At 55.2% G+C, this 263,860-nt stretch overlaps 11 protein-coding genes across 29 annotated transcripts; 10 read left to right on the forward strand and 1 right to left on the reverse strand.

The window, feature by feature from the left end:
• Positions 1 to 12,433: 12,433 nt before the first annotated feature.
• Positions 12,434 to 18,160, forward strand: Pglyrp2 (peptidoglycan recognition protein 2). The gene is made up of 5 exons (XM_090330597.1): positions 12,434 to 12,567; positions 13,796 to 14,905; positions 16,204 to 16,414; positions 17,487 to 17,787; positions 17,961 to 18,160. The coding sequence occupies exons 1-5, from the start codon at positions 12,507 to 12,509 to the stop codon at positions 17,970 to 17,972; spliced, it is 1,695 nt and encodes a 564-aa protein (XP_090186723.1). The 5' UTR covers positions 12,434 to 12,506; the 3' UTR covers positions 17,973 to 18,160.
• A 1,323-nt stretch (positions 18,161 to 19,483) lies between these two features.
• On the forward strand, positions 19,484 to 26,292 carry LOC150067863 (RAS protein activator like-3-like). Its single transcript, XM_090335523.1, has 10 exons — positions 19,484 to 19,832; positions 21,529 to 21,665; positions 21,965 to 22,049; positions 22,167 to 22,228; positions 23,068 to 23,138; positions 23,600 to 23,726; positions 23,818 to 23,916; positions 24,795 to 25,337; positions 25,785 to 25,929; positions 26,144 to 26,292. Exons 1-10 carry the CDS (start codon positions 19,523 to 19,525, stop codon positions 26,290 to 26,292), a joined length of 1,728 nt encoding a protein of 575 aa, XP_090191649.1. The 5' UTR covers positions 19,484 to 19,522.
• An 11-nt stretch (positions 26,293 to 26,303) lies between these two features.
• On the forward strand, positions 26,304 to 31,076 carry LOC150067864 (RAS protein activator like-3-like). Its single transcript, XM_090335534.1, has 8 exons — positions 26,304 to 26,497; positions 27,530 to 27,766; positions 27,868 to 28,069; positions 28,179 to 28,297; positions 29,503 to 29,893; positions 30,041 to 30,198; positions 30,694 to 30,760; positions 30,844 to 31,076. Exons 1-8 carry the CDS (start codon positions 26,418 to 26,420, stop codon positions 30,985 to 30,987), a joined length of 1,398 nt encoding a protein of 465 aa, XP_090191660.1. The 5' UTR covers positions 26,304 to 26,417; the 3' UTR covers positions 30,988 to 31,076.
• Positions 31,077 to 32,009: 933 nt separating this feature from the next.
• Wiz (WIZ zinc finger) lies at positions 32,010 to 58,740 on the forward strand. Of its 12 annotated transcripts, none has more exons than XM_090335547.1 (13): positions 32,010 to 32,168; positions 33,860 to 34,108; positions 39,834 to 39,906; positions 42,391 to 44,513; positions 45,910 to 46,233; positions 49,748 to 49,918; positions 50,679 to 51,182; positions 52,195 to 52,551; positions 53,117 to 53,662; positions 55,407 to 55,931; positions 56,166 to 56,585; positions 56,713 to 56,908; positions 57,626 to 58,740. In XM_090335547.1, the coding sequence occupies exons 2-13, from the start codon at positions 33,904 to 33,906 to the stop codon at positions 57,783 to 57,785; spliced, it is 5,604 nt and encodes a 1,867-aa protein (XP_090191673.1). In that variant the 5' UTR covers positions 32,010 to 32,168; positions 33,860 to 33,903; the 3' UTR covers positions 57,786 to 58,740. The 12 variants fall into 12 exon arrangements, with proteins under 12 accessions (XP_090191673.1, XP_090191701.1, XP_090191692.1 ...); XM_090335556.1 differs by lacking the exon at positions 32,010 to 32,168 and adding an exon at positions 32,735 to 32,826; XM_090335575.1 differs by lacking the exon at positions 52,195 to 52,551.
• Positions 58,741 to 61,581: 2,841 nt separating this feature from the next.
• On the forward strand, positions 61,582 to 84,328 carry Akap8l (A-kinase anchoring protein 8 like). Of its 3 annotated transcripts, none has more exons than XM_090335674.1 (15): positions 61,582 to 61,710; positions 68,172 to 68,246; positions 71,675 to 71,707; positions 71,924 to 72,164; positions 73,427 to 73,880; positions 73,971 to 74,067; positions 74,143 to 74,210; positions 74,465 to 74,528; positions 75,371 to 75,479; positions 76,905 to 77,046; positions 77,133 to 77,238; positions 77,719 to 77,849; positions 83,660 to 83,755; positions 83,923 to 84,012; positions 84,088 to 84,328. In XM_090335674.1, the coding sequence occupies exons 1-15, from the start codon at positions 61,698 to 61,700 to the stop codon at positions 84,244 to 84,246; spliced, it is 1,878 nt and encodes a 625-aa protein (XP_090191800.1). In that variant the 5' UTR covers positions 61,582 to 61,697; the 3' UTR covers positions 84,247 to 84,328. The 3 variants fall into 3 exon arrangements, with proteins under 3 accessions (XP_090191800.1, XP_090191809.1, XP_090191790.1); XM_090335683.1 differs by having other exon boundaries at positions 71,924 to 71,981; positions 72,084 to 72,164; positions 83,923 to 84,328; XM_090335664.1 differs by having other exon boundaries at positions 83,923 to 84,328.
• Positions 84,329 to 86,550: 2,222 nt separating this feature from the next.
• On the forward strand, positions 86,551 to 99,253 carry Akap8 (A-kinase anchoring protein 8). The gene is made up of 13 exons (XM_090335694.1): positions 86,551 to 86,596; positions 88,598 to 88,630; positions 88,959 to 89,238; positions 89,570 to 90,065; positions 90,519 to 90,648; positions 90,813 to 90,859; positions 92,053 to 92,086; positions 93,710 to 93,797; positions 95,290 to 95,431; positions 95,899 to 95,992; positions 96,780 to 96,910; positions 97,871 to 97,966; positions 98,633 to 99,253. The coding sequence occupies exons 2-13, from the start codon at positions 88,615 to 88,617 to the stop codon at positions 99,071 to 99,073; spliced, it is 1,995 nt and encodes a 664-aa protein (XP_090191820.1). The 5' UTR covers positions 86,551 to 86,596; positions 88,598 to 88,614; the 3' UTR covers positions 99,074 to 99,253.
• A 3,895-nt stretch (positions 99,254 to 103,148) lies between these two features.
• Positions 103,149 to 170,086, forward strand: Brd4 (bromodomain containing 4). 5 transcript variants are annotated; one of them, XM_090335732.1, is made up of 20 exons: positions 103,150 to 103,242; positions 142,519 to 142,837; positions 145,689 to 145,826; positions 146,991 to 147,126; positions 148,070 to 148,359; positions 148,800 to 149,162; positions 149,819 to 149,947; positions 154,612 to 154,821; positions 155,197 to 155,396; positions 155,646 to 155,941; positions 156,968 to 157,078; positions 164,558 to 164,610; positions 164,731 to 165,070; positions 165,694 to 166,284; positions 167,371 to 167,483; positions 167,577 to 167,739; positions 167,822 to 167,952; positions 168,052 to 168,257; positions 168,339 to 168,573; positions 168,695 to 170,086. In XM_090335732.1, exons 2-20 carry the CDS (start codon positions 142,553 to 142,555, stop codon positions 168,761 to 168,763), a joined length of 4,059 nt encoding a protein of 1,352 aa, XP_090191858.1. In that variant the 5' UTR covers positions 103,150 to 103,242; positions 142,519 to 142,552; the 3' UTR covers positions 168,764 to 170,086. The 5 variants fall into 5 exon arrangements, with proteins under 5 accessions (XP_090191831.1, XP_090191858.1, XP_090191848.1 ...); XM_090335705.1 differs by having other exon boundaries at positions 103,149 to 103,242; positions 167,371 to 167,739; XM_090335722.1 differs by lacking the exon at positions 103,150 to 103,242 and adding an exon at positions 103,717 to 103,738 and having other exon boundaries at positions 142,523 to 142,837; positions 167,371 to 167,739.
• A 3,517-nt stretch (positions 170,087 to 173,603) lies between these two features.
• On the forward strand, positions 173,604 to 177,977 carry Ephx3 (epoxide hydrolase 3). Of its 2 annotated transcripts, none has more exons than XM_090327179.1 (7): positions 173,604 to 173,846; positions 175,012 to 175,115; positions 175,359 to 175,516; positions 175,643 to 175,771; positions 176,594 to 176,697; positions 176,788 to 176,924; positions 177,037 to 177,977. In XM_090327179.1, exons 1-7 carry the CDS (start codon positions 173,604 to 173,606, stop codon positions 177,260 to 177,262), a joined length of 1,101 nt encoding a protein of 366 aa, XP_090183305.1. In that variant the 3' UTR covers positions 177,263 to 177,977. The 2 variants fall into 2 exon arrangements, with proteins under 2 accessions (XP_090183305.1, XP_090183647.1); XM_090327521.1 differs by having other exon boundaries at positions 175,030 to 175,115.
• Positions 177,978 to 184,842: 6,865 nt separating this feature from the next.
• On the forward strand, positions 184,843 to 219,156 carry Notch3 (notch receptor 3). Its single transcript, XM_090331534.1, has 34 exons — positions 184,843 to 184,848; positions 187,093 to 187,432; positions 190,328 to 190,406; positions 194,006 to 194,148; positions 194,235 to 194,573; positions 194,670 to 194,792; positions 194,914 to 195,147; positions 196,688 to 196,843; positions 196,929 to 197,114; positions 198,238 to 198,351; positions 198,782 to 198,895; positions 199,379 to 199,612; positions 199,709 to 199,819; positions 200,444 to 200,636; positions 200,718 to 200,869; positions 201,776 to 201,889; positions 202,503 to 202,658; positions 203,631 to 203,856; positions 204,195 to 204,396; positions 204,532 to 204,679; positions 205,085 to 205,269; positions 206,093 to 206,225; positions 206,327 to 206,584; positions 206,683 to 206,801; positions 207,259 to 207,842; positions 208,817 to 209,149; positions 210,651 to 210,805; positions 211,331 to 211,553; positions 212,431 to 212,515; positions 213,058 to 213,220; positions 213,597 to 213,901; positions 214,322 to 214,469; positions 215,941 to 216,038; positions 218,182 to 219,156. The coding sequence occupies exons 1-34, from the start codon at positions 184,843 to 184,845 to the stop codon at positions 219,154 to 219,156; spliced, it is 7,134 nt and encodes a 2,377-aa protein (XP_090187660.1).
• A 14,231-nt stretch (positions 219,157 to 233,387) lies between these two features.
• On the forward strand, positions 233,388 to 244,156 carry Hacl2 (2-hydroxyacyl-CoA lyase 2). The gene is made up of 15 exons (XM_090335767.1): positions 233,388 to 233,564; positions 236,071 to 236,272; positions 236,497 to 236,624; positions 236,696 to 236,834; positions 236,935 to 237,046; positions 239,019 to 239,118; positions 239,389 to 239,486; positions 239,577 to 239,713; positions 241,160 to 241,294; positions 242,638 to 242,752; positions 242,873 to 243,042; positions 243,124 to 243,194; positions 243,274 to 243,345; positions 243,470 to 243,575; positions 243,708 to 244,156. Exons 1-15 carry the CDS (start codon positions 233,430 to 233,432, stop codon positions 243,884 to 243,886), a joined length of 1,899 nt encoding a protein of 632 aa, XP_090191893.1. The 5' UTR covers positions 233,388 to 233,429; the 3' UTR covers positions 243,887 to 244,156.
• Positions 244,157 to 244,992: 836 nt separating this feature from the next.
• On the reverse strand, positions 244,993 to 250,687 carry Syde1 (synapse defective Rho GTPase activating protein 1). Its single transcript, XM_090335755.1, has 8 exons — positions 250,259 to 250,687; positions 248,976 to 249,320; positions 248,282 to 248,902; positions 247,977 to 248,191; positions 247,272 to 247,398; positions 246,983 to 247,143; positions 246,380 to 246,605; positions 244,993 to 246,128 (listed from the first exon to the last, which is right to left on the reverse strand). Exons 1-8 carry the CDS (start codon positions 250,593 to 250,595, stop codon positions 245,716 to 245,718), a joined length of 2,445 nt encoding a protein of 814 aa, XP_090191881.1. The 5' UTR covers positions 250,596 to 250,687; the 3' UTR covers positions 244,993 to 245,715.
• Positions 250,688 to 263,860: the final 13,173 nt, after the last annotated feature.

Below are 263,860 nucleotides of genomic sequence, written 5' to 3' on the forward strand. Positions count from 1 at the left end.
TGGTCCGGGAGGTGAAGAGAGGGAGGGCGCGCCGGGCGGGACACGTCCCCCACTCAGGACCCGCTCCCCCGGCCGCCCCTTCCGTCACCCCATCCGGTCCCCAGGGGTCCCCGCCAGACCTGGCCGACCAGATTTTCAACTTTGCATTCATTCCCGGGTGCGAGGAGGTGCCGGGGCGGATCCCGCGTGCGCGTGCAGTCAGCAGCAGGTGACCCCGGACTGGACTCATTCTGTCCTCCCACTCGCCAGCCACCCGGTCCCCGGGCCACCGGCTCGTCCTTGGCCTGGTCAGCAGCGAGCGAGGGCCGGCCCGGGCCAGCGAGGACAGGCGGACCCCACGGGCGGTCGTCTCAGGGGTCCACGGGAGGCTCCACTTATTTATTCAGTGACTTCATTTCTGTCTTCATGTCAACAACTCTCCCTTTCGAATCATCCGCAGACCGGGAGAAGGGGGTTAAAGGGAACACAGTGTGAAGCCAAAAGAAGTCCTCACATCCCAGGCTGCTCTGTTGGGAGACTGTGGGGGGGAGGCCAGGGGGAAGGGACGGTGGAGGCTGTGACATCTGAGAGGTGGCTGCGGGGAGCTGGTGGTTAGATTTCCACAGGGGAGGAGGGGGTGGTGGGCAGTGAAGCTGGAAGGTGTGGCTTTCCCTGGCCTGGTGTGTGCTGTGTGCGTTTGTGTGCAGGGATGGAGTCTGATGGATAGCTAGGCAGTGGGCATCATGGCTGGAGTGGGAACTGGGGCCCAGCTCCCTGCTGGTTGGTTGGTTTGAACGCACGTTAGAACTTTGCTATGGGATTGGAGTGGAAGCCTGCCTCAGTTGGCAGGTGCCCTCCAATGAGCATAAAGCATCAGGTATAAAGTTTCTGGGGTGGGGGTGAGGGGACGGGGCCAGGAGCATGGTCTAGTGGTAGAGTGCTTGCCTAGCATGCACAAAGCCCTGGGTTCGATTCCTCATTACTGCATGCACAGAAGAAGCCAGAAGTGGTGCTGTGGATCAAGTGGTAAAGTGCTAGCCTTGAGAAAGCCCAAGGACAGTGTTTAGGCCTTTAGGCCCTGAGTTCAAGCCAAGCCCCTGGACTGGAGAGAGAGAGAGAGAGAGAGAGAGAGAGAGAGAGAGAGAGAGAGAGAGAGAGAGAGAGAGTCAAGAAGTGCTTTTAGGGGAACAGGGGGAAACATAGACATTTCCAAGGACAGACAGTTTGAGAAAGAATCTTCCAGGAGCTAAAAGAAGAGGAGAGCCAAGTTTGGGGTACTTGAGGCACAGGGCTTGGGGGGTGGGTGGCAGGAGTAAAGATCAGCCATATCGGTTGCTGCTTCCACGTGGCTTTTGGCGGAACCTCCACTCGATAAAAGATGGAGAGCAGGACAGATGGACAGGTCTGGGGAGGAGGGCGTGCTGGCCACGACCTCCTCCTTGAACGACTTTGGAAAAGCCACGAGATGCCCCTGAATTTCAGTTCTCCTCCAGACCAAATGGGTGTGAGAGGTGGATATTGTGAAACCACGTGTTCTGAAGGGCTGTACCGAGAGCCCTGGAGTTCCGGGGTTGACTGGGGCTAGTCTAGAGGTTTGTAACTACAACAGATTGGGTCCCCATATTGGCATAGGGGTGCTACTCGCATACAATTGGTATCATCGCACTTACGTGTTCAACAACACCCAGGCAGTGGGGAGGGGAGGACACAACAGCAGCAGGTTACAAGTCAGGTTGGGAAACGCTCTGCTGTGTCTGTTACCTTCAGTCTAAAAGGGCCGTGGGATGTTTAGGCAGGAGGGCGGCTGGCCATGGTTGAGTCACCTGCAGGAGGAAGAGGGAGCGAATGCCAGGGAAGTGGGTGAGTGAGGCCACTCAGGGAGGGAAGGGAGAAGAGCAGAGGAACGGGAATGGTTGACCACACAGCACTGAGGAGGAAGCCAGGCAGAGGGACAGATTAAGGGAACGTGGTGAGCTGTCCAGTCTCCTGTGTGAGATGAAGAGCCCTGGGTCTTAGGAAGCAATAGAGATGGGAAATTACTTGGTCAGGAAGACAGCAGCAAGATGAGAGGAAAACAGAGGCTGGTAAGAGGCTGGGCGAGACTGAGGGCACACCTGGAAGCTCTCCAGTTCTTGATGTTCCTCAGAGTTCTCCAGGCAGACAGGAGAATTACCAAAAGAGAGAGGGAGAGCCGAGCGCGGGGACTTATGTCTTCATTCTAGCCACTCACGAGGCTGAGATCTAAGGATCGTGGTTTGAAGCAAACCCAGGCAGAAAAGTCCCCGTGAGACTCTTAACTCCCATAAACTACTCAGAAAAAAAGCTACAAGTGGCATGCACTGTGGCTCAAGAGGTAGCGCACCAGCGTTGAGCACAAAGAGACTCAGGGACAGTGCCCGGGTCCTGAGTTCAAGCCCCAGGACTGGACAAAACAAAACCGGGAAATGGTGCTGTGACTCAAAGCGGTAGGGGGCTAGCCTTGAGCAGACGAGCTCAAAGACAGCGCCTAAGTCCTGAATGTAAGCCTCAGAACTGGCACAGAGGGAGACACACATACAGAGAGACTGGGAGAGAGGGAGAGAGAGAGAGCTGTAGCGGGACTGTAAAATGTGTAAATATACAAACCTGTAAACTCAGTATGGAGGTGATAGGTTCCATCTGTAGGGGCCTGGAAGTGGGAGCCACAGACAGTTCTAGGTAGAAGAGCACGGCCTGGTAGGTTCTTGTTTATTTGCTTAGGGATGGTAATGGGGATTTCATCTCAGGGTCTCAGACTTGTTGGACAGGCAGGAGACCAGAGCCACACTTCCAGGCCTTGACCCCAGTGTTTGGTGTGTGTGTGTGTGTGTGTGTGTGTGTGTGTGTGTGTATGCCAGTCCTGGGTCATGAACTCAGGGCCTGGGTGCTGTCCCTGAGCATTTTCCCCTCAAGGCTGGCCCACTCCCACTTGAGCCACACTTCTACTTCTGGCTTTTGGCTACTCGGTTAAGTAGTGATAGGAGTCTCTTAGACATTCCTGTCAGGGTTGGCTTTGAACCAGCATCTGGTTTTGGCTTAGATTTTACCATGCTCTCTCTGGCTGCAGTACTGAAGCCACGACCATCTCAGTCCCAGAGGGATTGAGAGTTGGGACAGGGGGTAAAATTTGGGAAGAGATGAGGTTTGCTGACACTGGATGCAGAGGTGAGTGAGACTCAAAGGTTTTGGCCTGGCGTTCATTTAGACTGGAGTTTCTTATGGAGGGAGGGAGAGAGGACAGGCAGGAGGAAAGGACAGAGGAAAAGGTGCACAGGAAAGGGGGAGGGGGAGGGCCATTTGAAGAGGTCACTGTGGGTAAAGGACCAAGTGGAAGCCAGCTTTGATGTGGACACCTGTAATCCCGGCACTCAGGAGGCAGAGGCAGGAGGATGGTGAGATCCAGGCCAGCCTGGTTACGCAGGGAGACACTATTTAAATAAATAAGTAAAAAGCTGTTATCTGGGTGCCGGTGGCTCACACCTGGAATCCTAGCTACTCAGGAGGCTGGGATCTGAGGTCGTGGTTCAATGCCAGCATAAGTAAGAAAGTCCAGAAAACTCTTATCTCCAATGAACCACAAGGAAACCAGAAATGGCACTGCATCTCCAAGTGGTAGAGTGCTAGCCTTGAGTGAAAAAGCTCAGGGATGGGCTGGGAGTTTGGCATACTGGTAAAGTATTTGCCTAGCATGTACGAAGACCTGGGTTTGATTCCTCAGTGCCAGCCAGAAGTGGTTCTGTGGCTCAACTGGCAGAGCTCTAGCCTTGAGAAAGCCCAAGGACAGTGCTCAGGCCCTGAGTTCAAGCCCCACCCCAGGACTGGGAAAGGAAGAAAGAAAGAAAGAAAGAAAGAAAGGAAGAAAGAAAGAAAGAAAGAAAGAAAGAAAGAAAGAAAGAGAAAGAAGGAAAGAAGGAAGGAAGGAAGGAAGGAAGGAAGGAAGGAAGGAAGGAAGAGAAGACTGAGCTCAGGGACAGAGCCCAGGCCCTGAGTTCAAGATGCAGGACTGGCAAAAAAAAAGTTTTTTTAATTAGCAGGGGTAGAGAGAAGAGCAGCGTGATGCTTTGGGAGAGGTGGCACGAAGAGAACTCTTTGTCCTCAGAAAACACAGAATCGTGATAGTAGTTCAAAGTTCCTGGGAGGCAGAAATGGAAGACACAGTTCAAAGACAGCCCTGGCTTCAAATAATAATGATATTTGTAAGTTGATGACACCCCATCTCAACCAAGAGCTGAGTGCAGTGGTGCCACCCATGGGCCCTCGACACATGCCGAGGGAGCACCAATATGAGGATCGCAGTAGAGGCCAGCTCTGGCACAAAGCAAGACTCTGTCATGACAGACGGCTCAAGTGGTAGAGCACCTGCCTAACAAGCCCAAGGCTGTAGGTTCAAATCCCAGGACACCTCAAAATAAGTGTTTCTTCCTGTAGAATGGGGGGTTACGGCTGGTCCCTGCCCCCACAGGCATGATGGGGTCATGGAAACCAAACCTTGCTAGCTGAGGCTGAGAACGTGTCCACTCTGGCCTTTGTCTGGGGTGACCTGGCCCCTCCCCTCCTCCACACGCACCCACCTCCATTTCCCCACAGGTAGAGATTAATCTCCACCTCCCTCTTCTAAGAGCAGAGAGACACGGGATTTGAGAAGAAGGCCAAAATCGGGGACACCATCCTCCAGAGTTCCCTCTCGCCCCACTCCACCCTGCTGAGAACGTGCCTGCCCTCCAACCAATCAAATGCTCTCTACTCCTCAGCCAATCACACCTGTCCGCCCTCCAACCAATCAAATGCTCTCCTCAGCCAATCACACCTGTCCGCCCTCCAACCAATCAAATGCTCTCTACCCCTCAGCCAATCACACCTGTCCGCCCTCCAACCAATCAAATGCTTTCTACTCCTCAGCCAATCGCACCTGCCCGCCCTCCAACCAATCAAATGCTCTCTACTCCTCAGCCAATCACACCTGCCCGCCCTCCAACCAATCAAATGCTCTCTACCCCTCAGCCAATCACACCTGCCCGCCCTCCAACCAATCAAATGCTCTCTACTCCTCAGCCAATCACACCTGCCCGCCCTCCAACCAATCAAATGCTCTCTACTCCTCAGCCAATCGCACCTGCCCGCCCTCCAACCAATCAAATGCTCTCTACTCTTCAGCCAATCGCACCTGCCCGCCCTCCAACCAATCAAATGCTCTCTACTCCTCAGCCAATCACACCTGCCCGCCCTCCAACCAATCAAATGCTCTCCTCAGCCAATCACACCTGCCCACCCTCCAATCAAATGCTCTCTACTCTTCAACCAACCAGACTCCAATCTCCTGTTGCTCAGCCAATCAGATTCAGTCCTTTGCCCCTCAGTCTATTAAATTCTGCAGTCCCACCTCTTAGCCAAGCAGACTCTGCCCTCATTTCAGCCAATCTCCCGCTTCTCAGCTGCCCGCTTCTCAGCTCACTAGACTCTTCTCACTTCCCAGCCAATCGGTTTGTCTCCTTGACCACTTAACCATTGGCTTCCACTTTCCCATCTCTCAGCCAATCAAGTTTAGCCCTATTCCCTCCTCAACCTATCAGAAGCAAGTCTCATGTCCCTCAACCAATAAGAATGCTCCTTTGTATTCCTAGGAGAGTACGACCCTGTCTCAAAAAGAAGGAAAGAAGCTGAGCACTGGTGGCTCACTCCTGTAATCCCAGCTACTCAGGAGGCTGATAGCTGAGGATCACAGTTCAAAGCCAGCCCAGGTAAGGAAGTTTATGAGACTTTTTTTTGCCGTTCCTTGGACTTGAACTCAGGACCTGGACACTATCCTTGGACACTTTCTGCTCAAGGCTAGAGCTTTACCACTTGAGCCACAGCATCACTTCTGGCTTTTTCTGAGTATGTGGTGCCTAGGAATTGAACCCTGAGCTTTGTGTATGCTAGGCAAGCACTCTTCCAAACCTCCATGAGACTCTTATCTTGTTCACCAGCAGAAAGCTCAAGCGGTAGAGTGCCAGCCTGGAGTAAAAAAAGCTCAGGGACAGTGCTCTGGCCCTGAGTTCAAGCCCTAGGACTGATGCACACAGAAAGTAGTAACTACAAGGCAGACTAGTTTAGCAACTGTTGATTTCACCCCTCTGGGCCTCCATGAATGACTTAGGACACATCTATAAATCAAGCACACAAATAGGGCTCCATCTCCTGCCTTCCCCGCAATATGGCTGTGATGGACGGATCCGATTCTGCAAGGGACCCAAACTGGGAGTCACACTCAGGTCTGTCGGGGCTCAGGGACCACAGGGCTGCCAGGAAAAGCAGCTCTAGCATCCTCCTGGTAAGTGACTGCTACCCAGTGCCCACTCAGAAGCTGGCAGCAATTCCTCTGGTGGTTAGACCCAGGCTGGCACGGGGCACCTCTCCCAGCCTCGGTGTCCTCATCTGTCAAATGGGGGGAGTGTCCACCTTGCGTCTCCTCCTCATCAGCATTGGGAGGCAGCAGCGGTATGAAGTGTGCCAAAACTAAATGGGCGGGGCAGGCGCTGGTGGCTCACACCCGTCCTGGCAGCTATTCAGGAGGCAGAGGTCTGAGCATCGCAGTTGGAAGCCAGCCTGGGCAGGAAAGTCCATGAAACTCATCTTCAATTAAGCAAAGGAAAGGTCAGACGTGGAATTGTGGCTCACGTGGTAGAGTGTTAGCCTTGAGCAAAAGGAGCTCAGAGACAGTGCTCAGGGCCAGATTTCAACCCCAGGATTGGTGGGCTGGGCGGAGTGGAGGTGGGGAAGCAGGAACTCAGACAAGGACAGACGCCCAAACATTCCTAGCAAACATTCCTAGCAGCACTGTTTACCGTGGCTGCTCACAACCCCAATGGTTATCCAGGATCTGTAGACACACAAAACGCCATCTAGCCACATACAGAATATGACACCGCCACAGAAGAGGAATGGAGCATGGCTACAATGTGGGTAGCCATGTGTGAACCTTGAAAACCTGATGCAGACTGAAGCCAGCCAGGCAAAAGAAGGGTGGTGCCAGGCACGGTGGCTCATGCTTGGCATCCTAGCTACTCAGGCGGCTGAGGACTGAGGTTCAAAGCCAGCCTGGGCACCAAAGTCCATGAGACTTTTATCTCCAATTAACTACTACAAAACTGGAAGTGGTGCTGTGGCTCAAGCAGTACCCCTTGAACTGAAGAGCTCAGGGACAGTGCCCAGGCCCAGAGTTCCAGCCCCATGACCAACCAAAAAAAGGGGGGCTGTGATATGTGATATTTCTATTTACATAGAAATATCCAGAGGAGGAAGATCCATGGAACCCAATCTTGATGGGTTGCTGCCAGGCCCAGTGGGAGGGGAGAGGGGTGTGACTGCTTTATTGGGTACAGGGTTTCCGTTTAGGGTGATGAAAGTGTTTTAGAAACAGGAGGCAGGGATTGCATAATGCTGTAAGTGGCCTGAATGTCACGGAATTGTTTGCTTTCAAATGATTGCTCTCATGTCTTGCGAATATCCCTTAGTAAATAAATCAAGACAGCCAGGCGACGGTGGCTCACACCTGTCATCCCAGCTACTCAGGACGCTGAACTCTGAGAATTGCAAGTCGAAGCCAGCCAGGGCAGGAAAGCCTGGGAGACTAATCTCCAGTGACTCACTCAAACACTGGAAGTGGCGCTGGGGTTCAAAGCGGCAGAATGCTAGCCTTTGAGCAAAACTAAATAAATAAAAAATAAGAGTTCGGGGACAGGGCCAGCGCCCTGAGCCACAACAAGAAATAAATACATAACCAAGTATGTAGGGGCCGGGAGTTTGGCCTAGTGGTTAAAGTGCTTGCCTAGAATGCATGAAGACCCGGGTTCGAATCCTCGGTACCACATATAGAAAAAAAAGCCGGAAGTGGTGCTGAGGCTCAAGTGGTAGAGCTCTAGCCTTGAGAAAGTCCAAGGACAGTGCTCAGGCCCTGAGCTCAAGCCCAGGACTGGCAAAAAAGAAAAAAGAACAAGTGTGTAAACAAATTGGGAAGTGACAGGGGGCAATCTGTTGCATTTGCATGTCACCTGTAACCCCACCTGCTTTAGGCTGCAGGGTCATTGTTCCCATCATGGAGGTGGGAACACGGGAGACCTGGGAATCCCGGGTCTCCTGGCAGACTGTGGTCCTGTGACTGAGTTGCCAGGCAGGTGAGGGACACCCACGTGGGTGGAATCACACCACCGCACGCAGGTGAGTCAGAGGGAGGGCCCAGATAGCAGAGTGACCTGTGACTTTTACTTTCATCCACGATGACCAAACCAGGATGGCCACAGCTAAGGGGCAGGGTCAATCCTGCGACCTCAGCCCTCAGGGACGGCCTTGAGATCAGATTTCTCATAGTTTTATATATATATATATATATATATATATATATATATATATATATATATATATATATATAGTTTATTGTGTGTCCATCCTTGAGCTTGAACTGGAGATAAGAATCTCAGGGGGACTTTTCCTGCCTGGATGTTAGGCGTGAGCCACGGGATGGCCAGAACCAGATTCTACGTGTGGTCAGGTTGTCCACAAACGCTGCTCACTCCTCAGAGTCAGGGCACAGCCACAGCCAAGGAGCCTGGAATGGAGTCGGGAGAGGAAGCCATGGGGAAAAGGAAGACTTCCTGGAAAAGGAGGTTATTACAGGTGGGTTTTGAAGGATGTAGAGGAGGATGCCACACACAATACCCCAATGAGAAAGCTTAGGAGTGCTTTCCAACTAACTTTTATTAGCTGCCATGTAAACTTTAGAAGCCTGGGAGGAAGAGGAGAAGGAGGAGGAGGAGGAGGAGGACAGATAATTATCTAGCAAACTTGAGCACACATTAACTACTCCTGGGAATGGAGTTGCAATGGTTCATTTGCAAAGGTGAGAAAAAATATGTAGGTACACACACACACACACACACACACACACACACACACACATGCACGCAAGGTTCCACAACAACAAAATATCAGAAAGGCACTGCCCAAAAGAAAGCTGGAAGTGGCGCTGTGGCTCAGTGTGGTAGAATGCTAGTCTTGAGCAAAAAAACAATCTCAGGGGGGCTGGAAGCGTAGTCGAGAGGTAAGTGCTTGCCTAGCATGCGCAAAGCCCTGGATTCAGTTCCTCCTTATCACATATACAGAAAAAGCTGGAAGTGGTGCTGTGGCTCAAGTGGCAGGGCACTGGCCTTGAGCAAAATGTGTCCAGGGACAGTGTCCAAGCCCTGAGTTCAAGCCCTGGGACCGGCAAAAAGAATCTCAGGGATAACACCCAGGCCTTGAATTCAAGCCCAACAACCGACAAAAAAAAGTCAGGCTGGAAGCATGGCTCAAGTGGTAGAGCATCTTGTCGAACAAGCCAGAGCAAAAGGAAGGGGGAGGATACATGGCGCTCAGTGTTCCCCAGGTGTGTCTACACCGGATCCCTCGCTCCTTCCCCCTCCCCAACCCCACCCTGGCCAGCGCTGACCTCAGGGGACGTGCGCAATACCCGAGGCACCGATTACCACACACAACTCCTCCCAGAACCCAGAGATTAAATCTCACCTCTGCTCTTCCACAGACACCAGTGCAGGGAGGCCCCGGCAGGGCACGGAGTTCTCGTCACCACTGACTTTTCATTTTTCCTTTTAGCCATTTGGTTTCAAGCAGTTGCTAGAGCAGCCGCCAAGCCTGCCTCCCACGCCATGGCAGCAGGTATGGCTGGATCAAGGCCCAGCCTTGAGGTCTGGCTGGCTGCTGGAGACAGGAGTGGGGCGGGCAGGCTGTGGGGAGGGGGGTCAAGTGGGGGGAAGCAGCAAGTGAAATTCTGGATTTGGAAGGTGCCCTGGATATGGGACCATAAGTGACAAGACACCAGGACTTCTTTCCCCAATACACAGGCACACCTCTAATCCTTGAATGGGTTGCATCTGTGGCCAAGGCCGGTGGGGTAGGTAGGTCACCCCAGGCCCAACTCCCTGCTCAACACGCGAGGCACTTCTGCTACGGGCTGTGTGCAAAACACTTTAGTACTGAGACCCCACGTCAGGTCCCGGACCACGAAGAGAGATCTCCCAGGGAGAGGCAGGGCAGGGCCACGAATTCAGATGGGAGACTTAAGAGGGACTTAAGTCCTTGTTTGTTTGTTTATGTTGGTTCTGGGGCTTGAACTCAGGACCTGAGCACTGTCCTGGGTCATTCTCAAGGCTAGCACTCTACCACTGGAGCCACAATACCACTTCCGGCTTTTTCTATGTATGTGGTACCGAGGAATCGAACCTGGGTCTTCTCTACCACTAGGCCAAACTCCTGGCACTTCCCTAAGCTATTTTGCTCAAGGCTGGAGCTCTACCACTTGAGCCACAGCTCTTTTTCCAGCTTTATTTTTTTTGGGGGGGTGGTGGGGGGCTGGTTAATTGGAGATGAGTCTCATAAACTTTCCTGCCCAGCCTGGTTCTAACCTCCACCCTCAAATCTCAGCCTCCTGAGTAGCTGGGATTATAGGTGTGAGCCACCAGTGCCTGGCTCGCTTTCTTTTCCTTTTCCTTTCTCTTCTTTTCTTTCCTTCCTTTACCTCACTTGACTTTTTCTCTCAAGTCTGGCGCTCTACCACTTGAGCCATCGGACTCTACTTCTGGTTTGGAGATAGAAGTCTCATGGACTCTCCTGCCCAGGCTGGCTTTGAACCATGATCCTCAGATCTCTGCCTCCTAGATGAGTTACAGGGTCCCTAGTGCTCCCTCCCTGCTTGGGGACCTAGCAGGTTCCAGACCCCAGGAAACTGCTTCTCACTCCCCTGGGCCCTGGCCCCCCATGCAGCTGGTCTCTCCACATCTGCTTTCCTCCCTGAGCCCCTCTGTGACCCTGGCTTTGTGGAAGAGGAAGGCTGGGCCCCCAGCAACCAGGCAACAGGTGAGCCCCACAGGTGACAACCGCCTGGGGGAACTCTGGGCCTATGTCTGTCATCTGGGATTTCCCAGGCCTACCTCCTCCTCAGTCCCCAGCCTGACCCCGCTCTGGAAACTCCCCAACAGGGGAGCTACTTACATCCTGCCTGGCTGCCTGGCTGCCTGCCTGCCTGCCTGGCTGCCTGCCTGGCCCGCTGCTGTCAGAGTGAAAGAGATTTGGGCTGAGGTGGGCAGCGCACCTCTGTAATCCCAGCAGCTCAGATGGGGAGGCAGGAGGAGAAAAGTTCCAGGCCAGCCTGGAACATCCTAGCAAGACCCTGTTTCCAGACAGAGACAGAGACAGAGAGAGATAGAAGAGAGACAGAAACAGAGACAACAGACAAGGAAAGAGAGGCAGAGACAGAGACAAGAGACAGGGTGAGAGAGAGAGGGGGGGGGCGGGCTCCCACTTAGTAGGCCTCAGCCACAGCACCCTGGGACAAGGAGCAATCCCACCCAAGAGGATTAACTCACCAAGTACTCAGAGAAAAGTGGGCTCTCACTTGGGGAAACTCAGCTATAAGGACCCAGAAAAGAGTCGGCATTCCACTCAGAAGGACTCAGTCACAACCACCCAGAGAAAGAGGTTGTTCACAACCAACCTAGGAAAGTCCAGATGTTGGCTCCAGGATGCCCCCCCCGAAGGCTGGGGTCCAACCTCTGCTCTCAAGGCCATTCAGGAGCCATGGTGCTACTGGGAAGAAGTAGGGCCTCTCAGAAATGTGGGCAAAGCCGGGCACTGTGGCTCATGCCTACGATCCCAGCGACTCAAGAGGACAAAATCTGAGGATCATGGTTGGAAACCAGCCTAGGCAGAGAAGTCGATGAGGCTTATCTCCATTTAACTACCAAAAAACCAAAGCTGGCAGTGGAGCTGTGGCTCAACTGGTAGAGCACCAGCCTTGATTGAAAAAGCTTAGGGACAGCATCCAGGACCTGAGTTCAAGCCCCAGGACTGGACTGGCACAAAGAATGAAAGGAAGGGAAGGAGAGAGAGAGAGAGAGAGATTGTAAGAGTCTAAATTACCTAGCCTCCAGTCCCCTGCTGGGATTAGGCTTGCTCCTCTTTTGTTTCTGTTTTTGTTTTCCTCTTTCTCCTTACTGTTATTTATTTAGCCATTCCTGGAACTTGGACTCTGAGCTTAGGTGCCACTGTCCCTTTTTTTTTTTTTTTCTCAAGGTTGGAGCTCTACCACTTAAGCCACAACTCCATACTTTTTTTTGGTGGTTAGAGTTAAGAGTCTCCTGGACTTATCTGTCCCGCCAAACTTTGAACCTCATCCTCAGATCTCAGCCTCCTGAGTGAGTAGAAGGGATTACAGGCTTGAGCCACAATGGCCAGCTTGGACTCCTGACTTCCTGGCAGAAGTGGGAAGATGGGGGAGGAGTGTCGGGGAGGCCCCAGATGACCTTTGGCCTAGGCCATGGGGCTCTCATGCACCCTTGCTCCTGCCCACAGCTCTACAAAAGGGGTAATCAGTGCCACTGCATGCTGGACTTTGGCAAGGCAGAAGGCCGGGCAGCGTCCTTAGCGCCTGTCTCTTTCCAGGTGTCCCGCGTGGTCTGTGAGGTCATCTGGAGTCCGCCATGGACCACGGCAGTCTCTGGCTCCTGCTTGCCCTGCTGCTGTGGCTTGGGCCCGAGACAGGTGGGTCGGATGGCAGAGGTGTGGGGTGGGCCTCTGAGTTGGGCAGAAGTGTCCAGGCTCCTTGTGGCAGAGGCAGCAGGAGACCCCACTCCAGCCTGGGGACTCAGCAAGTGACACCCAATAAAAGAAAACCAGGAGGGGGGCCGGGAGTTTGGCCTAGTGGTTAAAGTGCTTGCCTAGCATGCATGAAGACCCGGGTTCGATTCCACGGTACCACATACATAGAAAAAAACCAGAAGTGGTGCTGAGGCTCAAGTGGCAGAGCTCTAGCCTTGAGAAAGTCCAAGGACAGTGCTCAGGCCCTGAGCTCAAGCCCAGGACTCGAAAAGAAAAAAGAAAAAAAAAAAAGGCACTTCTGGCCTTTTTCCCTAGTTAATTGGAAGGAAGGGGCTCATGGACTTTCCTGTCTGAACTGGCTTCGAACCATGATCCTCACACCTCAGCCTTCTGAACAGCTAGGATGATAGGTGGGAGTAGCTTTCTTAGAGTGCTTTAAAGAAAAAAAGAAGAAAGTTAGAAAAACAAAGATGAAATGGACTTTCTGAACAAGAGCCAGGGTCCTACCCAGCAGGCTATGGCTTTCACAACTTCCTGGCTGCATGTGGTGGCTCCCATCTGAAATCCTAGCTGCTCAGGAGGCTGAGATCTGAGGCTGGTGGTTCAACGCCAGCCTGGGTGGGAAAGGCTGTGTGAGACTCTTATCTCCAACGAGCCTCCAGGAAAACTGGAAGTAGAGCTGTGGCTCAAAATGGTAGAGCATTCACCTTGAGCAAAAGAGCTCAAGGGCAGCCCCTAGGCCCCGAGTTCAACTCCACCGCCCATAAAATAAAAACCGAAAACTTCTTGGGAGACCAACGGTGGTGGCTCTGGTGTATCATCCCCGCTCTGCGGAAGCAGAGGCAGGAGGGTGGAGGGTTCAAGGACAGCCTGGGCCACGTAGAAAGCTGGATCCTCAGCCAGGGCTGTGGAAAAAGGCCTCGTCTGGGAAAAGAAAAGGGAAGTGTAGGGGCTGGAATCCTGCCTCTGCCACTCTAAGCTGGTGACTCAGCCTCTGTGAAGGGGGATTCTGAAGACCTGCTGTCCTGAGGGTCCCCATAGATGTTGAATCAACCCCTGGTAGCTGTGGGAGCCCTCACTCCCCCCCAGCCTGGCCCCCGCCAGCCTGGCCCCCGCCAGGCCCCTCTGTGCCTTCTCCAGGCTGCAGGCGCTGTGCTGTCTCTTCCCCTAGATGCTTTGCCTTTCACCATGGACGCCATCATCCGGGCCGTGGCTGAGCTGGAGCGGGAGGCAACCGTCCAGGCCTCGCCCGCCCGCGTCCTCCCCATCCTCCAGGACTGGCTGGGCCCCGGGGGCGCCCGGCCGCGGACCCATCCGCTGAGCCCCGAGCTCCGAGCCCTGCTGGACCGGGTGAGCGTGCACGCCGTGTCGGGGGCCCGCGAACGCGGGGTGGTCCTGGCCCCCGACGGCTCCACCGTGGCCGTGCGGCCGCTGCTGCTGGGACTGATGGCCGGGCTGCAGCTCAGGGCCGCGGGCTCGCGGCTGGACGGCCACGCCGAGCCCGGGGGGGACGGCAGGGGGCTGGGGAACAGCTCGGCCGACGGCCCCCGGGGTGGGGCCGCGCCCCCGGATGGCACCGACGGCCTCCCGGACGCCCCCGACGGCCTCCCGGCCTCCACCGCCCCCGACGGCCTCCCGGACGCCCCCGACGGCCTCACGGCCTCCACCGCCCCCGATGGCCTCCTGGCCTCCGCCGCCCCCTACGGCCTCCCAGACGCCCCAGACGGCCTCCCAGACGCCGTCGCCGCACCCCCCGCTGCCCCCGACGGTCTCTCGGCCTCCGCTGCCCCCGACGGCCTCCTGGACGCCACCCTGGCCGCCCAGCTGGGCCTGGCCTTCCTCCAGCCGCGCCCCGCGCCCAGCCCGCCGGGCCTGGGGACCGAGGGCTGCTGGGACCGGCTGTCCGACCCCCAGGCCTTCACGCTGCTGGACCCCCCGACGTCCCCACTCACCATGGCCTTCCTCAACGGCGCCCTGGACGGCGTCCTCCTGGGCGACCACCTGCGCCGCCGGCCGGGGCCCCGGGCCGCGCTCGGCCGCCTGCTGTGGCAGTACTACGGGGCGGCCGGCGTGGACGGAGACCCCGGGCTCCGCAGCAACTTCCGACGGCAGAGGGGCGCGGCGCTGCTGTCGGCCGCCCGCCTGCAGGCGCGGGTGCTCGGCGCCCTGACGCGGCGGCAGCGCCTGGAGCCCGGACACCCGCAGCTGCGCCTCCGGACCCGGGAGCAGCTGGCCCAGGCGGCCGGCCGCGCAGCCCGCGAGTTCACCGAGGCCTACCTGGGTGAGACGGCGCCCGCCGCCCTCCCCCCGCCCCCCTCCGCCCGCCCTCCCCACCCAGCCTGCGATCCCACCAGCACCCAGCTATTTTTGTTTCTTAAAGAAGGTGACCTTAAGTCAGCTTCCCATGATGGTCACAAAAAACTTGAGACAAAGCAACTTCAAAAAGAAGAAAGGAAGCCAGGCACAGTGGCTCACGCCTGCAATCCTAGCTTCTCAGAGGCTGAGATCTGAGGATCACGGTTCAAAGCCAACCCAGGCACAAAAGACCATGAGACTCTTATCTCCAATTAACCACCAGAAAACTCGAAGTGGAGCTGTGGCTCAGTGTTAGAGAGCTAGCTTTAAGTTGAAGAGTTCAGGGAAAGTGCCCAGGCCCAGAGTTCAAATCCCACGACAAAAAGATAGAAAGAAACAAAGAAAGAAAGGAAGAAAAAAGGAAAGAAGGAAGGAAGGTTGATCTAGGCTTACAGTTTGCAGAATTTCTGCCCCTGTACCATCGGCCCCTTGGTTCTAGGCTTGGGCCAACAACTAGCCAGTACATCGGGGTGGATGGAGGCTGGTGAGAGCTGACAGAGGAGGCCAGTCCCCTGGTAAGGGCCTGCAGAGGGCACCCTCCTCTCCAGGGCCCCCAAGACCTGACTCCCTCCCACTAGGCCCAGCCTCCTACATTTCCCCACCCCCTCCCAGTTACACCACACTGAAGACAGGGCCTCCAACACTCCAGGGCCTCCAGACTCTCATCTGGACTTTTATTTATTATTATTTTTCATCTGGAGTATATTTGTATAGACAAGTATCTCTGAGTCTCCGAGAGCATTCCAGGCAGGGGCTGGGCAAATAAAGGTTCAGCCGAGAGTCCAGCAGCAGCCACACCTGAGCATGCCTCTTGAGGCCCCCATCTGCTTCACCTCTGTGAATCTCCCCATCTTTAGAAAAGCTGCATCAAAGCCATTGTGACTGCTGGGATTTGCTGGACCGTTAAGAAGTTGCACACGACCAGAGAGTTCAATAAGAGAGAACTCCCTTTGGTTGTCAGTGGCCACGTGGCTTGCTTAGGCTGGCTTCGAACTCGCAATCTTCCTGCCTCTGACCCCTGAGCGCCGCGATTGTTTTTGATGTTTTTTGTTTCCTTCCATTGGCATGGCTCAGGGATCAGGGGAGAGATCAGATCTGGCCCTTACGTGTGACAGGATGATCCCTTGCTGGGGGGCCATTAGTGCGGGGTGACTGTGGGAAGGCGGGGTGGGGGGGAGGCCCCCAGCGTTCTCGGGCATGTCAGCCTGGGGTGCCTGTCCGCAGGGTGCCCGGCCATCCACCCCCGCTGCCGCTGGGGCGCCGCGCCGTTCCGTGGCAGCCCTTTGCCGCTGCAGCTGCCGCTCAGGTTCCTCTACGTGCATCACACGTTCGAACCCTCGAAGCCCTGCACCAGCTTCGCGCCCTGCGCCGCCAACATGCGCTCCATGCAGCGCTTCCACCAGGACCAACGCAGCTGGGCCGATCTGGGCTACAGGTGGGCGGGGCTCCGCGGGGGAGGGGCCGAGTGGATGGGCGGGGCCTCCCTGGGAGGGCGGGGCCTACTGGGAAGCATGTGCTGGGCGTGGTTGAGTAGCGTGGGCGGGGCATACCAGAGTGGTGGGAGTGGCTAACTATGGTGGATGGGACCGAGCAGGATAGTGGGCGGAGCCTGGGCAGGTGGGGCTGGCAGCCTATGAGGAGAGAACTATGGGCGGTACTGGGGAGAACGGTGGGCGGGGCTGAGTAGAGTGGGTGGGCGGGCTTAGCAGACAAGTATAAAGTGGGTGGGGCTGGCAGCGACTGGGCGGGTGGGCCAGCAGTCAATGAAGGGGAGAGGGGAGATGAGGAGCGGCTCTGAGTGGAGTGCATTTATGGGTTTGAGCCTGCCTGGTCCTGTCCTGCACCAGGTGGCAGCCGAGAAAGACTGGGTGGCCTAGCTAGCAGACTAGAGCATATGAGGTGGGCGGAGCCTAAAGGGCTGGGCGGGGATGAGTCGAGTGGGCGGGTCTAGACAAGAGCGAGACTGGACGGGTATGGCTGGCGGGCCACAGCTCCCTGGGCTGAATTTAGTGGTAGGAGGAGGTAGAGGGGGAGCTGAGCATGGGCGGGCGGGGTTTATAATGCTTGTGGGCGTGACCAAAGGACACGCGTAGGGCTGGTGGGCGGGGCTGAGTAAGAAACAGGCGTGGTTTGGAGGAGGGGCGTGGCCTCGCCTGGGACCAGAAACAGCTCCCCAATGGGACATTCCCGGGTTAGAGGAGACGACGCAGGACCTGTGGTGGATCTGGGTTGGGGATAGGACAGTGATGGCCTGAAATAGAAAACGGCCGTGCGCTCGGGGACAAGTTCACCTGAGGATGAAGTGGAACTTGAGGACAGGTTCAAGGTGAGGAAGGGGACAAGGTGGAAGGGGGCGTGGAGAGCCCGGAGGGCCTGGCGACACGTGGTGCTGAGAGGAGTGGACAGGGGCAGAGTCTCAGCCCGCGCTGAGCCAGGGTCCGGTGGCCCCAGGTGGAGGGGCAGGGCGGGGGCCTCCCTCACCCCACGTGGTGCCTCTCTTCTTGCAGTTTCGTGGTGGGCTCTGACGGCTACGTGTACGAGGGGCGCGGCTGGCACTGGGTGGGCGCCCACACGTTAGGCCACAACAACCTGGGCTTTGGCGTGGCCTTCATAGGCAACTACACGGCGACTCTGCCCGCCGAGGCCGCGCTGCGCGTCGTGCGGGACGGGCTCCCCAGGTGCGCCGCGCGGGCCGGCCTCCTGCATCCGGATTACAAGCTGCTGGGCCACCGCCAGGTGCGGAGGGGCACCGACTGCCCCGGCGACGCCCTCTTCCGCCTGCTGGGGACCTGGCCGCACTTCCTCCAGGTGAGCACTGTCTGTGGACTTTCTCAAGGCTAGAGCTCTACCACTTGAGCCTCAGCACCACTCTGGCTTTTTTGTATGTATGTGGTACAGAGGGATGGAACCCGGGCCTTTGTGCATGCTAGGCAAGCACTCTACCACTAGGCCAAACTCCCGGCCTGCCTTGTCTCTTCTAGACTGAAGGCTAAGAGCTATCGGAGAGTGGAGAGTCGGTCGGAAGCCCAGGAGGGCGCTGCCCGGATGATCCTACCGGCAGCCACAGACTTGCAATAAAAGCACGGGAGAAACAAAATGTTCTGTCCACACCTCGTCTGTGTTTGCGGGCATTGGCTCCGTTTGCCTTGACCGGAAGGAAACCCTGAGACAAATTCCAGGAGGAGGTTTGGGTGCTGAGGCTCGGTGTCGGGGGGCGTGGCTCGGTGTCGGGGGCGTGGCTGGTCGCTGTTAAGCTCCCTTCAGCGCTAAGGGGCGTGGCTTGGTGCGAGGGGCGTGGCCAGGCTGTGGAGGGCGTGGCTCGGCCCTAGGAGGCGTGCGCAGCTTGCTGGAGGCCCTCTGGGTTTTTTGTTGTTGTTTTGTCGGTCTTGGGGCTTGAACTCTGGGCCCGGGCGCTGTCCTCGAGCTCTTCGGCTCAAGGCTACAGCCCTACCCCTTTAAGCCGCAGCGCCACTTCCGGTTTTCTAGTGGTTAATTGGAGGTTAGAGTCTCAACGTCTTTAGAGCCCGGGCTGGGTTTGAACCGTGATCCTCAGACCTCAGCCTCCTGAGTAGCTAGGATGACAGGCGTGAGCCACCGTGCCCAGCTGGCCCTCAGTGTTATTCCTAGCACCACACACAGAAAGTAAACATTTTTTTCCCCTCGTCCAGCACACAGAGTCTACATATAATCCCAGCTATGTAGGAGGCATAGGACAAAGGATGGAGATCCATCCATCAGCCCAGCAAAAAAATCGTGAAACTAAAGAACACTGGGGGTGAGGCTCACAGGGTGGGGCATCTTCCCAGCAAGTGTGAGGCTTGGATTGAATATCTAGTACCACCAGTTGCCCAGGACTCACACCTGTCATCCCAGCTACTCAGGAAGCTGAGATCTGAGGATCACAGTTTGAAGCCAGACTGGGCAGTTAAGTCCATGAGACTCCAATGAACCAGCAAAAAAAAAAAAGCCAGAAGTGGCATTACGGCTTAAGTGGAGGAGGACCAGCCTGGAGCACAGAAGCCAAGCAAGATTGCCAGACCTGAGTTCAAGCCACAGTACACACACACACACACACACACAGTTTTTCAACACAGGTAAATTTGTCTACACGGTGTGTCCACAGATTGAGAATCCCCTGCTCTACCATGCAAGCATTTCTCAGGGAAAACTATGAGGCTCAGACAGACAGAGACACAGAGAGAAGTAATTGCTGCCTCGGCCCTTGTTACTAGAATCAGGGCACTGCCACCTCCCCTCCACCCCCTGCCCCGCATCCTGTCTCCGGCTGCCAGTGAGACTGACAGACAGGGTCACGTGGAGTTGAGGTTCAGTGGGAGGAAGCAAAAGCAGGGTACAAGGCGGTTGCTGAGTCTGGAGCTGATTTAAGGCACAACAAAAGAGTAAGTAGAGTCCCCCATCCCTTTCCATGTGGGTTTACTGGGAGGCAGAGCTGAGAACCAGCAGGACGGTAAAATGAGGATGGCATGTGAGCAGACACTCAGCAGGACTGTCACCTTCTCAATCCTTCATCAGGACCTCCACCATGGACCCATCACCGCCGAGCCAAGACTCTCCAACTCAGCCAGCGGCCACCTCTCCACTGTCACCCTACCGTTGGCACACAGGAGGTGGCCGGGAGAAGGCATCTGGAGGGTCCCGCTGGGGTCTCCTGGCTGGCTGGGGGAGAACACTGAGCCACCAGGAGCCCCCGGTTAGCAGCCAGCCAACTCGTCGCTCTCTCTTCCGTCGAGTGGTCTCTGCACCTCCCAAGGAGTCTCGAACCAGTCGCCCATGGCTCTCCAGGACCCTGTGGGGGAGACACAAGAACTCATCACTGGAGACAGAGGCTCCAGGTACAGTGCTCCCTTATCTGAGCCTGGACTGGGCTGGGTGGCCGGATGCTCGAGTTTCATCTTTGTCTGTCTAGACACAGGAAGTTGTGGGGACAACACCAGCCCAGCAGGAAGTGGCTGGGGGCCCCCTGTCAGCTCTCTTCCCTCTTGCCACCTAAAGTGGGGTGAAGGGGAGAAACCAGGAGGTCCAGGATGGGATAACAACTCCCATGAGAAACAGCACTATCCAGATGCCAGGTGGCTCTGGGCCCCCACCCTTCCCGCCTATTTTCAGTGGTCCACATTCAGCATGTCTTCTTGCCTGGAGACTATCTCTTCCTTGGTATTATTATCATTATCATCATCATCATTATTATTATTGCCAGTCCTTCCTGGGACTTGAACTCAGGGTCTGAGCATTGTCCCTGAGCTTGTTGTGTTCAGGTTAGTGCCCTACCACTTGAGCCACAACTCTAGTAAGAGCATTTTGCTTGCTAATTGGAGATAAGAGTCTAAGACTTTCCTTTCCAGGCTAGCTTCAAACCTCTACCCTCAGGCCTCAGCTTCTTGAGTAGCTAGGATTACAGGCATGAGCTCAGCCTGTAATTCTGATCAGGCATCTCTCTCTCTCTCTCTCTCTCTCTCTCTCTCTCTCTCTCTCTCTCTCTCTCTCTCGCCAGTCCTGGGCTTGAACTCAGGGCCTGAGCACTGTCCTTGGACTTTCTCAAGGCTAGAGCTCTACCACTTGAGCCACAGCACCACTTCCAACTCTTTCTATGTATGTGGTACCAAAGAATCCAACCCAGGCTTCATGCATGCTAGGCAAGCACTCTACCACCAGCCCATATTCCCAGCCTGATCAGGCAGAGGTTGGGGGGGTGGCAGAGGGATCGAGCTTTCTAATAAGCAGACTTGTTTCTCTTCTGCTTAAACACCTCCTATGGCTCCTTACTTCCTATCCCCAAGGCAAAATTCCTTGGGACTTGAAGTATTCCTCCTGAACTCGGCACTGTTTCTTTTCTTGGGTCTTCCCTTTCAACCCCTCTCTGGTGCCCTTCCAGTACTTTCATTTCCTGAGGCCTTGCTCAGCTCAGAGTTATAGCTGGGACTCTCTCTGGCAAATTCTTGTCCTTCTCTGCTTGGCAGAAGCCAACCAGCTCAAGACTTACTTAATGAAAATTGATGCAAATTAATGTAAATTTGCCCTCTGAGGGGACTTCCCTGGCCCTCTGCCCCTCCCTACCTCTTCCCCGAAGAAGAGATCTCCCCTACCCAGAAACTCTTGTACATGCCACAGCACCACATCCAGCTTTTTCTATGTATGTGGTCCAAGGCATCAAACCCAGGGCTTCCTGCATGCTAGACAAGTCAGCCTCTCCAATTGTTTTTTTTAAAACATTCACTTTCTAGGCCGGAAAACTATAGATGTAATATAACCACTAATATATGCTAATGTCAATACAAATATGAATATATGTTTGTATAAATGGATATGATTAATGCTAGTGATAATTAATGTTAATTAATAAGTAATAAACATAATAGCCTCTTCAATGGTCAGTGGGTCCTGAAGGATTAAGAGAGCCATAGGCAGTGGTAAGGGTTGGACTGTGTAGAAGGTGGTATGGACTCCCAGATGAGACTTGGGGTGAAGGGGATGCCCTAAACAAGAAAAAGGGGGCTCCCAGGCACCCCAACAACTTCCTCCTCTTCCCAGAGCCCAAGATGGAGCCACAGCCAGAACCACCTGTCTCACAGATCCCCGAGGCCCCCAGCCCTGACGTGGCTGTCTGGGACATTGGGGGGTTCGCCCTGCTGGATGGACGACTGACACTGCTCGGGGGCCAGGAGGAGGTAAGATGAGTGTGGGGGAGAAGGGGGAAGGCTGGGGTGGAGGCAGCGATGGGGTGGGAGAGGGGCTGGGAGTGTGGCCTAGTGGTAGAGTGCTTGCCTAGCATGCACCAAGACCTGGGTTCGATTCCTCATACATAGAAAAAGCCAGACATGGGGCCGTGGCTCAAGTAGCAGAGCTCTAGCCTTGAGAAAGGCCAAGAACAGTGCTGAGGCCCTGAGTTTGAGTCCCAGGACTGGCAAAATAAATAAAATAAATAACGATCTCTCTCTCTCTCCCTCCCCTCCAACCTCCCTTGGAGGACCAGTGTCCTCGGAGGCCCCGGGCCGGAAGTGGGAGCTCAGAAGGCAGCACACAAGCTTTCCTGGGGAAACTCAGGGACCCAGGCAAGTTGGGGAGGTTGCGGGTAGCTGGTGTCTGTGGGATCTGCCCAATGTGACGTGGGACAGGACAGGACCCATCACGATTCCAGGTTCTGACCTCCTAATTCTGACCACCCGCAGATCGAACCCTCGGGAAGACCGATCTAGAAGCTTCTGGCTCCAGCCAGGTTCACAATGTGCGGGTGAGACAGGCACCAGGGAAGGATGGGAGGCGGCAGAGGCGACCCGGGATTTCCACACACTCAGAGCCGAAGGGGACTGTTGCTGTGTGATCTGGAATGGGGGCTGAGTCTCTCTGGGCCTCTGTGTCTGCTGTCTGGTCCATGTGGAACTTAGGAGAGAACTTTCCTGTGTGGGGCTTTAACTCAGGGTCTTGCACTCTCATTTGGCTTTTTTTTTTAATTTCTCTCATGGCTAGTGCTCTCCCATATGAAAGAGCACTATTTCCACCTTTTTTGTTGTTTTATTGGAGATGAGAGTCTCACAGACTTTCCTGCTTGGACTATCTTTGAACTATGATCCTCAAATCACAGCCTCCAGAATAGTTAGGATTACAGGCGTGAGCCACCAGCGATGTCCAGATTTTCTTTCTTTCTTTTTCTTCTCTCTCTCTCTTTTTTTTTTTTTTTTTTGCCAGTCCTGGGGCTTGAACTCCGGATCTTGGGTTTTCTTTCTTTCTTTTTGGCGGTCGTGGGGCTTGAACTCTGGGCCCGGGTGCTGTCCCTGAGCTCTTCAGCTCAAGGGTACCTCCCTACCCCTGAGCCACAGCACCACTTCTGGTTTTCTGGTGGTTAATTGGAAATAAGAGTCTCACGACTTTAGTGCCCAGGCTGGCTTTGACTACGATCCTCAGATCTCAGCCTCCTGAGTAGCTGGGATTACAGGCGTGAGCCACCTAGCCTGGCTTTTTTTTTTTTTTTTTTTTTAGTTGCTGTTAGTAGAGTCTGAGTCTGGATTTGGTCCACCAAGCAAATGCAGGCCCAATGTTCTGTCCAGCTGACCTTGACGTCTCCTCTCTTAGGGGTTGCTCAAGAGAATCAAAGAGAAGAGAAAGGCCAAGTCGGAACTGGGAGGCCATGCTCTCCGGGATGGGTAAGGGGCTCCAACATTATCCCCCTCCCCTCCTGCTGTAGTGCTTCTGAGTGTTCTCGGTCCAGGTCAGGAGAAAGGAGGTGCCAGCAAAACCCTAATAAGGAAACCAGCTCTTACCGCAAAGGGGTGGGGAGGGCTCAGGGATGAACCCCACTAAAACACGGGAGCCAAGTCTGCATCCTGGTCTAGCAGTCAGGGAACGGATTCTCCAACTGAGACCCAAAGGAACAGCAAGTTACAAGGAAAGCCAGGCATGGATGGGGTCAAGGGGAGGAAGAATGAGAACCGAGCTGGAACCAACCAGAAGGAAGGAGTTGGGTTTATCCCCGAAGATGAGGCCACACGGGGTGGCTGGAGGCAGACACTGTAGGCTCCAGGCCCTCGTCCTCCTGTCCCCTCAGGCTGGGGGCAGGCGGGCAGGGGGTGAGGGATGGTGGCTGGAACCCCTGTTCTCCCTCCAGACCGCCCAGTGCTCTGGGCTCCAGAGAATCTCTTTCCGTGCTCTCCGAGTTGGACCTGGGAGCCGAGCGGGATGTGCGGGTGCGGCCGCTGCACCCCAGCCTCCTGGGGGAACCCTATTGCTTCCAGGTAAGTCCGCCTGGATCCCCTGGCCCCTCGAGTGGCTCCTCCCGACTCAGCCTTAACCACATACATACCCTTGGATCTTCCACTCCCACAGGTGACATGGGTCGGCGGGAGCCGCTGCTTCTCCTGCCGGTCGGGCGCAGAGAGAGATCGATGGGTAGAGGACCTGCGCCGCCAATTCCAGCCGAGCCAGGTCAGTGCCAGGGAAAAAAAAGCCACGCAGAGGCCCCGCCCACCCAAAGGCCCCGCCCACCACCGGGTCACACGGGTATCGTGTCCCGCCCACCGCCTGGCCCCGCCCACCGCCTGGCCCCACCCCTCCGATCTGCCCCAGCTCCCCTCCCCAGCACCAACACCACTGGCTCCTTTCCATCTGCTACCGCATCAGTCTTGGCGCCTGGACTCAGAGGCTGGGCACTGTCCCTGAATTTTTTTTTTTTTTGCCAGTCCCAGGGTTTGAACTCAGGGCCTGGCCACTGTCCTGGGCTTTCTCAAGGCTAGAGCTCTACCACGTGAGCCACCACCTCCGGATTTCTCTGTGTATGTGGTACCGAGGAATCGAACCCCGGTCTGTGTGCGTGCTAGGCGAGCACTCTACCACTAGGCCAAACTCCAGGGTCCTATCCCTGAATTAAAAAGAAAAAGGGCGGGGGTGCTCCAAGGCTGGCACTTGAGCCCCAGCTCCACTGCTGACGTTTCAGTGGTTCACTGGAGTTCAGAGCCTCAGGGACTTTTCCTGCCTGGGCTTGGTTTCGAACTGCAGTCCTCGGATTGCAGCCTCTCGAGTAGCTGAGATCACAGGCATGAGCCACGGAGCTGTCTGCACCCAATGCTGTGCCTACCAGTCTCCATGACGCCCCCTATTCAGGCTCCACCCCCAAAAAATGTTAGGACCCTGGTCAGCCACCTTTGGACTTCCATGACCCACCCCTGCCTCCACAGTGGGGGCCCCCCCCCGGACCGCCCGGGGCGTGGCGCACAGGGTTAGCACGGGAGGGGGTTCGTGGCCCCAGGGGCTGTCCTGGGGCGCTGACCCCTCCCAACTCCCCAAACCTGCCCGTCCCTCCCCAGGACAGCGCGGAGCGGGAAGAGACGTGGCTGAGCGTGTGGGTGCACGAGGCGAAGGGGCTGGCCCGAGCTGCGGCGGGGGCGCCCGGCGTGCGCGCCGAGCTGTGGCTGGACGGCGCGCTGCTGGCGCGCACGGCGCCCAGGCCCGGGCCCGGCCCGCTCTTCTGGGCCGAGCGCTTCCACTTCGAGGCGCTGCCGCCCGCCCGCCGCCTGTCCCTGCGGCTGCGCGGCGCGGGCCCCGCGGGCGCCGCTCTGGGCCGGGTGTCGCTGGCGCTGGAGGAGTCGAGCCCGCCCCGGGCGCCCGCTGCCGGCCTGGAGCGCTGGTTCCCGCTGCTCGGGGCGCCGTCGGGGGCCGCGCTGCGGGCGCGGGTCCGGGCGCGGCGCCTGCGCGTGCGGCCGTCCGAGCGGTACAAGGAGCTGGCCGAGTTCCTCACCTTCCACTACGCTCGCCTCTGCGGGGCGCTCGAGCCCGTGCTGCCCGCTCAGGCCAAGGAGGAGCTGGCCGCCGCCATGGTGCGCGTGCTGCGGGCCACCGGCCAGGCGCAGGTGAGGCCAGGACCGCGGAGCGGACGCCCCGCCGGGGGCGTGGGGAGGAGGGGTCTGAGCCGCGCCTGCCAGCGGCGGGGCCGGGTGAATGGGATCTGGCAGGGGCGCGGCCTGAGATGGTCCTGGCAGGGGCGTGGCGCTCCCAGGGGGCGGGGCCTTTGAACGTCGGGGGCGGAGCCTGAGTCTCTAGTGAAGGGCGGGGCCTGCGCATCTTCAGGGAAAGGCGGATGGGGGTGGGGGCTGAGCCTCTGCCTGTGTCTGAACTGAACGGCTTGTTTCTGCAAAATGCGAGGTGGAAGAGATTCTCGCCCCACTTAATAATGGGCGCCGGCAGTGTCTTCTGGGCCCGAGTGTGGACCCGTGGCCCAAATGTGAAGGCTGGGTCAAAAAGGCCGCAGTTCCTGCTGGCTCAGTCTACACACCGTGACACCGCCAATGTCCCCTCAGGCATTGGTCACAGACCTGGGCACTGTGGAGCTGGAACGCTGTGGAGGGCGTGAGGCGCTGCTGTTCCGAGAAAACACACTAGCCACCAAGGCCATTGATGAGTACATGAAGCTGGTGGCCCACAATTATCTTCAGCAGACCCTGGGTGAGCTGGGTCTGAGGGCCCCAGAGAAGATCTGGGAAGCTCCTGGTCACTGGGATTGTGGGACTGAGTGGTACTTAAGGGTGTTGGGACCCTGGAGTGGAGGGGGGAAGCTGGAAGCTCACTCACCACTGCTGTTATATATGTCTGGGGAGTGAGCTTGAGATGAGGGGCTTGAGTTCATCGGGGCTCTGGTCTCTCTCTGTGTTGGCTGCAGGACAAGTGGTGCGATGTCTTTGTGCCTCCACTGAGGACTGTGAAGTAGACCCCAGCAAGTGCCCAGCCTCGGAGCTCCCAGAGCACCGGGCCAGACTCCAAAAGAGCTGCGAGGAGGTCTTCGAAATCATCATCCACTCTTACGAGTGAGAATCAGAGCCCCAGCGACCGAGTCTACCTCCATCTCTCAGCCTGGGTGGTAACCTGACCCTCCCTGAATTAGGGTCACCAGAAAGGATGGAGGGCACTCAATTATTTGGTGCAATATTAGGGGCATGTTCGTATTTCATAAAGGATTCATTGTTTTCCATGCACCAGTGGCTTCATCTGGAAAATTAAAGTTCATGGCCACCAGGTATAGTGGCTCTTGCCTGTGATCCTAGCTACTGAGAAGGCTGAGATCTGAGGATCAAGGTTCAAATCCAGCCCAGACTCAGGCACACATCCAGGAAGAAAGCAAGACCCTAGCTCAAAAATAACTAGAATGCTGAGGGCTGATGGCTTATGCTTGTAATCCTAGCTACTCAGGAGGCTGAGATCTGAGGATGGTGGTTCAAAGTCAGCTCAGGTAGGAAAGCCCATCAGACTCTTAGATCTTTCTGATTAACCAGCAAAATGCCAGAATTGGAGGTGTGGCTCCAATTAGAAAGCCAGCCTCAGTGAAAAAAAGCTAACAGTCCTCAGGAAAAAAGCTAAAGGCCTTCAGTTCAGGCCCCTAGATCCTCACACAAATTAAAAAAAAAATAAATAAAAGCTTACTTCCAATGATAATTACATCCTGACCTCTGTCGATGGGCTTGAATCTAAGAGACTCCAGAGGTTACCATTATCACTACAGTGTAACCCTGGCCCCATGGGGAGGTACAGCCCCAAGCATTATTATTCTAGATGCCACCAATCCCAGACCCCTGTTGAATGGGGAAAAAGCCTACACAGTTCATGAGCAGTTGTCTGGCACAAACCATGCTATGCTTCATAGTTTTATGACTCCTGACCTTATGAGCTTTGTCATTCATTATTTGTGTGTGTGTGTTTGTGTGTGTGTATGTGTGTGTGTGTACATATGTGCATGCGAGTGTACCCATATACATGCATGCAATATGTATGTGCCAGTACTGAAGCTTGAACTCAGGGCCTTGAAATCTCACTTTGCCTTTGCACTCACGGCTAACAGGTGTTCTCCCTCTTGAGCCATATTCCACTTCTAGCTTTTTTGATGGAGATGAGTCTTTTGAACTTGTCTACCTAGGCCGACTTCTGTGATTCTCAGATCTCAGCCCCCTAAGTGGCTGGCAGCGTGAACCACTGACACCTGGCTCTATCCTGATCTCATGCCCACAGCCTCCACCTCCTCCTCCTCCTCTAACCACTGCCTTTTCTGCCCCAGGTGGTTCCCAGCAGAACTGAGCGCCGTGTTCTCCTGCTGGCGAGAAGCATGCAGGGCCCGTGGTTCTGACACCCTGGGCCCCAGGTTGGTGTGTGCCTCTCTCTTCCTGCGACTCCTCTGCCCCGCCATCCTGGCTCCCAGCCTCTTTGGCCTCGCCCCAGAACATCCAGCACCTGGCCCAGCCCGCACCCTCACCTTGATCGCCAAAGTCATACAGAACCTGGCCAACTGTGCCCCGTAGGTGCCAGGAAGCTGGAGAGGGGGTAACGCCAGGGAGCGGGGAGGCCCACAGGTAGCAAGTGACTCTCCTGACTCTCCCAGCCTGGCTCCTACCCCAGATTTGGTGAGAAGGAAGCCTACATGGACTTCATGAACAGCTTCCTGGAGGACCATGGACCAGCCATGCAGCACTTCCTGGACCAAGTAGCTGTGGTTGATGTTGATGCCACACCCTGCGGCTACCAGGCCAGTGGAGACCTGGCACTCCAGTTGGCAGTCCTGCATGCCCAGCTCTGTACCATCTTTGCGGAACTTGACCAGGTGCAGTCTGAGTGAGCCTGGAACTCCGGGTGCTGGATAGTGAGGTAACCATGGCTTGGGGGTGCTGAGGCCAGAGAGCTTGCCAAGCAGCTCTGCTTTACCTTCACAGACCACCTGTGACAACCTGGAACCACTGCCTACCATCCTGAGAGCTATTGAGGAGGGCCGGCCCGTGCCCGTGTCTGTGCCGATGCACCTGCCACCACCTCACACCCAGACTCACTTCAGGTAACCTCAAGTGTCTTCCAGGTTCTGGTGGGTGGGGGACAGGGAGAGAGGAGGGAGTGTCATACTCAGATAAGGGTCAGAGGTGAACATGGATGATGGGAGGGGAAGGGACAGGGTATGTTGCGGGTGGTTTCGAAGACTAGGGATGATGTTGTGTAAGGAGACAGGGTGTCTCTAGAACATCCTGAGGCCCAGGCAGTCATGGCAGAATTAAGGCAGGTCGTATCAGGTCAGGAAAACCTGACCTCTGGGGTCAGAGAGACAGAGAGTGGTGGCTGATGGCTTCAGGCATCATGTTGATCTTAGATGTTAGGATGGAGTCAGATGTCATCAAGAGTTGGGGGCCCAAGGTCAGAAGGACTACCTTTTCCAGGACTGGGTTGGGTTCTGCTTCCAACTGCTCACTGATTGGTCGCCGCATCATAACTATGGCTGGCTCTGACCCAACCCGGTTTTAAATACAACTAGGCCCCGCCCACCTAGTTGAACAAGCCCCGCCTCCCCTTTGAATCTCCAGACTGGTAACCAAGCTGGAGCTGGAAGAGATTTTCTGTTTTTTGGGGCCTGCCGTTGTGGGTAGGATCAGGTTAGGGAGCAAATTAGAATCAGGCCAAGGGTTCTCTCTACGCCGGCACCAACCTGTACTGCTAGCTATTCAGGAGGCAGAGATCTGAGAAGAGCTGCTCAAAGCCAGCCTGGACAGGCCAAACTTTTTTTTGGGGGGGGGGGTCATAGGACTTGAACTCTGGGCCTGGGCGCTGTCCTGAGCTCTTCAGCTCAAGGCTACCACCCTACCCTTGAGCCACAGCCCCATTTCCAGTTTTCTCTAGGTTAATTGGAAATAAGAGTCTCAGGTCCTTTTGTACCCGGGCTGGCATTGAACCAGGATCCTCAGATCTCAGCCTCCTGAGTAGCTAGGATGACTGGCGTGAGCCACTGCGCCCGGCCCAACCGGAGAGACTATTATCTCCAGTTAACCGATTAACGCATTAAATGGAACTGTGGCTCAAATAGCTAATGGAGAGTGGGAAGTCTTGAGTTCAACCCCAGTACTGGCACACATAAGGACAGGGTCCCGTCTGGGTCATGGGTAGTAGGGGCACAGATGTCAGAGGTCAAGGGTAGGGTCATTTCCGGCCGGAGGTCGGTAAAGGGTCCATCTCAAGGACTAGTTGAGGGTCTGATCTTCCCGGGGCCACCCCCAGCTTCTCCGCAGGGGAGAAGCCCGGCTTCCTGGCTCCCCGAGACCTCCCCAAGCACACCCCTCTCATCTCCAAGAGCCAGTCACTGCGCAGCTTCCAGGGCGCAGGGAGCTGGGCCCGCCGCCTGCGGGAGGAAGGGCGACCCGCGCCGCGGCCCCGGCCCGTGCAGCGCACGCAGAGCGTCCCGGCCCGCCGCCCCGCCCGCCGCCGCCCGTCCGCGGGGCCCCGGCCGCGACCCCGAGGCTCCGTATACACCGGTCCCGCGGCCCGCGGCCGGCCCTGGACCGGGGCCTCCGCGTCGCTGCCTCGGAAGCCGTCGGTGCCCTGGCAGCGCCAGCTGGACCAGCCGCGCGATCGAGACCAGACGCTGGGCACGCACCGACCGGTGGGCAAGGTGAGCCCCGGCCCAAGTTGTGGAGAGGGCGGGGGTGTGACCCTAGGCCTAGCCTCAGCCTCTCAGAGCCTCAGTTTCTCCCGACTGGGAAGGGCGATGGTACAGGCGGGAGGGATTACGGCTGCTGCCCCCCTCCCATCCACACAGCTGGCTGAACTACAGGGCGAGGTGGCCACGCTGCGCGAGGAACAGAAAGCGCTGTGGCGCCACGTGGAGTCGCTGAGCTCCCAACTCCGGGCCCTGACTCAGCAGCAGGAGCAGCTGGGCCTCCAGCTGCACGACCTGGAGTCCCCGCTACGAGCTGGGTGCGCCCCGCCCTCCCCGCTGGCCCCGCCCTCACAGAGGCCCCGCCCCCAGGCGAGCCCATCCACCAATGAGGTCTATCCAGGTAGTGCCTGAGACGGCCACGCCCCTCCCCCACGACATTGGCCCGGGCACTGGAAGCCCCGCCCCTAGGCAGGTGCCCCCACATGGCCCCGCCCCCAGGCAGGTCCACCCAGGCCCCACCCTTCAATCAGCCCCCTCTAGGTGGGCTAGGCCCGAGGTGTGAGTCCCGCAGTGTCCTCACCTAGTCAGGATCCCACCCCAAACTGGACAAGCTCCGCCTCCAAGTGTTGATTGACGGGTCCCTACACCTCACCAAACCTGGCTCTGATCAACCCCTTCTTCAGACGTGCTGAGCCCCCACTGTCCCGCCCCCCCCCCCGCAAACCCCGCTTCCACTCCACGTCTGGCCTTCGGAATCTAATTCCAGATTGGCAGCCTCTGACCTTACCTCTGAACCCTTGACCTCCAAACAGGACCTCAGAGTTGGATCCGGAGGATGAGGGCCTTGGAAGCGGTGAAGACCACAGACTGAGAAGTCTGGTGAGACTCCTCTGGGAGCCCGGCAAGCCTGCGTGGGTGGGAACCGGGGCTGAGTCTCACCCCATGTCCCCCTGCCTCCGCAGCACCATCGCCTGGCTGAGATGGAGCGCACTCAGCTCCAGCTGAGGGATGTCATCCAGAGCCTGCAGCTGGTGTCGAGGACATCCGGGTCCCGGAGCCAGCCTCTGCCCCTCAAAGCTCCCTTGGTGAACGGAGACACCGCTTGAGCGGTCCAGCACGCCCCACGTGGCCTGGGTGCCAACCACAGATGGGCACCATCTTCGGGGAGGGGATGGTGATAAATAAAGGTCTTGAGCTGCCCAAGTCATGTAAGATGGCCTGAGGTGAAGAAGTAGAGACCCAGACCAGGCAGGTGGCCGGGTACCATCTCCTGGAGAAGGGATACGCAGTAGATTGTCACATCAACTGTGTGGCCCTCGTTTGGTCATCACTCTATCTACATGCACCTATCAAGTTCCCTTCCCGAGGAAAACCCTGGGGCAAAGGTATCCATCAAACCTGCGCTCCACCTGCTCTCACCCCAGCCCCAAACGACGGGACCTTCCCGAGAATCACAAACCCACCACAGGGCTGGGTCCCTTAGGGGGGCGTGGGTGGGTGGGTGAGCGGTTCCGCTCGCGTCCGGGTGGACGGGGAGGCGGGAGGCGGATGGATAGGTGTAGCTGGCTGAGAGGGTATCCTGGCCCGGCCGGCGGGTGGAGGTCGGTGGGAGACCCTCGGGTTGGGCCCGGGCAGCGGTGTGGAACCAGGCAGACAGGATCCGCGTCCTCGAGTGGAGGAGACAGGTACGAAATCCACGCACGGGTGGAAGATGGCTGCGGGGGCGACGGGGACACAGGTGGGTGGGGGCGGGGACGGATGGAGGGGTGGATGGTTGGCGACTGGGCGGTTGAATCCCTGACACCCGAGCAAGGCCAGGGCCGGACAGCCGAGGACCGCGCGCGGGGGTGGGGGGCGAGGCGGGGCGGGGCGGGGGGGGGGGAAGCGGGCGTTGTCATGGTAACGGCGCCCCGCCCCGGCGCCCCGCCCCCCGCGCCCGATCGCCGCGGCGCGCCCGTTCGCCGCGGCCCGGGTAGGCCGACCCCGCTGGCCACTCCCAACATGGCGCCGCGCCCGCCGCGCCCCCCGGGGCGCCGGACCTCCCCATCATGGCGGCGCGGCGGGGCTGTCGCGCTGAGGTCACGGCGGCGCGCCGGGGGGCGGGGCGGGCCGGCGGGGGGAGCGATTTAAAGGGACAATGTCCCCCGAGCGCTGGAGGCGGCGGCGGCGGCTGCGGAGGCCGCGGCACCGGCACCGGGAGCGGCAGCGGCCGTAGCGGCGGGCCGCGGCCGCACCGAGGAGGGGAAGCTCCGCGCCCCGGCGCCCCGCCGGCGGCGCCGCCTCCCCGGTGAGGCCCGGCCGCGGCCCGGGGCGCCCGCGGGCGGGGCGGAGCCGGCGCGGGGCGGGGGGCGGGGGGAGAGGCCTGGGCCGGGCCGGGCCGGGCGGGACCCCCGGGGCGGGGGCGGGGCGGGGGCGGGGCCGCGGGGCGGGGCGCGGCTGGGGGAGGGGCGGGGGTCTCGGGCAGGTGTCCCCCCGCCCCCCCGCGCGTCCTGCGGGGTCTCCCGCCCCGGGGTGCACGGGCGCCGGGCGCATCCCCGGGACCCTGGCCCCTGGAGGGGTGCGCCGGCGCGGTGCGCGGGGAGGGGGCGCCCCGCTCCACGACCCCGGGGCTGGCGGGGGGGCGGAGGGGGGCCGCCGGGGGCGGAAGCCCCCTTCCCCAAGCTGCCAAAGTGCTCCGAAGTTGCGGCGCAGCCTGTGCCCCGCGGGCAGTGCCCACCCCGTGGGGGCCCCGGGCGCTTCCTCCCCGCCTGGGTGGGGGACCTCCCCTCCCCCCACGCCCGACCGCCAGCCCGCGCGCCGGCCCCCCGGGAGCCCCCAGGCCCCCCGAGGGCAGCGCCGGCGAGCAGGCCCGGAGCGCGGCCCCGCCCGGCGGCCTGGGCCGGCCTCCCCGGCTCCCTCGGGAGGGCGCCTCATTCCTGCCCTTCACTCTCCGCGTTACCTTGAAGGTATTTATAGGTGGAGAGCGCGGCCCCCTCCCCTCTCCCGGGGGGGTCCTCGTTTCTGGACCAGGAGCCCCACCGGTCCCTTTTGCCTTGGGACCGAAGCAATCTTGGTGGAGGGTTTGGGGGGTGGGGCGGGGAGGGGGACGGGGGGGGGGAGGTGCGGGAATGGAGGAATCCGAGCTGTGTTGGGGGGGTGCATGGAAGGATGATGTTGGGGAGACGTGGCAAGGGTTAACAGCGGGGTCACCTGAGGCTGTGGGGCCGGGTGTAGGGGTTAATGCTGGGGTGAGGAGCCTCGGGGGGTCGTGGGAAAAGTGAAGAGGTGCAGGTGGGGGCTTTAGGGCAGTGGATGGGATCGGAATGGATGTGGCAGGGATTAGCCGGGAGCGCAGGGCGCAGGCCGCGGGCAGTACAAGTGTAGAATGCCCAGGGAGCCAGGGGGAAGTCGAGGCTGAGTGGAACTGGAAGATGAGATCTGGGAGAAGCTGTGGGATTGATGACAGGAGAGCAAGGGGGTTAGATGAGGGTAAACTGAGGCACGGAGGCTCCGGGTAATGGGTCAGGCGTGCTGTCTGGGGGGGGGGCTGGTTAGGATGGAATGGGGTGTGGATGGGGCCTTTGTTATTATTTGTGCTAGCTCACGTGGACAGGAAGGTAAACTTGGGGTTTACCTGAGCTGCAGGGGTGAGGGCTGGGGTTTGCATTGTGTGTGTGTGCGTGCATGCGTGCATGCAGGGGACCAGGGAATCCGCGTTTGAGATCCCAGCCTGGGTACCATCCCACAGCTTTTTCTCTCAAGGCTGGTGCTCTACCACTTGAGCCACGGCTCCACTTCTGGGCTTTGTTGATGGTTGCCTGGAGATCGGAGTCTCACAGACTTTCCTGCCCAGGCTGGCCTTGAACTAGATCTCAGTCTCCTGCATAGCTGGGATTATAGGCATGAGCCCGGGTGCCCAGCTAGAACTGGTGTTTTGAGACAGGAGAACCTGAGAGTCCCTTTCTCTCCTCCACTAAGCCCTTTCTTCTCTGTCCCTAGACCCACGATGCTCCACTGAGCCAGCCCAGCACTGAGCTGCACCCATGGAGGGCCCCGTTCCTGGCAGCCTGTCTGCCCTAGGTGGTCCTCGAGGCTCAGAGAGACTGCCTGGCCCAGCCCCGAGGGAGGACATCGATGGTGGGGCCGAGGCTGCCGAGGGAGAAGGGGACATCTTCCGGTCGACCCGTTATCTACCCCTCAGCAAGGAAGGTCCCCAGGATGTGCTGGATGGCAGAGGTGGCATCTCTGGTAAGAGTGTGGCCCTGGTGGCTTCAGGCAGGGTTCAGCCTTGTTCCCGAGGAGGCTCCAGGAGCCTGGCGGGGGCAGAGTTGGGGTTCTGGTTTCTGTGTGTGTTGAGAGCCTTCCCTGGGTGCTCTGCTTCATTCCGGTGACCTCACCCAAGGCCCCCAGAGGGGGGCACGGACTCCAACTCAAGGTGCTTCCTCTGAGCTAGCTGCTCACTAGCGGGGTCCAGATGCCCTGTTAGACACCTCCACTCCTCTGTCCTGAGCTCCCCTTTTCCCCAAAAGCACCCCTCTTCCAACAGTCCATCCCTGTGCTCCCAGGGCCTTGTCTAAGTCAGCTTCTGCCCTCTAGTGGCAAGGGGGAGACCGGGCCTGCCTGCTACCCTGTTCTGTCTCAGTTTACCCTGCGCTGCCCACACCTCAAGCGTTGTCATTCAATTCTGAGCACCTACTATGTGCCAGGCTCCATTCTAGATGTTGAGAAAACAGCCCTTAAGTGAGAGATGAAAATGTTTCAGCCCTCCACAGCTGATACCTAAACAAATGCCAGGAAAGTAGGCAGTGACACAGGCTGTGACAGTACCAAAGCAGAGCGCCAGGGGGTCTGGAGCTTCTCCTCCCCGAGAAGCTTGGCATCTGAGTGGTGGGAAGGGCACTGGGAGGAGGGAATGGCGTGTACAAAGATCCTGTGGTAGGTAACCCTGTCCTCCCTCTCCTTGGTCCAAGTGTGACGAGTTTGTAACCCATGGGATAGCCTTTGCTACTAGCACCTTGCGTTAAAGGAGGAAAATGAGTCTGTGTGTGTGTGTGTGTGTGAAATCATCCTAAACCACAGATCAATCAGTAGACAGGGTTGACAGCCATTATTTAGTTACTTACTTTCAGTTATTTTTAATTTTTATTTTTTGTGTCAGTACCGGAGCTTGAATTTAGGGCCTTGAATTCTCCCTTGGCTTTTTCACTCAAGGCTGGTGCTTTACCACTTGAGCCAAAGCACCACTTGTGGCTTTTTGAAGGTTACTTAGAGATAAGAGTCTAAAGGTCTCCTAGATTGTCCTGTCTTGGCCGGCTTTGAACCATGATCCTCAGATTTCAGTGTCTTCATTAGTTCGGATTACAGGTCTGAGTCACTAACGCGTAATCCCTTTTCTGTTTTGAAATTTGATCTGTTACTTATTAGTGTGTGTGTGTGTGTGTGTGTGTGTGTGTGTGTGTGTGTGTGGTGCTGTGTGTGTCTGGGGACTTGAATTCAGAACTTCACACTCCAGTTTTTTCTCTCAACGCTGGTACTCTACCACCTCAGCCACACGTCCATTTCTGCCTTTTTGCTGGTTGATTAGAGATAGGAGTCTCACAGGCTTTTCTGCCCGGGCTGGCTTTGAACTTTGATCCTCGGATCTCAGCCACCTGAGTAGCTAGGATGACAGGCCTAAGTCACTGGTATCAGACTCAAGATTCTTGACTCACTTTATGCCATTTTGCTGGCTGGAAGGCCCCACTGTGTGGGATATGTCCTGGAAGTAGGGTAGGGGTAATAAGCGCTGCTTATGCAAAGGTCCTGTGGTGAGTGCTGGCATTGCAGTAGCAGGCCACAGTGAAAAGGAGCAGTAATGGGACAGCAGTAATGGCAGAGGGCTAACCCAGTGCCCAGGAGAGCAGGTGGGCTATGCAGCTGGCTAGGGAAGGGGGGGCGGGGCTTGGCTCTGGGGAATTGAAAGGATTCCAGGAGCCAGGAGGTAAGGTTCTGCAGGCGTGGGTGCTTCTTCCCCACTAGCTGGACAGCCCAGGTCTGGGGAGAGGAGTGAGGATGGAAAGCCTCTGCTGGGACTCGGCCCTGCACCTGTCTTACAGGCTGGCACAAGGAGGGTCAGCCCAGCTGTTGATGGTTTGCTGAGTGAGTGAGGACTGGGGGTACCGAGGCTGCAGGCCACAAGCAGGCTGGGACCCAGGACACCGTGTCTGTCTGGCCAGGCCTGCTCAGTGAACCCCGCCTTATCCCAGGGTCTCGTGGGCTTTGTGCTGCTGGCCCCCCCCCACAGCCCCAGCTCATAAAGTAGAGTCTTGGGGCTGGGGGGGGACTTTGGCACTATTCCTTGCGGCTTGGTGCACAGTGTCACGCGCGCCTGACCTCACGCGGGGGACAGGGGGAGACAGACATGCTACTTTTTGCTCTCATGAGGCCGGCCCCTGGCTGGAGCTGGAGGCCAGAGAGTGGAGAATGCCAAGCAGAGGCTCGGAGCCTCCACACTGGACACGAAGAAGCAGCTCAGACACCACTCCCGCACCCCCTCTCCTCCCCAGGAAGTCCCACCTCCTTTCCTCCTACCACCATGCTTCAGGCTCCAACATGGCACCCATCACTGCTCCTCATTCCGTCTCCCCATCCATGGAAGGAGAAGCTGGTCACTGCACCAAACCTCGAACTTCCCTCTCTCTGACTCTCAGGCCTTCAGGTCTTTGGTTTGCGGGTTCAAGGCCCCTTGTGGATACAGCTCATCTGCAAGCGGCCTCGGGGAATCCCCGATAGCAGGGGCCAAGGAGCGCCCCTTGGACAGCCTTGTGTGGCACCCCGGGTCTTCTGCCACCCCCATGGTGATGGAGGCCTGGGGGGGGGGGAGCCTCCACCTGCAAAGCCTCCAACATGGGCCCTGTGGCCTCCTTCTGCCAAAGTCACTGTCACTAAAAATAGGAGCCTCGCCAGGAGCTGCGCAGACAAAGAGGCCACTGTGGCTCCAGACTCCCCAACAAGACTGACTGGCCCAGCCCACCGTCATGCATCGGCAAATCTGGGGCGCTTGGAGGCAGGACACCGGGGACCCTCAGACCCACTTCCCTCCCCGGGCCAGGAGCTTCTCCTCTGTCTTCGCCGAGCCTCACCGCTGGGACTCTGTGTCCTGGGAAGACCCGGTTTCAGGGGGCAGCAGGGCGGAGTCATCTTGAGCTAGTCTGGTCTCCCCCTGCCCCCTGCCCTCCCCAGCAGCCCTGTTTCCCTGCCCATCTCCCCCTGCGCCTCCGGTGGGCGACCCTCCACACACTTGGGTCAGGTGAAGGCGGGGGAAGTTGTCGTGGTTATGGGATAGGGAGGCACTGGTGTCTTATGGGCAAAGGTTAGAAACGCTTTAAATGTCTCACTGGGTGATCCTTAGGGAATGAGCCAACCCTCACTGTCAAGGCTGAAAAACAGCAATAACCAAACAAACAAAAGTCTGCTTAGGGCCAGGCTTGATGCCTGCTGCCCATAATCCTCACCGGTTGAGAAGCGCTGATAGGATTAAGGTTAAGAGAGACCCTTAGGTCAAAGAACTAGGCAGGCCTGGTGGCACATGCCTGTAACCTAGGCTGGAGGGTCACAGTTCCCGGCCCGGGCCGGAGCAAAAGTGCAAGTCCAGGATCTATAAAAACAAAAGGGCCACCAGGACTGTGGCTCAAGTGACAGAGCGCCTGTCTAGCAAGCCTGAGACACTGTTCCATCCCGAAGACTACCCGAAAGAAGAAAACAAAATAAAAACAAACAGCTGGGCCGAGCGTGGTGGCTCACACCTGTAATCCTGGCTGAGGAGGCTGAGATCAGAGGATCTTGGTTCAAAGCCAGCCCAGCAGGAAAGTCTGTGAGATTCTTATCTCCAGTTAACCACCAGACAATCACAAGTGGTGCTGTAGGATAGTAACCTTGATCTGAAGAGCTCACGGACAGTGCCCAGGCCTGGAGGTCAAGTCCCACCACTGACAAAACGGAAACAAACAAACAAACAAACAAAACAAATCGTAGTTGCTGTGGGCTCACCCCTGTCATCCTAGCTACAGAGGAAGCTTGAGGCCTGAAGATCAAGGTTCAAAGCCAGCCTGGATAGGAAAGTCCAAGAGACCCTTATCTCCCATGTACCATCTGAAAAAAAAAAAAAAAAAAAAAACAGAAACAGAAAATTGAGCTGTGGTTCAAGTAATAGAACGCTAGCCTTGAGTACAAATTGTCCAAGGACAGTGCCCAGGTCCTGAGTCAAACCCCAGGACTGGCAAAAAAAAAAAAAGGAGGGTGGGAGGGGGGTTAAGTTCAAGTGAAAACTAAAAGAAACACAAAACCAATCCCACAAATAAAAACAAACAACAAAACTTACCTGGGGTTTGCAAATTCCCAGGGTCTCCATTCAGAGCCGTTTTCTCAGGCAGCCACCAGCTGCCCCTTCTTCAGCACCCCTCTCACCCCCTGACTGCCAGGGTTCACATCTCAAATTGGACAGGGTGGAGTGTGTACCAAGAATGAGCCTCAGGCCTCACTCATCCTTTCTGGGCCATCCTCAATTGAGACATGTCCAGCAATTACATCTGTCAGGCCCCTGGCCGGGGCACAAGTTCCCCTTCGCATGTTAACCTTGGCCCAGGCAATTGGCCCACTCCCCGGCTGGCACACTTATCCGTGGCAGGCAAGTGTGGCGGGCAGGGCTGTGTAAGCCAGGACTCCTGTGGTCATTCTAGCCTTGGCTCAGTAGGTGGATAACGGAGAGTTGGCTCTGTCTGTGTTGGGGAGGGGAGGGGGAGTCCATGGGAAGGGATTCTAGTCTAGGATTCAAGCCTAGAGACGGGGCCAGGCTGGACTCATTCCCCCACTGTTCTTCCTCTGGCATTTATCTATGAGACATTTCCATGCCAGGGCACTGGCATTCTGTAAAAACCAACAAAATCCTCACACTCGGTGAGGCTTGGGCATTTGCAGGAGACCCTGGCAAGTAAAGCCATCCAGAAAGACAGCCAGGGAATTTCTAGAAAGAACTGAAACACGTCTGGTGTGGTGGTGGTGGGCTGAGATGAGCGGCCTTGTGAGTTTGAGGTCGGTTAGGAGGCTATGGCAAGACCCTGTCTCAAAAACTGAAAGTGCGTGCGTGGGGGGAGAGGGGGCAAAAGAGTTGCTGAGAGAGAAAAACATGGCTCCCTTGAGTATGTGGTCAGGAACACGAGTTCCAGGCTGGCGGAAGAGGAACTAGAAAGGTCCTGAGGCCAGAAAGAGGTCAGAGTTGTAACCCCAGCTACTCAGGAGGCTGAGATCTGAGGATCTCGCTTCAAACTCAGTCCAGGCAGGAAAGTTTGTGAGACTCCTAGTCTCCAGAGAACCACCAGCACCACCCCCCAAAAAAAAGGGCCAGAAGTGGAGCTGTGGCTCAAAGTAGTAGAGCACTAGCCTTGAGCCGTAAAAACCCAGTGAAAGAAGTCCCGAGTTCAAGCCCCAGTAATGGCGCCGATGCAGAGCAAGAAGAGTTAGGCTTCGAAGGGATACTGAGGCAATGAGGGTGAGGAACAGCAGGAGAGGCTGGAGGAACCATCCACAGACCCCTGGAGGCCAGTTAGCAATCCGGCTTTTATTGTAGGTGAGGTGAAAAGCCAGAAGGGTTTTCATTAGTTAATTAAGTAATTAATTATTACTATTAGTGTTTCTATTACTACCAGGCTATAACTTAAAAAAAAAAAAATCCTGGCCACCAGATAAAAAGAACAGGATTGGAAGGAGCCCCCCCCCAGAGTACCCCAGGAAATCTAAGGGGGTTCCTTCAAAGAACCTCCCCCCATTTTTCAGAACTGAGGAATGCAGAGACCTGTCAGGGAGAGGGGTTGGGAGCCAGCAGGGCCCTTCTGATGTGCCCAGAGGCCCACCCCCCGGAGCTGGGTGTTCAGAGTCCCAGCCACGGGAGCCCAGCCATGGGAGCCCAGCCCCTCAGGGTCTCCCCTCTCTGTTGCAGATGGGCGGCCCCAAGCCCGCCTCCGCGAAGCCCTTCCCCAAGCCGCCTCCGCTACCCGTCGGATCAGCAGTTGGTGAGTGCCACGCTGGCTCTGACCTCAGGGAGGGTAGGGGGACAGCAGGCCCAAGAGATGGCCCCAGGGAGGCAAGACCAGGGCACAGGAGGGAATCAGGAGGCCAGGCAGGCAGAGGAAAGCCCCCGGGTGTGTGCTGGGGTGGGGTGGGATGGAGGTCTGCACATGACACAGTCAACTCTCATTATCAGAGCCAGGAGCCCGGCCCAGGAGCCCCCACCAGCCATGCTCTCTCCCTGAGCCTCAGGTTGCTCCGCTGCAACATGGAAATGACCTGGCCACAGGGCACAAACCATGGGCCTGCCTTGAGGAACCAGGGGGCATGCTAATTTTCATCAAACAGCCTGACGGGTGCTAGCTGGTAGACACCATTTTTTCTTTTTTCAGAGTAGTGACGTTTGAACTCAGGGCTTTGCAGGCCTCTGGAAGCCAGGCCTTCAGCCCTAGTGTGTGCTGGTTACTTTTGAGATAGGGTTCCGGTCCTCTGCTGCACCCCATCTGTCTATTCCAGGCGTCTCGGGCCTTGTCCAGCATTCCCTCCATGGACATAGGGTCTCTTAGACGTCTCTGCCCAGGCTGGCCTCAAATATCGATCCTCCTATCCATGCCAGCCTCCCAAATAGCCAGGATTACCATCAGGCATGAGCCGTAGGCACCCAACCTGTTGTGATCTTCTTTATCAAGGTTAATAAGCTCTCCGAATTAATCTTAACTGCTCTGCTCTGGGCTCTCCGCCAGGGTTTATCCCACTGGGTCTTTGCTACAGCTCTGGGAGGGAGGGAGGATGGTCTCGCTGGAAAGCAAGTGCTCCTTTGTTCTGTGGGTGTCACTGATCACCCATTATGGAACCAAGTTCTTAAAAATGATGGGGTTGTCGTGACCAAGTCAATGAGAAAAAAAACATACCCCTGAATTGGAGATTCGGGGTGTGGGAAGGCACACCTATGATTGAGGAGACGGAGGCAAAAGGATCCACAAGTTCCAGGCCAACCTGAGCTATATGATGAGATCCCATCTCAAAAAAAAACCCTCCAAAAAAACCCCTAAACCAACCAACAACAGAAAAAAAGGGGACCAGACACGTGGCTCATACCTGTAATCCCATCTTTTTCAGTGTCAGCATTTGGGGGAAAACTACAGCCTGAGCAAGAAGTTATCAAGACCCCCACCATCTCAATTAATAAGCCAAATATGGTAGCCAAAATGTGTGAGGTTCAAGGACTGAGGCTAGCCTTGGGCAAAAATGTGAGACTCTGAAAAACTCAAGTTACAAGACTCGAGGACTGCAGGCTTATGCCTGTAATCCTAACTACTCAGGAAGCTGAGATCTGAGGATCTTGGTTCAAAGCCAGCCCAGGCACAAAAGACTGTGAAACTCATCTCCAATTAACCACTAGAAAACAGAAAGTGGCGCTGTGGCTCCAGGGATAGGGTGATACCCTTGAGCTGAAGAGCTCTAGGACAGTGCCCAGGCCCAGAGTTCAAGTCCTATGATTGACAACAAACAAACAAACAAACAGGTTGAGAGTTTGGCCTAGTGGTAGAGTGCTTGCCTAGCATGCAGGAAAACCTGGGTTCGATTCCTCAGTACCACATACATAGAAAAAAGCCAGAAGTGGTGCTGAGGCTCAAGTGGTAGAGCTCTAGCCTTGAGAAAGTCCAAGGACAGTGCTCAGGACCTGAGCTCAAGGTCCAGGACTGGCAAAAACAAACAACCAAAAATCTTTCCTGCCTGAGCTGGATTTAAACCAAGGATTCTCAGATCTCGGCGTCCTGAGCAGCTGGGGTTACAGGTCTGAGCCGCCAGCACCCAGCTGTTGCTGGTGACATGAAACTCCTCAGGTGCTGTCCAGGTTTCTGGTCTTTGGAAATCATCTCCATTTTTACGATTGGAAAACTGAGGCTGGAGACGTTGTTTCGCCTCCGCTGTCCAATCCCACCACGCCACCTCCACGTGGGAAGGTCAGAGTCACCGGGCCCAGGGGCTGAACGGGGACCCCTTAGTCCCCTCCTGACTTTGGCATTCCACAAAGAGGTGTGGGACTCAGGGAGAGAGAGCGCGCCTCTCTTGGACCTTTCCACATTTGGGAGAGAGGTGTCATTGGTGAAGGAGATCTCTCTGGCTTGGGAGGACCAACCGAAATCAGCCTTGATCCAAGCCTTGAGTCCTCCCAGAAGAGAGATGAGAGTTGACTGTGCTCTGGGGCTTGGGCATGCTCCCTTGAGGCAGCCCCAGACCCCCTCCATGGACCCCTCTCCCCCCGCATCCGGCCGTCCCTCCACATTCTCCCATGATGCAGCCGGGCTGGGCACTTGGAACAGGTGCAAGCTGGGAGCTTAGTCTTCTCCACCATCAGCCTCTCTGGTCACCCTGGAGTTGCATCTGTGTGGCCCACCTTGGCCAGCCCCGGAGGGCTCCCTGCCGCCACCCGAGGATGCACAGGCCCCGTGGGCTAACCTGTCCCCATTGGCACTCCCTTACAGCTGCTTGGATGGAGACAGTCTGGACTTCCGGCCGGGCTCCCCACCACCCCACCTCTTCCCTGGGTCAGGACCCTGGGAGCCCTCGTTGGTTCAGGAGGCCAGGGAGGGAGACCTGGCTGAGCAGAGGTTTGAAGACTCGGTCATCGTGAGAACAGTGAACCCCCATGCCCAGCTCCAGGGTTCTAGAAGGTTCTTACATCACCAGGGTGGACTGCAGGTCTGGGAGAAACCCCCTCGGAGTCTCCCCTCATTTGACTGGCTCCAAGATACGGACCCAGGGCCCTGCAGGGACCTGCCACCCCTGGCTTCCTTCCAGAGTGGGATGGTGCCACCGGGAGACCCTCCCAAGGGTGTGGAGGTGGTAGATGCCAGATGCACTCCGGAGGACGTCGAGGGGCCAGCGGGGCCCATGGAGTGGCACCTACCGGCCTCCGCCTCGGAAGCGGCCACCCAGACCTGGACGGTGAACTCTGAGGCATTTGTGGAACGGCTACAGCCTGGGCTGTCCCCTGTGCCCGCAGTGACATATCTGGGCGAGCTGCTGGAGGAGGTGACGGGTGGGGGGGGCAGCCCCGAGGACGAGGAGGAGGAGGAAGAGGAGGAGGAGGAGGAGGAGGAGGAGGAGCCAGCTGTGTTCCCATGCATCGAGTGTAACATCTACTTCAAGCACAAGGATCACCTCTTGGAGCACATGAGCCAGCATCGGCGCGCCCCAGGCCCCGAGCCCCAGGCTGGTGCGGCCCCCCTGGCCTGCGGTGAGTGCGGTTGGCCGTTCACCGACCCCACCGACCTCGAGCTGCACCGCCAGCGGCACCAGGCTTCCAGGGAGAAGATCATCGAGGAGATACAGAAGCTGAAGCGGTGCCCAGCGGACGAGGGACGCCAGGCACGTTGGCAGTGTCCCGCCTGTGTCTTTGGTACCAACTCCTCCAGGGCGTTCATGCAGCACGTCAAGCGGCACGGGCGGCATGGGCGCCAGCCACTGCCTGGCCCACAGCTCGAGGAGGCATCTGGGGGTCAGAGCAGGCCTGGCAGCCCCATCCCCGAGGCCAGCTCCCTCCTGTACCCCCACTATGGCACCCCCTCCGACCTCAGTGCCTGCGTCTCCTGTGGCTTCCTGGCACCCAGCGAGAGCCTGCTCAGGGAGCACATGCGCCTGGCACATGGCTGTCCCCAGTGGGAGGCCTTCCTGGACGACCTGGCCAGCCAGCCAGGCACTAGCCAGGCCGCGTACGCCCGCTCCCCTGACTCAGCCACCGTGGACTATTTTGGCAAAGCTGAGCCACTCTTGGCTCCCATGTGGCAGGAAAACCCTACTGGATATGACCCTGGTCTGGCCTTGGGCACAGACGGCCAGCAGCTGGACATCACGAGGGACTTCCCGTTGTCAAAGCCGGTGCTTCACCACTCCAGCCCGAGGCCTCTTGGAAGGCTGGGCTTTCCCATGCCCATGGCGTCTACCCCTTATTCCATACAGCTCAGTGGAAACAAACGCCCGAGGTACCCTTGGAGCGAGGAGGAGGAGGAGGAGGAGCAAGAAGAGGAGGAAGAAGAGGAGGAAGAAGAGGAAGACGTAGCATTGACTTCTGAAATGGGTTTTGCCCCTGAAAATGGGGTCTTTGCACCCCCAGCCTCTCCCAGCCACATCCCTGAGCCAGCTTTACGTCTGAAGCGAACTTTCCAAGAGGTCCTGAGGACAGCCGAGGCCTCTCAGGCCCAGAGGGAGCAGCTGCGAGGAATGGTGCCGCTGGTCCTGGTGGCTGAGCTCAGGCCTCAGGTCATGGCCGCTGCCGCCAGGGTGGCCTCTGGGCTGCAGCCAGAGGAGCTCGAGCTGGGTTTGGAGCGCAGCCACCCCCTAGATTTCCTGCTTCTGGATACCCCTCTTGGGGGCCCACTGGGGCTGGACAGGCTTCTTGGGGGGGACCCTCTTGGGGGGCTGAAACCGGAAGATCGCAAGTGTCCCTACTGTCCGGATCGCTTCCACAATGGCATCGGGCTGGCTAATCACGTCCGGGGCCACCTGAACCGCGTGGGTGTCAGCTACAACGTGCGCCATTTCATCTCCGCCGAGGAGGTGAAAGCCATCGAGCGGAGGTTTTCCTTCCAGAAGAAGAAGAAAAAAGGTAGGGTGGCTTCACCTCCAACACACACACACACACACACACACACACACACACACACACACACACACACACACTCACATGGCACCTCCCAAACCCACCTCTCTCTGTCGGCCTGGGAGCCACAGGCCCTGCTGCTGAGTTCTAAATCCACCCACCCGTCTCTCATTCCTGCTCAGCATCGTGCTCGGGGAGCCTGGGGTTCCTTCCTCCTGAGGGGCCTGGTACACAGGCAATGGCGGGTGGCGATGGCAGTGGCTGGAGTGGAGAAGGGGGAAACGCGGAGGGAAGCTCTGGGCAGGGCCACCAGCCCAAGGCGGAGAATTCCACGGACTTCCTTTCTGCAAGGAATATTTGTTCAGGGTGGGCAGTGGGGGTGGAAACAGCTCTGGTTGTCCAGGGATTCCAGGCCCCTGCTGGATGGGACAGGATCCTGGGTGGGTTTGAAACCTTGAGGCCACTGTGGCCATACTGCAGATTTCCCAGGAGCAGGTCCCAGGGCTTCTCATGTCAGCAGCCCGCCTGGGGAGGTGTTGACAGGGCAAAAAGGGCAGACTGGCAGGAAACCTGTGACCAGTGTGTGTGTGTGTGTGGGGGGGAGCCCAGAAGTTCCCCAATTCACCCTCAGGGAAGGTTCCCAGAGCTGCGAGCCATAGGCTTCATGCATGTTATTTATTTATTTTGGGTGTGTACTTGGGTTTGAACTTACAGCGTGGAGCTTGCTGTTCCCTGGAAGCCCTCTACCATTTGAGCCATGGCCCTAGAAACCCCTTTAGAGTTTCTTCTTTGTCTTTTTCTTTAGTTGCCTGTGAATTAGGGTCTTCCATCTACTTGGTCCGGCTTGGACCGTGCACCGCCAGGTTAGATTTACGTCCTTGTGGCTGCGATGGCAGGCATATGTCACTATGCCTAGCTTTATTGGTTAAGATGGGGATCTCATGCCATGCTCCACCCAGATTGGCTTTGTAATAATGGGGTCCTGCCATGTCTTACCGCCCAAGTAGCAGGGGTTCTAAGCATGAGATACTGCACCTGGTCTGTTGGTTCATTTCTTAATGCAGCCTCTATTTAACTTACAGTCCTGGGGCAGGCAGTGATGGGCACACCAAAAAAAGAAAAAAAAAGAAAACAGACATGGCAGAAATCTCCCAGCTGGAGCTGGCCTGGGAAGGGGACCTGGGAGGCCTGGATTCTCAGGGTGTGTGGAGAGCAGGGGGCTGTGAGCTCAGAGCCCTGGGTGTGGCATGAGCTGCCCAGAGTAGGGAAACAAGGCAATCTAGTGTGATGGGTGGAAGGTGGAGGCATTGGAGCTGCAAGGAGGCCGCCCAACCTCCTCCCCTCCCCCCCCCCCCGGGTCTGCCCATCCCCCTCAAACTGTTTTCTGTTCCTTTCTCGGCAGTGGCCAACTTTGACCCAGGTACTTTCAGCCTGATGCGCTGTGACTTCTGCGGGGCTGGCTTCGACACGCGGGCAGGTCTCTCCAGCCACGCCCGCGCCCACCTGCGTGACTTCGGCATCACCAACTGGGAGCTCACGGTGTCCCCCATCAACATCCTCCAGGAGTTGCTGGCCACCTCGGCTGCCGAGCTGCCCCCCAGCCCCTTGGGCCGGGAGCACGCAGGGCCACCTGGCGGCTTCTTGACCCCCCGCCGGCCTCGTTTACCTCTCACCTTGCCTTTCCCTCCTATTTGGGCCGATGACCCTGGGCCAGCCTACGGAGATGGTAAGCAGGGGCAAGAGGAGGCAGGCTGGGCGGAGCCTGACCCTCCCTGGGGGGCTGCAGGGGGGGGCAGAGGGCTCTTCCTGCAGTTGAACCCCACAAAGGTGTGTTGAGCACTTGTTGCCACATGCTGTGCTGCATGTTACAGTCACAAACTCATCACGATCCTCATGGTGACTCTAAGAAGGCAGGTGTTGTCACCCCCCCCCCCATGGTTTACAGGTGGGAAAACTGAGGCACGTAGAGCTTAATTAATATGCCCCAGGTTACACAGCCAGCAGGAGGCAGTCGGACTCTTGATTTCCTTCTTCTTCAAGAATCTTCTGCATTGAGTAGAGAGCTGTGGTAGAAAGTGTCTGGGGTGGTGGGAATGCTCTCGGCGCCTGTGTTGGGGGGGGGAGGGGGTCAGGCAGCCCACCGAGCACTTGAAATGTGGCTAATACTGAGCAGTTGGCCAGTTCTACTGCATGGTATGGGTCTAGAATTTCAGCATGAAAAATGCCTCTCCATCCTGTCCACTAGAGCATGGCACAAGGTTTCAACCTGTGTCCTATCAGATGTGCCTAGAAACAATGCCCGTGTGCATGGTTCGGGGTTGAGTTTGGCTTGGTGGTGCTGGGGGCAAAACACAAGGCCTGGTGCGTGTCAGGCAAGCACTCTGTCCCAGCATTGTCACATATCCATTTCAGAGCTAGGGAAGCTGTGGCTTATTCCCCTGCATCCTAGCCACAGAGGCAGGGCTGGACTTCTCAGTGCCTTGTTTGGTGGTATTGCCAGTGGAAGATGGTTCTGGAAATCCAGAGCCAGTATATTTGGTTCAGTATCCAGGTGGGGTACTGTGGAGTCAGTGCAGAAGCCAAACTATCAGTCCTGCAAAGACTGATTTGGGCTGGGCACACTGGCTCACGCCTGTAATCCTAGCTACTGAGGAAGCTGAGATCTGAGGATTGAAATTCAAAGCCCCAGGGCACTAAATTCCCTGAGACTTATCTCCAATTAACAACCAGAAAACCAGAAGTGGCGCTGAGGTGTTAGCCATGAGCTGAAGAGCTCAGGGACAACACCCAGGCCCAGGGGTAGGGTGGTAGCTTCAGGCAGCACCCAGGCCCAGAGTTCAAGCCCCACCATGATCCACAATAATCAAAATGATTTGACAGGAGTTGTTAACAGACAGTGAACTGGCTGGGTCTGGGGTGGCTCACACCTGTAATCCCAGCTACTTGGGAGGCTGAGGTCTGGGATAGCAGTTCCAAAACAGCCCAGGGAAGGAAAATTCAAGGAGACTCATCTCCAATGAATCCCCCAAAAAGTAGAAGTGAGGCTGTGGCTCAAGTGGTAGAGTGCCAGTTTTAAGCAAAAAAAAAAAAAAAAAAAGCTAAGAGACAGTCATCAGGCTTGAGTTCAAGCCTCATGATCAGACACACATGCATGCACACACACACACACACACACACACACACACATTTCCATGGACTGGGAGGAAACAGAGGCACAGGCAGCCTGTCTGTGGTCTGTGGAGGTCACAGGATGAGGCTTGGCTGCTGGGATCCTGCTTGGTGGATCCTGGGTGGAGCTGGCTCTGAAGGACAGTTCCTGGGCTTCAGCTATGCCTGCTTCCTTCAGACACGTCCCTGCCACAAACTGTAGATGCCAGGCTCACATTCTGGCCGCGTGGGCCAGAGGCACTCCAGGATGGGAGCGTGTGCCCAACAGACAGACTGCCATCTGGCCAAACGCGTTCCCTGTGAGAGCTTGATGTGTGGGTCCCTAGTGAATGAATGGGGGTGTGAGGGGTTTGGCTGGGCCTGGCCGCATCCAGAGGGAGAAGGGGTGCCACGGACACCAGCGTGTGTGTGGCGGGGGATCAGGAGTCAGGAAAGCTCCTGGAAACCGTGGGGAGGCCTGGGCAGAGCCCAAGGCAGTTCCTTTGGAAGCGGGCCCCTGGCGGGGGCGGGGCCTGCGCCTGCGCGGACGGGGCGGAGCCCGAGCCGGGAGAGGGCGTGGCGAGTCGGGATGGCCCCGCCCACCTGTCAAGGGCTGGAAGGGGGTGGCACGTGGTGCTCCGAGTGTAGGTGGGCAAAGGAGGGTGGCAGGACTCGAGGGCGATCCCCGTGGCCACGGCCGAGGCGGTTGAAGGTCGGGTGTCTTCCGGGTCGGTGCTGGAAACTGGCGTGAGGATCCCCAAGCTTGGGGCCAGGTGCGTCGAGCGGGAAGGGGCGCGGGGTCAGAGGCGGATGCGTGGCTGGAGGACTCCCGTCCTCGCCGAGGGGGGGGAGTTCGGCCCCAGGCGCTCGGCGCTCGGCCGGCCGCCCTGGGCGCGCCTCGGCGGGGGGGCGGGGCGGAGCGCGCTCGGGGGCCGCGGCGCTCGGCGCTCGGCCGCTCACGCCTGGGGCGGCCGCCCCGCGTGCGCCGGAGCCAAGATGGCCGCCTCCACCGCCCAGTGCCGAGTGACAAAAGCGGAGAGCAAGGCGGCGGCGGCGGGGCCGCGCGCGGGGGGCGTCCGGGAGCGCGCGCCCGCGGGGGCGCCCCCGCCCGGACCCCCGAGTCCGGGCCCCGCGGCCCTCGCCGCGCCGCCGCCGCCACCGCCGCCGCCCCCGCCGCCGCCGCCGCCGCCGCCGCCGCCGCCGCCGCGGGACGGGCCCAAGGCCGAGCCGGGGCCGGGGCCCGGGCCTGCGCCCCCGCCCGGTAAGCGCCGCCGCGGGGAGGGGAGGGCGGGGCGGGGAGGGCGGCCGCGCCCGCCGCCGCAGCCCCCGGGCCTCGGCGTCCCGGCCCCGGGCCTGCGGGCCTGCTCCTCCTCCTCCTCCTCCGCCGCCGCCGCCGCCGCCGCCGCCCCCCCGCCCCCCCGGAGCCCGCGGCCCTGACACACGCCCCGGTCACGGGGGGCAGCCGCCCCCCGCCGCCCCCGTCTGACAGATGCGCCCGCTCCACCTGCAGACTTGGTCGGGGCCCCGGGGTCCGCCGCCCCCCGGCCCCACCCGAGGCCTGGGACCCCGCGCCCTCGGCCTGAGCCCAGCCCCTGGGTGCCTCCCGCCTGCACTCCTGGGCCCCCAGGCGCCGCTCCCCCCGCAGGCTCCCCCCGAGCTTCCCACAGACTCGCGCAGTCCCCTCCTCTCCACGCAGCCCGCTGCGGCCCAGAGTTCCGGCTCCCACCTTACCCCACGTAGGGTCCAGCCGCCCTACCCCACCCCTATTGTCCCCGAAGTGCCAGCTGTCTCGCCCGGTGACAGTCTCTCCCAGTCCATCCTCCAGTCTGTCCTTCTGCCTGGAGCGACCCCTGGAAATGGGAGGGAGCCTCAGCTCACACCTGCTCCGTGTCTGGGTGAGGGCTGGGGCTGCCTCCTGTCCTCAGCCCTTGTCTGGTACTGGTGCTGGGGGATGTGGGGTGCAGCCTTAGCTCCCATGGGCGGCCCACTTGTCAGAGCAGGGGCAGACACAGAAGAGGAGGAAGGAGTGCCATCCTGTCGGTCCCTTTAGGATGACAGCCTGGCCAGGGCTGAGCCTGTCTCCTCCCCCACAGGCCTGGGTCCTGAGGAAAGCACAATGGTGGCTATGGACTCGGGGTCCTCCCCCCTCCCCAAGAAGAGCCTGACTGTCCCTGGGGCCCTGGAGCAGGTGGCCAATCGGCTGGGCAGCAAAGTGGCCGCAGAGGTTCCTCAGGGCAGCAAGCAGGAGCTGTCGGACCTCAAGGGTGAGTGAGTGGCCCAGGTGACAAGGCAAGGGTGCCGGCCAGGCTGGTGGTTCTCACGGGGAGCTCTGAGGCCTGAGAGTTACAAGGGCACCCAGGTTGGCAGCGGCTTCCTCTCTGGCACCCAAAGGCACCAAACAGACACCCAGCTATCTTCGAGCTCCAGCAGCCTGGGCCCTGCAGGCTGCCAAAGGTGCCCTCTCAAGCCGGGGAAGCACATCCATCCACAGCCCACGTCCAGGGCGTCTGCCGGCGCTGGCCTGTCAGCTGCAGGAGCTTCATCTGTTGACGATAGGATTGTGTGGACTAGTGTCAGGAGTTGTGCTAGTTCCAGGGATGGGAGAGGAGCGAGTGGACCTGGCCCTCACCCTCAGGGAACCAGGCTCCTACAGGAGCATGGCTTCCAGGGGGCCTCTTGCCCAGTGTCTTGAGTTGAGCCACCAAGAGTGGCTAGGAGTAAGCTCGGTGTGAAGTTTGTGTCTGGCGAGGCAGCATTGATGTGAGCCTGGAAGGTGTCCCTGCTGGCCCGATTACAGAAAGGCTGTGCCTCCTGCTGTGTGCTTTCGGGTTCAACTCGTGTCCTCTCTGAGCCTCAGTTTCCTTGTTTGCAAACCCTGCCTCCTTTAGAATCATTGTGAGGATCGAGTGGGGTTGACTGCAGCAAAAACACGTACACGGAGCCCAGGTGAGGGGAGGAGACGTGGGCCCGCTGTGCCCTGAGGCCTCACAGCCCGCTCTCCTGGCCTCCCGTCTCACCCTCCAGCCCAGAGCCTGACCACCTGCGAGGTCTGCGGCGCCTGCTTTGAGACCCGCAAGGGTCTGTCCAGCCACGCACGGTCCCACCTGCGGCAGCTGGGGGTGGCGGAGTCCGAGAGCAGTGGCGCCCCCATCGATCTCCTCTATGAGCTGGTGAAGCAGAAGGGCCTGCCGGACGCTGCCCTGGGGCTGCCCCATGGCCTGGCCAAGAAAAACAACTCACCGAAGGATCTGATCTCAGGGGCCTCTCGGTCCGGCCTGCTTGCCTTGGCCAAGCCCCTGGATGCTCCAGCCGTCAACAAAGCCATCAAGTCACCTCCGGGATTCTCAGCCAAGGGCCTAGCCCATCCACCCACTTCTCCGCTTCTCAAGAAGGCACCACTGGCCCTGCCGGGCTCCATTGCCCCCAAGAATCCTGAGGACAGGAGTCCCCAGCTGTCCCTGAGCCCCCAGCCGCTCTCCCCAAAGGCCCAGTGGTCCCAGTCTGAGGACGAGGGGCCCCTGAACCTCAGTGAGTGTGGGTCCTGGGAGCAGGGGGAGGTGCTAGCACTGGGTGGGGGTGTGGGGGACCTGGGTGTCAGGCCTGGGTGGGGACAGTAAACAGCAGCTCTGGTGTCCTACATTGTCCAGGCCAGAGTGTTTGCTCTGGCTTCTGCTGGGCTCCCTGTGTGTGCCTGTCTGTCTCTCACCTTGAGGCTCTTTCCCAGGAAGCTTGGCTTCTGCTCTCAGCCTACCACAGTCCTCCCTGCCGCTTTCAGGCAGCTCCTGTCCTCTTGGCCAAGGGTGGGGTAGCGTGAGTGCCAGGACCCTATGGTCCTGGCTTCCCCAGGGAATTCTGGCATCTTGGCTGTCCAGGTAGACAAGCCAAGCCGTCTTCATGTCTTCCTCGCTGTCCTGTCTAGGGGTCTCTCTCTGTGTGTGCCTAGGGCTGGAGGACCTCGGCCCTGAGCTGCCAGTGGAAGCAATCTTCCACACAGGGAACAGGGTCTGTGAGCGAGTCCCTGAGTGACAAGGCTTTCCCATAAGCCTGCAGGCAGCAGCGTCTGGTGGTGTCTGCAGTCTGGTCCTGGGCCCAGTCAGTGCCTCTTGTTCATTCAGAGCTGCTTTTGCTGAGTACACCGTAGTTTCTGGAGCAGGGACTGCAGCCGCTGTCGCTGAGCTGTACCGCAAGGTGCTCGGCAGCACGGTGGGAGCCCTGCTGTAGACCCACCATCTGCCTCTGGGACCCCCAGAGCAGGGCTCCTATAGCAGGGCCCTGGGAGCACCGGAATCTGCCCTGAGAATTCTGTCATTACCTTTCCACCTTACATCCTTAAGTTGTCAGCGCTCAGCTCAGTGCCAAAGGACCAGTCAGGGAAAACAGGCCGTCTTGCACCCCCAGACCTCTCAGAATCAATCTTCATCGTGACTGCTGGACCCCAAACTACCTGGGCAGCAGAGACTTATGCCAGGCCTCCTGCTTCCATCCCCCAGGGCCAGCCACGGTGGCGGCCGTGAACGCCCCCTGTGTTTTGTCTCCGCAGCTTTAGATAGTGACGGGGGCAGAGAGCTGGACTGCCAGCTGTGCGGTGCCTGGTTTGAGACCCGCAAGGGCCTGTCCAGCCACGCCCGTGCCCACCTGCGCCACCTGGGCGTCAGCGACCCGGATGCCAAGGGATCCCCCATAGACGTGCTGTACGGGCTCATCAGGAGGGACGGCATCCAGATCCGCCTCCCACCCGGGGGCGGAGCCCCGGCCCTCTCCCTGCTCCCCCCCCCACCGCCGGCCAAGAAGGCCAAGCTGAAGGCCGCTGGTATGGCCAGCCCCTGGGGGAAGCAGGACCTCTCAGCCACCGGCATTTTCTGGGCCTCTGATGTGGAGCCATCTCCTCTCAACCTCTGTAGGTCCTCGCTTCAGCTGCCTCCTCCTCCCTGTGGGCCCTGGAGCCCCTCCCGTGGGGGGGGTCCTGGCCCCCTCCCTACTCCCTCCCTCTTGGGGCAGGGAGTAGACAGGGGCCCTTGGCAGTGGGCCAGCTCTGCCCAGATCTTGTTGTCAGTGGGCTGTTCTGCCCTCTCTCTTGGCCTTGATCTTTCTCACCATGACTTCCCCGAGAATAAAGGCCAAGAGGAGGGGCCTGACTTTTGGTGGAGAAGGTGTCACCTCTGCCCACATCTGGAAGGCACCGGGCACCTAGATTGCCGCCTCCTGTCCCGCCCCATCCTTGTCGGGACCTGCGGAGACGTGGAGGCTTGTTTCTGTCCTCTTTACTCTCTGTAGCGTGCCCTGCTCCTTCCTGCCCAGTGCCTGTCCCCCGCCCCACCCCTCTTCCCTCCCCTTTACCTGCCGTCCATCACCACCATAGCCTGTGGGCGCTCTGCGGCCCACACCTAGCTGACCAGAACCTCCTGCAGGTGTCTAGGCTGACACCACCTTTGGTTCTAACTGCCCTTTCTCCTCTGCCGCAGCCTCCGGGCCCGAGCCAGCACGAGACATCCGCTGCGAGTTCTGCGGCGAGTTCTTCGAGAACCGCAAAGGCCTGTCCAGCCACGCGCGCTCCCACCTGCGGCAGATGGGCATCACCGAGTGGTATGTCAACGGCTCGCCCATCGACACGCTGCGGGAGATCCTGAAGAGACGGACCCAGTGCCGGCCGGGCGGGCACCCCCCACCACCAGGGCCCAGCCCCAAAGCCCTGGCCAAGGTAGTAGGCGGCGGAGGTCCTGGAAGCTCGCTGGAAGCTCGCAGCCCCTCCGACCTTCACATCTCACCCCTGGCAAAGAAGCTGCCGCCGCCGGGAAGCCCCCTGGGCCACTCGCCAACTTCTTCTCCTCCCACGGCCCGGAAGATGTTCCCAGGCCTGGCAGCAGCCTCCCTGCACAAAAAGCTGAAGCCGGAACAGATGCGGGTGGAGATCAAGCGGGAGATGATGCCGGGGACCCTTCATGGGGAGCCACACCCATCTGAGGGTCCCTGGGGGGTGCCACGGGAAGACATGACACCCTTGAACCTGTGTAAGTGTGACCTTGTGGCTGGCGGGCAGGGAGAATGGCTCCGTGGGGTTCCTTGTCACCTCAGGGTTGGACAGGAGGGTGCATGGGGACAGAGACACAGGCTAGCTCTGCACCCTGCGCATCCTGCTGCAGACTTCACTGCAGAGCTACCGCCTCTCCTGTTACTCATTCAGATCTGTGCTGTCTTCACGGGTAGTGCAGGCTACCAGCTAGATTCCCGTGGAGAAGGACAGTAATGATCAGTGCTGTGTCTGCTGTGGACAGGAGTGGGGGTGGGCTATGAAAATACTGTGTCTGAAGCCCTCTTTTTATTTGTTTTTTTTTTTGGCCAGGCCTGGTACTTGAACTCAGGGCCTGATCACTGTCTCTGGGCTTTCTCAAGGCTAGAGCTCTATCACTTGAGAGCCACAGTACCACTTCCAGCTTTTTCTATGTATGTGGTACTGAAGAATCGAACCCTGATCTTTGCGCATGCTAGGCAAACACTCTACCACCCAGCCAAACTCCCAGCCTTGAAGCCCTGATTTTTTTTTTTTTTGGTGGGTCATGGGGCTTGCACTCAGCCTGGGCGCTATCCCTTAGCTCAAGGCTACCACCCGACCCTTGAGCCAAGCCCCATTTCCAGTTTTCTAGGGGTGAGCTGGAGATCAGAGTCTCAGGTCCTTTTGTGTCCAAACTGGCTTTGAACTGGATCCTCAGAACTCAGCCTCCTGAGTAGCCAGGAAGGATTACCGGCGTGATTCACCGCCCTGGCTCCTGGTTCTTGTGTTTGGCTTTCAGAGCCCAGGAGTGTGGAAGTGACTGGGCAGGTTCCTCACTGGTCTGGTGGAGGTGAACAGAACCCAGTTGTGGTGGGCGGAGCTCTGCCGATCTGTGGGCGGAGCCCCTGGGCTGTGTTTTCCCAGGATAGCCAGATGAAGCACTTAGTACAGGACTTGGTTACCAAGGTCTCCCCACACAGTGCTTGTCAGCCTGTCACTGTCACTTGCCTTCTCAGTCTCACTGTGGTATTGTCCATTCTGCTGTGGTTGATGAGGGGTCTGCTGCTCTGTGGAGAGGGTGAGGATGACCCAGCTCCATGCCACGTGCCCATGTGCTATGCTGCCTTCCCACCCCCCCCAGTTCTGGGCTTGAACTCAGGGCCTGAGCATTGTCCTTGGGTTTTCTCAAGGCTAGAGCTCTACTGTTGAGCCACAGCACCACTTCTGGCTTTTTTTTTCCTATGTATGTGGTACTGAAGAATCAAACCTGGGTCTTCATACAAGCTTGGCAAGCATTCAACCACTAGGCCAAACTCCAGGCGTGTTCTTAGACTTTTTCAAGGCTAGCGCTCTACCACTTGAGCCACAGCATCACTTTTCCCCCCACCTCCCGCCCCACGTATGTGGTACCAAGGAATTGAACCCTGGTCTTTGAGCATGCTAGGCAAACCCTCTACCACTAGGCCAAACTCCTCGTCCCTACGTGCTTTTTGTTTTATGTTCTCCCAGTGGGGTAGGAGCGTCTTCTTCCCTGTGGTGTGGAGGAAGAGGCTGGGGCTCAGAGACGGGAAGTAGCCTGCCCGGTATCTTAGGGGACAAGCCAGGAGCGCAGTGAGGCTGCTTGTGCCGGGGCCTACAGACCTGCATGAGTCTGTAGGTTGCTGGCCTGCACTTAATCGGGTTGGGTGGGGTGTGTGGACGGGGTCAGGCAGGCCACGGGCACTGGCAGGCTTGAGCTGCAGCTTCGGCATCTCCTCCTGCAGCATCCCGGGCAGAGCCGGTGCGGGACATTCGCTGCGAGTTCTGCGGCGAGTTCTTTGAGAACCGCAAGGGCCTGTCCAGCCACGCACGCTCCCACCTGCGGCAGATGGGCGTCACCGAGTGGTCGGTCAACGGCTCGCCCATCGACACGCTGCGGGAGATCCTGAAGAAGAAATCCAAGCTGTGCCTCATCAAGAAGGAGCCCCCAGCTGGAGACCTGGCTCCTGCCTTGGCTGAGGATGGGCCCCTGTCGGCACCGGGGCCCCTGCATTGCCCACTGCCGCTGTCACCCCTGGCAGGCCGGCCTGGCAAGCCGGGAGCCGGGCCAGCGCAGATTCCAAGGGAGCTCAGCCTGACCCCCATCACTGGGGCCAAGCCCTCAGCCACAGGCTTCCTGGGCACCGTGGCTGCCAAGCGCCCCCTGCAGGAGGATCGCCTCCTCCCAGCCGAGGTCAAGGCCAAGACCTACATCCAGACTGAACTGTCCTTCAAGGCGAAGACCCTCCATGAGAAGGCTTCCCACTCCTGTAAGCAGTGGGCCGTTGGGTCTGGGGGGCAGCGGCGAGACACCTTGAGTGCCCCTACTGACCCCAAGCAGGGCCCTGTGCGGGGGCCCTGGGAAGGGTGTTGGCCCCTGTCCTGCTCAGGCCCCCTGGGGGGGGCTCCCTCCCGTCCTCCCCCTCCCCCCCATCCTGCTCAGGCCCCCTGGGTGTACCTGCTCCCTGGGGGATGTGGCTTAGCAGCACCCCCTCTGCCTGCAGCCACCGAGGCCTGCTGTGAGCTGTGTGGCCTCTACTTTGAAAATCGCAAAGCCCTGGCCAGCCACGCACGGGCACACTTGCGGCAGTTTGGTGTGACAGAGTGGTGTGTCAACGGCTCGCCCATCGAGACGCTGAGCGAGTGGATCAGGCACCGGCCCCAGAAGGCCGGCGCTTACCGCAGCTACATCCAGGGTGGCCGCCCCTTCACCAAGAAGTTCCGCAGCGCCGGCCACGGCCGGGACAGCGAGAAGCGGCCATCCCTGGGGCTGGCCCCAGGGGGCCTGTCCTTCGTGGGCCGCAGTGCTGGTGGAGAGCCGGGCCTTGAAGCTGGCCGCGCAGCCGACAGTGGGGAGCGGCCCCTGGCTGCCAGCCCGCCGGGCACAGTGAAATCGGAGGACCACCAGCGACAGAATATCAACAGTGAGTGGCAGGGGAGGGGAGGGTGGTGGGCAAGTGTTGGGCTGGTGCTTGTCCCCCTATCTGTCTAGGCAAGGTCACCAGCTGCCCAGGCCCTCCTGCTCATCTCCCACCTCTCTCCCTGCGTTAGAATTTGAGCGTCGACAAGCTCGCCCCCCTGATGCCTCTGCAGCCCGAGGGGCTGAGGATGCCAGCGACCTGCGGCAGAAGCTGGAAGAGGCCCGGCAACCCCCACCCCGGGTCCGGCCTGTCCCCTCCCTGGTGCCTCGGCCCCCCCAGACGTCACTGGTCAAGTTTGTGGGCAACATTTACACCCTCAAGTGCAGGTACGCTGCCCCTGGGAGTCCTGGCCACAGGACGGGAGGGGTCCGTCCTCAGGTGGCAGCCAGCCTCCAGTTCAGATTCTAGCTCTGACACTTAGTGTGGGAAGGGCCACCTGTGAAATGCCCTCCAGCAGGAGCCTCACCCCTCAGGTCTCACTCCCCACCCGTAAGACGGCTTCCCTGCCTGCTAGGTTTGAGCGTGCACCGAGTTTTATGAAGCACTGAGAAGCACACGCAGTGCATGTGAGGTCTTGCACTCGTCATTATGAGTGCGTAAAGCACGTCTTAGTTCTCACCAAAGTATGCACGTACACTCAACACCGGAACTTCTCCACATGAGATGACTCAGTCCGGACTCTTGTAGTCGAATCTGAAGTAGGATTCAAACCTGAGAAGCTCTAGGCTTCTGTATGATGAGGCCTTGCTTGGTGCTGCAAGGTGGGACCGGGGCTGAGGTGAGGCGGAGCAGGTCAGTTGGGTGGCTGAATGTCCTAGCCTCTGTTTTAGTAGATGGCTTCTACTCGGCCCCTTTCATCCCTGGGGAGCTGGCCACCACCCTGTGACGGGGAGAGTTGGCTGACCCTGGGGAGACCACTCCTCCCTCAGCTCCTGGGCTTGCTTGGTCTGCACCGCCTGGTAGCACTTGGGCCTAGGAGTGTAGACAAGGCTAGGCTACTGCCTCAGCATGCGGCATTGGCCACTCCTCGTCTCTGCATGCAGGTTCTGCGAGGTGGAGTTCCAGGGCCCCCTCTCCATCCAGGAAGAGTGGGTGCGGCACTTACAGCGGCACATCTTGGAGATGAATTTCTCCAAAGCAGACCCCCTGCCTGAGGAGCCCCCGGCCCCACAGGCACAGACAGCAGCAGCAGAGGCACCCTAACACAAGCATTCCAGATATCCCCTCTGTCTGCTTTTGCCTGTCCTCCTCTGTGTCTCCTTTCCTTTCTTCCCCCTTTCTTTTCCGTTTCCAAAGGAGCAAGCCAAAACCTCAAACCGGTGCCCCTCAGGGGCCGGGCACACTACAGCCGGGGTGCTGGGAGCCAGCGAGCCGCCCTTCCCCACACCCCAGGACTCTGGGCCACAGGGTGTCTTCCTTCAGCCCATGCCTGCCTGGTTGGGCCTGAGAAGGTAGCTAGGTCCCTGGGGGGCAGGGACTCTGCTCCCAGGAACGGCCGGGGCGCCCACGTCTACCAGCCAGGCCGGGCCAGAGCTGCACCCCCGGCCATTCGCAAAGACCCCAAAGACCCCTGTTGTGTTTCCCTCTGGCAATCATGACGACCCTGTGACACGTCCCCCTGCTATCATGTGCACGGGCCCCCTCGGGAGACCCGGGATCTGCCCCAGCCCCCCAGGTCCGAATTGAGCGCCCACCTCCTGCCACGGTGCTTGCTCAGGGGACACACTCCCTCCGCGGGCCCCCACTGAGCCCACGATGCCACGGAAGTCCTTGTGGGCTGCCCCCAAAGGGTCCTTCCTGCTGGGAGGACTCAGAGCTGACAGCTGCCTCCTGCCACGTCAAGGCCCGCTGAGCCTCAGGGGCTCTCTCTCGGGCTGGGAGGGCAGGGTGTGAGGGGTGGGACGGCCCCGCCCCTGCCCCCCGCTCTCCCCTCTTTTCACTGTTGCTTTCTATGTATAGCTCTCTAGACCTCTCACTTTTTTAAAAATGCGTTTTGTGTAGAGAATAAGGAACGTGGATCTTTTTATTTTGCAGTCCTGGGCCAGCTAGATACTGGGAGCTGATTGACCTTTTAACTTTTTCCAGTGGCCACCTTTTGGTTATTGATGTACCTAGAAGTATGTAAATTAGATTAAATTTCTCTTCTGGAAACACCCTGGGGCAGACGGCCAGTGTGTGTTTTTCTGTTAAATGGACAGGCCAGCATTGGCCCGCAGCCGGGGCTGGGATCTGGGCCTCCGCCACCGCCACCGCCTGAGGCTCTGGGCTTCCCTGCTGGCCGCCAAGTCCACCAGCCGCTGCTGGGGGTGAGCCCGTGTTCCCAGCTGTGGGTCCTCCGGGCGGAGGCTGGTGGGGGGCTCTGGCTGAGCCAGGGCTCTGGGCCACTGGTCTGGGAAGTGAGCCAAGCCGGAAACGCAGTTGAGGCTAGGAAGGCTTTGTAACACTAGGGGCTGTCCCTGGAGGGTACTGGGGACTTGAGGAGGAGGGGGACACTGCTCTTGGCAGTGTGGGGGTGGAGGGTGGGTTCAGGGAGCTGCGACTCAATCTGTAACATTACTTCCTTTTTTTTTTTTTTTGGCTGGCACTAGGACTTTAACTCAGGTCTCCAGCCCTGCTTTTTAGAGGTTACAGGCTCATAGACTTTCCTGCCAGAGATGGCTTCCAACCGTGAGCCTAAAACTCAGCCTCCTAAATAGCTAGGATTTCAGGCATGAGCCACCTGTGCCCAGCTCTGTCAGTGTGTGTGTGTGTGTATCCACCTGGGGTCTGTCCTGGAACTCGGAACTTCATTCTCTCACCTGGCTTTTTTGTTCACGCCTAATGCTCTACAGGTTAAGCCACAGCTCCACTTCCGTTCCTTTTGGTGTTAATTGTAGATGAAGCTAGGTACTCATGAGGCTGAGATTTGAAGATTGAAGTTTGAAGTCAAGCCTAGATGCTTAGCTCCAATTAACTACCACCACATGGGAGTAGGGGTGGAGGAGCCAGAAGTGAAGCTGTGACTCAACTGGTAGAGGGTCAGTTGCGCAAAAAAGCTAGGGGCCAGGAGTGTGGCTTAGTGGTACAGTGCTTGCCTAGCAGGCACAAAGACTCTGGTTTGATTCCTCAATACCATATATATAGAAAAGCCCAAAGTGGTGCTGTGGCTCAGTTGTAGAGCTCTATCCTTGAGAAAACCCAAGGGCAGTGCTCAGGCTGCGTTCAAGTCCTCGGACAGGCAAAAGAAAAAAAAATGAAGGGACAGAGCCCAGGTCCTAAGCTCAAACACTAGTACTGGCACACAGAAAAATGGAACACATCTCGGGAGGAGGTTTATTCGGACAAGCCCTAGTCCCCCCCCCCTTTATAGTGCGGGAAGAGGAACACTCACGCATGCTAGGCAAGAGCTCCATCTTGCTGTGCCCCAGCCACTGTGCTGTTAAGGGATCTCCTGTTTTTACTGACCCAAGATGGTTTTAGAAAAAAGTTCCACTTTAAACGTGTCAATGACCTTGAACAAGTCACCAAGAGTTCTTTCTCTTTTGAGCTTTTCCCCCCTTTCTCTCCGTAGCTTCCCACACTCTAGGGTAGGTGTTCACCAATGAGCTAGAAAGCCCAGACCTTTCAAATCTTATTCTGAGACGGGGAGATCTCCACTAAATAAGCTAATGCATGTGCAAGAGGCGCATACCTGTAATCTAGCTATACTGGAGTGACACCTATAAGAGTAAGATTCAAAGCCAGCCTGGAGAGAAAAGCTGTCAACGCTCCCAACTCTCAAGACGCAAAATGTTGGGCTGGATTTGTGACTCAAGTGGTAAAGTACCAGCCATGAGCAAGAAACGCAGGAGAGCACACACCCTGTTCAAGCCCTGAAATCTGTATTTAAAGTTTAAAAAAAAAAAATAGGCCAGGTACTCAAACTAGCCATCCTGACTCAGCCGCTGGAAAGCTGGGATTCAAAGAATGCTATCATGCTCACAGTTTTTTCCATAAAGTTTTTTTTTTTTGTGGGTGCTAGAGAGCAGTTTAGATAATACACAAAACAGATGTATTACACCAATAACAAACACCACATACACATACAAATTATTTGCCAGTCCTGGGGTTTGAACTCAGGGCCTGGCCACTGTTCCTGAGCCTCTTTTGCTCAAGGCTAGCAGCACTCTATCACCTGAGCCACAGCACCACTTCAGGCTTTTCCTGTGTATGTGATACTGAGGAACTGAACCCAACTACCACTAAGCCACCTTCCTGGCCCTACAAATTATTTTTTTGTGTGTGGCAGTTCTGGGGATCTTACCAGAACACTGTGTGACGGGCAAGCACTTTACATCTCCCAACCCTGATACTGATGGATCATTATATAACCTAAGAAAACATGTCAGGTGCCAATGGCTTATGCCTGTAATCCTAGCTACTCAGAGGAGGTTGAGAAGGCAGCTCCGGGTAAGAAAATCCGGGAAAGTCTATTTCTAAAACCAGCAAAAAGATGGCCTTGACGGGTGGCTCAAGTGGCAGAGGGAAGGCCTGAGCCCGCCTGACCGGTTCCATACACGAGTTCGTGGAATGTCTGCCCGAGTCCAGCCTCTCGCAGTCTTGACTTGGTTTACCAGCATTCGCTCGTTTTGGAGCTGGAGGCTAGTGCAGAAACCTGGGCCCGGCTTGCCCAGCCTGTGGGTTTAGCCGAGCGGCCTGTGCCCTCGTCTCGGCTCCCTCTAGCGGGTCCCCAACGCACCATCGCTCCCGCGGCCTCACCGGGTCTGCGGATTGGGGATTGGGCCTCGGGTCTCACCGTAGCGCATAGCCCCACCCCTTGATCGCTCCGCTGGCTTTTCTCGACCAATCAGCGCGGACGTAGCATAACGGAAGGCGGAGGTATAGGGCGGGACCCTCATGAGATTGGCAGCACACGTAGCCACTTGTGTGACGAGACGCCTGGTGGACGGCGACGCAGCCCAATCGTTGTGAAGTCCGTGACCGTCGCGAGCCAATGCGGCCGGGAGGCGGGGCTGGAATGCGTGTAGGGGCGGGGGAGCCCAGGGATTGTTGCGGCTGTCGAGGCGTCAGACGCCGGAGCCTCCGCTGTCGTTCTCGGGCTAGTGTCCCGCCGCCACCGCTGTCGCCGCCGCCGTCATGAGCTACACAGGTGGGCCGGCCCGGGCGGGGGCCTCGCTCTGCTGGGGCTGGCGGGGGGGGGTCGGGCAGGTGCGGGCCTGGGCCCCGCCGGGCTTGTCCACCCATCCCTTGGCGTCCTGGTCACTGCCGGCTGCGGTGACAAAATGGCGCCGCGGGCTGGCGGCCTCGGGGTCGCGCCCGCAGGCCTCGGCGCCTGGGCTGGCGCCTGCTCGTCGGAGGGTCCCAGCCTCCCTCGTCCGCGTGTCCACAGACGGCGGTTGGCCGGTGTCGGCCTTCCCCGCGGGGCCAGGCTGTCGTCGCCATTGCCTGACCTCAAGAGCGGGGAGAGGCTTTGCCCCGTGGGGGGGTCGGGGGGGACGGAACCCGGGGCCTCGTTAAGGACACCCATTCGCTCCACCCCTGTCCGGTGCCCGGTGTCGGGGGCTGGACAGGCCTTGGGAGCCTCGATAGGCGAGACCTTAACAGGCCGGCGAATGAGCACGGGCGGCCTGCGGGGGGCCGGGTTCGGGGCCGGGGTGTGTGTGTGGGGGGGTGTGAAATAATGGAGGCCTCGGGGAAGAGGTGAGCTTTACATCGAGGGATCCAGAGAGAGAGAGAGAGAGTCGAGACAGCCCGCTCTGCAGCAGCTTGTGGAAGAAATCCCAGAGACACGAATTGACTGGCTGGGGAGAGGTGTGGAGAAGAGGGGAGAGTGGGTGCTGAGAGAGAGGAGGGGGAAGGCCGGCTTGTGCGATCGTGAATCATCCCCGGGTGAATTGCCAAGGCCGATTGGATTTGCTCTGGCTGTAACCAATGAAGCTTCTCCAGCGCCTCAGCCCACTGGACCTCCCCCTTGCCTGGAGGTATTCAGGCTTGCGCAGAGGCTGTTGCTGGGGTAACCTGCGTTCTGGCTCAGAATGTTCACGACTGACAATGGAGCCCCGCACTGGAGGCTGAGGCTCGAGGATTGCAGTTTGAAGCAAGCCCCAGCAGGAAAGTCTCTGTGTGACACTTTATTTCCAAAAAAAAAAAAAAAGCTGGAAGTGGAGGTGTGGCTCAAAAGGTAGAGTGCCAGCCTTGAGGAAAAAAAAAAAAAAGAAAATTCAGCCCCGAGTTCAAAGTTCAAGTCCCAGTATTGCCTCCCTCTCCCTCCAAAAAAAGACTGTCAAGAGAGCCTGAGCTGTGGGTTTCTCCATAGGTCACTTCATGTGCCAATCTTTCCTGCTCCAGGCCCCCCCCCCCCCAGTCAGTAGCCAAGCCCTCCAGCTTTTCTAGCACTTTCCCTCATCCTGGTGGCTCTCAATGTGGGATGATTCTATCTGCTTCCCCACTCCCTCCTCAGGATATATCATAGTGGCAGGAGTCACCCATTACTGTCTCTTCTGGGAGTGGGGGTAGGGTCCAGTGGACGCAGGGCAGGACTGTTCTAGACCCACCAGGCCCCACCCGAGGAACTTGGGCCCAGGTGTTAGAGCCCTGCTGTAGATTGCTGGGTTCTAGAGGGAAATTAGTAGGAGCATTGTTGATGTCCTCTGAGATTAAGATAGAATTCCAAGTCTTCATCAGGAACTGAATTATTTGTTTACTTTTTTCCGTACTGGGGCTTGAGGTCTGGGCCTGGGTGCCATCTTTGAGCTTTTTCCCTCAAGGCTAGCTCTTTATCACTTGAGTCACAGCTCCACTTCTGGCTTTTTGGTGGCTATTGTTGGAGTTAAGAATCTCACCATTTTCTGCTCAGGGTGGTTTCTAACTGCCATCCTGAGCTTCCTGAGTGGCTAGGGTGGTATTTAGAGACAGTGCTGCTGAGTGAACCTGAGATGAATGGCTGGATGCTGTGTGCTGTGGGATATCTTCTTTCTTCTCTGTTCTGGGGCTTGAAGCCAGGGCCTGAGCACTGTCCTTGGGCTTTCTCAAGGCTAGCGCTCTGCCATTTGAGCCACAGCATCAATTCTGGCTTTTTCTATGTATGTGTTATCGGGGAATGGAACCTAGGGCTTTTCATGTATGCTAGGCAATCACTGTAACACTGGGCCATGCTCTTGGTCTCCCCCCCCCCCCCCCTCTCTCTCTGTGTTGTGTGTGCTGATCCTGGGGCTTTGATCTAAGGCTGGAGTAGCTAGGATTACAAGTGTGAGCCACTAGTGCCCCACTCTGTGGGTTCTCTTACTAATGGAACATTTATTTTAATAGATGAGGAAACTACATTAGAGAGGTTGCTAATGGCCAAGCTTGTATTTCAGCTCCAGGTCTTGTCTGCCATAATTCTGGATTTGCTGGGCCAAGCTAATGAGGCATAATGATTAGTTTTTCTTGATGCTTATAAACTGAAAACCACAATAGCTTTATAATACCATTTTTTATTCTATCATGAAGGTGGGAATGATGGCAGGTTCCTGTAACGCCAGCACTTAGGAGGCAGAGGCAAGAGTAAATCCCATTTGAGTCCAGCATGGGTTAGATAGCAAGAACCTGTCTTAAAAATCTGAAACAAACAAATGCAGTCATGGTACTCTGTATAGTCAAGATATTGAAAGTGAACTATATAGCCAGGCGTAGTGGCTCAGGCCTGTAATCCTAGGTACTCAAGAGGCTATGCCCTGAGGATCATGGTTCAAAGCCAGCCTGGATCTGAAAGTTCATGAGATTTTTTTTTTTTTTTTTTTTTGGTTGTGGGACTTGAACTCTGGACCTGGGTGCTGTCCCTGAGTCTTCAAGGCTAGTGCTCTACTACTTGAGCCACAGCACCACTTTTGGTTTTCTGGTGGTTAATTGGAGAGGAGTCTCACAGACTTTGGTGCCCAAGCTGATTTTGAACCGTGATCCTCAGATCTCAGCCTCCTGAGTAGCTAGGATGACAGGCGTGAGCTGCTGGCACTGGGCTTGGAGAGACTCTTACCTCCACTTAACCAGTGGAAAACTGGAAGTGGCACTGTGGGTCGGAGTAATAGAGCACTAGCCTTGAGCTGAAGCTATCAGGGACAGCACCCAGGCCTAGAGTTCAAACCCCAGGACGGACAAAAAAAAGAAGAAAGAAAATGAACTATACAACTTGTGGGTGGGGATGAGAGGGAAAAACTGGGAGTGAACGAGGGGTGAGGTGACATTGCCCCAAGAGAAGTGTATTCATTATCTTTATGAAGGGGTAACCCCTATATATCACCTTTATAATAATTTTTTTTTTTTTTGCCAGTCTTGGGCTTGAGCTCAGGGCCTGAGCACTGTCCTTGGACTTTCTCAAGGCTAGAGCTCTACCACTTGAGCCTCAGCACCACTTCCGGCTTTTTTCTATATGTGGTACCCAGGAATCGAACCCGGGTCTTCATGCATGCTAGGCAAGCACTTTAACCACTAGGCCAAACTCCCGGCCCCTTAAAGTCATCTTTCAGATAACTTTAAGGGTAAGTTTTGAGGCATCCATTACTATTCCTTTTACACATGAATGATGATAAAGATAATATATCTCTTTGTTAATTGGTCCAGCTTAAACCAGTTGCATCATTTATACTTGGGAAAAGAGACTATCTCTAAAATCAAAGGGGTAAAAAGAAAACAGATACAATCTAAAATAAGGCCTTCAAACAAAGGTCCTGAAATGTTGCCATGCTTCTTATAGAGGCTGTTTTGATCCGCACAGTGTGGGTCTCTGAATGGGGAATGCACAGGGTGGTAGCTGCATGGGTCTGGCTTGGGTGACATTAAGGGTGCCAGTTGAAAGCTTGCCTGGTGCTGGATGCCCCACCCCACGGTGACTCAAACATCTGTGTCTGGCAGATTCGATGCTGGTCCTGGTTCTTTTCCATGTGAGTATCTCTCTGGGGCAGCTGGAGGGCCTCGCAGCCTGGCTGGTTTCCCTCAGACTGAACGCTGAGAGTCTCAAGTCACATGCCACCTCTCCCCACCTCAGTTGTGACGCTGGTGGCTGCCTGTCCTCCTCAGGAGAGGGTCATCCCAGGCTGACCACCACCTCTGTCCTCGCTCAGATGGTCAAGACAGAGGCCACCTAACCAGTTCCGATTATCTGATCTTCCCTTCACATAAAGAGGAAGGAAAGAAGAAAACTATAGATGGTTTTGCATTTTTGAACAAAAGCAGTGACAGAAGCCTGGTGCTGGTGGCTCACACCTGTCATCCTAACTACTCAGGAGGCTGAGATCTGAGGATCACGGTTCAAAGCCAGCCCGGGCAGGAACGTCCCTGAGACTCTTCTCTCTAGCTAATCACAAAAAGTCAGAAGTAGAACAGCAACCTTGAGAGAAAAGCTAAACAAGTACCTAGATCCAGAGTTCAAGTCCCAGTACTGGCACACACAAAAAAACTAATTGAGGGCTGGGAGTTTGGCCTAGTGGTAGCGTGCTTGCCTGGTATGCATGAAGACCCGGGTTCGATTCCTCAGTACCACATACATAGAAAAAGGCTGGAAGTGGTGCTGTGGCTCAAGTGGTAGAGCTCTAGCCTTGAGAAAAGTGCTAAGGACAGTGCTCAGGCCCCTGAGTTCAAGCCCAGGACTGGCAAAAAAAAAAATTGACAGAGGCTCTTGAATTGAACTCAGGGCATGGGCACTGTCCTTGAGCTTCTTTTCCTCAAGGCTAGCACTATACCACTTGAGCCACAGCACCACTTCTGGCTTTTTCTGTGTATGTGGGACTGAAGAATTGAACCCAGGGCTTCATGCATACTAGGCAAGCACCCTACCACTGAGCCACATTCCAAGCCCCACCCTTAGCTTTAGTTCTTTCTTTCATTTATTTATTTGTTTGTTTGTTTTAGTCAGTAGTGGGACTTGAACTTTGAGCAAGCACTCTACCACTAGGCCAAACTCTCAGCCCCCAAGTTTTTGTTGTTGGTGGTGGTTGTAGGACTTAAGCTCAGACCTTGGGTGCTATCTCTGAGCTCTTTTGCTCAAGGCTTGTGCTTTACCACTTTAGCTGTAGCACCATTTCTAGTTTTTTTTTTTTTTTTGCCAGTCTTGGGCTTTAGCTCCGGGCCTGAGCACTGTCTCAAGGCTAGAGCTCTACCACTTGAGCCTCAGCACCATTTCTGGCTTTTTTCTATGTATATGGTACCAAGGAATTGAACTTGGATCTTTGTCCTAGGCCAAACTCCCAGCCTCATAGGGACTTTTTTTCCCAGGCTGGCTTCGAACCACGATCCTCAGATCTCAGCCTCCTGAGTAGGTAGGATTACAAGTGTGAGCCACTGGTGCCTGGTGAAATCCAAGTATTTTATATATACTTTGCACACATAGCTGGAAGGTATATATTTGTAGTGTACCTGTGTTTGGATTGCACATTGTCACATGAGGCTAAGTGTGGAATTTTCCACTTGTGGCCTCTTATTAGCTCAAAAAGGGTTTAGACTTTGGAACATTGCACTCTGTGGTGTAGGAGAATGCTCAATCAGCCTGTGGTATAATATTTCTTATCTTCATATAAACACTTCTGCCCAAATAATTACATTTAAAAAATAGCTGAATGTAGATCCGTGGTGGCATGCTTGCCTTGCTTGTGCAAGGTCCTGGATTTAATCCTTAGAGCAACCCCCCAAAAAACAAAACCCAGAAAAAGGACATGGGAAACTCTATGATACAGTTTCTGTTTAGGTTGAACAAGGAGATATAGAGTATTATCTTTGTTTATATTGTATCAAAATGCACCTCCATCTTTGTTTCAATTGAAAGTAACCTCTCTTAACTGTGTTTTTCTGTTGTCCCTGCTGTCCGGCCTGGGCTATCCTGGCCTTGAGCTCAAGTCTAGCACTCTGCCACTATGAGTCACAGTTCCACTGCAGGTTTTCTGGTGGTTTATTGGAGATAAAAGTCTCACAGACTTTCCTGCCCTGGCTGGCTTTGAACCACAATCCTCAGATTTCAGCCTTTTGAGTAGTTACTATTAAAGGCATGAACCACCAGCATCTGACTTTACCAGTGATTTTGTAATTGAGTGATAATTTGCGCATTCATTTATCCCTAGTATAACAAGTTAAGTCATAGCCTGCCTTTCCAGTGTAAGTATGTTGTGGAGGTGGAATTAAAGTGGCTTAGCCTCTAACCCCAGGTACTCAGGAGCTACGATCTGAGGGTCACAGTTCAAAGCCAACTCAGGCAGAAAAGTCTATGAATCTTTATCTCCAGCTGGCCAGCATAAAGCTGAAAGAAGAGTTGTGACTCAAGTGGTAGAGTGCCAGCCTTGAGCAGAAAAAGCTCAGAGACAGTGCCCAGGGCCTGATTTCAGACCCTGGGTAATGATCCATAACATGTGTGCGCACACACACACATACACAAATTGAGCCCTTCTGCTGTAACAAGTTAAATGTTGTCTACTCTTCTGTTGGTGGGTATTTGGTGAAAGATCTAATTAAAGGTTTGTTTGATCTAGAAGGCCTGAGTAGTTTGCCAGCTGAGGGAGGGCCTGTCTGCCAGTGACACACAAAATTACCCTTCATCGTTTTCCAGTGGCTTTCTTGGGGAGATTAACCTCTTGTGCCTCTATTTAGGCTTTGTCCAGGGATCAGAAACTACTTTGCAGTCGACTTACTCCGACACCAGCACTCAGCCCACCTGTGATTATGGTAAGTGCAGGGCGGGCGGCAAGATCCGGGGATTCTGCCTTCTGTTGGTTGGCAGGTTGGTCCCTGGCCTTCTGGGTCTCCTGTAGTATTCTTATCATCTTGCTTTGCTTTTATTAACCGTAAATGTTCATAAGATGGTGCGGTGGGTCATTTGAGTAGCTAGGGCTTCCCTTATCAGCTGTGGTGAAGCTTGCTAGCTCCAAAGGATGGGCTCCTTTGGCCTTTTACCCTTTTTTTTTAGTGCCAGTCTTGGGGCTTATTCTCAGGAGCTGGGTGCTATCCCCTTTGTTTTTTCACTCAAGGCTAATTAATGCTTTGCCACTTGAGCCACAACTCCACTTTTGGCTTTTTGGTGGTTATTCGGAGGTAAGAATCTTCAGTTTTCCTATTCAGGCTGGCTTCAAACTGCAATCCTCAGATCTCAGCCTCCTGATTACAGGTGTGAGCCCTTACACCTGTGTGTGTGTGTGTGTGTGTGTGTGTGTGTCAGTGTGTGTCAGGGGGCTTGAACTTGGCCTAGGCACTGTCCCTGAGCTCTTCACCTCAAGGCTACCACCCTACCCCTGAGCCAAGCCCTGCTTCCTGTTTTCTAGAGGTTAATTGGAGATAAAGAGTCTCGAGTCTCAGATCCTTTTGTGCCTGGGCTGGCTTTGAACCCTGCTCCTCAGATCTCAGCCTCCTGAGTAGAAGGTCCCCAGCCGCTGAAGCTGATGCTCAGATAACAGCCAGACAAGCAGCACCCGAAGGGTCTGCCCTCTCCGTTCAGTCCAGTCTTCTTGTGGGTCCCAGGATGCACTTGTGTGCACAAGGCCATGAGGCTGGAGTCTTGATCATGGTTCTTGTGTGGCGGTTCTGCTGGTGTGTGTATGTGTGTGTATAATTGGGACTTGAGCTTTGGCCCTGGGTGCTCTTAGCTTTGTACTCAGGTCTGATGTTCTACCACTTAAACCACAATTCCACTTTTTCAGTGAAGATTAGCACTCTACCACTTGAGCCATAGCTCCATTTGTGCTTTTTTTATGTCAGTCTTGGGCCTGAGCTCAGGGCCCAGGTGCTCTGTGAGGCTGCTTTTGCTCAATGCTAATGCTCCAGAGCTTAGGCCATGCACCACTTCATGTGCTTTTCAACTTTCTGGTAGTTTATTGGAGATAAAGAGTCTCTTGGAATTCCCAGCTTCCAGAGTCACTGGGATTACAGGTGTGTGCCACAGTGCCCATCCGGCACCGCTTATCTTCTGTGATTGTCGTGGACCCGTGCTCCCGTACCCTGGGGTGAGCACATCTCATCTGCAGCGCAGAGGGGATGTGGCACAGGAAGCCGCAGGGGTCTCTCCAGAGACTCTGGGAGAAAGGGGTCCCATGGTCTTCTCTGGGGAGGCCCTGCGTCAGGTCCCGGTGACTCAGGTTCGAGTTGGCTTGGCACCTTGCCTGTTCTCAGTTGCCTTACGCTCCTGAAGCAAGGAACCTTTCCTGTGGGGGGGGGTCAGAGTCGGCATGTGCTTAGTTTCTGCTCTAGACCCTGCGATGACATCATCAGCTTAGCACACCTGGCACTTCAAAGCCTCATTGGCTTTCTCTGTTGAGGCATTCAGTGGTCCTTTTCCTGATTCCCCTAGTTCAGTGTGTGTGTGTGTGTTTACCAATGTTGGGCCTCCAGGGAAGCACTGAAGCACGCCCTATTAACCATTTTCCTCCTCTTCCTGTTATTGTTTGCCAGGGCTGCGGAGCTCATCTTATAATTGAAGCTCTTGAAAGGAGTGGAGGCTCCTTAGATACCAGCTGCTCAGAGCCTGGTACCAGATCAGTGGCCTGGTGTGCATGTGTGGTAACAGTTCCACATGGGATATCTTTTTAAAAATGTAATTAAAAAAATCTTTTTTGCCAGTCCTGGGGCTTGAACTCAGGGCCTGGGCACTGTCCCTGGACACATTTTGCTCAAGACTATTGCTCTGCCACTTGAGCCACAGCAGCATTTCTGGCTTTTTCTGAGTATGTGATGTCGAGGAGTCGAACCCAGGGCATGCTAGGCAAGCACTCTACCACTAGGCCAAACTCCCCGCCCCCAGGGGCATCTTTTTTGTGTGTATATGATAGTCCTGCAGTTTGAGCTCAGACCCTTGTGCTCTGGCTTGGCATTTTCATTGAAGATTACCACTCTACCACTTGAGCCAAAGCTCATTCTGCTGTTTTTTTGTGGGTCATGGGGCTTGAACTCAGCCTGGGCGCTGTCCTGAGCTCTTCAGCTCAAGGACACCCTATCTTGAGCCAAGCCCCACTTCTCATTTTCTAGAGGTTAATTGGAGATAAGAGTATCAGGTCCTTTTGTGCCCAGACTGGCTTTGAACCTTGATCCTCAGATCTCAGCCTCCTGAGTAGCTGGGATTACAGGCGTGAGCCGCCGTGGTGCCCTGCCCGGCTCATTTCTGCTGCTTTTTTTTTTGCCAATCCTGGGCTTGAGCTCAGGGCCTGACCACTGCCCTTGGACTTTCTCAAGGCTAGAGCTCTACCACTTGAGCCTCAGCACCACTTCCGGCTTTTTTTTCCTATGTATGTGGTACCAAGGAATCGAACCTGGGTCTTTGTGCATGCTAGGCAAGCACTTTAACCACTATGCCAAACTCCCGGCCCCATTTCTGCTGTTTTTGATGTCAGTCCTGGGGCTTGAGCTCAGGGCCCAGGTGCTGTCTCTGAAGCTGCTTTTGCTCAAGGCTAATGCTCTAGAGCTTGAGCCATGTGCCACTTCATGTGCTTTCGTGCTGGTGGCTGGCTTGGAACCGTGATCCTAAGATCTCAGCCTCTTGAGCGGCTGGGATTACAGGCGTGAGCCACTTGTTCCAGCTGTGAGTGACATTTAGTTACGGGACAGATGAGTGGCCACCGGCAGTCAGGCACTGAGAGAAAGTGTTTTCACTTGGGAAATAAATGGGCTGAAACTCTTGTGGGACTGGGAGGGAGGAACTGTGGGAAGAGTTGCCTTTTTTTTTTGGTTCGTGAGATTTGAACTCTGGGCTTGAGTGCTGTCCCTGGGCTCTTCAGCTCAAGGCTACCACCCTACCCCGGAGCCACCGTGCCACTTCTGGGTTTCTGGTGATTAACTGGAGATCAGAGTCTCACAGACTTTTTTAGGGTCCAGACTAGCTTTGAACTGTGATTCTCAGACCGTAGTTTCCTGAGTAGCTAGGATGACAGGTGTGAGCCACCGGACCTGGCTTTTTTTGTGCTGGCCCTGGGCGTTGAATTCAGGGCCTGAGCTCTGTCCCTGAGCTTCTCTGCGCTCAAGGCTAGTGCTCTACCACTTGAGCATAGCACCACTTCTTCTGCGTATGTGGTACTGAGGAACCGAACCCAGAGCTTCATGTTTGCTAGGAACGTGCTTTACCACTGAGCCACATTCCCAACTTTTAGTTGTTGCATTTCTACTTTTTGTAGGATATGGAACTTGGAACTCTGGGACAAACAGAGGCAAGTATTACCATGCCTGCTTTCCTCTTGCATGCTCTTGCCCAGCACGGCCAGGGGGACTCTCTGGATGTCCCTCTCAGGAGATGCTTACTGGAGTGGTGCTTACTCATCTTTGCTTGGCTAGAGTCCCCAGTTTCTGTGACAGAAGACGCTGTTTTTTGTATGTTTACCTCTGTGCCTCTCCTCCTCTCGCCCCCTCTGTCTCCCACCATACAGGCTACGAGAACTATGGCTATGGCTATGGCTATGGCCAGGATAACGCCACCAACTATGGGTACGGTATGGCCGCGTCAAACTCCTGGGAAATGCCTAGCTCTGACACAAATGCCAACCCTAGCGCCTCGGGTGGCGCCAGTGCCGATTCCGTTTTATCCAGAGTTAACCAGCGCTTAGACATGGTGCCACACATGGAGGCAGACATGATGCAAGGAAGCATGTACGGCTCAGGTGGAGAAAGGTGAGTAGGGGCCGCCTGGGGCCGCCCTCTCTGCTCTGCCTCCCCATCCGGGTCTCTGGCTCAGCAGGCTCCCACTGCGGGTGACCTGTGTCATCCATTCCCTTTCAGTGGCGCAGGCCTCACAGCTGACCTCTCAGCAAACACAGCATGGCCCCTCAAGAGCAGGGCCCAAAGATTCCCCTCTGCGAACCTTAGTGTCAGGGCAGGGTAGACTGGTTGCCCTGTAGGTGTGGAGCCAACCTTGGCACGCTGGGATGTCCCCACATGAAGGGTGGAACAGATGTGAGCACCTCCTTGTCATGTTCAAGGGCCCTATAAATGTGAGCCTGGCTGGGTGTGGTGGCTCACAGCTGTAATCCCAGTTACTCAGGAGGTTGGGATAAGGAAGATCATGGGGTGTGTGTGTGTGTGTGTGTGTGTGTGTGTGTGTGTGTTGGTACTGGAGCTTAAACTGGGCTCAGGTATTCTTTTGCGTTATCTTATTTTTTTGGTGCCAGTCCTGGGGCTTGAACTTAGTCCTAAACACCGTCTCTGATTTGTTTTGTGCACAGCTCCAAGTCCGGCTTTTTAGTGGTTAAGATAGGAATCTCATGGACTTTTCTCCCTGTGTTGACTTCTAGCCTCAATCCTCAGAGCTCAGACTCCTGAGCAGTGAGGACTATAGATATAAGCCACCGGCTCCTGGTTTCAGTTTTTTGAGACAGGGTCTAGCTTTGTTACTCAGGCAGTCTTCCCACTGAGCCTCCAGCTGAGACCCCCAGTGTGGACCCACACTGCAGCTGTACAGGGGTTACAAGTTTTGTTTTCACAGTGCCTCCTGTGTTGTGGGGGAAGAGAGGCTGTAGGGGGGGTTTGGGGTTCCTGCAGTCAGGAGGGATGAGGTTAGCCTTGTTCTTCCTCTTTTTTTTTTTTTGGTAGGTTGTGGGACTTGAACTGTGGGCCTGGGCACTGTCCCTGAGCTCTTCGGCTCAAAGCTACCGCTCTACCCCTTGAGCCGCAGCGCCACTTCTGGTTTTCTGGTGGTTAATTGTTGATAAGTCTCAGGTACTTTAGTGCCCTGGCTGGCTTTGAACCTCGATCCTCAGATCTCAGCCTCCTGAGTAGCTAGGATGACAGGCGTGAGCCACCGCGCCCTGAGAGGGCCTCCCTGATTCTAGGGTGCTGCAGGTGGAACCTGGGCCTCAGGCCCCGGGTGGGTGCGGACGCAGGTCTGGGGGGAGTGGAGGGGAAGCTGTCGCTGATGGCCCCGCCTCCCCCTGCAGATATGACTCCTATGAGGCCTGTGACTCGAGGGCCGTCCTGGCTGAGCGCGACCTCTACCGGTCGGGCTATGACTATGGCGACCTCGACCCTGAGATGGAAATGGCCTACGAGGGCCAGTATGACGCCTACCGCGACCAATTCCGCATGCGTGGCGGCGACACCTTCGGTCCACGGGCTCAGGGCTGGGCCCGGGATGCCCGGAGCGGCCGGCCCATGGCCTCGGGCTACGGGCGCATGTGGGAAGACCCCATGGGGGCCCGGGGCCAGTGCGTGCCAGGTGCCTCCCGGCTGCCCTCCCTCTTCTCCCAGAACATCATCCCCGAGTACGGCATGTTCCAGGGCATGCGCGGCGGGGGCGCCTTCCCGGGCGGCGCCCGCTTTGGCTTTGGCTTCGGCACGGGCATGAAGCAGATGAGGCGGACCTGGAAGACCTGGACCACGGCTGACTTCCGGGTGAGTGAGGCCGCCCCGACCCGCAGAGGCCCCCTTCCGGGTGGGCGGGGCCGAGGGAGCTTCCTGACCCTCCGTCCTCTTCCTGGCTAGACAAAGAAGAAGAAGAGAAAGCAGGGTGGCAGTCCTGACGAGCCAGACAGCAAAGCCACCAGGACCGACTGCTCCGACAACAGCGACTCGGAGAATGGTGAGTGGAAGGGCCGCCTGCCCGCCCCCGCCCCGCCCGCCCTCCCCTGCTGAGCTTGTCTCCTCTCCCCTGCAGACGAGGGCACCGAGGGGGAGGCTGCCGAGGGCACGGAAGGCACTGAGCCCATGGAGAGAGGCTCTCGAGTAAGTGGCCCCTGGTTCCTGGCGCTTCCTCTCTGCACTGAGGCCTGGGAGGCCCGAGCGCCCCCCTCAGGGCTCCTGGTGACATGGCATGGGTGGCACGTGGGCAGCACCAGGAGGCGAGTCTCTCGCTAACTAGGGCTTGCGTCCCTTGGGGGACCCTGGACCCTGAGCTCCACGAGTGCCGGGTGCTGGAGGACGGAGGCTCTTGGGCCTGGGCACTACTTTTAAAGTTGGACTTTCAAATTGTGCCTTAGGAAGGAGAGGACGAGGAGGGAAAAGAGGACGGGAGAGAAGATGGCAAAGATGATTCCGAGAAGGGTGAGTTTTGCGGGGGGCCTGGGTGCTGAGCCTAAGTGCTCAGTGGGAGGGAGCCAGCCAAGGGCTGGGTTGTAGCTGCCGTGTGGCCTGCTGGGGACATCCCTGTGGGACGGGGTATGTGCTGGCAGGGGCTCTTCCTTCCCTGTCCTTCCCTTCCCACTCTGCTCCCGTCCTCTCAGGCAGAGGGTGTGGATAGCAGTGGCCCTACCTTCAGGTGGGGGCAGCAAGCAAAAATGTGGGGGATCCCAGGCATTCCCCCTGCCCCTTGGTCCTCAGTAACACCCAGTTCCAAGTCCTCAGTGGCTGGTGTCCGAGCTGGGACCCTGGTGCAGTTTTTACGGCTCTGGTTTGCGTGTCCTCTCCCTTAGCGCCTCTCCAGCCCCTGTTGGGAGTCCGTGTCCCCCCACCTGAGTGATGAGCGCCAGCAGGTACCTAACAGTAAATCCAGCCTCAGCCCACTGTTGCCGCGGTGCCCGGTGGGGGGGTGGGCAGGGCCACATGTGCGGCCTCCCTGCATCCCGCCATGCGCCAGCATCCCCAGAGAGGTGGCCTTGTCTTTGCCTTCCAGCCTCCCCTCCCTTAGAGCCCACTCTGCAGAGAGTGAGGGTGTCCTGGAGAGCAGAGGGCTCAAGTGTGTACTCGGTCTCTGGGGGCCTAGGCCAAATCCACTTTCTGCCCAGAGCAGGGCACCCAGCCCTGCTCACGGCTTGTGGCCTTGTGTGGACAGCTGCTCTCAGATGGACCCTTGGAGTGGACGGCGGCGGGTGATTCAGCCAAAGGCCCCAGGGCCTGTCCTGAGCTGGCAGAGCCAAGCTGGTGACTGCGTCCTTCTGTTCCCACAGGGGCCCTGACAAGCCAGGATGAGAGCAGCCAGGCCAAGCGCAAGTTACAGGCCACCAAGAAGAGCCAGGACAAGCAGAAAAAGCGGCAGCGTGACCGCATGGTGGAAAGGTAACCAGCCTCCCTCCATCCCTCTGGCTCTGCCTCGCTCCCGAGGCTGCTGCCAGCCTAGCAGGGCCACAGCTCTGCCATCGCGCCGCCCTCTGGCCTCTCTCGGCCAGCTCTACCTGCTCAGCCGTGCATGGACCCCGCTTCCCACCAGGCCCTGCTCCCAAGGCCTGCCTCGTCCCCTGCCCCTCTGGCCGCCTGGCGACTGCTGGCATCTGTGGCCCGAAACCCGACACTGCTCGGCACCATTGCCCAGAAGCTACGGCACTGGTCACTCACGGGGGGCCTGATGCCCCCGAGGGAGGGGGCCAGCTCGTCAGAGACTCAAGGTCCAAGGCGCCTGTGTCACCCCAGCTTTAGCTGCCAAGAGGCCGCCGCTGTGCCCAGGAGAGACGGCAGCACCTGTGGGCTCTGGCAGCCTTGGGCCTGCCATGTGCCCTGCCAGCTGGGCTGTCTGCGGCTGAGCCCTTCGTGCCCCTTGGTCGGGTCTGTCTGCCCTCAGGGCTCCCGCACTGGCGATTGCCTCCTCCTCTTCCTCTTCCTCCTCCTCCTCCTCCGCCTCAGACTCTTGCTCTTGTTGGACCTTCCTCAGCCTCGCCGGCGCCCGGCCCCTGGGCTCTCCAGACAAAGCTGACCCCGTGGCCCAGATAAGGACGTCCGGCAGAGGTAGGGACCCGTCCCGAGGCCTCGGTGGCGGTGGCAGCTGGCCGCCTCCGCCCCTTGCCATGGCAGCCTGCTCCAGCCCAGGCCCTAGACCCCGGGCTTCTGCTGTGGACACCAGGCCCAGACAAGAGCACCTCGCCCGGTGACTCCAGGCTGCCCTCTGGCAGGCCGGCCCGGCGCCCTCCTGCCAGCTCAGACTGGTCTCTTCTTGGAAGAGGAAGATGAGGCAGCAGGTGCCCAGGCCTGCTCGTCTCCCGTCCCTCCCGACACCACCCCCCAAGCGTTCCGAGCAGAGGATGGGCCGGGCCTTTGAGTCCCCCAGACCCGAGAAAGGAAGATGGCAGCACCTATTCGGGCCCTGCCTCGGGACTGCGTTCTCCACTCTGCACGCCAGGGCATCCTTCCTTCCTTCCTTCCTTCTGGCCCCCAGCTGGGCCAAGTGCACAAGCTCGGCCTCAGTAGAGACCCTCCAGCAACCTTCCAGCGACTCCTTGGCCTGTTGCAGCTGCGGCTGCCTAGGGCCTCGGCTTCCTGCTCGTGGGAAGCAAGAGCTCCTCCCCTGCCCCACATTGCTGTAACCGCAGCCTCTGTCCCTCCCAGCTCCCCCCACAGGCCCCAGCCTGGCTCTCGGCTGGGACTACAGTCACCTCAGAGGCCTGGGAGCCAGGCCTGTTTTTCAGGGCCTGCAGTTGGGTTGGGTGAGGCGACAGCACTGTCCTCCGAGACCCTTTGTCACCTCAGCTTCCTGTCTTCCTCCCGTGGCAGGATCCAGTTTGTGTGCTCCCTGTGCAAATACCGGACCTTCTATGAGGACGAGATGGCGAGCCACTTGGACAGCAAGTTCCACAAGGAACACTTTAAGTATGTGGGCACCAAGCTTCCCAAGCAGACTGCTGACTTCCTGCAGGTGAGCCCACGGCCGCTCTTGGTCTGTCACTCGGGGCCCTGGCTGGGGATCCAGGACAGGGGCATGACCTTCTGTGGCCCCTGCAGGAGTACGTCACCAACAAAACCAAGAAGACAGAGGAGCTCCGAAACACTGTGGAGGATCTTGATGGTCTAATCCAGCAGATCTATCGGGACCAGGACCTGACCCAAGGTGAGGCGGTGCCCAGTCCTCCCTGCTCAGCTGCTCTGTGGAGGCCGAGGCGCCCCTCAGCCGTCCCAGCCGGCTGGTGTCAGCTGAGCTGAGGGACTGGTCGGATGTGTCTGTGCAGATCCTGGGACTTGAACTCAGGAAAGTTCTCCACCACTGGAGCGATAGCTGTTTTGGGGTCTTGTTGGTTCACTGGAGATAAAGAGTCTCACGGACTCTTCTGCCTGGGTTGGCTCTAAACCATGTGTGATCCTCAGGTCTGAGCCATCAGCCCTCAGGCCCTTAGCGTTTTACCCAAGGCTAGTGTTCTGCCACTTGAACCCCAGCTCTGCTTCTGGCTTTTTGGTAGTTCATGGACTTTACCTGCCCGGCTCAGCCTCCTGAGTAGCTCAGATGACAGTCGTGATCTCCTGATACCTGGGTTTGGTCTGAGTTTTTCTGAACTTGGGACGAGTGGTGACGCCCCCCCCCCCTTTTCTCCAGAGATCGCCATGGAGCACTTTGTGAGGAAGGTGGAGGCCGCCCACTGCGCGGCCTGCGATCTTTTCCTCCCCATGCAGTTTGGGATCATCCAGAAGCACCTCAAGACCATGGATCACAACCGAAACCGTAGGGTGAGTGGCTGTAGGGACCCCCTCCCCTCGACTCCCCCCCCCGGGAAGCCACAGGGAGGTTTCTGGGGGTGTCTGGGGCTGTGACTTCTACCCTGTGCAGCCAGTGTAACTTCCAGGGCTCTGCCCGGGAGCTGGGTTTCAAGATCAGTGAGCCGTGTGCTTACAGGCCAGTGTCTCGAGCAGCTCCAGGCAGGGAGGAGGTAGCAGTGCAGTTGCGGCCAGAGGGAAGGTTGGACTGGAGGTCTGTGAGGGCTGCTCCGTGGGCTCCTGGCTGGCTTTGGTAGGCCAGACAGTTTTTTTCAAGTGGGACAGGAATGAGATTAAAGTTGATGTCTCAGTGGGCCTTGGGATATCTGCTGCAGAGGGAGGTGATCTGTTTTTAATTCCTCAAGCATGGGATTGGAGAGGAGGAGAGCTGTTGTGGGAACAGACACCAGAGGGCAGCTGTGGAGGTGGCCTGGGGTCTGGGGTGACTGACACATCCGGCTCTGGTGACTGAGCGGAATTGGTGCCACTAACATTGTAGATGGTACAGCCTTTCCTGGAATCCCAGCACTCGGGAGGCTGAGGCAGGAGGACCTGGAGTTTGAGGCCAAGCCCAGCTACAGAGTGAGGCCCTGTCTCATGCCGGCAAAATGGATCGAGCAAGAGGAACATTTGGATGGGTGGTTGTGGGGCTGGAGGAAGCTGTGAAAGATGGAGTGGGAAGCCGGGTGCAGGGGCTCACGCCTGTATCCCAGCTATTCAGGAGGCTGAGATCTGAGGATCGAGGTTCAAAGCCAGCCCAGGCACTAAAGTCCGTGAGACTCTTTTCTCCAATTAATCACTAAAAACATGGCAAGTGGGGCTTGGCTCAAGGGGAGGGCAGTATCCTTGCTCTGAAGAGCTCAGGGACAACGCCCAGGCCCAGAGTTCAAGACCGATGACCCACAAAAAAAGAAAGATGGAATGGGGTGGAGGGGCTCCATGGGGATGGGTGAGAGGACAGGCGTAGGTCTGGAGTGGAGAGGCCTGGCCATCAGCCCAAGAAACAATCTGACAGAGAAGGAGCAAGGGTGCGGGGAGGGGAGGTTGAACAGTTAGAACTAAGGTGGTGGAAAACACTCAGCAGGCATCTGAAAGCGGTTGGCTTACAAAGATGATTTAAAAAAAAAAATTATTTTGCCAGTCCTGGGGCTTGGACTCAGCCTCTGAGCTGTCCTTGGGCTTTCTCAAGGCTAGCACTCTACCACTTGAGCCACAGCACCACTTCTGGCTTTTTCCATGTATGTGGTACCAAGGACTGGAACCCGACTCTTCCTGCTTGCCTGCGCCACTCTCCCCGCACCTATAGAAATGATTTTAATACAGCTTCTAGTTATTGTATTAATAAGAGCTTTACTGAGATGTAATAACACTGTGTAATTGTCCCATTTCAAGATGGACACTTCACGGTTTTGAGTTTGTACAGGTTCCTCCCGCTCATCGCCTGAGAAAGGACTCCACACACCATGGAGGTAGCTCGCACTCGCCTGCAGCTTTCTCAGTTTCCCAGCCATGCATAGCTATCAATCTGCCATAGATCCCTTCTTTCCTGCCTCCCCTTTCTTGGTTCCTGGGATTGAATTTGGAGCCTTGCTTATGCTACTCGAGCCATGTCCCCCAGTCCTGCTTTTAGTTCCTTTTCCAGATAGAGGGCCTTATACTTTTTCTAAGCTGGTCTCCCACCACAATCCTCCTATACCTCTCGAGTAGCTGATATTGCAGGTATGAAATACTGTACCCACAATTTTTTTCTTTTTTGTCAGTCATTGAACTCTGGGCCAGGTCCCTGTCCCTGAGCTCCTTTTTTTTTTTTTTCTTTTATTGTAATTAATAGAAGGGTTACATTGTATTCACCAGATAGAAGGTGCATTCATTCACATACATTGATACCCTTTCTCATGTCTTGGTCCCCATTTCCCTCCCCCACCCCGCCCCCACTCTGAGCTCCTTTTGCTCAAGGCTAGCACTCTACCACTTGTGCCACAGCACTACTTCTGGCTTTTTCTGTGATTAATTGGAGATGAGTCTCACAGACTTTCCTACCTGGGCTGGCTTTGAACCACTATCCTCCGATTGCAGCCTCCTGAGTAGCTGGCAGACGGGCGTGAGCCACCAGCGCAGGCTCAACCTCTTTGAAGTAGTTAGGATTATGAGCAGGAGCTACCTGTGCCCTGCAACTGGTTTCTTTTCTCTTTCTTTTTTATTTTTTTGCCAGGTGCTTGAACTCAGGTCCTGAGCACTGTCCTTGGACTTTCTCAAGGCTAGAGCTCTACCACCTGAGCCACAGCACCACTTCTGGCTTTTTCCATGTATGTGGTACTGAGTAATCAAACCCAGGGCTTCATGCATGCTAGGCAAGCACTCTACTACTAGGCCACGCTCTGGGCCCCATCCTCCGTTATTTTGATGTGAGGCCCTTGGCCTTACACTGCCCCTTTCTTAGGGGTCAAAGCAGTTCCTTTGGAGTGATTGCTAGCTCACTGTCATAAGGAGGACTGGATCTCTGAGCCTAGGCTCTGGAGATGCTGTTCTCTGAAAAGATAGATACGGGCAGATGTGTGGGCTGTGGATCGCTTCCCTCCATAGCATGGCCTCCTGAGTCCCAGAATGCCATTTGGGGGTGGGGCGATGGTGGCTTGGTGCAAGCAAAAGAAAAGATTGTCGTCTCGTCTCTCAGCTGTACTTTCCCAGAAGTCAGTCTCAGCAGCTGGTAGCTGAGGGAGAAAGGCTATATCCTCTTTCTCCTGGGATGGTGTTACAGCTCCCAGAGTGCTTAGGTTTGGGGTGGGGTGGGGTGTTGGGGAGGGTTGTATTCTTGGGCCTACTCTCCAAGGGGAATTTCATCCCACTGAACTGGAAGGCAGGTTTGTGTTTCAAATACAAACATTACTGTTCTTACTGGGTTTTAGTTCCTTTTTTTTTTCTGTTGGCTATATGTTCTTTGGGGCATTTCTAAAGATTTTAATGTCCATTGTTGCAGTTTTGTTTTGCAGGACTGGGGTTTGAACTTGCTAGGCTAGGTTTGAACTTGCTACCACTTGAGCCATGCTTCCAGCCTGGCTTTTTTTTTTTGTGTGTGTGTGTGTGTGTGTGTGTGTGTGTGTGTGTGTGTGTGTGTGTGTGTGTGTGTGTCATAGGGCTTGTACTTGGCCTGGATGCTGTCCCTGAGCTCTTCAGCTCAAGGCTACCCCCCCTACCCTTGAGCCAAGCCCCATTGCCCTTTTTCTAGAGGTTAATTGGAGATAAGAGTCTCAGGTCCTTTTTTACTCTGGCTGGCTTTTGAACCTTGATCCACAGATCTCAGCCTCCTGAGTAGCTAGGATAACAGGTTAAATGAGAAGCAATTGACACAGCCCAAAGTCATCATGATAACAGCTTACATCCTTGTGTACTCAGTTGTGCAGGTCCAAGGGCACTGACCCCATACTCAGTCCCCAACATCTCTCCCGTCTTTATTTTAAAAGAAGTGAACCCGCTTGTCTTCGGTAGGGTGGATCGTTGACTCTGCCTTAGGAGTCATGGGAAACTATCAAGCTGAAGGCCCTGTCTTAGGTAGGTCAGAACAGCATCCATGGACCAACAAAGGTCATCAGCAAGCTTTTTAAGTTGTTCAAGGAGGGAACATAGTGCTAGAACCACAGCACCACTTCAGGCGTTTTCTGTGTATTTGGTAGTGAGGAATTGAACCTGATCTTCCTGCATGCTAGGCAAGCACTCTACCACTAGGCCAGACTCCTGGCCCCTGCCTGGCTTTATGCTGAGTGGTTAAATCTTACTGGTCTGGCTTTAAATCTTTATCTTCATGGTCTCAGCTTCTGGAGTAGCTAGAACTATAGGCAGGGGCAGCCAGCATAGTTGAAATCCTGTTGGTACTGTGTGTCCCAAGCTGGCCTGGAACTCTTGCTATCTTCCAGTCCTCCTGAGTGCTAGAAAGATCCCTGGCCTTGTTTTTTTTTGGCAGATACTGGGATTTGAACTTAATGCTTGGGCTTGTTATGGAATTACTGTACCAGCCCTGGAAAGGCCATTTCTTCTGTGCAGATAGAGGAAGCATGACTTGCTGAGCTCAGGGCCTGAGCACTGTCCTTGGGCTTTCTCAAGGCTAGAGCTCTACCACTTGAGCCACAGCACCACTTCCAGATTTTTTTTATGTATGCGGTACTGAGGAATTGAACCCAGGACTCCATGCATGCTAAGCAAGCAGTCTACCAAACTCCTGGCCCCTTGAGTTTGTTGGTTTTTGGTTTTTTTGGGGGGGGCAGTCCTGGGGCTTAAACCAGGACCTGGGCACTGTCCTTGAACACATTTTGCTAAGGCTAGTGCTCTGCCCCTGGAGCCACAGTACCACTTCCAGCTTTTTCTGTGGATTTTGTTCATGCTAGGTAAGCAATCTACTACTAGGCTATGCTCCTGGGCCCTGACTTACTTGAGTGTGTGTGTGTGTGTGTGTGTGTGTGTGTGTGTGTGTGTGTGTGTTTAGAGTAACTGGAAAAGTTGATTGGTTAGAATTAGTTACTGCTGGTTGTGGGAAAGTTTGGAAGCAGTTGTCTGGGTCCATCTGGACCCTTAGAAGGAAGGAGGATAAATGGGCCGCACACAAGCTGGACTTGCCAAACATCAGGGTCTCTAGTGTCTTCTGATGCAGTGTGTTCTTGTCAGCAGCTTGTGTGCCATGTATGTTTAGGGTTTACTAGTCCCCTGGGGACTGAATTCAGTACTGGGCACTGTCCCTGAGCTTTTGCTCAAGGCTAGCACTCTACCACTTGAGCCACAGTGCTACTTCAGCTCTTTGTCTATGTAGTACCGAAGAATTAAACCCAGGGTTTCATGCATGCTAGGCAAGCACTCTACCCCTAAGCCACATTCCTAGCCTTGGCTATTATTTTCAGTACTGTGACTTTACTGTGTGAATGTGTGAGTAATAAAGTGTCTGTGTGGAAAGTAGAGACAGCAAGTGACATGGTCTTTTGCAATATGCAAAGCCATTTGCTTGGGGGGGGGGAGTTCCCACATCAATAAAAACAGCTCCATCTTCATCTTCCTTTTCATCAATGGGAGAGGATTCTAATGCTGAAGAAATGCTATGATATGCCAGGGTAAATCTTTACAAACAACTCAGATGAGGTGCTATCTTCTATAATCACAGCACACAGAAGGCTGAGGTGGGAGATCAGAGTTCCAGGCTGGCCTGGACTATATAGTGAGGACCTAATCCTCCACCCCCCAAAACCTCAGCTGTGGAGTCTGTGGAGTGCAGACTCACATCTCCTACCGCATGTGGGCGTGTGTGCGTGTGTGCTGGTCCTGGGGCTTGAACTTGGGGCCTGGGTGCCGTCCCTGAGCTTTTCATTCAAGGCTATCGTTCCCTGCCATTTGAGCCACAGCTCCATTTTTGGCCTTTTTGTTGGTTCATTGGAGCTAAGGGCCTCCTGGACTTTCCTGCCAGGGCTGGTTTGGAACCATGACCCTCAGATGTCAGCCTCCTGGGTAACTAGGATTACAGGAGTGTGCCTGGGTCCCTGTTTTCTGTAAGTAAATCTGCCTTCTGTGATACAGGAGTAAAGACATTGGGGTCTTTAAGCAGTGGCCTTCAGTAAGTATGGTGGGAAGGTGAGTGCGTTTGAGAAAAGCTCATCTCAGTCAGGCGGCCGTGCTTGTAGAGTGCCAGATGAGGTCTGCCAGGTGGGGCTGAGCCCCGGGTGGAGGGCCTGTGGTGGCTCTGCTTGGGGGGACTCGCCAGGCTCCCCATGGCCTCTCCAGCCCCGCTTGCCCTGCCCTGCCCGCAGCTCATGATGGAGCAGTCCAAGAAATCCTCGCTCATGGTGGCTCGAAGTATCCTCAACAACAAGCTCATCAGCAAGAAGCTGGAGCGCTATCTCAAGGTGAGGCCAAGACGGAGGCTGTCCCGGCCCTGGACCCGGGGCCTGGGCCCTGCTGGAGCCGCGGCCCTGTTTTGGCTTTTGGGGGCTAACTGGAGATGAGTATCGCGGACGCTTCCTGGCTCCCGCCCCGGCTGGGGTGGTCCCCTCAGTGCCGCCCCTCCTTGCAGGGTGAGAACCCCTTCACCGACAGCCCGGAGGAGGAGAAGGAGCAGGACGAGGCCGAGGGCGGCGCCCTGGACGAGGGGGCTCCCGGCGAAGCCGCCGCCGCGGCCCCCGCGAGGGCAGAGGGCGTGCCGGCGCCGCCCCCGGTGCCCCCCGAGCCCGCCCCCGGGGCCGCGTCCCCGCCGCCGCCGCCGCCGCCGCCCCCGGAGGAGGAGCAGGAGGAGGAGGGCGCTGTGCCCCTGCTGGGCGGGGCCCTGCAGCGCCAGATCCGCGGCATCCCGGGCCTCGACGTGGACGACGACGAGGAGGGGGGCGGGGGCGCCCCGTAGCCCGGACCTCGGGCCGGCAGGGCCCGCGCGGCCTGCGTGGCCGAGGCTGGAAGCCGAGCCTAATAAAAGTTCTCCCGCCTCAGCTGCGCCTTGTGTGGTCAGTGGGCGGCGCCGCGCGGCGGACGGGGAGGGCGTAGTGCGCCTGCGCACTGGGCGGACCCGCGAGCCCGCTCGACCACAACTCCCGAGATGCCGCGGGCACCCGGCCTACCGACCCGGAGAGCTGGGTGGGGCGGCAGGGGCGGGCCCTACGCAAAGACCAGCCAATGGCAGTGCGCGGAAGGACTGACGGGAACAACCGGTCTTCCAATAGCGGGCGGCGGAAGGTGCGCGGGGCGCATGCGTCCTGAGGAAAGCTAGAAAAAGGGTCTGCTGGCGGGCCGCGCCGAAGACATGGAGCAAGGTTACGGAGGTGAGTGTACTCTCTGGGCCGCAGACGGTGGGGTTTCGCTTGGCCGGCAGCCGCGCCCACCGCTGCGCGGGGGCCCGCGGCTCGGGGCCTACTTGCTGGTTCGCAGTTTCCGCAGCCTGGCTCCACCGAGCGGCGGCAGGGACGCGCGGGCCGCCCATTGGGCCTCGGCGCCGTCGCTCCCGGAGCCCTGCGTGCGGATTGGCCGGTGGCGGCGGGCTGGGCGGGCGAGGCTCGGCGAGCAGACGCTGAGGTGGGCTTCTGGGGGCGCCTGGGGCCGTTTCACTCCGCAAGCCCGCGTGGAACCCGGCGCGCCCCAGCCCTGGCGATCCCAACGTTCCCGGCGTTCGCAGTCCCGCCTAACTCTTCGGAAGACGCCACAAAATGGCGTCGAGGGCGGGGCTTCGCGCGGGGTCCCGGGGCCCCGTTCGGTTCCCGGTTCGGTTCCCGGTGTCGGCCCCGGCCGCGGGACCGGCCTGGGCACCTCGTCTTCGGGCCGCCTCCCTGAGTCCGGGCTCGGGCTCCGGCGGCTGCACGTGGCCCGGAGCGTCGGCTCTCGGGGCCCGGCTGGCTCCGACCTCTGGCCCACCAGCCCGGCGCTTCCAGCGTCCCTCGGCCCATCCTCTCCCGTCTGCTGGGCTGGAACTTTGAGGCACGCACGGGGGCCCTGGGTAGAGCCGAACACTTGCTGTACTCAGACGACAGGCGGGCTTTTCTCCACCGAGTTCCTTATGGTGGCCAGGGGGGATCGGGAAGGTGTCAGAGAGGGAAAAATGGTCCCCCCCCCAGCTGTAGTTTGTGCTGCGGGGCCTGTTTCTCCACCCGCTTCCCCCACACACCCTTTTGTGCCTGTTCTGGTGCTTTAGCCTTAGGTGCTGTCCCTGAACTTTTAACACACAAGGCCGTGCTCTACCCAGTTGAGCCGCACAGCTTCACTTCCGGTGGCTCATTGGCGATGATCAGATTTTCCTGTTTGAGTCGGCTTTGCTCTTCCTGAGTTGCTAGGATTACAGGCTTGAGCCACTGGCGATCTGTTGAGCTGCATGGAAAGAAACATGAAATTTACATCCTCCATGTCGGAGGGCCAAACAGGCTGATGCCAGGTGCCCGGGCTCTGTTCGAACACAGAGGCCCACAGGGTCTAACTTAGATTTAACTCTTTTTTTTTTTTTTTTTTGTTTTTGTTTTGGTTGGTCTTCTGACTTGACCTCTTCAGCTCAAAAGCTAGTGCTCTATCACTTTGAGCCACAGCGCCACTTCCGGTTTCCTGGTAGTTCATTGAAGATAAGAGTCTCACGGACTTTCCCTGCCTGGGCTGGCTTTGAACAGAGATCCTCAGATCTCAGACTCCTCAGTAGCTAGGATTACAGGCATGAGCCCCTGGCTGGAGTTAAACTTTTTTTTTTTTTTGGCCCCCTTCTCTTTCTGGCCCCGCTCGCTCCGGCCCGGCTAGGCTCCCCCTCCAGCTCCGGGCCCCCCCCCCCCCCCCCCCCCCCGCTCGCTCCGGCCCCCCCCCCCCCCCCCCCCCGCTCGCTCCGGCCCCCCCCCCCCTCGCTCCGGCCCGGCTAGGCCCCCCTTTCTAGCTCAGGCCCCGTGGAGTTAAACTTTTAAAGTAACAGTAACTAAAGGGGTACGCTTTCTGTGGCTTGATTTCCAAGCCATTACAAGTTATGGGGTATCTCTAGCAACAATCTGAGCTGGTTTCTCAGACATGCAAGAGCACTGTCCTGTCCAGTGCCATCCATATCCTGTGTTTTTGTTTTTTCACTTTGATCAAGCCTGGTGGAGTATGAGGATGAGGACCCAGTGAACTGGGAGGTAGCATTTTGGTGAGCTTTCTTATAAAGCTGACATGGACTCCTGAGCAGAGACAGAGTGTGATAGAGGGTCTTCTCTTCACAGGCTATGGGGCGTGGAGTGCAACGCCTGCCAACACCCAGGGTAAGTGGATCCCACCTGGGGTGTGAGGCCCCTCCATGGCAGAGCCCATCCCAGTGCTGGCCTGTGCCAAGCAGTCCCTTGTTGTAAAGGGTCAGATAACAGATGCCCCCTGTTTCCAGGCCCTCTAGTCTCCACTGCACAAAACCAGCCATAGATAATATAGAGAAGGAGGCACACCATATCACTACTTCATTATGGACATGGAGTTTGAATACTGTAATTTTCGTGTGTCCTTTAGGACTCTTGGCAGCTGAGGGCATAATTATAGTTTACCTTTTTTGTAATTCTGTGTTCTCTATCACAGCTTTGGCTTTACCGAAGTTAGTGTACAGAATTTCTGGTCATTTCTTCTGTTAGTAAGAGCTGGCAAAGGGCTTGGGCATAGCTGAGTTGTAGAGTACAAGGCTGGAGGTGTGACTCGGGAACCCTGGGCTAACAAGTTCAGTCCCTGGAGTTCAAATTCTAGTACCACAAAATACAGCAGTGCAGAATTTTTTTTTGGGGGGGGGGGTGGTTCATGGTGCTTGATGTTGGCCTGGGTGCTGTCCCTGAGCTCTTCAGCTCAAGGCTACCACCCTACCCTTGAGCCAAGCCCCACTTCCTGTTTTCTAAAGGTTAATTGGAGAGAAGAGTCTCAGGTCCTTTTGTGCCTGGGCTGGCTTTGAACCTTGATCCTCAGATCTCAGCCTCCTGAGTAGCTAGGATTACAGGCATGAGCCACTGTGCCCGGCTTGGACTTTTGCTTAAGGCTGGCACTCTCAGTTGAGCCACAGCTCCATTTCTGGCTTTTTGATAGTTAATTGAAGATAAAGAGTTACACGGAGTTTTTTTTTTTTTTTTTTTTTTTGCCAGTCCTGGGTTTGAGCTTAGGGCCTGAGCACTGTCCTTGGACTTTCTTAAGGCTAGAGCTCTACCACTTGAGCCTCAGCACCACTTCCGGCTTTTTTCTATGTATGTGGTACCAAGGAATTGAACCCGGGTCTTCATGCATGCTAGGCAAGCACTTTAACCACTAGGCCAAACTCCCGGCCCTACACGGAGTTTTTTATCCAGGCTGGTTTCAAACCAAGATCCTTATATCTCAGCCTCCAGAGTAAGATTACAAATGTGAGCTGTGGGCCTAGCTTTTTTGTTTTTGAGACCGTTTCTGGAGGTTTCCTCATTTTCCTCCCTTCACCCCCCCCTCCCTTCTTCCATTTCCCTTTCTCCCTTCTTTTTTTTTTTTCCTCTGGTAGTTTTGGAGGTGGAGTTCTGTGGACTCTGCTGCCCGAGTTGACTTAAAATTTGAATCCTCCAGATCTCATAAGTTGCTAGGAATGCATGCACAAAGATATTAACTAGTTAGTTACATGTGTTGCATTCAAATATCAGTTTAAGTGATAAATACCTTGTCAAATTTGTATTGGGATAGTCTCGGGGTTATTTTTTCTTTGACTATGTAGAAATGTAAAATGCACTTTTAGCCCCAGGGATGTACGAAAAGTAAGCAGTAGATTAGTTGTGGCCCAGGGCCTTTGACTCACCTCTGCTCTCTAGCTGGATCGTGAGTTCTGCTTGTTTAGAGGACCAGGATTTTTTTTCTTTTCTACCAGCCCCTGTGCAAGGGACAAGGGCTTCCTTTGTTTTCAGTCTGAAGCCTGTCCCTAGCACCATAGGGGACAGGGCCACTTGTCTGCCCATCTCCCTGTGTTCCAAGAGGCCTCCAAGGTCACCCACCACACTCAGTGTGCCCCTATGTCCTGCGGAGTTAGAAGACATCCTGTTTCCCGTGTCCTCCTTCTACCTCTTTCTCACACCTCTTGCTGGGCTCTTGTTCCTGGTGAGAACCCAAACCTTTGGAGGACTCTCCTGGGTCCTGAGCCAGTTCCTCCTCCGATGAGTGAGCTTCCTAGGGAAAAGTAGCTTGCCAAGGGGGTGTGGTGTGGACTCGGCCTGCTCTGGTGGAGTGTGGGCGCCATGGTGCTGCCAGTAGACCTCTTACATGCTTCTGTTTTCCCTAAGGTACATATGGAAGTGGCATGGCTGGCTGGCAAGGTGAGCTCTTCTAAGGGTCTGCCCGGGCCCCCAGGCTGGCCGGCCTCAGGGGAGATGGTTGGGGCAGAGCTGTGGGTGTGTCATGAGAGTCCCGGTCATTCTTCCTGTGGCTCCTCAGGACCCTTAACTGTTAAGTCCTAGCGTCTGACCCAGAAACCCTGCCGCTCAGAGCTGGGGCCCAGTCCCCGTAGGCCTTCTGCATGGGCATGCGCTCAGGACAGGATTCTAGCAGTGCCTGCCCAGTAATCCTCCTGGGTGGGCACTGGCTGCTCCGCAGAACCACGTTGTGGCTGCTGAAGTCTCACTTGATTCCTCATTCCTCCCATAGGCTACGACAACTACAACTATTACAGTGCCCAGAATGCCACTGTCCCTGCAGGAGCCACCTATAGCTACAGCCCAGCCTCCTGGGAAGCCACCAAAGCCAACGATGGTGGCCTGGCAGCCGGGGGCCCTGCCATGCCCCTGGCGTCCTATGGCCCAGAGCCATCCACTGACAACTCTGACTCTCTCATTGCCAAGATAAACCAACGGCTGGATATGATGTCCAAGGAAGGAGGAAGGAGCGGGAGCACCGTTGGTGGGGAGGGCATGCAGGACCGGGAGAGGTAAGATTGTGGGCCTTGAGCTCTTCCCAGGGGGTGAGAGGGTGCTCCCTTGTCTTTCACCTCCCTAGTGTGTCAGAGATGAGGGGAGGAGACAGCATTGGGTGTGCCTGTTGGGCGTGGGTAGTGGCTCAACAGAATGACTGCAGGATTCACCCGGGTGGGGGTGTGGGAGGAGGTGGTCAGGGGGCACTAGTAGGTAGCTTTTTACTGAACGTCAGGGTAGGATCCAGGGTGGTTTGATTTGCTGTTCAGAATGTTGGGGGTGGGGGGTAGAAGACAGGTGGACAGCTAGGTGTCTAGCTAACCCCGATTGCTTCTGCTTCCTTTCTAGCTCCTTCCGCTTCCAAGCTTTCGAGTCCTACGACTCCAGGCCCTGCCTGCCGGAGCACAGCCGCTATCGCCCTAACTACAGCTATGATTATGAGCTGGGGACTGACCGCAATGGCAGTTTTGGTGGGCAGTATGGTGACTGTCGGGATGCAGGCCGAGAGCAGGGCTCCCTCGATGGCTTCATGCGGGGTCGGGGCCAGGGCCAGGGCCAGGGCATGGGCCGCTTCCAGGATCGCTTCCAAGACCGCAGCAGCTCCAGCAGTACCTTCCTGCGCAGTGACCCCTTCATGCCACCCTCAGCCTCCTCTGAGCCTCTTCCTCCATCCTGGAATGAACTGAACTACACGGGTGGACGTGGCCTGGGTGGGCCCTCTCCCAGCCGGCCCCCTTCTTCCCTCTTCTCCCAGTCCATGACCCCCAATTACAGCATGGTGGGCGGCTATGACAACACCCTGCCTTATGGATGTGGCCGACCACAGGCTCGCATGCAGGACCGGGTAAGCCCTTACAGACCACTGGGCATTGGCTTTTCTTAACTGTTTTCCAAGGTATAGTTTGTATACTGCAAGATCCACGCGCTATTAAGTGTGCTGTCTCACTTTTAATCCACTGCAGTGAGTTGTCTAGTTTTAGAACATTAGCTTCAACTCAAGCCTCTGGAGTCGGCAGCCGTCGCTGTCCTTCTCCCAGATTATCCTCATAGCTCGCCTGCATCCTCTCTGGACTGGCCTGTGGTGGACATTTACTGTGAACCAGCCACACACTGTGGTTTTTTGTGCTTGACTTCTTTTTCCTTTCTTAGGACATGGTGTTTGTAAGTTTCAGCATGTCCAATCTCTTTCCAAAGACCTTCTCCTGCCTTGGGTTTCTGATCTGTCATCTCGTCTTCATTTTTGTGGGGCATTGGTGGGCACGGGTAAGCTGTACAGTGGATGTGCTTCTATCTCTAGCCCAGGAGGAGAGGGTTTGAGCGCTTTGGACCAGAAAGCATGGGCAGAAAGCGGAAGCCATATTTCATGTACGAGGAGCCAGATGCCAAACTGGCCCGCCCTGACAGCGAAGGAGATTTTTCTGAAAATGGTATGTTGTGCGGGTCAGTGTACAGGGCAGATGTGACAGGAAAATGTTGCCGCTGAGAAGTGGAGGGCTGTTTCCTTTCCCCATGCTTTCTCATCTCCTACTATCGGGGAGAACGGGGGCCACAGCCCAGGGGCTGACATTTCCCCTTTCTTTGTGTGTGGCAGATGATGGAGCTGGTGACTTCCGGTCAGGAGATGAAGACTTCAGGGGTGTAAGTCCATCTTTCTGAGTCAGTCTCACTGTCTCAGTGGGCTGTCTTTCCCATTCTTCCTCACAAAGTAAAGGGGTGTAATCTCTGCTAGAAAACCTCTGGGGTTTTTGTTCTTGATGGTGTGGGGCTTGAACTTGGGCCTGGGTTCTGTTCCTGAATACTTCAGCTTGAGGCTAGCACTTTACCATTTTGAGCCACAGCGCCACACTTTTTTGGGGGTGGGGGTGGGGGGAGGGCTTGTTTGTTTCTGTGCCTATACTGGGGCTTCAACTCAGTCCAGATGAGCTTAGCTCCACTTCTGCTGAGTTTTTGCTCTTTAATTGGAGGTAAGTGTCTCATAGACTTTCCTGCCCATACTGGCTTTGAACAGCCGTGATCCTTACATCCTGGCCTGCTCTTGAACAGTTAGCTAGGATTGAGGCATGGAATAAACTGCCTCCTTCTGAATAGATGTGTGCCCTGAAAGTTTTCTGGCTGTAGCCACACTCCAGTCTCCCCCACCCTGCCCCCAGCCCCTACTCTTGTGCTCTGGTCAGTGCACAGCCTGTGCAGGCCCTTGCTGGCTTGAACTCAGGGCCTGGGCGCTGTCTTTAGGCTTTTCTCAAGGCTAGAGCTCTACCACAGCTTGAGCCACAGCACCACTTCTGGCTTTTTTCTGTGTATGTGGTACTAAGGACTCAAACCCTAGGGCTTGGTGCATGCTAGCTGAGCACTCTACCATTAGGCCACACTCTGGGCCCCAGTCGCCTTAGATTTTGAGACTGGGGATCTGTAGATCTCCACATCGCATGTTTAATCTTAGGTTTACTGTCTAAGGCATAAATTCTATTGAGACATTCAGGGCTCATGCTTATATATACCTGGTGTGTTAAAACATTGAGGAAGAATGAACAAGTGCTTGGAAGTTTGCCAGAGTCCATTTCCCATCCAGAACACTGGACATGGGATTCCTCAGGTGGGCATGCTTGGCATTCCGAGGCAGAGAGTCGGAATTTGCACTGATTTATCAGAGTGGAATCCTCTGGCTTTAGAGGACTCATCCTCAGAGTCTCTGAAGACCACGGAGGGACAGCCAGGCTTGGCTCTGTAGTCCGTCCTGACTCCTAGGCTCACAACCGAGGCCAAGGGAGAGGCCACCAGCCCGAGGCTGTGCTGGGGGCATTGTAGAGCCACCAGTGTCTTTTCTTTTTCAGGAGGACGAGCTTTGTGATGCCGGGAAGCAGAGAGGTAGGTATCACTGTGCAGCTTTCCTGTGCCTATCCCTCCCTCATCCAGCTCCCCGCCAGGCTGGGCTCCTAAGCAAGCTGGAGGCCTGCCTGGAGGGGCTGCAGCTCCCTGGTGGGCCACAGCAAGCATCCCGAGGCTTCTCTGTGGCATTGCGGGCATTGAGGCGCCTTCTCTCACTTGAGCCTGTCTCTGGGTTTGTGAGTCACACCCACGGTAGAGCAGGGAGGCCCTCTGGCCCATCTTGTGCCCCTCCGTAGCCCGTGCAGGTCCCCGAATTCTCACCTGGGCTTCATAATGTCTGGTTCTTCCGCATTTGCCAGCCTTGGTAGGACTTGTGGTCTCCGCTGGGGACATGGAGGGCTGCAGCGTCTGTATGGGGGCAGGAAGCCGATTACCTTGTTCGGGTTGGGAGCCAGGAAGTGAGGGGGTGGCCTGCACCGACGCACCCAGACTCCGATCTGGAGAGTGGTCAGCAGGTCTCAGCTCTCGGGCAGAAATACACAGAGCCCAAAGTAAGTAATGAGAGCAGAAGAAAGGTAATGCCCCTGGGAGGGGCTGGAGAAGCAGCCTGTGCTGGGGAGGGCATTGGGCTCGCCCCAAAGCCACCTGTCTCCTCCCTGATCTATCCAAACTGGTCTACCCCAAGGATCACAGGCTGGCCCTTGGCTGTCAGGCTCTGCTATCCTGCACGGTCCCCACCCCCATAGCGAAGCAGTCAAGTCTCTTCCAAGCACCCAGCAGCTAAAGCAAAGGTGACGTGTTTGTTACGCGCAGGTCCTGCTACCTCCCCGGATGACTTTGCTATTAAACAGCAGTCATAGTTTCAGGCAGTGACCTCTTGCCAAAAGTCCCACACGTCCTTTTGAGAGGCTTCTGAGCAGCGCACGCCGGTCGCCATCTTCGTGGGACAGTCTCGGGACTGGCATCAGGGGTAGGGGTTACAGTTCAGATGCTTATCCGACCTATTTTCAGCATCCAGCCCTGGCCCTGAGCCTGGGGGCCCACCTGGCCTCCTGCCAGGACACTGGGCACACGGCACAGCTTGGGGCTCCTGCCCTTGCCCCGGCCCCAGGAAATGGAAGGGAGGACCAATTGGTCTCTTCTCATCTGTTTCTAGGATCGCTTCCCGCGCAGCTCTGGGGAAGCCTTAGCTAGGTTGGCTGTTTTTGTGAATAGAAGATGAGAAGCCGGGCCAGCATGGACTGAGACCTGCTAAGGCCCTGGTTCAGAGGAGGCTACCCAGACGGTCAGCACGGCCCGCCTAGAAGTGGGACCGAGGGGAGTTGAGCAGCTTATTTTACTTCTGGGGCCTACCAGCTGCTGCCTCTACCTGTTGAGTTTCAGTAGGGCATCGCATTGGACTGGCAGGTTGGCAGGCTGGCATGTGACAGGCAGACCAGTTCTGTCCTAGCCCCCTCTGGCCCCGGGAGGACAGAGGTGGACTCCTCTGGGTCCAGTAGGAGCCTTTGGCTGCCCCTCAGCGTCTCGAGGTGGCCTGGTACTGCCCCCTGTAGAGGCAGAGGCCGGGCACGGGGTGCACTGGCTCAGCCTCAGCCCCCGAGATGGCCTGGAGCTCAGCTCCTGTGCTCCTCAGAGCATCTCCAAGGGACTTCTCTGTTACAGGAGACAAGGATGAGGAAGAGGAAGATGGGAAGAAAAGGCGGGAAAAGCAACGGAGAAGAGACAGGACGCGGGACCGAGCAGTTGACAGGTGAGGAGGCAGCCAGCATGGCAGTGAACCCCACAGAAGGCATGGTGCAGTCCATGCTCTCCTAGCTCGCTTGTCCTTTGTCTGCAAGGCGCAGGAGCCTGTTTTGACTCCTGTGCTGGGACGGGCAGGGAGCGTGAGTATGTATGGGGAAAGCCTCTGTGTTCTCTTAGAGAAATGCACCTCTGCCTCTGTCCTTTCTCCTTGTTTCAGAATTCTAGCCTTGCTGAAGGGTCGCTGTGGCCCTGTGTCCAGCAGGGGGCTCCCTTGCCCCCCACTAGGCTGAAGCGGTGGGGTGGGGTGGCCCAGTGTGGCATTAAGCAATTCAGAGAGTGACCTTGAGCCAGGCAGTGCAGGCAGCAGCATGCCCCAGTGCCATGAGAGTTTAACAGAACATGCGCACATAGTGGTGTGTCTTGGGAATTCTGCAAGTGAGCAGCGATCACAGAGAACTTGGCTGCCCTGGGGAAAGCAGAGACCCAGAGAACCAGCTCCCCGCATGTCTGCAGTAGATTCCTGAGTGTGTCCTGATGTTGATGAGAAGAGCAGAGCTGCGCCTCCAGAGCCGTAGAGCCCCCTTCCACGACCCGCCTCTTCCACACAGTGCCTCCTGGCCCGTGCAAAATAGTGCTGTAGGCTTTTCACTTGGAGTCTGAGGGAGCATTGCGCTTTGAGTGCCAGGGCTTCAGGGATTTGCCCCACATAAGGAAAAGCTGCCAGAAACCATCCTGGTAGCTGCAGAGAGAAAATGTGAGAGAAGGACTTAAACATTTGAGCCTCTGAGCAGTCACCAGGGAGGGTGGGGATGGGGGGCCCCCACGTGGCTGTGTGCTCATTTTCTTGGAGGTTCTGGCAAGGGGCGCGCCCTGTCATTCACATTTAGTCTGCATACCTGCTGCTCTACTTCCTGGGAACCAAAGGGCTTAGCTCGGAAATGGCGATTCCTTTGCCATTTCACATCTGTCCACAGATAATTTTCTTCCCACTCTGTGTGTATATACGTATAGGTGTGTACGTGTACATGTGTACATACATGTGCCAGTCCTGGGGCTTGAACTCAGGGCTTAGATGCTGTCCCTGACCTTTTTTGTTCAAGAATAATGCTCTACCACATGAGTCACAGTCTTATTTCCTGCTTACTGGAGAAAATGAATCTTGCAGACACTTTGCTCTCTGGCATGGCCTTGAACTAGGACCCTCACATCTCAGCTTCCTGCGTGGCTAGGGTGACAGGCGTGGGCTACTTGTCCTCTCGCTTTTTTTTTTTTTTTTTTTGGCCAGTCCTGGACTTGGGTTCAGGGCCTGATCACTGTCCTTGGACTTTCTCAAGGCTAGAGCTCTACCACTTGAGCCTCAGCACCACTTCTGGCTTTTTGCTATGTATGTGGTATGGAGGAATGGAACCCAGGTCTGCGTGCATGCTAGGCAAGCACTCTACAACTAGGCCAAACTCCCAGTCCCTCCTCTCACTTCTTTACTCTTTTTCCTTTCCCAGGATTCAGTTTGCCTGTTCGGTGTGCAAGTTTCGCAGCTTTGAAACCGAGGAGATCCAGAGCCATCTGCAGAGCAAATTTCATAAAGACACGCTGCGGTTTATAAGTACCAAGCTGCCCGACAAGACAGTGGAGTTTCTCCAGGTGAGGTGCTCCCCACAACCCGAGGCCTGCGCCTGCGGGTCCCTAAATGTCTGTGAGCAGGATTTGTTTCCCAGACATAAACAGTTGACTCAGGTCAGAGGAAACCAAGAGCCCTAGCACGCATGGGTACCGCCCACCAGCTGTCCACTCTTGTATCTTCCTGTCATCTATGTGTGTGGCAGGGGAGTGGGGCCTGGAAGCCAGTAGTGTACCACATGGGCTTGGGCTCAGGCTTTTATTGTCCCTGTTCCCTTTAGACAGTTTGTCATATTGTGAGTGGCTTGTTTGAAACTGGCAAGACACTTTCCTGGGTGGCAGCCACAGGGTGGTGGCTTGTGGAGGGCTGGCCTGAGTTTGGGCAGGAGGATGTCTCCCCTTTGGTGGTGGCCTCTGGTTGGGGTCAGGGAGGTGAGCTGGCCTGAACTGGTGGCTGCTATTTTCCTTCAATGCCATCTCCCACCCTCTAGGAATACATCATAAACAGGAACAAGAAGATTGAGAAGCGGCGGCAGGAACTGATAGAGAAGGAAAGCCCCAAGCCCAAACCAGATCCATTCAGAGGTGAGGGGTAATCCTGGGGTTGAGTTATTTGGGATGCTCATGAGACACCAGGAATTGCAAAGGCTGGTGGGCTCAGAGCTGGAGTGCTTGCCTGGCATGCATGAGACCTGGGTTCATTTGCCAACAGTACAGAAGCTGGTACAGAGCTAGTGCAGTATTCACAGAGGCAGAGCTGCCATAGGGCAGCTTATGGAAGTACTGTCTGTCCCCTCAGCATGAAGGGGACAGGGTGGCCAGAGCAGAACACTTAGAAATGGTCCTAACAGGGCCCGGAGCCGAGCCTAAGGGTAGGGTGCTTGTCTAGTATGCACGAAGCCCAGAGTTATGAATCCTTGGTACCACATACGTAGAAATGCTGGAGTGGTACTGTGGCTCAAGTGGTAGAGTGTTAGCCTTGAAAAAGCCCAAGGACAGTGCTCAGGCCCTGAGTTCAAGCCCCAGGACTGGCAAAAACAAAAAGGGTGGGGGGGGGGCGGTGGGGCCTGGAGCATAGCCTAGTGGTGGAGTGGTTGCCTAGCATGCATGAAGCCCTGGATTTGTTTTCTGGGTACCACATACTTAGAAAAGGCCGGGAATGATGCTGTAGCTCAAGTGGCAGAGCGCTAGCCTTGAGCAAAAGCTCAGGGACAGTGCCCAGGCCGTGAGTTCAGACCCCAAGACTGCCCAAAATAAAAAAAAGTGGTCCTCACCCCACAAAACTCCAGGACAGCCCATGCCCACCTCTCAGAGCTAACCAGGGAGAAAGCTCAGGTCTTCCTGAGGCATCACTGGGCTGCTTCTGCCACAGGAATTGGCCAGGAGCACTTCTTCAAGAAGATCGAAGCAGCGCACTGCCTGGCCTGTGACATGCTCATTCCAGCACAGCACCAGCTCCTCCAGCGACACCTGCACTCGGCAGACCACAACCACAACCGCAGGGTGAGCCCTCCATTCTGGGCAGGGGTCGGGACATGCTCACACACACCTGGGACTCCAGAACTCACAGATCATGAGTTCAAGGCAAGCTTGGGAGGCAGAGCAAGACCCACCAAAGGCAGCTGGGAACTGATGGCTCACTCCTGTAATTCTAGCTATACAGGAGCTGAGACCTGAGTATCGGGATGCAAAGCCACCCTTGACTGGAAAGTCTTGAGACTCCTGAAAGTGGCAACGTGGCTCAAAAGTGGTAGAGCACTAGCCTTGAGCTGATGAGCTATATGACAGCACTTGGCCAGAGTTCAAGCTTTATCTCACACACACACACACACACACACACACACACACTCACACTCTACATGACAGCACTCAGCCAGAGTTCAAGCCTTACACCACACACACACACAGAGCAACTAGGTACTTATCCTAGCAGGCCCTGAGGCCTTTGATAGTGTACTGGAGGGTGTGGCCAGGCCTTCTGCTTCAGCACCTCTATCTACTTAACATAGCAGAGGTTGGTTATCTTTAGCTGCCGCCTGCCTCCGCCTCTTTGGCCCAAACTGGCTAAGTGCAGGGCATTGGAACGTGCACACAGGGTCTAGCTGTGTGGCCCAGCCTGCTGTTGATCACTTAGTCCTCAGCTTCCAAATGCTATGATGACGAGAGCGCTATGTCTGCACACCTGTATCCCTAATCCTGCCAGGAAAGCTGAGCAGCCTTGTCTGCTTTCCCTGGGTTTGTACATGGCTGAGTGTAAACATCGCTCGGCATCTGATGCATGGTGTCAGTTGTGTGCCCCTGCTTTTACCTTATGATCGAACTTTTCACTTGGCCTCTGTTAGTTCCAAAGGCTTTCTGGTGCCAGCTTCTCTGATTCGGAGGTTGCTCATGAAGCATGGTGGTAGCCAGGGTTCCTATTGTTCCATTTGGCCTTTTAAAAAACTGACCTAGTTGTCATTGTAGGTGGCTGCTGAGCAGTTCAAGAAAACGAGTCTCCACGTGGCCAAGAGTGTTTTGAACAATAGACATATAGTGAAGATGCTGGAGAAATACCTCAAGGTTTGTGCCTGCGGGTCCAGGGCTGGGAAAACCATGGGAACAAAGGGGCCTTGTGTATGGAGCGTGGTACTTAGTGTGGCCGTGTCTTCAGGGGGAATTTAGGGAGTCAGGAGTTAGAATACATATTCTGACTCCCTAAATGGAGTCCACAGCCTCCCCAGGGCAGTAAGGTCCCACAGACCATGTGTTGACATGCTCAGTGAAACTGTGGTACAATACACTGGTTCTCATCATGAGAAAGAAACCCTGCTTTTCTAACTGTAAAGAACTGAACAAGAGGTGCCTTTAAAAACTCAGCCAGGCAGGCACACAGGCCTAGACTCTGAGCTACTCTGGAGGATGCTGGACTCCGGGAAGTTAGTCTAGCCAGGGCACATGGAGAGACTGTCTCATCGCAAAAATCTAAAGTAGGAGCCAGGGGCTGGAGTCTCACGCTTATCATCCTAACTACTCAGGAGGCTCAGTTCTGAGGATTGTGGTTCAAAGCCAGCCTGGAAGTGGTGTTGTGGCTTAAGGTGGTAGAGTGCTAGCCAGGCCCAAAGTTCAAGTCCCATGACTAGCAATAAAAATCGGTTGCAGAAAGTCCACAGTTGGGGCGGATGCACACATATCTGTGGTTTCCACACGTGCAAGCCCTTTCTGGTGCTGACCTGTGTCTGTGTCCAGGGAGAGGATCCCTTCACCAGTGAAACCACTGATCCCGAGATGGAAGAAGACGGCACAGGAGCGGAGGAGAAGGAAGAGACACCAGAAGGGGTGGCCGCTGCGGTGCTGGCAGAGGTGATCACGGCTGCAGTGAAGGCTGTGGATGGTGAAGAAGGGCCAGCAGGGCTAGGGGGAGAGGCCATAGAAGTTCCAGCCCAAGGGGAAGGCCCCACGGACACAGCCGAGGCCAGCGGTCATCCCGATGCTGAACAGCAACCGGAAGAGGACGCCGCCTGTGAAACAGCCTCTGAGAACACAGGAGACCAGGCTGGAAGTGAGGCAGCCACCCCAGTGGCCGAGACAGAAAGTGACACAACTATCATCGCTCCAGTCCCTGCTGGCACAGAAGCCCAAGAGGGACAAACTGAAGCGGAGTCCAAAGGCACCCTTCCCACCGCATGACCTATGTGTGTGGTGGGGGGCTGGGTGAAGCATTCTCCTTTTTTTGTTCTTATGCAGTGGGGCCTGTGGTTTTGGTGGCGATCCAGCCATTCCTCCACACACACGTAGGGCTGCCTGCCTCTTTGAGTGGACTCCTAACACTGCACTTAGAATAATAAAATTTTGGTAATTAGATCATGATTCTTTGCCTGTTGAATTTGGCCAACCGCTAATTTTGGAGTTTTCCTTGTGAGGTGCAGGGGATTGCACTAGCTGGGCTCATTCTTTACCATCCAACCCTTCTGTGTTAATTTGCTTCTGAAGTAGCGTTTCTTACAACCTCTGGCTTTGGGGGTTCCTCAGCATCTGTGAGGCAACTAGGGGGCAAAAAGGTCATGACTACAGAGCTGCTGAACTGGACACCCACCTGACCGGTGAAGGGTTATTTCCCAACATGACCTCATTTGTGTTCTACCTGCATAGATGGACAAGCAATGTGACAGTAGATAGGAACTTACTAGTTAGTTTGCACCAGCAACAATGTTGCATTCTAGGCAAAAGTTTTCCTTTGGAGGTTCCTGAGGAAGGGAGGTTGGCATGCAGTGCAGGTGCACAGGCTTTGTAATCCCAAAACAATCCCATCCCAGGTACTGGGCCATAACCAAAGTCTGTTGAAGGTAGGAGGTGAACATCAATAAATGCCTCAGTAAAGTGCTGCCTCAAAAACTATTTTTTATGTTTTGAAACTGGGGTACACACCTGAGCACTGTCCCTAAGCTGCTTTTTTTTTTTTGCTCATGGTTGTGCTTTATGCCGCAGCTCCACTTCCAGCAATTTGCGCTTTCTGGCATTGACCTTGGTCCTCAGAACTCCACCTCCTGTGTAGCTCGGGTTACTGGCATTGAGTCACCAGCATTTGGCTCTGCAGTCATTTCTGCTTACGGTGTCTTGGTAGTTTTGTTGTGTTGGCGCTGGAAGCTAGTGCTTTACTTAAGATACTCCCACATCCCAGCCAGGTTTGGCCCTTTGTCAGGGGTCAATGGGAAAATGTTTAGAGTCTCACCTGTAGCTCAGGTTGACTCAGCTAACCCTCATGGCTGGCTTTTTTTTTGCCAGTCCTTAGGCTTTCTCAAGATTTGCACTCTTCCACTTGAGCCACAGTGCCACTTCTGGCTTTGTCTGTTTCTGTGGTACCAAGAAATTAAACCCAGGGATTTGTGTATGCCAGGCAAGCACTCTACCACTAGGCCACACTCCTGGTCCCTTAAGCTTATTTTTTTCTTTTTTTGTCTGCCATGGGGCTTGAACTCTGGACCAGGGCACTATCCCTGAGCTCTTCAGCTCAAGGCTTCCGCTCTACTCCTTGAGCCACAGCCCCACTTCCCATTTTCTAGAGGTTAACTGGAGATAAGTCTTACATTCTTTAGTGCCTGGGCTGGCTTTGAACCATGATCTTCAGATCTCAACCTCCTGAGGATTACAGAATTACAGGTGTAAGCCACTGTGCTAGGCCCTTAAGCTTAGTCTTGATGTAAAAATGGGACTGGGGTCATGGTTCAGTTCACAAAGTGTTTCTAACACCCTCAAAGCACTCAGTAAAATCAGTACTGTACCACCAAGAAAGGGTGGGAGGGGCTTATACCATCCTAGCTCCTCGGATTGAAGTCTGAGGATCCAGGTTTGGAGCCAGTCCCTAGAAGTGGCCTCCTAATGGGTTCCTTACTGAAGTTCGTTGCCAGACACCCTCCAAAATAGGGTTTTAACAATGGTGACAACCTGCCAAGGCAACCAATCTTTCACTGCATAGCAGATGCCACAGAAAAGCTTTGGCAGCCAGACTAGCCTCACATTCTGCCTTGAACTTGTGTTTACTGGGGCTTGAACTCCACCTGGGTGCCGTGCCTTGGCTTTTCATTCAGGGCTGGCACTGGCCGCTTTCCCACAGCCCTACTTCTGGCTTTCTTCAGTGGTTATTTGGAGACAATAGCTTCACAGACTTTTCTGTGCTGGCTGGCTTCAAAATTTGATCCTCAGATCTCAGCCTTTGTGCGGCTGGGGTTTACAGATGTGAGCCACCAGCATCCAGCTTGACACATTTCTCAGAAGCTCAATTTCAGCCATTTACAGCCTTTGATATGACAGAAAAAATATCTGGGGAAAATTACAAACACCTGAAAAGATAGTAATTATTGTTAAAATTTGATAATTATGTCCTACTGTTGTTTCTGAATTAACAAATACAAATTCAATTAGTTTTAAGAATCCACTTTTTTTTTTTTTGCGGGGAGGGAGGTGGTGTTCACAGGGCTTGAACTCAGCCTAGGTGCTGTCCCTGAGCTCTTCAGCTCAAGACTACCACCCTACCCCAGGGCTAGAGCATAGCTCCAGGCTACTGCTCTACCCTTGAACCAAGTCCCACTTCCCGTTTTCTAGAGGTTAAATAGGTAAGAGTCTCAGATGCTATTGTGCCAGGGCTGGCTTTAAACCTTAATCCTCAGATCTCAGCATCCGGAGTAGCTGGATTACAGGCATAAGCCACCGTGCCTGGGGAATGCACTTGATTCTTCTCTCTCTTTTTTTTTTTTTTTTTGCCAGTTCTGGGCTTGAGCTCAGGGCCTGAGCACTGTCCTTGGACTTTCTCAAGGCTAGAGCTCTACCACTTGAGCCTCAGCACCACTTCCGGCTTTTTTCTATGTATGTGGTACCGAGGAATCGAACCCAGGTCTTCGTGCATGCTAGGCAAGCACTTTAACCACTAGGCCAAAATCCCAGCCCCTTCACTTGATTTCTTACAATCATTTATATTGTACTTTGCAGAACATGAAAAATTTAATTTCACCTTGTTTAGGTCTCCTTACTGGTTTATGATTGGTTAATCACAAGCAAAAACCACAAAAGGAAATAAATTCCCTTTCTGGTGTCAAACTGTATCAGTTATTGTCTCAAATATTATTCTGAAAGGAGTCACCCAGGAGGAATGTTTACTGGTCTTGGGGCCTGGACACAGCTCTTTTGCTCAAGGCTAGTTAGTGCTCTACCACTTCATCCAGAGCTCCATTCCAGCCTTTGGGTGGTCAACTGGGCATCAGAACCTTATGAACTTTTCTGCCTCCATTAGCTCGGAGCTGATCCTCCGATCTCAGCTTCCCGATCATCTTGAATCTTAAGGATGAGAAAAGTAGGTTGATCCAGGGAGAGGGTGGGAAGGGACAGAGAGGGAGAAGGGGAGGGAAAGGTAGACGGATTAAGGAGGAGAGGGAGGGGAAAGGGGCAGGGAGAGCAGAGAGCGCCCCCAACGGTTGGAGGCGAGCAGTCCCCAATCTCAGCTGGGAGGGGGGGGGGCGCGGCCAAACCTCAGCGGAGACAGCTTCCCATTTCCCGCCCTTCGGTTCACCTGGGCTCGCGCCCTCCCCACCCGTCTACTGCCTCGAGGTCCCATCACCTGACTGCGGCCCCCGCCTTCCAGCCACTGGGCTCTCCTTCCGGGCGGAGACTCCGCCCGCGCCTGGGGTCTCCTCGCGGCCCCGTCCTCCAGCGCCAGACCTCTGCTCCCGACCCCAGCCTTCGGATCTCTTCTCCCAGGACTGGCCGTCCGTCCGGGGATCTCCCTCGTCCCCCTGCCCGGCTGCACAACCGCCTCCAGGGTCAGTCCGGGTGCGGGGGTCTGTGTGGCGTGCCCCCCCTCGGTTTTCGGGCTCCTCCTTTGGAAATGGGGGTCTCCGCAGCCCCCCTCGTGTTTTTCAGGGCCCGTTCTCCCCCCGCCCCGCCCCTTCCCCCGGGCTGCAGTGGGCTCCGTCACTCACCTGGCTTCCACCCGCAGCCCTCACCGGCGCCGTCTGCAGCCGCGGGCCGGCCTGGAGCGCGCACGCCGGGCGGTGGCGGCGACGCGGGGCCGCGCCCGCTGCGTGCGTGGTGACGTAAGTGCGCTGGCGGCGGCGGCGGCGGCGGCGGCGGCGGCGGCAGGGCTGTTTGTTCTAGCTCTCCCGCAGCCAGGGAGTCGAAGCAGTGGCGGCGGCGGCGGCGGCGGCTGCCGGCGGTGCCCGCGGGCGGGCGGGGCCCGGGAGCGCGGCGGAGCGGCGGGCGCGGCGAGCGGGCGGGCGGGCCCCGGCGCCGCGCGCGGGCAGCCCACAGAGGGGGGCGGCGGCGGCCGCGGGAGGCCGGCGGGGGCGGCGTGCGGCCTAGCACCTCAGGTAAGCGCCGGGTGCCCTTCGGGGCGGCGGGCGACCCGCGGCGGGCGCTCGGGAGCCCCGCGACGCGGCCCGCGTAACCTGCATTGCGTAACGGGGCCGGTGCGCCACCACCTACGCCATCGGCGCGGCGCGGGGGCGGGGAGGCCGGGGCGACGCGGGCTCGGGCCCGAGGGCCGCGCTGCTCGCGCCGGGCCGGGGCCGCGGGCGCGGTTGGCCTCCGGGGGGTGCTCGAGGGGCGCCCCGCCGCGGGCCCCGGCGCCCGGCTCCCCGCCCATCTTCGGGGTCGGGCGGTCGGGCCCGGGTGGGAGTGCGGGGTGGGGGGCGCGGGAGCCGCGGCGGGGCGGGCGGCCGGGGGCGGGCGGGGGGCGGGCCGAGGAGCCCGGCACTTCCTGCCGCCGCCATTTTGTCAAAGGAGGAGGAGGAGGAGGAGGAGAGGGAGAGGGAGAGAGAGAGAGGAGGAAGCGGTCGCCGCGGGTCCCGCGTGCGCCCGGCCCGGGTAAGTCCCGGGCCTGGGTGGCGGCCGCGGACGCCGCCGTCGCCCGCCGCGGGCGGCCGGGCCGCGGTCACGTGGGTCGTGCCCGGCGCGCCGCTCCTTCCGGCACTTGGGTCCTTGTGCGGGGACCGGCGAGGGCAGCGCGCCCGCGGGCCCGGGTCCTGGGCTCCCGGGCCGGCCTCCGAGCTCGCCGTGGGGGAGAGGCAGGGCCCGGTTCAGCCGGGGCGAGGGCTGTCGCGTGCGCCTCCCCGGCGGCGGCGGCGGGAAGACGGGTGACCTCGGCCCACCCGCGCCCGGCCTGGGCCGCCCCTTGCTGGGCGCTTCCTTTCTCTCTGGTCCTCCCACCTCCGTTCGCTGGCATCCTCGACACGGCCTCTGTGTGTGTGTGTGCGCGCGTGTGCATCGCGTTGTGTTCGCAGTGGGAATGTGGTGGAATTGTGATTCAGCGAAATAAAACGAGCCCCCCCACCCCTGCACACACGCGCGCGCGCGGAAAGAGCACCGCTGCCTGGGCGAGGTGCGCGGTGGACGGACGAAGCCCCCTTCGCGGTCGTGGACGCCGTGGGTGAGTCTCGTGCGGGCCGCGGGGCGGCTCGGCCTCCCCGCCACCCGAGACCGCGCGGTTTCTGTCTTTTTTTTTTTTCCTTTTCAAGTGTTACTTTCTCCTGCTTGATCGGCTTGGTGCATTCTGCAGACTGGGTCTTTCCTTCACCCGTGCAGGTGTCGTGCACGGGTCGAGACGTCTCGGCTTGCCTGGGAGAGGGGTCTACCCTTCCTCGGTGGCGCCATGTACCTCGTTAGTCCGCGGTGCTCCAGGCTGTGGGGCTCGTTGGCAGGTTTGGTTGGTTTGGTTTTGTTTATGACGAGTGAAGCTGTCAAGTTTCCTTAATTGTTAGTCCTTGAAATTCTGTAGACTTCGGAAGTTGCAGCAAAGTCGCGCTTTATAAGGACTGACGAATGTGTCTTTGGCTTAAGTCATTTGGAATGGCTCGTGGATGACCTTGCCAATAGTTCAGTAGGTTTTCTTTTGGGGAAATTTAGATAAGAGATCACCTTTCTACCAAGGCATTGTAGGTAACAACTCACTTTCCCTCCAAAACCTTCAGCTAGCTCGAAGAGAAACTTCTGAAATTGTTTCCTGGGTCTCGTCAAAATGTAGGCTCTTCTGCTGTTATTTACTGTAACTCTTTACATAGATAAGGCCTTCTTGGCCTGAGGGCCAGGTTCTCTAACCTTTGAGGTCGGGTGGGTTTGGTTGGTCTTCCCTGGAGGAAGGGGCCCCCAGGTATGGAGGATGCATTCTACATATGCAAATAGATGAAGATAAGGAACGTGCCTACTGGTGAAAGTTAGAATGCAAAATGACTAAAAAGAGTTTGTTCTGTGGTGTTTATGTCTTGCTTCAAGGGCAGCACGGTAAAAAAATAATAAGCTAAAAATTGTCAGGGAATTTTGGGCCGCTTAGTAAAATTTCGACTAATTATTGGATTGTTGAAGGGAATTTAGACTTTGTTTCCAAAAGTTACCGTTTTTGAGCCAGTTTTTGTGATCTTTGTACAAAATTGCACTTTTGCTTTTGAAGGTGGGGAGAAGGTAGTGTTTTTTTTTTCCAGTTACGAAATTCAGGTTTTTAAAGGACTTAAGATGTATGGATTTTGGAGAGTGGAGCGCTTTTTTTGTTTGTTTGTTTTGGGTTTTTTTGTTTGTTTGTTTTTCTGCCTTCACCAGCCACCAGTAATCATCTGCCCAGATGATGTGTTGTAAAATACTTTGAGCTCTGGTTTTGAGCGATTTTGTAAGCTGATCACATTGGTTGCAGATTGTGCCTATAATGGGTTCCAGCATTTAGGAGGTGAAAGCAGGAGTATCCAGAGTGTGAATCCATCTTGAGCTACGTAGTGTGACCCTCCCAACTCAAGAAAGAAAAGCTTGTCATTGGAAATGGCAATTAATATTTCATAATCTTTGAATTTTAGCATTTGGGAACTATACACTTTGAAGGTGAATATTTGGAGAATTACTTGCTATTTAATACAGAAGTCACATTTCTGAAAATATTTCCTTAAGCTACAGGTTTCACAAGGACATGATTTTATTTGGTGTTGGTACCTTTCTTATTCTCTTGCATCCTTGGCATCTTAGGGTCTATGAGTAAAATGAAGAAGTAATTGAACAAGAATTTGGTATGCTCACAATACCAAATGTAAATTATTCATTTAAAAAAGATGTTACTAAAATATTAGCTTCTCAGGCTGAGATCTGAGGATTGAGACTTAGAGCCAACCTGAACAGTCAAATGCTAGAAACTTTTTTGTTGTGGTTGAACTCTGGGGCTGGGCCCTGTCTCTGAGCCCTTCAGCTCAAAGCTAGTACTCTACCACTTAAGCCACAGCGTTACTTCCTTTTCTGGTAGTTCATTGGAGAAGAGTCATAGACTTTCCTGCTCTTGGTGGCTTTGAACCGAGGTCCTCAGGTCTCAGTCTCCTGAGTAGCTGGGATTACTGCGTGTGCCATTGGCTGGCAGCTGGAAACTTATTTCCAATTATTCGGCAAAAAAAACCTGGAACAAGTTCGAGGACACCTCCAGAGGGAAAATGAAGCTCTCAGTGGACACAGTTGGATAGCGACTTCTAAGAATGGGGAGGTTTAACTGAGTTAAGATAGCCTTGATGTTTCCTAGGAATTGTATGAACTTACCGAACTTATTATAGGCCAGACTGCCTGGCGTATGGTTGCTTCTATGCACTATCTAGTGTTTTTGTTTTGCTTTTTTCCCACTTGGCAGTTTGCAATGTGGTAAGAAGGTTTGGGCTGTGATTCAACTCTGACCTGCAAAAAGTATTTTAAGAGGAAGATGAAGGATCTGATAAACACAGTAGTGTTTCTTAATGCAGATCTTCTGTTGTCAGTAAGAACTTGATCACTTTTTTTTTCTTTTTTTTTTTTTGCCAGTCCTGGGCTTGAGCTCAGGGCCTGAGCACTGTCCTTGGACTTTCTCAAGGCTAGAGCTCTACCACTTGAGCCTCAGCACCGTACTGGCTTTTTTCTATGTATGTGGTACCCAGGAATCCAACCCAGGTCTTCGTGCATGCTAGGCAAGCACTCTACCAGTAGGCCAAACTCCTGGCCCCACACTTTCATTTTTTTGCTCCAGTTTTGTATCTTGGGGTGTCATGCTTCATAGCTGGTGCCCTTCTTGAGCCATCCCTCCAGCCCAGCATTTTGCTTTGGAGTTGGAGTCTAGCCAGCTTTTCTGCCAGCATCAATTTCAAATCACCATCCTCCGGATTTCTGCATTCTGAATAACTAGGATTTTACAGGCAGGAACCAGAAGTGTTCCCTTTAGAAATCAAAAAAGAAAGCTAACATTTTAAATCATGTGATTTCATGTGTGCATGATTAGCCAGTCTCTATAATTTGTTTCTAAACTCAGTATGTAAGTGAGAAGGCAAAGATAATTGGTACAGAAATTTTATTTTTGTATGTGTGTAATCTTACTGATATTCACATGTACGTCCTTTGTTTGTTGAATATAAAGTATGTGATTTGAGGATTGCATTATTGTAGATGCTAGCAGATCTTTTCCTATTTTTAGTAATAACTTAGAGATAATTCATGCATGACCAATTATCAAGTTTTAGCATGTTTATAGAATTGTGTGTCCAGTCAACCAATTTTAGGATATTTCCCCTTTCAGTATAGATAGATAGATAGATAGATAGATAGATATAGATATGTATATTTCTATATCTATAGATATACATATCTATATATATAGGGCTTGGGCACTGCCCTTGAGCTTTCTCAAGGCTAGCACTCTACCACTTCAGCCACAGCACCGCTTCTGGCTTTTTCTATGTATGTGATACCGAGGATTCGAACCTAGGGCTTTGTGTATGCTAGGCAAGCGCTCTACCACCAGGCCACATCCCCAGCCCTTCAGGAATTCTTGTTATCTATTATCAGTTATTCTTTGCTTTACCTTCAAACTCAAAATCTTTGGAAACCACTACATTAGATTCTTTGTCCATATAGTAATATGTAGCCTTTGCTGTCAGTTTGTGTCTGTTTATTTTGTTCATGTGTCTTGAACTCAGGTCCTGGGCGGTGTCCCTGAGCTCCTCAGCTCAAGGCTCTCTGCCTCTTCTGGTTTTCTGGTGGTTAACAGGAGGTAAGAGTCTCACAGACTTTCTCAAGCCAGGCTGGCCTTGAACCATGTTCCTCACATCTCTGCCTCCTGAGTTCTGGGATTACAGGTGTGAGCCACTCTGCCCCTGGCTCTTCCTACTGCTTTTACAGAAGACCCCAAAAGAAAAATTTTGGCATGTAGGATAACTAAATGAGGAAATAGAAGTCTAAAGCGGCAGTGCATACCTGTAGTTGGTGTACAGTGGGGGATCAGTAGTGGAATTGGAACGGGAGAGCCTCACACCAGGCAGGCCCCAGTCTGCATGCTTTGATCTTCATTTTCTTCCTTAAGATTGCTAGTACATTACAGACCGTCTGGAAAGTGTACTAAACTTGAACTGCTGTTACTGTAAAGGGTGATTTTTAAAAGACACTTCATTTTACTTATTCTGTCTAAGCAGACTGCCAACATCTTGTTAAAATTGCATCCTCATGTCTTAACATAAGTCCAAAGATGTATTCCATTCTGAAGAAATGAAGTGTGAGCCTGGTGTCTGTAAGAGCACAGCATCTGTCTGCGCGAATGAGTGTGTGCATGTGTGTGCGTGCGTGCATGTTGTGGTGTTGAGAGAACCCAGGATCTCATGCATGCTAAGAAGTGCTTCCTCCCCCAAGCCACTGACCTGGCTGTTTTTGACCTTGTGGTGAATAGGCGTAGCATTTGTTTGTCTGTCTTGTAGAAATGAGATTGTTAGACTGGTATGATCGTGGAGCCATTCCACCAGCCATTGGAAATTAAATTGTAAATTTTTTGGAGGGAGGGACGCGAGGACTAAGAGGAGCAGCATACTGTGATTTGAAGTTAGCCTGTAGATTACTAAGCCAGCTCTACCATTTGAGCCATGGCTCTACCTCTTCCACTATTTTATGGATAGTGTATTGTGTTTTTTCCTGGGACCTGGCCTCAGATCAATATAAATCATACTTCCTGAATAGCTGGGTTCACCTTGTTGCTCATGAGCCCTGTACCTATCTGGCCCTTCCCTCCTTTAAACAAAAGTAATGTGGTACTTTGTGAGGGTTTTGGAAAATAAGTACACAATGTTAGAATGTTGCCAAAGTTATTTTTCTCTTCAGGGGAAGCTGATACTGGGGTTTGAATTCAGGATCTCAAGAGCTTACTAAGTGGGCAGGTACTCTTATCACTTAAATCAGGCTCCTAGTCTCATTAAATCCTAATTAATCTCAGGAGGCCAAAAACTCCAAGATGGAGGTTAGAGGCCAGCTCTGCCAGAAACATTCAGTAGTCTCTAACTCAAAAATAACCAGCACAGGTGTGTAATGTGGTGTGGAGGCCCAGATCTATGGCTCATACCTGTAATCCTTAACTACTCAAAAGGCTGGAAACTGAACAGTTGGTCATGTGGTTCAAAGCCAGCCCAGGCAAGAAAGTTCATGAGACTCTTAGCTCCAAGCAGATAGAAGTGGAGCTGTGGTTCAAGTGGAAGAGTACTAGCCTTGAGTACAAAAGCCTAGGGACAACATCCAGGCCTTGACTGCAAGTCCCAGGCTTGGTGTGCACATATAGGTAGGTAGGTAAGTAGGAGGGTAAGGTAAGTAGATAGGAGGGCAGGGTAAGTAGGTAGATAGCACAAGACAGGGCTAAACATGCGGTTCAAGTGGTAAGTGCCACTCTAGTAAGTGCAAGGCTCTCATTCAAATCCTAGCACTGCCAAAAAGAAACATTACATTGTGTGCGTGCATGCCTGTGCGCTAGTCCTGGGGCTTGAACTTGGGGCCTGGGAGCTGTCCTTGCACTTGTGCCCTCAAAGCTAGTGCTCTACCCCAGCTCCACTTGCAGCTTTTTTTTTTCTTTTCTTTTTTAATAGTTAATTGAGGATCAAGAGTTTTTTCTTCCTGACTTGGCCTTAACGCTCCATCCTTAGATCTCATCCTTTTGAGTAAGCTAAGGACAGCACAGGTCAGTAGCTCAGTAGTTCAGTGGAGGAGGCATTTCCCAGCACGCATGGCCTCCACATCACACTACAACACGCTACGAACATTTCTAACTAAGCGCCCAGCTATCACGTACATGTACCATAGTTTTTTAAATTTATTTTTATTATTATTTTTGCTAGTCTTGGGGTCTGGACTCAGGGCCTGGGCACTGTCCCTGAGCTTTTGCTCAAGGCTAGTGCTCTGCCACTTGAGCCACAGTACAATTTCCAGCTTTTCTTCTATATATGTGGTACCGAGGAATGGAACCCAGGGCTTTGTGCACGCTAGGTGGCGAGCACTGTACCACTGCCTTATACTCCCAGGCCCCATAATTTTTGTTTTTGGACACAGTTTTGATAATTTCTCATCTAGGAATTGGATTCCAAGATGAACGGGTATGCATTTTTTTTTTTTTTTGCCAATCCTGGGCTTGAGTTCAGGGCCTGAGCACTGTTCTTGGGCTTTTCTCAAGGTTAGCACTCTGCCACTTGAGCCACAGCACCACTTCCAGCCTTTTTCTATGTATTTGGTACCGAGGAATCGAATCTGGGTCTTCGTGCATGCTAGGCACTCTACCTCTAGGCCAACTCCCGGCCCCCACGGGTATGCATTTTTGAAAGCTTGATAACAAATTTGAACTTTGATTTCTTCAGTCTGAGTTTGACAATGTCTTGTTTAACACTTCCTCCACAGAATGTCTTGAATGTACACTGAGGGCTTTCTGAGTAGCAAAAGTGTTTCTGGCATTTGAACTTTGTCCTCTTTCTACTCTCCTGTGCCTAGTTGGACTTTGTTTCCTGAAATTAAGTCTTCTGATCCTGGGCTACCAACCCAAGTCTTGGAGGCTGTGGGAAGGGTGGCCACAGGGCCTGGGCAGCCTCGGGGCTTCCAATCCCATCTCATTCCTGGTGTCCTGTTCTCAGGACTCTGACAGGAGGGTTCTGCACAGCCCCATCTGGATTCCTGGCCCTGTTGCCCTTCGTGTGACCTGTGGTCTCCCTCCCTGAGCTTCCTTTGTACCTGTGGTAGCTGGGGGGGGGGTGTCCCCACGGGCACACAGCTTGCCCTCTCAGGTCCTCTTTTGGTCCTCATTGTCTACCGTGAAGACTAGAAGTGGGAAGAATATGGATGAGAGAGCAGAGCCTCTGGCAGCGGAGGATGTGTCCCCACTGGTGCTGGGGTTGGTTTCCAGGCTTGTTTCCAAGTGCCACCCAGGCCTCCCAGGTGCCTCACAAGGCACCAGTAGAGGAGGTGGATAAAGTGAGATTGCTTTCCTTTTATCTGATGAGATTAAATGCGGTGATAATACAATAGTGGTCGTCCATTAGACATTTGCTGAAGTTTGTGGAAAATGATCCAATATGGGGAAAACCAGTGATTGGCTCTACAGAAACCTGGTTTTTTGAACCAAAATATAGAGAACCAGGTGAATGAATACTTTCTAGAGCACCAGCAAAGCCTCCTTTGGCTCCTGCTTGAATTCTGTCATTATCTTGACTAGGTAAAAGTTTTTGGAAGGGTTTGGGAGGTAAACGGGGCTGTTGTTGGAGTTCCAGAATGGGAGGCTGGGGCTCTGCTGTTAGGTTTTGGGCCTTTTGACCTGACCATTGGTGCCAGTTACTGCTATTAAGGGATCCAGTTCCTGGAGGGATGGCTTTTGCATGAATGCAGTACAGTAGGAGTATGTATTTCTTCTAGAGATTGCTTAGATAATATGAGTGTTATCTAAACTACATATTAAGAAAGCTCGAATCAAATTTGCCATATCCATCACATGAGTAAATATCACGAGTGTAAATACCTTTAAAATACCTTTAAAAAAAAGTTAATCTTAGGTGTTTTGTGATCATTCCCTTGAAGAGATGTGTTAGCCTGTTCTGCCCATTGGAGGATATCTCTGGGACTTTGGGCTGTTGAGGATTGGCTGGGCCTGGGTAGAGCTGAGGAGTTCGTTGTCAGGGTTTATGTCCAACCCCTCCCTGTTCTGTCTTGTGTAAAATGGGATCAAGATCCCTAAGTTTTAGGGATAACAAAGGTGCCTGGAGGGTGGGGACCAGAGTGCTTGCCTGCCAAAGGACTGGGTGGGAGGGTCCCTGACCAGGCCTTTCCTGCTTAACAGAGGCTCCCCTCCTCCTCTTGGTCTCAGCTCAAGGTTGGAATTCCTTATTTCTAGCTCCTGTTCCATCAAGAGACATGGGCCCAGAGTAGAGCCAGTGCCAGGGGAAAGGTGTTGTTGGGTTTGTCTTATGCAACTTCCAGCAACACCAGTGAGTAATTCCTGTGGCCTTGAGTCTGACTAATGTCCCCAGTTGTCCTGCCTCATGTAATAACGCCTACACACCTTTGGGTGATTGACCTTTGAGGTTGTGTGGTTTTGAGTAAAAGAACAGGAAGAGGGTGAGTTAAATTTGAAGACTTTAACTTGAAACATTTTCCCTAGAGTTAGAGGAAACACATGTTGTGGGGGTATATTGTTATCAGGGAGGATAAAACAAAGGAATGATGGCTTGGGGCTTAGGGCTGCCAACACAGTGATGATACCAGACTGCTGTGGACAGACCTCATCTGCCGTGTGGCCTTGAGCCTGCCAGAACCCTCCCAGCCGCAGGTCTTTATGCAAAGCGGGGTTAATAGCTTGAGTTTTGGAGAACTTCTAAGTCTGTGGGTTACCCCCTACTCCCCACCCCTCATCCTCATCCTGATGCCTGAATTAAAGGCCTAGGAGCTGTTCCTGAGCTCTTGCTCAAGGCCAGCACTCTGCCCCCTTTGAGCCAAAGAGCCAGTTCAGGTTTTCATGTGGAGTTGAGTCTCTTTTGAACTTCCTGGACTTTTCTGCCCAGACTGGCTTTGAAATGCAATCCTCAGATCTCAGCCTCCAGAGTAGCTAGGATTTATGGACATGAGCCACTAATACCCCTCAAGTCTATGGAGTTTTATGAGAAAAAAGGTAATTTTTGTATGTGTTTTAGGAACCGTGTGTTGTAAAATTCAGTGGGTTACAGTCACTGCTTAGAGAAAAAAAAAAGTCAGGATGCCATACATTCCAAGACTAGGTTTTTGCTTTAAGCTTACCTAATGGCTGCATGATTAAATATGTTTCTTACTGAGGGGCCAGAGAAGTATACATAACATTGTTTTGATGTTCCATGGTAGTTGTTCTTTGTTTTGTTTTGTTTTTTGCCAGTGCAGGGCTTGAGCTCAGGGTCTGAGCCATATCCTTGGACTTTCTCAAGGCTAGAGCTCTACCACCTGAGCCTCAGCACCACTTCTGGCTTTTTTCTTTGTATGTGGTACCAAGGAATCGAACCCGGATCTTCATGCATGCTAGGCAAGCACTCTACCACTAGGCCAAACTCTTTGTTTTGTTTTTTAAAAAATCTGCCAGTAGGAAGAGGAATGAAAGACATGGCCTATTTTCTGTCAGGCACCAGAGGTGTTCTGTGGGTCCTCTTGGGGGGGAAGCGGGTTGAATCTTCTGGGAGCTGGGAGTAGGTCTGCCCAAGGAAAAAAGCCAGGTAAAATGTTTGAATAAATGCTACATACACTACACTCTAACCAGTTGGGCATTAGTGTGTGGGGTTGGTGCAGCTAGCTGTAGCTGTCTTCTATAATAGCTTGCAAAAGCTACAGTTGTAAGCTTGCTGTAAAGTCTACTGCCTGACATTCCTCTAGTATGACAAAAGCCCCACTTGGATTTCCATAATCAAAACCAGCATCAAGTTGTATTTTCGTAGTTATTTTTCTATGGTTTTCAGTTTTGGGAATAATCAGTCTTAAAGAAGCCTCAACACTGAGAGAAGTCCACATCTCCCTTAGGCAGTACCTTCAGGGAGACACGAGAGCCCCTTGAGACTATGAAGAAGGCTGTGGACCCTCCCCTGGAGAGTGCAAGCACAGTGATGGGATTCCTCTGTTTTACACCTAGGATGGGAAGTGTGTGATGTGAATTAAGTCTCTTGATGATGTTGAAGACTTCCATATGAGTGTATTTCTCTAGGTTCGAATTAAGGGAGTAACCTGGGGTAGGTACTTTGAGCCTGTTCTGAAATGGCCAAGCTAAAATCCATTTACATCTGTCCTTATAAAACTCCCACCAGAGCTTTTTTTATTTCTCCTTTCAGTGCTGATACTACGACTTGAACTCAGGGCCTGGCACTCTTCACTGGGCTTTTTACTCACAACAGGCACTCTACTATTTAAATCACATCGCCTATTTTAGCTTTTGTGCTAGTTAGAAGTAAGTATCTCTCAATTTTTATTTTATTTTATTCTTTTGCCAGTCCTGGGCTTAAACTCAGGAACTGGGCACTGCCCTTGGACTTTCTCAAGGTTAGAGCTCTACCACTTGAGCCTCAGCACCACTTCCGGCTTTTTTTTTCCCCTATGTATGTGGTACCAAGGAATCGAACACGGGTCTTCGTGCATGCTAGGCAAGCACTTTAACCACTAGGCCAAACTCCAGGCCCCATGTATCTCTCAAATTTGTTTGCCTGTTTTGGCTTTTAACCCCTGTCCTCAGCCCTGTTTCCTGAGCTGCAATGATTACAGGCAGAAGCCCCATGTGAGTGACCACTCTGCAAGTGACCCGTGTGTCACCAGCCTCTTAAACCTGCCCCAGGCCCATGGGCCCCTCACTTTTCCAGAGATGAGGATTTTCAGACTTGGTCACGATTGGTGCATTGCAACAGCTGTTTTTCAAAACCAGCTGTCCCCAGGATTTGGATCTGGGTGGGGCCTCTGCTAGTCTGGTCATATCCGTGGTGATGGTGGTAGATGTGAGTAGACTCCAAAGCTAAGGTTTATGGCAGCCTAGGGCTGCTCTCCACTACAGGACCCAATGAAAGTGGAAAGCAGGTTCCTCAACGTAGCATGCTTACAGCCCAGAATCGCCACACACTGCACCAGGTGGCTCCCAGATGCCACTCTACCCTCACTCCCTGTGTGGTGGGAGGAGGAGGAACACAATACCATCAATTGAATAATTCATACTTCTGTTGGAGCTACTGAGTCAGGGTGGAACATCATATTGCTAAGAATAGTGCTTTTTTTTTACACACTTATATGCCACTCCTACTCTTTAGGGTTTGAAGATGAAATGCACATACATTTCGTGTATCCTTTTACCATTGTTGTTGGCTTTCATCGATTCCATTTTTCTCCTTTGTTGACTTGAAATCTTACTGTACAGACACGACTTATTAGTTAATCTGAGCAGATTCCCCTTTCTGTTTTGAAATTAAGAGAAATAGGGTAACGTGCATGATTGAGGTGGTGCTGTTTGTGTAGGTTTCTTTTTTTCTAAAAAGCTGCTAGGCTATAAGAATGTGAGGCAGGGGGCAGCCACTCCTTGTTTCCCTTCTGACACTTGAGCTGATGGGTTTGCTGCCTGGAAACAATACCGCCTTTTTTTTTTTTTTCCGGCCAGTCCTGGGGCTTGAACTTGGGGCTCAAGGCTAGCACTCTGCCACTGGAGCCATAGCACTACTTCTGTGTATATGGTACTGAGGAATTGAACCCAGGGCCTCATGCATGCTAGGACAGCGCTCTACCACCACACTCCTGGCCCCAACAGGTCCTGGTTAATCTGTTTCTCAAGATGATGGCTCACGGATGGGTCTCTGGTTCCAGGAGAGCAGTCTGAATTACGGTGTGGTGTGGACTCTCTATTGGGAGGGCCGTTTGAGTGGTACCACACACTGCCTGCAGCCTGCCTGTCCCTGTGTCTTCCCACAGGACATCGCCATGGCTTTTTGCTCTGCTCACTGGGGTGTGTGTGTGTGTGTGTGTGTGTAAAACCTGGGTACCCAGGCTGGTCTGTAGCACCTTGTCTTTCCAAGCCCCACTCACTTCACTTCCCTGGCCACCGTGCATAGCCCTATTACTCTGGAAGATTCAGGCCTTTTAGAACAACGGCCAGCTCCCTTGTGAGTGGGCTTCCTTCGGAATTTCAGAACTACCTTTTCCAGTCCAATGCCTGACTTCTCCCTTGGTGTTACTTAGTATCTGTTTGAAAAGGCAGAACCATGCCAGACATGAGGCATTGTGATTTCTGGGTCAAACCTTGCAGTGTGGGGGGACTGTGCCCTGAGTCCTGGTCCTCTCCTAACCACTGTGGCCTGTGTCCTGGGGCCGTGAGCACAGTCACTGATGGCCCTGTCCTGGTGGATATTTGAGTAATGACTGGTCTGATTCTGTAGTTGTGGTTTACTATGTAGTAGTTCTCTTTGTGTATACTGGTATTGTTGGGACTTGAACTCAGGGCCTCCAGCTTTCACTTAGATTCTTCACTTAACACTGACGTTGTGCCTCTTGAGCCACAGCTCTACTTCCAACATCTTGCTGGTTAATTGGAGATGTGTCCCAAGGGCTTTTCTGCCTGGGCTGCTTCAGACCTGGATCTCCAGGCCTCAGCCTCCTCAGCAACAAGGTTTGCAGGCGTGCACTGCCAGCATCAGGCTGCTGTGTCATTCTAAAGAAGACAACTTGAGGAACTGATAGTGCAGTCTGTACATCCTGGCAAGAAAGGCTGCCACCTGTGCCATTCAGGCCATGGGCAAGTCTGTTAGTCACAGAGCTGGCTAGCAGCACCTGGCTCTAGAGAACACAAGCTTTGGACAGCCATTTCTTATGTTGTGGGTGGAGGGAGTCCATCTACCACCCAGCAGAGAGGACCTTCCAGCTCTGCCTAGGGGAAATGAGTTCTCCTGCAGGCTGCTCTGTCTGTCTCTAACAGCTCTGGCTGGCAGATGTTTTCGTGCAGGCATCTGTTAGGTATAATAGTGCCACCCCGCCTGGGGCTGGTGAAGACAATGTGAATGGAATTTCACCTCATCTTGAAAAGCTTCCACTAGGACACCACCGGCCTCCATGGTTTGGCTCTCTTCCATGTGTTTTCTGTTGACACTCTCCTGAAAGTCTGCGAGGACAGGCTTGGGGGGCCCAGTGACTGGAGCCAGGGTCCTGGCTGGCCTCCGGGGGAGAAGAGCCTTTCCATGGTGAAACATGCCTTTGGAGGTCCAGTTAGGCACCAGCTATTCAAGATAGCTGCGGTTCAGTTAGCAGGTGTGTCCAGAGGGATTTTAGAAACTTTTTTTTTTCCAGTTATGGGGCGTGGACTCTGGGCCAGGGCATTGTCCTTGAGTTCTTCATCTCAGGACTACTGCCCCACCCTTTGAGCCACAGCACCACTTCCGGTTTTCTGGTGGGTAATTGGAGATGAGTCTCACCTTCTTAAGTGCCAGGCTGGCTTTGAACTTTGATCCTCAGCTCTCAGCCTCCTGAGTAGCAAGAATTACAGGCGTGAGCCACCACGCCTAGCAGAAACTTTTATTTGATATTATAAAATGAAAAATGCTCCCATTCAGGAAGAGTTTGTTTCTTTTGTGTTAGAAAATAGTTGAGGAAACAAAAGAAGCTAAGTGCAAAGCTTGACTACTAAGTTAATTGAAAAGCTCATAATCAAGATGGAGTAGACTTGCTACTATGTAATTCCTCTGCTTCAGTGCTCCCGCTCCCATCCTGTGGGCTCCTGCACTCTGTGACAGACTGCTTCTGTCACAGTCCCATTTCTGTGCCTCCTTCCCACATCTTCCAAAGGCACCAAGGTCTCATCCTCAGAAACACAGTCGGGATCTAACTTATTTTCAGTACTAATTTTCAAGCAGTTCTGTCCACTAGAAAACTTTGTGCAGGATGGGTCTCTTCTTCTTATTTCGCTGGTTGCCACTGTGTAAAGTGGCCCTCGGTGGCTCTCCAGCCTTCTCACCTTGCAATCAGAATCTAAATCCACTGAATAGCTCCTGTTTTTACCTTGTTGATATCTTTCACTTTTTGTTTCTTTGAAATTTGGTGTCCTGATTATTTCTATTTATTAGCATACATTAAGTGTACAAGGTATTTTGTTAAGATACTTGCATATATTGTTCAATATGATTTTAAGCAATTGGAATTTTATACCCTTTCATCATTCCTTTCCCACTAGCAAGATCAAGTTCTTGAGATTCTCTCTCTCCCTCCCCCTCTCTCTATATATGCATAGTGTCTATAGCTAACAATATTATGGTCTTAAAAATTACTATAAGAGCAGGATTTGTGTCTTTTTTTTTTGTTGTCGTGGGACTTGAATTCTGGGCCTGGCGTTGTCCCTGAGCTCTTCAGCTCAAGGCTATCACCCCATCTCTTGAGCCACAGTGCCACTTCCAGCTTTTTCTATGTATGTAGAGCCAAGCAATAGAACCAGGGTCTTGCTGCATGCTAGGCAAGCACTCTACCTCTAGGCCAAACTCCTAGTCCCATAAAGATTTTTTTTTTCTTTTTGCCAGTCCTGGGCTTGAGTTCAGGGCCTGAGCCCTGTCATTGGACTTTTTGAAAGCTAGAGCTCTACCACTTCCTGTTTTTTCTATGTATGTGGTACCAAGGAATTGAACCCTGGTCTTCTCTCATGCTAGGCAAGCACTCTACCATTAGGCCAAACTCCCCGCCCCAATTCTTTTTTTTTTTTTTTTTTTTTTTGCCAGTCCTGGGCTTGAGCTCAGGGCCTGAGCCCTGTCCTTGGACTTTCTCAAGGCTAGCACTCTACCACTTGAGCCTCAGCACCATTTCCAGCTTTTGTCTATGTGGTACCAAGGAATCGAACCTGGGTCTTCATGCATGCAAGGCAAGCACTTTAACCACTAGGCCAAACTCCCGGCCCCTGCCCCAATTCTTTTCTTTCTTTTTTTTTTTTTTTTTTAGTAAGTGGTGGGGCTTGAGCTCTGGGCCTGGGTATTGTCCCTAAGCTCTTCAGCTCAAAACTAGCTCTCTACCATAGCACCATTCTCCACATCCTCTTTTTACACACTTTTTTTTTGTGGCTGATTTGTTTCACGTAGCATGATCTCCAGATTAGCCCATTATGTAGCATGTGTCAGAATTTTATTCCTCTTAAAGCTTTTAATAATGCCACGTTGTAGGAATGTGTCACATTTTCTTTATCTAATCATCTATTAAGAGACCACATGGGTTGCTTCTACCTCTTGACTGATGTGACTAATGCTGGGTAGATGAATAGCTTTGTCTGCTTTGTGAATATGAGCTGGAATCAAGATCCTGACTATGGAAGTATCCTGTACGACGCTCCCCTTACCCTGCCTTCACAGCAGTACTGACTTAGGTTGGGGATTTATTGGGTAGCTGTGAAAATTGGACCCAGGGGTCAAGGGGATGATTCAGACAGTGGTACCATGGTATCTAATTACATGTCAATCAGTGCAACCCGAAAGAAAAAAGTAACTCATGATTGTAGTGCTGTGCACATCTCTGTTTAACTCCTGCACTCAGGAAGCTGGAGCAGAAGAATCCCGAGTTTAAAGGCAGCCTGGGGTACATAATGAGACTCAAAAAACTAGGGGCTAGTGTAGAGTCTACTGGTAGAGTGTTTGCCTTTTCATATACAAGACAACACAGAAAAACAAAACAGGCAAAAAGAATTGGTTAAAGTTGAACTGTTGCTGGATGTGGCGGCTCATGCCTGTCATCCTAACTACTCTGGAGGCTGAGGTCTGAGGATGGTGGACATTAAAGGACGAACATCAGACTCTTATCTCCAATTAATCACAAAAAACCCGGAAGTGGTGCTGTGGCCTTGAGTTGAAGAGCTCAGGGACAACACCCAGGCCCAGAGTTCAGGCCCCGTGACCTTCCCCCCACAGACACACAAAATTGAAGTAGTCTCCATCTTTCCTCACCTGTCCAGGCTTTAGCCAGCCAAGTGACTCCACAGACCTTCCTTTCCCTGGTTCTCATTATACAGCAATGCCTGTGGCAAGAAGTTTAAGTTATTGTTTCAGCAGGTCTCATTCTGAAAAGGCTCATTGCATCAAGGCTCCTCAGCTCTTCTCTGTATATTGTATCAATGTGATCAGAATGGCTTACATTTTTTATTAGTTATATGGGGGGGGACTCATTGCTATACTTTTACACGTGAATACAGTCCTGCATCTTCAAAAATTCCTTCCCAAAACAATTTCAATAGATTTCATTGTTCTGTTTTCATAGTTAAAGTGCCTTAAATTTTGAAATGCTGCAGGTGCTAATGGCTCACGCCTATAATCCTAGATACTCTGGAGGTTTAGATCTGAGGATCATGGCTCCAGGCCAGCCCAGGCAGGGAACTCTAAAACTCTCATCTCCTCAGCTATCCCCAAAAGGCTAGAAGTGAAGCGGTGGTTCAAGTGGTAGACTGCTAGCATAGAGCAAAAAAAGCCCAGTGACAGTACCCAGACCCTGAGTCCACACCAAAACAAACACATAACAAAAATTTTTTGGAATGCCACCAGTGGCCCTGTTGCCTCAAATCTAAGACTTCCGCGAATGGTTTTTATGCTTTGTCATCTCCTGCCCAGCACTTCTTGTTGTACTGTGATCTTTGGAAGGGCTTTATGAAGCCTCAGGACTGGGTCCTGGCTTCCTAGGAGGAAGCGCCTCTCAGATAAGTGATTGCATCCTTACAAATGATACCAGACCATCTATTAACTGGTTGGTGAGCTAATTTAGTTTCATTTTTTGCTGTTAGGAAGAGCGATTCTTGGAGCACTGGCATTGACCCCATCCCTTGGGTGTTTACTTAGGTCTGGGACCTTGAACCACTGGGCCTGTGTCAGGGAACCTTCCTTGGTGTGTGTATGAAGTGTCCAGTTTTTCCAATTCCTTGCCAATACTTGTCTTTTGGATTACAGCACACATTCCTTAAGACCTGCCAGAAGCTAGGAAGTTTCTGCTTGCGCTTTATTTGCCTAGTATGGGTCATAGGTCTTCCTCTGCCTCAGTCTTCCAAGGGCCGGGACTGCCTGTAAGCCACCGTACTTAGCCTGCTACTCTCTTCATCTGTCTAGGCAAGAGCACATTCGAAACCAACTCAGATGCCTCTTCTGTGTGTTTTGTTTTTGCCAGTCCTGGGATTTGAACTCAGGGACTGGGCACTGTCCTTGGGCTTTCTCAGGGCAAGTGAGCCACAGCACCACTTCCAGCTTTCTCTATGTATGTGGTGCCACCAAGGAATCAAACCAGGGTCTTGGTGCATGCTAGGCAAGCACTTTACCAGTAGGCCACACTCCCAGCCCCTTCTCTGTGTTCTTGACATTCTGAATGTTGATTTCACGAGCTGCTTTCCTTTCATCAAGATGCATGTATCTCTGAAAAGTAAATGCATTGCTTGGTTCTGTTGTATCAGTGACAGTTCACTATTTGCAGGCTGTGCCACACCTACTTCCTTGTTTAAGGGTTAGCCATGCTGCTCCAGATAGAACTCACTCATTTTCACTGAAGGTCGCGAATGTAGCCGTTTATTCATTTCTGTATTGTGGGCATTGGGTCTTTGGAGTTATATTTGAGCCATATCTCCACTTCGCTTTTTTTTTTTTTTTTTTTTTTTTTTTTTGGTGGATAATTGGAGATGAAAGTGCCAACAGACATCCCTGTCCTGGCTGACTTTAAACTATAACCCTCAGATCTCAGGCTCCTGAGTAGCTAAGGCATCTTGCTGGAATTAATTTTTTTTTCTTTTGGTCATGGGGCTGGTGATGTCCTTGAGCTCTTTTGCACAAGATTAGCGCTCTGCCACTTTGAGCCACAGTGCCACTTCTAGCTTTTAAGCGAGTTAATTGAAGGTAAATGGACCAGGTACGGTGGCTCATGCCCATAATCATAGCTCCTCAGTAGGCTGAGATCTGAGGAACGAGGCTCAGAGTCATCCCAGGCACTTAAGAATGTGAGGCTTTATCTCCAGTTAACCATCAGAAAACCAGAAAGTGGTGCTGTGGCTTCAGCCTTTAGCTGAAGAGCTCAGGGACAACACCCAAGCCCAGAGTTGAAGCCCTACGATTCACTTCCTCCCCCCCCCCCCCCAAAAAAAAAGATAAATGTTTCTGGGGACTTTTCTGCCTTGGCCAGCTTCAAACTATGATACTCATCTCAGCCTCCTAATTTGCCAAGATTACAACCTTGAGCCACTGGTGCTTGGCGTGGATTTTTTTTTTTAATTTTTTTATTTTTTTGCCAGTCCTGGGGCTTGAACTCAGGGTCTGAGTAGTAGTGTCCTTGGCTTTCTTAAGGCTAGTGCTCTACCACTTGAGTTACAATTCCACTTCTGGCTTTTTCTATGTATGTGGTACCAGGGAGTCAAATCCAGGGCTTTGTGCATGCTAAGCAAGTACTCTACCACTAGGCCCCACTCCCAGCCCTGGAATTCTTGTTACTGGATGGTAGAAAAGGGGCCACCACGAGAGCAGTGGGTGGTACAAGCCGTGTGTGTACAGGAGACGTGTACACAGTTCTCAGCAGATGTTCAAGAGTAGGATTATTGGGCCAGCAGGGGTCCATGATGCTCAGCTGTTGTGATGATTTACCTCCCCACATTCTAAAACATTGGACTATATTTTCACTATCCTTTATTAATAGACTTCATTTTTTGTCAGTCTTAGTTGATACATAATGTCATTGAGTTACAGGGAAGTACAGATTAATGAGGCTGAGAATCTTCTTGAATTCATTTGCTGTCCTTGATGAAGAGCCTGTCCCTGGTTTTTGCTTATTATCTTTTAGGTTGTTTTTTTTTTTTAATTGATTTGCATTAAGTTTTAGGATACCAGATTTGAAGGTGGGGACCAGTTAATTGGAGAGTTTTCTACTTGGGTGGGCTTTAAAGTGAAATTCCTTGATATCTCCTGAGTAGTAGCAACTAGAATTGCAAGCTTACTGAGTCAGGAGTGGGATGTGGGGAGTGGGGTGGGATAGTACTAGAACTCTGGGCCTGGGTGCTGTCCCTGAGCTCTTCAGCTTAAGGCTACTACCCTACCCCTTAAGCTACAGCCCCACTTGTTTTCTAGTGGTTGATTGGATAAGAGTCTCAAGGTCTTTAGTGCCCAGGCTGACTTTTGAACCATTATCCTCAGATTCTGCCTTTTCAGTAACTAGGATGACAGGCGTGAGCCACTGCACCCAGTTTTTTTGGGGGGTGGGGACGGGAGGGGGGGAGTCCTGGGATTGAGTGAGCGCAGGGCCTGACACTTGAGCAACAGCACCACTTCCAGCTTTTTTTTTTCTATGTATGTGGTACAGAGGAATCAAACCCAGGTCTTTAGGCATGCTAGGCAAGCACTCTACCACTAGGCCTAACTTCCGCGCCCCCCCCCTTTATTTTTAATCATGCCTTGTACTCCACCAGTTGAGCCATGACTTCACTCCCAGCTTTTTCCTGATTAGCGATAAGTCTCCTAGGTTCATCTGCCCTTTCAAATCTCAGCTTTCTCACCAAAGATTGTATGCATGTGCCACTGGCCCCAGCAAATCAAGATCTTGCTGCGTGGAGAGCTTGCCTGCCTGGTTCTGTCCTGGGGCTGCTCTCCTGTGCTAGCTTAGGCACACCCTGTACTCCTGCTGCATCCACAGAGCTCAGTCTACACATCCAGCTGACTTATAGCATTGAATAGAAAGCGCAGCCTCCTTGGGGCAGAAACACTGGTTGTTCAGTTACCACCATTGAGCATAGGTGCAGACAGTGTGTTTCTGTGGATGAACCGAGGCAGCAGGGGAGGCCGGGAGTCCAGTGGTTGGTTGTCTGGTGTTTGTGTTGCTGCATGGTTCTGAAGGACTTATGGGGGATAAATGGATTAGGAGGATGTGGTAGGCACAAAGATACAGGCAACTAGAGGCTTTATCTGGAGTATAGTGATGACTGTGTGCCCTTGATCAGCTCTCTTATCCTACTTTGGTAGCTAGATGTCTGAGTAAGGGCTTCAGATGCCAAAGGGCCACTTGCTAATCGAGTCTGTTGTGGGTGTTCTTGGGCGTGTGTGTGTGTGTGTGTGTGTGTGTGTGTGTGTGTGATTTGGGGGACAAAGTCTATGTTGTCCAGATTAGCCTTGAACTCAAAATGTTCCCACTTCCACCTCCTAAGTAGGTAGTACTACTGAGCCATGCCTGCCACTGGCAAGCATCTGGATCAGGGGATTTGTCCTGTGTCTTTCACGATGAGGCTCTTGAGCCAAGGATGCAACATATAGTAGTTACCCTCATGCTTGATGCCTGTAACCCCAACTACTCAGGAGACTGAGATTTGAGGATTGTGGTTTGAAGCCTGTGCAGGCAGAGAAAATCCATGAGACTTACCTTCAGATAACCACCAAAAGGCCAGAGATAGAACTGTGGTTCCACTGGTAGGATGTTGGCCTTGAGCAAAAAAGCTCAGGGACAGCACCCAGCCATTGAGTTCAAGCCTCAGAACTGGCACCAAAGAAATATAAAAAGGTACCCCTTAAATGCTTGTCTTCACCCTGGAATTACCACACCTGAAAACTGGAAACATGACAACACAAAACATCTGGGGAGTGGATGATTTTGTATGTGATGTGCCCCCTCTAGCAGTGGGGCAGTAGCCATCACTTCCCAGAAACAGGGACAAGTGAGGCTTGTGCACATCATGTTCCATCAGAACACAGATGAGGGGAATGGTCACAGATACAGGCCAGCAGCTGAGTGATTTGCTGTTTAAAAAATATATTCTTGGGGCCGGGAGTGTGCCTAGTGGTAGAGTGCTTGCCTAGCATGCACGAAGACCCAGGTTTGATTCCTCGGTACCACATACATAGAAAAAAGCCAGAAGTGGTGCTGAGGCTCAGAGCTCTAGCCTTGAGATAGTCCAAGGACAGTGCTCAGGCCCTGAGTTCAAGCCCAGGACTGGCACCAAAAAAAAAAAATCTCAAGGACTTTAATGTCTAGGCTGGCTTTTAAACCATGATCTTCAAATTTCAGCCTCCTGAGTAACTAGGATTACAGGTATGAGCTATTGGGCCTATCTTGTTTAATTTTAAAAATTTTTTTTTATTATTTACAATAATGAGAATCTGCTTTGAGCTAGGCTCCTGTGACAGAAAATTCAGAGAAAGAACCAGGCCTGTTTTGCTGGTACCTGTAATCCCAGCTTCTTGGGAGGCTGAGATGGGGTCAGCCCAAGCAAAAAACCATAAGACCTTGTCTGAAAATTAGAGCAATGAAGGACTGGAGGTATAACTTAGGTGGTAGAGTATACCTGCTCGGTAAGTGTGAGGACCTGGGTTCAAATCACATTACTTCTCCCCCAAAAGAAAAAGTAATAAGAAATCTCATAGCAAGTGTTGCTCCAAGAGAAATGCGGGGAACCTGGCTAGAGTCTTTTGGCTCTTACCATGTGCCAGGTGCCCTGAGCTGCCAGGGGTACATCTACAAAGACATCAGACACGTGCCTGGCTGACATCCCGACTGTCCTGGAATGTAGCATGGCTTCTTTCAGAAGGCTGTTCTCCCAAGGTTCAGCGTTCCCCACATGGTTTGCCTCTTATAAACAGTACAACGTGGTAGGATGTCATTGAATGTTGAAACATTTGGGGAGCCGGTCATAACTGAAGTGTAGCTTTATCCTTTTTGAAGCTGGGCACAGCAGCTCACTCTCTGAATGAATGGTCTTTCAGCCTGGAGCGTGGGACTGCCTGCTCACTCACTGTTCACTACCCTTGCCTGCCATGCATGCCTTTCGCTACTCAGGTCCCAGTGCCTCACAGTGGCTCAGCCTCCCGGGGATCTTGGATGCCTGCCAGATCCTAGAGACTAGGCTCTAAAGGGATCTGTGAACCTGTTCATTTTAGGCCGTGCTGGCGCCTGGCCATCACATAACGCATTCTTCACTAGGAACCTGGCAGAGATAGATAGATACTCATGAGTTGGCTTGGGAGCTGTTGGATACACCAGCCTTTCCCTCAGAGGCTGCCTGCCTGTAGTCACACTGGGAGGTTTGAAATCTGGATTTCTGGGCCAGTTCTTTAGGTATCATCCTGTACGCCTCTGGCAGTTTCAGTTGTGTCCATTGCTGGCAGCAAAACCACAGGGATCCATCCTTTCTCTTGAGTGTGGAGGAAGCAGTCCCTGGAAATCTGCCCGGGATGAGGGTCCTCTCATGTAACTGCTGAGCCTGGAGCCATCTTCTTCCTGTAGACCCTTAACAGAGCTGCTGAAATACCAGGAGCCAGAAACGTTTACCTTCAGGTACCACACAGACTTCTGGTGTGCTCTGGTGTATCTCTGCTTCTAATTGTGCAATGGCTCTAAATAAGTCCCAGTATTTGGTCACCGCTAGGAACCTGTTTTGTGTGGTGAGGACCCAGTATCTCTATTTTGTTAAGATATCCTGCATGCTTCCAACTGATTTTGCACACTATTGCTTTTATAGTTAAATGCTGAGAATGTATTGTAGACGTTTCAGCCTCTTGTGGACCTGCTTGGTGAAACACTTTTATGCCTGCTCCTGTACCTGGTTAGGTGGAGGCTTGAAGATAAGAGTAGCCTAGTTTATTATGGCTGTATGTGAACCCTGAAGAAATCTGGGCAGTGAGGTTCTGACTGTATTCTATTCATTGCAGATGGAAATTTTTCTAATATAAATTTTTGTGTGTGTGTACCAGTCCTGAGACTTGAACTCGGGGCCTGGGCATTGTTTCTGTGCTCCGCCAAGGCTAGCACACTACTACTCAAGCCACATCCCCAATTCCAGTTCCTTGGTGGTTAGAGATCAAAGTCTCATGGGTTTTCCTGTTTGGGCTGGCTCTCAACTATGACTCTCAGTTCTCAGCCTTCTGGGTAGCTGAGGGTGTCAGGTGTGAGCTATTAGTGCTAACATGAGTATGTCTCACCCAGTTCTAATTGCAGCCCTATTCACAGTAGGCAGAGGTAGGTGGGCCTTGAAGGTCATACCTGTACACACCTGTGACAGATCCTAGCTACCTGGAGGCAGATGGAGGAGGATCATGTCATCTTCCCCACTCCTGGGGAAAGTAGACTTGAGACTATCTACAAAACAAGACTAAAAGCAAAAGGAATGGAGGAGGATATGGCTCAAGTAGCAGTGTCTGAGTTAACCCCCATACCACTAAAAAAGGCCAAAACGTAAACAATCCCAGATGTCCATCTATAAATGGAGTGATGGATAAGCAACATGTAATGTATTCTCATAAAGAAGAGTGTTCAACCTTAAAAAGGAACACTGACAAATGCCTACAACATAGATGAATCTTGAGCACATTATGTATGCTGAGTGAAAGCAGCCAGACACAAATAGTTCCACTAATTCCTAGAGAATGAAAACTGCCTAGTGGCCCCACCAGCAGGAGTAGGAAGGCAGTGGAGTTTCTGGTGACAAGTTCTAGAGAGGAGATGGCAAGATGCTTGCATACAGTGTGAATGCTGTTGACACTAGTCAGTTACGCAATGAAAAGTGATGAAAATGGTCATTTTCTCGTATCACACTAAAGAAGTGTGCATTTTAAAATTAGGGTATCCTAGCCCGGCGTAGTGGCTCACACCTGTGATCCTAGTTACTCAAGAGGCTGAGATCTGAGTATCCCGGTCAAAGCGAGCCCTGGCACTAAAGTCCATGAGACTTTTCTCCAATTAACTGCCAGAAAACCAGAAGTGGCACTGTGGCTCCAGGGGTAGAGCACTAGCATTGAACTGAAGAGCTCAGGACAGTGCCCAGGCCCAGAGTTCAAGCCCCATGACTGACACCCCCCCCCCAAAAAAAATAATAATAATATGTCCCATCTCATTCAGTTAGCTAGCTTGGGCAGTGCCTTACTGATCATCAATCATAGACAACAAAGAATAGGCCTGCCCAGGTTGGCCAAACTGTTGCCTTTTGCATTAAGTTCATTGAGTGGCTTTTCTTTTGATTGTCTCCTTGCATGCTATCAGACTGCCAACTACCCCAGCACCTCATGTCCCTCTAACTGCCACCCTGCTCCTGTGTCTGCTTCTGGCCGACTTTGTGGGACCAGAGATAAGCTTGCTTCTCTCCTGTGAGTCTTTGTGGTGACTTATCTGGCGCCACCATCTTGGAACCTGTGGTTTGGAAAGGCACTGTGGCCAGGAGCTCCTCAGCCACAGGCACAGGAAACAGTGTTAGGTCTGCTTCTCACTTCATTTTTATGTGAGTATCTGAGGTTTATAAGTCTGTTTTTAGGTAAGGATATTTGTTGTTTTTGTTTGGTGCAAGTGTCTTGTTGCCCAGGTTGGCCTTGAACTGTTCATCCTAAGTAGTTGAGAGTACAGCTTGCACCCCATTGTCCATCTTAGTCTGTTAGTCTGGATGTCACTGTGCTGCTAGTTTGTTTATCTTTTTTGCCAATGTTTTCTCTTTTTTTTTTTTTTTTTTTTTTTGCAAGAACTGGAGCTTGAACTCAGGCCTGGGCATTGTCCTTGGGCTTTCTCGAGGGCAGGTTCTACCACTTGAGCCAAAGCACTGCTTCCTGCTTTCCCCATGTATGTTGTACTAAGGAATTGAACCCAGGGTTTCATGCATGCTAAGCAAGCACTCTACCACTAGGCCACACATCTGGCTGTGGTCTGAGAATCATGATTCGAAGGCAGTTTAGGCAGGAAAGTCTGAGATTCTTATCTCCAGTTAACCATAGGACCAGAAGTGGAGCATGGCTCAAAGTGGTGGAATGCCAGCCTTGAGGGAAAAAAAATAAAAACTTGGGGACAGACACCTTCCCCCCCCCCCCCCCCCGCAGAGAGGGGGTCAGGTCCATCAGGGCTGTGGAATGAGCTGGCCACAAATGGACATCAGTTGCCACCCCGGGAACAAAGTATCCTGCCAGATCCATATAGTGTCTACTTCATAAAGAACACTTTATGTCTTCAGTGTTTAGTTCTTGTTTGAGGGGGGAGGCTAACAAGGCTTTATGCATGCAGGGCAAGCACTCTGCTACTGTGTTAGGTGCCTGGCCCAGGATCCTCTTCATCTAATAGAGAATGTCTGTCATCGTGAACTCAACCCATGAGGAAACTTGGGAATGGGTAGGCTTCGTTTTCATGAATGTGGGTCAGGATAGTTAGATAGTCCTCAGAATGTTGAGGTGTTGCATGCAATTAAGGACATCAACCAGAAAGAGGAGCTGGTCAAAGTTTACTTCTGCAGAAGGATGTGCCATTAGCCAGCATCCACTGGGGAAGCACACAGAGCAAACAAGCTCTCCTTTTGTCCCTCTAATGGAGCCCAGCCTGCCCCTCTGCTCGGACTGCCTGAGTTCACAATCTAACAGAAATTGGCTTACCAGGAACTGATGTCTTGATTGAGGAACAGGTTGTAACTAAAGTTCAGGGAGTCTTCAAGTATAGTGGGAATGAGATATAACTAAAATTTAATAGACTATCTATAGTGTGTGTATGTGCACGTGCTCGTGTGTGCGCGCACACGCCAGTCCTGGGCCTTGAATTCTGGGCCTGAACATTTTCCAACTTTTTCTATATAGGTGGTACGGAGAAATCGAACCTGGGTCTTCATGCAACGTGCATGCTAAGCAAGCACTCTACCACTAGGCCAAACTCCCTGCCTTGGAACGTCTTTTTTTAATTAAAAGATTTTATTAACACTGATTTTTTTACATCATATTTCAGATGTCATGTTTAACAAGTATTCAGAAAGGGAATCTATTTTTTTTTTTTTTTTGCCAGTCCTGGGCTTGAGCTCAGGGCCTGAGCACTGTCCTTGGACTTTCTCAAGGCTAGAGCTCTACCACTTGAGCCTCAGCACCACTTCCGGCTTTTTTTCTATGTATGTGGTACCAAGGAATTGAACCCGGGTCTTCATGCATGCTAGGCAAGCACTTTAACCACTAGGCCAAACTCCCGGCCCAGAAAGGGAATCTATATATGCAATCACTGGCACATAAATTTTAAAGAATAATTAAAATTAAGCTGAGAGTTTGTCATAGATACATATGACATGTCTATAGAATATATATCACATTATAGGTTTTTATGTCTATGTAGTTATATTTACATCTCCAAGATCATGTCAGTGACCTTGGGTACCTGAATACTCTTGTCATTGCTCTTGTGGATCTAATATCCACATATCAAGGAAACCATGTGCCTTTTTTCCTTTGGTTTTGGCTTATCTCACTCAACATGATTTGCTCTAGTTTCATGCACTTTCCAGCGAATGCCATTATTTCATCTTGTCGGTTGGCTATGTAGAATCCCATTATATATGTATCACATTTTTTGTATCCACTCATCTGTAGTGGGACATCTGGGATGTTTTCTATCACTTGGTTATTATGAATGGGTCAGCAATGAACATGGCTGTGCAGGTGTCCTTATATTCCAAAGCAGGAACTTTTTAAGAAAAATTCTCATAAGACTGACAAAAAAAAAAAGCAACCTCCTTAACCCCCTTTGATAGAAAAGATGGCTTTTCTCACAGGATGAGCATAAAACAAGCATGAACATTTGTAGGTTTGGAGAGGGAAAGAGGAGTGTCTTTTGACTCATGAGACACCAAGGCACATCAGAGCTGAGGTGTGGGATGCAGAGATGTGGTTGGCTATGGAGGGGTTGGTGGCATGTGCACACACACTTTACCTGTCCTCCTTTCTTTCCCAGGCTTGGGGTGTCTGCTTGGGCGATGTTCTGGGTTTGCTTACATCCATTTATTGCTCAAAGGTGTCTGGTAAGGGTTTTTCTTCTTCAGTATGGTTGCATCTCTTCACCTGAAAACATAATGGATTTTGTTGCCATTTCTATGGCAACTAATGAACTCCAAGGAAACAAATTCTATTTTTGTGTTTATTGTGGTAACAGGATTGGTGAATGCACATATCAGTCTGTGCTGCTTTTTGAAGAGAATTGAACTAGGCCAGCAGTTTTAAACATTAACTCCATTTGTGTGCCCTTCTAATAATACACCTGCTCCTCGGCTTATTCTTGATTTTAAATGTTATGAGAGTTGGAGGGAAGGGATATGATGGAAGATTATTTTAATCCCAAGTAGATCCTCGGTAAAGTCCTTAGTGACTTCATTCTCTGGGATTTGAGAGTAGACACATCTTGTTGCTCCAATTGGTAACAAATGCCTTTAATACTAGCACTCTGGGGGCTGTGCAGCTGAGGCCCCAAGGGCTGAGGAGGTAGAGGGCTCCATTGCCAGCACAAAAAGGAAGGAGAGAGTCAGGTAGTACACCATCATAGGGATTCAAGGGCTAATAGGCACTGGAAAAAAAATTAGAGAAGTTAGTTATTTCAAGAGAGGAGGGTCTTGTTTACACCTGGTGTGTCCCAGGTGGCATCCCAGCTACTGCCATTGCGGGCGCCAGAGATTAGGTCGTTTAAGCTTGTTTGTCCCCCTTTGAAAGCAAACCTCTCCAAGAGCCGGAATAGAACCATGGCTTCTTCCTCTTTGGGGAACTTGACTGGGAAGCCTTCCCTGATCTGAGTCCCCTGTGCCCTGGGCGACCCTGTGAGGCAAGGGACCATGGGTGGTGGCTCACTTCCAGTTAGTCATTTTGGTAAAGGTGGGGTCTTGGCCACTGGCTTTTGTCTGGCTGTGGTGGATGGAGGGTCAGTTCCTCTTCCTGTGACTTTTCTGTCCCTTTGTATTGTGGTCTGTCCTCCAGCAATGAAAGAGCTCATTCATGCCATTCATGGAGCACTGTGCTGAATTCTGCCTACCCTCCTGCGGTAGTGGCCCTCCTGGGGTGTTGGCTTCCTCTTGTCAGCCACCTGGCCTGTCCCTGCCCTGTCCCATCTCATGAGCTGAGCCTGGGTAGCTGCAGTAGTTGAGAGTAAATACTGCTGTGACCACCCAGTTTGCTAGTGGATTCTGCATATCCGTCTCTTCCTTGTGCTTTGGGGGTGGGGGCCAGCGGGGTATCTACTACGGCTCTGGAGCTTCCTTTGGAGGCAAACTGCTCAACTCTTTCCTCTTTTTGTGTTTGCCTTGGTCCAAAACTTGGCATTATGGCTGGTCACTGGTGGCTCACCTGTAATCCTAGCTACTTAGTTAGCTGGATTGAGGTTTATCCTCAGTTCTGACAGGAAAGTTTGTGAGACTATTGTCTTTTAATTAACCACCATCATCCCCAAAAATGCCAGATGTGGAGCTGGAGCTGTGGTTCAAATGGCAGAGTTGCCTAAGCAACACACACACACACATGCGCGCGCGCGACATCGCTTAACATTTTTAGGGTGGTTTCTATTCCTTTGTTGGATCAGCTGGTTCTTCCAGATCAAACTCATTTCCCCTTTCCTCCTGTCTCCACTCCTGAGTCCTCTCAGTGGTGTTCTTGGCAGGGACTTCACTTGATTCTCTTCCCAGCATGTTCCTCTGGGTACACATTTTCCTAAGTGTGTTTTTGGGGTTTTTGGAGGGCGGGCAGGGGGGGTTATGGGGCTTGAACTCTGGGCCTGGGCACTGTCCCTGAGCTCTTCAGCTCAAGGCTACCACCCTACCTCTTGAGCCACAGCCCCACTTCCCATTTTCCACATTCCTTAGTGCCCAGTCTGGCTTTGAACCTTGATCCTGAGATCTCAGCCTCCTGAATATCTAGGATATTCTTGAGCACTGTCCTTGGGCTTTCCTCAGGGCTAGTGCTCTACCACTTGAGCAATACCACCACTTCAGCTTTTTTATATCTCTGGTACTGAGGAATCAAACCTGTATCTCCATAAATGCTAGGCAAGCACTCTAACCACTAGGCCAAACTCCTGGCCTCCCTAAGTGGTTTTGGTCAGCTGTTACTATGCTGTGCTTAGAGAGACAGGACTGTGGGCAGTTGAGTAATGTCTATCATCCTTTGTTCTTCACTATGGAGACTCAGTCTTTTGGGTCTGATCTCATCTTCCTTTTGGGGGTCGGAGAGCAGACTGGAGATTGAACCTGTGGTCTTGCATATAATGAGCACATGCTCTCCCCACTGACCTCCTGCAGTCCTTTCCTCTTAGCTGGTGGTTGGTTTGGTTGCTGCGGCAGCCTCCACGCTAAATTTGTTCTCCGTCTCAACAATGTTCCCCAAACAACTCATGCATGGTCCGAAAGTGCCATCCTCTTTGGAAGAGACTTCTAACTCCCTAGTCTCACCAGGTGCTAATCAGCCAGCAGGGCTGTATTCCTTGTGGTTATTTTTATGCTGGCCTTTTCTTTCAAGGAACTGTTGAATTTCAAGTTAGGGACCTTGTTTCCCCTCCTCCCCCCTTGCTGCTATTTTACTAACTCCCTACTAATTGAGCCACACCTCTAATCCCTTTCCTTTATTCATTCATTCTTCTTTCTTTCATTTGTTTATTATTGCCAGTCCTGGGGACTGAACTGACTGTCCTTGGGGCTTTCTCAAGGATAAAGCTCTACCACTTGAGCCACAGCACTGTTTCTGGCCTTTTCTATGTATGTGGTACTGAGGAATGGAACTCGGGTCCTTGTGCATGCTAGGTAAGCATTCTATCACTAAGCCAAACTCCTGATCATCCTTATCATCCTTTTATTATTTTAATTTATGTGCCAGTACTTAGGCTTGAACTTTAGGGTCTGAGTTTGCCACATTTTTGCTTTTTTTGTGTGTGGTAGGTCCTGAGGCTTGAACTCTTGGCCTGGGAGTTGTCTCTGAGCTCTCTTCAGCTCAAAGCACATTGAGTCACAGTGCCAGTTGTGGTTATCTGATAGTTCATTGGAGATCTAGGATTATAGGTGTGAGTCACCAGCCCCTGGCTCAACTTGGCACTGTGGTTCAAGGGGTAGGACCACTTCCGGTTCAACTATTTTTTTTTTTTTTTAAAAGAGGATTTTGTGTTTTGCCCAGACCACCCTGGACTCCCGACCTGGGTCCTGTCCTTGAGCTTTCTCAAAGGCTAGCGCTCTACCACTTGAGCCACAGCACCACTTCCAGCTTTTTCTGTGTATGTGGTCCTAAGGAATTTATGCATGATAGGCAAACACTCTACCACTAGGCCATGCTCCTGGTTCCCACCTGTGATTCTCTTAATGGCTCTTGGGTAGCTAGGATTACAGGATTAAGCTACCATGTCCAGATTCATGGGCTCTTGTACATACAAAATGCTGCTGTTTCTGGTGAACTGGAGTTTTTAAGTGTTACTGAATTCTAATTCCTTAAATTTAATTATTTAAGAACTTAGATGATTTGGGGATAGCTTGACACTGAAGCTTCCTTTTTTTTTTTTTTTTTTTTTTTGCCAGTCCTGGGCTTGAGCTCAGGGCCTGAGCACTGTCCTTGGACTTTCTGAAGGCTAGAGCTCTACCACTTGAGCCTCAGCACCACTTCTGGCTTTTTTCTATGTATTTGGTACCGAGGAATCGAACCCGGGTCTTCATGCATGCTAGGCAAGCACTTTAACCACTAGGCCAAACTTCCAGCTCCTGAAGCTTCCATTTTAAAGGTAAACAGTTGTATAGATGCTAAATGCAAATAAGATATTTTCAATAAAAGATTATTATCAAAGCTGGGCCTAGTGTGGCTCACACCAGTAATCCTAGCGACTCAGGAGGCTGAGATCTGAGTATCTCTGTTCAAAGCCAGCCCGGGCACTAAAGTCTTTGAGACCCTTATCTCCTTAAATGGCACTGTGGCTTACGGGGTAGAGCAGTAGACTTGAGGTCAAGAGCACAGCCCAGGCCCAGAGTCAAACTCTATAACCGACTCTCCCCCCCCCCCCCCCCAAAAAGTATTGTTCATATTGAGATATGCTCTTAAGGGTGAACACTTGCTTCAGACATTTCATAGGAAAAAGCATGATGGGGTTGGCCAAGCATACTTTACGTCTTTTAATATATCCATTAGAAAATACATTATTAGGGGCCGGGAGTTTGGCCTAGTGGTTGAGTGCTTGCCTAGCATGCACGAAGACCCAGGTTTGATTCCTCGGTAGCACATACATAGGTAAAAGCTGGAAGTGGTGCTGAAGCTCAAGTGGTAGAGCTCTAGCCTTGAGAAAGTCCAAGGACAGTGCTCAGGCCCTGAGCTCAAGCCTAGGACTGGCAAAAAAAAAAAAAAAAGAAGAAGAAGAAGAAATATTATTAAGAATGGGAATGAGGCTTAGTGGTTGAGTGCTTGCCTAGAACGCAAGCACTGGGTTTGATTCCTCAGTACCACATACATAGAAAAGGCCAAATATGGTACTAAGTGAGTACTAGCCTTGAGTGGAGAAGGTGTAGGTAGAGCACAAGGCTGTTTCGGTGAATTCTTCGCCTCTCCTCTTTTTTGATGAGGCCTCTTGCTTGTGAGAGTCCTTTGTGTCTAGTCTCCTGGCATAGTGCTCAGCAGCTGTTCAGTTGGTGGAGGGGAAACTGATGCATCTCTTTCCTAATAATGCCCCTCGAGGGGTCCTGTGTTATTATTAGATACATGGAGGAAAGTCTCATCATCAGGCTTTGGCCCACAGGTCTCTGAACAGCCACCGATGTGGGATGGGATGTGGGGTGGGATGCTCGTTGATACAGCGGCATTGGGGTCAAGGTTGTCTTCTCCCTGTGTGAGACATACCTAGAGCTGGAGCACTGAGAAGGACTCAGCCTGTGGATCTCTTGTCCCTCTATTCCTTATACTCAGTAGGCTCCATTCTAAAAGCTAGGTGCCTCCTGTTGGGTGGCCTCAACCACCTCTTGCTATTTAACACCTCCTTAACACCAGGCACCAGTGGCTCACACATGTAATCCCAGCTATTCGAGGATTGCAGTTTAAAGCCAGCCTGGGTAGGAAGTCCCCATGAGATTCCTCTGCAGTCAACCATTCCAAAAATTAGAAAGGGCGCTGTGCTCCAAAGTGGTAGCATGCTAGCCTTGAGCAAAAGAGCTCAGGGTCAGCGCCCGGGCCCAATCAATCAGAGTTTGAGGGTGGCTAGATTGGTAGAGTACTAGCCAATGAGTGAAAGCCTCAATACGGAGTTCAAGTCCTGGTCTCACACCAAAAAAAAAAAGAAAAATGAGTCCAAAGTATCTGTTTTCCAGTCTTTTCTACTCTGGTATATGTACCTTTGCACATATTTCCTTTATTTAGTCATCCTGTATGGTAGATCCTGATTTAAAACTTCCTTTGTGGTGATCATAGTTTTCAAACAAAGTGATTGTAGATGGACTACTGCAGGTCCATCTGAGTGTGGTTGTCTGTCCCTGGGGTTTGGGCCATTTCCCCTACCTCCTGCCCAGTGTGGGTGATGTACCTTCTAGTTTGACCTGACAGGTGAGGACGGTCTGCATGGTGCGTATCTAAGTTGTGTGATGGGCTCTTGAGTCTGCACAATGCCAGCTTGGCAGCCTTGAGCGCTGGAGTGAGAGGCTCTGTCCCTGGCATCTGCCTACATGCAGAGCTGGAGGCAAGAGGAAGAAGGTAAGTCTTGTGAGATGATACATGCCTTGTGTCATTTACCTTTGCTCTTGATTTGTAAACTGGAGACTGGTGTTTTTTGTTTGGGGGCTCCACACCCCCCAGTTCTGATGTTCATTTTCTGTGCTGCTGTCCTACCCCAGGCTCTTTGTAGATGATGTGTAACTGGTTACAGGTAAGGCAAAGAGACAAGAAAAATGTATTTCCAACAGCTACTTTGGTTTTTTTCTGATTCCAAGGTTGTAGAACTCAGGGCCTCAGGCTTTAGCTCAACTTGTTTTGCTCACTGACAACATTACCATTTTAGCCGTACCTCCAGCCCCCCTTCCCCACCTTTTTTTGTACCAGTCCTGAGGCTTGAATTCATGGTCTAAGTCTGTGAGCTTTTTCCTCAAAGCTGATGCAGCTTTACTTCCAGCTTTTTGGTGGTTAATTGGAGCTTAGTCTCATAGCTTCAAGACTAGCTTCCGAAGTGTCTAGGATTGCAGACATGAGCCATACCAGCACCTGGCTTTTTATGCCTGGGCCAGGCTAGCCGGCAGTCCTCCTACTTAACTTCCTGTGTTGCTGGAGTTGATAGCAACATCACTATGCCCAGCCATTGGTTGAAATGGTGGTCTCAGGAATTCTTTCTATGTCCAAGCTGGCCTAGAGCTTCAGATCCCTCATCTTAGCCTCCCTCCCAAGCAACTAGGGTGGCTTGAGCCACCACACTTAACTTGGAGTCTGTCTTGAAGCAGTTTCTATATGAATTAATGATCTTCTTGTATTGTGTCCCATGTTATAGTTTAGCCTGAAGTCAGTGTGACAAATCTCATAGCAGGTCTACAAATCTCATACCAGATCTGTTGAGAGAACCCAAAGTGTAAAGTGAAGACAGGCAAAAGACAACAGCCTTGGGTGGTAAGAGTGCCTGTCTAGACTGCCCCCACTCTAAGCAACACACAACAGGTTTCATACTGTTTACTGGGAGTTTGGTGTAGTGGTAGAGTGCTTGCCTAGCATGCATGAAGATCCGGTTGGATTCCTTGGTATCAAATACATAGAAAACGCTAGAAGTGGTGCTGTGGCTCAAGTGGTAGAATGCTAGCCTTGAGAAAGTCCAAGGACAGTGCCCAGTTCCCGAATTTAAGCTCTAAAACAGGCAAAAAACAAAACAAAACAAAAAAACCCTCAGTACTCATTCATTCTCTTTACTCTTTCCCTCATTCTTTTTCAAAAATGCATTGTATCTATATTATGTCTAGTGGTTTCACCATGGCCTGTTCATATATTACAGTTTAATGAATGATTTCCTTTATCACTTTATCCCCATGCCCTCAACCCATTGTCTAACAGCTTTAGGTGTAATACAAGATTTGATCACATCTCCCTCACCTTCACAAAGTTTGGGAATCTGTGGAACTGTGGCCTGCCAGAGAATTGTCTTTGCGTGGCATATCTCCAGGCATGTGTGTTTGACTGTGGTGGTTTTCATGTCCTCTCAACTGCAGAATGGACTTGGACAGGTGATATATTCCACACGGCTGGTGGTGTTGGTGTCTGGGCGCTTTATAAGATGAATTAGCCTGACCAGCCCCGGCTAGAATGTGTTCCGCCCAGCAGGTATCATTTTGTCCACATGGTGTTGCCTGGCTTTTTACTGCTTGTTCCTCAAAGGAACATTATAAACTCATGAGCCTGGCTACCCAGACTTAGCTAAGCAGAACCTGTGCTGTGCCTGCCTGATCTGCTCAGTCTTTCCAGCCAAGGTGACTTCCTTAGAGAAGACAAAGTGTCTTTTTTTTTTTTTTTTTTTTTTTGCTCACACTGTAATTGGCCTGCTGCTTTCTAAAAGAAAGGGCCTGGAATCCTGGTTGAGGCTGGCCCAGGCCTGGCTTTTGGTCCTCTTGACTAGCCTGTGTCCCTCGTTAGGCAACAGTAACCTTGAATATGTCTCACATTCCTTGGGCAGGAAGGCCAGTCTGTTTCCACCTTGGCTCATCTGGTTAGAGGCAAGCTGCAGAGTGTGAGGTAGAGTTCATCAACTTTCAGCTAACTGTGCTTTTGTTTTTCTTTGCTGATGATTACACTTAGTGGAGGCCTGGGGCTCAGTTGGCACTCATCTTTACCTTCTTTACTCATCTCCAACCTTCCCTGCCGTCCTGCTGTCAGTGCTCTGTCGCTTTAGTGTCAGTACATCGTTGAGACTTCAGCTAGAACCTGGTGAAACTGAGAACCTGCATCTCTAGAAATGAATCAAGTGTTTTTTGTGCAGTTTGTGATCTTTCTCCCTTCTCTTCTTCATTGTTTGCATCTTTTCCTCCTTTCCTTCCTGCTCCTCCTCTCAGTACAAAAGCCATGTTGCTGCCAGGCCTGTCACAGGACAGGAGCCTTGAGTAAGTGGCAGGGAAAACTGCAGCTTGCAGAGGAAGCCAGTCTCTACTTACAAATAGGGACTGCATTTTGGAAAACACTCAAACTTCCTGAATTTGCTTTGGACTTACTTACATAAACTTTTCTCTAGAAACTTGTAAATTGTGCAGAGTATTAGCTGGATTATAAATGAGGCCAAGAATATCAGTCTCGTAGGAGTTACTCTGATAAAATGGCACTGTACACAAAGATGGACAAGTTAATTGCATCCCCCTTCTGAACCTTTTGAGGTTAAGCGAGACACCAGTGTCTCACACCTGTAATCCTAGCTACTCAGGAGGCTGAGATTTGAGGATTGTGGTTCACAGCCAGCAACCACTTGGAAACAGGGAAATGGGAACAGTGCTCAGGCTCAGAGTTCAAGCCCCATGTCCCACGAAAGGAAAGGAAAGGCATATCAGATATGCTTCCAAACCAGGGTGATTTTTATCTTGGAGTGAGTGAGTGTGTGTGTGTGTGTGTGTGTGTGTGTGTGTGTGTGTGTGTGTGTGTGTGTGTGGTGCTAAACAGCACAACTCCTCAGCCTTAGAGCCCCCCTGACATAGGTTTTTAGGTGGTATTTGCCAGTCCTGGGCTTGAGCTCAGGGCCTGAGCACTGTCCTTGGGCTTTCTCAAGGCTAGAGCTCTACCACTTGAGCCTCAGAACCATTTCCAGCTTTTTTCTATGTATGTGGTACCTAGGAATTGAACCTGGGTCTTCATGCATGCTAGGCAAGCACTCTACCACTAGGCCAAACTCCTGGCCGGTATTGGCTTTTGTTGCAGCCTCTGGCACAGGTAGGAAGCAGTAGTCTAATGTTGAAATAGTCTGTTGTGTCTCTGGGTCAGCCATCTCGTCCTGGGCATGTTGCCACTGTCTCACTGCGGGTGCCATCTTTTTTTCCTTCTCTGGAATTGGGATTGTGTGACAATGGGATTTCTTGGGAGGCAGATCCAGAAATGGGGTGTCAGATTTATCTTTTCAGCCTTTTAGGTTGGAAATAGGTGGAATTTGCTTATGTCTCTTGACTTTCCACTAAGTCTTAACAGTACGTGGAGGCTTGGGCTTCTGGTAACAGGTCACTTGAAAGTGGGGAAAGAGCAGCCTTTTCTTTCTTTTTCTTTTTTTTTTTTTTCTAAGTTGAAAGCACTGTCTTATCTGCCTCCCATCTGTCCTGTTAGACTGGTGTCCCATGGCCTAGACCAATGCTAATCCTGTCGCTGTTTTGGGTGTGAGTCTTGTCCTACTATCCTTCCCTCCTCCTGTCCCCTCTGTGTGCAGGCTGATGCTGCCTCTCTCCTTGTCCATGTCCAGAACAGCCTTGCCCTTCCTTCTTCATGGTATTCTGCAAAGTAATGCTTAACCCTTTAGGTAGGAAACGATTCACTTCTGAGTTTCCAGGGCATGCATATGTGGCTCCAAGGGACACATCAGTTGTGGGGATAGCTGAGCTGGGGATCGTCATGTTGTCCACATTTTGTCTCTGAGATGGAGCTGGAAGGCCAGCCGTGTTTTCTGTTCTGTACTAGAATGGTTACTGTGAAGATGGGCCTGCCCTCAGGTGCCCAGTATATGTGCTTAGGGCCCAGAGCACAGGAGAACCCTCTCTCCTGTCCTGTTGAGAGAATGCCAAGCCCATTGACTCCAAAAATTAGTTGTTTTGGTTTCACCTTCTCTCAAGGATGTTGCTTGGAAGTTTCCAGAATGTCGCCACTTAGTGGAAATTTATGAAGTTGCATCCTGTTGGTGGGGTGAGCATGGCAATGCCCCAGCCCCCTGGTGACTTATATTCTCACTGTTCACCCGATCGTCTAAATGAACTGTGTGTGTGTATGTGTGCGCGCGCTCGCGTGCGTGTGCGCGAGCATGTGCGTGTGCGCGCGCGTGCATACAGGTGTGCATTTGTGTTTTCGTGCTGGGGTTAGAGGCATTACTGCAGGGCTGGGGAGAACACCCCTTCCTCTTAAACATTCTTATCCATTCTCAGTCTAGATCTGCTTATCTGGCGAGTTCCTTGTGCTCATCCCCTTTTGTCTTCCGAGATTCATTCATTGTGTGTGTTGTCCAGCACATTCTCTAGCTGGTGGATAGTTGAACCTGTACAATTGCTCTCCTAGACAGTTTGCAGGTTCCAGTCAGCCCGTCCTACAGCCACGAGCCTTGTGCCACCCATTGCTCTATATTGCAAGTTGTCCCTTGGCATTTAAAAATAAATGAATAAATAATGTTTGATAGCATTTGCAAAATAATTTGTAGGAACCTTGGTTTAAGTTACATTTGGACTGCATTTGAAGTACTTCAGTAGCAACCGTAAAGGTATAAAGCTGTTTCTGGATTCACTGAGTACATTCCAGAATCAAAGCCTAAAACAGAACCAGCCAATTCCCTGACCTGCCTTTCCTCTGCCTACCTGTGGTCTCTTCTGAATGCCCTTCCCAGACTCCCTCAGCCAGAAAGGTTTCCTTACCTCTGCTGAGCTCCCCGTCAGTCATGTTGTTGCAGGGAGACCCCGGTACAGAGTGTTTATTTCTTTAGACTGGAATTGAAACTATTTAAACCTTTTTCTAGCATATAGAAAGGGGTGACAAACAGTGGGTGGAAATATATAACCAAAGTTGCAGCCAGTTAGGAGCTAGAGATTGTGAGAGTGTCAGGATCCCAAGCCAGCCCAGGCAAAAAGGCAGACACCCCTTATAATCTCAGCCAACATGCCCAATGTGATGACAGGTACCTGCAATTCCAGCTACTGTAGCAGAGGATGTAGACAGTTGAAACTTGGACGGAAGCCAGGCACTATACTTTAAAAAAAAAAAAAAAAAGCCAAAAGCAGGCTGGGGAAGGGTTCCTCGGGTTACTCAGGTAGTAGAACAGTAGCCTAGCAAGCATGAGGCTCTGAGCTCCAACCTTGGTACTGCCCCCCACCCCCAGCCCGCAGAAAAGGCACAAACAGGCATGCAAATGCACCCCCCAAAATTGCAAAGGGCTGGTCTGTATGTTCTCATTAAAACAAGAGCCCTAGGCACTGGGTTCTGGGGGGCATAAACTCAAGGGTATATGTCTTCCCATTTGTCCTTTTGGAAAAACTGGATGGGGCATGGATCTAGGCTTTTGAAAATGTTGCAAGGTTTCCAGACATGGCCTTCAGCAGGGGTCATTCATTGGAGGGGAAGGCACTGAACAGGGTACTCAGAAAAGCACTGAGCGCCAGGCAAGGTATGTCACAGGGAGGATAATATTCTGCTTGTACTAGCCTCAATCTCTGATCCTCCCTGTCGGCCACCACCACCCCAGTAGCTTGGAATACAAGCAGAAGCTGCACTGTCAGCCTGGACTCATTTTCTTAGCAGTACTAACTTTTTTTGTTGGTCTTGGGGCTTGAACTTTGGGCCTGGGCGCTGCCCCTAAGCTCTTCAGCTCCAGGCTAGTGCTCTACTGTGTTGAGCCACAGGGCCATTTCCAGTTTTCTGGTGATTCATTGGAGATCAGAGTCTCACAGAGTTTCGTACCCATCATCAGATCTCAGCCTCCTGAGTTGCTAGGATTACAGGAGTGAGCCACCGTACCCAGCTAGCACTAACTTTTTGCAGGAATTATTCCATCAGCAATCCTATGCTACTTAAGTTACCCAGAAAAAGATGCCAGCGTCATTGAGTCCCAAGCACTCTACTGTGTGGGAATCCCACGCAGGAGGTGGATCTGTCCTCTCCCCACCCCTGGGGGTTGCTGGCTTGGCTGGATGCTGCAAACAAGAATTTGAATGTCAATGCTAGATTTGTGTTCCTGCTGACCACTGGGGAAAGGGCCCTGCACGTTTGTGAAACCTGGCTTTAATGTAGTGCTCTGTGCCCCTGCTGGCTTCCACTTTTCTCTTGGCTTTGGTAGGAGGTTTCTATTTGCAGCTGCCTGGAGTCTTGGAGAATAGGCATTTGGAGTCCTTTAGTCAGGTCATAGGTAACCTGTGCTGGCTCATCTACCTAGCACTACCAGGGATGCTGGGCCCTTGGAGTTGGCAGCTAGAGTGCTGGGTGGTTTTGCTTATGGCCTGTCTGCTGCTTGGTCTCTGACAAGACTTTTCTTTCTTGTAGATAGCCTGGTGAAGAATGTGATGGGATCACTAGCATGTCTGCGGAGAGTGGCCCTGGGACAAGATTGAGAAATCTGCCAGTAATGGGGGATGGACTAGAGACCTCCCAGATGTCTACAACGCAGGCTCAGGCCCAGCCCCAGCCAGCCAATGCAGCCAGCACCAACCCCCCTCCTCCAGAGACCTCCAACCCCAACAAGCCCAAGAGGCTCACCAACCAACTGCAATACCTGCTCCGCGTGGTGCTCAAGACGCTATGGAAACACCAGTTTGCGTGGCCTTTCCAGCAGCCTGTGGACGCCGTCAAGCTGAACCTACCTGTGAGTAGCTAGGGCCACAACTCTTTTCTTCCCTGTGTGCTGGGGAGGAGGAGGATTCTGGGGGAAGGCTCACAGGGGTTTGAGTTAGCGCTCAGAACGCTAGCACCTCGTGCATTCGCAGACAGTCCTGAGAGCTCAAACTGGTTCATCAGGAAAGAAAAACCTGAACCGGCTTTGTGGCTGTTGGTAGCCCAGGATGGAAACAAGGGGAGAGGGGCGGCTTGAATGTGCCTGGGGGTTGTAGGTCCCGGGCAGCCCTCAGGGAGAGCCCGCGCTGTGACTGCAGTCCCCTAGGAAGCAGCTTTGTCCATTCTGTGTGACCACAGCACACTGACTTCCTTTTGGGTTTGGTTATTTTCTTATTCCCACTTCTTTCCCTAAGCAAATGACTCTGCAAGCTCTCTAATTTTGAACATCAGAGAACAATTGGAATACTTTCAGCTACCCCGTTGTGTTCCAGGTCCTTTTCCAGGTCCTTGCCTTTGGCGAGTAGATTGAGTGACAGTGCCACCACCAATCTCTGGCTCTCAGAGCTGGAGCTGTTTGTGTGGAGGAGGGGCTTAGTCTATATGTCCAAATTCCTTTTTTTTGGGGGGGGGGGGTCATGGGCCTTGAATTCCGGCCTGGGTGTTGTCCCTGAGCTTGCCACCCTACCCTTGAGCCATAGCCCCACTTCCCATTTTCTAGTGATTAACTGGAGATAAGACTTTGTTTTGTCCAGGCTGGCTTTGAACTATGATCCTCAGATCTCAGCCTCCTGAGAAGCTAAGATTGCAGGTGTGAGCCACCATGCCCAGCCACAGGTCCAAATTCTTGGAGGAACAAAACCCCATTCTTGCCTCCTAGCTTGAAAATCATGTGTATGCATCAAGTACCCCGTGCTTACCTGCCTACCAAATAGGTGCCATATGTATGTCCTTGAGAGAGAGGGAGACAAGGGGCCTCCACCTGGCTGGATCATGACTCAGGGAAGGGGTCCCAGGAAGCACCAATGAAGACAGGGCATGGAAGCAGCTGGTGTGGAGCCCATGCATTGCAGGGAGGCCAGTAGAAAAGGTACCAGAAACGGACCAGCAGACAGCAGTGCCCTATATTTCCACATCGGCTGCAGAGAGGCCAAAGACAGGAGGATTACCTCCTTACCACCTCACTAGCCTCAGGGCCCAATGCAGGGGTGGAAGTCAGACTTGCAGTGGAGTGAATAAGAAGGTGGAATTAAAGGAAAGTATGTGGAGACCAGAGTAGAAGAAGGATCATTTATAGTGAGGCCGGGGGACTGGAGGACCACCAGGGTGAGCTGGGCAGACTGGCATCCCTAAATGCAGCATCCCCACACGAGGTGGGGGCGACACAGGGCCTGTGAATGCTCAGGGAGGCCAGACTGGCAGTTGCTGTGACGTGTAGTAGCCTTCTGGAGTGTGTCTGGCTCCATGATGATTACATCTCCCTCCACGGCTGTAATGGGAGAACCCAGTGTCTTCAATGGGCCTGATGATCTGCAGCTCTCACTGTGAGCTGTCTGGGGAGGGCTGGTAATCTACATACACACACACACGCACACATGCGTGCACACACACCCTCTCCTCCTCCACCCTGCACCCTGCCCTCATCCTAACCTCTCCTGTTCTCGAGTCCTGTGGCCATACAGTAAAATCTAGGTTTCCACAGGGCTGGAGGTTGGAGGTTTGGCTGTGTTGAGATGTTGAGAAAGGTGAGAACATAATAGAGTGTGCAGTTCGGTTTGAGGTCTGCTCTTGGCCTCCTGCATAGGTGTAACATACAGCCCATAGCAGACCGGACACTGAGCTGCACTGTCAGCGGCCTTACTTACCCCATTGCCATCTGGTGTCTGGCCTCTCATACCCACGCTTCATTTCAGAAGGCCACCTTCCTATCTCTGGCCATCTGCGGTCCTCCACCTGGAAGCCCAGCAGTGGCTGTCTGTCCCTAAGCTCCTTATTTTGACAAATAAGCCTTTGGTTTTAGAATAGTTAAGATGTAAGTGAATGAGTTGTGAGAATAGCAGTTTGATTTTGAGGGCCCTAGGGCATCCACACTGCTGCCTGGAATGACTTTGGCATTTGGGGAATACGATTCGAAGATTTAGGATTGGGTTTGCGGAAATGTTTGTATCGAGGACTGTGGAGATTGTACAGATGTCTTCTTCAGTGATAAAATGTGTGGGAGACTGATTGGCACAAGACTCAAGGGCAATGACCTACAGAACTGGCACTGTGGGAATTTGCATTTTACAAAACGTCACGTTTCAAATGGTGAGCACAGAAACTACCTCCTCTTTTGTGCCAGTCCTCAGGCTTGAACTCAAGGCTTGAGTGCTGCCCCTGAGATTTTTCCCTCAAGGCTGGTCCTCTACTGCTTTTGTCACAGCTCCACTTCCAGCTTTGTGATCATTAATTGGGGATAGAGTCTCATAGACTTTCCTGTCTGGATTAGCTTTGAACTATAATCCTCAGATCTTAGTCCCCTGCTTAGCTAGGATGACACCACCAGCTCCTGGCTCAAAACTACCACTACCTTTTTTTTTTTTTTTTTTTTTTAAGCCTGTGCAGTTTTTCCCGTTTTTTATTTTAAAAATAAAGGTTATTTTGACATGAGAAAAAGGAAGTAATGTATTTTGATGAAAGCTGTTTGGTTCCAAATGGGGCCTCTATCAGTTTGCATCTTTTCCTTCCATCCGGCAAACAGTATTTAGAAAAGCTTTATTCTACTTTATTCTGGGTTTCCCTGAGCCTTGGTTTACCTGTGGACTGAGCAGGAGTGAGACCAGATCTGAGGCCAGTTGGCCTGGCTCCTGAGGTAACTCTGGCCTTCTTTACTGTTTCCCTCCTAGGATTACTATAAGATCATTAAAACACCTATGGATATGGGAACAATAAAGAAGCGTTTAGAAAACAACTACTACTGGAATGCTCAGGAATGTATCCAGGACTTCAACACTATGTTTACAAATTGTTACATCTACAATAAGGTGAGATGTGGGGCAGGAACCTGCCATCTTGGGGAAGGGAAGGAGGTAACACCCCCTTCCCCTGGGGGAGGGAAGGGCTGCTGGAGTGGCTGGGCTTCCAGTCCACAGCAGATTGCTGGGGGTGTGCTTGGTGGGGAGGAGGGCTCTGTCTGCCGTGAGCTGTCCTGGTTAGCACATGCTGCTGGTGCCCTTGGGTTTATAGTTCCTGAGCATGTCTAGAAGAGAGGCGTGAGGAGGACAGTGGCTGCCCTGACAGCCCATTGAAGGGTGTGAATTGTCAGGGAAAAGACCTTCCAAGGCAGTCCTGCAGAGGTGTGCTCAGACAGAGCCTCAAAGGGAGAGAGCGCAGAGCCCAGCCTTCTTGGGTGGGCACAGTCTCCCAGAACTGTGGACACGACAACCTTGGTCCTAGATTGGTGTGCCCCCGATCTTCCATGCAGACCTGAGGGTCCTCCCTAACCCCATAGCCACACCTCTGGGCTCGGCTGTGCCATGAAGCCAGATCATTTATTTACAGTTGAGACCACAGATGTGATTAAGCCAACCCTTTCAAATAGAGCGACTCTGGAGGGAGACACTATACAGAACTCAGCTTTTGGCCTCTGCTGGTGTAGTGGGTAAAATGGCCCAGAAGAGATGGGTAGGTGAGTTTCTTGAAGTTTACTGTGTTTTGTAAAGTCCTAGCTCTCACCACCTAGGTGGCCCTCAGAGTGGAGCAGAGCGGGGGCAGCATGTTCTGGCAAGGTGTCAGAGGGGGAGCCACCCAAACCCCCAGAGCTGCCAGCTGCCTTGGGGATATGTTGGGGAGCACCACTGGACCCCTGCATTTGAGTGCTTCCATAACATTTACTGAAGTCGTGTCCACGGAGGCCCTAGTGCTAGAAGGGTCCCCAGTAGGGATTGGCTGAACTCGGTGGATGCTCAGGAACTAGGAAATTTAGGATGGATTTTCAGAGCAGAGATAGAGCAAGCAGTGAAAGAGGAGGTACAGCAGACAGCTCCTGCAGGGACACTGCATTAACTATTGTGGCCCCTTAGGGTCTAGACCAGGAAGGACCTGAGTGTGGTGCTCCACGCATCGGGCAGGGGGTGGCCTGGGTTCCCTGTCCACGCGAGGCAGGTGGGGAGGGCTTCCAGCTCTACCCCGCCCATCTCCTCACACAGCCTGGAGATGACATCGTATTAATGGCAGAAGCTCTGGAGAAGCTCTTCTTGCAAAAAATCAATGAACTGCCCACAGAAGAAACTGAGATCATGATAGTCCAGGCAAAAGGAAGAGGACGAGGGAGGAAAGAAGCAGGTAGAGTACTGTGCTGCGTCAGGACTGGAGGTGGCGGGAGGTCACAGGAGATGTTAGAAGTGGCCTGGACTGCTCCCACTCCTGCAGAGCAGGCCTCCCCATCCCCTCCCGGCCCTTAGCCTCTCCCGGACAGAGCTACTGGGAGTATGTACCTTCTCATCATTTGAATTCTCCACCTTCTCAGTACACCAGGTTTTAGCTTTTCCATTGTCTGTATGTGTGCACACATGTGTATCTGGTATTTGAGATTGAGCCTAGCATTTTATACACTAGACAGGGGGTCTACCCTGAGCTGCACCCCAAGCACTGCTTTTCCATTTCATAGTAAAGACTGGAATCCAACATGTTCCAGAAGGAAATGTACTCTTTACCTGACTTCTGTAACTGTAACCCTTCTGTACATCACCTTTATAATAATAAACATTTGTTTTTAATTAAATACTTTTTGGGGGGTGGGGGTCATGGGGCCTGGATGCTATCCCTGGGCTCCTCAGCTCAAGGCTGTCGCCCTACCCCTGAGCCTGGCCATTGCCCCTGAGCTCTCCAGCTCAAGGATGCCCCGTACTCGTGAGCCAAGCCCCACTTCCCACTTTCTAGAGGTTAATTGGAGCTAAGAGTCTCAGGTTCTTTTGAATCTCGGTCCTCAGGCTGGGCAGCAGCTGCCCTTCCCTAATGACCAGGAGGCAGGGGCATTCATTCCACTTTGCATCTTGGCACGGGCGGTAGTTTTCCTGGCCGCTTCCAGAAGGGTAGATGCCAAAGGCTGCTCTGAGGGACACAGGACGCCCCGAGGCCTGGCTTTCCTCTCCTGTCCTGGGCCTCCCTTCTCATGACGGGGCCATGTGGCCAGGAAGTGTGTTGGGCGGTATGCTAGAGAGTGGCAAGATGAGTCTGTGTGTGCCAGCACTGCCTCTTAATTCCTTGTCCTTCTTACGGTTGCTAGGGACGTCAAAACCAGGTGTCTCCACGGTACCAACCACAACGCAAGCATCAACTCCTCCGCAGACCCAGGCCCCTCAGCAGAACCCGCCTCCTGTGCCGACCGCACCTCACCCCTTCCCTGCTGTCACCCCAGACCTCATCGTCCAGACCCCTGTCATGACAGTGGTGCCCCCCCAGCCCCTGCAGATGCCCCCACCGGTGCCCCCCCAACCACCACCCCCACCTGCTCCAGCTCCGCAGCCCGTGCAGAGCCACCCACCCATCATCGCCGCCACCCCCCAGCCTGTGAAGGTGAGACTCCTGCGGCTGGCCGGTTGCAGCCAACAGGGGCAAGGTTGCCAGCTCAGGTGGGCCAGCCTTGTTGATGGTTTGTGCAGAGCCCATCCTGGCTCCCTACCTCTCTTGCGTGTTGCTGAGGGTAGCTCAGCACGGCTGGATCAAAGCCTGAGTAGGCACCCCGCCAGCCCAAGGGATGCACGGCCAGGAGTTCCTGCCTGCTGCCTTGTCTCCAGGACATTTGCAGGTGCCCTCCCAGGGCATTCATTTCCTGACTCAGGAAGTGTTGAGCAAGACCTGCACTCCACTTTGTGTCCTTCCCAGCCTGCCAGGTGCCCCTGTCCGCATTACCTTCGGGGCCAGTTTCCTGGGTGTTGGGTCCCTACATAGGGCATGGTGTCCTTGAGCTGGCACAGTGGCTGCCGCTGAGCCTGTTGTGCCTGTGCTTCTGCCAGACAAAGAAGGGGGTGAAGAGGAAAGCAGATACCACCACACCCACCACCATTGACCCCATCCACGAGCCGGCCTCACTGGCCCCAGAGCCCAAGACAGCCAAGCTGGGCCCCCGGCGGGAGAGCAGTCGACCTGTGAAGCCCCCAAAGAAGGACGTGCCTGACTCGCAGCAGCACCTCGCCCCCGAGAAGAGCAGCAAAGTCTCGGAGCAGCTCAAGTGCTGCAGCGGCATCCTCAAGGAGATGTTTGCCAAGAAGCACGCCGCCTACGCCTGGCCGTTTTACAAACCCGTGGACGTGGAAGCCCTGGGCCTGCACGACTACTGCGACATCATCAAGCACCCCATGGACATGAGCACAATCAAGGTGAGCTGATCCCCACCCCTCCTCGCTTCCTTCCAGACCCGCCCCGCCCCCCTGCTGGCGTCATGGGGGCCTGCACAAGTTTTATCTGAGTGTCCTCAGGCCCTCTGAGTTTGTTAGGGTGTTTTTTTTGTTTTTGTTTTTGTTTTTTTAAGTGGTTCCTGAGGCTTGAACTCAGGGCCGGGGCACTGTCCTTGGACACATTTTGCTCAAGGCTAGCACCCTACCACTTGAGCCACAGCACCACATCTAGCCTTTTCTTAGTATGTGGTACCAAGGAATGGAAACCAGGGCTTCGTGCATGCTAGGTGAACACTCTACCCCTAGGCTACACTCCCAGCCATGTTAGAATTCGTTTTCTTTCCTTTTTTTTTTTTTTTTTTTTTTTTTCTCTTTCTGGGCATGGGATAAGACTATTCAAATGTGAGACTGCAGGGTGCAGTGCACATTAGGTAAGAACAGGGCCTGGCCTCCTGCCTTCCCTCTTAGTGCTGCCCAGCTTAGTGCTGCCTGCTGGGCTTCTGTATTCTCAGTAAGACTTAGTGCTGAGAACTGGGGTGCAATGCTCTGCTGGCCATCATACCACCTCACACCACCCCCACACCCTCCAAGTAGAGCCCAAACAAGCATGGCAGAGCAGGACCTGTCTTGTTTTCCAGTCTAAACTAGAGTCCCGTGAGTACCGAGATGCTCAGGAATTTGGTGCCGATGTCCGACTGATGTTCTCCAACTGCTACAAGTACAACCCTCCCGACCACGAGGTGGTGGCCATGGCCCGGAAGCTCCAGGTGAGGCTCCGGCTAAGTCAGGTGGCTGGGACACTTCCTCCTCCACCTGCATTGTCACCCTTGTGTGCTGGGCATGTCCATCTCTTCGAAACAGCTGTCTAAACAGGGCGTCAGGGGGCGGGGAGACACTGGTGCCAGATATATAGGCGAGAGCTGCCGTGACTGCTTACCTGTGGGAATTCCTTCACCAGCCAGAGCCTTGGAAACCTTGGCTTCTGGCTGCAGAGAGGTTGTCTCTAGGTGGTCAGAGTTGACCACAGAGCCTTCCTCCAAGCTGAGTCTGGGTGGTGCTACTGGAAATGCACACGTTGATTCAGCAGAGATTCATTCTCTTTGGGGTAGTAAGATCAGGGGTTGAAATGCTTGGAAGAATAAAAGGAACGTTTCATGATTTTACAAAAATCTGCTTCTTCAAATTCTTTGAAAGTAACCATGTGAGATTATAAGAATCCCCAGCTTCACCCCAAAGCTGTGGGCAGGTAGACCTGCTGTCACAAGGTGCGGGAGAGCTGACGTGGGGGAGCCGTGTGGCTCTCCCCGCACCCTGTGCTTTGGGCAGAGGTGAAGACTTGCAAAGACTTTGCTATGTGTCTGCAAAGAGCAGGGGCCATCGGAGTACACGCCCTGTCTGCATCCACCTCCTCGTGCTCCTCCCATGGGTTCTAGGTCTAAGCTCCCAGAGTTCTCCTCCTCCACTGTCATGCAGCCTTTGGCTGCCTTGGGTTCAGAGAACCACCCTGTGGAGGGAGAAACATTTTTTTCTGAGAATAGGTAGGCTCATTCTTACTGGCCCTTTTTCTGGGGGCAAGCCTGAATCGTAGAGTGGAGTGGAGGCCATGTCATTTAATCTTCATTACACCCCCTGTATATACACAGGAGAGAGGGGGAGGGAAAAACCAGTCACATCTGAAAGGTGGTTTGTTGTTTTGTTTTTGCCAATCTTGGAGTTTGAACTCAGGGCCTGAGCACTGTTCTTGGGCTTTCTCAAGGCTAGAGTTCTACCACTTGAGCCACAGCACCACTTCCAGCTTTTTCTATATATGTGGTACCAAGGACTCTAACCCAGTTCTTTGTGCATGTTAGGTACTTTTTACCACTAGGCCGAACTCCCAGCCCATCTTTTACTTTTTCTTTTGTATTGAACATGGGACTTGAACTCAGGGCCTGGGCACTGTCCCTGAGCTTCTTTTGCTCAAGGCCAGCACTCTTACCAGTTGAGTCACAGTACCACTTCTGGCCTTTTCTGTATATGTGGTACTGAGGATTTAAACCCAGGGCTTCATGCATGTTAGGCAGTCACTTTACCACTAAGCCACATCCCCAGCCCCCTTGAAGAATTCTTAAAAGATTTTGTTTGTAAGGCTTTTTAATTCTTTTGTTGTTGTTGTTGTTTTCCCCCTTTGGTGAGTGATGGGTACTCCCCTTGCCTCCCTCAGTTTGGTATTGTTTGGTACTGTATTGTTTTCATAAAGACAGCCCCTTAACCATTTACATTTTGTTGCTTTCCCATCATTGTAAGTTAGCACTTTGTAGTTTTACTGCAATTCTTGAACTGGGCCACCCGGTGGCAGTAGTGCCTTGTGTAGTCTGCATGCCTGATTTACTTCCCCTCCCATCCCCATACTCCTGGGGAGATGGGGTAGGGCAGGCCTTGCCCACCTTGGGTACCCGTGTCTTTGTTTGCCCAAACAAGGTCTCTGCTGGCACTGACGAATTCCATTTTGAACAGTTACATTGGAAGCAAAGAAAAGGCTCTCTACTTGGGCCAGGAATTTGGCCTGGCATGCATGAAGCCCTGCATTCCATTTTTCAGCACCACATACACAGAAAAAGGCGGAAGTGGTGCTGTGGCTCAAGTGGTAGAGCGCTAGCCTGGAGAAAGCCCAAGGACAGGGCTCAGCCCTGAGCTCAAGCCCCCCAGGACTGGTGAAAAAAACAAAAGGAAAGGGAAAAAGGGGCTCTACTGCATTCTAGTTCTGTCTTTCTGGGAGTGGCTTGGGCTGAAGGCCGATAGCGCCGCTCTCTTGTGAAGTGATGAAGTGTGCTGCTGACCACAGCCAGTGGCTGCCAAGTTTCACCTGAGGTAGGAAAGTGGATTGGCAGTGGCATGCAATGTGGGGTTTCTTTTGTTTTTTTTGTTGTTGGTCGTTTTTTGCCAGTGCTGATGCTTGAACCTCAAGGCCTGAGCACTGTCGTTGGGTTTTTCAAGGCTAGTGCTCTACCACTTGAACCACAGCACCACTTCTGGCTTTTTTCTGTGTATGTGGTACCAAGGAATCCAACCCTATCCTTGTGCATGCTAGGCAGGTACTCTACCACCAGGCCAAACTCCTGGCCTGTGCAGTGCTCTTTGCAGTGAAGAAAAGCAGATTGCTGACTGGTGTGTGGTGTTGCACCCAGAAGCAGAGAGTTCTGAGACAGCTCTGCTTGTGCCTTTGTGTACTTCTCGAGTCGCCCTCAGCATGTGGCTCCTGCAGGCCTCCCACCTGTGTACCCTCCAGCCCCTCACTATGGTTTGAGAGGGGCATTACGGCAGGACAGCTAGCATCTGAGCATGTCTGTTGAGGTTGACAAGCATGTGTGACCAGACCAAGGAGGAACAGGGTATGGATGCTGCGGTGCTGGCTTGAGAAGGGCTCCAGCCCCGTTTCCCTGGTGGATGATGGTCTTGCTTTCCTGGCCTCTTGCTGGCCTCACAGCAGCCCCTGGCTACAGGCTTTCCTGTCCTCCCTGTTCCCTGCAGCAGACTTCGTCCCAGAACTGCGATCTGAGTCTGCCATGCCTTTCCCCTTCTGGTTCCTTGTAGTTGGGGCCCTCAGCACTTGGGACAGTTCCTGCTATGCTCCCCATAGGCTCCTGGTTTGTTGCACACAGGAAGGGAAGGAACCACACTGCAGATCTGGGGTGGGTGTGTGTCTTTCCGTCCCATGCAAGTTTCCTGCTGTCCTACGTTTCTCTAGCTGCCCCCAGCTCAGGCTCAAGTACAGCTCCATGCCCCAAGAGGAGGAGCGGCCGTTTAGCTGGACACATTCTCCATGCCCTCAGGCCCAGCCTGCTGATGGAGGTTTCTCCAAACCCAAACTGGCCTCCTGTCTGGACTAGTTGCTGTCTGATCTTGGCTTTGACTGCCCCGAGCATGCAAGGGATAAGAAGGGGTCATGCTTGGTGTGCATAATAGCCAATCTCCTGAAGACGAGCACAGGTGTTTGTGGCAAGGAGAGTGCCATTTCTGTTGGCCCGAAGGTGGGCCCAAAAGCACCTCTGCCCTTGATATTCTACCCCCTGCTGTTAGGCCTGGTGCCACACACACACACACACACACACACACACACACACACACACACACACACACACACACACACACACACACACACACACACACACACACACACACACACACACACACACACACACACACACACACACACACACACACACACACACACACACACACACACACACACACACACACACACACACACACACACACACACACACACACACACACCTTGTTTCCCTGACTACATCTAGGGCCCCTCCTATGTATCCTTGTCCTAAGATCTCGAGGATTTATTCCTGAGTCAGAACTTGTGTAGGGGACCAGCCTGCCTGCGAAGAAACAACAGCACCGTCCATGCCTCAAGCCTGCTGTGGAGACCCCTCTCACACTTGTTCACTTGTTCTCCCAAAAGGAAGGCCCACACCACTTGAAGATTCGTGGGGGATCCTGAGGCAGGCTTTAGTCCCCTATTCTGAATTGCTATACTGGTGATTCTATTCCATGCTCAAAGCAGGCAGCTCTGCGAGGAAGCCACCTTGCTCTTTGTGCCACTGCTCTCTAGAGCCATCACTGGGTTGGTCACTCCGCTGGTATTATACATACTCCAGGTCACTACTTCAGATTCCTGAATCTTAGAGCCATTAGGTCTTGGAGTACTCCACGACTCCGTGCTGTGTCTGGAAACCATGGGCTTCTACTTCGCTTGCTTGTGCCTCTTCAGATGACTCACCCTGAGTTCTCAGTGTCCCCACACCACTGCCCTGCACTCCATGGAGGGTCCTCAGCCAGGGGGCTGCACTGGCTGTGTGCTCTTAGGCCTCTGCCAGTTCCCTCTTCTGGGAAAGTCTTGGACTGCAGTCCTGGCTGCTTCCTGCCTGAGTGGAAACTAAAGGCCACAGGGCCTTCTGTTCTGCAAGCCACAGACCTGAGCAGGGTATTGGGAGAGCTATTTCTGGGGTCTTGCCCTTGGTCCCCTCCGACTCATGCTCTCAGTGAGCCTGCTTCCTGCCCAGCCACTGTCCTCCTGGATGGGGGCTGGGGGCTCTGCCCGGGGTCCTAAATCTCGACTGAGAGAGTCGAGACAGGCTAGGCCATGAGACTCTTCTCTCCCATTAACCACGGACGAGCTGCAAATAGAGCCACAGCCCAAGTGGTAGAGCACCAGCCTTGAACCAACAAGCTCAAAGGAGAGCTCAGGCTCTGAGTTCAAACTTCACAACCAACATCGCAAAAGAGATTTCCGAAAGGCATGTTAGAAGCCTGACAGAGCCTTGTCCTTGCTCCTGCGTTAATGGCCTAGAGGGATCCCCAGCTTCACCCCCTGTTGCTCACCCAGTAGCTGGTAAGTCTGAGGTGACCTCATGGGGTGGCTTTCCCTCTCCAGGATGTGTTTGAAATGCGCTTCGCCAAGATGCCAGATGAGCCTGAGGAGCCAGTGGTGGCCGTGTCCTCGCCTGCCGTGCCACCCCCCACCAAGGTGGTGGCTCCACCCTCATCCAGTGACAGTAGCAGTGACAGCTCCTCCGACAGTGACAGCTCCACTGACGACTCGGAGGAGGAGCGAGCCCAGCGGCTGGCTGAGCTCCAGGAGCAGGTGGGGACCAGTTTCCTGGGTTGTCCTTGCTCTTGCTCTCCCCAGCACCCCATGTAGCCCCTCCCTTTTCAAGCGCATGTTGATTACGCTTATGCCAGAGATGAGGCCGAGCCAGAGCAGCCTCTCCTGAGCCTCCCTCCATGCCAGCCCTTGGGTCTGTGGTAGCTCACTGGGTAGAAAGCCCTGCAGTCCTGGCATTGAGGGACCAATGGTGCTCGGGCACGCTGGGAATCTCGTGGATGTGGCAGGTCACCACAGGCCAAGGGGCTGGCCCTCCCTCCGTCCACTCTGTGCCCTTCCCTGACACGGGGGCTCTATGCTGCTTTGTGTGGCATAGGCGCCGTCAGCCAGGTTTCAGGCCCATCTTCTCCACAGCTGAAAGCCGTACACGAGCAGCTTGCAGCCCTCTCACAGCCTCAGCAGAACAAACCAAAGAAAAGGGAGAAAGACAAGAAGGAGAAAAAAAAGGAAAAGCACAAAAAGAAAGAGGAAGTGGAGGAGAGTAAGAAGAGCAAAGCTAAGGAACTTCCTCCTAAGAAGACCAAGAAGAGCAACAGCAGCAACAGTAGCGTGAGGTTTGTGCCTGCTGCGGGGACCCCAGGCAGAGGCGGGGAGGCCAGGACGAGGGCACGCACGAGCAGCTCTGCTCCTTTCTCGAGCTGAGGCTAAGTGCCAGGGGGGACTGGGTGAGAGCAGCGGGATGCACCTGAGCAGAGCCCGCTCCCCGCTGCCCCCACGCAGCTTCTGTGGCTCGGGGAGCTCCCCAGGAAGGGCTGGCTGGGGGGGCCCACTTTTGATGGTGTGCGTACTTCCGCCCTTCTCAGCAAGAAGGAGCCTGCCCCCGTGAAGAGCAAGCCCCCGCCCGCATATGAGTCTGAGGAGGAGGACAAGTGCAAACCCATGTCCTACGAGGAGAAGCGCCAGCTCAGCCTGGACATCAACAAGCTCCCCGGGGAGAAGCTGGGCCGCGTGGTGCACATCATCCAGTCCCGGGAGCCCTCGCTCAAGAACTCCAACCCCGACGAGATCGAGATCGACTTCGAGACCCTGAAGCCTTCCACACTGCGGGAGCTGGAGCGCTACGTCACCTCCTGTTTGCGGAAGAAAAGGAAACCCCAAGGTACGTGTGAGTCCTTTGCTCAAGAGAGCTCTACCCAAGGGCGCCCCCCCCACCAGGATGTTGCAGAGCCCATGTCCTCGACGCCGTAACCCCAGAAACAAGACCACACACCTCACCAAGCCCCGGCCCTCACCTTGCTGGCCCTCTATGGTTGGTGGCTGGTATGCGTGTATGTATGTTACTAGGGTCAGAGCCTGGGGCTTGACACTTGCCAGGCTGACACTGTACCTCTTAGACGAATATATCCTGTTTCCAATTTCCATGATGGCTTAGTTGAGATGTAATGTTTTTGCCAGGACCATGAGCCTCTGGGCCCACTGTGCAGAGTCACACCTGACTTGCTGAGCTGTGAGATATTGCTAATGTTTTGCCCAGGCTGGTCTCAAGCTATGTTTCCCTCCATCAGCTAGAGTAGTAGACATCTACCACCATGCCAGCCTGAAACTTTCGAGTGCTGGTTGGATGGAAGCGGCAGCTGCTTCTGTCCCTACGTCTTGCTGGGCAGCTTCCGCCCAGAGGAGAGACAGTGGAGTATCTTAGGAGTTCTGTCTTCCTTTAGCAGAACTGGTGTGTTTTTTTCTGGAACAATCTTACAGGCATTCCTTTCATGGTAGATGCCTTATCTGCTCAGGGCATTTCCCACACCACCTTTATCTAAAGCCAGACTGGCTCCCAGGGTCCTTGAGTCTGTCCTTGGGTGGACTTGGGTGATGTCCATCTGCGCTCTAGTCACACTGTGGGGCTTTCCTTGTCCTGGATTGTCCCCAGGCATAGTGTTTGCTGGAGGTTAGTTTTATGCAAACCAGCAGAAGCTCCTGGTGGGACCTGACTCCTCCACCTGGCCTCCTGTGCCCTTGACAAGTCCCCCAAGGTACAGATCGCCTGGAAATGTGGTACTGGCCATGCAGGAGCAGCTTGCAGGTGGCTGGCCGGGGGAAATTGTGAGCCAGCCAGGGCCCAGGGCGGCTATGGCCGCCAACCTTTGGAGACACCACCTCATCACGGTTCCTGTTGTTTGGCTTGCAGCTGAGAAAGTGGACGTGATTGCCGGCTCCTCCAAGATAAAAGGCTTCTCATCCTCCGAGTCAGAGAGCACCAGCGAGTCCAGCTCCTCAGATAGTGAAGACTCGGAAACAGGTCAGGGGACTTTGGTTTAAAGTCTTGTCTGAAAAGCCTCAGTGTGTGCCAGGCACTGAGGCACCAAGTCTCCACTGGGCCCCAGGCGCCTCCCTGCACCAGGGGGCGCCATCCACCACAAGACAAGCCGTCTGTCCCAGAGGAGATTGTGCGGCAGTCCCAGGCAGGGCCACACTTCAGGGAGGTGCTTGCCTGGTTGGCAGATGTCTGGAGAGAGTAGAGCTGAGCAGCCTTCATGGCGGGTCTGTCCTTGGACCTTTGGCTTATTCTCTTAAGTGTAACCCTTGGTTACACTTGTAACCAACTGTAGCTACTGCCTGCTCCTCCTCACCAGAGCATGGGCTATGCCTGCTGTGACAACTACTGCTGGCTCTGCCCTAACTCTCCATATACCCGATGTGTAGATCCTGCATCGCCCCCATGCCCGCATGCATGCATGTGTTGCACACGAGTGCCAGAGCTTGCACTCAGGGCTCCAAGCTCCCACTCAACCCTTTTGCTTGTGGCTGGGGTTCTAACACTCAGACTACATCTCTACTTCTGGCATTTTGGTGGCTAATCGGAGAGGAGAATCTGCCAGATTGTCTGCTTAGACTGCCTTCATCCTTGGTCCTCACATCAGCCTCCTGGGTAGCTAGGATTACGGAACACTGGGACCTGGCTTGTCCTGCTCTTCTTAACAGTCCCCCTCGAAGCTCTGTGGTCTGCACTGGTGCCCTTTCGGGCTCACCTTTTGAACAGCAACTTCAAGGCCAGAGGTGGAGCGGAAGGGGAAGAAACCGAGTGGTGCCACTCAGGGTACCTGAACAGCCCGACATGGCTCAGTGTGTGTTGGGTTGGCACTGGGGAGCTCAAGCTCAGGCTGGGCAGAAAAATACCAGACATCTTGGGAGCCAGCCTTGGAGTCTTGAGTGTGCTTCTCCGGGTGGGCGGGGGGCTGCAGGTCCACAGTGGGAAATATGTGTTTGGTTGGGCAAAAACATTCCTGGTGTGTTCTTCCGTGGACCCCCACTTCCCTCCGGCGTTACTGTAACTGGAAATGAATGCTGTCCCCACATGACTGGGGTGGAAGTCACCATTCTGAGGCATGTGCAAGGAGAACAGACACTGTGGGACTTGGGGTGGGTGGGGTCTCCCAGGAATCTGGTTCCCTGGGGTAGCTTGCTATTGATGGCATCTCTGCATTGCTGATAGAGAGGCTGTCCTGGCCTGAGCCTCCAACCTTCTTCCACCCACCCTTTTGCAGTCCCCTCAGCCAGTAGGGGGTGCTACTCACCAGGCCTGCTGGGATGAGCGGGGCCCGCTGGGCTGGGCCTACTCTGTACAGAACTGATGAGCAAATGGCTGTATTTTGTGGCCCTGGTAGCTCTTGAGTTTTTCCTTCCCCTGCCATCCATGCTTCAGTCTTACCTTTTCCCTAGGGTCTGAGTGAAAGCCCCAAGGTTGAGCTGGTAGGAACTGGGAGCATGGCCTAGTGGTACAGTGCTTGCCTAGCATGCATAAAGCCCTGGGTTCAATTCCTGGGTACCACATACACAGAAGAAAGTGGTGCTGTGGCTCAAGTGGTACAGTGCTAGCCTTAAGAAAGCCTCAGTCCCGGCAATAACAAGTAATATTAACCAGCTGGTAGCTAGTCTGTGGCTGTGGTCTCTGTCTCCGGCCCCACCGCCTACTCCTACACTATGGCTGTAGGCAGGAACCCTCCTGGGCTCCCATGTGAGCGCCCTGTACCCTCCTGCCGCTGGGTTGTTTTTTTTTTAAGCCCTCCCCCTTCTTTAAAGAAAGTGGGAAGAATGTGCAAAGAGTAATTTGAGAGCCCTGGGAACAGCTGTCTTGGCGGGAAGAAGGAGGGTGAGATTTACGGCCTTGGAACTGTGGCTCCCAGGCCTGGGCAGTCCAGCCCTAGCCACTTGCTCGGCTGCTGGGCTCAGGCTCTTCCCAGACGCCCTCCCACGTGGGTTTGGCCTGGCTCTCTTGGTCCCAATGTTGGCCAGTAGTGTTGGCAGTGGAGCTGTGGCTTTTCCTTCGCTTCTGTGTGCAGCGGGGCTCTGTTGGCCAGCTGGACAGTGCTGCTAGGGAGCGCCGCAGCCCACACGGACGTCACCGAGTGTGGCTGCCTCCTCTCCAGGTGGCTTGGGCCAGTTTACCTGCTGCTGTGCCCAGGGTAGTGGCCATGACAGGTATTTTCCTTTGGTCTTTCTGAACTTGTTTAGCCTTCCTTCTTTTTTCCATTTGGATTGGAGCCGAAATACCTCAAAGGCCTATTTTTGTCACTGTACGAAGGGTCAGTTCTGCTGACACGGCCCTGGGGCATGAATCACGAAAGAAACCAAAGAAAAGCACTAGTGTGGGGCCGGAAGGGAGGTACCACAAGCTGTCCATGACAGGAGGCCAGGAGCTGCTCTGGGCACTGGGCTGCTGGGTCTTGTCCCTTGCAGTACACTCTGAGCTCAGCTACTGCTCGGGTTCTGTAATCTTTTGCTGAGCTAATGTTGGGCCAGGCCGTTCCCTCCGGTGCGGCTTGAGTGCCATCTTACCCCACCCTCAGGAGGAACCATGGGGCAGATGGGGCAGACCCTCTTGCTGCCATCCCCAACGCCAGCAAAGGTCCTGGAGACTTTGGGCAGCAGTTATACTGCTGCTTGTCGCTGGGAGCCATGCCCCTTACTCAGAAGCCGTCCCTTCCCCCTCCCTCCCCGCCCTCCCTCCCCCCCCCCCCCCCCGCCCTCACTGAGCCTCCGGTGGTTTGGGGGAGGGTCTCAGATTTTGTTCTGCTTTTCCCTTTGCACAGGAGTACAGTCCAGCTATTTCAGACTCTTGGCTTCCTTTTCCCAGGACTGACTGTGTGGGCGTTCCCCAGTAGCTCCAGGGGAAAGAGGAATGCTTGATGTTCTGGAAAGATCTGAGCTGGAAAGTGCAGATGGGCGACAGGATGCTTGCTCTGTGCTCTGACCACAGATCCCACCCAGCTTCTTGGCCCCAGGGGCTTTAAGGGACTCGGCTAGGTGGCTCTACCCTCAGAAAGGTGGGGGCAGAGGGCGCAGCCAGGTGGTGCCCCCATCCACCACCCAGCCTTGCCGCTGGAGGGCTCAGGGCTTCCCTGGGTGTGGACCAGCCTTGTGGAATGTGGCCAGCAGTGCGAGGCTGGGTGGGCGGATTTTTCCCAGGCATGGGGGGTGTCCTGACTGCAGAGGCGCCAGCGATGCGTGGGTGGGAGCAGCCAGCGGCCACCCCAGCCCCAGACCCAGGCTGCAGTCCTCTTGCAGGGGAGGAGCATTTCATCCTCGACCTGTTTGCTCTTTTCCTCCTTTCCTTCTTCTCTTTTCCTGCCTCCTTTCTTACCTGCGTGTCACAGATTCATCTTTATAGTTGGTGCTTCGGGGAATATAGAAGGGTGTAGAGGCCAGGCTCCGCCATTTGCCTCCCTCAGCGGAAGTCCTGCCCTGCAGTGGGTCACCCTCCATGTCAGAGGCTTTTCTTCCGGGCCACACCACAAGGAGGCTGGGACCAGGCACACCTGGTGGTGGTGGTGGGCCTGGCATCCCTGGCAGGTGGGACTGGGCAGGGGCCCCCAGGAACACTCACAAGGAGCTAGGGGAAGGGGCAGCTTGTCTGGAAGCACTGGCAGGCCCGGGGCGATTTAAGAGGCACTGGTGCCAGTGGATCTGTGGAGGTGGGTCTGTCCCCACCCGAAGAGGGCCAGGTGGGCGGAGCCCCTGGTCTCTAGAGCCACACACTCTGGGCTGTCGGGGCACAGAAGCTGCCTCGGTCTGCAGGTCCTCTGTTCTTGTGACTTGAGTGGCACGTTCCACACCATTTCTCTCACACTGGTTTCTCTCTTCCTCTATGTAGGTCCTGCCTAATCATTGGACACGGACTCTTAATAAAACGGTCTTCAGTTCCAGATTCCTTCCCAGCAAGCTATAGCTTAAGTCCGTTTTCTTCTGTGAAAGGGACGGGACTCCATGGAGTTATGGAATTCCGCAGAGGCCTGGGCCTGTCCCCGGGGTGGATTAGTCCTGTCCGGCAGGGAGGGCTGCCGCTGCCTGGCCACCTGGGCCTCCCTGTACAGACTCGGGGCTGCCCTGCCCAGCCTCGCTGGTCACCCAGGTCCTCTGGGTGGGTGGCACCTCCTGAAGGGTGATGACAATCCCCCGTGCCTGCTCTGGTGCTGCTCTATGTGCGACACCCAGTCAGTGTGTCTCCTCTCTTGGTCCCCTCCCTCTTTGTCTGAGACTCCGGACCTTAACTGCTCCCTTCTGGGGCCTTGCAGTGGCTTTAGCCCAGGGAAGACCTGATTCCTCCCCAGGAAGAGTGCTCTGACCTCGAGGGCTGCTCTCAGCCACCCGACCTCCTCCCGTCCCCTGATTCTGAATGTGTAAGCTGGCATGGCAGGCATTTTCCCGGCTTCTTTATCTGCTTCCCTCCAGTCACATAGGGAAAGTATCTTCAGGGCTGCAGGTGAGGGACACACAGACTCGAAAGGCCTGCTCCCTTCTGGTGTCCCCGGCGCACCACACCGGCTCCTCCTAGATGTCTTCAGTCCCCTAGAAGGACGTCGGCACTGGGACTGGGCAGGCGAGGGTGGCCACATCCGTGAGCCCTTCCAGAGGCACCAGATAGGTTTTTGTTTTTTTTTTTCCCTTCTTCTTCCTTTTCCCATTTTGCTCTAAAAATAAATACTGGCCCTTTTTTGGTCATGAATCCAGCATCTCAACAGAAAACTGCCTGGTGTGAGAAGTCTCAGGAGCACGTCTGCGCTCTGGGTCCTGGCTCTTTGTTTTTCTTTCTTGCTTCAAGTGTACTCCATGTGTACCACTGCGAGGCCTGGCCGTCTCACAGCGGAGCCCTCGCACTCTGCCCTGTCCTGGGCTGCAGGCAGGCTGGGGACATGCCACCACTTCTCCTGCCTCCCTAGCTCCCTGACTCCCTGTGGCCCTGAACCTCGCGGGACCCTGCCATAGTGCTCGTGAGTGTGTGCAGGCCGCTCCCGATCCTCTCCAGGATCCAGTTTCCGGTCGGCTCCATTTGCCAAGCAGACTGTTTTCATCTGCCCTTTGGCCCACGCCTGACGTGCTCCCATGAACTTGGCTTGGCGGGGATGAGGGGCTTCATGCCCAGAGGCTCCCACAGGACAGTTGGGAAGCTGCTGGCATTATCTCTCTGGGAAGATTTCTGCTGTCTTGGACCAAGCGGCAGCCTAGATTCTCATAGTGTCTAGGCTGCATATCGCGCCTGCCCCTGGCCCCACCAGTGTGCACACCATACCAGCTGTAGCCAGTAGCCAGCCCTCCTGCCAGGGTCCTCTTGTCCTTGCTTGCCAGGGATCTTCCTTGCCTGTGAGGCTTCCAGCCAACAGATTTCACTCAGGACCAGTAGAACTTGAGAGCTGGTTAGACCTTAAACCCACTTGTAGCCGACCACCGGTGGCTCGGGTCTGTTGTCCTGGCTACTCAGGAGGCTGAGACTTGAGGGCCTCAGTTTGAAGCCGGCCCAGGCAGGAAAGCCCTGTGAGATACTCTTGTCCAATTAAACCATCAGAAAAGGCTGGAAGTGGAGCTGTGACTCAAGTGGTGGAGAGCTTGAGGCCCTGAGTTCAAGCCCCAGTACCAGCACAAAACAAGTCACTTGCAGTAGGTGTCCTGGCAATATAGCCAAAAAGACAATGGGCAACCATTTTAACTTGCTTCTGTGCAACAGGAGGAGCCACCCCTCCCCACCCCTGGGCTTCCGCCCCAACCACTGGAGGCCTGGGGGAGCTGGCCAGAGCTCCTCTCCTTCCTCCCCTCCACCCCAATGCCCTGCCCTCTCACCCTCTTCTCTGCCTCCCGTGGAGTGGGGCTGGGTCGGGTGGAAGAAATCAGTGTTTTTAAATCAGATTTTGCAAGAACATTTTATTTCTTTGTACAATTACCATCCTGTATAAAGATGAAATTTGTGTTGAGTTGACAATTGTCATGGAATAAAGATCACACAGTACTTAAGGCCATCTCCATGTAAACCCTTTCTAGAGAGTTTTGTGTGGGGGTGTCTGGGGTGGAGTGTCGTGAAGCTATGCCCTTCCTGTCTTGTCTTCTTACTAGTAATGGCCGCAGGGGCCGGGTGGGCTGCGCCGTCCCCCTTCCTAAGCTCCTAGTTGGGCCCAGGCTGCTCCCTGTCACCTTCCAGGGCTGTAGACAGCAGTCCACGCCTGCTCTGCTGAGGGGCTGGAACCACGTCCCCTAGCTTCCCTTCTCCATTCCCTGCCCCCTCCCACCACTCGATGGGCTGGGAGAAGACCCAGCCACTTCCTCCCCTCCCCTTCTCCGAGGAGTTTCTGAGACCCTGCCTTCCCTAGCACCCCCTCTCCCCTGTAGTTTTGGGGTCTCCAGCTAGTGCTACAGATCTTTGTGTCTCACCCAAAGAGTTCTAAAACCTGGTATCCAGCTCTGGGTCCTGGACTTGAGTTCCCGTGTCCTAGGTGTCACTTGCCGCACTGTGCCATTTGGTCCAAGGACGTGTGTCTGTGGCTGCTCAGGTGTGTGTCGGCGTCTCTGTCTCTAGCTCGTGCAGAGCACAGGGTCCTGTCGCATCCCCGTAGGGGGCATACTGACTGCCGAAGGTTAGTAGGGCCTTCACCGCAAAGTTGCCATGTTGGGAAAGATGGTGTCCGTTGGCCAACATGGAGAACTGGCTGTCCCGGCAGGAAGCTCAGGGAAAGCCCAACATGGCCATGGCTGTGCCGTGGGTCCTGCCTCCAGCCTTGGCTTGAACGCCACGTGCTGGGCAGAGGACCATCTGACTGGCAGAAGCAGTTTAGTGTAAACCTCTGGGGTGGCAGCCGAAGTGGCACAGTTCTGCAGAGTAGGCGCAGCCTGGATGCCAGCAACAAGCCTCAGACCCCCCCCCCCCCCAGGGCCTTGTGTCCCTCAGACCTGTCTCCCGTGGAAAGGTGGCCTGTGTCCCCCAATGGCAGTGGGTGCCTCCCCTCTCAGAGGTGCAGACACCAGCGCCAGCCTGAGCTGGCCTGCTCCGTCTAGGAAGATGGAAAACCCAGGGCCTTAAAGACCCGTGTGGTTGGAGAACCGCGCTACCCTCCCTATCACTTACACCTTGTCTGGGGTGCACGCTGCAGCTAGGGCACCCTCACTTCCCAGATCCCCCTTCCCTCCCCAATGAATGGAGGTTGCTGCACAAATCCCACCGGTGGGCTGGGCAGGCACTGGGTGGTCTCCGTGGCTCAGCTTCTGGCATAGCCTGAGGATCTGTCTGGAATGGCACCGGTGGCATGAGGCTTGGCAGGGGAGGGTATTTCCCATCCCAGCCCCTGGAGGAGCAGCGGGCAGGTGGGTGGGTGTCACCTTCCGTGCTCTTCCTTCCCCGGCCTGGACTCCTCTCCTCGCTCAGTGTCGCCCATCCGCGGCCTTTTTCTATGCGGCATCCACAGCCAGCTCATGACCTGCTCCCCCAGAGCCTCACCACCTTCTCTTTTCTCTGCAGAGATGGCTCCGAAGTCCAAAAAGAAGGGGCACCCTGGGAGGGACCCGAAGAAGGTACGTGGCTCAGGGAACATGCCATTCCCTCGGTGACCGGTGGCCGCTCTGCTCTGGGGCCCTGGCCGGAGCCGCTCTGCCTGGCCTGACGCTGGCGTGTGTGTCTCTCCACCTGTACAGCACCACCACCACCACCAGCCGCAGCCGGCCCAGGCCCCGCCGCCCCAGCAGCCTCCGCCGCCCCCACCGCCTCAGCCACAGCAGCCCCCGCCCCCGCCGCCTCCGCCCTCCATCCCGCAGCCGGCCCCTCCAGCCATGAAGTCCTCGCCCCCGCCCTTCATCACCGCCCAGGTGCCAGTCCTGGAGCCCCAGCTCCCGGGCAGTGTCTTCGACCCCATTGGCCACTTCACCCAGCCCATCCTACACCTGCAGCAGCCTGAGCTGCCCCCTCACCTGCCCCAGCCGCCTGAGCACGGCACGCCACCCCATCTCAACCAGCACGCCGTAGTCTCTCCTCCAGGTGAGCTGTGGCACTGCTGCCCCCTTCTTGCTGCCATCCTGTGACAGTACTTTGGGCCACCCCTTGGTCTCAGAGGAGATCAGCAGCATCTTGATGCCATGTTGGAAATGGTGGGGGGGGACACTGGGGACAGTTGACGTCTGAATCAGAAGATGAGTGAGCTGGTGGCTCACTCCTGTAATCCCAGCTACTCAGGATGCTGAGCCCTGAGTGTCAAGGGTGGAAGCTAGCCAAGGCAGGAACGTCTGGCAGACTCACCTCTGCTTAACCACCAGATGGTGGAAAGGGAGCAGATATGGAGCTCAGGGACAGCACCTAGGCCCTGGGTTGGAACCCTAGGACCAATGCACCAAGATGAGGTTTGTGCTCCTCTCAGTGGAGCTAGAAGTATGGCACTGCCAGGATGTGGGGCAGAGTCGTCAAGGGTGGTCCTTCGCTGGTCAGCATGGGCTAGCTGTCCAGGGGCAGCCTGGTGGGTGGGTGACCTGGAGAATGTGCCAGACCCACTGGCCCAGGCCCTTCGTGTCTGCTCCACAGTGTGGTGGGAGGTGGGTGGGGACGGGGCGTAGACCGGCCAGGGGTGGCCCTGGGGCCTCACCACTGTCTTCCTCTGTCCCCTCCAGCTTTGCACAACGCACTGCCCCAGCAGCCATCACGGCCCAGCAACCGAGCCGCTGCCCTGCCCCCCAAGCCCACCCGGCCCCCGGCCGTGTCACCCGCCCTGGCCCAGCCCCCCCTGCTTCCTCAGCCCCCCATGGCTCAACCTCCCCAAGTGCTGCTGGAGGATGAAGAGCCCCCCGCCCCACCCCTCACCTCCATGCAGATGCAGCTGTACCTGCAGCAGCTGCAGAAGGTGCAGCCCCCCACGCCGCTACTCCCTTCCGTGAAGGTGCAGTCCCAGCCCCCACCCCCCCTGCCGCCCCCACCCCATCCCTCCGTGCAGCCGCAGCAGCTCCAGCAGCCGCCGCCGCCTCCACCCCCACCACAGCCCCAACCCCCGCCCCAGCAACAGCAGCCACCACCCCCACCCCGGCCGGTACACTTGCCACCCATGCAGTTCTCTGCCCACATCCAGCCCCCGCCACCCCCCAGCCAGCAACCCCCCCACCCACCCCCCAGCCAGCAGCCACCCCCGCCTCAGCCTGCCAAGCCCCAGCAAGTCATCCAACACCATCCCTCGCCGAGGCACCACAAGTCAGACCCCTACTCAACCGGTAAGCCACCCTGCCAGGAGCCCTGGAGAGTCTGGTGATGGGCCTGCAGGCTGGCCCTAGAAAAGCGAGGGTGGTGTGTGCCCTGGGGCCCTGGGTGAGAGGGCTGCACCCCAGGGAATGTTGGTGCCACCTGCAGTGTCACCTGAGGAATTTATCCTTGCAAACCAAGGTGGCCTAGGGTGAGGCCCCCTCTCTGCAGCTCCTTTGCAGTGGACACACTAGGGCAGCACAGTGCCCCAAAATCCTGCTGGGAGGGGAAGCTTGGAGCCAGGAAAGTTCCTGATGCCCCGGGCTAGTGACAGCTTCCTGGAGTCATGGCCATGGGACACGGGGACACACACTCAGGCACACGCACCTGGCCTTGGCAGGGCTGTGACAGTGCCTCAGCCCAGCAGAGCATGCCTGGGGAACACAGAGAAGGGCCTCCTGAAGCCGAAGGCAGAGTGTAAGGAATATGGGGGCTGGACCCCAGCAGGGCTTCAACCAGAAGCCCCCTGGACACCCAGCCAACTTTGTGCTGCCAGCCCTGGACCCCTGGCCACCGGTGCTGTTCTGCACACAGGCAGCTGCCAAAGCCACAGTGCTCGGATGGCCTTCGTGTCTGGGGCAGCTTCTGGTGTTCAAGGGTGCAGCCAAAGGCTGGGCTGTGGGTGGCGGGAGACTGGCACATGCCCGGGCAGGGTTGCTCGGTGTGAGGCAGGACTTACAGCAAGAGCTGCAGGTGGGGCTGGAGCAGCCACCAGCCGAGCTGTCTGGGGCCTCTAGGTCCTGATTGAGTGTGGGTCACCTGCTGGCAGTGGGCCCTGCCCGGTGTGCCCACCCCACCCAGGGGCAGGTCCTGAGGACCCCCATCCCCATTCCAGGCCTGGGCTCCAGCTATCTGCAAGCACTGAGTTGGGCACAGGGACCGGGCTCCCTTGAGAACTAGCTAACGATCCTGGCACCTGCATCAGCGTGAATGCAGCCCACACTGGCCTGCCCCTCGCGCTACAGTGGAGGGCTCGGGGTCCAGCCTGTCCTTTCCTTCTCGGAGGGCCCAAGTGGGCAGCACTAGTGCCCTTACGCCCTGCTCGTTCCCTCTCCTAGGTCACCTCCGTGAAGCCCCCTCCCCGCTCATGATACATTCCCCCCAGATGCCCCAGTTCCAGAGCCTCACCCACCAGTCTCCACCACAGCAGAGCGTGCAGCCCAAGAAGCAGGTAAGGGGCGGGCTGGGGCCAGGGGTGCGGGGCGCAGGGCCAGGGCCGGGAAGCCTGGCCGCCTCACCAGCCACCGTGCCTGTGCTGTCCCAGGAGCTGCGCCCGCCCTCCGTGGTCCAGCCCCAGCCCCTGGTGGTGGTGAAGGAGGAAAAGACTCACTCACCCATCATGCGCAGTGAGCCCTTCAGCCCCTCGCTGCGGCCAGAGCCCCCAAAGCACCCGGAGAGCATCAAGGGCCCAGTCCACCTGCCGCAGCGTGAGTGCCCATGCCGTCGAGGCACCTATGCCCAGGACGCGGCCGCAGGGCGTGCCAGGCCCATGGGCTCTCTGTCTTGCAGGGCCTGAGATGAAGCCTGTGGACGTCGGGCGGCCGGTGATCCGGCCCCCTGAACAGCCAGCACCCCCGTCTGGGGCCCCTGATAAGGACAAGCAGAAGCCTGAGCCCAAGACCCCAGTGGCTCCCAAAAAGGTACAGGCCGGGACAGGGAGGGGCCCCTTCGCTGCCAGCGCCTGCAAAGCTCATCCGTGGGACAGGCCTTCACCGCCCCGCCTCTGCCCCGCACCACAGGACCTGAAGATCAAGAACATGGGCTCCTGGGCCAGCCTCGTGCAGAAGCATCCGACGGCGCCGTCCTCCACTGCCAAGTCCTCCAGCGAGAGCTTTGAACAGTTCCGCCGCGTGGCTCGGGAGAAGGAGGAGCGGGAGAAAGCCCTGAAGGCGCAGGCCGAGCACGCGGAGAAGGAGAAGGAGCGGCTTCGGCAGGAGCGCATGAGGTGGGCCAGGGTCTTGGCGGGACTTGGGCTCCGAGGCCACCCCTGAGGCGCGGGCTGATGGGGGTCCTCTGCTGTGCCCAGGAACCGGGAGGATGAGGAGGCGCTGGAGCAGGCGCGGCGCGTCCACGAGGAAGCCCGGCGGCGCCAGGAGCAGCAGCAGCAGCGGCAGGAGCAGCAGCAGCAGCAACAGCAGCAGGCAGCCGCCGTGGCTGCAGCCGCAGCCCCCCAGGCCCAGAGCTCCCAGCCCCAGTCCATGCTGGACCAGCAGAGGGAGCTGGCCAGGAAGCGGGAGCAGGAGAGGCGGCGGCGGGAGGCGGTGAGTGGGGGTTGGGGAGGATGTGAGGTGGTGTGGGGGGGCCAGGGCTCCCACCCACAGCTCCAGAGCAGGGCTGGGGGCAGCGGTCCGGCTCACGCCCCCTCCTCCCTTCCCCCTGCAGATGGAAGCCACGATTGACATGAATTTCCAGAGCGACCTCTTGTCGATATTTGAGGAGAACCTCTTCTGAGCACCTCGGTGACTGTGACTTTGCTTTTTCTGGGAAACGTTGACTCTCCATAGTGTTAGGGCGACGACAGAGGACACGGGGACGACGTGGCGCCTCGGCCCCCATGCATGCTGTGCCCAGGGCCGGAGCGGAGGAGCGGAGCCTGCGCCTGCCTTACAGCCAGCCAGCCGGAGGACCCGAGGCCTGTGCCCCCGAGCACGGGCGAGGGGCCCTCCCCTCCGCCAAATGTCTACACAGTATACGCAGACGTCGTTGCTGCCGCCCCGACTGGTTTCCTGTCCGTGAGAACTGAGTCTGGCCGCCTGCCCCCGGGAGGCCCGGACAGGCCCAGCGGGCCGCTGGCACTGACTTTGCCTTGAACAGACTCCCTCCCCTCCCCCACAAGCCTTTAATCGAGAGCCGCTCTCTGTAAGTGTTCGCTTGTGCAAAAGGGAATAGTGCCGTGGAGGTGTGTGTGCGTCCCTGGCCGCCAGGACTGAGGCGGCCGGCCCCACCGCGCGCGTGAGTGCTTGTGGGCCTCACCCCGGAACCGAGGCCCCCAACCAAAGTCAGTTCCTTCCCACCTGTGTTTCTGGGTTTTTTTTTTTTTTCTATATATATTTTTTTTGTTGAAATCTATTTTATTTTTAATTATCTCCTCTCCAGACACAATGGCACTGCTTCTGGGAAATGGTGTGCTGGGCTCCGTGTCCAGCGTGTGACCGTGGCTGTACTGTGTAGTGAACATAGCATATCTTTGTTTGAAGTTTGTTGGTGACTCCACCAAACTGGTGTAAAAAAGGAAAAGAAAAAAAAAACACAAAAAGAACACAAAAATACAAAAAAAAGCAAAACAAAAAAACATACACCAAAAAAAAGACTGCCTATATTTTATTCAGTTTCAAACTTTTATTAGTCTATTTTTAATTAATTATAAAATCAGAACGCTGCGATTTCTTGTCCTCTCTTTTCCCCCATTTGTTGGCTTTGTTTTTAATGTCAAATCTTTTTTTTTTACCAGGAAAGGAAGGAAGGGGGCTGAGGATGGCGTGGGCCCCAGGCCGTGTGGAGGGAGGCAGCGCCCCCACCCTGTCTGAGTCTGACTGGCCAGCCGCCCTTTCCCATCCATTTGTTGTTGTTGTTGTTTTCCTTTTTTTTTTTCTTTTTTTTTAATTTTATAATCAAAGCCCTTGGTGAGGTTATGCGTGCCATGAGAACCCACTCTACACCACGACGCTGGTGCCTCGGTGTTGGCCAAACTCGGGAGTCACTGACTGGTTTGACTTGGATACGGTGAACATGCATCTGTACTGATCATGGAATAAACACGTCTCTCTTTTTTAATTGCTGGCGTCTCCCTGACATTTCTTTGTGAACCAGCTGTTGCCTAGGCCAGCCCCAGGCCCCCACTCCCCACCCAAGAACTTCCCACAGTCACCACAGAACCCAGACCTCCTCTCCCAGGCCTGGCCTTGCCTTTTCCTATGCGGGAGCTCTTCCGGCTTCCAGCTGCCGTGATGGAGCCCAGCACCCGCTCTTCCCGTGGGTCCTGGCTTGTGGAGTGACGATAGCACCCCAACCAGACCCCACACACACACACACTCCCAGCCAGAACTCTTCCTGTTCTCACCATCCTGCATCCCGGGCCACTCTGCTTACCTCTGCCTAATTCCACCTTCCATCAAAACTCAGGTTAATTGAACCCAGTATTCCAGGTAAGCACACATTCCTCTCCACAGACCATACACGGTTCCACAGGGGACAGCCCCTAGGACGCAAGCCACTTAGATGCAGAGACACGCACTGAACTTTCTAGAACTTTTCCCACATCTCCTTTGACTTTATCTCAGCAGGGGAGAATGAAGGCATCCTGCCAGCCCACCATAAGTATCTCAATCTCGTGCTCCTCTGGGTTAGAACAACTTGATGGTTTCTTCTTTCTCATCCTACCTTCCTGGGTTTTGCTCCTTTTTGTTCAAAGACTTTGCTGAGAGATGGTTTTGTCTGAAGCTTCCTGCTGAAGACTTAGCATTCTGTCATGGCCTCCACATCTTCCTTGATGGTCGTTTCCTCAAACTAAGTTGTAATTAGAATTAATTTCTCTGGCCATTTTCAAGTTCCTCCCACAGCACTAGAACCTTAGTCCTATACGAGAATAAGGTGTGTACAAGCGCACTGTACTGTGTGCACAGGCTGCTTGGCTGATCATTATGTCAGTGAATCTGAGACTTGTATTTAAACAGTTTGAGCTAATTGTAGAAGGAAATTCATAGACTTTTTTCACTTATAAAGGGTTTTTTTTTTGTTGTTGTTTTTGGGGGGGGGGTTTTGGTGCAGTTCTCGTTGCAGAAATAAACGTTTGTACTGAATTATAAAGTTCCTCTCCTGTGGCAACTTGCTGTCTTTTAGAGTTGAAAGGAGGGAGTTGGGGGCAGGGTGTGCAAGGCTAGAAAGAAGAGATGAGAGAGTGATCCTCAAATACCCACCCGCCGTGATGACTGATGGGAGGACTGAGGAGAGATTCTGGGAACATCAGGTGGTGAATGAAATGAGCTACGAGTGTGTAATGTGAACCTCTTTGGTGCAGCAGCGTCCTCCTGTAATCCCAGCACCTGAGAAGCAAAGGCAAGTGTCAGGTCACTGTGGGGTACATGAGACCCTAGTCCAAGACAGGGATTGTATCTCACTTGTAATCAAGTCCAACCTGGGCAGGAAAGCCTGGTAAGACACCAGTTATCATCAAAAGCTGGAAGCTGTGTGGCTCAAGTGGTAGAATACCAGTGGAAGTGGGAGGCCCCAAGTTCAAACCCCAGTACTGATGCTGATGGTTCAAAGCCAGCCAGGGCAGCAAAGTCTGTGAGAGATAATCACCACTTTTTTTTTAGCACTGTCCTTGGATTTTCTCAAGGCTAGAGCTCTACCACTTGAGCCTCAGCACCACTTCTGGCTTTTTTTTTTTTCTGTGTATGTGGTACCGAGGAATCGAACCCAGGTCTTTGTGCATGCTAGGCGAGCACTGTACCACTAGGCCAAACTCCCAGCCCCCTATAATCACCCTGACCCTCAAGCAAGAAAACAAGTGGAGCTGTGGGTTCAATTGTAGAATACTAGCCTTTAGCAAAATAAATGAATGGTTTAGGGGCAGTTACTCAAGGCCTGAGTTCAAGCCCTAGATCCTGTTTTTAAAAAAGAAAAAAAGTGGTTTACAGAAGTACAAAATAGCCGTGTAATCTGACTCAGACACATTGTTTACCGGTGGCAAAACAACTTTAGTAAACCATATGCTTAATTAGTTATGCTCTGTGCAACAATATAATGTTTAAGTAACCTGTTGGGTGAGACTTGTGTAAGAAGCTGGGAGGTGACAACAGATGAATGCTTTAAAGACAACTGATAGAGAACTAGCCTGGAAAGAGCAAGCAAGCCTTGTAGCAGGAGTGGAAGCAATTCAATGCATAATGCCCAAAGTTGGTACAGGCCAGCAGTGCTGGCTCACAGGTGTCTTGGAACCCCAGCTACTCGGCCCAGCCCGGGCAGGAAAATCTGAAATTCTTTTCTTTTCTTTTTTCTTTTGACCGTGGTCCTGTACTCTGATCCAACTCAGGGCATTGCACTTGCTAGGCAAGCGCTCTGCCGCTGAACTACATCCCAGCCCCCCGCGTCTGAGATTCTTAATTCCCAGCAACTCCCCAAAAGCTTGCAAGTGGTAGAGGCCTAAAACAGACAGCGGAGAGGAAGGGAGGGGGAGGCGAGGGAGACGGGGCGGGTGGCTGCCCCCGGCCGGGCCCACGCGGGACGCCCTAATGACAGGTGTCTCTAAAACGCTCCGGAGGCAGGATTGCGAAAGAGGAAGAGCCGCGCTCCCGGCAGGCTGGCAGGCTCGGGCTCCGGCCTCGGTGCCCCGTCATGCCCGGCTCCACCCTGCAGCTTCTTCCCAGACACCGCCCCGTGGCGGTCGGGTCTCCCCGCCTGCCTATCACTTCCGGTAGACTTGCACTCCCAGATCGGGTCGGAGCGCTGAGACTGAGAGGTGCCTCGGTCCAAGAACCCGGCACCGCCCCTCTCGTCTCATTGGTCTAGCTCCAGGCCAACGCCCCACCCACCCCTTGAGCTCCGCCCATTCCCCCGTCTACCCGAGGAAGCCACGCCCCCAGCCCCTACCAAGTCTCTAGGCTGAGTGGGCAACCTTTACCTGCACTCAGGCCACACCCACCCTCTATATGCCCCGCCTCCTACCCAAAGACACGCCCACTTCTCCCAGAAGTGGCTCCGCCCACCCCCTGTCAACCGAAGTCGGCCACGCCCCTCGCTCCTACAAAGCTCCGAGGCTGCGGGCAGCGCTTTACCTGCTCGCAGGCCACGCCCACCCCGCGCGGCCACGCCCCGATTCGGGCTCCGCCCACTTCTCAGTCTGCTCCCCCCCCACCCCCGTAGACGTCTCCCCTTTTTAATCTTGGACCCGGGCGCTGCCCCTGCGCCTTCTCGGCCTCGAAGCCCGGTGCTACATTCCACCCCCGGCTTCTGGTCTTTCATCGGCAGTAAGGGGCCCACGGACTTTCCTGACCGCGCTGGCTTCGAACCGAGATCCTCAGATCTGAGCCTCCGCCCAGGCCCCGCCCCAGCCGTCGGCGGGTCCGCCAGGCGCCAGGTGTGAGCGCCCCCGCCACTTGCTGGGTGCGTCATGTGCTGTGGCCGCCCGTCCGCGTCCTCCGAGCGGCCCGCGAGCCCGGACGGCGCGGAGGAGGCCCCGGGCCCCGCGTCGCCGCTGCTGCCGGCGGAGCCCGCGCCCCCCGCCTCCCCCGCGGCCCAGCGGCCCGTCCCCGCCGTCGCCGTCGCCGTCCCCGAGCCCGCGCCCGCCGCCATGCCCGAGCTGGTGGTGACGGCGCTGCTGGCGCCCTCGCGCTGCTCGCTGCGGCTGCTCCGCGCCCTGCTGTGGGTCGCGGTGGGCGCCGCCGCGCTGCTGGCCGCCGCCTTCTACGGCTGCGTGGCGCTCGCGCACGTGCTCTGCCGGCCCCGCCGCGGCTGCCTCGGCCGGCCCCGCCTCGCCGTCCCCGCCGGCCTCCGCGACCCCGCGCTGGGCCGCCACGGCTTCCTGCGCCTCCGGGTGAGCCCCGCGGGCCCTCGGGGCCGGGCAGGGGGGCGGCCCTCGAGGCTGGGGGGCGTCGGCTGGGGGTCCCTCAGGGCTGGGGGTCTGCTGGGGGGCGTCCCTCGAGGCTGGGGGGCGGCCCTCGGGGCTGGGGGGGCCCTCGAGGCTGGGGGGCGGCCCTCGAGGCTGGGGGGCGGCCCTCGGGGCTGGGGGGGCCCTCGAGGCTGGGGGGATCTGCTGGGGGTCCCTCAGGGCTGGGGGGGGGCCCTCGAGGCTGGAGGGCGTCAGCTGGGGGGCGGCCCTCGGGGCTGGGGGAGCCCTCGAGGCTGGGGTGCCGTCCTGGGGGAGAGGCCCTTGAGGCCCAGGAGGGCAGGGGTGGTGTCTGCTTGCTTGGGGGGGGCGTACAGGATGGAGGGGTGATTGGATAGGATCCCCACTGAGGAGGCTCCCAAGACTGGGCTTCAAGTCAGGCTCACCGCTGGTGGCTCACGCCTGTCAGGAAAGCGGAGCCTCGAGGATCACAGTTCGAAGCCAGCCTGGGCAGAAATGTCCGTGAGACTATCTCCAGTTACCTACGGACGAGCCCCGGTGGAGCTGTGTGCGGCTCCAGTGGTAGTGCCAGCCTTTAATGGAAAAGCTGAGACAGCATCCAGAACCTGAGTTCAAGTCCCAGGACTGGCACAACACACACACACACACACACACACACACACACACACACACACTGCCTGCCAGGCACCAGTGGCTTATCTCATGTCTGTGATCTTGGCAGCTGAGGAGGCTGAGACGGAAGGATCAGGGTTCAAAGCCAGCCCTGGGACAGGAAAGTCCATGAGACTCTTCTCTCCAATCAACTGCCCTCCCCCTCCACCAAAAAAAAAAGGCTGCAGATGGCACAGGCAGACCCTCATTCAACCTCCGGTACCTGCACAAAAAGGGTTTAATGGTGGAGTGCTTGCCTGGCATGCAGGAAGCCCTGGGTTCCGTTCCTCAGTACCTTATACACGGAAAGAGCCAGAAGTGGAGCTGTGGCTCAAGTGGTAGAGCTCTAGCCTTGAGGAAGCCCAAGGACAATGTTCAGGCCCTGAGTTCAATCCCCGGGACTGGCAAAAAAAAAAAAAAGAAAAAAGAAAAAGAAAAATTACAACTAGGGAGAGGAGGAAGAGCTGCAGACCTGGCTAAGATCCTGCCTTTCCCGCAGAGCTCAGATCTGCAGCTGCACTATGTCTCAGCCGGCTGCGGCAATGGACCCCTTATGCTGTTTCTGCATGGCTTCCCTGAGAACTGGTATGGATGGCTGTCCCCACACGTGGACGAGACTAGGGGACAGGGTGAAGTAGAGCCTGGATGTGCTGATGAGGCTGGGGGAGGGGGGTCCGGGCAGCCACCCCTTGCTGGGGTAGGTACCAAATCCAGGGTACGGGGATCCCCCATCTGCCCCTTCCAGAAAGCCCACGCCCCAAGGGCTGTGCTGTCAGTCTGATGGTGGAGTAGCACTCTTGACTCAGCCTCCCCCTTCCCACTGGGCAGGTTCTTCTGGCAGCACCAGCTCAGGGAGTTCCAGAGCCATTTCCACACTGTGGCTGTGAACCTTCGTGGCTATGGCCCCTCGGATGCGCCCAAGGATGTGGGCTGTTACTCTACAGACCTCCTCATGGCCGACATCCAAGACGTTATCCTGGGCTTGGGTACCAGCCATTCCCATCCCGCCCATCGCGGCCGCTTCCTGCTCCCCCTGCGCCCTTGCTAGCACCCTTCTCCGCAACCCCCACCCCTTCTGCCCTGGCGTCTGAGCCTGGCACCGTCTCTCCCAGGCTACTCCAAATGCGTGCTTGTGGGCCACGACTTTGGCGCCGTCCTGGCCTGGAATTTCTCCGTCTACTTCCCGTCCATGGTTGAGCGGATGGTTATAGTCAGCGGTCCCCCCAAGTTTGTGTTTCAAGGTGAGGCTGGGATGTACCTCCTACGGGAGGGAAATAAAATGGGATGCGTCGGGTAGCAAGGATTGAAAAAGCAAGCAACCACAAATGACAGTCAAATCAGACGGCACTTGTTTTTAGATGAATTTGCTGTACTACGTGCAAATGGGACCCAGAGTCTCGAGTGCTCTAAGTATGAGTTCTTCTTAATACACCTCACCCTCATCTGATACCTGGGTGTTTTTTTTTTTTCCCGGTCCTGGGGCTTGAACTCAGGGCCTGAGCACTGTTCCTGAGCTTCTTTTGCTCAAGGCTAGCACTCTACCACTTGAGCCACAGCACCACTGCTGTGGACTGCTGACTTTTTCTGTGTATGTGGTACTGAGGAATCGAACCCAGGGCTTCATGCATGCTAGGCGAGCAGTAGACTACCTTCCCAGCCCATGATCCCTGATTTTAACCCCCAGCCTTGTAATCATATTCATTCTCGTTCTCTCTCTGGGTCCTGATATCTGTCTCCCTTCCTTCTATAAATGCCAGCTCCCAGCAGGACTTTGGTCATCCCGTTCACTGCTCTGTCTCAGGTCTAGGACAGAACCTGGCACATAGTAGTTGCTCAGTGAATGTACACTGGCAGAAGCAGGGAAATACATCCTGTCTTAGGTGTAGGGAGACCACACTGTGGCTGTAGGGGCTCTCAAGAACTCCACATCCCATTTTGAATGACCCCAGGCAGGACAGGGAGGGAGGATGACTTTCAACCCAGGAGAATGTGGGGGGCTGGATTCCCCCCACCCTGAGGGTTCCCCAGGCCTCCCATCCACTTCCTGTCATCCCATTCTCTAGAATACTCCCTACGACATGTGGGCCAGTTGTTCAAATCAAAGTACATGTTCCTGTTCCAGCTTCCCTGGCTGCCGGAGAAGCTTCTGTCCATGTCTGACTTCCAGGTATGTCGGGGAAAGGCGGAGTGGGTGGAGGGAGGCGGTGGAAGCCGGCCTGGCTGGACGCTGATGCGCAGGCCTTGCTCGTGCACCCAGATTGTGAAGTCCATTTTCACCGACCGCAAGTCGGGCATTCCCCACCTGAAGCCCAGCGAGCTGGAGGCCATGCTGTATGACTTGTTCCAGCCCGGTGGCCTCACAGGCCCTATCAACTACTACCGGAACCTCTTCAGGTGAGGCCAGACCTTCCCGGAAAGGCTCAGGAACGTTGCAGGGCAGGGAGGAGAGGGGGGAGCTATGTCCATCTGTCTTGTCTGTGTATCTATCTGTCTCTTTTGGCCCCAGGGACTTCCCCGTGGAGCCCCAGGAACTGTCCACCCCCACGCTGCTGCTATGGGGCGAGAAAGATCCCTACTTCCAGACAGGACTGGTGAAAGCCATTGGCAATCACTTTGTGCCAGGCCGGCTGGAGTCGCACATCCTGCCAGGGTCTGGACATTGGATCCCACAGACCCACTACCAACAGATGCATGAGTACATGTGGGCCTTCTTGCAAGACCTGCTGGGCTAGAGGCCTGCACACTCAAAGCCTCCTTCCGGCTTCGATTCTTTCTCGGAAGTGCCACTCATGGGGTGTGCCTGGAATGTCACACCAGCACATCTACGGACTAAGCTCTTGCCTCTCCCAAACCCATCAGCTCCTAGATTGCATGCAAATAGATTTGTGGGTGCTCTGAGACACATATCCTTTCCTCATTCCTTCCTTCCTTGCTTCCTTCCTTGTGTGTGCATGTTTTGGGGCTTGAACTCAGGACTTGGTTACTGTTGATGAGTTGGTTTTGCTCAAAGCTAGCTAGCGCTCTGTCACATAAGCCATAGCTCCACTTCCAGCTTTCTGGAGATAAAGTCTCACAGACTTGCCTGCTTGGTGGGGCTGGTTTTGAAAGGGGATCCTCAGATCTCAGACTCTTGAGTAGTTGAGATCATAGACGTGACCGTGGGCTCTGACATACTAACCCTAATGCTCACACGCAAGCATGGTGTGTGCAGGTGAGAGTAAACAGTTCGACAGTTGGAAGCAGGTGTTTCTCTCCATGGAGCTAGGTACTAGGAGTGCTGAGAGCTAGGTGCTAGGATGGTCTCACCTGCTTTAGTGACTTCCACCATGTCTGCATGAGTTATAATGGTGACCTTCCTGTTAATTGGCTTACACCCTCTTCTTCCCTAATAACTCATCCAGTCCATAGCTCGAGCCACATGTGGCTGTTTCCATGGAAGTGTAAATAAATTACAAGTGAAATACACGTAAAAGTTAAAGTAGCTCTGCTTTGTTTTTTGTTTGTCTGTCATGGGACTTGAACTCTGGGCCTGGGCGCTGTCCCTGAGCTCTTCAGCTCAAGGCTACCACCCTACCCCTTGAGCCAGAGTACCACTTCCCATTTTCTAGTGGTTAATTGGCGATAAGAGTCTCGCTGTCTTTAGTGCCCAGGCTGGCTTTGAACTGCAGTCCTCAGATCTCAACCTCCTGAGTACCTAGGATTACAGGCATGAGCCACCACACCCAGCTGGTAGCTCTGCATTTTAAGTATTTGATTCTCATGTCAGTGTAGAAAGTGCCACGAGACTATGTCAGTCTCAGTGATTTTTAGTTTAAAAGTGAGGATCTTAAACATAATTTAGACAATTAAAGCCAGGCACCAGTGACTTGCTTCTGTCATCCTAGCTACTCAGGAGGCTGAGATCTGGGAAGTTCAAAGCCAGAATGGGGAGGAAAGAGTCCGTAGTTCTGATCTGTTAAACAGCAAAAAGTCAGAAGTGGAACGGTGGCTCAGTAGTAGAGTGCTGGCCTAGCATGTATGAAGCCCTGGGTTCCATTCCTCAACACTACATACACAGAAAAAGCCAGAAGTGGTGCCGTGGCTCAAGTGATAGAGCGCTAGCCTTGAGAAAAAGCTCAGTGACAGCATCCAGGCCCTGGGTTCAAGCCCTAGCACTGGCAAAAAAAAAAAAAAAAGAGTAGGGGTCTGCTTGCATGCTCCTGACCACCTACCAAGGCACACAAGACCCTGGGGGAAAGCAAGTGCATATGAAAACCTCTCCAGCCGGCTCCGGGCTCCCCCACACACACTGGGACCAAGCTTGGATGAGCCTGTCTCCCGATCCCTGGGGAATCGGCCCCAGGGGTCAGTTGGGACACTGTGGGGTGTTTCTGCACGGCCTTGTGCCCGCTAAGCCTTCGCTAAACCTTCCCATCCAGCACCTAGAACCTTCTCCGCATGATCCACAGTTCCTTCTGACCAGAAGGCCTCCACGTCCAGCCTTTAAACAAAGGGCTTATGATGTGCACAGCGTAGAGGCCCAGGAAGGTGGTACATGCCTGCATGCCAGCCCCTGTGTGTGTGCGTGTGTCCCTGTGTGTCCACTCGGGAACTTGCACTCGCGGTCTGAGTGCTGTCTCTCCGCTGTTAGCCCTCTACCATTTGAGCCACAGCTTCACTCCTGGCATTTTGCTGGTAAATTGGAGATAAGCATCTCAGGGACTTTCCTGCCCAGGCTGGCTTTGAGCTGTGATTTCAGCTCTCAGCCTCCTGATGGGCCTTCCCGGCCAGGGCCTGCCCCGCTGGCCGCCCCCCACCCCGAAAGCCAGGGGGCCAGGCAGGAGCCATGCTGGGGTCCCGGGTGGCCCGCAGCGGAGGGGAGGGCGGGCCGTGCCATCCCCGGAAGGCAGAGGAGGGATGGCGGGAACGCTGGAGCCCGGCCCCGCCCGGCCCGGCCCGCTGTCTGCAGGGGCGGACGCGGCTCGCATGCTGACGAGCTCCGGGCGGGAGCGCCAGCCAGGCCGGCCCGGGAAGGGCTCGGGCCGCCCAGCCCCAGAGGCCCGGCCGGCCCACGTCGGGGGACCCCAGCACGCCCCTGCCATCCCGGGGACCCCCCCACCCCGCCCCTGCCATCCCGGGGGACCCCCCACCCTGCCCCCGCCACCCCGGGGACACCCTCCCCGCCCCTGCCACCCCGGGGGACCCTCCCACCCTGCCCTGCCACCCCCGCGATCACCGGGGGACCCCCGACCCCTGCCACCCCCGGGAGACCCCCACCCCGCCCCCGCCACCCCCGGGGGACCCTCCTCCCCCGCCCCTGCCACCCCGGGGGACCCCGCCCCCGCCGTCTCCCAGGGCCCGGGCGGGGGCTGGGGACGCCGTCCAGGGGGCGGTGGCTGGGACTGCGGTTGCCAGGGTGACGGGGAAGGGTTGACGGTTCACCGGAACGGGGAGCCGTTGTCGGGGCGACCGCGGGCCCGGAGGAGGCTGACGAGAGGCCTCCCGCCGTTGCCGTGGCGACGCCGAGCGCTGACGGTTGCCAGGGTAACCAGAGGGCGCCTTCGGGGCGAGGCGAGGAGGTGCGCGGCGTGGGGCGCCGGCGGCGAGCCGCCGCGCTGATTGGGCAGAGCCTTTGTGATTGAACCAATGGGAACTCGTCCCCAAGCATAGACCCACCCCTCCCCTCCAGGCTGAACCAATCGGCACGCGCCTTTCTTCCGCTCCCACAGGAGCCTCTCTTGGGGCCAGAATGGGAGTCGTGGTCTCAGGCTCGGTTCATTCATCCCTCCTCCTCCCTCCATTCATTCATTCATTCATTCATTCATTCATACGCCCACCCCTGGGTCGCTCCTCCGACCCGGCCCCCGAGAGCCTCGCCGTCCGGGAGTTGGTGAAGAGACCAAGGGACTGGCACAGGCCCTGCCCGCGGGGAGGTCGGGGCCGCCCTGGAATGAGGACCGGGCCTGGCCGCGCCTGGCCGGAGGCCCGGAGGGAGGGAGGGGGGCCCGCCCGGGGGCGGGGGGGGATGGAAGGGGGCCTACGCGGGGGAGGGGAGAGGAGGGGGAAGGGAGGGGGCCGACCCGGGGGAGGGGAGGGGGGAGGGGGCCAGCCTGGGGGAGGGAAGCGGGCCGGCCCGGGGAGGGGGTCTCCCCGCTGGGCCTGTCCGTGGAAGCCCCTCCGCTCCCCCTGACTGATGAACCGTTCCGGGCGGGAACGACCTCCGCCGGCTCCTCCTCGGCTCCTCGGCTCCCATCTGCAGCCTCAGCGGCTCGGGAGGTTGAGATCGGCCGGCGGTTAAGATTCATCGCGGATTGACGGGGCGGGGGATCCGGACGGAGCAGGGGAATCCGGACGGGGGGGGGGGAATCTGGAGTGGGGGGATCCAGACACGGGGAGGGGAGATCCGGATCCGGATGAGGGGAGGATCTGGACAGGGAGGGGGGATCCGGACAGAGGGGGGGGATCCGGAGGGGGGGATCCGGACGGAGGAAGGGGGGATCCGGAGGGGGGGATCCGGACGGAGCAGGGGAATCCGGACGGGGGGGGGGGGAATCTGGAGTGGGGGGATCCAGACACGGGGAGGGGAGATCCGGATCCGCATGAGGGGAGGACCTGGACAGGGAGGGGGGATCCGGACAGAGGGAGGGGGGATCCGGAGTGGGGGGATCCCCTGGAACGGGGCTGCGGCTCCAGGGCTGGAATGCCAGCGTTGATGCAGACGCGCGGCCCCGAGTTCAAGCCTCCACCCGGAAAACACGTTTATAGGCTCATGCCTCGCTACACGCGGTCCCCAGCTCCTGGGGCGTGCGAACGCTGGGGACACGTCTCCCGGGAAGCCAGAGGGCAGGACCGCCCCTCCCCCCAGGGTGACACATCCCCCATAGAATTCCCCGGGACCCCGCTGCCCTGAGGGTAGAATCCAGACCCTCTGGCCTCCCCTCCCCCTTGGTATTCCTTTTATCCCTCCATGGCTCCTCCATGCCTGCTCTCTGACTGGACCTCACTTCCAGCTTCCTCTCCCAATGTTAAGTGATCCTCACAGAGACCCCGTTCCTCAGATGCCCACTGAAGTCCCTGCTGTGCTGTCCTCTCCTGGCCTGGCCTGTCAACCCAGCGCTGGGGCCTGAAGCCAGAGCTCCACTGCATTAGGAAAGCACTGTGTGTGTGTGAGTGTGTGTGAGTGTGTGTGAGTGTGTGTGTGTGTGCCCGCGCGCGTGTGCCTGCCAACCCCAGGGCTTGAGCAATCTCAGGGCCTGGGTATCGTCTCTGAGCTGCTTTTGCTCAAGGATGTGCCCTGCCACTGAAGCCACAGCTCGACGTCTGGCCATTTTGCTGGGTAGTTGGGAGACTAGCATGGCAGGGCTCTCCTGCCTGGGCTGGCTCTGCATTTCTCAGCTTCCTAAGTCGCTAGGTTTACCAGCGTGCCCAGTCTGCTTTGTTTCTTCATTTTCTTTTGTTGTTGTTTTGTTCTGGTACTCAGGCTTGTCTCCAGACCTGAGTATCTTGTCTCCAGACCTCGCATCTGCCAGCCATTCCCTAGCTACCAAGGACATTCAAAACACATTTCCTAAATGACTGAATGAAGGTGGGAAAAACAGGGAAGTCTGAATGAGCCACCAGGAAAAAAGAAAAAAGCCCTTCCAGATGGACTCCAGTGGCTACTGGCTACATCTGTAATTCTCACCACACAAGAGGCTGAGATCGGAGGATCACCGTTAAAAGCCAGCTGGGACAAGAAAGTCTACAAGACTGAGATTCTGTCTCCCCCCCACTCTGTTTCTCTCTCTTTCTCCCGCCCCCACCCCCCCAGCCTCCAGCCTCCTCCTCCTTTGTGCTGGGCTTAAACTCAGGACTTGGGAGCTCTTTTGCAAATGGCTAGAGCTCTACCACATGAGCCACAGTGCCACTTCCAGCTTTTTCTGAGTAGTTTATTGGAGATAAGAGTCTCACCAGGCTGGGAATGTGGCCTAGTGGTGGAGTGTTGGCCTAGCATGCATGAATTCCTGGGTTTAATTCCTCAGTACCACATACACAGGAAAAGCCAGAAGTGGTGCTGTGTTTCAAGCAGTAGAGCTCTAGCCTCGAGCAAAAAGTAGCTCAGGGACAGAGCCAAGGTCCTGAGTTCAAGCCCCAGGACTGGCTGAAAAAGAGTCTCACCAACTTTCCTGCCTGCCTGGCCTTGAACTACGATCCTCTGATCTCAATCTCCAGAGTAGCTAGGATTACAGGCATGAGCCACTAGTGCCTGTCTCCAAGAGACTCACATCTCTGTGTAGCCACCAAAAGGCTGGAAATGTAGCTACACACACACACCCTTCCTTCCACGTGCAGAGGCTGCAATGGCAGTCAGAAAGGAGAAGCGCTCAAGTGGAGTGCAGACAGTGCCTCTCTGAGCAGTGGGGAGGCTCCGGGGGTGTTCCAGGTCTGGTGGGGTCCCCAGGCCACAGGCCCACCCTCCCTGCCTGTGTGTCGCTGAATCCGCCCAGCTCCTGGTTCCCCGCCTGGGTGTGGGGGACCTGGTGCCAGCTTCTGCTCCGGGCTGCGGACGGCCGGCCGGGGCTCAGGTTCCGCGTCAGGGCGCAGGCAGCTGCGTCTTGGCCTGGCCCCAGGTCCCGCGTCCCCGGGGGACTGAGCTCATGGAAGAGAAATGTAGGCTTCAGCCAAGTCTGGAGCGGGAGCAGGGGAAGGGGCACGCATCCAAGCCCATCACGTCCGCGATGCGGAGCGTGGGAACCGCTGTGGGATGGCCCAGGGATCAGGACCCCTAGGGCCTGGCCCTCCCTGGAGGCTGGGGAGGACAGCAGAGCCATGCTGTGTCCTCTAGTTTCTACCACTCAGGTCACCTCCAGAGCCCAGTACCCCAAGAATGCAATGGGGTTTGGTAACTCAGGAAGTAGCTGGAATACGATGGATGCCAGGCTCAGAAGAAAGATCTGGCCTAGTGGTAGAGTGCTTGCCTAGCATGCACAAAGACCCGGGTTCGATTCCTTGGTACCACATACATAGAAAAAAGCCAGAAGTGGTGCTGAGGCTCAAGTGGTAGAGCTCTAGCCTTGAGAAAGTCCAAGGACAGTGCTCAGACCCTGAGTTCAAGCCCAAGACTGACAAAACAAATAAATAAAAAGAAGTGCTGTAACCAAACGACTTGTGTGTGTGTGTGTGCGAGTGTGCATGTGTGTCAGTCCTGGGCTTGAACCCAGGACCTGTGGGCACTGTTTCTGAGCTTTTTCTTTTCCCCTCTTCAAGGCTGATCTCCACCCTTGAGGCACAGCTCAAGGATAAGAGTCTCACAGACTTTTCTGCCAAGGTTGGCTTGCATCCCAAATCCTCAGATCTCAGCCTTGTGTGTAGCTAGGAGGACAGGCATGAGCTACAGTCTACACACACACACACACACACACACACACACACACACACAGCCCAGCTGCTTTCTTCTTCTTAAAACAGTTCCATGAGGCCGGGTGTGATGGCACACACCTGTCCTCCTAGCTACTCAGGAGGCTGAGATCTGAGGATGGAGGTTCAAAGCCAGCCTGGGCATTAAAGATGGTGAGATTCTTATCTCTAATTAATCACTAGAAAACCAGAAGTGGGGCTATGGCTCTAGGCTGGTAGCCTTGAGCTGAAGAGCTCAAGGACAGCGTCCAGGCCCAGAGTTCAAGCCCCACGACCCACAAAAAAACCCAAAAAACAATTCCATCAGGTTTCCGTGTTCCATACTGAGCTTGCATAGCAAGCTCTCTGACCACACTCACCACCACTCTTCTTCTCCATCCTCACGTCACCCACCCTGGGGCCGGCAGCTTGTACAAGCTGTGCCAGGAAAATGGATGTGCATGTTCCTTGGCTACTTGTTCTTAATGAGGAGCTCAGCATCCTGTCAGGGAGCACTCTGGAGAAAGCTGCCCTTCCAGCCCCAGAAAGTTGGGCCTCCAGCAACAGATCCTTCTCGGGATGCCACGGCTCAAGGGGTGGCAGTGAAGAAGGTGGTTTGGGCCGGTGCCCAGGGCTCACACCTGTCATCCTAACTACACAGGACACTGAGATCTGAAGAGTCTGGTTCAAAGCCAGCTTAGGCAAGAAAGTCCGTGAGACTCAATTAATCAAAAAACCAAAAGAAGCTATGGCTCAGGTGGTAGAGAGTTTAGCCCCGAGCACACAAATTCTCTTTGTCTCTCTGTCCCTGTCTCTCTCTCTCTCTCTGCTTTTCAGCTCCTTGAACTACAGTTCCACCTTTGGTGGTGGGTCATTGGAGAAGAGAGGCTCACACACTTTGCCGCCCTGACTGGCTTTGAACCGTGATCCTCAGATCTCAGGCTCCCGAGTAGCTGGGATGACGGTATCAGCCACGGGCGCCATTTCTTTTCAGTTCCTGCTCCAGGAGGAAGCTCCAAGGGTCCTTTGGTTGCAGGCAGAAAGAAGAGCTCGGGCCAGGGCTTTGAAATCACTGGAGTCTGACAGAGCGCGACAGCAGGGGTGATGAGGGGGTTGGGGGGGAGGGCCAGCTCCAGGGACCTGGAAGCCAGGGGACTGGATTTCCTTCTAGGAGATGGCACTGGCAGTGCTTGGCGCCTCACCCTCCTCATGGCCCATTTTCTCAGCACATTCATAGTGAGTAAGTGTGTGCGCAAGCTTATTATGCAACTTTTTTGTCTCTGCTGGAACCTTACACTCCTTCCTACCCTCCCTGCACTCCCTGAGGCTGGATGGAGTCCCTCAAATCCAGGTTCAAACCTCAGTCTTGGGCTGGGGGCGTGGCTCCGCGCTTGGGGCGTGGCTGGACAGTAGAGGTTGCTCAGCTCCGGCGCTTGGCCCAGTTGAGAGGGCGTGGCTGGGACAGGAGGGCGTGGTGCGTTGGCTGTGGGCGTGGCTTGGTGATGGGGCGTGGCTCTTGTGGATTGTAGCTCTGTGATGGAAGGCTTCCCTAGGATGCCTGAGGCCCTGGGTTCCATTTCCCCCACTGCAAAAACTCAGAAGCCTGAGACTCGCACCCGTAATCTTAACTACTCAGGAGGCTGAGGTCCGAGGTTCTCGGTTCAAAGCCAGCCTGGGCACTAAAGAATATATGAGACTCTTATAATCAATTAACCACCAGAAAGCCTGAAGTGGCACTGAGGTTTCAGGGGTAGGGTGGTAGACTTAAAGAGCTCAGGGACAGTGCCCAGGCCGAGTTCAAGGCCCACGACTGCCTAAAAAAAAAGAAAGAAAGAAATGCCATGATGATGTGCAGTGTTCTTGGGAATCGCAGTGATGTGCCTGGAAGAAACGACAATATCAGTTCTGCAACTTTTTTTTTTTTTTTTTTTTGCCAGACCTGGGGCTTGAACTCAGGGCCTGAGCACTGTCCTTGGGCTTTCTCAAGGCTAGAGCTCTACCACTTGACTTTTTCCCTTAAGGCTAGCACTCTACCTCGTGGGCCACAGCCCCACTTCCAGCTTTTTGGCGGTTGACTGGAGATTAGAATTTCACAGATTTCCCATGCCCTTGGCTTTGAACCGGGATCCTCAGACCTCACTCAGCCTGCTAGGTGGCTGGGATTACGGGTGTGAGCCCCAGGTGCCTAGTTTTGCATGTGGGAGACCTGAGCGCGTCCCTGGAGTGTGTCTGTTGGCTTCTTAGCTGGACAGCTCCTGGAGATGGGGTGGTGTGCAGAAAGAAGGAACGCTGGGGAAAGCTCTGGGCCTGGGCCTGGCTGAGGCCTCGGAGTCGCAGGGGTGCAGGGAAGAAGGGGGGCTGCTCTGGGGGGCGGACCTTGCACTGGGGGCTTCTTGGGAGGCGGGGCCTGAGTTTCAGGACTGACGGGGATTGTTTTCAGATCTTCCTAAGCTGCTCAATGGGGTTTTCATGGTGACTGGTGGCTGATCTCCAATCGCTGTGTGTGTGTGTGTATGTGGTGTGAGTGTGTTGTGTGTGAGTGTGTGTTATGAGTGTGGTATGTGTGGTGTGGTGTGAGTGTGGTATGTGTGGTATATGAGTGTGTATGTGAGTGTGTGTGGTGTGCGTATGTGGGTGTGGTGTGTGTGGTGTATGTGTGGTGTGGTGCGTGTGTGGTATGTGTGGTATATGAGTGTGTGTGTGTGTGGTGTGTATGTGAGTGTGGTGTGTGTGGTGTGGTGTGAGTGTGGTATGTGCGGTGTATGAGTGTGTGGTGTGAGTGGTATGTGTGGTGTGTGTGTGTGTATGTGGTGTGTATGTGTATGTAGTGTGAGTGTGTGGTGTGTGGTGTGAGTGGTATGTGTGGTGTGTGTGTATGTGGTGTGTGTGTATGTAGTGTGAGTGTGTGGTGTGTGTGTATGTAGTGTGTGTGTGTGTATGTAGTGTGTGTGGTGTGTGGTGTGTGTGTATGTGGTGTGTGTGTATGAGTGTATGTGGTGTGAGTGTGTGGTGTGTGGTGTGAGTGTATGTGGTGTGTGTGTATGTAGTGTGTGTGTGTGTATGTAGTGTGTGTGGTGTGTGGTGTGTGTATGTGGTGTGTGTGTGTATGTAGTGTGAGTGTGTGGTGTGTGGTGTGTGGTGTATGAGTGTGTGTGTGTGTATGCGTGTTGGGGTGGGGGCCCGGGGTCCCGGGACGCCTGTTTCCCAGGGCCCTGCGGGCTCCGGGCTCCGGGGTCCGGGCGGGGCGGGGGACCCCGGGAGGCCGGGGCGGGGCGTGGCCGAGGCGGGGCCCGCGCAGGGGCGTGACCGGGGGCGTGGCCGGGCGCTCTCAGGGCGAAGCTGGCGGCGCGGTGGCTGGCCCGGGACTCGCCCGGAGCCCGGGGCGGAGGGAGGCGGGAGGCGGGAGGCGGGAGGGTCGCGGGCGGCCGCCGAGGGGCCGGGGCGCTGCCGCCGCCGTCCGATGTCCCCGCCGCCGGCGCCGCCGCCCTGGCGGGCGCTGCCGCCGCTGCTGCTGCTGCTGCTGCTGCTGGCGGGGCCGGGGGCTGCAGGTGAGGCCGGGCCGGAGGGCGGCGGGGCCCGGGGGGGCCGGGGGGGTCGAGGGCGGCCGGGGCCCGGGGGTCGAGGCGCGGAGACCCGGGCGCGGGCGGCTGTGCTCCCCGAGCCCGGCCGGCCCGCGCGCCCGGGTCTGGGGTCCTGGGGGGCAGTGGTCGGGGTGCGCAGCCGCCGCCCCGGCCCTCGCACAAAAGCCCCTTCCCCGCGCGGCGGGCGGGCGGGGGCGGACGGGGGCGCCAAGTTCTCCCAGCGCCGGACTCGGCGAAAACTTCCCAGGCCGGGGCGCCGCAAGACCCGGGGCGGAGCCGCGCGGAGCGGAGCGGAGCCGGGGGAGCGGAGCCCGGGGAGCGGAGGGGGGCAGCGCAGCCGCCCCGCCCGCCCCTCCCTCCCCCTCCCCTCCCCTCTCCCCTCCCCCTCCGCCGCGCGGGACCTCCTCCTCCGTGCGTGGCGGGGAAGGGACGAGGACCGCGAGCCCTGCCCCCTCTCCCCCCTCCCCCCGCGGCCCAGCCCCTCCCCCCGGCCGGGCCCCCTCCCCTCCCCCGCGCGGGACAATGGCCGCCGTCTAGACACCCCCTCCCCCCGCCGGCCTCACGCTTTTCTTCGCCAGACAAAGCGGGGACCCGCGGGGCCGGCCGAGCCTGAGTGGGGGCTGCAGGGGCGCCGCGACCCCCGACCCGGGAGACCCGGCGGGCGGGGGCGGGGGAGACGACGGCCCGGGCGGGAGGGGGACGGGACCGGGACGGGGACGGGGACGGGGACGGGGGCGGAGGACGGGGACGGGAGACGGGGACGGGGCCGGGGACCGGGACTGGGCCAGGGCCGGGGCCGGGAACGGGGACGGGGACAGGGGCCGGGGTCGGGGCCGGGGGCCGGGGCCGGGGACGGGGGCGGAGGACGGGGACGGGAGACGGGGACGGGGCCGGGGGACGGGGAAGGGGCCGGGGACCGGGACGGGGCCGGGGACGGGGACGGGGACGGGGACCGGGACGGGGACGGGGACGGGGACGGGGCCGGGGACGGGGGACCGGGACGGGGAAGGGGACGGGGCCGGGGACGGGGACGGGGACGGGGACGGGGACGGGCCGGAGCCGGGCCGGGCCGCCCCGCCGTGCGCTGTCACCCCGCGCGCGCACTCCCACGCCGCGGCCCCGGGCACGCGCGGCCTGGACTCCGGGACACGCCCGCCACACGCGTGTGTGCTCACGGCGGTGCACGCGCAGCCCCTTCGCAGACAACGCGCTTGACAGGCGCGTGGAGGCGCGCACACGCGCGCACACACACACGAGCGCGCACACACATGCGCACACGCGCGCACACGCACACACGCGCGCACACACATGCGCACACGCGCGCACACGCACACACGCGCGCGTGGCTCCCCGCTCCCCGGCTCGCGCCTCAGCAGCCAGTGTCCACGAGCTCATGCAGGGCCTAGCTGGTGTCTGGAGCCAGGCCGGGCCTCCCCTCCCCCCCACCTCCCCTCCTCCCCCTCCTCTTCCCCTCCCCTCCCCCCCTTTCCTTTCTTGCTCAGAGTCAGGGCCTGGGCATCTTGGTCCCTGAGCCTCTTTTACTCAAGGCTGGCATTTCATCCTTCACTCCACACTCCACGCGCCACACTCCACGCGCCACACTCCACACTCCACACTCCACTCCACACTCCACACTCCACTCCACGCTCCACACTCCGCTCCACACTCCACACTCCCCTCTCCCCTCTCCCCTTTGTGCTTTTTGCTGGCTCACTGGGAATAAGAATCCTCTGAGTTTGTCTTCCAAGGCTGGCTTCAGACCTGCCATCCTCAGATCTCAGCCTCCCAAGTAGATATCCCTCTCCCTCTCCCTCTCCCTCTCCCTCTCCCTCTCCCTCTCCCTCTCCCTCCCTCTCTCCCTCTCCCTCTCCCTCTCCCTCTCCCTCTCCCTCTCGGGGATGTTTATGTCATCCTCACACCTGCCCACACACAATTCTCCACTAGCTCACACCTGGCCACACCCCTGGCCCTCCTGGCAGGACAGTTAGGCTGGGCCACAGCCCTGGGGAGGGGCTCGCTGGACAGGGAAGCTCCTGTCCTGGCCCGCTGCCCTTCCCTCTGGGTGGCTGCACCCCAAGGTGGCTGTCCACACTGCCAGCCCTTTCCTGGGAACACACCGTCGTCTCTGTCCCAAGAACCAGCATCAAGGCTGGCCTGGGCGGGCGCTGCAGTCCAGCATTCCCTGCCACCTGCACTGTCCCAAGATGACCTCTTTATTTATGTATTTTGGGGTCCATTAGTACTGAAATTTGAAGTCAGGTTCTGGGGCGCTGACTGACTCAGCTTTTTAAATTCAAAGCTAGCGCTCATCCACTTGAACCAAGGCTCACTTCCAGCCTTTTGCTGGTTCCTTGGAGATAAGAGCATTGGATGCAGTTTTCCTGCTCCACCCTGCCTGGCTTCCAACTGCTGGTCCTCGAGACCTCAGCCTCCAGAGCCACCAGAGGACAGGCGGGAGCCCCGAGCCGGTGGAGAGGCCCACTGTGATCTCACTTGAACACCCTCCCCCCTCCACACACACATTCCCCATCCTGCACACCCGGGGGCGACTTCCTGGAGCCCCCACATCTGGGACAAGCTGGCCCCTCCTCTTCCCACCCCTGCCTTGTGGTTCCCAGGGCTCAGGCTGGCAGGGACAGCTGCGGCCCAGCAGCTGGGGCTGGGGCGGGGGGCCGTGGGAACTGGAGATGGGGGACATCCTTGCACCCACGGAGACGACCCCCCCTCCACCCCCAGGTCCATGCAGCTGTTGCCTGGCAGAGGGAGATACGCAAGGAGGAGGGCGGGTGGGCGGTCTGTGACCTTGGTTTGGGGTTCATCCCGGTTCAGGCTGACCCCCCTTACCTTTCTTCACCCCCACAGCCCCCCCTTGCCTGGATGGAAGCCCGTGTGCCAATGGAGGTCGCTGCACTCAGCTGCCCTCGGGGGAGGCTGCCTGCCTGTGAGTGCCTGGCCCCGGGCCCTCCCTGGGGAAGTCCCCTCCCTAATTTCAAGGGGTGTGGGGGGCGTCTTCCCCTGTCTTCACCCACGGTGGCATGCTTTCTGCAGCTTCTTCCATGTGTGTGGTTTGGGGAACTTCTCATGTTCCCTTTAGGAACGAAGCGAGGTCAAGAACGGGGGCGCGTGATGGGGAGGTTCTGCTTGGGTTAAAATCCCACGTGGTTGCTAACAGGCTGGGAATTAAACCCTCCAAGGCTCAGTTTCCTCCTCTGGGAAATGGGTTCCTGACACTGCGCAGAGCCCTTGGCTTCCTAAGGTCAAATGGAAAAGTTCCCTGAGGGAGACAATTTCATTCCTGTATTTTTGCTAGTCCTGAGGCTTAAATTCAGGGCCTGTGCACTGTTCCTGAGCCTCTCGGTGCTCTGCCATTTGAGCCCCATCACCACTTCTGCTTTTTCTGGTGGTTCATTGGAGATAAGAGTCTCACGGGGATTTTCTTACCTGTGCTGGATTTGAACCTTGATCCTCAGAGCTCAGCTTCCTCAGGAGCTAGGATTACAGGCGTGAGCCACCTGCACTAAGCTCTCTTTTTTCTTTTTCTGGCCAAGCCCGGGGCTTGAACTCAATGCCTGAGCATTGTTTTTGGGGCTTTCTCAAGGCTAGAGCTCTACCACTTAAGCCACAGCACCATTTCCAGCTTTTTCTGTGTGTGTGGCACCAAAGAATGGAACCCGAGTCTTCATGCATGCTAGGAAAGCACTCTACCACTGGGCCAAACTCCTGGCCTCAGGTTTTTGTCTTTGTTTTTGAATGGTTCCGGGGCTTGAACTCGGGGCCTGAGCTCTGAGTTCTTTGAGTGTTCTCACTTGGGGATGGCTCTCTGGGATTTAAGCCACAGCTCCAATTCTTGCTAGTTAATCAGAGATAAAAACTTCACAGACTTTCCCTGCCCTGGCTAACTTGGAACTGAGACCCTTGAATCTCAGCTTCTTGAGGAGCTGAGGTTACAGGCCTGTATAACTTCCCCTGGGCCCCAGACAACTGTTACTGACTCAATAACGCATTGGAGTGGGGCATCAGGCACCGCCGCCCAGACCTCAGGATTTAATGCAGGAGGTCTTCAATGCCATCCAGCTCTGCCCCCCACTTTCTGGCTGTGTGACCCTGGGCTGGTTGCTTGACCCCTCTGAACTTTCCTGCATGCATCTAGGAAGTGGGAGTGTTTCTCCATGCAGGATTCCCAAGCATGGAGATGTTCTATAATAGAAAGAAAGGGAGAAGGCCGAGGTTGCCAAGCAGGGTCCAGGGGAAGGTCCAGAAGAGGCAGATGGAGCTGAGTTCTCATTCTGGGCTCTAGGCCACCTTGGGCAAGTGTCTGGAGCTGCTGTGTGTGTGTGTGTGTGTGTGTGTACTTGTACTGGGGCTTGAACTCAAAGGCCCAGGTACTGTCCCTGAGCTCCCCAGGCCCCCAAGTCTGGGGCTCTACCACTTGGGCCACAGCTCCACTTGCAGCTTTTTGGTGGTTCCTTGGTGAAGAGTCTCTTCGACTTTTCCTGCCTGGCCTGGCTGCTAATCAGGATCCTCAGGTCTCAGCCCCCTGAGTAGCTGGGATTGTGGGGTGAGTGACAGATGCCAGTGCCTAGCGTGAAGCCCTCCATGTGAGGGGTACAGGAAATGGTGGCCGGATGGGGAACCCTCTGGAAGGTTTATTTTCCCCGGGGATGAGGGGGGGCATCCTAGCCATGGACCCGAGCCACACAGTGGTTCATTCAATGCACACGGGACGTGGAGGGGGCGGATCGGGTGACTGCAGACCCGCGGAGGGGGCTTCCTCCCGCGCACGCGGCCCACGCGGGTTCCCCGGCCCGGCCGCGCTCGGCCGCACCCTCGACGGCTGGGGGGGGGGGGGCGCCGCGCCTGCGCCGTGCGCCGCCGCGCCTGGACCGCGGCCGACAGGTGGATGCGCCCCGGGCCGCCCCGCCCCGCGGACAGGTGAATCACCGGCGCGCGCGGGCGCCCGGAGCCCGGATCGGCCCCGCGGTGGAGCGGACTCGGGCTCCGGAGCTCCCCGAGTTCCGCCCCGATCCCCCCCCACACGTCTTTCAGACTTCCCGCCCCTTCTCAGAGGGGACCTCGGGGCCGCCCGCCCGCCCGGTCCCGGGCACCCCGCGCGCCCCGCGCGCCCTCCGCACGACCCGCTCCCCCCTGGCCCGGGGCGCGCGCGGGGCGGGGCGGGGCGCGGGCTGGGGCCGAACCGGCCCGACCGGTCGTCGGGGGCGCGGGGCGGGCGCCCAGCGTGGGAACCGGGCCCGGGGCGGCGGGAGGGAGGGCGGGAGGGAGGGGCCGCTCCGCCCCGCAGGGGACCCGCGGCCTGCGGCCTGGGCGCGGGGAGGGGGGCGGAGGGGGGGCGGCCCGCCGGGCCCGCCCGCATCCCTGCCCGCCCGGCCCCGACTTGCCCCGGGTGGGGGGGTTGTGGGTGCCGGGAGGACCTGAGTCACCTGCGTTTCTGGGACAGCCGGAGGGGGGGGCGGGGGCCGTGGGGGGGGGGCGGGGGGGACGCCTGGATCTCCTCCCTCCTCGAATCTCCCACCACCACACCCAGGCTGTTAACATTGTTTTTTAATTAATTGTGTTTTTGGGGTCCCTGAGCTTTCTCCTGCCAGGCGGGTGCGCTGCCTCTCCAGCCAGGACCCCACTTTTTTCGGGGGGGTGGGGCTGGTTCATGGGAGATGAGCGTCTCACAGATGCCAGGAAGCTAGGCCAGGGGCCGCCCAGGGGCCGTGGGAGCCAGGAGTCGCCCGGGTCCCGCTGGGAGGCTGTGGCTTGCTGTCCGGGGCCTGGGGGAGATGGTGTCGCTGCCCTGGGAGTGTCACAGGCCCCCCTGGGACTCATCTGGGTAGCTGAGAGGCTGAGGCTGTTCGTTTCTGCCGGTCTCAGGGCTTGAACGCAGCTCCTGGGTGCTGGCTCTGAGATTCTTGTTTGATTTTTTGAGCAAAAAATGGAGATAAGAGTCTGACAGACGGTGCCAGCCTGGAACCTCAGATCTCAGCCACCTGAGTATTGAGATGAGAAGCTTGAGACACTGGTGTCGGGCACTTTCTTTCTTCCCCTCTTCCCAAATACGGGTCTAGCTATAGTTTCTGGGGGGTAAGGAAATAGCTTTTAGCCTTTGGCCCCCACCACGAGCATGTTGTGTATTAATACGTGACTTGTCTGTATTTTCTTTGCCTGGCCTGGCTGGCTGTGAGGACCGAGTTGGTAAGAACCACTTTTGTTGTGTTAGCCTATAGTAGATGCACAGTACATATTTGTTGTGAGAATGAATGCGTGTGTGTGTGTGTGTGTGTGTGTGTGTGTGTGTGTGCTGGCCCATTGAGAGGGTGTGTCTTCTCATTTGGCTAGTCTTGGGTCTTGAACTCAGGGAACTTTCCCATCCAGCTGACTTGGAATCGTAATCTTGAGCTCTCAGCCTCCTTGAGTAGCTGAGATTACAGGCGTGACCCACTCTGCTGTCACAGCCTGCTGTGTCTTGGGGTGTCATCTCTGTGTCAGGGGCCACCTGAGCCTGTGCTGCCCCCACCATGCCGCCTCTGCCCACAGGTGCCCCCCAGGCTGGGTGGGTGAGCGGTGTGAGCTGGAAGATCCCTGCCACTCGGGCCCCTGTGCTGGCCGTGGCGTTTGCCAGAGCTCAGTAGTGGCAGGCGCCGCCCGCTTCTCCTGCCGCTGTCTCCGTGGCTTCCGAGGTGAGGGACGGAGGGGTGGACGGGAGGGAGCCCGAGGCCGGCCAGGGTGTGGACTTGCCCGGCTCACCCTCCACTGGTCCCTCCAGGTCCGGATTGCTCGCTGCCTGACCCCTGTCTCAGCAGTCCGTGTGCCCATGGCGCGCCCTGCTCGGTGGGGTCCGACGGCCGCTTTGTCTGCTCCTGCCCCCCGGGCTTCCAGGGCCGAAGCTGCCGAAGTGACGTGGACGAGTGTCGCACGGGGCGGCCCTGCCGCCATGGTGGCACCTGCTTCAACACTCCCGGCTCCTTCCACTGCCAGTGCCCAGGCAGCTACACGGGGCCGCTGTGCGAGAGTGCCCCTGTGCCCTGCTCCCCGTCGCCCTGCAAGAACGGGGGCACCTGCCGCCAGAGTGGCGAGCTCTCCTACGACTGTGCCTGCCTTCCTGGTGAGGGGCCCATGAGACCGGGGAGGCGGGGTGGGGGCTGCTGGGAAGGGAGGGCAGGCCAGGTGACACCCCCTCCCCTCGCCATCCCCACGCCAGGTTTCGAGGGCCAGCACTGTGAGGTGAACGTGGATGACTGCCCCGGACACCGGTGTCTCAATGGGGGGACATGCGTGGATGGCGTCAACACCTACAACTGCCAGTGTCCTCCTGAGTGGACAGGTGGGTGCCAGGACTCGGGGGAGCTGGGAGAGGGGCAGGCCTGAGGGTGGCATGCACACACACACACACACACACACACACACACACACTATAAAGGCGTCTGCTCGTGTGAATGCCCCAGGTCAGTTTTGCACGGAGGACGTGGACGAGTGCCAGCTGCAGCCCAATGCATGCCACAACGGGGGCACGTGCTTTAACACGCTGGGAGGGCACAGCTGCGTGTGTGTCAACGGCTGGACCGGCGAGAGCTGCAGCCAGAACATTGATGACTGTGCCACGGCCGTGTGCTTCCACGGGGCCACCTGCCATGACCGTGTGGCTTCCTTCTACTGCGCCTGCCCCATGGGCAAGACTGGTGAGTGGCTGGAAATGTGCGTCAGGCCCTGGGTTCAAGCTCCAGAACCCAGGAGAGAGCCAAGGGTTGTGCTTCTCGCTGATGCCTGCAGCCCAGCCATGGTGGGAGGCAAGGGGCAGGTGGATAATGGCTCCGCTTGAGGCTAGTTCAGGCCTTTAAGGAGAGCAAGGCCCTCAACTCCACAAGTAAACTAGGCGTGGTTTGTGCTTGTAGTAGTTATTTTGGAGGTAATGATTGCTGGGATCATGATCTGAAGCTGGCTGTGGCAAAACAAAAATCCACGAGAGAGCCGGGCGAGGTGGTTCACACCTGTAATCCTAGCTACTCAGGAGGCTGAGATCTGAGGATCATGGATCAAAGCCAGCCCGGGCAGAAAAGTCCCCTTGAGACTCATGTCCAGTGAACCACTCAAAAAGCCAGAAGTGGAGTGCGGAGTGTTGCGTAGTGGTAGAGTGCTTGACTAGCATGCAGGAAGCCCTGGGTTTGATTCCTCTGTACCACATACACAGAAAAAGCTGGAAGTGGTGCTGTGGCTCAATTGGTAGAGCGCGAGCCTTGCACAAAAGACCTCAAGGGTAGAGCCCAGCTTCTGAGTCCAAGCTTTATGACTACCAAGAAAGAAAGAAAGAAATCCATGAGACTCTGTCCCAAACAAAACTAATATAAGGCACAAGAGGGCTGATGGTGGGGGGGGGGAGAGTATGGTTCACATGGCAGAGTGCTTACCTAGCAAGTGCAAAGTCTTCAGTTCAAACCCCAGTGATGCATGCATGTGTGTATGAAAAAAGAAAAAAGTAGAGAGAGAGGGATGGAGGTTGTGCAGGATGCTGGATTTGGGGTGAAGGGTGAGCCTCAGAGCTTCTTGGAGGAAGCTAGCACACTGTTCAAGGCCAAGGCCATTGGGAAGGAGAAGTAAGGGTTGTGTGAGCAGAGACAGAGAACTTTTGGAAACAGCCAAGATGAGAGAAGGCACTTAGGGAGCCAGCATCCCTGGCAGAGGGTAGAACAGAAGCGAAGGTCTGGAGTAGAACCCTTACGTAACTGGAAGAGCCAGTACATTTCAAAACAGTGTGTGTTTCCCACTTTCAAAGGCTTAGGAAAAAGAAAAGATTAGCAGATTACCAACAGTGGAACTTGAGTGGTGTGTGTAGCAAGGTTCAGTTTTCCTATAGGTTTGAAGTTTTATATGTATAAAATAAATAGAAAGAGGGGGCCGGGAGTTCGGCCTAGTGGTAGAGTGCTTCCTTAGCACGCACAAAGACCTGGGTTCAATTCCTGGGTACCACATACATAGAAAAAAAAAAGCCAGAAGTGGTGCTGAGGCTCCAGTGGCAGAGCTCTGGCCTCGAGAAAGCCCAGGGACAGTGCTCCGGCCCTGAGCCCAAGCCCAGGAGTGGGGGAAAAACAAATGCCAGGGCTGGTGGTGTCACACACAGACCTCTGGGGGTGGGCGGGGCTGCAGGCCTCACCCCTCAGATGTCCCTGGGCGACGTGTGGCCTTTGACCTGGCAGCCTCTGACCCCCCCCACGCTGTTCTCAGGCCTCCTCTGTCACCTGGATGACGCCTGCGTCAGCAACCCCTGTCACGACGACGCCATCTGTGACACCAACCCTGTGAACGGCCGGGCCATCTGCACCTGTCCGCCGGGCTTCACGGGCGGGGCGTGCGACCAGGACGTGGACGAGTGCTCGATTGGTGAGGGCGGCGGCGCGGCGGCGGCGCGGGGCAGGGGCGGCGCCCGGCCGGCCGCGCCCATGCCGGCTCCTGCCCTCTTCTGCAGGCGCCAACCCGTGTGAGCACCTGGGCCGGTGCGTGAACACGCAGGGGTCGTTCCTGTGCCAGTGCGGCCGCGGCTACACCGGGCCTCGCTGCGAGACCGACGTCAACGAGTGTCTGTCCGGGCCCTGCCGGAACCAGGCCACCTGTCTGGATCGCATCGGCCAGTTCACCTGCATCTGCATGGCGGGTGCGTCGTGGGCGGGGCCAGAGAATGGGGCGGGGCAGGGTGGGCGGGGCCCGCGCTAGAGCCTGGGGCGTGGCCAGGCGTGTGGGCGGGGCCTAGGTGGGCAAGGGGTGGGGTTTAGTGTAGAATCCCTGGGCTGGGGATTGGATGGAGCTCAGTGATAGAGCATGCGCACTTAGCTGGGGTGAAGGCTTGGGTATGGTGCTCCGTATCGTCGCTCCCTTTCCTCTCCCCTCCCCTACCATAAAGATCGGTAGCTTTGGCGAGGTGCAGACAGGGGCAGAGCACAATCTTCCGAGTTTGTCATACGTGTGACCCGCTCCTGTAATCCCAGCTACTCAGGATGCCAAGATTCAGGGATTACCATCCAAGGCCAGCTCAGGCGCGAAAGTCCAATTAACTACCAAAAGGTTGGAAGTAGAGCTGTGGTTCTAGTGATGGAGCACTAGCCTCGAGTGCCAAAGCTAATGGACAGCATCCGGGCCCTGAGTTAAGCTCCAGTACAGGCACACATACCAAAAAAACCAAAAAAGGTCTTGTTGCAGGAAAGCATGCATGGTCAAATGAAAATGTGCACTTGACTGCCTGGGATGGACTTGAGGCCTCATTTTGGGGCAGGGAAAAGGGAATGGACACTGGGAAGATCCTGGGTGGGGCTACACTGGGAGAGCCCCGGCAATGCTGCAGTTAAGTTAGGGTGAGATGTGAGGGCTTTGTCAAGGCCCTGGGGTTGGGTAGGACATAGTTTGAGGACTGGAAAGAAGAGGTTGGAATGGAAGCAAAACCCATAACGTGCTTGGTCTAGTCAGGACACTGCCACACAAAGAGTCAGCGTGCAGTAAATCTGAGGATCATGGCTCAAAGCCAGCCTGAGATGCTTATTTCCAATTGACCACTAGAAAACTGGAAGTGGCATGGTGGCTCAAGGTGGTGGAGCGCTAGCCTTGAGTGGAAGAGCTCAGAGACAGTGCCCAGGCCTCAGGACCAACAAAACAAAACCCCTCAGCCTGATTTGATCTGGGGATCCATCTCTGTGTAGAGAGGGGGGAGTATGTTCCTCCTTGCACCCCTCCAAGCCAGAGTACCCCGATGTGTCACTAATTCTCTCCCTCTCCACTCCACGCAGGCTTCACAGGAACCTATTGTGAAGTGGACATCGACGAGTGTCAGAGCAGCCCGTGTGTTAACGGGGGCGTCTGCAAAGATCGAGTAAACGGCTTCAGCTGTACCTGCCCCTCAGGTGAGGAGCCAGGGACCGGATTAGGCGTGAGCTGGTTGCCCTTGGCTGACACCTGTCATTCTAGCTACTTAAGGGGCTAAGATCTGAGGATCAGGATGGCCCAAAGTCAGCCTGGGTAGGGTCATCAGTGAACTCTTATCTCCAATAAGCAACTAAAAAAGCCAGAAGTGGGGATGTGGCTCAAGTGCCAGCCTTGGGCAAAAAAGCTCAGGGACAGTGCTCTGAGTTCAAGTTCTTGGACCAGCAACACACACACACACACACACACACACGGTTTTGTGCAGTCAACCTAAACCTGGTAAGATCATATTAGTGTCTTATAATAGAAACCACCAGTTAGGACAATATGACCACTAAAGGGTTGACACCAGCCAGGCCAGGCTGTGTGTGAGAGGTGACTGCTCAGAGGCCCTCCCACTCCACACCCCAGGTTTCAGTGGGTCCATGTGTCAGCTGGACGTCGATGAGTGTGCAAGTACACCCTGCAGGAATGGCGCCAAGTGTGTGGACCAACCAGATGGCTACGAGTGTCGCTGTGCCGAAGGTGAGGACCGGCCAGTGACAGCCCAGCAAGAACCTGGAGGCGGGCCTTGTGCCAGAGAGAGCCAATGACAGGCTTGGGGAGAGACTGGGAAGGGTGGGATTTCTGCAAGGCAAGATCAGGGACGGAGCCAGTGATGAGAGTGGGGGGGGTGGGTAGAGCTCAAGGTGGAAACAGGCTGAGGGTAAGGCTAAAGGCAGGGACAAACGGTCTGGCAGAGAGCTGGGTGCGTGCACATGGCAACGTGGGAAGTGCCACCGGGGAAATGGGTGGGGCTGGTAGCGTGAAGGTAGTGGGCGTGGGCAGGCGTGGGCGTGGCCTGTTCCAGGGGTGGGGCTTGGAACTAGACCGGAAGGCGAGTGTGTGGGTGTGGCCTGTGTGGGGTCCGCCCTCTGCCGGGTCCCTGGGCCAGGATTGGTGGAAGCCACGATTGTGGGCGGGGCCCTTGGCAAAGGGGTGGAGCCTGAGCGTATGGCTGCCCCGCAGGCTTCGAGGGCACCCTGTGTGAGCGCAATGTGGACGACTGCTCCCCCGACCCGTGCCACCACGGGCGCTGCGTGGACGGCATCGCCAGCTTCTCGTGCGCCTGTGCGCCCGGCTACACGGGCACACGCTGCGAGAGCCAGGTGGACGAGTGCCGCAGCCAGCCCTGCCGCCACGGGGGCAAGTGCCTGGACCTGGTGGATAAGTACCTGTGCCGCTGCCCTCCGGGCACCACGGGTAAGGCTGGGCCCGGGGCTGGCCGGCTGGAGGGAGGGAGGCGGAAGTGGGGGCTTGGAAGCGCGGGCTACTCCTGGCCTTGGTCCCCTCCGGCAGGTGTGAACTGCGAGGTGAACGTCGACGATTGTGCCAGTAACCCCTGCAGCTTCGGGGTCTGCAGGGACGGCATCGACCGCTACGATTGCGTCTGCCGGCCGGGCTTCACAGGTGAGCGCCCAGCCGGCCCCCCAGATTTCCAACCGGGCGTCTCCCCCGGTTTATTTTATTTCTTTTTTTTTCTAATGTTGAGGTGCCGATCCTGGGCTTGAACTCAGGGCCTGAGTGATGTCCCATAGTCTTTTCCCTTACAGCTGGTGCACTACTGCTTGAGCCACACCTCCACTTAGGGCTTTTTGCTGGGTAGTTGGAGAAAAGAGCTTCATCGGTGGCGTGCCGATGGCTTGTGCCTCCGGAGGCTGAGATCTGAGGATCGGGGTTACAGCACCACCTGGGCCAGGAAAGTCCCTGAGATTCCTCTCCAGTGAATCACCAGGAAACCAGAAGTGGCGTGAGGGCTCAAGCGGTAGAGTGCTAGCCTTGGCAGATAAGCTTAGGGACAGCTCCCAGGTCCTGAGTTCAAACCCCACAACTGACCAAAAAAAAAGTCTCACAGACTTTCTTAACCTGGCTGCCTTCAAACTTGGATCCTGGGACCTCAGCCTTCTGAGCAGTCAAGGTTTACACCAGGGCTCACATTGTCCCCTGTCTTTACAAACTCCATCCCCCCCCCCACACCTGGTTGGCTCCACCATCCTAGTTCTGGGATGAGATTGCCCACTGTGTGTTTCCCAGGGCCCCTCTGCAACGTGGAGATCAACGAGTGCACCTCCAACCCTTGTGGCGAGGGAGGCTCCTGCGTGGATGGCGAGAACGGCTTCCGCTGCCTCTGTCCCCCGGGTTCCCTGCCCCCGCTCTGCCTCCCTCCCAGCCACCACTGTGCCCACGAGCCCTGCAAGCATGGGGTCTGCCGGGAGGCCCCCGATGGGTGAGCCTTGCCCACCCCCAATCCCAGCCCTGCTGCTGCCTCCCGGGCCATGGCCGCCTCTGACTGCCACTCCCCTTGCAGGTTCCGCTGCGTGTGTGAGCCTGGCTGGACTGGCCCTCGCTGCAGCCACAGTCTGGCTGGGGACGCCTGTGAGTCCCAGCCCTGCGGGGCTGGTGGCACATGCACCAGCGACGGCCGGGGCTTCCGGTGTACCTGCCCTCCCGGAGTCCAGGGTGTGTGGCCTGCTCCCTTCTGCATTTACCTTGTTTGCTTTTTTCTTTTTCTAATGTGTGTAGACCTGTCAGTGCTAGGGTTAAAACTCAGGACCGTGCACTCTTGTTAGATTATTGTTATTATTTGAAACTCTGGGCCTGGGTGCTGTCCCTGAGCTCTTGAGCTGGAGGCTATCCTACCACTCTGCCATTTGAGCCACAGCACCACTTCTGGTTTTCTGGTCGTTAATTGGAGATAAGAGTCCCACGGACTTTTTTTTTTTTTTTTTGCCAGTCCTGGGCTTGAGCTCAGGGCCTGAGCACTGTCCTCGGACTTTCTCAAGGCTAGAGCTCTACCACTTGAGCCTCAGCGCCACTTCCGGCTTTTTTCTATGTATGTGGTACCGTGGAATTGAACCCGGGTCTTCATGCATGCTAGGCAAGCACTTTAACCACTAGGCCAAACTCCCGGCCCTCCCACGGACTTTTGTGCCTGGGCTGACTTTGAACTGCAACCCTCCGATCTCATCCTCCTGTGTAGCTAGGATTACACGCGTGAGCCACCAGTGCCCGGCCAGATTTATTTATTTATTTGTTCTGAATTTTTTAACTCAAGGCTGGCCCTCTACTACTTGAGTCACAGCTCAAGCTTTTGGTAGTTTATTAGAAATAAGAGTGTCATAGACTTTCCTGTCCAGGCTGGCTTTGAACTTCAATCTTCATATCTCAGCCTCCTGAGTAGCCAGGGTTACAGGCTTGAGGCACTGTTGTCCAGCTCTCTCCCTCTCCCTTTCTCTGCTCCTCTCTCTCCCCTTTTCCCCCTAAGGACTTCCCTGGGGAGGAGATATCAGTATGGACCCCAGGGAATGTGGGGATGTGGGAATAAGAACCTTTCAAGACTATCTCATTCGATTCTCTCTCTTACAGGCCGTCAGTGTGAAGTGCTATCTCCATGCACCCCAAACCCCTGTGAGCATGGGGGACACTGTGAGCTGGGCCCTGGCCAGCTCATTGTCTGTTCCTGCCCCTCAGGCTGGCAAGGTATACCAGCTGCATCTTCCTCCCCCCCTTCCTCCTCCTCCTATTTTCTTTCACCTATTCTGTTTGGTTTTTTTCCCTGAGACTGGGTGTGTTCTGGCCTTGAATTTGAGACCGTCCTCCCTCAGTTTAGCAAATGCTGGGATTACAGATTGTGGACACATAATGAAGCCACGGCTCCGTTTATGACTTATTTTGGAAGTTTATTGGAGATAAGAGTCTCACATACTTTCTCGTCCGAGCTGACTTAGAACTTTGATCCTCAGATCTCAGCCTCCTGAGTAGCTAGCATGACAGGCGTGCGTTTCATGAGACTTTTATCTCCAGTTAGCTATCAAACACACACACACACACACACACACACACACACACAATCTAGAGATGAGCTGTGGCTCAAGTGGTGAAGCTGTAGCCTGGGGTGGAAAAGCCAAATGGAGAGGGAGAAGCCCTGAGTCCAAGCCCCGGGCCCCGCACAAACACTGAATCACACAAAGAAAGAAATGAAAACAAGTGGAAGGGAATTCTGAAATGGGTTTTCCTGAGCCGTGGGTCTGGAGACCTCAGAGTCCCCCAACTGTACCCCCTAATCCTGCACTCCCTTACTTCCTGCCCCCAGGTCCCCGATGCCAGCAAGATGTGGACGAGTGTGCTGGCCCCTCGCCCTGTGGCCCCCACGGCGTTTGCACTAACCTGGCGGGCAGTTTCAGCTGTACTTGCCTCGGGGGCTACACGGGCCCCTCATGTGACCAGAACATCAACGACTGCGACCCCAGTGAGTTGGGGGGAGCCCGTTACGGGGGTGGTGCCTCAGGGAACACACCCAGCAAGGCTGTCCTGGGTGCCCTCCACATGAGCTTCTCCTCCCTTTCAAACTCTTTTCTTTCCCTCCTTTTCCTCCGATGGAAACTGAGGCACACAGCAGTTAAGGGGCCGGCCCAAGGTCACATACGATAGGGTCAAGCCGGGTTGCAGGTCTCTGGATGACATGTGAGGTATAAGGCTTGAGAACTGAGATCCTTTCTCTTCCTTCCCCTCCCCTCTTCTTCCCTTTACCTCCTCCTTCCATTCCCTTTCCTCCCCCTCCCACCTCTTCTTCCTTCCTTCCTTCTTCCCTCTCTTCCTCCGTCCCTTCTTCCCTCCCTCCTTTTTTTCCTTCCAAATGGAGCTTGACCTCAGGGTCTTAAGCTCTCACTTGGCTTTTTCACTCAAGGCTGGTGTTTTCCCACCTTAGCCACAGCTCCCCAATTTTTCTGGTTAATAGGAGACAGATTCCCCAACCCCAGTATTTTCCAGCCATTGATACTGAACCTGAGGTTACGTACAGAGGTTCCACTGTATTTACTTGGCAGCTCAACGGGGCTTTTTGGTTTCTCCTCAAATCCTCCCTTTCCAGATAACCAGATAAGGGTAGATAAGGACCTCAGAAAGCACCAGAATTTGATCTCTGCTGAGTACTGATGGTCCATGTCTGTAATCCTACTTACTCAGCAGGCCATGATCTGAGGATCGAGGTTCGAAGCCAGCCAGAGCAGTTACCCTCAGAAAACTGGAAGTGGAGCTGTGGTTCAAGAGAAAAGGTGGCAGGCCCCAATACTGGCACAAAAAAGGAAAAAAAAATTCCCTCCGGATCAAATAGCAGTCCCTGTTAATGAACCTTGGTTTCATTCCCGTAGGGCCAGACAAGCCAGGCCCGCAAGGGGGGCTGGCAAAGTGAGTGACCATACCTTCTCCCTTCTGATCTCAGACCCCTGCCTCAATGGTGGCTCTTGTCAGGACGGCGTGGGCTCCTATTCTTGCTCCTGCCTTCCCGGCTTTGCTGGTTCACGCTGTGCCCGAGACGTGGATGAGTGCCTGAGCAACCCCTGTGGCCCGGGCACATGCACTGACCACGTGGCCTCCTTCACCTGCACCTGTCCACCGGGATACGGAGGCATCCACTGTGAGAGGGACCTGCCAGACTGCAGCCCTAGGTGGGTGGGGCCTGGCTGTGGGTGGCCCTGGGCCCTCGCAGGGGTCCTCTGCCTGGCTACCTGTCTGAGCACACCGATGACCCCCTGATGGGCCACAGGAAAGGAAAGGGAGGATCCTGGGTAGGAGTGGGGTATCTATCTGTTTGGGGTCTCTATCTGTTTTGTGGCTCCCACATTGGTGCGAAGCACTTGGTAAACCAAGGTAAAAGGATAGAGGTAGGACCTCGACCGGGCCCACAGAAGCTTCTTCTAGAAAGTCAGGATGAGAGTCTGGGGTTGGGGACGGAGGGCGTGGCTCTGAAGAGGGTTGAGCTTGACCCTCCTGCCCTCACTCTCAGCTCCTGCTTCAACGGAGGGACCTGTGTGGATGGCGTGAACTCCTTCAGCTGCCTCTGCCGCCCTGGCTACAGGGGTACCCACTGCCAGTATGAGGAGGACCCCTGTCTTTCACGGCCCTGTCTACACCGGGGCGTCTGCGGAGCCACCCACCCAGGCTTCCATTGCACCTGCCAGGAGGGCTTTACTGGTAGCCAGTGCCAGGTGGGTGTGGCCATCGGCCATGGTGGAACTGGGGGAGGGGTCTAGGGGCGGAGCCAGGGCAGGGCCTTGGGTGTGGAGACTCCTGCCTGATTTCTAGGGTCTCCTTTGACACTGACCCTCGGCCTTCCTTTGCAGACTCCAGTAGACTGGTGCAGCCAGGTGACCTGTCAGAACGGTGGCCGCTGTGTCCACACCGGGGCCTATTGTCTGTGTCCCCCCGGATGGAGTGGCCAACTCTGTGACATCCGAAGTCTGCCTTGCAGGGAGGCTGCAGCCCAGATGGGTGAGGGGGGCACGTGGCTGGTTGGGGTGGGGGGGGGGCTCAGGGAGGGTGCTCGTTGCTTGGTGTCTCCTGCTCGCGTGAGCCCAGTGACAGGTATCCCAGGATATTATGGGTGTGATGAGATTTGTGGCTGAGCTCATATGGGCGGGTGGTTGGGTGGCCCGGATGAAGTCGGATTCTGTGGGATAGCTGGGGTGGCGGATGTGAAGGAGCGGCTACAAACATCAAAATTTGGGTGTCGGTTGATGCCAGCTTGACAAGATGGGTGCCCGCCCTGGGGAAATGTGGGTGTCACCCAGGGGACTGAGGCCCTCAGGGATGTGGGTAATATGCTCAGAGTCGTGGGGAGAGGCAGGACGGCTTCCTGTGTGTGTGTGTGAGTGATAATCACTTTGCTCTCCCCAGGGGTGCGGCTAGAGCAGCTGTGTGATGTGGGAGGGCGGTGCGTGGACCGGGACAGCTCCCACTATTGCCTGTGTCCAGAGGGTCGCACGGGCAGCCACTGTGAGCTGGAGCTGGACCCCTGCTTGGCTCAGCCCTGCCAGAATGGAGGCACCTGCCGTGGGTACATGGGCGGCTATGTGTGTGAGGTAAGGGTGTGTCCTGGGAAGAGGAAAGCAAGAGCTAGTCCTGTGTGAGCATGTCTTGATGTGTGTGGGCACATTCTGTGTAGCAAGCAGTGGGTAAAGTATCCAGGACTGACTTGCAAGCGGCCCAACCATAGAGCCACGCCCCCTACTGCAAAGCCACACCCCCACAAAGCCCCACCCACCAAAAGCCACACCCCTGCTGAGCCAGCTCAGGGCTCCTGGGTCAGTGGATATTTTAAATTTTCCTTGTATTTTTAGGTGCTGCTTTACAGGGGCTTTAACTTACAGCCTTGTGCTCTCCCTTAGCTTATTTGTTCAAGGCCACACCTGTTGGAGCCACACCTGGCTTTCTGGCTTTTTGCTGACTATTTGGAGATAATCTTTTGGGGCTGGCTTCGAACTGAGATTCTCAGATATTGGTCTCCTAAGTAGCTAGGATTCCAGGTGTGGGCCACCAAAGCCCAGCTAGCTGTGTGTGGATTTTTTACCCCCCCCGGGGTATAACCCTATATGCCCAGTGTCTCCTTGGGTAGGAATGGATACGTGGCAAAATCTCGGGGTGAGCCTGTCTCATTGTGTGTCTCTGTAATATGTGACTGTCTACCCTGTGTGTTTGTGCATGTGTGCCCCTTGGCACCTGACTGTATAGGTGGCCCTCTGAGCCTTATGGGTATGTTTCCTGGATGTGTCTGTACATGTGTGTCCTACAGAGAGCTTGTGTGTCCTTGTGCGCTAGTGTGTGTGTGTGTGTGTCTCCACGGGTATGCCTAGGCAAGCCCAGGCTCCCCAGGGCTCAGTGTGTCCCTCTCTCATCCTAACCCAGTGTCCAGCTGGCTATACGGGTGACAGCTGTGAGACTGACGTGGATGAGTGTGCCTCCAAGCCCTGCCAGCATGGGGGCTCCTGCATCGATCTCGTGGGCCGATATCTCTGTTCCTGTCCCCCTGGGACGCTGGGTATGTCAGGGCCAGGGTGATGGTGGTGAGGGGACATGCTAGGAGGCTGAGTCTCTTCCCTCCACTGACTGGTCTCTCCTTCCTCCCCTCCCCTGCCCCAGGTGTGCTCTGTGAGATTAACGAGGATGACTGTGGTCCAGGCCCACCCCCAGACTCCGGCATCCGCTGTCTACACAATGGCAGCTGTGTGGACCTGGTGGGGGGCTTCCGCTGTAACTGCCCCCCGGGGTACACTGGTCTACACTGTGAGGCAGACATCAATGAATGTCGCCCCGGGGTCTGCCATGCTGCACACACCCGGGATTGCCTGCAGAACCCCGGAGGGCACTTCCGCTGCCTTTGCCATCCCGGCTTCACAGGTAAGCAGGGGAGGGGACAAGGCAGCCTGCCTGAGTCGCTGCCTGCCCTGTCCCCCTTCTATGGTGGCTGACCCACCCACCTGTCATTGCTGGTCTAGGTCCTCGCTGTCAGACTGACCTCTCTCCCTGTGAGTCCCAGCCCTGCCAGCATGGAGGCCAGTGTCGTCCCAGCTCAGCCCCTGGTGGTGGGCTGACCTTCACCTGCCACTGTGTCCAGGTAGGCGTGAGTGGGGGATTCGCGGGGGCGTGGCCTCAGGGAAGGGCGTGGCTTCAGGGGAGAAGTGGAAAGGAAGGGGATCGAGGAGAAATATTGAAATTAGCTGGTAGAGTAGGGTGGAGTTTGGGGGTGTGGCCCGGGGGCGTGGCCATGCCGTGGGCGTGGTCAGTGGAGGGGCGTGGTGTAGCCAGAAGGCATGCTCTGGTGGGAGGCGTGGCCAGATGGGAGGTGTGGTTTGATGAGAAGGTGTGGTCAGACGAGGGGCGTGGTCAGACGAGAAGGCGTGCTCTGGGCGGTCGGATGGGGGCGTGGTCTACTGAGAAGGCGTGGCTTATTTGCAAAATAGAGTCTGTAGAGGTAAAGGGGAGGTCGGGGCTACCCACCTTCCATCTCTTGACCTCGCTCTTCCGCCCTCCCTCCGTTTTTTCCTGTCCTCCTCCCACCCCATCACCCGCAGCCGTTCTGGGGTCCACGCTGCGAGCGGGTGGCGCGCTCCTGCTGGGAGCTGCAGTGTCCGGCGGGGGTCCCGTGCCAGCTGACCGCCCGCGGGCCGCGCTGCGCCTGTCCTCCGGGGCTGTCGGGCTCCTCCTGCCGGGGATCCCGGGCGTCACTCCCGGGAGCCGCCAACTCCAGCTGCTCCGCCGCCCCCTGTCTGCATGGGGGCTCCTGCCGCCCCGCGCAGACCGCGCCGTTCTTCCGCTGTGCGTGCGCTCCGGGCTGGGCGGGGCCGCGTTGCGAGAGCCCGGCGGCGGTGGTGCTGGTGGCGGCCTCGCCCGAGGTGCCGGAGGAGCCGCGGTGCCCGCGGGCCGCCTGCCAGGCCAAGCGCGGGGACGGGCGCTGCGACCGCGAGTGCAACAGCCCGGGCTGCGGCTGGGACGGCGGCGACTGCTCGCTGAGCGTGGGGGACCCCTGGCGGCAGTGCGCGGCGCTGCAGTGCTGGCGCCTCTTCAACAACAGCCGCTGCGACCCGGCCTGCAGCTCGCCCGCCTGCCTCTACGACAACTTCGACTGCAGGGCGGCCGGCCGCGAGCGCGCCTGCAAGTGAGCAGCCCCTCCGCCCCCAGCCTCACTCCGCAGTGTCTGCATGTCCATGTGCAATTCTCATTTAAAACTTTTTTTTTTTTGCTAGTCCTGGGGTTTGAACTCTCAGGGCCTGGGCACTGTCCTGGGGTTTTTCTCAAGGCTAGAGATCTTCTATTTGAGCCACAGCACCGCCTCTGGCTGTGTGTGTGTGTGTGTGTGTGTGTGTGTATACGGTACCGAGGAATTGAACCCTGGGCTTCGTGCATACTAGGCAAGCACTCTACTACTAGGCCACACACACTTGGAATTTTTGCTGGTTAACTGGAGATAAGGGTCTCACAGACTTTCCTGCACAGGCTGGCTTTAAAATGCGTTCTTCGGATCTCAGCCCCCTGAGTAGGATTACAGGCATGAGACATGTGACAGCCAGGTGCCCAGCCAGAGCTAAATTTTGTATTTAGACTTGGGCCCCATCTCTAATCATTCCATGTATAAAAATAGTTATTTCTGTTGCATATACTAATGTATGCAATTTTCTAGTATATACAAACATCCAAAAACCCAAAGGCATTTGAATTCTGGAATAATTCTTTTTTCCTTTTGCCAGTTCTGGGGCTTAAACTCAGGATTTGGGCTCTGTCCTCGAGCCTCGCTGTGCTCAAGGCTAGCTTTCTACTACCTGACCCATAGCACCACTTCCAGCTTTTTCTGTCTATGTGGTACTGAGGAATAGAACCGAGAGCTTCATGCATGCTGGGCAAGCACTCTACCACTAGGCCACGCTCCCAGCCCCCTGGAACAATTCTTGTCCTGAGCACTTCAAGATAAAAGATGTTCACCCTGTAGTTGTCTAGGTGGGGACTGGATTTGCAGAACTCTTGGCATGTCTCTCATCCCTTGTGCAGGCACTGTGGGGATTGTTGCTCTGCGTGGTGTGGGGATGTGTGGAGGGGCATCAGAGCCCCCCTGACGCTGCTCTGTCTATCCCTCAGCCCCGTGTATGAGAAATACTGCGCGGATCACTTTGCAGACGGCCGCTGTGACCAGGGCTGCAACACGGAGGAGTGTGGCTGGGATGGGCTGGACTGTGCCACCGAGGTCCCAGCTCTGCTCGCCCGCGGGGTGCTGGTTCTCACAGTCCTGCTGCCCCCAGAAGAGCTGCTGCGGTCGGGCGCCGATTTCCTGCAGCGCCTTAGTGCCATCCTGCGGACTTCCCTGCGCTTCCGCCTGGACGAGCACGGCCAGGCTATGGTGTTTCCCTACCACCGGCCGAGCCCTGGCTTTGAACTGCGTGCCCGGCGAGAGCTGGCCCTGGAGGTGATTGGGTGAGTCGCTCCACCTGGACCTTCCTGAAGCTGGGGTGAGGAGGAGGAGGTCAGGACCGCCTGTGGTGCAGGTGGATGGGTGCCCACAGGCCCAAGCTGGACCTAGGGCTTGAACTCCGCGCCTGGGCATGGTCCCATAGCCTTTCCCCTCCAGACTAGCGCTCCAACACTTCAAGCCACAGCTCCATGCCCAGCTTTTGGGGTTAATTGGAGGTAAGAGTCTCACAGACTTTCCTACCTGGGCTGGCTTCAAAACGCCATCCTCAGATCTCAGCTTCCCCAGCGGCTAGGATCTCATGTTCATTTCTTAGTCTTGGAGAGCCATCTTTGGCAGGGCATCTCCTATGTAGGCTTCTCAGCCCGTGAGACCCCTTTAGAAGTTGGTGGCACTGCCCCCTCGTGGTGACCATGAAAAGTGCCTCCAGAGAGAAACAAGTATGGCTAGGGTGGGTTGGGTGGGTGGGGGTGGAGGGGCACCCCAAATTGAACCTGTTCGCTTTGGGAGAGACAGGTTAAGGGCACATGTAGGCTTTTTTTTTTTAAATGAATCTGGATGTCTCTGGCTTATGACTGTGATCCTAGCTACTCAAGAGGCTGAAATTTGAAGATTGTGTGGTTTAAAGCCAGACCTGGCAGGAACATCCAAGACTCTTATTTCCACTAATGTGGCTCCAGTGGCAGAGCACTAGCCTTGTGTTTTAGGAAAAAAAAAAAAAAGCCCTGTAAGAGGAGAGGACAAGGCCCTAGGTTCCGTTGCCAGCACGGGCAAACAAACCAATAAAAGAAGCTGGAAGGCAGTGGGGGAGGGTATTTGTGGAAAATGCAGCCGAGGCCCTAGGAGGACAGAGCCCTGACACAGAAACGGGGGCTGGATGTGGTTAGGGACAGGCTCTGGTTGGAAGCATCCAGAAATGGAAGGGCTGGAAGAGATTGGCCGCTGTACTTATTCTTTCTGCCTTCAAGCCACAGTGATAATGACAGACAGTTCGGGTCCCCCCTCCTCCCCCAAGCAGGAAAACAAAAACCCATGGGTACAAGGAGCGTACATTCAAGCAATGAATGACATGAGAAGAGGGGGGCTGGCCTCCGAGGGTGAGGGTGACGATGATCTGAGGACCTTAGAGGCGTGTATGAAAACAGAAGGATGACACCTGTCGATTGTGTTGGAAGAGGGGGAGGAGGAGGAGGAGGGAGGAGAGGGATGGAGGGGTGAGCGGTGGGGTGGGGTGCATGGACACCGCACATGTGGAAATGTCACAGTGAACCCCACCGTGGACCACCAATGTATGCTGATGAAAACAGTGTTAATGAGAAGCCACAGGCCCCCCGCAGAGCAGCGGGGGTCGGGTGCCCCAGCCCGGTAGAGGACTGTGCCAACTCCCCCCCGGGCGGCCCCGGCGAGGCCTGGTTGGGTGGCTCAGCGGGTGGGGGCGCGGCGGAGGCCTGCGGCGCCTGGGCTGGGCCCCCGCGGACCCTGGGGACCTTGGCTCTGTCCCCGCAGCTCCGTCGTGATGCTGGAGATCGACAACCGACTCTGCCTGCAGTCTCCCGAGAACGACCACTGCTTCCCCGACGCCCAGAGCGCCGCCGACTACCTGGGAGCCCTGTCGGCCGTGGAGCGCCTCGACTTCCCCTACCCGCTGCGGGATGTGCGCGGTGAGTGCGGGGTGAAGCTCCCCTTCCCCCCCCCCTGCCGCGGCGGCCCCTTCCTTAGGGCCACACCGCATTGTGGAACCCGCCACAGTGGAAGCTCCGCCCACCGCGGAAGCCCCGCCCACCGCGGAACCCTGCTGTGGTAGAGGCCCCGCCCGGTGACAGAAGCCCCGCCCCACACCAGCATCCCAGCCCATGGTCAGGACCCCGCCCCACAGTGGAAGTCCCGCCCAGTGTGGAGACCCCGCCCTGCTCGTGAGGCCCCTCCCACCACGGAGGCCCTTGCTGAAGCCCCGCCCCCTGTGGGTGCCCCGCCCTTCTCACGAGGCCCCTCCCTGCTCGCGAGGCCCCTCCCACCAGGGCCTATGGCTGAAGCCCCGCCCTGTATGGAGGCTCCGCCCCACTCACGAGGCCCCCCCCATGGAGGCCCTTGGCGGAAGCCCCGCCCCGTGTGGAGGCCCCGCCCCGCTCGCGAGGCCCCGCCCACCAGCGCCCATGGCTGAAGCCCCGCCCGCCGCCCGCCCACAGGAGAGCCGCTGGAGCCCCCTGCGCAGGGCATGCCCACCATGCCGCTGCTGGCTGCCAGCGCCGTCTTCCTGCTCATCATCTTCGTCCTGGGTGTCATGGTGGCCCGGCGCAAGCGTGAGCACAGCACCCTGTGGTTCCCCGAGGGATTCGCACTGCACAAGGACGCGGCGGGTGGCCACAAGGGCCGGCGGGAGCCTGTGGGACAAGACGCGCTGGGCATGAAGTAAGGACCTGTCCCTCTCCTTGTCTCCCCGCACTGTGGCTGACTTCCCTGGATTGGCCTTTGACCTTCACTTCACCTTCACCTCATACTCCATCCCAGACCCCAGCACTCAGCCTCTTCCCAGACTGGGATTGCGACTGATTCTGACTTCTGTTCCCTGGGTCTCCATTTCCATATTTCACTCATCCTCCATGACCTCCATTCTTACCTTTGACCTCACACCCCTGAGGGACACCCCACTGAACTCAGGGTTCAGGCCTTATGTTTGTTTGTTTGTGCCAGTCCTGGAACTTGAGCATTTCAGCTCAAGGTTAGCGCCCTACCATTTGAGCCACAGGGCCACTTCAGGCTTTTGAGTGGTTCATTGGAGATAAGAGGCTCATGGACTTGGTGCCTCAGCAGGCTGGCTCCATGATCCTCAGATCTCAGCCTCCTGATCAGCCAGGATTACTGGCGAGAGGCCGTAACTTGTTCTGTCTTTCAAGAGAACTGAGCGAAATGTCAGCTTTCCCACCCTGCTGAAATTCGTGTTTGTTTTTTCTCTTGGTGGGCTTCACCTGAGGGTCTGGGCACAGTTCCTGAGCTCTTCGCGCTCAAGACTTGTTCTCTACCACTTCGAGCCACTGCGACACTTCTCATTTTCTGGTGGTTCATTGGAGATCACAGTCTCACGGACTTTCCTGCCTGGGCTGGCTTTGAACCCTGTTCCTCAAACCTCAGCCCCCTGAGTAGCTAGCATGACAGGTGTGAGCCATCTGTTGACCGCAGCCCCCTGAGCTTGCCTCGCTGACCTGTGCTCTGACTCCACCCCGAGTTCTCTCCAAGGATGGGACACCCCAGTGTCTTCCGTCACACCCTTTTCTTCTTGTGTCCCCAGGAACATGGCCAAAGGTGACAGCCTCATGGGGGAGGTGGCCACAGACTGGATGGATACAGAGTGCCCTGAGGCCAAGCGACTGAAGGTGAGAACCCCGAGATTGGCTCTCTCTGCCTCCCCAAGCTCTGGGGGGACAGTGGAGAGCTTTGTGACCTACATGTGAGTCTGCAGCCACAGAGAAGACGAGGACATGTGCTAGGGGGAGTGTGCAGGGTTTGCTGGTTGGGTAGAAGTTCCTCTGGTCAGTCCTTCAGTCCTTCCTGGGTCATCTCAGTGGGGACATCCCTGTCCCCTCCATCCCTGGGCCCAGACAATTCTAGTTCCTTTTCTGTTGCTATAACAAAGTACTTGTGGGTGGGTAATGTAAAGAGGAGAGAAGTTTATTTGGTTTCAAAGTTGTGTGTGTGTGTGTGTGTGTGTGTGTGTGTGTGTATGTGCGCGCGCACGCGCGCTTGCGTGTGTCTCCCAGGGCTTGAACTCGGGGCCTGGACACTGTCTCTGAGCTTCCATCCCAGGATGCTGTTTGGGATGTGAGTGAACCCAGAGGAATGCCCTTTACCCTGCCAGCGTTGTTACCCATCTCGAGGGACTGAGGTCTGAGAACCCGGTCCCTCCTTGTCCCTTCAGGTTGAGGAGCCCGGCATGGGGGCTGAGGAGCCCGTGGACTGTCGCCAGTGGACTCAGCATCATCTGGTGGCCGCTGATATCCGGGTGGCGCCAGCCCTGGCGCTGACGCCCCCTCAGGGTGATGCAGAGGCCGACGCCATGGATGTGAATGTGCGAGGCCCAGGTCAGAGCCCCTGCCCAGGTGGGCCCGGTGAAGGCCCCGCTCAACCCAAGCCATATTCTGCCACAGAACTGCAGTCCTGGGACTTGGACTCAGGGCCTAGGTGTCTCAGTTCTTGAGCTTTTTCCGCTCAAAGGCTGGTGCTTTACCACTTGAGCCACAGCTCACATCTGGCCTTTCGGTGGTTAATTAGAGGAGAGTAGCTGGCCGACTTCGCTGCCTGGGCTGGCTTTGAATCAATGAGGCTCTTCAGATCTCAGCCTCCCGAGTCATGGGGGTGATGGGCATATGCCAGCAGTGCCCATCTCACCGGTTCTTGATGGTACGCCCTTGACCTCGGTCCCCTGGGGAAGCTTAGTGACCCCTCCTGTCCCTGCAGATGGCTTCACGCCCCTCATGCTGGCGTCCTTCTGTGGAGGGGCCCTGGAGCAGGTGGCCCCTGAGGAAGAGGAGACTGACGACACGTCCGCCAGCATCATATCAGATCTCATCGGCCAAGGAGCCCAGCTTGGGGCCCGGACTGACCGCACGGGTGAGACGGCGCTGCACCTGGCAGCCCGCTACGCCCGGGCAGATGCTGCCAAGCGGCTGCTGGATGCCGGGGCCGACACCAACGCCCAGGACCACTCGGGCCGCACCCCTCTGCACACGGCTGTCACCGCCGACGCTCAGGGCGTCTTCCAGGTGAGCCTCGTTCTCCTCCAGACATCAGACATCCCCGCTCAAATCCAGCCGCTTCCCTCTCTTTTTGTGAGTCATGGGGCTTGAACCCATCTCCAGAGCGTTTTTGCTCAAGCCTGGTGCTCTATTACTTGACCCACAGCTCCATTTTGGGCTTTTTGGTGGCTCACTAGGGATAAGAGTCTCATGGGCTTTCCTGCCCAGCTGGCTTTGAACTGTGACCCTCAGATCTCAGCCTCCTGAGGAGCTGGGATGACAGACATGAGCCACCAGCCCAGCTCCAGGACTCCGTGTTGATTTAGGGCATTTTTAGCTTGCGATGGAATGGGCAGGAAGCGTGGCTCACCGGTTGCACAACCCGGCGTGGGTCGGTGGGGTCCGGGAGGCTCAAGGGACCTTCCCGGCTGTGTATACTGTTTCCAGATTCTCATCCGGAATCGCTCGACGGACCTGGACGCACGCATGACAGATGGCTCCACCGCCCTGATCCTGGCCGCCCGCCTGGCAGTGGAGGGCATGGTGGAAGAGCTGATAGCCTGCCACGCCGACGTGAATGCTGTGGACGAGCTGGGTAGACTGCGTGGGAAGTGGTGGGCGGGCCGGCAGGGGTCACCTGGACACTCACCTTCAACTGCGGGCCGGGGCTCACCCCTGCAATCCCTGCTACTCAGAAGGCTGAGGCCGGAGGGTCTGCGTTTGAGCCCAGCCCACACGGGAAAGCCTGTGAAATTCTCACCTCCAGTTGACCACCAAAAAATTAGAAGCAGAGCTGTGGTTGACTGAGCAAGGCTGAGTTCAGCACTCAGGACTGCCACATGCATGGGTGCCCACACCCCTCTCCCCCACTCCACACAAACACGGTGGCTTCCTCCTGGACAGCTCATTTCCATTTGCTTTCTTGGGACAAACCTCCATTACTGCAGGCTTTATTGGAACCAGTGCACTCCACTGCCACCTGCTGGAGCGTTGCAACAAAAAATTTGCAAATGGACCCAATCCATCTATAAGGCTCCTTATTTGACCCGAGCCTGGCTTTTCGCTGATTCACACAACATACACACGCTACTCGGCCAGTGTTAAAAATAAATTAAAGCCGAGCGCGGGGGCTCACGCCTGTCATCCTGGCTACTCAGGAGGCTGAGATCTGAGGATCAAGGTTCAGAGCCACCCCAGCACAAAAGAACCTGAGACTCTTATCTCCAATTAACCTCTAGAAAATGGGAAGTGGAGCTTGGCTCAAGGGTAGGGTGGTAGCCTTGAGCTGAAGAGCTCAGGGACAGCGCCCAGGCCAAGTTCAAGCTCCATGACCCACAAAAATAAATAAATATTAAATATTAAAAGTTAATTATAGTCATAAGTCAGTTATTTATTAACTGTCGTATAATTAATTTTATAAGTAATTATTCAGTTATCTATTTTTTTAAATTACAATTGTTGTTTTGTTCTTGCCAGTCCTCAGGCTTGAACTCAGAGCCTAGCACTCTCTCTGAGCTGCTTTTGCTCAAGATTAGCACTCTACTACTTGAGCCACAGTGCCACTTCTGGCTCTTTCTGTGTATGTGGTCCTGAGGAATGGAACCCAGGACTTCATTTATGCTAGGCAAGCACTCTACCATTAAGCCACATTTCCAGCCCACTATTATTGTTACTATTAGTGTGTGTGTGTGTGTGTGTGTGTGTGTACGCACGCATACACACGGTAACTGGTGATTGAACGAAGCCTGGGCGCCATCCTTGAGTTTTTGTTTTTTTGCTCAAGGCTGGGGCTCTTCCACTTTCAGCCACAGCTCCACTTCCGGTTTTCTAGAGGTTCACTGGAGAAGAGCCTCAAGGACTCCCTGCGTGGGCTGCCTTTGAACCTCCATCCTCAGATCTCAGCTTCCTCAGTCGCTGGGATGATTAAACACAGCGACTCCATGACTCACGGCTGCCTGTCTCCCTGGCAAAGCATTTTGCAGACACCTCCTGCCCTCCAGTCCCGGGGCCCTGGGGTGTGAGTGGGGGGCCTGTCCCTGATCCTCCCTTTCTCCTCCTTGCTGCAGGGAAGTCAGCCCTGCACTGGGCTGCAGCTGTGAACAACGTGGAGGCCGCCTTGGCTCTGCTCAAAAATGGAGCTAACAAGGACATGCAGGACAGTAAGGTGAGCCCCTGCCCCCCTCCCGCTGGGAATGGGCTCACAGCCCTCCACAGGTGACAGAACAGCGAGGGAACAAGCCCCGGGGGTGGGAGGTTCTGCACCCAGCCTGCACCCAGCTTTCGGGGCTGAGATTGGGAGCCAAGAGGCTCTGAGAGGGGGTCAGAGGAGGAAGCCAGTAGCAGCTGCTGTGTGACCTTGAGGGGAATGCTAAGCTTCTGAACTTCTCTCCTTATCTCTAAAGTGTTGATACACCCCCTTCGTTTCTGGAGGATTCCATGGGCTGATAGGTTTGTAGAGTGTTTACAGACCCTCAGTGAAAGAAGGCAACCCTCATTACATAATTCTGTTTTAATTATTTATTTCTCTATTTATTATTTTGCCAGTGCCAGGGCTCGAACTCTGGTTTAAACTGGGCATGTTTGCTCTTGACTGGTGCTCTATCATCTGAGCTATGACTCCAGTCTGTCTTTTTGCTGGTTAATTGAAGACAGAGTCTTCAGGTCTTTTCTGCCTAGACTGGCTTTGAATTTCCATCCTCCAGATCTCATCCTTCTGTGAAGACAGAATTACAGAATACCCATGTCTGCCTCTTCATTTTATTTTATTCTTTGTTGGTCATGGGGCTTGAACTCTGGCCTGGGTGTTGTCCCTGAGCTTTTCAGCTCAAGGCTACTGCCCTACTCCTTGGGCCACAGCTCCACTACCTGTTTTCCAGTGGTTAATTGGAGTTTCACATTCTTTAGTACTTTGGCTGGCTTTGAACTGTGATCCTCAGATCTCAGCCTCCTGAGTAGCTAGGATGACAGGCGTGAGCCACCGTGCCCATACCTTGCTCTTAATTTTATTTTATATATAGGAAAAGTAAGGCTCAGAGACGCACAAGCCAAAATTCTGTCCTTATTTACAATTTCCATATTCTATTACTATGGATTTCGTTTTAATCTTTTAAAAAGCCCTGTACAGGGGCCGGGAGTTTGGCCTAGTGGTAGAGTGCTTGCCTAGCATGCACGAAGACCGGAGGGAGTTCCATTCCTTGGTACCACGTACATAGAAAAAAGCCAGAAGTGGTGCTGAGGCTCAAGTGGTAGAGCTCTAGCCTTGAGAAAGTCCAAGGACAGTGCTTAATATAAATATATATGCATATTGTTAGGGTCTAGTCCCCCAATATTGGGGTCTGTGATCAAAGGAATGAGTCTGACACCAAAGCGGAAGTTAAACAGAGTTTGATTCCACGCCTAGCATGGAGAATCCTACTGACCGGTCAGGGCCGTCTCTAAGATGTGAGTGAGAGGGCGACCCCACCTAATCTCACAGGCTACTTTTTTATTTTTTTTTTGCCAGTCCTGGGCTTGAGCTCAGGGCCTGAGCACTGTCCTTGGACTTTCTCAAGGCTAGAACTCTACCACTTGAGCCTCAGCACCACTTCTGGCTTTTTTCTATGTATGTGGTACCGAGGAATTGAACCTGGGTCTTTGTGCATGCTAGGCAAGCACTCTACCACTAGGCCAAACTCCCAGCCCACAGGCTACTTTTATAGGCCCCCAGCCATGTGGCTGGGCTTGGCCAAACACAGGTGGCCAATGGAATCTCAACATACTTGAGTGATGGCTGGGGCAACCACTGACACCTCTGCTGTTTGAACTGACTTATCATCTAGGTGGGCTTTTGGCACCCTGCTCTGAGGACAAAGGAAAGGGAGAGAGTTTCATGGCAGGCAGAGTGGGTAGGATGGGGGAGGAATTCTGGTATCTGAGCTGTTATTAGGGAATTTGCAGCCCCCCCCCACCTTTTGAGTCAAGTACTCCTTTGTCATGAAGATGGGAAATGCCTATAAGGATGGATTTCGGGGGGGAAGTCAAGAAAGGGGTCCCTTCCCTAGAGGAGCGAAACCTGAGGGCAGGGGCAGGGCAGGGCAGGGCAGGCTGGGGCAGGCTGGGGCAGGGCAGGACAGGGCAGGCTGGGGCAGGGGCAGGGCAGGACAGGGCAGGCTGGGGCAGGGCAGGGGCAGGGCAGGCTGGGGCAGGGCAGGGCAGGGGCAGGGCAGGGCAGGGCAGGCTGGGGCAGGGCAGGGCAGGCCGAGGCAGGGCAGGGCAGGCTGGGACAGGGGCAGGGCAGGCTGGGCCCTGACTTGGCGTCTCGGTGGCAGGAGGAGACCCCGCTGTTCCTGGCGGCCCGGGAGGGCAGCTTCGAGGTGGTCAAGCTGCTGCTGGACCACTTCGCCAACCGGGAGATCACGGACCACATGGACAGACTGCCGCGGGACGTGGCCCTCGAGCGCCTGCACCAGGACATCGTGCGCCTGCTGGAGCAGCCCAGCGGGCCCCGCAGCCCCGCGGGCCCCCCGGGCCTGGCGCCCCTGCTCTGCGCCCCCGGCGCCTTCCTCCCGGGCCTCAAGGCCGCGCCGGCCGCGGGGGCCAAGAAGAGCCGGCGGCCCCCGGGGAAGGGCGCGCCGGGCGCCCGCGGGCGGGGCAAGAGGCTGAGCCTGGCCTGCCCGGGGCCGCTGGCCGACAGCTCGGTCACGCTGTCCCCCGTGGACTCGCTGGACTCCCCGCGGCCCTTCGGCGGCCCGCCCGCCTCGCCCGGCGGCTTCCCGCTGGAGGCGCCCTACGCCGCCCTGGCCGCGCCGCCCGGCCGCGCGGGGGCCCCGGGCCGCCCGCCCGCGGGCTGCGTGCTGGGCCTGCTGGCCCCGGCGGCCGCGCCCCTCGACTGGGCCCGGCTGCCCCCGCCCGCGCCGCCCTTCCTGCTGCCGCTGGCCCCGGGCCCCCCGCTGCTCGCCCCGGGCGCCCCCGCGTCCCCCCCGGAGCGCCCGCCGCCCTACCTGGCCGCCCCGGGGCCCGCCGAGGACCTCCCGGCCGGCGGCAGCCCCGCCAAGGCCCGCTTCCTGCGGGTGCCGCACGAGCACCCCTACCTGACGCCCTCCCCCGAGTCCCCGGGGCACTGGGCCAGCCCCTCGCCGCCCGCGCCGCCGCCCGACTGGCCCGAGGCCACGCCCAGCCCCGCCCCCGCCGCGCCGCCCGCCCCGCCCCGCGCCCGGCCCGCGCCCGCCGCCCTCGTCCCGGGCCCCGCCCCGCTGGGCGCCCAGCCCGACGGCGGCGCCCCGCAGAGGCAGGGCCTGGCCTGAGGGGCCGTGGCTCGGCCCGCCTGCCTCGCCTGCCTCTGTCTGTCTGTCTGCCTTCCTGAATGTCTGTCTGTCTGTCTGTCTGCCTTCCTGAATGTCTGTCTGCCTGCCTCTCTGTCTGTCTGTCTGCCTGCCTGAATGTCTGTCTGTCTGTCTGCCTGCATGAATGTCTGTCTGTCTGCCTGTCTGCCTGCATGAATGTCTGTCTGTCTGCCTGCATGAATGTGTCTGCCTCTCTGTCTGTCTGTCTGCCTCTGTCTGTCTGCCTCTCTGTCTACCCGCCTGAATGTCTGTCTGTTTGCCTGCATGAATGTCTGTCTGTCTGTCTGTCTGCCTGAGTGTCTGTCTGCCGCCATCTGCCTCCCTGTCTGTCTGTCTGCTTCTCTGCCTCTTTGCCTGTCTGCCTCTCTGTCTGCCTGCCTGAATGTCTGTCTGTCTGTCTGCCTGCCTGTCTGTCTTTCTCTCTGTCTGTATGTCTCTGTCTCTTGTCTTTCTGTCTGTTTTCCTCTGTCTCTCTGTCTTCCTGCCTGCCTGTCTATCTGTCTGTCTTTCCCTCTGTCTCTCCCTCCCCCAAGTGTCCTTTGGCCCTTTGATCTTGGATCTGAGGGGACACTCCGTCTCTGTGCCCACCCCCATCTCTTCCTGAAGTGCTCAATTCCTTTATTCTTATTTTTCATTTTATTTCGTTGTTGTAGTTTTGCCAGTCCCGGGCCCTGTCCCTGAGCTTCTTTGGCTCAAGGCGAGCACTCTACCACTTGAGCCACACACAGTGCCACTTTGGGCTTTTTCTGTGTATGTGGTACCTAGAAATCGAACCCAGGGCCTCGAGCATGCCAGGCCCCTCGAGCACGCTACCCCAGGGCCACCTCCCAGCCAAGTGGTCAGTTCTTCCATCTAAAGAGACACGTCATTCTGACACATGCTCCCTCCCCTCTCTCTCCTTCTCCCCCTCTCCTCCCTCCCTCTGTCTCTCTCCACTTCTCTCCACCAACCTTTTGCACCAGCCCAGACTTCTTAGCCTTCCTTTATTTATAGTGTGGGGCTGACACCCCGCCGTCTGAATCTCCTAAGGAGTCTGGGGTCTCCTCTCTCCCCTTCCCACCCCCAGGCTTATCTTTCTCTCACTGACACATGTGAATTATTATTTCTTTCCTTTTCCTTTATCATTATCTCTTTTTTTTTTTACCTTTTTTTGTATAGAAACAAAATTCATTTAAACAAACGTATTATTATTTTTTACAAAATATATATGTGGAGACGCTACCCCCTCCCCATCCCGAGTGCCCCCGTGGGGCCGAGTCTGTGGACCTATTCGGCCAAGCTGGATTCTGTGTACCAAGTACACGGCCCTGGTATGTACTGAGTAACGGCCCTGGGGGCCCTGCTGCCCGGCCGGGGAGAAGGGGTCCAGGGTGTGCCTCCTCTCCTGCCAACATAGACCCCGACCCCCGACCCCTGCCCCCTGCCCCCTGTCCCCTGTCCCCTGGCCTGAGCCGCGTCATCTAATAAAGGAATAGTTTGTACTCACTGCTGCTGGTGGTGTCCTGGTTGATTTCAGCCCTGCTTTCTTTATTTATCTTGAGAGTTTCCTAGTTTTCCGAGCGAAATGAATTTTCTTTTTTCCTCTCATAGTTCCCTCTATTTCTCTCTCTTTTTTTTTTCTTTTCTGAGCACCTGTGTTTGTGACTGACTTTCCTCACTCTTCTCTCTGTAAGATTCCTGGAGGTATTTTCTACAGTGCTCCTTTCCTGAATAGCTTTACTTTGTGGGTTTGTTTTTTTGGTGGAAGGTCTGTATCTTTCCATCAATTTTAATGGATAATTTTGCTGGGTATAATGATTTTGGTTGGGAGCTGTTTGCTTTCAGGGCATAAAATGTAAAATATATCCTTTTAGGGCTGGGTGCTGGTGGCACACGCCTGTCATCATAGCTATTCAGGAGGCTGCAATCCTGAGGATCTCGGTTCAAAGCCAGCCTGGGCAGGAAAGTCTATGAAATTCATCGCCACTGAGCCACCAAAAAAAGCGGGAAGTGGAGGTGTGGATCAAGAGTTAGAATTCTAACCTGGAGCAAAAGAAGCCCAGGCCCTGAGCTCACACCCCAGAGCCCTCCCCCCCACATAATTAATTATATGTGTATATGTGATGACACTTTATATATATATATATATATATTATTTTTTGGTAAGTCACAGGCTTGGCCTCAGGGCCTGGGCTCTGTCCCTGTTCCTCACCTCAAGGCTAGCGCTCTGCCACGGGGCCCTGTCCAGCTCTCTCAGGGTGACCTGGGGACTTGGATGGCTGGCTTTGAACCTCCAGCCTCAGATCTCAGCCTCCAGAGGGGCAGGGGTTACAGGTGGGAGCCAGCAATGCCTGGCGGCCTGGGTGTTGTCCCCAAGCCTCCACATCCCATGCGCGGCTTCCTGGCCAACCTGTTCCTGTCCCTGTCCCAGACCTGCCCCGCGGGGATCACGGTCCCCACCATGCTGCGGGGAGCCAGGCCCTGTCCACCGCCGCCTGCCGGGCGCTGCGGGGGCATCGCGGGGCCTGCAGTGACAGGGAAGCGCCATGGGGCGGCGCTGCGGAGGCCGGGCATCGCGGGGCCTGCAGTGATCCTGGCAGGCCAGGGGAGGCGCTGCGGAGGCTGAGCATCGTGGGTCCGGCAGTGACCCGGGCACGCCAGGGGAGGCGCTGCGGAGACACTGCGTCCTGGTGGCCTGCAGTGACTGGCACAGGCCAGGGGCGGCGCTGTGGAGACTCTGTCGTGGGAACCGGGCTTGGAGGCTTGTGGCCAGAGAGGGCCCAGCTTGGTTTTGTCTTTTATCATTTTAGTGTATTATTTTATCTGATCATATTAAGATCGATCATACCTTACTGTTTTTGTTTTATTTTATATTTCTGTATCGTATCTAATAGACAAGATACAGTCATAACAATTGAACATATCATTTACATTTTGATATACTGTATCATATATTGTATTATATGTTATGCATTGTATATTACTGTATTGTTCATGATATGTTACATTGTATTATATACTTTATATGTCATATGATATATCAAATAATATTTCATATCATACATGCTAATCATATAGTATGTATATAGTATTATATATCATATAATTTATATACATATTATATTAGTGTAAATTATACATATATATGACACATGATATTATTGATGGTATATAATATGCATATATCCATACATACACACAAAATACATGACATATATAGACATAGATATACACTATATAATATTGCATATGCTATATTATATATTATTATTTTACTATATTATATATTGTGGCATATATTATGTATGATATATAATAAATCCTACCATGTATACTGTCTTAATTTAATATACAATGCATAATTATAAAATCACTATATATATTATATATTGTATATATTATATGTTATGTTATTTTCACTTATTTATTTTTGTCGATCATGGGACTTGAACTCTGGGCCTGGGCACTTTCCCTGAGCTCTTGCCACTTCCAGTTTACTAGTGGTTAATTGGAGGTAAGAGTCTCACAGACTTTAGTGCCCCGGCTGGCTTTGAACCTAGATTCTCAGATCTCAGCCTCCTGAGTAGCTAGAATTACAGACGTGAGCCACCGCACTCAGCTAATGTTAAGCATTATACATTATATAGTATGTGTGTGTCAGTTCTGGGGCTTGAACTCAGGGTCTGCATGCTGTCCCTGAGCTTTGTCATTCAAGGCTAAAGCTCTACCAGTTGAGCCACAGCTTCACTTTGTGCTTTCTGGTAGTTGAGATAACACGCATGGACTTTGGACTTTCCTGCCTCCTGAGTAGCTGGCATTACAGGTGTAAGCCATGAGTGCCTGGCTCTACTTTACTTGTTACATTTTATTATTTTTAAAGTTTTAATATATGTCTCATTTCATTATATTATTTTACTTTAAATTTTTGTTTATTTGGCAGGTCCTGGCACTTGAACTCCCTGGCCTGGGTGCTGTCTCTAGGCTTAAATTTTTTTTTTTTACATTGGCACAGTGGCTCACTCTGTAATCCTAGATTTTAGAAAATGGGAAGTGGGTCTGTGGCTCAAGGGTAGGGTGGTGCCCTTGAGCTGAAGAGCTCAGAGACCATAACCTGCCCTGTGGCCAAACTAAAATCACCTCTCTAGGTAAGCAGAATCAGATAAAGAGCCATACTGAGTTCTGTTGTTTCTTTTTTATAAATGGACCATCAGTCTGGGCCTCTAGTTGAAGATGGAAGATCTACCCAGCCATGGCGGCTCTTTTCTGTAGTCCTAGCTACTCAGGAGGCTGAGATCACAGTTCTAAGCTAGCCCTGTGCACACACATGCCAGAAATTCTTTTTTTTTTAAAAAAAAATTATTCTAGGGGCCGGGAGTTTGGCCTAGTGGTTAAAGTGCTTGCCTAGCATGCATGAAGACCCGGGTTCGATTCCTCAGTACCACATACATAGAAAAAAAGCCGGAAGTGGGGCTGAGACTCAAGTGGTAGAGCTCTAGCCTTGAGAAGATCCAAGGACAGTGCTCAGGCCCTGAGCTCAAGCCCAGGACTGGCAAAAAAAAAATTATTCTAAATTTTATTTTATTGCTCAGATCTCTCCAGTTCACCAGCAAAATTCCAAAGTGGAGATGTGGCTTAAGTCATAGAGCACCAAGCCCGAGTGAAAAAGATAAAAATGTAGCATGTGTGCCCTCATGCACTAACAAAACCCTCAACCAACCTGGAATCTAACCGGTAAAACCACAACATAACATACAAACAAACACACAAAAACCAAAGTCCAAAAGCAAAGGACAAACCAAACCAAACAGGAAAACAAGACAAAAACCTAAAGCAGCCCAATTATCCAGCAAAGAAAAATGTCACAGGTCTTGTTATATATTTATTGACAGCTTTCATGGAAGCCCAGGTAACACAGGAAGGCGTATGAGAAAAATCTAAAATGTTTTCGGGCATGGAATGTATTGGTAGATTTTCTTCATGGTGACAAAGCCCGAGGTAAACAATTTAAAAGGTAAGTTTTGGGCTCAAGATTTCAGAGGGTGCTGGGACGTTGGCTCCTGCCTGTAATCCTACTCAGGACACTGAGATCTGAGGATTGTGGTTCAAAGCCACAAAAGGACCCAAGACTCTTATTGTAGGGATGAAAAATAATTACCCCCAGACTCAAAATTATTCCCCTTCCACTAGGCAGAATAGAAACTTAGCTTGACTCAAAGATAAGAGTTTGGAACCCAGAAGATACATAAACAGGAAAGAACAGTTAATAAGTCACCTTATCTGAAAGGAACCTCTGGACCATAATTAATAGTTGTTAGTGGTTTTCATAACTGTAGAATGCCCCCCCCATCTTGCCTAGCAACTGTTTGTGATTTTTGCCTTTAAATAGACTGTGTAAAACCTGACTATCAACTCCTCCCAGTCTCGCTGCCCAGGGCCTGCGGAAGAATTCCTTGCCTGGCTCGTATCCCTCAATAAAACCTTGCTGTTGCATTTCGGATGCCTCGATCTCAGTGGTCTTCTTTAGGGGACCCCTCCTCTGGGCACAACATTTGGGGGCTCATCCGGGATCTCCCCAGGACCCTCTGAGGCCCGAAAGGTTTGTTGCTTAGTAACCGGTAAGAGCGCTCGCTGTTTGTCTGTGTCTGTGTTGTTGCTGTTTTCACTTCCACTTTGTAGTGGTCGAGCGGTCGCATCTGTATCTGCAGGCTCTCACTGGGATGGACGTGTCCGGACAGTGATCCTGGAGGGAATGGGAGACGTCCCGATCCCCACTCTGGGCAAAGGGTCTTTGGCCCCCAAGCTGTCTGGGGGCACCGAAGAGGTGTCTGTCTGGTTTGACACCCTGAGTGGAGTGTGTTTGGGCAGCTCCTGAGTGAGAGTAAGGGGGAGCCGTTTGGTCCTGGGAACTTTCTGTGAACTTTGTCTCTTTGGATTTGTTGGTTGTTACCTGTTGTGTGTTTGTCTCTACTCTACTTCTTTTCTACTCCTTTAAGATGGGGAATGATACCTCTTCTCCCCTAGATTTGACCCTTGCACATTGGCAGGATGTGCAGGAGGCTGCCAGCAACAACAGTATAATAATTAAAAGGAAAAAATGGGTCACTCTCTGCTTTTCTCCCCTCCCCAGGACTGAGATGTTACTGAGTCTTGTCAGAAATGAAAAACTCTTGCCCTCCTGATAGCAGTTTTGCAGGTAGGATTGCCTTGGCCAGCCGGCTGCCAGAGAATGGAAGTCTCCACAGGAGAGGCGCCCCAAGAGTTTTCAGGGCCCCAGGTGTCTTCCTCACTCTGACTGCTGCCAGGCATGCCATCAACATTTGGGGATACTTAAAGGTCTCTGCTTCTGTCTTGTTAGGTGTATTTTATCTTGTCTGGTTTTGCTTTCGAAATCGGTACCAGTCCTTGTGATTTTTGTGTATCTATGTCTTTGTTATTTACTTGAACGTTTCTGGGCCTCAGGCCTGGTATGGCCGCTCCCGCGTGCCTGCAGTTGTAACAAACCCTGGAAAAATAAATTCCAGCTAAGTTGCCTTGCAAAAAAAAAAATTCTTTTTGTTTGAACCTGGTTCTCACTGCAAGAGTAAGATTGGCAAAACTCTCATGATACTAAAACTTCCGGAAAATGAACAGCCGGTATTAATTTTGCGCGCTTTAAGATCTTTGAGTATGAATGTGTGTGTGTGAATGAATGTGAGTGAACACATTCGAGGTTAAATTGTCAGCATGCTGTATAGAACAATGGATGAATTTATACTTAAAACACAAAGGCAATTGGGTAAATCTGAGTCTAAACTTCAAGAAAAGTATTAGGTTTGAATGTTTCCAGTGTCTCAAAGGATTATTGCATTGTCTTAAAGAGGAACTGGTAAAAAGTATTTTTCTAAAGATCCTGAAATTTGCATTTTAAAAATCTGGTATTGTAATGCATAGAGCTATTTACATTGTCAACATTGTATCCTGTTTAGCCCAGAGGCATTAGGGAATTTGGAATTTATTTCCTTAAGTTAAAATTTGGAGATAAGTATTAGGAATTTAAATGTGAATTTGTTTACCAATCTCAGAAACTTTACCTATCTTTTAAAACTGTTTAGGTAATCAAATGCTAAGAGAAAGGACAGGAAAACTTGGGGTAGTCCTGTGTGACCATCTTTGGGGGTGAGAGGTGAACTGGCAAAGGTGCAGCTCTGGGTTCCCATGGTGGAAAAGGCCCTAAGGGAGAGTCCACGCATGCTGAAAGATAAGCTGGCACAAGGACTGTTCATTTAAACCTGGTCAGATGGACTCAGTGGACCATCTTCAGCCTTTTTCCTTGCAGACTGACACTGAAAATCTGATGGCAAAATGTGGGTGCTGTGATTATTACTTCCTAAACTGCCCCCTAAAATGTATTAAATTGAGGAAAAGGGGCTTTAAAAGGAATGTTTAAAAGTTTATCTCCTTATGATTTGGTTTCATACTACTTCGCAATTGGGTGTATTTTAGAAAAAGAAGGAAACTAAGTCTGGACTTTTGGTGCACTGATGATATTTGTAGTTCCTGCATTAAAGAAAAACAAATTTGAGTTTAAACTGTTGGAGCTCTAGGCAGTAATCTGAACTGCAGAAAAAAAAAAAAAGCCTCTTCTAAAGGAGGCCTGGAGGCCTGAACCCATAAGTGTTCTTCAAATGCAAATAAAGACTAAAGTGTTAAGTGTTTAAGCAAATATCAGTAAAATTTTAAAGAACATTAGAAATGCGTTTCTGAACAAAATTTGGAACTGAAGTTGTCCCAAATGTTTGTTTCAAGAAAGAGAAAAAAGGAAAATTAGGACTACCAAAATGATTGCTTAGTTGCTATTTCAGCTTGCTCTTGTAAGTTACTTTATAGCAATTTCCCACAGGCCCCTGGAGAAGGACAGCAATCCTTATTCAGATGTAACTTTGGCCCTTACCAAATTCCAGGTAAGATCATGCTTAGAGACTATTTCTATGTTGACCACCTTGTTGCTTTAATTGGAGTAAAGTGGCCTTTTGTAGGACTCATTGATCTGAAAGCTGCAGTTTTGAGCCAGCCCGGGCAAAGCAAAGTCCCTGTGAGACTGTGGTGTCCCATCTGCCAGCAGAATGCTGGTGGGGCAGAGTTGCTTTGGAGCTCAAAGTGGCAGAGTGCTAGCCTTGAGCTGGAGAGCTGAGGGACAGCGCCCAGGCCTTGGGTTCAAGTCCAGCAACCAAGCAAGTGAAATGCCAATGGGACATTAATCCTTGTGTGGAGAAACACTACTGGGACAATGAAGCATCCAGATGCAGTAAAACACTGCTTGGATGGCAGAGATGGTGTCAGATCCTAGAGTCACTTGTGCTTGGCCATTTGAAATTAATCAGAGCCAGGAGGTCATGAGTAGATTGTAAGCATGCCCTACTAATGTCCATGTCTACTAAGTAGGGACTTGTCAATCATCTGTAATTGGGAGTAGTTTACAATCCTGACCCCCCCATCTTTGCTCAAAGTTCTAGCTGAGCAAAATTTGGGTTGAACACCAGCCACAAAATTCAGGAAAGTTTATGTACCTGGGGCTGTGTCCCTATTGATCTGTTTAGGCCTACACTGATAACTGAAGCATTATTAGGGTCACAGGGATTAAGTTCCCCAGACAATCAAGAAAATGCCTTTGCAAATGAGTGTTAAGTAAACGACATTGTTGTAGCCAAATAAAAAGTTTATGCAGTTGTTAAATGTTTTATATGATCTCCAGTTTAGACTAAAATATTGCTCTTAAAATGTAATCCTGGCAACCCCTTGGTAAAACAGGCTAAGCTTTTAGGGTCCCTAGCTAAGTATAGAGACAACACCCCTGAGTCAGCCTAAAGAAGTTACAGAAGATGGATCTTTGCCCATCAACCCCCTTAAGATGAAGGGACCAGAGTCATTTTTGGAAAGTGAGACAGGATAAATTAGAGGTATGGAAAAGAGTAGTAACAGATGTGCAAGAGTGGAGACTGCATTTTGGGGAATGGCTACAGGTTCAAGTCTTCTATACTTGTCTAGAGAATCCTAGCCTCATTTAAAGGAAATCTGGTTACTAAAAGTTGTCACCCTGGTATTACTTTGGAATCTCAGCCCTATACCATCCTAAAAACCAATGGGGTGTCAGCCTGCAAAACTGAGTGTGCTCAGGAAAAGCAACCAGGAAATCATTGGGAGACTTCACCAAAGTCAGGCCTTAGGATAAGTTTCTCGAACCAGTTTGTGCAGAAATTTGCAGGCAACCCAGCAGGAGGTGTGACATTCCATTGGAGCTGCTGAGAGTCAAGGACACCCTGTCCTGCCTGATTCCACCACCCCACAGCGGCTTCCTGAGAGGACTGGAACTAAAGCCTTGGTGGTGGGACATTCTATCTGTGCTAAGTTTAAAGTCCCCTAAGTTTTTGCAGCCATTATGGTGACTCTGGATGGGTGAAGGAAATTCTCCACCCAGTGCTGAACAGCCTAGAGGTGAGAGGTGCAAATGTAAATGAGGGCTCAAATGAAAAAGAGAGAAAGCTTAGTAAAAGTTTTGGGAGAGGAGTTGAAGAAAAATGGTTTATGACAGATAAGAGAGGATCTGGAAGGAATTATAGAAGGTTTGAGTATGTAGCCAATGGTATGAGTATGTCTTGAGCAAAGTTGGTATGCAGTTAATGCAGTAATGTAAATAGAGTGCACTGACGTGAGGGGTTGCTATGCTTGGATGTATATTTCCTAATTGTGAGCGTTTTTCTTGGGTGCAGAACGAGGAGGGCACATTGTATGCTCCTCCAAACCAAAGAACGCTGTCTACCCGAGTCTGATAACAATTGTTGCCCCCCCCCAGCCATGTGTTATCTCAGCTGGCACTGCTAACCATGATCCAATCCAGTCCTTACAGGCCTTATGGGGACCCACAAAAATTGCCATCATGCACTGTCCCAGTCATCAAAAAGGGGATTAACGCAGTGACCAGAGGAAATAATTTGGCTGGTTGAGTTGCCAAGATGATTCTGCCTCTGTCCCTACTCCCCATTTGTTCAGACCAAGCAACTGGGTGCTCATCTGGCGGCACAATCCTAAGACTCTGGAACCACCATGGTGGAAAGGGCCCTACGTGGTATTGCTGACGACCCTCACCGCTCTCAAAGTAGACGGAGTCACCGCCTGGGTCCATTACTCGCACCCAGACCAGCAGATCCCTTTTCCCTGAAGGAAGATTATCATGGAGATAGCTGGAAGGCCAGCAGACCCCTCTCCAACCCTTTAAACTCTTCTTTTGTCTAGTTAATGGCAATCCACATCTCCCTTGGAACCAGACCTGGCAGGAGACCTTTGGAATCCCTGGGATAGGACCTGAGCTCACCGCTTCTATGTCTGTCCAGCCCACTCCCGATCCCCAAGTCAGAGTCAAAAGTGTGGAGGAGCGGGAGATGCATACTGCGCTAGCTGGGGGCGTGGGTCGACTGGACATATATGGTGGGACCCCCCAGTTAAATTGAATCCTCTATTTCCCACCTCTAAGAATCCCTTAGTTCCCTGGCTGAAGTAGTTATGCAAAACAGGAGAGGACTAGATTTATTATTTCTACAGCAGAAAGGCCTCTGCGCAGGAATGCTGTTTTATGTAGACCATTCAGGGGTAGTTAAACAAACAATGGCCGAGGTTAGGGAAGGTTTGCAGAAACAAAAAAAGGAACTGGAGGCCCCACAAAGCTGGTTTGAAGCCTGGTGTAGTAAGTCTCCCTGGTTCACCACTCTTACATCTAGCTTATTAAGACCCTTAGTGACATTGTTACTTTTACCAACTTTTGGACCCTGCATTCTTTTTTTTTTTTTTTTGCCAGTCCTGGGCTTGAGCTCAGGGCCTGAGCACTGTCCTTGGACTTTCTCAAGGCTAGAGCTCTACCACTTGAGCCTCAGCACCACTTCCGGCTTTTTTCTATGTATGTGGTACCGAGGAATCGAACCTGGGTCTTCATGCATGCTAGGCAAGCACTTTAACCACTAGGCCAAACTCCCGGCCGAGGACCCTGCATTCTTAAGAGGCTTGTGCAGTTTATGAAAGAAAGGCTAGGAACCATTCAGTTAATGGACCAGAGGAATTACTCCCCTGTAGGTGAAATAAGCGAGGAAAATGATTTCATAGAACTGATGGAATGGGATCCAGGGTTGGATCCTCCCCCTGGGAACAGCTGAAGGGGGAAATGTGGGGATGAAAAACAATTACCCCCAGACCAAAATTATCCCCCTTCCACTAGGCAGAATAGAAACTCAGCTTGACTCAAAGATAAGAGTTTGGAACCCAGAAGATACATAAACAGGAAAGAACAGTTAATAAGTCACCTTATCTGAAAGGAACCTCTGGACCATAATTAACAGTTGTTCGTGGTTTTCATAACTGTAGAATTCCCCCCCCCATCTTGCCTAGCAACTGTTTGTGATTTTTGCCTTTAAATAGATTGTGTAAAACCTGACTATCAACTCCTCCCAGTCTCGCTGCCCAGGGCCTGCGGAAGGGTTCCTTGCCTGGCTCGTATTCCTCAATAAAACCTTGCTGTTGCATTTCGGATGCCTCGATCTCAGTGGTCTTCTTTAGGGGACCCCTCCTCTGGGCACAACATTTATCTCCAATTAACCACTAGAAAATGGGGAAATTGGGCTGTGGCTCAATGGGTAAGGCAGTAGCCTTGAGCTGAAGAGCTCAGGGACAACACCCAGGGCTAGCGTTCAAGTCCCATGACAAAATATAAATAAATAAATAAATAAATAGATTCAGAGTTATCAACCTTGGTTTGCAGCTGAGGTTAAAGAGTGAGCCACCACACCCAGCTTGAGTATTTGTTGTTGTCGTTGTCCTCGTTGTCCTTGGGGCTTGAATCCAGGACCCAGGTGCTGTCCTAGAGCCTTTATTTTTCTTTCAAATTTGGCCTCTGTACACTCAGGAGTTAGTAACTAGTCCTTTAGGCTCTTTAACACCTAAAAGCCCGCCCCCTCCCCTGGTGTATGCCAGTCCTGGGGCTTGAACTCAGGGCCTGGGCGCTGTCTCTGAGCTTCTTTTGCTCTTGGCTAGTGTTCTGCCACTAAGCCACCTTCCCAGACCAACAAGGGCTTCTTGTTCGCGTTTCCCTCAGAAATCTGTTTGTTTCCCGTGTGTGTGTGTGTGTGTGTGTGTGTGTGTGTGTGTGTGTGGTTTTTCTTGTTCAATCTCCTGCTGACTGGAGTGAGATGGAATCTCAGTGATGTTTTGATTTTCATTTCCGGGATGACTAAAAATAAATGCTGGACATCTATTTATGGAGTTATTCTTCATCTGAAAAGTTCTCTAAAGCAAGCACTGGGGTGGCCTTGCATTTCAACCTCCGTTCAAACAAGCAGGTCCCCATCTTTAGACATCAGCCCTTGTCTATCCCATTCAAGATCCTGGGATTGACCTTCACCACCACACCACCCCCCAAAAGAAAGAACAAAGGGCGTGTGGCCTGGCTGTAGAGGCGCCGCAGCCACTTCTGAAACGACCTTTCTTGTACATCCGAAGCTGGGAGATGAAGGGCAAAGCTCACCGGCTTTTGCCTTGATCTCAGAGGTGTGGCTGGGGCCAGGCCGGGCTGGGCCAGGCCAGGCCGGTGTGGGGCTCTGACTCCCAGGCCTCGCTTCTGTCTTCTTTCGCCACCCTGGGGCGGGGCGGGAATCTGCTGCTGTTTTCCTGGGTGAGGGGGGTTGAGCGATTTCCTCTCGTGCATGGACCTTTATGTATGGACGGCCCTCTGTGAAAGCTCTGGGCTCAGGCGGACTCTTGTAGTAATAATTAATAATAATAATAATAATAATAATAATGAGTGGATGTGTGTGACACACCACCAGAGGACGTTCTTCTATGTCCTTTGTTCGTCGGCCTGGGCGCCGTCCTGAGCTCTGCCATGAGCCCCAGCTCCGCCTCACACAGCAGGGACATTTCCTGGGTGCTGGGGACGGCGCCGGGGCCGTGTCCGGGCGCTACCATGCCGGTTTTCTCCTTTTCCTTTCCCAGTCCTGAGGCCGAGAGCCACGGCCCCACCCTGGCTCTGGAGGGACGGATTGCCTGGCGATGATTCTGGAGGCTGCCTGGGGGCCCAGGCAGAAGTTGTTTGTTATTGTGGTTGCTGTCTGGGGGTCGGTCCTGGGGCTCGAACTCGCGGCCTTTCCCCTCGAGCCACCGCTGGTTCCTGGAAGGGCGTGTCAGGGGCTTTCCGGCCGCGGCTGGCTTCGAACCGAGGCTCGGGATCTCAGCTGGGATGGCTGGAGTAGGAGAGAGCTGGACAGGAGAGGCCAGGCTAAGGGAAAATGAACCTGGGGGCCTGGGAGGGCGAGGTCTGTGCGAGCCACGCCCAGGGGCGGGGCCGCGGGGGAGGGGCCAGGCTAAGGGAAAAAGAACCTGGGGCCCGGGAGGGCGGGGCCTGCGCGAGCCACGCCCAGGGGCGGGGCTGGCCCGAGGGATGCGGTCCGGCAGCGGGTGCTCTGATAGCGGGTTCAGGCGGGGGCCTGGCCGGTGTGGACAGTTCAGGAAACGAGTAGGGATCAGAACCCGCGGGCCTGTAGGGTGGAAGGCTGAGAAAGCCGGTCCAAGTCGGACCTTGACTGAGGGAAGACGCCGCGAGGCCTCGCCTTCTGGCTAAAAGTGGGGCGAGGCTTGCACTAGCAACCAATAAGAAGGGGAGATGGGCGGGGCTTGCATGACAAGTAGCTAGTCAAAACGGGGGTGTGCCGGACGGGGCTCCCACTCTGCGCATGTGTAAAACGACTACGCTTGCGCCAAGCGGGTCGAGGCGCGTGCCGGGTCACGTGACACAGAGGGCGGGCGCAGAGTCCGCGGCGTGCGGGCAGTTCCCTGAAGGTGGTGGCTGGAGAGCCGCGGGGCTGGGGCTTGCGAGAGCATCTTGATGCTCTGGGGCACAGTGAGGTTCGGGTAGCGGGGTTCACTCACGCAGCGTCGGCGCGTTCCGCCCGAGGGGCGTGGCCTCGCACCTCTTGATGACGCCACACGGGGCGCGCTCCTCTGATGCCCGAGAGCTTGCGTGCCTAGTGGTTGCGCGGCGGTGACGTCAGGGGGCGTGGCCGGCGTGGCTCCAGTGCCGGAAGCCCACGATGAGGGCGTGGCTTCCCCTGAGGGGGCGTGGCGCGTAGCTGGGGCGTGGTCGTGGTGGGCGGGGCGGAGAGGCCGAGCCTTCTTCCGGGTGAGATAAGTGCGCTCGGGTCCTGTCCGGGCCCGTGCGCTCCTTCCCCTAGGTCCGGGCCATGGAGAGCACCGTGGCCGCGGCCGCTGCGGCGGGCTCTTTCCCTGTCTTCCTGCTCCTGTCGCTCGGGACGCTGGTGGCCGCCCTGCTGGGTGCCGCTCACCGCCTGGGGCTCCTCAACCGGCTGATGCACAAGGTGCCAGGGCCGGGTAGGGGGAGAAGGCGGGCTGGGTGGGGGGGCGGCGGGCTGGGGAGGGGAGGGAGGAGCCAGAAAGAACTGAGCTCGAAGCACCCCTCGCGCTCACGGATGCACTCAGGGGTGTGCTGCATGGCGCTCGCCACCCGGTCCCGCCCCGCCCCGTCCCGTCCCGGTGGCCGTGCCCAGAGCTCCGCGCCGCCGCCGGCTGCGTCTACCCAGCCCCGGACTTTAACCCCCGCTCAAGTCCCCCGGAAGTCGCGGGACGCCGGACTCGCCCAGCTCCCTGCCCGGCCGGCCCAGAGCCGAGGGAGCCGTGGCTGGGCTGCAGACGTGCACGGCGGGGTGGGGTGGGGGTTTCCTGGGACAAGCTCGGGGACAGCCACCCGTGGCCGAGGCGATGCGTTTTGGGAGGGTTGTCTCACGCAGCCTAGGCACCTGTTATTATTTGCACAAGGGAGATCAAGCCCGGGAAGGTCCTAAAAGAGTTGGACCCTGGTGATCTGGTTGGGAAAAACTTTTTATCAGAGATTTAAAAAAAAAAAAGAAGAAAAGAAAAAAAAAACAACAACAAAGCAAAACCAAGCACCAGTGGTTCTGCAGTCCTAGCTCCCAAGGAGGCTGAGATCTGAGAACTGCGGTTTAAAGCCAACCCTGGGTAGAAAAGTCCCTATGAGACTTATCTCCAATGAGCCACTCACAGAAACCAGCAGGGTCGCCCTGGCTTAAAGTGGTATAGCACTAGCCTTGAGCCCCAAGTTCATTCCCTACACAAAAGAAAAGAAATTTCCCTGGTCCCAGACCTCCTTTCCAGTGCTTGCTCTCTAGTCAGGATCAAAACCACTGACCTGGAACTGGTGTATGTTGAGGATGGTGATGATCCTGGGGCAGGATGTTCAAGGCTGTCTGTGCCAACCAGAAGCCTCCGTGCCAGGCATGTGGCTGGCAGCTGGCCAGCTGGGTGCAGGCCTGCCCAACAGAGGGAGAGGGAGGTAGGTAGAGTTAGCCGTCCAGGTGCCAGGCCCTGCAGGGGTAGCAGGCAGCAGGCAGGAGTTGCAGGCCTTGTCCTCCCCAGCCTGGCCACCCCCCCCCCCCCCGGGGTTCTTTGACTTCAGCTTCCCTTTCCTCTTCTGGATTTCCCTGCCATCTCTGAGAACAGGCAGGCAGGTGACAGGCCCTTGACAGCTTGGGTGCTATGGGACTGTCAATCTTGCTTGGGCAAGCCTTGCCCTTAGCTGTGGGAGGGAAAACAGTGCATATACACATGGAGGACCTGATACTATCTTGAGCTCTGCTCTGGGACCTGGTGTATTGTGGGGGTATGTCTGTAACCAACACGCACACTCCTCACATTCCCTTTTCTTGGAAGGGGATACTGGGGACTGAACTTGAGGATCTTGAGCTTGCTAGGCAGGTGTTTTACTACCTGAGGTACTCCCCCACCTTGTTTTTGGACTATAGTTATTTTTCAGGTGTGGGTTTTTATTTTGTTTTGTTTTTTGCCAATCCTGGGGCTTGAACTCAGGGCCTGAGCACTGTCTTTGGGCTTTCTCAAGGCGAGGGCCCTGCCACTTGAGTCACAGCACCAGTTCCAGGTTTTCTATGTATGTGGTATCAAGGAATCGAACTCTGGTGTTGGGGTATGCTAGGCAAGCACTCTACCACTAGGCCCTGCTCCCAGCCCCTTGGCTAGTTATTTTTTAGGTAGGGTCTCATGCTTGTGTCTGGCGATAGCTTCCCACAGTCATCCTCCTGTCCACCCATGTAACTGGGGTTACAGGGCCCCTCACATGCTCAGCTTATTGATTTGAGATGGGATCTGGCTCACTTTTAGTCTAGGCTTTCCTTACATTGTGAACTAATCTCTGGGATTACAGTTGTGTGAACTACCTTGCCTGCCTTTGACTCTTTCTATTTTTTTTGTGGGGGGGCTGTATTGGTTTGAACCCAGGAATTCTTAAGTGCTCTGCTCTGCTACTTGAGTCATATGCCTTTAAGCCCTTCTGGTTTCTGTTATGTTTTGAGATAAGGTGTGACTTTCTGTTCTGGCTGGGTGCAAACTGTGTCTCAACTTTAGCCTCCTATATAGCTTAGAATAATGTGTGTGCCATGGTGTTCAGCTATCAGCTGAGAGTTGGCCTTGCCAACTTACTTGCCTGAGCTGGCATTGAACAATGATCCCATTAATCTCAGCCTCTCGGGTAGGCGGAATTACAGGTGTGAGCTGCCACATCTAGATACACCTCACTTGTTTATTTTTGTTTGTTTGTTTGTTTATTTTGTGGTCTAGGGCATGAACTCAGGGCCTTGTACACGGGGTTGGTGCGCCAACCACTTGAGCCACAGTTCCATTTTTGTCAGGAGCCACCAGCTCCACTTGGCGTTTAGAGTCTGTTCTTGGAGGAAGGGGGTTCGGACCCTGCCTTTTGCTTACTAGGCAGGCGCTCTCCCCCTGCAGCCATGCCCCCGCCCCTGACCCTACCCTGCCCTCGCCGCCCCGGCGCAGGTGGACAAGGCCAGCATCCGGCACGGCGGCGAGAGCGTGGCGGCCGTGCTGCGGGCTCACGGCGTGCGCTTTGTCTTCACGCTGGTCGGGGGCCACATCTCCCCGCTGCTGGTGGCCTGTGAGAAGCTGGGCATCCGCGTGGTGGACACGCGGCATGAGGTCACCGCCGTCTTTGCGGCCGACGCAGTGGCCCGCCTGGCAGGTGAGACCGGGCCGGGCCGTCGGGTCCGTCGGGTGGGGGCCGGGGTCGGGGTTGGGTCGGGTCGGGTCGGGGTGGGGTGGGTTCGGGGTGGGGCCGGGGTCGGGGTGGGTTCGGGGTGGGGCCGGGGTCGGGGTGGGGTCGGGTCGGGGTGGGGCCGGGTCAGGCGGGGTCGGCGTGGGGTGGGGCCCCGCCGGCGGCCCCCGCCCACCGAGCCTCTGTCCCAGGCACGGTGGGTGTGGCCGCGGTGACAGCCGGCCCGGGCCTCACCAACACGGTGACTGCGGTGAAGAACGCGCAGGTGGCGCAGTCCCCGGTGCTGCTGCTGGGGGGCGCGGCCAGCACCCTGCTGCAGGTGAGCGGTCCTGGGGGCTGGGCGGGCGGGGGTCCCCGGGCTCTGCGGTAACGGCCCCCCACCCCCGCCAGAAACGGGGCGCCCTCCAGGCCATCGACCAGATGTCCCTGTTCCGGCCGCTCTGCAAGTTCTGCGCGTCCGTGCGGAGGGTGCGGGACATCGCGCCCACCCTGCGCGCCGCCATGGCTGCCGCGCAGTCGGGCACCCCAGGTGAGAGGGGCGCGCGGGGCCGGGGCGCGGCGCGCGGGGCCGGGGCGCCCGGGGCCGGGGCGCGCGGTGACCCCGGGGCGCGGCCCTCCCGTCCCCGCAGGGCCCGTGTTCGTGGAGCTGCCCCTCGACGTGCTCTACCCGTACTACATGGTGCAGAAGGAGATGGTTCCTGCACAGGCCCCCAAAGGCCTCGTGGGGCGCGCGGTCTTCTGGTGAGCAGGGCCCGCCTTGCCCTCCGCGCCCTTCTCCCCTCCCCGCTGGAAAGAGCCCGCTGGGGTGGAAAGCCGACCAGGCAGAAGGTCCCGAGGCTGGAGTGAGCTTGGTGGGCTGGAAAAGCAGTCAGGTCGTGGCAGCAGGTGAGCGGGGTGGGGGCCCCAGCTCGGAGCTGCCCGCCTTCCCTCCCTCCTGTCCCCCCTGTTCTTGAACTCAGAGCCTGGGCACTGTCCCCGAGGTCTGTTTTGCTCAGGGTTAGTGTTCATTCTTTGATCCACAGCTCCACTTCCGATTTGGGGGACGTAACTTGGAGATAAGAGTCTCATGGACTTTCCTGCCCAGGCTGACTCTGAACTGGGCTCCTCAGGTCTCAGCCCTCTGAGCAGTGAGGCTGACAGGCGTGAGCCGCCAGCTCCCCTTGCGTTATCCTTTTTCTTCTTTCTCTGCCTTTTCCCTTTGCCTATCCTCATTTCTTTTCCTATATATTGAGTGAGCGCCAGCCAGGTCCCAGATTCCCAGGAAGTCATAGATTAACACTGGTGGGCAGGACATTGTGGTCCTTATGTGTGTGAGCCACGCTCTGGCTAGAGGCTGGCTTTAGCAGGAGTGACAGCCTGTTGTCACCCTGTCCCCTTCCCTCCTGCCCCTCCCAAGTCCTCGGAAGGCCGAACTTCCCTTTAGAGTGCCCTTAGCCTCCTCTCTACAATCTAAGACGGGCATCTGGCCAAACGAACTCTTCTGCCAGTGCCCACGTGCCTGCCACCTTGGAGTAAACATGCCTTGAGGGTGAGCCTGGGCTGGATTTCTGTGTGTGTTTGTCCAGGGCATCCACACAGGGCTTTAGGGAAACTTAGGGCCTTGGATTCAGTGAGGCAAGTTTCAATGCTAGACCTTGTACTTGCTGAGCAGGCTCCCCAAGTCCTGCCCTGCTTGAGCCACCCCCCCTCCCACCAGAGCCACACCTCTGGGCCATCTCCACTGTGGCCACGCCCCACGCAGTAGCCACTCCCCCACCTCTGAAGCTACACCCCCACAGCAGAGCCTAGCATTCCATTACTAAGCTTTGCTCTGAACCCTGATGCCTGGACCATTTCTGGACAGCTGAGCCACGCCCCTGTCACCAGCCACACCCATCACCAAAGTCACAGCCTGGCCATTAGGCCACTCCCTACCTCTGCCTGTTAATTTTTTTTCGTGGACTCGGCCTGGGAGGTGTCCCTGGCCTCTTCAACTCAAGGCTAGTGCTCTACTCCTGGAGCCACAGCACCACTTCCTGTTTTCTAGTGGTTAATTGGAGATAAGAGTCTCATGGTCTTTAAAGCAGGACTGGTTTTGAACTGCAATATTCAGATCTCAGCTTCCTGAGTGGGATTACAGGCCTGAGCCACCATGCCTGGTGAGCCTTTTATTTGTCAGTCATGGGGCTTGATCTCAGGGTCTGGGCACTGTCCCTGAGCGTTTTCCGCTGAAGGCTAATATTTTACCACTTTGAGCCACAGCACACTTCCAGTTTTCTGGTGGTTCATTGGAAGTAAGAGTCTCATGGACTTTACCTGGGCTGGCTTTGAACCAGAATCCTCAGATCTCAGCCACCTAAGTAGCTAGGATGACAGCCATCAGGCAAGTAGCCATTTTTAAAACTGCATGTCTAGGGCTGGAGCATGCTCTGTCCCTAGGCCTCAACCCCAGTCTGCAGTGTACCTTAAGACCTAAGTGGGCTGATGTTGGGTTTTGGGGAGCATTTTACAGTGGAGGAATAGCTCCAGACGGGCACTGCCACCTGCCTGCTGCCCACAGCCAGGATGGGACTCAACCAGGGCTGGAGCCTAGGTCCGCCCGACCAGCCTGTGTTGGCCCCTGGGAGTCCCAGGCCCGTGGTTTACCACGCCCCCTACCTGCTCCCCCATCTTTAGGATCCCCTTGCTGCCCTCCACTCCCGGAACCCCCTTTTTAACCCTGTCTCGCACCCAGGTACTTGGAGAACTGCCTGGCCAACATCTTCGCGGGAGCCTGGGAGCCACAGCCCGAGGGGCCCCTGCCCCTCGACATCCCCCTGGCTTCCCCCGGGGAGGTGAGTGGCCTTCCTTCCCCAGCTCAGGCCCACCCGGCTGCTGGTCCTCTGCCCTTTCTGCAGCAGGGTTGGGGGCCTGAATCTTTTTTCTTTTTCATTGTGCTGGTCCTGGGATTGAACTCAGGGTCTGGAGGATGGCCTTGGTCTTTTGCTCAAGGCTTGCTCTCTACCACTTGAGCCCCAGCCGCCCTCTTCCACCTTTTGGTAGCTAACAGGATGACAGGCTTGGGCCAGGGCCTGTGTTCAGCCTTGAGCCTCTTGTCGTCCCAGGTTCAGCGCTGTGTGGAGGTCCTCAGCCGGGCCAAGAAGCCCCTGCTGCTGCTGGGGAGCCAGGCGCTGCTGCCCCCGACCCCCGCCACCAGGCTTCGGTGAGCGCTCCACTCCGCCCTTCGGGTGCCCTTCCGGGGGGTTCCTGCACCCCAGGGCCACGCTCATCTGTGCTCTGCCTGTACCTCTAGAGCTGCTGTGGAGGCCTTAGGTGTCCCCTGCTTCCTGGGAGGAATGGCGAGGGGACTGCTGGGCAAGAACCACCCCCTTCACATCCGGCAGAACCGGGGGGCCGCTCTGAAGAAAGCGGACGTGGTGGTCCTGGCAGGTGGGCCTCAGCCGCCTCCTTCCTTCCCGCCCCCTCTGCCCCGCCCCCCTCCCTCTCCCCCCCCCTCTCTCTCTCTCTCTCTCTCTCTCTCTCTCTCTTTCTTTCTTCCTTTCCCTTGTCCTGAACTCAGGGCCTGAGCACTGTCCTTGGGCTTTCTCAAGGCTAGAGCTCTACCACTTGAGCCACAGCACCACTTCCAGCTTTTTCTATGTATGTGGTACTGAGGACTCGAACCCAGGTCTTCATGCATGCTAGGCAAGCCCTCTACCCCTAGACCAAACTACCAGCCTGAGCTCCTATATTCTTAAGGACTGAATGAATGCAGTGATAACCACCTGACTGGTGATGTCACTGTCATATGAAATGGCATGAACAGCACACATGCCCCACTCAATGAACTGATGTCACCCCAGGGACCAGGCGGATATCCCCTAAAATGTCATGAAATGGCCGGGTGCCTGTGGGTCACGCCTGTCACTCAGGAGGCTGAGATCTGAGGATTGCGGTTCTAAGCTAGCCCAGGCAGAAATGTCCCGGTGAGATGCTCCTCTCCAATGAACCACCAGAAAACCGGGACTGGTGCTGTGACTCCAAGTGGTAGAGCACTAGCCTTGAGCAAAAGAATTCAGGGACAGCGCCCAGGCCATGAGTTCAAGTCCCAAGACCTACAAAACAAAAGGTCATGGTACAGAGTGGGACCATAATTAACATCTCCAAGCTTACAAAACATTTATTATTATTTTAGATTTTTTTCCCCTCTTTTTGGTAGTTCTAGAACTTGAACTCAAGACCTTATGCTTGGTAAGGCCAGGATTAACCACCAAGGGCTGACCCAATACTCCTACCCAATACTCAACTTCCCTCCCTCCTAACTTCCCTGTCCCGCTCCCTCCCCTCGTTTCCTTCCCCCCCATCCTTCCCTTCCTTGGTGCCGAGCCTTGAGCAAGTGGGTACATTGAGATATATCTCCAGCCCTTAAAGTCTCTTGAGGCCTGGCCTTAGAAGTGTCACACCCTTTTTTGTGCCACATTCTTAGTTATTTGCGGGGAAAGTTAGGAGGCACTAGGTCTTGAACTCAGGGCCCGGGCGCTGCCTCTTAGTTTTTCCTCCCAGGCTGATTGGCCTGCCACCTGAGTCACAGCCTCGCTTTCCTTCTTTTGGTGATCGATTGGGAGTTTAAGACTCCCAAGGACTTTCTTGCCAGGGCTGGCTTTGAACCTCAGTCCTCAGATCTCAGCCTCCTGAGTGGTAGGGAGACAGGCGGGAGCCCGTGGTACCATACTGTGAGTCAGGGCCTCTCCCAAGGTGAAAATCCCAGAGGGAAAAGCCACAGTGCTGTGACAGGTGGCCCAGGTGCCAGAACAGGTTGGAGCGGGGACCCTGGGATGTGGTGGGCCTCCAGGGGAGGCCCCGCCCTCTGACACCTGGGGCCCCCTGCTCACCCAGGAGCCGTGTGTGACTTCCGCCTCTCCTATGGCCGCGCCCTCAGCCGTAAGAGCCGTATCATCGTGGTAAATCGAAACCGTGCAGACATGCTGCTCAACTCAGACATCTTCTGGAAGCCTCAGGAGGCCGTCCAGGGTGAGTACCCGTCCAGGGTGAGTACCCGTCCGCTGACTGGGTGCCGGCCGCCCCGAGCCTCTCATTTGTTCTGCCCTCCCAGTTTCCGTTTCCTTTCCGTGCCATACTTGGCCCATGGTGCTGGGGTATTGTCAGCCCTGTACCTCGTGGGTGACAAGGTCATGTTGTGACTGTCGAATGTGTGTTTGGAAAGGTCCATCCCAGCAGCTGGTCGGAAGCAGGGCAGGCAGAGGCAGGCAAGAGCTGTTCAAAGCAAAGCCCAGAACAACCTGTCATCCTAGCTACTCGGGAGGCTGAGATCTGAGGATTGAAGTTTGAGGTCAGCCCAGGCAGTAAAGACTGGGAGACCCTTATCTGCCATGAACTACTAAAAAGCCAGAAGTGGGACTGGGGTTCAAGTAGTAGAGTGCTAGCCTTGAACATTTGAGCAAAAGCAGGTCAGAGACAGCGCCTAGGCTTTGCATCCCCCCCAAAAAAAACAAGGCCAGGACAGCCGAGACGGTAGGACACGCCTCTAATCCCAGCCCCTCTAGAAGCAGAGGCAGGAGGATTGCAGGCCTGCTATGGCAACTGAGATCTGGTCACGATCTGTGAACTATGAAAGGAACATGGAGGTGGCACAGTGGCAGAGCATTTGCAAGGCCCTGAGTCCTATCCCCAGTAGACTGGGAGAAACAAGTCAGGCCAGAGAGGACAGACTGTGGTGAGGAGACTTGAGAATTCAGTGTCTTCCCCCCACCCCCAACTGGACCCACTGGGTCTCTTCTCTAATCAGATGGCTTGAAAGCCAGATCTGGGCTTCAGCGGTAGATGTTTCCTGTGTTCCTGGAGAACCTGCCTGGTGGGTGAGGCTGTGTTGTCGTTGTTATTTATTTTTGTGCCAGCTTTGAGGCTTGAACGCAGGCCATGGACAGACAGTATCCCTGGCTTTTTTCGTTTTACCACTTGAACCACACTTCCACTCCTTTTTATTTTGGTGGTTAATGGGAGATAAGAGTCTCCCAGCCTTTCCTGGCTAGGCTGGCTTTGAACCTCAGACCTCAGATCCTAGCCTCCTGAGTAGCTGGGATGAAAGAGTGTGAGCCATTGGTGTCCCATGGAACTGTTTTTTTATCAACGTAGCGGGGGCAAAATTGGCAGGACTTGGGGATCTGAACGGTGAGGGGCTGGTGTGGTCTGCACCATATCCTGGGGCCTTCATTTCCCCTGCCTGGCCCACCTGACCTGGCTGTGGGCCTGTGTTCTTCCCTGCCCTGGGGCATGTCTGGCCCCTTTGCCTGGGGAGGGCTTCTGTCTGGACCTGGCTGGTAGCTTCCTGCCAAGCCACGCCTCTCCCTCCCCAGGCGATGTGGGCTCCTTCATGCTGAAGTTGGTGGAAGGCCTTCAGGGCCAGACATGGGCTCCAGACTGGGTGGAAGAGCTGCGAGAAGCCGATCAGCAGAAGGAGCTGACCTTCCGGTGGGTCTGGCTGGCGTGGGTGCTCGTGTGTGTGTGTGTGTGTGTGTGTGTGTGTGTGTGTGTGTGGTATGCCCTGCAGGCTTGCTGCTGGCCCTGCTCACCTCTCCTGTCCTGTCACAGGGAGAAGGCAGCCATGCCTGTGGGCCAACACCTGAACCCTGTGCGGGTGTTGCAGGCAGTAGAGGAAGTTCTGCCGGACAACGCCTTGCTCGTGGTGGATGGTGGGGACTTCGTGGCCACTGCAGCCTACCTCGTGCAGCCCCGTGGCCCTCTGCGCTGGCTGGACCCTGGTATGGGGGTGGGGTAGGGATGGGGGGGGAAGGGGAGCTTGCACAGCTGGACCCTCCCCACTGTCTGTTTTGTCCCCCTAGGGGCCTTTGGGACTCTGGGAGTCGGCGCAGGGTTTGCACTTGGGGCCAAGCTGTGCTGTCCGGATATGGAGGTGAGGCCGGAGACGGGGAGGCTTGCTGCTGTGCTCTGGGGCGGTGAATCACCCTAACTGCCCCGGGTCCCCTCACCAGGTCTGGTGCCTGTTTGGGGATGGAGCCTTTGGCTACAGCCTCATCGAGTTCGACACGTTCGTCAGACATAAGGTGACTGTGCCGCCTCTGATGGTGGAAGATGTGTTGCGGGGGGGGGGGGGGGGCGGGAGGGGGGAGGTCCCCGCCTTCTGGCAGTCCAGTCCACAGCCTGGCCCTGCGTTGTTTCCTTTGGTAGATTCCAGTGATGGCTTTGGTTGGGAATGATGCAGGCTGGACCCAGATTTCGCGGGAGCAAGTGCCCAGACTGGGCAGCAACGTAGCCTGTGGCCTGGCCTTCACGGGTGAGGGGTGCAGTGGGGTGCGGCGGAGGGGACCCCGTTATAGGCCCGGTTGCATGTTGGTGCAACCTCTGGGCTGGCTTGGTGGTGGACTGGGGGATCTGCTGCCATCTAACGTCAGATAATCTTTTTTAGATTATCACAAGGCAGCCATGGGTCTGGGGGCCCGGGGCCTTCTGCTGTCAGGGGTCGATAAGGACCAGGTAGTGGACATACTGCGTGCAGGCCAGCAGCAGTGCCGAGATGGCCATCCAGTTGTGGTCAACATCCTGATTGGAAGGACGGACTTCCGAGACGGCTCCATTTCTGTATAGGGGTTCATGGGGCCCAGTGGGCCTGAGCCCCTTAGTCCTGGACTGTGCTCGGCTGGTTTGCAGTCTCATCCCTGTGGGATCTGGGCCCACTCTGCAAGCTTCAAAGACTCTACTGCCCTCCCTGGCGGGAGCTGGTGAACTCAGACCCAGGGAGACACCGGGCAGCCCTGGAGAGCTCTGGTCCTCGTCTCCACACAGCTGACCGCACTCTTTCTTCTTGTGGTCTAAATAAATCACCTCTGGCTCAGTGAGCCCAAGGAGTCAGTCGCAGACCTTGAGCATATTGATTTATTATTCACAAAGGTGGAGGTGAGGGGAAGGAGACCAGAAGGGGACTTGATTCCCACTGGGCTACTGGGGACATCAGCGTGCCTGGACATGGTGAATTCTTCCCCACTCTGTCATCCCTGAAAAAGTCCCACACACCTTCTCCGAATGTGCACACGCATGTACACACACACACACACACACACACACACACACACACACACACACACGAGGTGCCTGGACATGGCAAATCCCTCCCACTCTGTGGTCCCTGAAAAAGTCCCACACACCTTCTCCAGACATGTCCACAGACATGCACACACACATGAGACAATAAATATATTCTGTACCAAAGGACCCAGCCTGACATTTCAGGTGGGGCCCCTCCTAAAAGGGAGGGGTTAAGTGCTCAATTTTCTGCAGAGGTGGAAGGACACCTGGGGAAGAGAAGGGTCACTCAGACACTCCTATCTCCACATGTTGGTTGGTGGCAGATCACGGGGTCTTCCCTGGAAAAAGAGGGTGGGCTGGAGTCAGGACAGGGGCTACTGCCTCACACAGTGCCTCATAGGGCCCCTTGGTCCTGCAGGGGGAGAGAGAAACAGTACAGTGCTCAAAGCTAATACTGACTTGGTTGGCAGCAAAAAGACTGGGGTGTGTGTGTATGTGTATGTGTGTGTGTCTCACCCCAGGGTGATACAGTAACTTTAGGTATTTCCCCTGCAAAGGGGAGGCAAGAGAGACCAGCTTGATGAGCAGAACTGCCTTTGGCAAGCAGCAGGAGAATCCCTGGCACCCAGCAAACATGGTCACGACGGCTAGACCCTAAGATCCCGCTCCCCCCCTCCCCCCCAGTGCTTGGCCTTTGTAGCTGGTGTCCAAACACTGGGTGCTAGAAACTAGGAATGATTCTCAGCACGGGAGACTGCTCCCTACAAACAAAGAGCTCAGGCTGAGCAACTGGAGCCGTCTTGGACGGTAGGGACCTGCCTGTAACCAGGGCCTGGCTCTTGGTAACTGAGGGGTCCTGGCCCTTAGTAACTAGGATTCCGGTCCTTGGTAACCAGAGGCCTGGTCCTTAAGTAACCAGGGTCCCTAGTAACCAGGGTCCTTAGTAACCAGGAGATGGGTCCTTGGTAACCAGGGTCCCTAGTAACCAGGGTCCTTAGTAACCAGAAGGCGGGTCCTTGGTAACCAGAGTCCCTAGTAACCAGGAGGCGGGCCCTTGGTAACCAGGGTCCCTAGTAACCAGGAGGCGGGCCCTTGGTAACCAGGGTCCCTAGTAACCAGAAGGCGGGTCCTTGGTAACCAGGGTCCCTAGTAACCAGAAGGCGGGTCCTTGGTAACCAGGGTCCCTAGTAACCAGAAGGCGGGTCCTTGGTAACCAGGGTCCCTAGTAACCAGGAGGCGGGCCCTTGGTAACCAGGGTCCCTAGTAACCAGGAGGCGGGTCCTTGGTAACCAGGGTCCCTAGTAACCAGAAGGCGGGTCCTTGGTAACCAGGGTCCCTAGTAACCAGGAGGCGGGCCCTTGGTAACCAGGGTCCTGCCCTGCTCCTTGGGCTCAGAGGCACACGTTAATCTGCTTGGAGAGCTCTCTCTCCAGGTCTAGGATGAGGGCATCGAAGTCTTTGAGATTCAGGTGTGGGTTGAAGGGCGCATCGAACTCATCCTCGAAGTCGGCGGCAGCCCGCGACTCTGCATTCTCGTCGTCTTCCTCCTCCTCCTCGCTGTCGCTGCCCGCCACGTGGTCATAGTCGGGCCCAGACAGGAAGTCCCGCCCACAGGGGAGGAAGTCCCGCCCGCACACGCTCCAGTCGCCGGCGTAGCGGTTGCTTGGAGGGCTCTCTGGGCCCCCGCGGTCGCGGGGCCGAGTCACCACTTCGGGGCCCTCCAGAGGCAAGTGCCGTGGTGGTGGCTGTCGTTTGGGCCTCAAGTATGGCGCGACATCTGGGGCCTCTGGGGGTCGGCAGGGATCTGACAGGAGTACAGGGAGCGCTTAAGGCTGATGTCATGCACCGGAACGGCAATCAGGCCCCTGATTGGCTCGGGAGGGGCACGGTCTAGACCCACGTAAGGCTCTCATTGGCTGGGCTAGATGAGCAGGCCTCTGACTGGCAGGCCAGGGGGCGGGGCCTTCCTGACGTCCCCGCCACTGATTGGCTGCTCCGGAGGGCTAGCACGGAGGCCTGCCTGGAGGGGCGGCACAGAGCCGCGGGCGGGCTCACCTGGCCAGGACTGCAGCAGGTAATGGAGCACCTCGATGTGGCGCTTGAAGTCCACCGCGCTGGCAACGCCTGGGCCAGGGCCGCGCACGCGGGGCCGGGCCGGTGCCTGACGAGCTGGCAGCAGCACGGGTCCGAAGCACACGGCCAGATTCTGCGGGGTCATGCGGTTGTGGGCGTGGAAGGAGGAGACGAGGCGCAGGTGGTCCAGGAGAAGCGTCAGCGTGGCCTGCGGGGAGGGTGGAAGGGTGGAGCGTGGGGGTGAGGTGGGCAGAGCCAAGCTCCATCGCTCCTGGGGGGGAGACGCGGGCGGTCCAGGGTGGGGAGTCTGAGGTCTATGTCTTACAGCTGCAAGGTGGCCATGACAGGTCTGCTAACCGGGGCTGGGGGTGAGTGGAGGGCCTCTTACCGACTTTCCCGCCCTGCGTTAACTTTGAACTGTAATCCTCAGCCTTGGGGAAAGTCATTCTACCACTCTGGGCCTTGGTTTTATAATGGATGCATGGAGGCATTTGGAAGCACCCGCTATGTAGGATCACAGTGTTGATCCTGCAGGTGACTGCAGGCTCACACCCAGGTGTGCATCACCCACCGGGGGCAACTCACCCTTTCCACATCAGGCAGGCAGTTGAGGAGCCCTCGCGTGCCCTCAGGACCTGGGGGAGCCCTGCTAGGGGGTCCTCGGGCCATGGCTTCCAGGACCACCTGATAGAGAGGCTGGGTGATGAGTGGAGTGGGCAATTCCCGAAGATAATCCTTGAGGATGCCTGGAGACACAGAATCCCCTTAGGTCAGGGTCATCCTAGGCCCTGGCTGGTATCTGAGCCCACGAGGGTCACTGGGTACAGACACCAGGCCACACTTGAGGTCAGGGTCGAAAGGGGGCCAGTCTGACCTGTGATGACATTGATATCGGGGTACAGGTCCTCGGAGAGGCAGACAGCCTCACTGTCTCGCTCAAAGGCATCCCGGAGCTCTTTCTTCACTGCTGCTGAGCCGCACAGACGGTACAGCCCCACTACCTGGGGGCGGGACAGCCCCGGGTGAACTCAGGGCCTGGCACTTGTTAGGAAAGTGCTTTACACTGAGCCCTGTGCTCCTGGTCCACGGATGTTGAGCTTGTTTTCTCCGATAGACTTTCGAGCCTGACCGGCCAGGGTGGCCTTGAACCTGCACCACCACACCCCATTCTTCCCTTCTTTAGCTCTCCTCCCAGCTAGCGTTCTTCCCTGTGGACCAAATCCAAGGGATGAGTGGGATTCTGTTAGTAAACGATTCAGGGATCTGAATCAGGTCTGTCATCCCAGCTACTAAGGAGATCTGAGGATCCCGGTTCAAAGCTAGCCTGGGCAGGAACGGCTGGGAGATTCTTGTCTCTAATTAGTCAGCAAAAAGCTGGATGTGAGGCTGTGGCTCAAGTGGTAGAGTCTTGAGTGAAAAAAAAGCTAAGGAACCCAGTTCAAACCCCAGCATGTGCTCGAGCACACACACCCACATCCATGAACTCTAGCCTGGGTACGGTGGTACTGAGGTAGTGGCACAGGAGGGCTGGGGAGTTGGGCCTAGGGTCTGGGCCGGCAGGAACGGGGCAGGGGCTCACCCGAAGCCCCCGGCGCTCGATCTGCTCCACACACTTCTGGATGATGCGGGGCACCTGGCCAGGGGGCTGCTCCCGCTCCACCAGGAGGGGCAGGGGCAGCCCGAAGACGCGGGGCTCCACGGCGGCGGGCGCGTCCTGCCGCTCAGACAGGGTCAGCTTGGCGTACAGCAGGCCCTGGGGCTCCAGGCGGATGGCCAGCTGCTGGGCGTGGCACCCTGCGGACGCGGGGCCTGAGCGCGGTGCCCGGGGCGGCCGGCGCCCCCTCCCCGGGGCCGGGCCCCGCGCGGGGTGCGGCGGGTGCCTACCTCGGAAGAGCGCGGGCAGCAGCACGGTGCCCTGGGCGCAGGGCCGGGGCCGCCGCGCGCCGGGGTCCCAGGCCAGCACCAGGGCGCGCAGCAGGCGCGCGTCCTCGAGCTCCAGGTGGAAGGTGTGGTCCAGGCGCAGGAAGTCGGGGCCGCCGCGCAGGGGCCCCGTGCGGGCGCGGACCGCGCCGTCCACTTGCAGCAGGCAGCAGAGGTCCCTGGGCGGGGCCCCCGGGGTCGGCCGCAGCCCCCCGAGCCCGTACAGGTGCAGGCTGAGGCGGCCCCCGAGGGCGGCCGGGGGCGCGCGGGCGGCGGGGCCCGCCTGGTAGGGGCGGAAGGCGGCAGGCGCCGGGGGCCCCGCGGGGCGCTCCGGGGAGTCGCCGTCGCTGAGGTACCCGGCCCGGGGGCCCCGGGGAGCCGCGGCCGCGGCCCCCACGCTGCTGTCCAGGTGGTAGCGGCTGATGACCGAGCCCGCCGGGGCGGCCCCCGCCCGCTCCCGCTCGCGGCCGGCCCGGGAGCCGCGCAGGCTCAGGCGGCGCCGCAGCTCCGGCAGCTTCTTCATCTTCATGGACAGGCGGCGCGCGGGGCCCGGGGACTTGGTGCGGGAGGCTCTGGCGGCCGGGCCTGCGGGAGGCGCGGCGTCAGGGCGGGGGCCGGGCGGGGCGGGGCGGGGCGGGGCGGGGCGCGCGGCTCCTACCTGGGGGCGCCGCGCCGTCGGGCTCGGCCGGGCCCGGCGGGGACCCCGGGGGCTCGGGCGCCGGCGGCCGCGGGTCCTCCTCCGGGATGGGGTTGTACCAGATCTCGCCGGCCGGCTCCCCGCTGCCCGCGGCCCCCGGCCCCAGCGCGGCCTCCTCGGGGGGCTTGGCCCCGCCCAGCACCCACCGGCGGCTGCTGGGCTCCAGGCTTTGCAGGTAGGCGCCGCGGGCGGGGCTCCGGACGGCGGACTCCGGGCTGGGGGGCCCCTCCGCCGCGGCCTGCGACCCCTCCGAGGCCCGGGGCTCGGGCTCCGCAGGGCTGGGCTCAGGGTGCTGGACGGGGCGGCCTGGGGGGCGCAGAGGGGGTGGTGAGGCCCAGGCTACCGGGTAGGGTGGGGCGCCCCGTCCAGTCCCAGGCCCGAGGCTCTCCGGGGCCCACGTCCGGCCAGCCCCGGGGTCCGGTCTCCTCTGCCTGGAGGGCCTTGGGCCTGTCACTTCCCTTCCCGGCCTCAGTGTCCACGGACGGGATGGGGGAATGCGACACCACCTCCAGGGAGGCCTCGGGGAGCTCGGGGCGGGGAAGCTTCTTCTAGAAACCCTGTCCAGGCCACGGCCTCGGGCAGGCGCTGCCCCGGGACGGACCGACGTGACGAGGACCATGCCCGGGACGGGGGCGGGGAGGGCTGCCCCATCTCCAGACTGGACCCCAGTCCTGGGTGGCCCTGCCCCTCAGCCACGGGCCGCGCCCCCGTGTGACCTCGCGGCCATTTCCTGTGTGTGTTTACGCGAGGGCACCCGGTCCCCTGGGCATGGGGGGGCCGGGCGGGGGCGGGCGCGGGCGGCCCCCAGCCCCAGCGGGCCTCCGAGCCCCGCTGGCCCCGCTGCAGCGCGACAGAGAGTCGCTGTCACCTCCAGGGACCTGGGCAGACGTGTCCGCCGCCACGTGCCTCAGTTTCCCCCTCTATGCAAAGGGGTCCCGGGGCTGCAGCCCCAGGGTGAGCCGCAGGGGGCCGGGCGGGGGGCGGCCTCGACTCCCCGCGCTCGCGGAGCCGGTGCCCGGCCCGGCCCCCCGTTCCCCCGGCCCCCCGGCCCGTGCCCCCGCCCGGCCGCCCCGTCGCGGCCCCATTTCCTGTCCGGGCCTCCCCGGGCGCCGCGGCGCTGGCATCCCCGGCCGGCCGCACGTAACGGTCCGCGGCCCTCGCCCGGGCCCGCCGGGGAGCGCGCCCTGCCCGGCCCCGGCCCCGGCCCCGGCCCCGCCCGCCCGCCCGCGCCCCGCCGCACTCACCGCGCTCCCGGGCGTCCGACTTCTTGCGGGGCAGCCGCTCCCGGCCCCGCAGGCGGGAGAAGGTCTTGCGGAGCAGCGGCTCGGCCATGCTGGGCCCCGCCGGGCCCTGCGCCCCGCTCCGGCCGCGCCCCGCCCCGCGCCCGCCCCCCGCCCCGCGCCGGCAGGAAGCGCATTCCGGGAATGCTTGGCCCAAAGTCGTTTTGTTTTTTTTTTTTCTTTCCCCTTCCCGCAGGCCCGAGCGGGCGGTGCTGGGAGATGTAGTCGGGCTGGGCCGCGGGAGCCGGGGGTCCGGAGCGACCCTCGGGGAGCCACGCGCGGGAAGGCGCGCTCTGCCCATCCCCAAAAGGCAGCACGGGCGATCGGCAGGGCCTGACCTCCTCCTCCCTTCCTGTGCGCCAGCCTCGTGGAACTCGTGAGTGTGTGACGGCCTGGGACTTGAACTCAGGGCCTGGACTCAGCCCTCTCCCTCCCTCCCTCCCTCCCTCCCTTCTCCTCCTTCCTTCCTCCCTCCCTCCCTCCCTCCGTCCCTCCTTCCTTCCTTCCTTCTTTCCTTCCTCCCTCCCTCCCTCCCTCCTTCCTTCCTTCCTTCCTTTTGTTTGTGGGTCTTGGACTCTGGGCCTGAGCACCGTCCCTGAGCAGATCAGCTCAAGGCTACCTCTCTACCCCTCGAGCCGCAGCCCCACTCCCAGTTTTCTGGTGATTAATTGGAGATACGAGTCTCAAGGACTTTACTGCCAGGGCTGGGTTTTGAGCCTCGGTCCTCAGATCTCAGCTTCCTGGGTAGCACACCGGCTTTTTTTTTTTTTTTCTTCTTTTCTTTTCTTTCTTACTTGAGCCACAGATTCACTTTTGGCTTTTTTTTTTTTTTTTTTGGTGAGAGTTTTAGGGATTTTCCTTTGCAGGCTGGCTTTGAACCATGATTCTCAGACTTCAACCTCCCCCACAGGCATGAGCCCCCCCCCCCAGTATATCACTCTTTTGCCCCCTCCACCTCTCCTTGGTCTCCCCAGAGGCCTGGCCTCTCCCCCCACGCAGTTCCCATTGCTACGGTTTAACACGCGATCCTGGAGTTGAGTGTGTCACACAGCTGTCTTAGGATGCACGCAGTTGCTGTAGGTCTGTGGCCAGGGTGGAAGCTGTTTGCTCTTCTTCCCGGCTGAGCAGACTGGAAGTCAGGGGTGTCTCGACGTACCCAGACGGGGTGGGGAAGGGGTCCTCCGGAGACATCGTCAGCCACGAGCGGTCTTGATCTGTTTTCCATTACGATAATGAAGTCCCGGAGGCTGGATAATGTTCTAAGGGAAAGGGGGTTTATTTGGCTCCCACCTCTGGCGATTGGAGGGCATCCCCAAGGCCAAGCCTGCGCCTCCACAGCCGGAGCTGGTGATGAGTGGAGAGAGGGTCTTACACACCATGCACGTGCAGAGAAAGCGGCCCAGCAGCCAAGTCCCCTCAGATCTTCCCACTAACCACCCACAAGCCAGGCGTGGAGCTGTGTCCCAAGTACGAGAGCACCAGCCTGGAGCCAGAGGAAAAGCTCGGAGATAGTGCCCAGGCCCCGAGTTCAAGTCCCAGGATCAGCACACAAGAGGAGGTGACCGAGGGGCTGGGAGCTTGGCCGAGTGGTGGAGTGCTTGCCTAGCCTGCACCAAGAAGACCCGGGCTCCATTCCTCGGTGCCACATGCACGGAAAAAAGCCGGAAGTGGTGCTGAGGCTCCAGTGGTGGAGCTCCAGCCTTGAGGAAACCCGAGAACGCAGGGCTGAGGCCCTGAGCTCAAGCCCGGGACTGGGGCCCCCCACCCCCCGAAAAAGAAAACAGGTATTAACTTGGTCGGAAGAGAACCGGCTCTGTTCCTTCAGGTCCAGGGACCAGGGCCCAGCGCTCCAGAGGCCACGCCCCCTCGGGAGTCCCGCCCCGCCCCACACAGGCCCCGCCCCCGCGCAGCCCGCCTCTCCATAGGCCGGCCCTCGCCTCGGGCCCCGCCCCTTCCCACGCCCCGCCTCTCCAGGTGACCTGCTTCAGCCCCTCCCTCCCTTTCCCCTCCCTCCCTCCCCTTCCCCTGCCCCACCCGGCTCTTCAGCTCAAGGCTCCCACCCTACCCCTTGAGCCTCAGCTCCACTTCCGGTTTTCTAGAGGTTAATTGGAGAAGAGAGTCTCACGTTATTGCCCAGGCTGGCTTTGAACCGCAATCCTCAGATCTCAGCCTCCTGACTTGCTGGATGACTGGCGCGAGCCACCACACCCCACTCAGAGATTGGTTTAACAGACAAATGCAGGGGCCTTTGACTTTCCTCTTTCTTCTTGTATCAGGGCTTGAACTTAGGGCCTGGGTACTGTCCCTGAGCTTTCCCCACTCAAGGCTGGTGCGCTTCCCTCGAGCCACTTCTGGCTTTCTTTGGCTGGGCAGTTGGAGATAAGAGTCTTGGAGACTTTCCTGCCTGGGCTGTCTTGGAACTGGAAACTCAGATCTCAGCCTCCCCAGAACCTGGGAGGACAGACGTGAGCCACTGGTTCCAGACCTCGGCTTTCCTAATGCATTGTGTGTGGCTTCACGTCCTCATAGCCGAGTGGAGACCTTGAGACAGAGCCATGCCTTTGGCAAAGTCCGCAGAACTCTCTGGTAGGCCCGGGCAGAAAAATGATGGCTCGTGGTGCTGCTAAGATCTTGTCGGGGTTCTTCTGTTTCTCCCCGTCATTCTGGGGCCACCCGAGTCTCTGTGATTGCTCTGGGTCACAGAGAGGCAGGGCCATCCTGCCAGCTGGCTCTGAAAAAACAAAAGCGGTTCTGCTGCCACCTGGTGGCAACCCTTGATTTACACCTTGAGTCAACCACCCTAGGTTCCAGCCTGGAAGCTGGAGCCTTGGCTGTGTACAAAGACCCCCCCCCCTCCATTTCTTTCTTTCTTTTCTTTTTTTTTTTTTGGTCAGTTGTGGGGCTTGGACTCTGGGTCCGAGCGCTGTCCCTGAGCTCTTAAGCTCAAGGGTACTGCCCTACCCTTTGAGTCACAGTGCCATTTCGGGTTTTCCAGTGGTTCATTGGAGATCAGAGTCTCATGGACTTTTAGTGTCCAGGCTGGCTTTGAACCCAGATCCTCAGATCTCAGCCTCCTGAGTAACTAGGATGACAGACATGAGCCACCACGCCCGGCTAGAAAGATCCTCTAAAAAAAATAAAAAAGGGGTGCGTGCACACGCGCACGCACACACACACACACACACACACATACACACAGGGCACAACATAAACCAAACCCAACAGACGACAGTGACACACACCTTTAATCTTGAGATTCTTCTGCCTACACTCCCCGGTGGCTGGGATAGGCAGCTACCACTCTGCCCTGCTTAGTGGCAAGCTGAAGTCTTGCTAACTTTTCTGCTTGGGTTCGTCCTCCCAACCTCTACCTCTTTTGTGGCCGGGATTCCAGACATGGAATCACAGACATGCGTCACTGTACTCGGGGTTCTGTCTGTGCCCATGTGGCTATGTCTTTCATCCACGTAGAATAATTCTACTAGCTGATATTCCACAGGAGGCTTAAATGTCACCTGGTCCTCTGCTGGAAAAAGAATCACGTAGCCGGGCACTGGAGGTTCATAACCTCAGCTACTCAGGAGGCTGAGCTCTAAGGATCAGGGTTCAAAACCAGCCCAGGACACGAAAGCCTGTGAGACTCTTATCTCCAGTGAACCATCAGAAAATTAGAGGCGGAACTGGGCTGTGGCTCAAAATGGTAGAGCACTAGCCTTGAGCATCTCAGCGACAGTGCAGGCCCAAGTTCCAGCCTCACAATGCCCCTACCCCCCAAGAATCCAACCACCGCGGGGTGAAGGAACATTTCCCCTGGGGGGTTTCACAGAGGACTTTATTGACTGCGCTGTACCGTGAGGATCTCCTTAGGGGAGCTCTGTCCCCTGGTACCCCTCAACTCCTTAAAGGTGGATGGGGGGGAATAGTGACCCTTTCATCCAGGTCAGGGGTTCTGGAGCAAGGGAGGCCAATCTCCCTTACGTCCAGGAAGAGGCGATTCTGCCCACGAGTGTCCTCAGCCCCCACCCTCCTGTCCTTGTCCCTCAGGCTGTAGATAAAGGGGTTCAGCGTGGGAATGGTCACCCCGCACATCTGAGGGCTGCCTTGTCTTTGTGGGAGGAGGAGGGGGCCGAGGGCTGCAGGTGCACGGCGAAGACCGCGCCGTAGAGCTGCGTCCTGACCCCTGCGCGGCAGAGGAAGATGGTGCCCTCCCTCCCTCCCTCTTTCCCTCCCTCCCTCCCTCCCTTCCTTCTTTTTATTTGGTCATAGGACTTGAACTCTGGGCCTGGGCGCTATCCCTGACTCTTCAGCTCAAGGCTACTGCCCTACCCCTGGAGCCTCAGCCCCACGTCTGGTTTTCTGGTGGTTCATTGGAGATAAGACTCTCACAGACTTTTGTGCCAAGGCTGGCTTTGAACCGGGATCCTCAGATCTCAGCCTCCTGAGTAGCTAGGATGACAGGCGAGAGCCACCGCGCCAGGGGGTCGCCATGATGTCTTCCTGGTTCCTTTTCTCCCTTCTTGCCTCTCATCTATCTACCACCTAGATACAGTGTGAGCACTGGTGTTCTGTTAAGAACAGAGGGATGGTTACATCCGAGGCTGGCGTTGTTTCTCAGCTGCAGAGCGTGTACTTAGCTGTGTGAAGGCCAGAGTTTGACCCTAGTACTACAAAAATTGGGAAACACACACACACACACACACTGACACACACAGTGGAAGACAATTCAGCCTCCAAGAAGAAAGCCTGTCATTTGATGCAACAGGGATGAGAGTGGAAAATGTCATCCCAAATGAGAGAAGCCAGACACAGCAAACACCGCATGCCCCAAGTCCCATTCCCTGTGGACTCCGAAGAGCCACGCGCTTAGAAGCAGATTCAGCGTGGTGAGCAGGGCGGGGAAGAGAGTGGTTGCAGAGATGTTGCCGGTCCGTTTTAAAATTTGAGTCAAACTGGAGCAATAAATGAAAGTTTAAGAGCTCTCACCACCATAAGCTAAGCGTATGATGCAATGGGTTTGATCATTAGTTTAGCTATTCTAGAATGTGTATAGATTGTACAGTATGATAGTTAGAATTTTGGCAATTAAAGTAATTCAAAAGTTAGACACCATTGGCTGATGACTGTAATCTTAGCCACTCAGGGGGCTGAGATTTGAGAATCATGGTTTGAAGCTAGCCTGGGCAGAAAAGTCTATGAGAGGGCCGGGAGTTTGGCCTAGTGGTTAAAGTGCTTGCCTAGCATGCATGAAGACCCGGGTTCGATTCCTCGGTACCACATACATAGAAAAAAGCCAGAAGTGGTGCTGAGGCTCAAGTGGTAGAGCTCTAGCCTTGAGAAAGTCCAAGGACAGTGCTCAGGCCCTGAGCTCAAGCCCAGGACTGGCAAAAGAAAAAAAAAAAAAAAAAAAAAAAGAAAAGTCTATGAGACTCTCATCTCCATTTAACCACCAAAAAGCTGCACGTGGAGCTGTGGTTCAAGTGGTAGAACATCAACCTTGAGCGTAAAGAGTTCAGGAGCAGCGCCCAGGTCCTGAGTTCAAGCCCTATGACTGACAAAATAAAAACGAACCCAATTCCCAACAAACCCGCTTTGTACATTGAATATCGTCCAATAAAAAAGAGAAGGAAAAAACAATTAACCATCACAGGTGCCTGTCCATTGTAACGTTTATTCAAGGTTTACTCAAGTCCAATCATTTTCTTAAAATTTTAAAATTTCTTAAATGCAGGGCATGGTGGTGTGTGTCTATAATTCCAGAACTTGGAGGGGGAGGCAGAAGGATTGTGAGTTGAGTCCAGACCAAGGTGGGAGACAGAGGGAGGGGGGACAGAGAGGAAGGAGGAAAGAAGAGGGATGAGAGAGAAGCAGCAGAAAAGAGGAATTGGAAGAGGAAGAAGAAGAAAGGATGGAGGAGAGGGGAGGAGAGGAGAGGAGGATCATGTATATTCTCTGAGAAGACCAAGGCGATGGAGGGTGAACCCTTTTTATCCCGACACAGAGTGGAATCTGGGCGTGACGACCCACTCCTGTAATCCCGGCTATCCTGGAGGCTGGGGTCAGGAGGGTTGCAATTCCAGGCCAGTGGAGTCACAGAAGTTCATGAGATTTCGTCTCAGAAAGAAGCTGGTTGTTGTGACAAATGCCTGTTATCTCAGCTGTGCTGAGGAGACAGGAAGTATGTGAGTCCGAGCCCTCAGGGAGGAGAGAGGGAGAAAGGGGGGGAGGATCCAGGTGCAGGCCAAGGCAAAAGGTGAGACCTTATTGCAAAACAGCTAGATCAAAGAAACAGCAGGCGTGGCTCAGTTGGTGGAGCGCCAGCCAGTGAGCAAAAGCATCAAGTATCAAGTTCAAGACTAGGTCTTGAGCCTAAAATAGAGAGAGCCAGAGGGATGATGCAGGTCAGGTCCCACCCGTCAAACGCACAGTCCCGAGTTCAAACCCCCAGTACGGGAAGAAGAAAGAAAGATGCAGGGAAAGATGCAGGGCTTGCAGCCGGGGTCACCCACCCCCACGCGGGAGACACCGACGAACACGTGGCCCTAGGCCCGCAGCACCAGCTTCTCTCGGAACTTTCTAGAAACTCTTCATTCTCCTCCTGACACTTGGCCCGGCAAAGTGGCCAAGCGTGACTGCTGCAGACCAACCGGGCACAGCCCCCTGCAAACCCACCGTTATGGGCGAGACAGGACACTCAGAGCGAATGGCTGCCCCAGAGGCCTGCAGGGGCCACGTGGGGCTGTGCTGGGGGCTCTTGGGATTGGCTACCAGGAGGTATGGGGTGATCCTGAAAATCCCCGCTCTCCCACCCTCTGCCCTCTCCAGGCTGTTCTCTGAGGTCCTGGGGGCCCTGTCTGTCTGTCTGTCTGTCTGTCTGTCTCTCTCTTCAGTGGGGAGGACATGGACTTTCTTTCTACTTATCAAAATAACCTCCTGTTATTATTATTTCCTAATGGGACTTGAACTCTGGGCCTGGGCGTCTACTTGTCAGCTGCAGGAAGCTCCTGTAAGTCCTGAGCCCCCAGGAAGGACGGAGAGGCCGCTTACCACTCACCCACAAGCTGGGACTTCCAAGGCTGGCACAGAGCGGAGGAGCAGTGTCACCTCCCCAGCCTGGGGCAGGTGGGAGCCAGAGACACGGCGGCTGATTTAGAGCCAGGCACCTCTGGCACTCAGATCCCGTGGCTCCTCATCAAGGAGGAGGAAGCAGGGTGCTGTTTCTCCCTGACCCCATGGAGCCCCATCTCTGAGGAAGGGCGGAGGAGGCAGAGCGAATGCCCCTCCTGCCAGCTGCCTGACTGTTCCAGGCTGAATGGTTTGGGGGGCTAATTCCTCAATTAGGGCATTGGAGCTCCTGAGTCGAAGACATGCATTCATTCATTCATTCATTCATTCCATCCCTGTGGAAGATTGGTAACATTTCTTTGCATCCGGGAAGTGTGATTAGGCATCAGCGCACAGACATTCAAAGAATAAATTTCCTAGGACTTGAACTCAGAACCTGGGCACTTCCCTGTCCCTGAAGGCTGGCGCTCTATCGCTTGAGCCACAGCTCCACTTTTGGCTTTTTGCTGATTCACTGGAGATGAGAGTCTCACGGACTGGCCACCAGTGTCCAGCTAGGTCCACCCCTAGTTCTTCACCATACCTAAATCTGGGAATAATGTACAATGAAAAACTAATAAGTAAAAAAAAAATGAAAAATTTGTTGCAAGGAAGGCATGCTGCAGCTGGCCTAGATTCTGTGCTTACTGGCCGTGGTATTACGTAAAGGCTGTCATGCCTATGAGTGGAAATATTTTGTCTGTATAGTTTGAATTGGTGTCTAATAACCACAGATATTACACAACTGTACATTGCTAATTTGCCACAGGCACGTAGTGCTAATTTGATTCACATCTACTGGGGTGGTGAGTGTTTCTTCATAATGATATCTTCATCTTTTTTCTTTTTGTTTTAGGAACTCTCTATTCTATTTAATTTTTTTAATTTTTTTCCAGCCCTGGGGCTTGAACTCAGGGCCTGAGCACTGTCCTTGGGATTAGCCAGGATTACAGACGTGCACCACTGCGCCCGGCCCACTTCTGTATATAGTTGAAACATACACAAACTTGTTGTCCAGTACTGGCCACCCATGCCTGTCGGCCTAGCTATTCAGGAGGCTGAGACCTTAGGATCATGGTTCAAAGCCAACCTGAGCAGGGAAGTCAGTGAGACACTTGCTGCCAATAAATCACCAAACGTTGGATGTGGACTTGGGGCTCGAGTACCAGGGCACCAACCTTGAGCATATGAGCTCAAGGACAGTGCCCAGGTCCTGAGTTTGAGCCCTGGGACACGGACACACACACGTGCACGCATGCACGCACGCACACACACCCCGCTGAGAAGGGCTGGTGGACAGAGCCTGGCCTGGCCCATGCAAGAAGTCACAATGTCAGGCAGGGAAATGCCAGTGTTGAGAAGGCTGGTGTAAGGGCGGGGGTCAGGAGTGGCCACGACTGGCATAGGAGTGGGCTGGAATTTCACTGTCCTGGCAGAGGGTGGGAAAGCGGAAGTAAAATCATGCGTGTGCGGGAACTATCTTTCTAGCTGTTGGGTCCCAGCCCTTCCTTGGTTTGAAGCTGTCCTCACGGGAACCCAGTGGGATCATGAATATTAATGAGCAGAATGCAAATGTGGGGCGTGTCTTGGTCTGGCATGTGTGAAATGGGTGCATATCATTTGCATGCTCATTAGCAGATGGATGAGATAGGTGTGTGATGAAATGCCAGGACGGGGTCAGAGGAGAAGCCTTGGCCATGGTTTGCTTCATAGCCAGGGCTTGTTTTTGAAAACAAGAAAAAGAAAAATAGAAAAAAGCTTTACCTCATTACCAAAAAAAAATCAGATTAACTGTCACAAGTCCTAGACAAAGTGTATGCGCCATCCTTCCTGATTATTTCCCAGCATAAATTAATGTGCCATACTCATTCCTATAGTCCCAGCTACTCAGGAGGCTGAGATTGGAGGATGAAGGTTTGACGCTGTCCTGGGCAGGAAAGTCTATGAGACTCTTATCTCCAGTGAACCACGATAGCTGGAAATGGAGAAGTGGTTCAAGTGGTAGAACGCCAGCCTTGAGCAATCCCCCCTCCAAAACAAAACAAAACAAAACACAAAAACCTCAGGGACAGAGCCTAGGCCCTGAGTTCAAACCCCAGGACTGGAGTGAAACTAAATGTACAGTTGTATCCTAGAACTTCTCCTTCTATATTTTCAGCTACGGTTGTGCCAGAAGTATTTTTCTCTTGCCCTCTTCCCTTCTCCCCACCCTCCTCCTTCATTTGTGTCAGTTGTAGGGTTACAGGGCTGGAGTTTGGGGCCTGGGCCCTGTCCCTGAGCTTCTTTTGCTCAAGGCTAGAACTTTACCACTTGAGCCCCCTAGCCACTTCCAGTTTTCTGGTGGTTCATTTTGGGCTGGGAATGTGGCTGAGTGCTTGCTCTAGCATGCATGAAGCCCTGGGTTCCATTCCTCAGTACCACATGCACAGAAAAGGCTGGAAGTGGTGCTGTGGCTCAAGTGGTAGAGCGCTAGCCTTGAGTAAATAAAGCTCAGGGATAGTGCCCAGGCCCTGAGTTCAAGTCCCAGGACTGGCAAAGAGAGGGGTTGGGGGATACACTCGCTGAATCTCAAAGCCTGTTCTGGCTTTGAACCAGCTCTCAGCCTCTTTTCGATGTGTCTCTCTGTCATCTATATCTATCTGTCCATCTGTCTGTCCATCCATCCATCCATGCACCATTCTGTCTGCCTGCCTGCTGTCCACCCATTCCCCAGGTAATCCATATGCTGTCTGTAGAGCATGTCTTATGTCTTGTATTTTTTTTTTGATGTGTATGTGTACAAACCGCACTCCATCTCTGAGAATGTACTGTCGATGCCGCTTCAAAGTTGTGTTTATTTGTTTATTGATCCAGCAACACTATTTCCTGGAGTTGCTCCAAGCAAAGAGATAGATACACATCGACTCATTATCTTTAATGACTGTGCAATCCCTCACAAGACCAGTGTGCTCTGTTGATGTAGCCCTTCTCTTTGGAGGGGTGATTTCTAGTTCACTCTTTGTTGTCATCACAAACAACTCCTCAGTAAACATTTCTGTGGGGCGGAGTCCCAGGCACAGAATTTCTCATAGCTTCCGTCCTGTTAAAGCTCCCAGCGGATCCTGACAGGCTGGGTGGGTGTTCTCTTTTCTTGCTGACATTTCCTTTCTCCTCTCTCTTTCCCTGGCAGTTCTGTGGCTTGAATTTGGCCTGGATGCTGTCCCTGAGCTTTTTCACTCAAGGCTGGTGCTCTACCACTTGAGCCATGTCTGGCTTTTTGGTGGTTCATTGGAGATAAGACTCCCTGACTTTTCCCACCCAGTCTGGCTTTGAATGGCGTGCCTCATATCTCAGCCTCTTGAGCGGCATAAGCTGCTGGCACCTGGCTCCACTTAAGTGTTTGTTCTTTTTCTTTTGTAATGTTAACCACCTTTCAGTCTCTGGGGAAATATTTTCTGCTTAGTCTTTTTTTCTTTTGGTGGGTCACGGGGCTTGAACTCTGGGCCTAGGCTTTGTCCCTGAGCTCTTCAGCTCAAGGCAACTGCTCTACCACTTAAGCCACATGGCCACTTTCTGGTTTTCTGGTGATTCATTGGAGATAAGAGTCTCAAGGCGGGGGTGGGGGGAGCAAAGGAAAGTTTGGCCTAGTGGTAGAGTGCTTGCCTAGCATGCATGAAGACCCGGGTTCGATTCCTCAGTACCACATACATAGAAAAAAGCCAGAAATGGTGCTGTGGCTCACGTGGTAGAGCTCTAGCCTTGAGAAAAACCCAAGGACAGTGCTCAGGCGCTGAGTTCAAGCTCCAGGACTGGCAAAATATGAAAAAGAGTCTCACAGACTTTAGTGCCCGGGCTGGCTTTGAACCTTGATCCTCAGATCTCAGCCTCCTGAGTAGCTAGGATGACAGGCGTGAGCCCCACCGTGTCTAGCTAGGATGACAGCATGACCCTCAGCACCCGGCCAAGAGCCTAGACGTTTTGATGGGTGCGTGCACCTCTGTACCCCCATCTCTGGAACGGGCCTTGCTGGTCAGTGGAGGACGGCTCGTTTGAGGGGTGCCAGGATGTGGGTTCTGTACTGGGGACAGAAAATGCTGAAAATGGAAATGACACTGTTGCTGGCAACTGGACTGGAGAGGCTCAAATCCACCTTTCCTCCTTCCTCCTCCGCTTCTTCCTCCTTTCCTCCTCCTTCTCTCCCGTGTCTCATCCTTGTCAGAAGCCAAGAGCAGTCACTTGCGTGCTGGGACCCCTGGCTGGAAGTCCTGGGAGGGGACTGGGCTGGGATCATGGTTATTAGGGGATTAGTTTAATGAATTAGGATGAGAATGACCTCATTCTTCACAATCGATCGCCCAGGAGGGCCATTTCATCAGCTCTTGCAATGCTTTCCTCCGGGATCACCAAGCCAAGCAGAATGAAGGTAGACCAGTTTGTGTCCTCAGTTCTCAAAGCCAGGCCCCGGTGGCTCATGCCTGTCATCCTGGCTACTCAGAAGGCTGGGATCTGGTGATTGCAGTTCGAAGCCAGCCTGGGCAGGAAAGTCTGAGAGATTCCTATCTCCAATAACCTGCTCAGCAAAAGCTGGAAGTGGCGCTGTGGCTCAAGTGGTAGAGCACCAGCCTTGAGCATAGAAAAGATCAGGGACAGAGCCCAGGCAAAAAAGGAAAAAAAAAATACATTTCCTTTTGGACGCTGTCACCCAAGCCCTCGCTCTGTCCTGCGTCCCCTCTGGTCCCTGCCCACACCTGGCAGAGTTCGTTCCCGACAGGGTATGCAGTGAGTACCACTGCACTGCTGCATTCGTTCACCCTCTGAGCCTCCATTCCTCTGCCTCCCCGACCCTCCCAAGACACACAGCGAGCAAACAGGACACAATGAAAACACCCAAACGAAAAGGAAACCTTCTTGTTTCCACGTCCTTCCTTCCTTTCTCACCATTCCTTGAACTTTTATTTATTTATTTATTGCCAGTCCTGGGCTTGAACTCAGGGTCTGAGCACTGTCCTTGGGTTTTCTCAAGGCTAGAGCTCTACCTCTTGAGCCACAGAACCACTTCTGCCTTTTTTCTATGTATGTGGTACTGAGGAATTGAACCCGGGTCTTCGTGCATGCTAGGCAAGCACTCTACCACTAGGCCACACTCCTGGCCCATTCCTTGAACTTTTTGCTAGGGCTTGAACTCAGGGCCTGAGCACTTTTTACTCAAGGCCAGCATGCTGCCCCTTGAGCCACAGCACCACTTCTGGCTTTTTCTGTGTATGTGGTACTGAGGAATCGAACCTGGGTCTTCCTGTATGTTAGCAAGCATCTACCACTAGGCCAAAGTCCCTGCCACCTTCCTGGAGTGTATTTCTGCAAATATTATTCCATATGATCAAAGGCACGTAGGCATGGCTCCTTTCCGTTCCTCTCCTAAGAGTGTCTTCCCTTGGTCTCCCTGTGTGTGAATGCCTGGAGACATATTTACTTTGTTATGTACCGGTGTATTTGAGATCCAGCTTCCACATAGGAGAGAGCATGTGTGCTGTTTGTCTCTCTGAGCTTGGCTCACTTACCGTGGTTTGTTCTAGGTCCATCCATTTCCCTGCACAACGTAATTATTTGGGATGGCAGCGTGACTCCATTTTACACGTTTCCAGCACCTGTGTTTATGATGGACGTGCTGGAAGGCAGAGAAAGCAAATCAAATCTACAATGCCCTTTACACTGGTTTAATGGTTTATTTATTTACTTTGTACTGATCCTGGGGCTTGAACTCAGGGCACCGTCCTTGGGTTTTCTCAAGACTAAAGCTCTACCACTTGAGCCACAGCACCATTTCTGGCTTTATTCTATGCATGTGGTACCAAGGACTCGAACCGGGGTCTTCGTGCATGCTAGGCAAGCACTCCACCACTAAGCCAGACTCCTGGCCCCACTTCTGGCTTTTTGCTTGTTGCCTGGAGCCAAGAGGCTCATAGACTTTCCTTCAAGGGCTGGCGTGGAAACGCCATTTCCTGATTTCAGCTTCCCCAGTAGCAGGGATTACTGTGCAAGGCTCAGATTCGAGGTCTACACAGAGGGAGGAGTCCCACACGCTTGTTGCTACGTTTGGCAGCTGTTTATTGGTCATTCGTTATGTCCATCCACGACTGCTCCCTCCCACCAGCAACTGACCAGAGGACAGAAAGAACTAGCAAGAGGGCTAGGAATGGCTTTGTGGAGTAAGTAGGGTGTGTGTGTGGGGGGCAGGTAAAGAGGCGAGGTTGGAGTGGATGAGAGGACCCCCAAACCTAAAACCAAATCTACTACAAGGGCACAAATGATTATTCCAATAATGAAAATGATTCCTACTTGGCTAGGGGCGCTGGTGGTAGTGGAGGCAGAGAGGCAGATTCAGGAGCATTGTGGGACGTGTGGTTTCATGGCGGGGGTGGGGGGAGAGTGGGGTCAGGGGGGAGATGGTCGGGTGTGAGGAAGCTCGGGTCCCGGGGTCTGGGAGAG

This window comes from Megascapheus bottae, chromosome 1 (assembly GCF_031878675.1).
Source record: "Megascapheus bottae isolate mThoBot1 chromosome 1, mThoBot2.hap1, whole genome shotgun sequence".
NCBI classification, from domain to species: domain Eukaryota; kingdom Metazoa; phylum Chordata; class Mammalia; order Rodentia; family Geomyidae; genus Megascapheus; species Megascapheus bottae.

What these genes read in the sequence shown, in the direction of transcription:
- Pglyrp2 (XM_090330597.1), top strand. Translation starts at nt 12,507, where the DNA reads ATGGACCACGGCAGTCTCTGGCTCCTGCTTGCCCTGCTGCTGTGGCTT. An exon ending in GTGGCTTGGGCCCGAGACAG is followed by an intron (nt 12,568 to 13,795) that starts GTGGGTCGGATG and finishes CTCTTCCCCTAG; the next exon opens with ATGCTTTGCCTTTCACCATG. An exon ending in TGGGCCGATCTGGGCTACAG is followed by an intron (nt 16,415 to 17,486) that starts GTGGGCGGGGCT and finishes CTCTTCTTGCAG; the next exon opens with TTTCGTGGTGGGCTCTGACG.
- LOC150067863 (XM_090335523.1), top strand. Translation starts at nt 19,523, where the DNA reads ATGGACCCATCACCGCCGAGCCAAGACTCTCCAACTCAGCCAGCGGCC. An exon ending in TGCTCGGGGGCCAGGAGGAG is followed by an intron (nt 21,666 to 21,964) that starts GTAAGATGAGTG and finishes CCTCCCTTGGAG; the next exon opens with GACCAGTGTCCTCGGAGGCC. An exon ending in GGCCATGCTCTCCGGGATGG is followed by an intron (nt 23,139 to 23,599) that starts GTAAGGGGCTCC and finishes TTCTCCCTCCAG; the next exon opens with ACCGCCCAGTGCTCTGGGCT.
- LOC150067864 (XM_090335534.1), top strand. Translation starts at nt 26,418, where the DNA reads ATGTTCGTATTTCATAAAGGATTCATTGTTTTCCATGCACCAGTGGCT. An exon ending in TCTTTGCGGAACTTGACCAG is followed by an intron (nt 28,070 to 28,178) that starts GTGCAGTCTGAG and finishes TTACCTTCACAG; the next exon opens with ACCACCTGTGACAACCTGGA. An exon ending in GAGTCCCCGCTACGAGCTGG is followed by an intron (nt 30,199 to 30,693) that starts GTGCGCCCCGCC and finishes ACCTCCAAACAG; the next exon opens with GACCTCAGAGTTGGATCCGG.
- Wiz (XM_090335547.1), top strand. Translation starts at nt 33,904, where the DNA reads ATGGAGGGCCCCGTTCCTGGCAGCCTGTCTGCCCTAGGTGGTCCTCGA. An exon ending in TGGCAGAGGTGGCATCTCTG is followed by an intron (nt 34,109 to 39,833) that starts GTAAGAGTGTGG and finishes TCTCTGTTGCAG; the next exon opens with ATGGGCGGCCCCAAGCCCGC. An exon ending in CGAGGGGCCCCTGAACCTCA is followed by an intron (nt 51,183 to 52,194) that starts GTGAGTGTGGGT and finishes TTGTCTCCGCAG; the next exon opens with CTTTAGATAGTGACGGGGGC.
- Akap8l (XM_090335664.1), top strand. An exon ending in TACGGCTCAGGTGGAGAAAG is followed by an intron (nt 72,165 to 73,426) that starts GTGAGTAGGGGC and finishes CTCCCCCTGCAG; the next exon opens with ATATGACTCCTATGAGGCCT. An exon ending in GGACCACGGCTGACTTCCGG is followed by an intron (nt 73,881 to 73,970) that starts GTGAGTGAGGCC and finishes CTTCCTGGCTAG; the next exon opens with ACAAAGAAGAAGAAGAGAAA.
- Akap8 (XM_090335694.1), top strand. An exon ending in GGCATGCAGGACCGGGAGAG is followed by an intron (nt 89,239 to 89,569) that starts GTAAGATTGTGG and finishes CTTCCTTTCTAG; the next exon opens with CTCCTTCCGCTTCCAAGCTT. An exon ending in AGACAGTGGAGTTTCTCCAG is followed by an intron (nt 95,432 to 95,898) that starts GTGAGGTGCTCC and finishes CCCACCCTCTAG; the next exon opens with GAATACATCATAAACAGGAA.
- Brd4 (XM_090335705.1), top strand. Translation starts at nt 142,553, where the DNA reads ATGTCTGCGGAGAGTGGCCCTGGGACAAGATTGAGAAATCTGCCAGTA. An exon ending in ACGAGGGAGGAAAGAAGCAG is followed by an intron (nt 147,127 to 148,069) that starts GTAGAGTACTGT and finishes TACGGTTGCTAG; the next exon opens with GGACGTCAAAACCAGGTGTC. An exon ending in AGCAGCAACAGTAGCGTGAG is followed by an intron (nt 155,397 to 155,645) that starts GTTTGTGCCTGC and finishes CGCCCTTCTCAG; the next exon opens with CAAGAAGGAGCCTGCCCCCG.
- Ephx3 (XM_090327179.1), top strand. Translation starts at nt 173,604, where the DNA reads ATGCCCGAGCTGGTGGTGACGGCGCTGCTGGCGCCCTCGCGCTGCTCG. An exon ending in ACGGCTTCCTGCGCCTCCGG is followed by an intron (nt 173,847 to 175,011) that starts GTGAGCCCCGCG and finishes GACCTGGCTAAG; the next exon opens with ATCCTGCCTTTCCCGCAGAG. An exon ending in TACTACCGGAACCTCTTCAG is followed by an intron (nt 176,925 to 177,036) that starts GTGAGGCCAGAC and finishes TTTTGGCCCCAG; the next exon opens with GGACTTCCCCGTGGAGCCCC.
- Notch3 (XM_090331534.1), top strand. An exon ending in GGCGGGGCCGGGGGCTGCAG is followed by an intron (nt 187,433 to 190,327) that starts GTGAGGCCGGGC and finishes TCACCCCCACAG; the next exon opens with CCCCCCCTTGCCTGGATGGA. An exon ending in GAATGCTGTGGACGAGCTGG is followed by an intron (nt 214,470 to 215,940) that starts GTAGACTGCGTG and finishes TCCTTGCTGCAG; the next exon opens with GGAAGTCAGCCCTGCACTGG.
- Hacl2 (XM_090335767.1), top strand. Translation starts at nt 233,430, where the DNA reads ATGGAGAGCACCGTGGCCGCGGCCGCTGCGGCGGGCTCTTTCCCTGTC. An exon ending in TCAACCGGCTGATGCACAAG is followed by an intron (nt 233,565 to 236,070) that starts GTGCCAGGGCCG and finishes GCCCCGGCGCAG; the next exon opens with GTGGACAAGGCCAGCATCCG. An exon ending in GCCTCAGGAGGCCGTCCAGG is followed by an intron (nt 241,295 to 242,637) that starts GTGAGTACCCGT and finishes CTCCCTCCCCAG; the next exon opens with GCGATGTGGGCTCCTTCATG.
- Syde1 (XM_090335755.1), bottom strand. Translation starts at nt 250,595, where the DNA reads ATGGGCAGAGCGCGCCTTCCCGCGCGTGGCTCCCCGAGGGTCGCTCCG. An exon ending in GCTGCCCGCGCTCTTCCGAG is followed by an intron (nt 248,192 to 248,281) that starts GTAGGCACCCGC and finishes CCGCGTCCGCAG; the next exon opens with GGTGCCACGCCCAGCAGCTG. An exon ending in GCCTGCCTGATGTGGAAAGG is followed by an intron (nt 246,606 to 246,982) that starts GTGAGTTGCCCC and finishes CCCTCCCCGCAG; the next exon opens with GCCACGCTGACGCTTCTCCT.